We start from the raw sequence: 288,358 nt of genomic DNA on the forward strand, positions 1-288,358 counted from the left end.
CTAAAGCCATAGCACAGATCTATCCGCTAATTAATAGAAAGAGCAAGCTCAGCAACAGAATCAAATTGCAGCTATACCAGTTGACGATTCGTCCTATAATCACCTATGCCTCTCTGGCCTGGAGCCACACCTCTAATGCTAACATCATCAAAATACAGCGAGTGCAGAACAAGTGCCTGAGAATGATTTTGAACGCCCCGTGGTATGTTAGAAACACTCAACTCCACAGAGACACAAATATTCCCTATATTTTCTCTTTTCTACGATCCTTAGCAACCAAGTTTTTCCTAAAGACGTCCGCACATCCCAACGATTTGGTTCAACAAGCTACAGCATACGATCCAACGGACATATTCAAATATAGAAGACCAAAAGCTATATTGGCCTCCTTTAGTGATGCATAATCTCCATGCCCAATCAGGGCGAGCATTCTGCTCATAAATTTTACCTTCACTGCAACCACAACAGATAGCGGGGAATATGAAAAGCATCTTGCTTCACACCTAAAGACATAATTGTCAATTGTCAACTCTGATATTAACTAGGTCTAGCTACTCACTGATGAGACCTCAAAAAAAGGTTGAAACCGGTCTGGGTAGTGACCTCTCCTCATAATGTAAAACAGTACTACATCTCTTAAGAGCTGTGTTTTACATTATGAGAAAATATCAAGAACAGTGAGGAAGCTTGCTTCACCTTTGCAACGAGTTGCCGTGGTGTGGCACTACCAAGTGGTCACTTACGCTTGGATACGCTGACAGTTCGTCGGCATGAAACGTTACAGATCGTAGTGTTCGATCTTAGTTTCGCTTACTGGCTGAAAAACAAGAAGGGATTTTTATCCCCTTAACTTACAGTACAAAGATTTTTAAAAAAAAAAGAAAATGTAATGTACCTCAGGGTTCATTCCTTGGGCCATTATTGTTCAATGTATACATTACTGACATCAAGCAGGGTCTATCATCAGATGTGCAATTGTTTGCTGATGATGTGAAGATAGGCAGGGCAATCAGGGATGCTACTGATATTCAGCAATTACAAAATGATTTGAATAGACTGAAAATCTGGGCAAATGAAAATGGTTATCGGTTTATTGTTAGTAAGTATAAAGTTATATACTTTGGCATGATTAGAGTTCCAGCAGCATATTATATTAGTGAGGTTATGCTACAAGAAACTGAAGAGGCAAAGGATCTTGGTGTATTGGTGGATAAGAATTTAAAGTTCAAAGGTCACATAGCAAAAGTTGCAAATACAACTCAGAGGATAATTGCTATGTTGAAGCGAACCTTGACATGTAAGGATAAGGAAGTAATTTTGCCTCTTTATGAGACTTTGATAAGACCACACTTGGATTACTGTGTGCAGATTTGGTCTCCCGAGTTCCAAGGAGATAAAGAAGCTGTGGAAAGGGTGCAAAGAGTTGCAAAGATTATATATGGATTATGGGATTTAGATTATGAGGAACAGATTGCGAGTCTGTGGATTGCAGACTGGTTAACAGGAGAAAGAGAGGTGATATGATAGAGGTCTATAAACTTTTGAATGGGTGTTATAGCATTTCAAATGATGAAATTTTTCGCTATATGGAAGACGGGGAGAGAACACAGGGGCATCCATGTGCTCAGTCAAGAAAGGGGTAAGAGCTAGGTTTTTCTCCCAGAGAGCAGTGAGTGAGTGAGTGGAATAATTTGCCCTTAGAGGTAGTGAGTGTATCTAGTGAAAATGAATTTAAGGGAAGGTATGATAACTGGGTTGGGTAATTTACAGCCTCCCTCGATGAGTCTTTGACTCCCTGGAGGTCTCAGATAATAATAATAATGGATGACTTTCCTGTTGTCACAGACACATTTTCTTATCTTGTGTGATTCTTTAGTTGAACTTTAGTCGTTGCCTATAAGTTATCATATTTCTGAAAGGTGGCATATTTTCTAAGTTAGTGTGAAGATTTGATTTAATGTGTTTGCGGTTTTTTTAATATTTTTATGCAGTGTCGTGTAATAGTGTTGATGTCATTTGTTAAAATTTGTTTAGCTGTGTTTTAAGTGGTGTTTGTAATGGCTTCAAGAGGTTGCAAAAACATTTTTTGCTACATATGGAGGGAGTTAGTGGTAAAAAGCAACGAAAAAACATTACAGATTTCATGAAAAAAGTGTACTATGCATATTTTGGGATGAAACTTTGGGACTAAGATAAGCCATGCACATTACATATAGTATGTTCCATTTGTGTAGAAGAACTTAGAAGGTGATCAAAGGGATAACAAAAACTTTCCGTTTTGGAATTCCCATGGTATGGCGGGAACTCTGCAACCATACCGATGACTGTTACTTCTGTTCTTTGAATTTTCGAGGTTTTAATGTAAAAAATAAAAAAGACATTTCCTATCTTAATTTACCATCTGCAATATGCCCAGTAGAACATGGTCCTGAAATACCCATGCCAACACCTCCACAAATTTTAGAACAACCATTCAGCAGTGATTCAAACGAAGAAGTCGAAGATTACAAAGATAGTGGCCCACCTGAACTTTTTTCACAGACCGATTTAAACGACTTGGTCAGAGATTTGGGTCTTCCTAAGGGATCTGCAGAACTGCTGGGCTTGAGACTAAACAAAAAGAGCCCCTGGCACTTCTTTCTCATGGTTTAGATATAGAGAAAGAGATTTTATTCCTTACTTTTTCAGAGGAAGGTGATTTAGTTTACTGTAGCAATATTCCTGGACTGATAAGCAAATTCAATGTAAAATATAAAGTCATCGATTGGAGGCTGCTTATCGATTTCTCAAAAAGAAGCCTCAAAGCTCTGCTTCTCCATAATTACAATAAGTATGCTTCAGTACCAGTAGCACATTTTGTGCATTTGAAAGAACGATATGAAAATTTAGCCTTCATTCTCAGCAAACATAAGTACAATGATCATGGATGGACAGTTTGCATCGATTGTAAAGTCATATCTATGATTTTGGGACAACAAAGAGGATACACCAAATACCCATGCTTTTTTGTGTGAGTGGGAAAGCCGAGATCAAGAGCAACATTGAATCAAGAAGGAATGGCCACAAAGAGTCACATTAGAACCTGGAAGTAAAAATATGTTAAACGAAACTTTGGTTGCTCGGGAAAAAATCCTTTTATCCTCGCTTCACATAAAGCTGGGATTGACGAAGCAATTTGTCAAGGCTTTGTGGAAAGAAAGAGCGTGTTTTAAATACATCTGTGCAAAATTTAGAGGATTATCTACAGCAAAATTGAAAGAAGGTATTTTTATCAGTCCGCACATCAGGTAACTTATGAAGGATAAACTGTTTGAAGAAAAAATGGCAACTGTTGAAAAGAAAGCATGAAAAGCTTTGAAAAAGGTGGTGACCAAATTTTTAGGAAATCACAAGGATCCCAACTATAAAATGATTGTGGAAGACATGCTACAGAAATTCAAGGATTTGGGATGCTCCATGAGCTTAAAAGTGCACTTTCTCAACTCTCATTTAGACTACTTTCCTGAGAATCTGGGAACTGTCAGTGAAGAGCAAGGAGAGCGATTCCACCAAGACATCAAGGAGATAGAAAGAAGGTATCAGGGCAGGTGGAATGTCAACATGATGGCAGACTATTGCCGGATGTTGCACAGCGATGACTCAGGAAAAGAATTTCACAGAAAAAGTTCAAAAAGAAGCTTTGAAGGAAAAAGAAAAAGACACCACAACAAAATATAAAGTATGTACTAAAGCTTAATCTTTAGTTTAATTCTTAATCTTTAATTAAAATTTTTTCTCCCAATACGGAAAATGTTTATGGAAAATTTTAAATACTGTTATTTTACTTAATATAATGCATTTTAAAGCTATTTTACTGTAATATTGAGATCCATTTTGCGAAAAATCCTTACGTGATAGAGAATGTTGAGCTGATGATTAAAAAAAAAAAAAAAATGAGGGGTCAGTTTTTACATAGGTTTTCATATGCTTACCTTACTTACTTCTATTGGAGATCCAGGTCATTACAAATGCCTTTTTTACTACCAATGCGAGGATAGAATTATGCACATATTTTATCTTTACAGTGCTCAGTTGCACCACAAGGTAACCAATTAATTCTGACAACATGGCAGCCTAAAACAGATATGTAGCAAACAAGGATAATTATTATTGTTAACATCTGATCTCCATGGAGTCGGAGACTCATTGTGGGAGGTACACACTATCACATACAAAGCTCATCCTGTGCCATTGTAAGACGTATTAAACAGGCATGCCAGTGCTAATGCCAGTTCCCTGGAACATTCCCTTAAGACACGTGGTGATATGTTACCAAATCCTATTGCCTTATTGACATCCAGCTTATTTATTTCCTCATATACTTCCTGCTCACTCACAATTAAGCCATCCTCTCCCATTTCCTATATATTTGAGTTTCTCATGATTTTCCCTGATGAGGATGAAACACCCTTATAAGTTGATGGAAGTTTTTTCACTTGGCTATGCTACCAATTATATATTTGGTTTAATCCTTTATCCAAGTATAAGCAAACAAAGTTGCACCTGAAGTATTTTCAGGCATTGCCCAGTTCTGAAAATACTTCAGATGCAAACTTTGTTTGCTTACACTTGGATAAAGGATTAAACCAAATATATAATTGGTACTCTTATAAGTTGTTTACTGAATGCCTTAACTATGTCTTCTGCAGCAGTTTACCATTCTACCATTGTCATCCGTTAACATCATCTTATAATAATCATTCTTTCTTCTACTTGCCACATATCTGAAAAACTCTTACCCAGTGATAGAATATGCACAGCTTGACTATTAATAGTGAATATCAAACTTATTTTTCCAAAATATTTCTTTATACTGATTTTAACTTGTTTTTCAATTGTTTTTGTAGCTGCTCCCATGTCTTATGACATCACTAGCCCTGTCCATATGACAATATTTCAAAGCGAATCAGAATTCAAAAATACTAACGTAGTCGTGTAAACCTAAGAGATTTTATGATAATGAATATTTTCGAGTTTGTTTATAATGGCAGAGAAGAAACTGTTTGCTTTTTTTTTTCCATAAAAGCTATTCAAGATAGATTATAAGTGTTAGAAGCAAAAATAGTAAAAAATAGAATGCTAATAATAAATAAAAAAAAAAAACATATAATAATAAATGGTCTTGTATCACTTATAAAATGTATGCATTTTTTCTTCACAAACAGATAAATACAGTTACATAATTCAACATTGGCAGTTATTAAACAGGGATAAAACTTAGCCACAGCATTAACAAAAGCTTATGATTTAACAAGTTCTGGAATTAAACACGTGACTGTGAATATTAGGTGACCATGGTACAGTATACCCAGGTTAACACCCATGGTACAGTATACCCAGGTCTGACTGGTGAGCTAGCACAAAATCTTTCATGCCCTGTCCATGCCCACATTGGGGCTCAAGCCAGCAGCTGTTGGTTGTAGAGTGGATATTACCAACCACTTGGACATCTAGGTGGCATTTACTATTTGTCCTTAGCTTTATAAAAGGATACCATTTAAAAAAAAAAAAAAAAAAAAAAAAAATCTTCCTTAAAAATTATAAGGATTATTACTTTTTGCTAATTGTTCTATTTAAAACCATCACCGTTTGGTAACAAACCTGTTTTTTGTGTAACTCAGGTATTAGAAACTATTTTTTAGACTGAAAATGAAGTCATTAGAGAAAGTATTATTTTCAATAGTCACTGAACTTAAAGAGGTTGGTCCTCTTTAAAATCATTCACTGTCTATGAAGACAGTGAATGATTTTAAAGTATGGATGTATGATTTAAAGTATGTATGGAATGCATTGCCTGAGAAGGTGGTCAGTATGAACTGACCACCTTCTCAGGCAATGCATTCCATACATAGATAATTTTTATTTTACACTCTACATATAAAAAATCATTTTCACTTCCTTATGGATCTTCTGTCCACGCAGTTAGCCTAGTGGCTTTGCGCTTTGCAACCACATGCCTGGGGAAGGAGTGTCCTAGGTTCGATTCCTGTTGCCGATGTGAGGAGCTTAAGGATCTTCCTCAGCCATAGCCAAGTTAGCCAGTCTTGGGCGTGGACAGCAGGGTTTTTTCCCCCAGTTTATCTGGGATTTTTCATCCTGCAAGCAGGCAAACCGGCCCCGTGAACACACACGGATCTACAGTCATAAATACTTAACCCCCCCATGAGGGGATCAACTCGGTTACAGGCAAATTCATCGAAAAACAGTTAATCGAAAGACAATTCACCGAATTCAATTCATCGAACAGCAATTCATCGAAAAAGCAATTCGCCGAATAAACAACTTGCCGAATGACAATTTAACGAATGGCAATTCGTCGAATGACCAATTCCTCGAATGACAATTCATCGAACGACAATTCGTCGAAAATGCAATTCATCGAAAAAACAATTCACCGAAAATTTTTCGATGAATTCTTTCATAATTCATCGAAAAGTCATTTTTCTTGCAAACTATTGTTTAGAAAATGTTCAGTAACAATGCGGAACGTTACTCATGATACAGACAACATATGGAAGCGGTCATTGAAACGTAATAATTATTTTCTTGCATTTTAGAGCATTTAATGTAAGTGTACATCCTGCTTCATTGTACAGTTAGCGATTTATCTGTAGGGAAGACAGGAGTACCACATGCACTTATCTCCCGAATAACCTCGAAAACATGTAATTGCAGTTAATAAGGGGAGGAATAGGCTAAGAAATTCGTTCTACCAAATTTTGTCACAATAAGTCTAGTCGATTGAAATTAAAAATTTCATTAATTTCATCCAGCCAGAGCGAAATTGCTAATATCATTTAGGAACTTCTTTACGGAAATGTCATGATAAAAGTGATCCATTACGAACTAAAACTGAACCGTGCATTCAGCTTCTTGTACTGAAAACTTCTGCTAAGTCAGCGAGTTATTGTAATACATAATTTCGACATTTTTCTTTGTCGCCCCGAATATAGCTGAACTGAAAACTGGAATGGTTCGACATTTTTTTGTAAAAGTTTCAAATACGGAATCCAAATAAAATTTTTTCATTAATAAATGTAATAAATAAATAAATTTACTGAACGTAAGTTAGTAGGCCTAATACTGAGATGACTAGGCTTTTCCTGCTGGAAATAGGCAAGTCGGACAAGAAGAACAATAAGAATCGATATTGTTCTGTAATTATTCCTTAGTAAAGCAGCATTGCTATACCAACAATCATTATATTGAGGAGGATGAGAGAAAATAGTATTAATCATTAATATTACTACTACTACTAATAATAATAATAAATTGATTCTTTGATGTAAATATTTTTCACAATATAATAATAAAATATACAGGAATTCAGAGTAAAAATATTGGAAAACTTGAAAAAATTCATTCCTGAAGATTTTTCAATCATGTTTCACTTATTTACTCCTGTTTCTGTTATTCCTCAACGACAGGAGTGCCACATGCACTTATCTCCCGAATAACCTCGAAAGCAAGTAATTGCAGTTAATAAGGGAAGGAATAGGCTAAGAATACTAATGAGTATATGTGTGGATATATTTCTGGGTTTTGAGGAGGTGATCGGTGCAGTTTGTTAAAAAAAAAAAATAATAGGTTAAAATATTCTCTAGGAAAGGAAAATAATAAAATAAGGAATGATGAATAAAGAGTCTTAAAAAACAAACCTGTAAACCTTTTAGAAGCATACTCATCTAGTGTTATATTTAGATGAGCAGCGGTTGGAAGTCTTATTCGACTTTTGAAGGATGCCAGTGGTCGGCAGATCACAGTTAGAAAACACAGTGCTAAAGGAAATTGGAATTGGGTTGAGCTGTTTTGAATTAAGGAAGAAGCAACTGGCCTTAAATCACTGCGTGTTTTTCTTATTCGGTTTGCTTGTTTTTCGGCAAGAAAAAAACAAAGAAAAAATTTCAGAGAGGAAAAACCTTCCATCCTCGTATGAGACAGGCTAACTCACCTTCAGGTTAAACGCCCTGATAAAGGCGCTTGACATCCTTGATAAACGTAGGATGCTGACGTCCTTTTCAGCAGTTTCATTAAATGAGCTGTAGAATTTTTCTCTTCTCGGTTTCTGCAGTTTTGTAGAAAATAAGTTTAGGATGGAGGACTTTTTTTTATACATTCACGCCAAGTTTTTTTGTAGTCTTCCATTTTCCAGAGATGAGATGTTTCTTAAAGTTGATTTTTCTGTTTTGGAATTTTCGAGTTGGCTCGAAAAAATGGCTCAACAATGCGATCGTGCATGATCGCATTGTTGAGCCATTTTTTCCATGAGGAGACGACTACGAGAGTGGCATACCTAAATATGCTAGAGAAATTTGTGTTTACCAGATTGAGAATGTGTAGGGCCTCATTTTCCAGCATGATGGAGCAACTCCACATTATGGCGACTGCGCGTATCCCACTGCTTGTGGCCACCGCGCAGTCCCGATTTGATTCCGATGGATTTCTTCTTTTGCGTATATTTATATTCGTGTATAAATAATTAAGTAAAAGAGTTATTTTCCCAAATGATTACTTTTTCCGATTTTTACATATGGCTATGTTCGTGACCGAACAATTCATCGCGAGGAAAAATCAGAAAAATTCATCTCGCGAACTATTGATTGCAGAAAAAATTCGCTGAAAATGTTATTCGCTAGAAAATTGAAATGATATTGCATTGATACCGATATGAAAAGTAAATGCAGTGAAGATAAATTTCGTAAAGGCGTAAACTTTTACTAACGCATAAACTGAACAAACTTATTTGCCATCGCAATACATAAATGTCTTTTTACTGTATTCAGTGTTAAACAAAGCCACCTGTTTTCTGGCTTCTGCATTATAGCATCTGTTGAAGTGAAAGTTTCTTTAATGGTACATGGACATTTTCATTGTAGTCTTCGGACAAAACAGAAGTAGTAAAAATTTATCAATTCCTGAGTAAAAATGAATACTTCTGTGTGTTATAAGAAGTTGATTTACAACAAAATATTAGCATTTTTGAGATATCTTCTATTATTGATAAGACATAAGAGCTGCTGACAGTAAAAAATAAATAAATAAAATAATAAAAACCTAATGTATTGAGATTAACAAATTGTTCAATGCTAGCAATGTTGAGTTCTTTCCTCATATCGTTGTTTTTAATATGATATTGCCATTGATGGCCTCTATTCACGCTCCTAATCTTTCTCTCTAATATCTGCGGTCTCTAGACTTTGATAGTGTTTTTTTTTTCTTTCTAAACCAGCTTTCAGATCCATAATTTTTTAAAACTGGTTCGAAACTGGCTTGTATACAGCTAGTTTTAGTGTTTTGAATAATTTCTCTAATTCCATGAAACTTTGTTCTTTTTCCTTCCTACCATACCGGCTTTGCTAATTCTGTTGTCTATTTCCATATTTAAAATTTTAAATTTGCCAACTTTACTAAAAATTGTGCCTAAATAGCTGAAATATTATGCTTCTTCTGTAAGTTCTCCATTCAGGATGCAGTTCACATTTCGTCTTTTTATTGTTGATTTTCATACCAAATTTAATACAGCATTTATTCAGTTTATTTAGGGAAGCAGACTTATACTGGATTTATATGAGAGTATATATATATATATATATATAAAGGTGACGTGAGGAGATGAAGGATCTTCCTCAGCCATAGCCAAGTTAGCCGGTCTTGGGCGTGGGCAGCAGGGTTTTTCCCGCCAGTTTATCTGGGGTTTTTCATCCCGCAAGCAGGCAAACCTGCCCCGTGAACACACAGGTTACAGTCATAAATACTTACGGCAAGGAAGGCAACGGGAAACCACCTTGCTCATAATCATCTCTCCCTAGAATGGTAGCATTTAGCTACCCTCCCGCGGCCGTATGGCAGATGGGAACCAGAAGATATATATATATATATATATTTTTTTTTTTTTTCTTGTAGGATGTACATTACGATAATATCCAGTGCATATCCACCGTAGATATGTTGAAAATATAATATGAAGAATATCATATAGAGAATGATTCAAAATTTATGCTTATTTAGAAGAATTTCTAATGCTTACGCCCCCCCCTCCTTATTTTCTCCTGCAATTCAATTACATAACCACTCTTAATTTCTACAGGTTTGAAAAAGTTTCCAGAGAGTATTCATAATCTATTACTCCATTTTACCGTATTGACAAAAGAAATAAGAGAATAATATTGTTGTACCGTGAAGATTCTAATTCTGTAATCTTTCTTTGCCATCTTAAATCGGCTGTTCTACTGTCTGCTGAAATTATTTGAAATTTTAGAAACACTATGTTATATTTTCAACGTGTAAAACTGCTTATATGCATACAACACAAAAGAAAGTTCAGTAGAAATTTCAGAATTTTGTTTCTTTTTCTTAAAATAAAAAATATTTTTACTTCTACTTCTGATGCTGGTTGCTATTTCTGAAGTAATCTACGTCTTAGAAATACTACGTCTTAGAAATATTTGATAGTAATCCTCTTAGCTGGAGGAAAAGGGTAAAGGCTTAGATTACTCTGGGTGCTATTGAGAAAGAAAAGAGAGGACACTTAGCCAGAAGGGACACTAAAGTGCCTCAAGCTGCAGTACGAATTAGATCAAGAATGTCGTGTTTTGTTTTCAATTGTTGATTAGTAGACATCCTAACATAGAAATAAATATAGACATTTCTTTCACAGGCTGATACAGTATTTATGCTAAAATAAGTTCTTAATTTGTAATGATCAGTTTCATTTTTATTATCGAAAAATTATAAATTATTTCTTTCAATTATCTTGAAAAAGAAGATTTGAATTGTTTTTGAAAGAAAAGGAACATATGCATAATCTTATTTTTTGGTGGGGCGGGGGGGGGTTATAGACTTATTCAATCTGCAGATATTTGAGAGAATTTATTTTATAAATTTCGCAAGACAACTGTTACAAACGTAAATCACTTGGGGAAACATGTCCATTCATTTTAGTGTAAATAGTATCAAATGTTTAGCTACTTCAACAATGCCATGTATCTAAACTGGAAGAAAAAAATATTTATACAAGAGTAATAACATTTTACAAGAGTAATAACATCTGCTGATGTTCTAACATCGGCAGATATAAATCTGCTGATGTTAGAACTCTTACATAAATAATTTTTTTCTGACATATCTCTATTAGTTATAATGTAATCAATCTACAGATTTTTGTCCTCTTTTATTCTACCATCTTATGGGCAGCGATTTCTTCTTTGTACTACAAGAAAAAAAAAGCAGATAACACAAGAAAAATATGTAGTATTTTCTTTTTCATTGGGTGAATTTACAATGTCCTTTCTTTGTGTTTTGGAAGGAAAGTGTAAATGATTATTTTCTTACTATTTTTGCCATTATAACACATCTGATACAATTAGTATATCTGAACTAGCAGAAAATATATACATATCAATTTAAATCATAACCGTTAATTTCATTTTGTAATGATCAATTATACAGGAAAACCAAGAAGATTACAATATAAAGAAAATAAAGAAAAAAAATTAGTGATATGATTAAAGAATTTCATTTTATTCTCTATAAAACAAAGTCGCTCAAGCAGGTCCTTCAGGAAATCTGTGAAGTATTCTTCGAAACATGATTTTGAACAAAAATATAACATAATCTTGAACCTCCGCAGCCTGTTTTTTTTTTCAAAAATAATTCAAATATTTCAAATAATTATCGTGAATTAATTTTTTTCGAGAACAAAGAAAATGTTTTGTGGAGTAAGCGATTAGAAAAAATTAGCAAAAAAATAAAAATAAATAAAAATGAAATTAGTGTTCTAAGGTAAGGCGATATTTAAAGGAAGAAACTATGCAAGAACTTTATTTTGTCCAGGCATTAAAATTGCTTTGTACAATAAAAAGAGAAAATAAAAATAATTTCTATATTTTTAGTTTATCCAATATAACTAGGATTCAGTTACCCAGCATAGAACGAGGAACTGCATTCCTTGTTATAGACAACTGAGATGCAGCTATGAGCGTGAGATAATCCGATTAACTGTTCTCTTCAGCGGGAGGGTTTATCACACCTTCTAATTGACATGCTGGCCGAATTGCACTTCTTATAACTTCAACAGATAGCATTCATCGTATCCAGATTTATCTGGACGTCTATAGACGTCATTCCCGGTTGAGGGGGGGGGGGTTAAACGAGGAGGAACTGGTACAATTAACAGATGACGTTGAACCAAATTGCGGGGAAAGTTATGCTAAAGATTATGATTGTGATGAGTCCGTTAAAGAATTCAGTTTAAAGAAATTAGCAATAGGATTAGACTTGACAGGAAAGTTATTTTATGGATAATGATCTCTCAATGGAGCTTTCCAGAAAATTTACGAAACAATTGGATATTTGTTTAGTTCCGTATTATGAACTTAATAAAAAATTGTCGCATAGTGGTAAGCAAGGTCTTATTACTGACTTCTTGAATTCATAACTAAACCAACCGAAGTATGCAATAAGAACTATTGCATATATAAATAAAGAACATCTATGAAGTATACATACAATTTATAATTTTTATAATTTTTTACTATGTATTTGTTGCATAGTTTATGTTTTCTTAACTTACATGAATTACCTGAATATGTCATTGTTTATATAATTTTATATAATCTTAAAAAAAAGAATAAAACGATTTGGGAACCTAAACCTACTTTTTCTATGTGATTTGTGTCTCGCATAACGCGGTATTTTTGTGGAACCTAACATCCGCGTTATACGAGAGTTACCTGTACTCCAATTTGTATCTTACCTTCCAAGTCAGCAGACTTCATTCCTGCCCAATGCGGAAGTGTTTAAACTATTTAAGAATATGCAAAAAAAAAAATTGACTTCTACTGTAAGCCGAAATTGTTCTATTTTTTTTTTTTCATTTTTATGCAATTTACATAACTGTTTACTATTAATTTACAAGTATACATACACATATCATTTGTAGAGAATTAGCCAAGAACTAAAATTAGACAAGATTTTTGCATGTGCATCTTAAATATTTTTTATGTCATTTAAATATTTTAGTTATCATCTTTATGCTAAGACCAATACTGTAGATAAAAATTCCTATTACCAACAAATTTATTTACCAAGTATTGAAACTAATTGATTTTCAGTAATAATAATAATCGTATGATGATACACGGTCGTGAGTCCCCTTTATGGGGAGGTACGGTACCATCTCATTCCCCCAAAAATTTTTGGGGGAATGAGATGGTACTCCGGAACAGCTGATGAATCAGACCTATGGCTGGGTCAGTATTCCTGACTGTAATCCGTGTATGTTCACTGGACCGGTTTGCCTGCTTGCGGGATGAAAAACTCCAGATAAACTGGTGGAAAAAACCCTGCTGTTTGTTCACGCCCAAGACCGGCTAACTTGGCTATGGCAGATCCTTAAGCTCCTCACGTCATTGACGGGAATCGAACCTAGGACACTCCTTCCCTAGGAGTACGGTTGCGAAGCTCATAGCCACGAGGCTAACCGCGCGGACTTATTTTCGATGATATTACACTGTAAATGGATCATATAGTTTATATATATGTTATCTGATTTTGCTGAACTTTTTTTTCCCAAATAACTTTTCCATTTTCCTTCAATTTAACTGACTTATTTACACTTAGGCTGGTAGTGATGCATTTTCTCTTGCTTTTATAATATGTATAATGTAACAAACTTGCCCTACTTTTATATTCCCGTTATTTTCCACATGCAATTGCAATTACCAGCAACTTTCGTATACTGATAATAAATTAATCATATGAGAATTAGTAAGGAAATACAATTATTCAGTGACATATATTATATATATATTATATATATTATTATACGTATTATATTATACATTATGTTACATTTCAATTTTTGCAATAATGTGCATTTATTTCAGAATACTATTCAAAACATAACACTACAAGTTTCTTAAGCATTATTACCCTACATTGTAAACTGAAGACAGTCGTTTTTGTTGTTTTCTATACTTCTTTTTATTACCTATTTTTCTGAAATCTAGTCTTCTCGTTTCCGATAATCTTTGTTAGTGCATCCTTATTTATTTATTCATTGTAATTTACTCATTTTAAACACTGCATTTGTATACCAATTCTCTTTCCTGTTTTGGATTATTGCATGTGGTCAGTAGAGGATTATTATCATTAGGGGAGATACTAAGGGAAAGTGATCAGGGCTTACTTCACCTTTATGAGGAGTTGCCTCATACCGGAAAATACCTCAGGCGCAAACTTCACTTATCTGTCTGTATGCTTACTTGCGAAAAAGGATTAAAACCGAGTTTAGAAAATTGCTTGGTATCTTTAACATAGTATATACCCAAGTTAAAAAACTTTTCACATATATATTATTATATTATATTACATATAATTATACTATATTATATATATTATATTATAAGCTGTTGATTATCTGCCATGACAACTGGAAAGTGTAGTTCACAAGTTGAAAGTGTAGTTTTAATAATTTTACAAATTATTAAAAATCAAATCAAGCTATAAGATACAAACGGACGTGAAATCCGTCGCATTAAATAAAACATTCAAGATTTCTGTTTGTGTTAATTATTTTGAGTTTTTGTCTGCAGCTTCGTGATGTGACTTTTTTTGGTTTCTTGTTTTGTTTGTGGTTGATCGCTCTCAAACTGCTATCTTAGGGTATATTCCTAAACAACTAAATGTTTTCGAGGATGCCATATGTGTAGTTTGTTCATTTGAATTTTATGGGTTTCACACTAATAACTTTCCATATGCAAATATCTGCGGCATAAATATGCTTCGGCCGAATGGACTAAGGCTTCGATGACTGTGTAATGTCTAAGTGAATATTAAATATGTTCTTCTGGCCTGCTTGCTTTTGATAGAATAAATAAATAAATAAATATATGGGCCACACTATGGAATCTGTGATGCTTGTAGCTTTCTAGTGAAAGCTCTAAGTGTATTCTACAAAAATTCTGAATTCTGAAGGAACTTCGACAATGGAAATAACTTCAACCTTAATACCCCATTAGGAGATGGAAATGAAATTAAATGTTAAATATATTAAATATTAAATATCTTTGTGATAACTTCAGCGTTCTCCTTATGATTTCTTTTAACTGCAGAGAATAGGATATGTAGTTGTATCTCATTAAAATCTCAATCTGAGCTAATTTCATAATTTTTGATTACATTTCTTTCTTAATTGTGGAAAGGCAGCATGCTCTAGGTTTCCCATTACTATTGACACTATGGAAAACTGTGATGCTTGTAGCTATCTAGTAAAAGTTCTAAGTGCGTTCTACAAAAATTCTTTAAATTCTTCGTTTACGATGCAACTTTATATTCAATGATGAAACTGTTGATTTCAGCCATTGTATATATAAATTATATTATATATATATATATATAATTAAATACAATATATTTATATATATTGTATATATATATATATATATATATATATTTATATATTTCTGATAACATGATCAGAAAATGACACTGTCTACCGGCAATTTACAGTTCATTTGTAAATATATAGGCTGTGTATTTTTTAATGCCTGGAAAAGAAACTTTTTTTTTCCTGGAATCATTCATTCATTATTTGGTGCCACAAGTAAACATGTGGAGAGCAATTAACTTTTCTTAACAATTAACTAGAATCTACACAACTCTTAGTGACTGATCTTCAGGGCCGTTCCGTGGGTTTGCGCCGCCTGAGTGCAAAATTTTTGTTCCCCCCCCCCCCCTTTAAAAATTAAAAGATCCCGAAGTACAATAACACGTTTCGAATCATTTTATTATCCTGCACATTAAGAGGAAATCTCCCCCCCCTCTCTCTCTCTGTAAAAAATATAGTTTATGATCCTTTTTCATTAACATATGAATTTTTATTAGCTAATGCTGTTATTTAGAATTTATGATCAGAGATGTTGAAGCCTAGATTAATATCATGGCTTTTAAGACGTCATTAAAAGAGTTTTTTTAAGGGGAAGGGCGAAAAAATATGCTACTGCACGTGGCGACAAAATTTCTAGGGTTGGCCCTGTGGCCAGTCCTGGTGAATATGGTGTTTGAGGTAGATATTGAAATCCCAAGTCGTATATTGTCTGTTGGATTTCATAAGCAGGTGCATTGTCCTGCAAAAGCAACACGCCTCTGCTTAGTTTCTCGAACCGATTTTCCTTCAGTACCTCCTTCAATTCCTTCAGAGCTGCTGTAACAGTTTCACCTTTCTTGAGGTAAGGTAAGGATTACACCATCCATATCCTAAAAGACAATGGCAAGAACTTTCCCTGCTGACTGTTTGGTTCGAAACTTCTTTGGCCATGGAGAACCTTTGTGTCTCCACTCCATTGACTGTTGTTTGTTCTCTGGGTCATAGTGACGAAGCCATGTTTCATCAACGGTTAGAATATGAGCTAAAAAATTTCACGAGGATGAAATCCCTTTATGAAATGTTCTTTTAACATCTCAACTATACCTGCCTCAGTGGATATCATTCACTGCAACCAGTATGCCCCGCCAAAAAATCGCTTTCTGAACGAAGTAGGATAAATAGTAGTTATAAACAGTAGGATAATAAAAAGATATATACCTCTCAAAATAATCCAAAACAAACAAAAAAAAAAAAATTGCACACACATCTTCGTCCCCACACGCCTTATAATTCATTTTTCGGTGAACTGTATTTTCGATGAATTGTGATTTTTCGATGAATTGTTGTTTTTCGATCAATTGCGTTTCGATGAATTGTCTTTTCGATTAACTGCTCATCGGTGAATTGCTTTTTCGGGGAATTGTCTTTCGATGAATTGCTTTTTCGATTATTTGTTGTTCGATAAACTGATTTTCGATGAATTGTTTATTCGGTGAATTGCTTTTTCGATGAATTGTTGTTCGATGAATTGTCTTTCGGTAAACTGTTTTTCGATGAACTCTCCGGATACCGATCAACTCGCCCCAATAGGGATGGGTGGGGGAGGGAACTCCATATGAATGAAATGCATCTTCCAAGGAATGCTTTTTTTTACTCTCCTTCCTTTTGTTCTATCTTTTGGAAAGTTAATTTTCCATTTAGTATTCACCTTTCAACAATTTATGAGATTCATTCACGTTCAATTTTATCACATTTGAATGCTGAATTGTATCCAGAAGATGGCATTCTACTTAATATATGACCATGGTTACAGACTTCTCCCATTCATCTTCTTATAGATCAGTAGTGTCCACTGATTTTTTATACAAAATTGACTTCTCCAATAAATATCCGTTTGCAATCACTTAGTAGATAGTTAATTTCATAGTTTCCATGTACTAATTTAAAGTGTTTCTTTAAATCAGTACATTGAGTTACCAAATTTCTTTGGTAACTCAATGCTAACACTACATAACATCATAACAGATCATAACAAAAAATCCATCATTATATCCTTTCTTAAAGTTTCTTCATATCATTGAAATCCAAGTGACTAGATCTGCATACACTCCTCCATATATGACTTAATATTTTTTGACATATATTTTGCTCAGTATAAATGCAAAGTCCTAGAACTGTGTATTAGTATTGACCAGCTGCTGCTGAAACTTTATGAATTTAAAGGAAAGTAGAGGTGTGATTTTTGTCTGAAGATTTAAGTACTATCTAGGTAAGAGGAAAAGTATTTTTGCAAAACAAAGAAGATTGTATTTTGGTTGCATTGTAGGTGACCACATTGTTCACAACCCTGCTGAAGAATACAGGTCACTGTTTAAAGCATATGAAGCTTAACTAACTTGAGTATTGCAAGACTTGTCATATGAAGAGGAAGAATGTTGAAAGTTTATTTTTCACATAGTTAGACTATAATAAATTTAGTTTAATCCTTTATCCAAGTGTGAGCAAACAAAGTTTGCACCTGAAAGTATCTTCAGGACTGGGGTAAGGTGGTACAACACCGGGCAACTCGTTGCAAAGGTGGAGCAAGCTAACATCTCTCCTATCTCAGTATCTCCCATAATGCAAAACACATCTCCTTGCGGATATGTATAATGTTATGCATTAAGGGAAGGGCCCACTGAAGTCTGGTAGTCTGGGTAGCGGCCCTTCCCTTAATGCATAACATTATACATACCTGCAAGGAGATGTGTTTGCATTATGGGAGATACTGAGATAGGAGTGATGTTAGCTTGCTCCACCTTTACAATGAGTTTCCTGGTGTTGTACCACCTTACCCCAGTCCTGAAAATACTTTCAGGTGCAAACTTTGTTTGCTCACACTTGGATAAAGGATTAAACTAAATTTATTATGAAGAGGAAGAATAATTATATATTCCTCCCAGATGAGGGTAACTCAATGATGTGATGCTGATGCATAGTCCTGGAAAGACTTTGCATCAGCATCATCAGCTAATAGTGCACAGTTGGTGAGAGTTATAACTTTTCAACTGTGCATTATTAGCAAATGCTTGAATATTCCCTGTCATTCCTTAGTAAATAAGATGAACAGTAGATATTCAAGAACAGAACCCAGTGATATAACCTCTATGGATTCAACAGAATCATTGTGGGAGGCCCACTCAACCAGCAACATTTCTATCATAATGAGCTTTGAAGTTATTTACACTACTTGCACTCAGGCAATGCATTCCACTCACTAACAACTCTCCACATAAAAAATCTACCCTTCATATCCTTCTTCATCACATCTTTATATAATTTCCAATCTTAACATCCACTCTTTTTATAATTTCTTCTGTATTAATCTGATAGAATCCCTTAACTAACTTGAAGGTCTTGTCTCTATCATATCTTCTCTTTTCCTCCTATTCACCAACCTCTGTAATCTACATTCTCTCAAACGGTCTTCATAGCCAATATTCCAGATTCCTAATATCGCTTTGGTTATTCTTCTTTGGACCCTCTCTAGTGTTTCCACATCACAATGAAAACTGGATGACTAAATCTGCAGTCTGACCAATGTCTTATATAGGGCACCACCACCACCTCCTTATCCCTACATGTCAATGTACTTTTTATCATAGCAGCTATATGATGTGCAGTCTTTACAACACATGCGACGTGCCCTTGGAACTTCAGTCCACTGTCCACCATCACTCCAAGATCCCGAATCTCATCAATTTCCCCAAAGTACCACTCCACCAATATGGTACGTAGCCTTATATCTTTGTATCCCAAAGTTATAAGGTATCCCATGCTAAAAGTTTATTCAAATCTCCTTGTAGAGAATTAACATCAGCAATACTCCTGATAATTCTATGTAACTTTGCATTGTGAACAAACTTGAAGTTTGTCGGTCAATCTCAATCCACAAGGAATATTATTAACAAATAAACAGCAGGGATCCAAGAACAGAACCCTGAGGCATGCTACTGGTCACCTTCCTTTTCTGAAACATGGCTCCATCATGCACGTCATTCCCATCTTGGAGAAGGTCTCTTTCGACTAAAGGTGAGTTAGCTGGTGTCATACAGAGGTAAGGGTTTTTTTCACTTGGGATAATTCTGTTGGGATAATTATTACTGATTCCATGGAAGTCTGATAATAATAGGGTATGAGAGAAGATGCCATAAATTGGGTTTCTGGAACACAAGACAGAGTAAGGCAGGAAAGTGTAGCATGCTATGATTTAGGGAGGAAAAATATATTTAATATCAATCCCAATCAAAAAAGTTTAGGAATGTATAGCACGCTTAATACCGTAGATGGTTTTAAAAGGGAAGGAAAAACAACAACATGAGAACTAAATAGGAGTATGTGAGATAACAAGAATCACTTGTATGTAGGATAATATTCTTTAATATGGATAAATTACTTTTTCATGTTTCTCTGAATACCTGATAGCATCTTCAGGAAGTTTTAACTAGCAAAAAAGCAAATAAAAAAAGCTTTGAAGACCCACAGAAAAAAAAAAAACGAATGAAACAATCCAAAAATAAATAAAAAATAAAAAATCTAGATTATTCGAAATTCCAGGATAGGAAGTTAATATAAAGATGAGACATCGAAGCTGATGACAAATCCATATTAGGGTGTTTTGTGAAGACATAGGAGGTAAGGGATGGTTTATCCTTGTATTTGTAGGTAACATCACTGAGCTGTTAGCTCTCCCAGATTTCAAAACTTTTTCCAATCCAGGAGAGTGAACATCTCAGCAATACTGTCCACAAACACAAAGATGAATCTGGCCTTACCTTCCATGTCTTCATCCATTGAAAGTCTCATCCATTCATGTAGTAGTATATGAGATCATTTCTACATTAGCAAATCTTAAAGCTATGCATGACAGTGGGCTGCAAACAACAAAGTATGGTAGAAATTTCTTATTTAATTGTCATCTCTGAATTTTTTTTAAAATTGTTTTTGTGAATCTTTAGGCCTTTTCTCATTTGCTTTCTCTCCCCCCCTCCTCTCTCTCTAGTTTAATCCTCCTGAATTTGCTGTCAGACATTGAATAATAAAACATAACCTCTTGATTATTATTAAAAAAAAAAGATACTATTCTATAAAGAAGTATATTCCCATTATCTGATTTATTCATAATGATTTGATAATTTGTTAATGGATATTAGGTGCTAAATCCACTGATATCCATGCAATACCATTACTTAGCTAGCCAGGCCAGTGGATAGCTAATAATGTCAAGCTACAAAGAAGTCAAAGCATTGTCTTAAAATTTTTTAACTACTGTGATTAGAAAGTGCCTCCGTAGCTCAGTTGGTATAGACAAAGCCCTTTGGTCAGAAAAACCTGGGTTCGATTCTCGTCCAAGATGGGAGGAACGTTTATCTGGTCTCTTTCAACTAAAGGTGAGTTAGCCGGTGTCATACAGAGGTAGGGGTTTTTTCACTTGGAAATTGTTGTTTACCATCCCCATGAACACATGCATCTACAGACATAGGACACACTGGGACGCATAGGACCAACCACCTTATCCTTGAGATGGTTGCGGTTGGGAAGTCCACAGCCAAGAACCTTAATGATTCGTGAAAGCTTAAGAAGAAGACTGATTAGAAAACATGGTATCTCAACTTATTTTAAAAATAATAAAATTCATTAAAAAGCTACCTTTGAATAAAAACAGAATCCAGTTATTGATATATCTTATCATTTCAAAATATGGTAGCATGATATGTAATATACTGAATTATTATGAAAAAATAATATTATGAAAAGAGCATGAAAAAAAAAAATGTTTTCAAAATGTCCAAATATTTTGGACATTTTGAAAACATTTTTTTTTTTTTTGAAATGTAAGCGATGATATTGAAAAAAACAAAGGAGAGAGAAATCTGGAACACTGTGATATCAGGGGCAAGGGGAGGGGATAATAAAGGAACAAAACATGTCAGAGGAGAAGTGTAATGTCATTTAGGGTACATTTGATTGCATTTACTTATAAAGTGCAAGTTATAAGCATAGAAATTTGCTACAGTATTATATTGAGAAATATGTTAATATATTAAAGTGAAATTGCTCTATGTGATTCAGCAAGTAAGGTAACTTACTGCTTTCATTTATTCCTGCTTGCTGGTTAAGTTATTCTCAACGAATTCATTTGTTTCTTTAAGCATTTGTAATTGGAAAAACACTTGTTTTGAGTTCAATTTTATTTTGAAAAGTTTATATAAGAAAGAAAATAATTCAGAAAGAGCATAAAAAACTATAGGACAGATTAAAACAAATCACTAACAATTGCTCGTTTGTAATCCTACTCATTAAAACTCTGCATTCATATTAAATTCATTGATCTAATGTAATTGTATATTATACCTGACAAGAAATTATATTTTTGTTTTAATCCTTACCCAAATGTAAGCAAATGAAGTTTGTGAAAGTTTGCTTCATTGGCAAACTTTGTTTACACTTGGGTTATGGATTGAAACGAGAATATAATATCTTGTCAAGTATAATATACTTTGTAACTAAGGGAAAAATCCTAATACTAATATGATTGTTAAAAGTGAATAAAATCAGTAGTTTCATCTGACCTCATTCATTGTTAATTTTGCAACCATCTGTCTAGAAAAGAAAATACCGCTATAGTTTACTATCTTGTATATTTCAGTATTATGAGAAGTATGAATGTTTACTTAATATTTTGTTAGGAGCACCTACAGGCACTCAGTTCAATTTAAATCAGGAGCATTGGCAACTACATGCTATTTACTTTCCACCTTTGCTTAGATCAGCAACTGTGAAGAAATTTATGGTGGGCTATGAAATGCTTGCACAACCACAGAGAGACTTAACTCCTGAACAGGTAGTTATTTGCATTTAATAAATAATATATAATTTGGAATTTTTTTTTTATTGCATGTAAAAAGTTTCATTGTAATAAATATAATTTTCAGAACCCTCATCTGTAACACAAAACTCATTGTATGAAGTATGCAATGACAGTGAATGTTCATTCACATAATGGTATCCATGCAAAAAAATATGCAAAAGAAAAAAAAATTGTTCAGTACACCTTTATATAATTTCCATGAATAACTTCTTATTCTATCATCATCATCATCATCTTTCATTATTAACAGTTGCTTCTGAATTTATCTCTTATTATTTATTATCTTTTTTCCCCCTAGTCACTTTATATATATATATATATATATATATTCATCTTTTTTTTTTGATGAGTCAATGTAACTAATGATCATGTATATATATGGTCCACACATGAAAAGCCATAAAACCTATAGCACAATAGTGCTTTCACATGCTTCTTTTCCTGTTGTTTCTCAAGCTTAGCAAATCACATTAAAATAACTTTCCTGATATCTCTTTTGTCACTCACTTCTGATTTTCAGTGATGCAGAACTTAATGTTAATCAAAATTACATGCATAGTAGTTTATAGCTGAAATATAGTCTATGGTTATATACAATAATGTAGTTGTCCTCAGTTATCAGCACTCTTTTTATTACTGCAATAATTCTCTACATTGTTCACTACAGCATTTCTCCATTACTGTCTCAGTAAGGAAATGCCGTGAGTAGACATATTACTAACTATTATAATAATGGAATTAACTCATGTAAATTATTCTTTATTCATAGAATTTTCACCTGAGTATCACAGGCATCATCAGTACAGGTACAAGGCTAATTAAACAATAACTGTTATATTCACAAAGCGACACAAGTAGCTAAGGTTAAATTTCCTAAATTTATTTAATTATTCAATTATAATAATTTTTTTAAATTTTTTATAAATATATATATATATATGTGTGTGTGTGTGTGTGTGTGTGTGTGTGTGTATACAATTATATGTTAGGAAAGATTTGTTGCTTTATAAAGTACTATCTCCCACAAGGGGGAAAGACGTAGCCATCGGATCTGTTTAGGTTAGGGGAGTGAAGTCATGTTTCACATGTTTCTTTGTATAGTCATTCCATTAGGAACTGACTTTTGTGAATGACTTTTGTCTTGTTCCACTTAACTCTATGTCTGGTATTGATGGCATGTTCTACAATTCCAGAGTGTTTGGGTTCAAGGTAATGGATGTACGACTGGTGTTCTTCTAACCAGACCTGAGCAAATCTTCCTGTTTGTCCAAAATATGATAATCCACATGAGCAAGGAATCTTGTAGAGGATCTAGTTCACCCTACAAGTAGAAGCAAATAAGCAGTTAGTCTTTCTAGACCTCTTGATTCTTCGCCAAACAGATGGTTATCTACAATTCACAGTCTAGAGGAAAGAGACTCATACAGGCCAGTACATCCATGCTGAATCACATCACTATCCCAGCCAAAAGGCAGTTACTATAAAAACACTAGTTCATAGAGCCAACTCCTTTTGTTCTTCAGAAGAACTTTTACAAAAAGAATTACAGTATATTAATTCCTCCTTCATATCCAATGGCTATAAGAAGTCCTTCATAAAAAGAGCTTTAAGTAGTTGTGCTCCAGCATCCTCTTCAAGTACAGAAGAACCTACACGTATACCTATCACCTATGTATGGGGTTAGTGAACGCATAGCTAAGGTGCTAAAACCACTAAATATCTGTGTGGCTTTTCAACCCATCAGAAAAATCTCCACATTCTTAATGTCGCCAAAGGACAAGCTCCCACATCTCAGTTATCCAGGTGTCTACCAGATTCCCTGCTCGTGTGGATTATCATATTTCGGACAAACAGGAAGATCTACCCAGGTCCGGTTAGAAGAACACCAGTCGTACATCCAGTACCTTGAACCCGAACAGTCTGGAATTGCAGAACATGCCATCACCAGACATAGAGCTAAGTGGAACAAGTCAAAAGCCATTCAGAAAAGTCGGTTCCTAATGGAACAGCTATACAAAGAAACATGTGAAACATTACTTCACTCCCCTAACCTAAACAGATCAGATGGTCTATGTCTTTCCCCCTTGTGGGAGATAGTACTTTATAAAGCAGCAAATCTTTCCTAACAAATAATTGTATACACATATTTATAAAAAATAAAAAAAAATTAAATTACTATAATTGAATAATTAAATAATTATTATTTAATAATTAAATAAATTTAGGAAATTTAACCTTAGCTACTTAGGTGTCGCTTTGTGAATATAACAGTTATTGTTTAATTAGCCTTGTACTTATACTGATGATGTCTGTGATACTCAGGTGAAAATTCTATGAATAAAGAATAATTTACGTGAGTTAATTCCATTATTATAATAGTTATCCATTACTGTCCTTAGGTCTTGTTTAGTGCAGTTTTATTAATGGAGCCTTCAGCATTCAGTCTTAAATGCTGAGGGCTCTATTAATAATTCACTGAAATTCAAAAGTGTAAAACCTTTCACTTACTCTAGCATTTCTTCTGCCCTTGACGCAACCAACATTGTTGAATCAAAGGTGGGAGAATCTCAACCTGGAGAGACAAGTAGTGTGACAGAGGGTGAAAATAACTAGCAAAATATGAATGAAAAAATAACAGTGGGGAGTGCGGAAAGTTTGAATGATTGTGAAGTTTTCAGAGATGGTCTTAATTGGGGGGATGAATGGTGAGCAAGAGTGGCTAACTTGCAGAGAGAGATAAATGAGCTGAAAGAGGAGGTGGAATGTCTCGGGAATGAGATGAAAAGTGTGAAAGATGAGATTAGGCGAATGGAAGAGATGAATGCAAGGCAAATCAGAGTAGGAGTGAGAGAGAGAGAGAGTGTTATGGGAATGATAGACGAGGAGAGAATAGAAACAGTTGGAGAGAGGGAATGAGAAGAATTGAGGGAGTGCTGGAATCAGGAATAGAGTGATGGCAGGTAAGTATAGAACACAGAGAGAAAGGGTTAAAGGAGAGAGAGTGAGGGAGGCAGGTGAGCAATCAAGGAACAGAGTGGTAAGAGGTGTGATGTATGGAGACTCAATGATCTGTGGTGTGCAAGATAGGATACCAGAGGAGTGTTTGCCTGGAGGAACAATAGAAAGTGTGGCTATGGCAATTAAGTCGGGTGAAAGGGTGGATAAGATGATTGCGATAGTGGGCATGATGACTTGAGAAGTTGTGTAAATCCTGTGACGAGAGATCTGAGATTCATGATTGAGGTTGTACAAAAGAAAATGCAGAGAAAAAATATAGTGTGTGTGTGTATTACCCAGATATGATAATGATGAGCTGAGCAGAAGAGCAGTAATAATGAATAGCATAATAGCCAGAATGTGTCAGAAGAGAGGATTGGAATATGTGGATGCTTGGAGGGCATTTGAAGACAAAAAGGAACTGTGTGCGAGAGACTGCATGCATTTGAATGAGGTGGTAAGTCGTACATATAGATGTTAAAAAGTAAGGGGCATAACAGAGAGCCCTGCAGGAGACCGTTGTGAAGGAATCTGGGCCTGCTCTTTTTTCCGCCAATATGGACCGGATCCTTCTGTTGGAGAGAATGGATTCAAAAAGCTGGAACTTTTTTTGCACCTTATAATATTTCCTAACTTTAGGAGGAGGCCCCTGATCCAGACTGTGTCATAAGCTGATGTTAGATCAATTAAAGTGGTTCTAGATTTAAGTTTCTTCTGGAAGCCTGCTTCAATCTTTGTTGTCAGGACCTGGTCAGAGGGGATAATGATAGGTATAGAAGCAGTGACATTTTTTTATGCTTTATGCTAATGCCAGGAGTATCCAGAATAAAGAAGATGAATTGGTAGTGTTGATAGCATCAGTTTGGCCAAAGATTATTGGGATCTCTGAGATGTAGTTGACGGAAGATGATATAATAACAGGAATAGAAGTAACAGGGTATAGCATTTTTCGACAGGAGGATAGGATAGGAAGGGAAAATGCGGTGGTGGAGTACTGCTTCTTATGATAAGTGATGACTTATGTCCTCTAACAGTGGAGACTTTGGAAGGCAGTGACATTAATAGTTTTGAAAGCATATGGTGTGAGGTAGAGGTGGGCAAGACAGGATATTTAGTGGGGTGTTGCTACAAGCCAAGAAGCACAGAGGTGAAGAGCAGCAGGAGATGTTTAGGCAGTTGAGCTTGGGGCAAATGCAAGAAGAATGATTTTTATGGGAGATTTTAACTACAGCAGTATAAGTTGGGAAGAGGAAAATACAAGTAGTAATAGGGTAATGGAATTTATAGAATTCTTGAGGGACAAATGTCTTAGGCAACATGTAATACAGGGAAAAAGAGATTCAAGAGTTTTGGATTTTGGATTTGGTCATAACATCAGAAGAGCTGATAATAACTGAGATGACATCTTCCATCCCTCCCCTCTGGTTGGAGAGAGTGACCATGTGGTTTTGACTTGGAAGATGAATAGACATGCAGGAGTATTAAAGAAAAGGGAATGTATATGGAATTATATGATTATAATAGTCGTAGATATCAACTTGGGGCAATTCCATGGGAGGTGGAATTGGAAGGCCATATCATTAGTGCTTGGAAAACTGTGAAGGAATATTTGTAGCAGCAATAATAAGCTGTATTCCAAAAGTGAAGAAGAGGATACAATTTGGTATAAAGTGGATGACAAACAATATCAAACAGGAACTGCAGGTGAAAAAGAGGTTATGGAACAGATATAAGGAGAGGGATGGAGAGCAAATGCATGAAGAATATAAGACTCAGGCCAGGAGAGTGACCAGTATGGTAAGGAAGGCAAAACTGGAATATGAGAAGTTGGCACTAAGATCCAAAGAAAATCCTAGGGAATTTTTTAGCTATGTGGCCAGTAGGAGGAGAAATTATTGTGGAAGAATGACATTGTGGGATAAAAATGGGAATAGAGTGATGATGCAGAGGACATACAGAGGTGTTCAATGAAAACTTTATTGGAGTATTTCATCCTGGAGAAGTAATTTTGAATACTAGAGGGATAGGTCAGATTTGAGGTTTAGAGGTGCAAGAGGAGAGTATGTTCCAAATACTGAGTACTCTGGAAGTCAGTAAAGATGTGGGACTGGATGGTATTTCACCACTGGTTTTTGAGAGATGTGCTAAAGAACTGACAGTTCCGTTGATCTGGCTTTTCAATGAAAGTCTGGCTAGGAAAGGTACCCAAGGAATGGAAGGAAGGTAAGACAGTGTCATTGCATAAGGGTGTTAGCAGACTGAATGTGTCTAATTATAGGCCAGTTTGTGTTTCATCAGTAGTTAAGATTTTGGAGAAATTAGTGAGGGACCATATACAGCATTGAGCAGATGAGGGTAATGTTATCTGTAAGAGTCAACATGGATTTGTTAAGGGGTGCTCCTGCTTTGGGTAATATTATTGCCTTTTATAATAAATTGGCAAGAGCATTTGATGAGGGAAAGGCATATACTGCCATTTTTTTGGATTTTGCAAAGGCATTTAATAGGATGCTACATGATAAGCTGATATTTAAGTTGCAGCACATGGGTTTCGATGTTGGATTAGTCAACTGGATTCAGGATTGGCTGTCTGATAGGTATCACATAGTTGTGTATGGTGGGACAATATCAAGGAGGCAGAAGGCAGAAAGTGGGGTCCCACAGGGCTCAGTAATGGGACCTGTATTGTTTAACCTTTATATCAACGACATTGGCTGTGGATTGCAGGGGGGGTATTCTGTTGTTTGCAGATGATGTTAAATTGGGAAGGGTTATTAGTAATTGTACAGATGTGGCAGTCCTCAAGAGGATTTGAATAAACTAAATAGATAGGCAAATGAATGGGGTGTCAGTTTAATGCAGCAAAATGCAAAGTCTTGACGTTTGGGATACATCAATGGGAGGCTGCATACTCGATTGGAGGAGCTGTACTGGAGGAAGTAGGGGAGACAAGATATGGGGGGGGGTGATGATTGATAGAAAACTGAAATTCAGGGAACATATTGCAAAGGTGGTGAAGGTAACACAGATGATTGCTGCAATACTGAAAAAGATGCTGACCTACAGAGATCAAAGAGTTATCTTTCCATTGTATAAGACCCTGATCAGATCACACTTAGACTATTGTTCTCAAATTTGGTCCCCAGGATTTGAAGAGGGTAAATTAACTGTAGAAAGGGTACAGAGGCAGATAATAAAGATGGTTTCAGGACTGTACAATGTTAGTTATGAGGATCGGCTGAGGCAGTGTGGATTGCAGAGTTTGGTAGATAGAAGAAGGAGAGGTGATATGATTGAGACTTTTAATCTGTTGAGAGGTAGTTACAGGGTTGACACTGGGGAGTTCTTTCACTTGGTGGAACAGTGGGAAGAAGCTATGACAAGGGGGGGGGGGACCATCTCTGGAAGCTACGAAAGGAAACTGTCAGCAAGAGGGTGAGGAGTGGTTTCTTTGCATGGAGGATGGTTGAACTGTGGAATGCATTGCCTGATAGAGTGGTGAGAGCTAGAACGGTCAGTGAGTTCAAGGAGTGATATGATAGACTTTGTGTTTTGTAGGAAGGATCTTTCATGATGAGTCTTTTGACTCCATAGAGGTCTGAATAATAATAATTCTTATTACCATTCTCTGCAAATTCTCTTGAAAGGACAGTTATGTTGGCAATATTCCACATAACTAACCAACTTTGCATCACTGCAGGCAACTAAATATCAGTAGTTTAAAAGAACAAGAACAAAATCTTGAAGTATGTTATTCCTGACATATTCTTAGCATACTGCTATTTCTAACTAAACTCCAGAGGTATAGGAGGAGAGTTTTGGAATTTATATATGTCTGGAGTGCATTTCATGATGAAAGAATAACTCTGTGTAAGTGATGAGCTGCATCACTTGAATACAATAAAGAATATGTGCATTTGAAACAATTGCTATACTCTAAGCATGTATGAGAGTTCTGGAGAAATTGGATTTGTTAAGGTAAAGCCCTTTCTTCTAACAAGCAGTGCAAGTAATGCCTGTTAGACATGACCAACACACTGTTATCGATCAATAAATAAAATAAATCTCGTTCATCAGAAGTAAAGCAGTTTCCACAGGCCAGCTACTGGATAGTACATGGGACTGAACCCAGTAATGAATTCTGAGGCTTCCTGATCAGCTGGTGAGTAATCTTACTGCAGCTTACCAGGTCTTGCCCGGAGAGAAAGATAATCCAAGTATAATAGTGTGATGGGGACACTGTTGAAGCTACTTCTGGATACTCCTTATGTGGAAATCATATGTATTAGTCCCTCACTTCACACTTTCTGCATTATAACTTTTTTTTAATTTTTTTTTTTATGTACAGTATTTTCCTCTAATCATGTAAGAATACAAGCAGGTTCTAGTCCATCCATATACAGCTCAGCTCCAAACATACCAAACCAGCTTCTTATGTTTCTTCCTTTTTTCCAGCTACTTGTGTTCTTCATACTGATTTTCCCAATGAATAAATCCCGCAGGCCTGGTTGGCTGAGTGGTTAGCGTATCTGCTGTCTAGCTAAAAGGCCGCAGGTTAAAATACCGCCATGGGCATGGATGTTGTGATTGTCTTTGAAAATACTAGTGGTGGTGGTCAGCAGTAGATGCCATTGGTGTAGATGATGATGGAGACGAAGAGTTGTGGAGTGGGTGCCCTCCCTGGATGAGTCTTTGGACTCCCTGGAAGTGTCACGTAATAATACTTTTCAAGAAATTTGTCGGTCTGTCCTCATCATCCACTGCTCTCTTCATGATGTCACAAGAATGAAAGACCTTTTTGAACTGTTCATTAAATATCTCAACTATATCCTCTGCAGTAGTTGTTCTTATGCCATTTACTCCAATCAGTTTCATCCTTCCATAATCATTCTTTTTTGTGCTAGCTACATATAAAAAAAAAAAAACTCCCTAGGATTTTTTTTGTGGCTTGATTAGCTTACTGCCACTCATACTTAACTTTTGAAACCCTTACCAACTGAGTCACACTCATTGTCTGTTCTTTGTAATCCTCATGGCAATGATTATTACCACTCCTCTTATGTTGCCTCTATAATGCCTTTTTCCTCTGTATCATATGCTTAATCTCTTCATTTCACATCTACCTTATTTAACTTGCTGACTCTTGGAATACATTTAGACATTGCTTCTACTAGATAGTTCTTGAATATCCCCCAAGCAGCATTGATCTCCTTTCCACCCAACTTCTGATTCCATCCTACACCTGCAAGCTGTCTCCTGAGCTTCTCATAATTACCAGCCTTGTAGTTCTACATATGTCCTTTCTTCAAGTCCTCACATTACTGGCAACCACCTAAGTAATCACTTCATGGTATCTCGCCAACTGGAGGGTTACTTGACACCTCATTTATAATAACATCCTCTGATGGAATGATCAAAACCAAGACCCTCAATCCTTGTGTGCCTTCAAAAACTTGAGAAACTAATTTTCTTTACTTCTGATTACTATCTCATCATCCCAGTCTATATTGTAATAATTAAAATCGCCCATAATGATCACCTTTTTCTTATTTGTTTGGCTAATTTATTTATACATTTCATGGTCACTACATCCATATTACCAGGTGTATAAAAACATCCAACTAAGTATTTCATTTTATTCACCTCTATCACACACCATACTGCCTCAAAACCACTGCCACTATTTCTGACTTGCATCTCTACCTTGTATGAATATACAAAAATTTAAGGTATTGGTTTTCAAATAAAGGTTAACCAACATTTTGACATTTATAAATTATGTTTCATTGAAACACTTTCTCTGTGTTTTTATACAATTATGAATGTTCTGCACCACCTTCATTGTCCTTTCAAAATTTAGCCACTGTATAATATTTTTCGAAACAAGGGTATGTGTCTATGGAATGTAAACATTTATCACATGTATCTACTTTCTTTCTCCTTCTCTTCAAGTGAGGTGTTTGAAGATACATGGCCATACCTAGTGAACTAGGGGATTTTTCTTTTTTTGATGTAGGGAGAACCAAGGATGGGAAGTTTTAAATGATTCTTCTTATGAAAGTTAGTTAGAAATCTGCAGGTATTATATTTTCTCTTGCTTTTACTTTGTAAGTGATTAAGATTATTTTCTTCTTATCATTTTATATTAATTGTTTTTTCTTATTCTGTGTTGTCATCAATACTGTGAAAACAAATAACATGTACTGTGAAGACATAAGCCTTTCCATGCATACAGATTAAGAAGATTATAAGTTATGTACAGGAGTTAAAAAAAAGAAAAGAAGAATCACTTCCTGTATTGCAAAATGCTCCTATATTCATATTGTATTCTGTGTAAGAATACAATAAGTAAGTAAGCTTCATCATTGGCTGACTGGTTTATCTCTCTTTCTGATGATTTCATGCAATTTTCCTGACTTGTTGTCAATTCACATTTCTTGCTATTCTTAATATCCTTGGGAAGACCCCTAAGCATATTACACATCATCTGTGAGATTGTTTCTGCTATGTGCACAGTACAGATATTTTCCTCCAGACAGCAGGTGTAGATAGAGAAATGTTTGCATTTCTGCACCTGCTGAACTGAATTATATTAATGATAGTTAGTGCATACTCATGAAGCTCAAATGTCTTTAAAAGTTGTTTCAACAGAATGCAACAATGAACTTGAGAGTACTCAAGGATGCCTTTTTTTTTAAAAAAAAAAGATGCATGAGATAATTCAAACTTATCAGTGAACAGGTTAATGTTTCTTTTTGTGGGATATTTCTGAAGAGAGAGAGATGTACAGCAAAGAGATCAGAATTATTGTTTTAATTTTTGGCTAATAGTTTAAAATGGACTGAATTTTTAACATATGAAGAAGCACACCATGTGTACTTAGTTAGTGTTTGTGCTAAATATTTCGTTAAATTGACTATTTCTGTGGGGAGTATTATTTTTATGGATATTAGGAAGCATACATGTGGAAAGAGAGAGTGTATAGAACAGATTATAGAATTTATAACCTCCTTATACCAAAATTTTAAGGATTTTGACAAAACTTTTGTGGCAGTACTAACAAAGAAATATTATTATTATTATTATTACCCAAGACCCCATGGAGTCAAAGACTCATCGAGGAGGTCCTTTTATCAAACACATAGCTCATCATACCTTGCTTTAAACACACTCAAATTCTTTGCAGACACCACACTCTCAGGCAAGGTATTCCAATCATTCATAACTCTGCATGAAAAAAACCTGGTTCTCCCCTGATCTACCACTATTTTCTGTAGAACCTCTCCAGCATTGATCCTATAACAACCCCTTACTAATTTGTAGGTCTCTATCATATTTCCCCTCTTCCTCCTGTCCACTAGACTCTGCAAGTTGCATCTTCTCAATCTTTCCTCATACTCGACATTCCAGAGGTTAGAAACTACCTTAGCCTGTCACCTCTGGACTCTCTCCAACATCTCTTCATCCTTCTGAAAACCAGGTGACCAAATCTGGGCACAATAGTCCATGTGTAGTCTAATCAAAGCCTTATACAATGGAACAAGAATCTCCCTACTTCTACAAGTCAGTGTCCTCTGCATCATTTTCAGAAGCCTTTGTATTGTCTTCACAATTTTGGCTATGTGTCCCCTAAATTTCAGATCCTTATCCACTATCCTCCCTAGATCTCTTATTTCCTCCACCTCCCACAATATAACCTCACCAAGCACAAATTTTGCATCCCATTTTTGTTTTCCAAATTTTAAAACCTTACATTTTGCAACATTGAACTCACATCTCCATTCCTGTGTCCAATCACTCAATTTATTCAAGTCTTCTTGTAAGGCCACAACATCTTCCCTACTCTTCATGGCTCGTCCCAACTTTGAATCATCTGCAAACAACTGATTGAATTTTCATCCAAATCTTCACCAATATCATTAATATACACAAGTTAAACAGCAATGGCCCTAAAACAGACCTCTGAGGCACACCACTAGTAACTTTCCTTTTCCTGGATATCACTCCCCCATACACAATTTGTTGATACCTATCAGATAGCCAGTCTCCAATCCAATGCACCAATCTAATATCCAACCCCATCCACTCCAGTTTGACTATCACCTTATCATGCGGTAATCTATCAAAAGCCTTTGCAAAATCGAAGTATATTACTGTGTATCCTTCTCCTCTGTCCATGGAAGCAGCAGTCACCTTATTGTAATAAATAAGTAGATTACTAAAACATAACTTCCCTTTAGCAAATCCATTCTGTCCATCAAAGATTGTTGTCACCATTGTTGTCAATCCAATTCTGAATCCTAGTTCTCAAAAGCTTCTCCAACAACTTACTACAATACCTGACACACAGATAGGCCTATAGTTTGATCTTTGAGTTCTATCACCTCCTTTATGAGGTGGCACAATCTTAATCACCTTCCACTCCTTAGGAACTTGACCGAGTGCAAGACTCGTATTAAAAAATATGTCAAGGCCGACGTCAACTGCCTGGCACATTCCTTCAGAATACGTGGTGATATATTATCAAGTCCCACAGCCTTATTTAAATCTAGTTTGCTCAACTCTCCATACATCTCTTGCTCACTTACAGTCAGTCTCTCTTCTCCATCATCAACTCCTCTCAATCTCTCCATGAAGTCACATTCACAAGAATGAAAGACCTTTATGAGCTGCTCATTAAGCACTCCACCACATCTTCTGCAACAGCTGTCTTTATACCATTTTCTCCAATCATTGTCATCCTTCCATAATCATTCTTTCTATTGCTGGCTACATATCAAAAGAACTCCTTAGGATTCTTTTTGGCTTCATTAGCTAACTGCTGTTCATGCCTCTCTTTAGCTACCCTCACCAACCAAGTCACCTGTCTTGCTTGATCTTTGTAGTCCTCGTGGAATTGGTTATTTCCACTTCTCTTATGCTGCCTCCATAATGCCCTTTTTCTCTGTATCGCATGCTTAATCTCTTTATTCATCCATTTCACACCTACTTTATTTAACCTTCTCACCTTTTAAATACATTTAGACACTGCATCTACTAGATAGTTTTTGAAAATCCCCAAGCTGTATTGATCTCTTTTCCAGCTAACTCCTCATTCCATGTTACACCTGCAAGCTGTCTCCTGAGCTCTTCATAATCACCCCCCCCCATTGTAGTTCCACATATACCCTTTTCTTACAGAGGTCCTCAAACTGCTGGCAACCACTCAGGTAATCACCTCATGGTCACTCTCACCAATTGGTGGGTGATTTGACACGTCATTTATAATTACATCCTCAGATGAGATGACCAAATCCAAGACCCTCAATTCTCGTGTGCCCTCTGTTACATACTGTCTGAGGTAGTTATCCCTCAAAAATTGAAGATACTCATTTTCTTTACTTTAATTGCTATCTCATCATTCCAGTCTATATTGCCATAATTAAAATCACCCATAATGATCACTCTTTTCTTATTGGCTTGGCTAATTTGATTATACATTTCATAGTCTCTATCATCTGCCATCTGCATTTGCTTGTCTCTAACAACATCCAACCAAGTATTTCATTCCATTCACCTCTATCTCACACCATACTGCCTCAAAACCACTGGAACTATTTCCCTCTTGCATCTCTACTTTGTATGGATATAACTCTTTCTCTATCATCAAAAGCACTCCCCCTCCTTTTTTACATCTCCTCTCCTCACAAAACAAATCATATCCTTCCATCTCTATTCCTGTCAGGATGTCGTCTTCATCTAACCATGTCTCATTTATTCCAACAATTTTTGGGTGAACAGACTCAATTAGTGCAACCATTTCATCTGCCTTGTTTCTTACACTTCTGGCATTTGTATATAAACACGACAGCTCATTCATCTACAGCTAGTTCCACTGATAACACTCATTCGATGTGAACTCTACATGCTCGACTAGGGCCATTTCCCTTTCTGCTTATTCATTTTAGAACCCTTTTCAATTACAACTGTTTTCTCTTGATCCCAGGTCATCCCATTCCTTTCCTATCTATGCATGCTCTCACATCCTCTTGGAGCATCCACATTTCTGATGCTGTGTACCCCTGTCCACCTAAGCCTCCCTGTTCATCTTGCACACCCATTCTGTCATTTTCCATACTCATGCCATTTACTTCCTCATTCATAACTACCTCTTCAATCTCTCCTGTTGTATTCTCCTGCTCTTCTACATCACTTCCCACTTGATCTGATTCATTCTCTATACTCACTTCTCTACTTCCAGCAACAGTCTCTCCAAATGACTCACACCATAACCACCCAAATGCAGTCCATCGCTCCCATAAAGTTCACTTCGTCCTTCAAACTCATTCCACACATAAACAAATTTACTCCTATCTCTTTACACATTGCAGCCAACATACCGTTCATAATTCTTACTCTCCACCTCATCTCACTACAGTCATACCTAGGCAACATGCTTACTACCCTTCCTGTCACACTATTCTCTTATATCCTTCTAAGCAGCCTCCTGATATCCATTCTGACATGCTCTTTGTCCTCTGTCAAGTCATTTTCATATCTGTTAAAACCATCAACTCCTTTGCTCGCTCCCTCCTCATATCCAATGCCTCAATCACTCTACTCATTTTACTGCCTGGAAAACATACCTTGTGCATCCTCTCATCTAGCACACCTTTAATAAAGGAGTCACCATACAACACTACTTGCTCGTCTTTTGTACCTACTTGATTTGTTTTAATGTTTTTCACCCGAATTTTCTTAATTTCACTCCGCATCCATTTCATCTCTTGCCTCATCCAACCCAATTCAACTTTCACATCTCATTCTCTCTATCATTCAATCTTTCTAATTTTGGAACTGTCGACTCCCATTTCACACTTTCACTCTCATTCATCCTTCTGAGTTTCTGTTCTTTCGGGCCATGCATCCAACTTTCGCTTTCATTCATTCTTTTCATTTTTCCCACTTTCGATCCTTCCTTCCCAGTGAACTTTTATATGGAAAACTATCAGCAATGAGCTAGAATCGGTGAGTCTAAAACTCAAATGACACATAAGAGGGCTGTTTGAAAAGTTTGGTAAAAAAAATAAGTTAAACACATTTTTTTGGAAAAAATCACCTTTATTTCTCAACATAGTCTCCATCGAGGTCTACACATTTGGTCCAGTGAGTTTCCAATCTTTTCATCCCATCTAAAAAGGTAGGATTTGTCAAATTGTGCAAAATAGTCATTGACAGCCTTGATGACATCCTCGTTTGAAGAAAATTTTTTTCCACCAAGCCAAATTTTTAAGTTTGGGAATAAGAAGTCACCCGGGGACAAGTCTGGTGAATATGGTGGAATGTGGAACCAATTTGAACCTCAATTCGTACAATTTTGCCATTGCAACAGCCGATGTTTGGGATGGTGCATTATCTTGATGAAAGAGCACTTTTTTTGTGTGCCAATCTTGGCCGTTTTTTTTTTTTTTTTTGGATCTTTTAAATGGTCCAGCAATGACGCATAATAGACTCCTGTTATTGTCTTACATTTTTCCAAATAGTCTATCATAATAATTCCTTGGGAATCCCAAAACACAGTGGTTATCACCTTCCCAGCTGACAAAATGGTCTTCGCTTTTTCACCAGGCATTGTCCCATGTTTTGATTGCTGCTTGGACTCAGGTGTGTAGTGGTGGATCCAAGTTACAATCTACAGTCACAAATCGACACAAAAAAAATCCCGTGAATTGTGATTAAACATCGCCAAACACTTTATTGAAATGTCTCTTTGCATGCATTTTTGATCGACAATCAACAGTCGCATCACTCATCACGCACACAGCTTTTTCACGTGCAATTTTTCATGCAGAATATTACAGTAACCCTCAATTTAATGACTAATAGGAGCTAAGGGGGTGTCCGTTAAAATAAAAATATCTGTAACATTATACTGCAATTTTATCAATATTAGCACTGTAATAACAAAAAAATTGTTTTACACACAATTTTCACGCTTTTAGATGGTAAAGTGAAATTAATGTTCGTTCTTGAGGCGCTTGGCTTGGGTAATCCTGCTTTGAAAAAACTATCAAGTTTTTTTTTTTTGAACCTTTGAATTCTGCTTTTTTTTCTATAATTAACTCCCTAAAATTATGAAAATGTGTGTGTGTGTGTAATAAAACTGCCGCAGAAAGTCACGCCACGCGATAAAAGAACCAATTATAGTGCATTTGGTGTGATCACGTCCTAATCATTCGCTGAACATGTTTTATGAGCAGCAGTGACTCATTTATGTCAGCTAAATTAATACAGTGTTTTTCCAACATATGATGGCCTATTCACCAAAATTTGTTAAAATTAACAGGAAATTAATAACAAAAAATAACCTGTTAATTTAATTATAAGCAAATCTTGGTTAAAAGCATTTTAACCAAAATTTAAAATTAACTTTAAATAATTTAAAATTAACAGGATGTTAATTTTCACATGTGACATACAGACTGAAAATTTTGTCCATTAAATCGAGGTCCGTTAAATCGAGGGTTTGCTGTATATACGAATTTAGTTGAGATGCCTACAATCTCAGCAATCTCATGTACTTTCACTCGGCAGTCTTCCATAATGATAGCATGGATTTTGTCAATAATTTCCTTCGTAGTGACCTCAGTCGGGAGCACGCTTCATCTTCGATGGACTTATGACCACATTTAAACTGATTTATCTAAAAATAAATAGTCTTTAATGCTGGTGCTGAGTCCCCATGAACTGCATCCAACTCGGCTTTGATCTGTGCAGCTATCCACTTCTTCAAATAAAAGTGTTTTATCACTGCACGAAACTTGTTTTTCTCCATTTTTATGAAAAATGTGAAATAGTCATTTTAAATGTTTGCCAAATGAGAACTATGTATCGCACATGGTTAAAATTTTGCCAGGGGTCATGAAAAAGATGATAAGTGCTGACACTGGTATGAATGAACAAATTGTGTCGCCGTCTATTGGAAAGTGTGTATGTGTGAGATATATACCAAACTTTTCAAACAACCCTTGTATGAAAGTATTTTACCTTGGGTATAATAAATGTTAAAGATACCAAGTTATTTTAAACCTGGTTTTACTCCATATGGAGTAAACCAAGTTTAAAATAACTTGGTATCTTTAACATTTATTAAACACAAGGTAAAATATTTTCTACATTTATATCTCCTCCTGAGATTTTATTTAATAAAATTAAAACACCTTATGGTAACTTGTTCTGGTAAAATACTTATAAGCTCTGTATTACTAAAATCTTGGTATTTCTAGCCTGGCTCCCACTGATGAGACCTCAATAAAGGTCTAAACCATCTGGGTAGTGGCCTTTGGTACAAAGCATCATACATCTCCTCCAGGAGATGTGCATTAAGGGTAAATATTAAGATTAGTGATCAGAGCTTATTCTACTTTTATCATGAGTTGCCTTGGTCTTGCACTACGTGCAGGGTCAGCTAGATTTGCAACACTTGCAGGCGCAAACTTGACTTGTTTGTCTGTTTGCTTACTTGGGAAATGGAGTAAAACCAGGTTTAAAATAACTTGGTATCTTTAACAACCCTTGTATGACACAATAGGTGGCATATTTTGTGTGTTTTGTGGTTATTGGTGCTTCTGAAGGATAAGTAATTTTTTATATTTTAATTGATAATATTAGGTTAACTTATTGTAGTTTTTATTTTAAACAGGTGTGTAATTGAGTTATTTAGTTTGTAAGTAGACTTTATATTTTTTTTGTTTAAATACGATATTGCCAGTATGGTGCCAATGTGTAGAAGAACAATAGCAGCAAAGACCATATTGTTGGGCTGCACAAAAGCCTGCAAATTCAAATCAGAATTTGCAGGCTTTTGTGCAGTGCAGTGTGTGTGTGAGATGTATTCATTGCAAAAATTAAAACTGGAGAAAGAGTATATGTTAAATATTTCAAAAGTGAGTGTCTGTTAGCGAGAATGGAGCAAATGTTAGTAGAGTGGACAGTATCAACGGTAGGATGGAAAATGTCAGAATTATTGTTGATCATGCAGCTATTGAAAAAGAGGAGAATGAAATGGACAGAAATAAAGAAATAGCACATTTGAATGTTATCCTTCGTGGGACAAAGTGTGAAATTGAAAAATTGCAGAAACAGCAAGAGATAGAATTCAGGGATGGAATATGAATTAGCATGGCTGAGAAGAGAAAGAAGCAGGTGGTCTGAAGTAATAACAAAGACTGAGCAGACAAATGAGAAAAACAAGTCAAAGAGAAAGTTATGTATGGAGATACATTGATCAGGGGAGTACTTCTTGAAAGTGTAACAAAATCATGTTTCCCGTGTGTAAAAATTTATGATATTAGTCACTCCATCTAGATGCAAAAAAGGGTAGGGCCAAAGAACTAATTGCCTTGGTTAGCACAAATGATTTGAGGCACGATAAGTATTCTAAAAAGAAGCAAAACTGAAGAGTGAGAAGGTGATGATTTTAAGTCATCTACCACATTATTGAAGAGGCGAACTGAAGAGGAGGAGGGTGTTGGTAGCAGATGAATCCATACATAAGTTGTGCAGAAGAAATGATGTAGGATCTGTGATTTGTGTTTGACAGAAAGAAGGATTTGTATAACATTTCTGAATGGTTTTGGTGTTAGGCTAGAGAGTTTTGTTCACTTAGCATGCTGAAGGGAAAATTTGGGAAAACTTAAGCAATTAGGGTGGAAGCAGGTGAGTTTTTGTGAAGGCACACATGAGGCGAGTGAGTGTGAGAATGACCAAGTGCAGAATCTAGTCTCTCAGGCAAAAATATAGAATAGGGTAGTCAATTCAGGAAATAAACGTGGGTGGGGACCTAAAGAGATGCTGCAGTTTCTATATACTAATGCCAGAAGTATCAGAAACAAGAGGGAGGAATTAATTTTGGTATTGATTAGTGCAACCTCACCAAAAGTTATAGGCATTAGTGAGACACTTGATTAACAGGATGATGTACTTTCAGGGATAGAATGTGAATGGTTTAGTATTTTCAGAGAAGATAGGATTGGGGAGGGGGATACTGGCGATGATCGAAGATGAATTGTAGCCAACAACAACAGTAAGAGCCAGTCAGGCAGATGGCAGTTCTTTTTTGAGGTAGTCTGGTATGACATTGAAGCTATTAGGACAAAATATAAAATTGATTGCTGTTAATAGACCAAGTGGCACCAGCAATGATGTGGAAAACATGCATAAGAAGGAGGGTGGCTGTTCATATGAAGCAGTCTGGTGTGAGATCAAGGCCCGTAAGACAAAATATACAGATGGTTGTTCTATAGGCCAGGGGGTTCCACAGATGATCTAGAAGACGTGCATCGGCAAATTAGTACAGGTCAAGTGATTATTATGGGGGACTTCAATTATGGAGATATAGATCAGAAGGAAGAAAGATCACATGACAGGAAGTAAATGGAATTTGGAATTTATACACCAACTGAGAGATAATTACTTGAAGCTGCATGTGATGTAGGGGACTAGGGGTGTGAGATTATTGGACCTGGTCATACGATCAGAAGAGCTATCCATAACCAAAGTGGCCACATTGCCTCTGATTGGCAAAAGTGATCATGTGGTCTTGACTTGGGAGATTGTAAAACATGAGGAATATTCTGTCAAGAAGGGATATATGTGGAAGTACAAGGCAGGTGATTATTGACAAGCTTAGGAAGAAGCTTAAATCTGTGTGTTGGCATAAAATCCTGCAGGTAAGGTGAGGATGTTAGTAGTGCATGGGAGATAGTTAAGGGCCATCTAGAGGAAGCAACATTAAATTGTATACCTAGGTAAGGATGGTTAATCAAGTAGGAGATATATGGATAAGTAATATCATTAAGTATGAGCTGCTGAAGAAGAAAATGCTGTAGAGAATATATAAGGAGAAAAGTTACCAGCAAATTCATGAACAGTACAAGGGTCAGGCAAGAAAGGCGACCAGCATGGCAAGGAAGGCAAAATCAGATTATGCAAAGAATCTAGCCAAGCAGGCCAAAGGAAATCCCAAAGAGTTCTTTTGTTATGTGACAAGAGGAAGAATGACTATGGAAGATTAACCTTAATCAGTGGTGATGATGGTCACGAGGTAACAGAAGCAAATAAAATAGTTGAGTTACTGAGTGACCACTTTGCAAAGGTATATCATCCAAGTGAGGTTACTGCTGCAACATATATGACAGGTACTAATGTGGGAACAGAGGTGGATGAATTGGAGGTTCTTAGGATATTGCACAATCTCAATGTAAATACAGCTGTGGGATCAGATGGGATATCAGCTTAGGTTTTGCAATAATGTGCAAGGGAACTGGTAATGCCTCTGACTAGGCAGTTTAATTTAAGTCAGCTCTGGTAAAGATCCGAGGAAGTGGAAAGAGGGGAAAATAAGTCCTTTGCATAAGGGAGGTTCTAAGACAGCAGTAGTAAATTATAACTAATCAGTATCTCAGGCACGGTAGTAAAAGTACTGGAAAAATTGTTCAAAAAGAGAATTCAAGAATGGGGTGGATAGGAATATGATATCTATGAGGCACAACATGGCTTTTGTTAAGTTTGTGAAGGATAGATAGGTCATGCCTTACTAATTTACTAACTTTTTATAATAGAGTAACAGCAGAGTTGGATAAAGGAAATGACCACAATGATTCTACTGGATCATGCAAAGGCATTTGATAGAATACCACATAAAACTCTATTGTGCAAATTAGAACAAATGGGGAATAGATAACAGGGTGGCTGCTAGACAGATATCAAAAAGTGGTATATGGAGGGGCAGAATCAAATCAAGGTGAAAACAGGTGACTGGTGGTGTGCTGCAAGGGTCAGCACTGGGACCACTACTGCTTAATTTGTACATAAATGATATAAGAAATAACCTGAAAGGAAATATTGTGTGCTGATTATGTAAAATTAGGCAGAGTAATAGTTAATCAAGTCAATGTGGAGAGCTTGCAAGAAGATTTAAATAGGCTGTCAGTATGGGCAAAAGATAATGGGTATCGGTTTAATGTGGAAAAAATCTAAAGTTATGCATTTTGAGATAAATAAATTACCAGCTGTATATCACACTGATGGAACTGTACTCCAGGAAATAGATGAAGCTAGAGATTTAGGGGGTGGTGGTGCTGGTAGACAGGGAGTTAAAGTTTAGAGGACATATTGCTAAGGTAGCCCATATGATTACTTGGCTATTGAAGAACACATTAGCAAATAGAGATGAGGAACTTGTTATTCCACTTTATAGGGTCTTGATACATCTACATCTGGATTACTGTGCTCAGGTCTGGTCTACTGGGCGTCTTGGGGATGAGGAATCAGTGGAGAAGATTCATAGGCACCGACCAAGATGGTGAGTGGTCTGTGGAATGTTCCCTATGAGGATAAATTGAGGGTGTGCGGACTGCAGAAGTTGATTGATTGGCAATAAAGAGGGGATGTGATAAAAACATTTAAGCTGCTTAAACGGTTTTATAGGATTGATTCAGGGGAAATGTTTAAGCACTTGGCTAAAGGGACCAGAACAAGAAGTCATCCCTGGAAGTTGAATAAAGGTGTGGTTAGTAGGGATGTGAGGACTAGATTTTTTGCTTGGAGAGAGTGGTGAACGAGGGGAATGGGTTGCCAGAATCAGTTGTGAGTGCTTTATCTGTTAATGGGTTCAAGGAGAGGTATAATAGATTGGGTCTCCTGCACTCCATGCAGTCTTTGAACTGCATGGAGGTGCCTGTACAATAATAATATATTCTCCATCTGGCCTCACAGCCACCAAACTTTAATTACTTTCCTAAGCCACATGAACAAACACAAATGCATCCAGTTTACCACTGTGAGTGAAAACAATAGCACCTTTCCTTTTCAGGTAACACATTTTCCCTTCAGGCTAATACGTACACAAAGTATTATACTGCCATGTAATATGAAAACTAGGATCCATGAGCATCCTAAAAAATAGAGTTCCAGCAACATGCTGTGATGAGCAGGCTCTGAAAAATAAGTATCAAATTATAAGCAAAACATTTATCTCGAATGGAATACAGTCGAAAAACAATCAACAGAATCATTCATAACAATGCTGCCAAGGGAAAAAAAAATTGTAATAATATCAAAGCCATTCCCTGTAGCAGGGGAATATTTGGATATCTGAGAAAATAGACAGAACTCTACAAACATACAGTATTAAGGTGACATTCAAACTCTCCACAACATTAAGAAGGCTAAGTTAAGGGGGATAGTAAATCCTGTATTATTTTACAGCCAGGTACGAAACTCAGAGATTGAAATCCATCGAAATCTAAGAGTTTCATGTCGAAGAACTATTGGTAAGTCCAAGCGTAAGTCATCACATGGTTAGTCACTGGGTCTGGGTAGTGACCTCTCCTTATAATGTAAAACAGCAATATATCTCCTAGGAGCTGCGGTTTACATTATGAGAAAATATTAAGGATAGTGATGGAGCTAGCTCCACCTTTGCTCCGAGTTGCCCTAGTACTAACCAGGTGATGACTTACACTTGGGCTCGCTGATAGTTCTTCAGCATGAAACTCTTAGATTTCGATCTCCGAGTTTCGTACCCAGCTGTAAAATAATACGGGATTTACTATCCCTCCTTAACTTAATTTATGTCTCCAGAAAAATAGCCTCTTGGCTCCTTATCATATTAAGAAGGCTGTTTTCCTACTTTGCCCAACCAAGGCTATATATATATATATATATATATATATAAATCTAGTGTGCCTGTAATGTACCCTACAGGCACATTGATGCAGAGGATCCTGTTTCCCCTATGTAGGGTACATTGGGGAAACAGGTATAATCCCAATAAGAAAATGAATGACGTTAAATTACTTCATTATGGAAGATCAAGCCTTTCTAATCATGCATTAAACACGCCACAGAATTGATTGGAAAGGCATCCAGTCCTTAACAAAAATGAAGTATGAGAAATAGTTAGCTAATGAAGCCAAAAATAATCCTAGGGAGTTCTTTCAATATGTAGCCAGCAAAAAAAAAAAAAAAAAGAAAAAGAATGATTATGGAAGGATGACATTGATTGGAGAAAATGGTATAAGGAGAACTGCTACAGAAGACATAATGGAGATTCTTAATGAGCAGTTCATACAGGTCTTTCATTCTTGTGAATATGACATCATGGAAAGATTGAGAGCAGTTGATGATGGAAAGGAGAGATTGAGTGTAAGTGAGCAAGAGGTGTATGGGGAATTGAGCAAACTTGATGTTAATAAGGCTGTGGGACTTGATAATATATCACCACGTATTCTGAAGGAATGTGCCAGGGAGTTTACATCTGCTTGACATATTTTTTTAATAGGAGTCTTGCATTGGGTCGAGTTCCAAAGGAGTGGAAGGAAGGCAAGATTGTGCCGCTTCATAAGGGAGGTGATAGAACTTGGGCATCAAATTGTAGGCCTATCTGTGTTTCAAGTGTTGTGGTTAAGTTGTTGGAGAACCTTGTGAGAACTACGATCCAGAATTGGGTTGACAACAGTGGTATTATCTTTGATGGACAACATGGATTATTTTCTAAATGGAAGTCATGTTTTAGTAATCTACTTACTTATTACAATAAGGTGATGGCTTCCTTGAACTGAGGAGAGGGACATACAGTAGTATACTTAGATTTTGTAAAGGCTTTTGAAAGATTATTGTCTGATAAGTTGATAGTCAGACTAGAGTGGATTGGGTTGGATATTAGATTGGTGCAGTGTTTCTCAACCTTTCTAAGCTCAAGAACCAGTAAAATGCCTAAAACAATTCTACGGACCACGAAGTTACAGAGGCATAGCTGGGGGAGGGGAGCAATCTGTTCCGGGCAGCACTTTTTTGGCATTTAAGAAATCTTGCCCTACTGTCTATAAAATAGCAACTGAGTAATGAAATAGACTTCGACAGTGTCATCGATGATTTTGCGAACAGAAAAGCAAGAAAAATAACATTTTAGAATGTTGGAATTAAAGTTTTACTTCAAAAATAAGCATAGTGTTTTTAATTTATTTCCCCATACGTCGTTTTGACTTTTTTGTAATTTTTTTTAAAAACCTATGTAGGAACTGCCAACATTTCGGAAAAACTATGCCATTTATAACATAATAAATCTAAAAGCATGTTTTGAATGCATATGGAAACATAATTAATTAAATTGAAAGTAAACAATTAAAAGTGTATCTTCATTGAACAAAGTTTTAATTTTTATTAAACAAATAAATAATATGATATAATTATGTTACTACTTACTTTTAATGAGATGGTTGAGCTTCTTGGCCCTTGCAGAGTTGCTGGATATCTGGCTCAATATTGGTCAACTTCAGTCGAAGATCAGCACACACACTAAGACGATTTCTGTATTTTGTTTTTATTTAAAAGAGCAATGAAAATCCTTTCTCACAAAGACAGGTTGTAGAAAACTGCATGACGATTTTCAATGCTTCTTCAGATAATTCGGTGACGGACAGATCCAAAATCAAGCCAAACGAAGATCACTGAATTGCATTTTAAGTCCATTTTATTTCTATCACTTGAAATCTCAATTAACTGTTCTTTTTTCGATAACGAAAGGTCGTTCTTCGCATGCCCATTTCATCGCAGAGTACTGAAAATAGCCTGTTATTTAATGGTCGAGCTCTAATAAAATTAACTAGCTTTACAGCATAGTATAGCACAGTTTTAAATTCTGGTGGCATTCCTTTTGAGGCTAATGCTTCCCTGTGTATGAAATAATGTATCCAATTGATATCTGGAGCTACTTCCTTGACCATAGAAACAACCCCACTATGCCTGCCTGTAAGGGCACGAGCTCCATCCAAACAGAAGCCTATACATTTTCCCACTGGATCCCTTTGTATTATGTAATTATTGAGAGTGTGAAATATGTCTGATGGCAAAGTTCTGCAAAACAGAATATCATCATGAATGTTGTTCTCATGCACATATCTTACATAGCATATTAACTGCGCATCATTTGTAACATCAGTAGTCTCGTCTATTTGTAACGCACAATAAGGGCTCTCCTTAACTCTTTCGATTAAATGAGATTCTATGTCACCTGCAATATCATTAATTCTGCGACCAACTGTGTCATTTGAAAGAATAATCAAATCAACATCTTTTAGTAACTTGTTGTCAAACAGTTTTTATCACATCTTTTATAGCTGGAAGTAGCAAATTTTCCCTGGTAGAATGAGGTTTCCCTGTTTTTGCTATGTGCAAACTTAAGAGATAAGATGCTTCTAGTGCCTTGCTATTAATCAAATCCATGGCTGAAACTATATCTTTCCCATGATTTAATGTCCCTAAGCATTGCTCGCTGAGAAAATTCAATTGGCTTATTTTTCACATCACAATGTTTAGTTTCTAAATGTTGTCGGAGTTTCACAGGTTTCATGCACTCATTCAACAACACTTCATAACACAAAACACATTGAGGTTTCTGCTCACTTTCATCTTTGCACCAAATAAACCCGAATTCCAAATATGAACTGTTATATTTCCTACTGTATTTTTACTTTGAACTGCTTCTTTCTTCTACTTTAATAGTATCAGATTTACTTGGCATTACAACATGTGTATCACAATTATAGTTAGCATCACCTGTTCGTTTGCTCTTCTTTTCAAAGTCCTAGTTCTAAGACACTTTTCCATTATTAAAAAACATTTCTGAAAAATATATAAACATATAAATACTGGGGTTAACTCACAACACACTTTGTCCAAGTATCACTTAGCACTTCTGATGATATACTGAGCCTTGGTTGAAGGAGGAAAATCTTCAGTAATAAAAATCAATAAACAACAAGCAATTGGTTGAAATGTGGATAACACATGTTCACTTCAAATCTGACAAAACAGCAAGGGAAAGTGGAAGCAATGAAACTATATTGTTATTCACTTCACCCCTCTTTTATTATTTGCCATTCTGTCCCTACAAATTTAGCGGCAGAATGAGGAATAATAAAAGAGGGGTGAAGTGAACAACAATATAGTTTTATTGCTTCTGCCTTTGAACATTCTGACACAATTTGTTGTTTTTTTTTAAGTCTCCATTTGATTTCAATAATTTTTACTTAACTTATTCAATTTTAATTTATTTTGTTTGAATAATTAAAAAATATAGATTTATTTAATTAATTTAAGTCTGCCTGCGAACCACAGGTTGAGAAACATTGGATTAGTGTATTGGGGGAAACAATATCCAGGAAGAGGAAAGTCACTAGTGGTGTACCTCAGGGATCTGTTTTAGGGTCATTGCTGTTAAGTTGTATGTTAATGATATTGGTAAAGATTTGGATGGGGTTATTCATTTCTTTGCAGATGATGAAAGTTGTGATGAACTATGAAGAGTAGAGAAGATGTTGTGGCCTTACAAGAAGACTTGAATAAACTGAGTGAATGAGCACGTGAATGAGGATGCGAGTTCAAGGTTGCAAAATGTAAGGTTTTAAAATTTGGGAAACAAAGATGAGATATAGAATTTATGCTTGGTGGGGATATATTGTTTGGAGGTGGAGGAAATAAGAGATCTTGGGGTGATAGTGGATGAGGATCTGAAATTTAGGGGACTTACCTATCCTCTTCATGCCTCGTGGCACATAAGGCTAAGATCCTTTCTTTCCACAACTTTCTGTCCAGAGCAAGTGTTCTCGCTTCTAACCAGCTTGCCCATCCAGTTTCATTTCTCTCTTTCTCCATCATCCTTCGCCATGTGAGCTTTGGTCTTCCTCTCTTACACCTGCCTTCAGGGATCCAAGTCAGAGCTGTTCTTAGGATGTCATCGTGGTTCATTCTGAGTATATGTCCCATCCATCTCCATTCATGCAGTTTGATTTCCTCTTAAATACTTTTTGAATTCAAGAGGATTAATATTAATCCTCTTGAATTAATATCTTCATCTAGTTATTTGATATTTGGTTCGGCCAATAAATTTTTAAAATTTTTCTAAGACATTTGGTTTTTGGAAACTGTTTAACTTTTGTTCTTGCATTTTACTTTTTTTACAAGTTTCTGCTCCATAAAGTAGGACAAATCTAACATTACTTAAAAAGATCTTCAACTTCAATTTTGTTTTAATCTTTTATACTGCATATTTCCATATTGGCTATAAACTTGTGAAAGCATTGCATGCTTTGGTTATTCTCTGTTTAATATCTTCATCTGTGCCACCATTTTGACTGAATATTGCTCCAAGATATTGAAAGTCTGTTGCATCTTTCTTTTCTGTGTTATCTATCTTTAGAGTTTCTTTAAGTTTATTATTAATCCTTATTATTACATTTTTTTTCTTTGTTTATTTTTAAGCCTATTGAATATGCATTTTCTCTTAATCTTTCTGTTTTCTGTTGCATATCAATGAAATGAGAAGAAATCAATTTCCATCTTAAGCTGGCTTTGATTTTCATGGTTTTTGTCATAACCCAGTCTATCACTATATTGAAAAGTGGGAGCTGACAAAAGGACAAAGAAATGCGGGAAAGGGTCCAGAGGCGACTTACTAAGGTAGTTTCTGATCTCTGGAATGTCTAATATAAGGGAAGTTGAGAAGATGCAATTTACAGAGTCTAGTGCAGTGGTTCCCAACCTTTTTCCACTTGTATACCCCTTTTAAACCCATTTCTATAAATTGTACCCTTTTTTTAAAATAGCTGTTTTTAAATACTGACACTTTTGTTCAGTGCCCATCTTAATGTAAAATTAAATCTGATTTAATTTTACAATATTCATAACACATAAATAAGTATAGCTTCGCATTAAATATTGATAATGATGATCAAGTATTTAACAAACTTTTGATTTATTATTATTAATAATATTTATTTGTGTTATCTGAAAAGTTTGTAATAATTGGTATACAGATCACTAGCCGATTAAAGCATTGTTGGTTGAGATCATTGAGCTTGCTTTGATGCACTCAGTTTCTTGAAATTAGGCCCAAAAGATGCAAGATACAGTCTTAAATCCGGACTTGCATTAAGCTTGTTGCGTTACTTATTTTTTATGAAGGTGTAAGAAGAAAAAGCTTTCTCCACTAGTTCAGTATTAGTAAATGGCAAGAGATTTTGAAGTGTCTCCATTAGCAGTGATTCAAACTTAACATTTATTGTTCCATAACTAACTTTTGCATTTTGTTTACTTTACTTGTTTTTCTGCCATTATTGATTATTCTTCATTACCCCTGAATGGCCCAGCACCTCCCCTCCCCCTGGGTACGCGTATCATCAGTTGGGAACCAATGGTCTAGTGCAGGGATCGGCAAAGTGCAGCTCGCGGGCCACATGTGGCTCTGAAGTAAAATTAAAAATGAAAATAAAACTATCATAGTTTCATTTATAAAATTTTTAAAGGATTTCATTCACATAATGGTGATTTCATTTGTTTTATAGGTCTCGCAAAACTTCGTGGCACGTAAATTAAAAACGAATAGTTACAAACTGGATATACAGAAACTTTCTAAGGAAATGCAAGCTCATTGCTCACACTGATTAAAACCAATGAGAGTAAATTTTTGTGATTTTTCTTCATTTAATAAAGATATAATTAATATTAAAACTTATCATATATTACTATAAATAAATTTACTATGATATTAATTTAAATTTTCCTTGTTTGTAAAAATATATTTATGGCTATCGAATATAATTTTTAAATTGTTGAGGGGACAGGTTTGGCTCTTCCGTCTCAAAAGTTTGCCGACCCCTGATCCAGTGGATAGGAGGGTGATATGATGGATACCTACAAGTTAGTAAGGGGTTGTTATAGGATCAGTGTTGGAGAGGTTTTACAGAAAATGGCTGTCAATCAGGGGTTATCCCTGGAAGCTGTATAAGGAGGGTGTAAGCAAGGGATTGAGAAGCAGGTTTTTTGCATACAGAGTTGTGAATGATTGGAATTCCTTGCTCGAGAGTGGTGTCTGCAGAGAATTTGAGTATGTTTAAGGCATGGTATGATTAGCTGTGTGTAAAAGACCATCTATTTCTTATATAGAGAAACCTATGGAGTATTCGTAACTATAAATTCACACATATGCCAAAACTTTTTTAATAATATGTAAATATTTCATCTTAAGTACCATAAAACATCATCAGTACACTTATAAACAACAATAGTAATTACATTAAAACAAAAACACATTAGTGTAAATGCTTACATTGGAATCCCTCTATGTATAAAATAGTGTGTTTAAGGACTAAATACTATTGGGCTGTAATTAAATTAAATTAAAACTGATAAGTTTATTTTATACAGTGCAGGATAACAATTTCCCAAACTTTTGGGATAGTGATATAGTCGCTACGGTTAAGATTGGATCTGTGCCGTAAGGCTTCAGCACTTTATACAAATGCTCATGTTTATATATGGATCTATGTAGTAGCTTCTTGTAGAGAGGCTTATATGCTGATTACACATGATAACTAATAATTAAGGAATTGACAGCATACACTAGAAATATAAATTAAATAAACTTTAATATATACTTTCCGATATTTCGGCAACATCACATTGCCATCTTCTTGGGAACTTAATACAAAGACAAGTGCATGCAAGTACTACTTAACAGCAAAATGAGAAACGAAGCGAGGAAGATACCGTTTTCCTAAAGTCCTGATGGTGCCCCCTGGCAGGCTATATTGGTAGTTCTTGGCCTTTGGGCTGAAGTTCTTCTGATAAATGTTTCCCAAATTTGTTGAGGTTTGGCATGTTCCTAAGGGCTGAGGCTAATTCCATGAAGTCTTTCATATTTGAACTTGCTGCAGTGTATTACTGTGGCTTTTTTCCACCTTATTCTGTGGCGAGTATCCAGAGCATGGTCTGCAAGCCCAGAGTGGCTGTACTGGTGAATTCGGATATAATCCTTGTGTTCTGAGATTCTGATATTTGCTGTTTGGCCAAAGTAGGACAATTTACAGCTGCAAGGGACCTGGTATACACCAAGTAGGTCTAGGGGAAGTGGTTGATCTTTAGTGGAGCAGATAAGGGATGCCAATTTTCTGTATGGTCTGTAACAAGTGGTCAAGTCATGTTTTTTTAGGATTTTGTTGATTTTTTCCGAGGTGCCTCAGATGTAGGGAATGGTAATGGATTTAGAGTAATCTTTTTTGTGAAGGGGGGAGGGGGGGTGGATAACTGGTTTAAGTATTTTTTGGATTCTTTTGGGGGGGGGGGGTACCCAGTGGCTGAGAAAGTGTCAAGGATGTGATTTAGTTCAGTGGTTAGGGCTTGATCATTTGAATAGATTAGTTTTGCCCTGTTGAATAGTGTCTTAACTCCATATTGTTGTGAGGGGAAGTGATATTGTAAATGAAGAAAACCCACCCATACAGGCAGATACATTCACCAACAATCCCTGTGTGGGTTGGTTTTCTATAAACTGAGAAAACCAAGGTTCCATCGGGTGACTAGTGTGTCTAGGAAGGGGAGGTTATTGTTTTTTTTCTTTTTCCAGGGTGAACTTGATTCTATGGTGTTGGTTGTTTAAGTGTGTTAGGAAGGAGAGGAGTGAATCTGGGCCATGTGGCCAAATAGGAAACACATCATGAATGTAGCGAAGCCACATGGTAGGTTTTTGTGGGGCTGAGTTTAAGGCTTTCTCTTCAAAAGTCTCCATAAAGAAGTTGGCCAAGGGTGGGGAAAGTGGTGAACCCATTGCTGTCCCCTCTATCTGTTTGTAGAATTTTTCCTGCCAAATGAAATAGCCCGAGTTCATTGTGAATTGAAATAGGGCTGAGATATCAGGAGGAAATTTAGCTTGGATTAGCTCTAAGGTTTCTTTGAGGGGGACATTTGTGAATAAGGAGGAGACGTCAAAACTGACCGTTATGTCATTATGTTGGAGTGTAAGGTTTTCTATACTGGCTTTGAAGTGGGCTGAGTTTTTTTATGTGTGATGGTGTGTTGCCTGTATAGTGTGAGAGCGCTTTGGCTAAATGCTTAGCTAGTTTGTAAGTGGGGGAATCAATGCCATCCATTATGGGACGTAATGGCACATTTTCTTTATGTATTTTTGGGAGCCCATATATGCAAGGAGGGGGGGGGGGTCTAGAGTTATATGGTTTTAGTCCATTGGTAATCTCCGCAGGCCAAGAAGTGACGTTCTTAAGGAGCCTATGGAGTTTTCTAATTTGTGAGGTGGTGGGATTGTATTCAATAGGGAGGTAAGTAGCTCGATCTAATAGTAAAGTCTTAAGCTTGCCTGTGTAGTCATTATGATTGAGTACCACAGTGGAGTTCCCCTTATCTGCTTTGGTGATAACTATTTCTTTGTTTTTCTTCAATTCTTGTAGTGACATATATTCATTAATGGATATGTTGGTTTTTGGTGGTTTTGCTTTTGTGAGAACACAGGCTACATCCAGTCTAATATCGTTTGGTGATGTGGTTTGGAAGGTGGCGAATCCCGCTTTCAATCAGGATCATTAATTCCTCGGCCGGTAATTTCCTAGGTAGTTAACCTTTCTAACTGTAATTAACTGTATCTAACTGAAGCACTCAATGCTCTGTCACGTGATCACAACTTCGCCATTGCTTCTAGGAAATTACCGGCCAAGGAATTAATGATCCAGATTGAACGCGGGATTTGCCACCTTCCAAACCACATCGCCAACAATATTAGATTGGATGTAGCCTGTGTATCTGCACCACTAAAGACCAACCACTTCCTATAGACCTACCTGGTGTATACCAGGTCCCTTGCAGCTGTAAATTGTCCTACTTTGGCCAAACAGCAAATATCAGAATCTCAGAACACAAGGATTACATTTGATTTCACTAGACCACGCTCTGGATACTCGCCATAGAATAAGGTGGAAGAAAGCCACAGTAATACACCGCAGCAAGTTCGAATATGAAAGACTATTCATGGAATCAGCCTCAGCCCTTAGGAACATGCCAAACCTCAACAAATTTGTATGCATGAGACTGTCCCAAATTTGGGAAACATTTATTAGAAGAACTTCAGCCCAAAGACCAAGAACTACCAATATAGCTTGCCAGGGGGCACCATCAGGACTTTAGGAAAACGGTATCTTCCTTGCTTTGTTTCTCATTTTGCTGTTATGTAGTACTTGCATGCACTTGTCTTTGTATTAAGTTCCCAAGAAGATGGCAACGTGATGTTGCCGAAATATTGGAAAGTATATATTAAAGTTTATTTAATTTATATTTCTAGTGTATGCTGTCAATTCTTTAATTATTAGTTATTATGTAGTAGCTTGGTGTGTTGCCATTGGATCCTGTGGTTGGCATTTTCAACTCCATGTTGTGTGAGACCAGATTTGTGAGGTTTGACAAGACAGATGTGGTCTTTAATATTCAGAGATGCATTTATTTACAGATCTTCCTGTTTGTCCATAGTAAAACACGTTACAAGAACATGGCACTTTGTATAAACCAAGTAGAATGAGTGGTGAGAGTTTGTCTTTTGGAGAAGGTAACAAATTGTGAATTTGGTTTATAGGTAGCAGTGAGTTTGTATTTCTTAAAATGTTTTGACAAACGCTCAGAGATGCCTTTGATATATATGTATAGGAGTGCTATGGGCTTCTTCTTATCCAGGTTGATGTTTTGTAGGGTGGCTAATAATTTTTTGAGTTGTTATTGGATTAAATCCATTTAGTGAGGCTATATATTTAATAATTTTCAATTCTTGTTTTAAAGATTCTTCAGAGGAACAAAATTGTGTGCTCTGGATACCAAAGATTTTATGATACTGTATTTTTGAGGTGGATAATGAGCCAAAGTATTCTGGATGTAACGACCTGAAAAAGTTGGTTTGCGGTAGACCAAAGTGGAAATGGAACCATCTTGATTACGTTGGATGCATACATCAAGGAAGGAAATATCTTGCGATGATTCCTTTTCTAGTGTGAATTTGATGCAAGGATGTAGGTTGTTGATATTATTTAGAAATGAGTAAATTATTGTTCCATGTGACTCCAGACTGCAAAAGACATCATCAACATATCGTAGCCATTTTGTTAGTTTTGGGTCAAGAGCAAAAATTCGTTCTTTTTCTTCATCTTAAACAAAGAAAATTCTTTCTTTGTCTAAGAAAATTTTTTCTTCTACCTATAAACCAAATTCACAATTTGTTACCTTCTCCAAAAGAAAAATCTCTCGCCACTGATGCTACCTGGCATATACGAAATGGTATGTTCTTGTAACTTGTCTTATATGCAAACAGGAAGATCTGTAAATAAACACATCACTGAATATTAAAACCACATTTGTCTTGTCAAACCTCACAAATCTAGTCTCTATATAAGTGTTGAAGCCTTACAGCACAGATCCAATCTTAAATGTAACGACTGTCTCACTATCCCAAAAGTTTGGGAAATTGTTACCCTTCACTGTATAAAATAAATTTCAGTTTTAATTTAATTTAATTACAGCCCAATAGTATTTAGCCTTAAACACTATTTTATACATAGAGGGATTCCAAGATAAGCATGCAGACTGTGTTTTTTTGAATGTAATTACTGTTGTTTATAACTCTACTGATGATGTATTATGATACTTAAGATGAAATATTTACATATTATTAAAAAGTTAATTACTGTGGCATACATGTGAATTTATAGTTAAGGACCTCCTAGATGAGTCTTTGACTCCATGGAGTCTTGAGATGATGATATTATTATTATTATTATTATTATTACCAAATTGGGATATGAAAGAAAATTCAAAGAAGCTTATAAGATGCTGATTCATCATCGCAGTCTAAGCAAGAATACTAGATTAACAGTTTCAAGTGTCTGGAAGGCCCATTTGCTGCCAGTATAACATGTAGGAACAGAAGAAAAAGTTGGCGGAACTCCAAAAAACCTGTCAGTGGATAATAAATATAACCTAAAAATAAGAGAGTCTTTTCTTTTCCCTCACCAGTGGTCAGGCTAGGGCAACAGTTAACAGAGCAGTTATATGCTGTTGCTTACTAAAGTGTACTGCGATATAGTTTGTGTCCCAGTGTGTGTGTGTATAAAGGTCGAAACGTTGAGTGTTATTTTATCTTACTTTTAAGTAAAGTTATTGCTCTAACATGGGAGTTTGTCTTCATAATTTCTATGCAGTCAATATTAGAAATTATGCAATTCCTGGTGATATATGTTCAAGATAGGATGCGTAAGGAGTGTTTGCCAGGAGAAACAACAGAAAGTGTGGCTTTGGCAGTTAAGAGAGGTGAAAGAGTGGATGAGATGATTGTGATGGTGGGAACAAATGACTTGAGTGGTGGTGTAAATAGGGCAGTGAGAGATATGAGATTCTTGCTTGAGGTGGTACAAAAGAAGACACAGAGAGGAAAGATAGGGTGTGTTGCTAGGTATGATAATGACAAGTTGAGCAGAAGAGCGGTAATATTGAATGACATAATAGCTAGAATATGTGACAAGAGAGGACTGGAATATGTGGATGCTTGGAGTGCGTTTGAGGACAGAGAGGAATTGTATGCGAGAGACTGTTTACATTTGAATGAGGAAGGACATAGGCATCTGGAGAGATTGCTGTTCTGAAAAAGTCAGTGTGTCCCAGGGAGGATGGTAGCAGGGGTGGTCTCTTGTGGGAATGGGTACTTGGGAGAAGCGGGATGACATCAACTAACACTGAGCCCAGTGGAGTCTCAAGGGGATAATGCTGGGCATAGAAACAATGGCATTTATATGCTTTATACTAATGCCAGGAGAATCTGGAATAAAAGAGAGTAATTGGTGGCACAGATAGCATCAGCCTGGCCAAACATTATTGGGATCACTGAGACGTGGTTGACAGAAGAGGATATCATGACAGGAATAGAAGTCGCTGGGTACAGCATTTTTCAGCAGGATAGGAAGGGAAATTGTGGTGGTGGAGTACTGCTTATGATAAGTGACGACCTAGGTCCTCTAAGAGTGGAGACTTTGGAAGGCACTAATGATTTTGAAAGCGTGTGAGGTAGAGGTAGGCAAGACAGGATATTTAGTGGGGTGTTGCTACAGACCCAGGAGCATGGAGGATGGGGACCAGAAGATGTTTAGACAGCTAAGTTTGGCAAGTGCAAGAAGAATGATTGTTATGGGAGATTTTAACTACAGTAGTATAAATTGGAGAGAGGAAGATGCATGTAGCAATAGTGATATGGAATTTCTAGAATTCTTGAGGGACAAATGTCTTAGGCAACATGTAACATAGGGAACAAGAGGTTCAAGAGTTTTAGATTTGGTTATAGCATCAGAAGAGTTGATAATAACTGAGTTGACATTTCTCCCACCATTTAGAGAGTGTGACCATATGGTTTTGACTTGGAAAATGAATAGACATGCAGGAGTATCAAAGAGACAGGAACTTATGTGGAATTATAATGCAGGTGATTATAATAGTCTTTGACGTCTAAGACTATTATAATAGTCTTAGACGTCAACTTCGGGAAGTTTCATGGAGGGAGGAATTGGAAGGCCGGGATATCGTTAGTGCGTGGGAAATTGAGAAAGAACATTTGTTAGCAGCAATGGTAAGTTGAATACCACGAGTGAAGAAGAGGACACAATTTGGAGTAAAGTGGATGACAAACAATATTAAACAGGAATTGCATGCGAAAAAGAGGCTATGGAAGAGATATAAGAGACAGGTGAAGAGAAGATGCATGAAGAGTATAAGATACAGGCCAGAAGAGTGACTAGTATGGTAAGGAAGACGAAACTGGAATATGAGAGGAGATTGGCCCTAAGATCCAAAGAAAACCCTAGGGAATTTTTTAGATATGTGGCCAGCAGGAAGAGAAATGACTGTGGAAGAATGATATTGTGGGATAAAAATGGGGATAGAGTGACTGATGCAGAAGACATACAGAGTTGTTCAATGAACACTTTATTGGAGTATTTCATCCTGGAGGAGTCAGTTTTAATGCTAGAGGAATTGGGTGGATTCAAGGTTTAGAGGTACAGGAGGAGAGTGTGGTTCAAATACTGAGTACTCTTGATGTCATTAAAGCTGTGGAACTGGATGGTATTTCACCACGAGTTTTGAGAGAATGTGCTACGGAACTGACAGTACCTTTGACCTGGCTTTTCAATGAAAGTTTGGCTGTGGGAAAGGTGCCCATGGAATGGAAGGAAGGTAAGTTATTGCATGAGGGCGGTAGCAGACTGGAAGTGTCTAATTATAGGCCAGTGTGTGTGTCATCAGTAATTAGTAAGATCTTGGAGAAAGTAGTGAGGGACTGTATACAGCATTGGGCAGATAAGGGTAATGTTATCTGTGAGAGTCAACATGGATTTGTAAAGGGGTGCTGTTGTTTTAGCAATATGCTAGTCTTTTAGATAAAGTTACAAGAGCATTAGATGAGGGAAAGGCATATACTGCCATTTTTCTTAGACTTAACGAAGGTATTTGACAGAACGCCACATGATAAGATGATATTCAAGTTGCGGCACATGGGTCTGAATGTCAGATTGGTCAACTGGATTCTGGATTGGCTGTCCGATAGGTATCAGAGAGAGTTGTGTATGGTGGGGAAATTTCAAGGAAGCAGAGGGTTACAAGTGGAGTCCCACAGGGCTCGGTACTGGGACCTATATTGTTAAACCTTTATATCAATGACATTGTCAGTGGATTGCAAGGGAATATTCAGTTGTTTGCGGATGATGCGAAGCTCGGAAGGATTATTAGTAATTGTACAGATGTGACAGCCCTTGCAAGAGGATTTGAATAAGCTTGATAGTTGATAGATGGGCAAATGAATGGGGGTGTCGATTTAATGCAGCAAAGTGTATGGTCTTGAGGTTTGTGAAACATCAATGGGACACTGCATACTCTATGGGAGGAGTTGTACTGGAGGAAGTAGTGGAGACAAGAGTCTGGGATTGATGATTGATAGAAACCTGAAGTTTGGGGGACATATTGCAAAGGTGGTGAAGGTAACACAGAGGATTACTGCAATATTGATGACTTGCAGAGATAAAAGTTATCATTCCGTTGTATAAGACCCTGATCAGACCATACTTGGACTATTGTTCTCAGATTTGGTCCCCAGGATTTGAAGGGGATAAATTAACTGTGGAAAGGGTACAAAGGCAGATAACAAAGATGGTTTCAGGACTGTACAATGATAGTTATGAGAATCGGCTGAGGGAATGTGGACTGCAGAGTTTGGTGGATAGAAGGAGAGGTGATATGATTGAGACTTTTAAACTGTTGAGAGGTGGTTACAGGGTTGACACTGGGGAGTTCTTTCGCTTGGTTGAACAGCGGGAAGGAGTGATGACAAGAGGCCATCCCTGGAAGTTATGAAAGGAAACTGTGAGCAAGAGGATGAGGAGTGGTTTCTTTGTGTGGAGGGTGGTTGAACTGTGGAATGCATTGCCTGATGGAGTGGTGAGTGCGAGAACGGTCAATGAGTTTAAGGAGTGGTATGATAGACTTTGTGTTTCTTAGGGGGGACCTCCCCTCGATGAGTCTTGATAGACTTTGTGTTTCTTAGGAAGGACCTCCCATGGTGGCCTGAATAATAATGATAATAATAATATTCCAGAAGAGTAAAAAAAAAATGTATAATGAAAGGAAAAGTTATCTTACTGCACAGTAAATATCAGAATGGTTTGAGATAAGGACTCACGTGAGATAGGGTTGCATAATGTTTAGACTACTCGTTGATATTGATTGGATTACGAAAAAGGTTACAGGTATGAGGAGAAAAAAAAAAATGCAGGTCATGTCACAGCTATATGATTTATCATGCAGATACGTATTTCTAACATCATCAAAACAGACTTATATATAAGCAAAATCAGTAGCTTTGCATAAAACAACCACATAATTGCTTCCAGTTAGAGAGAGAGAGAGAGAGAGAACGAGATCCTGCAGTTTTGACTTGAGAGGTTGCCAAATGTAGAATTTTCAGTTAAGAAGGGATGTATGAGGGTAGTCTGAAAAGTTCTTGGCCTGACAATGAAAAAACGAATTTATAATTTCAAAATTATTTTTATTTTTTATAATCTCCCTTAAGACTAATACATTTATTCCAGTGATGCTGCAGCGCCACTATCCCGTCCCTGTAGCGGTTCTCAGTAAGATCTACAAAATATTCCTCTACATCTGCAATCACCTCTTTTTGGGAAGAGACAGAAGTCAGAGGGAGCCAAATCTGGGAAATAGGGTGAATGTTCCAACAATTTATAATACAGATCCCTTAATTTTCCCATTGCCAAAATACCCTTGTGGGCAGGTGCATCGTCCTGATGAAAGATGATTTTTTTTCTTCTGCAAACCGGGTCTTTTCTCACTAACGTTTTCATCTAGTCTGGTTAAAAGATCAGAATAATATTCCACGGTTATTGTTTTACCCCTTTCAAGATAATTAATAAACAAAATGCCTTTAACATTCCAAAACGCCGATGCCATGACCTTTCCTGCTGATGAAACTGATTTTGTCCTCATTGGCACTGAACAACTGGCTTCTGTCCACTGTTTTGACCTGCTGTTTGGATTTTGGTGTATAACGGTGAATCCAAGTCTCATCCGTAGTCATAAATCGACACAGAAAATCAGTTTTATTCTTGATAAAACACTCCAAGCACTGTTCAGAGATTTTTGTGTGAGTGCGTTTTTGATCTGCTATGAGCAAACCCCAGCACTCATCTTGCACAAGGATTTTTCATTTGCAATTTTTCATGCAAAATATATCCTACACGTTCTTTTAAAATGCCTATAGTCTCAGCAATTTCACGCACTTTGACTTGCCAGTCATCCAATACCATATTGTGCACTTGATCAATGATTTCTGGTGGTGTTACACTTTTTGGACGTCCTTCATGCGGATCATCTTCAAGGCTGGTACGACCACGTTTAAACTTGGCAGCCCATTTCTTAATTGTCAGAAATGAAGAAGAAGAGTGCCTATAAACCTTTATAAATTTGAATGAATTTCTTTTGGTGTTAAACCTTCTTTTACAAAGAATTTTATAACCGCACGATACTCAATTTTATCCATTTCATGGGATAGACAACACTTTTGCTTCAGACAGCTGTATAAAACAATCTACTTGATAGAATGACTTGCAATTTCACATTCTTATGACAGATGTAGCAACTTAGAAAAGAAAATCTTGCTGATAGTGTTGCCACCAAGGCCGAGAATTTTTCAGACCATCCTCATATGTGAAACAAAGGTGATTATGGCAAACTTATCTTGAAACATGCCATGGTATAAGAATCTTCAAAAGAAGGATGCTAGCAGTGCATGAGAGATGGTCAAGGAGTATTATCTGATGGAAGCATTATCAGACTGTGAACCTGAACTCAAGGTCAGGTGAATAAATCAGATAGACAAGTAGTAATTAATGATACTACTTATCTGTCTAACTTCTACTCGACTTATCTGTCTTTTACTTGTAACAGCTTTTTTTTAATGTTACATGATGATGATAAGCATTGATTATGGTAAAATTTGACTACTACTGTGTTAGGAAATAATTAACTTCCTGACATTTTAACCTTCATATTAAGATCATCTGGGGATATGCATATATTTATAGATATACTCTATATTTAATATTTACAGAGAAATGAGTCAATTTACAGTTCAAACAGAATGCTGCCAAAGTTTCACTAATTTAATCAAATACTACCCTGCTAAACTGACTTCTAGTATAAAAACACTACATCAGAGTTGCAGTCCTGTTCTATATGGCCAGAGATTAAATTCAGTCACATTTTTCTTGAATGAAAAATACTGGTAAAAATGCTATGGTATTAGTGGTGGCCTAATCAATATTTAAAATAAGGGCTGAGGTTTGTTATTGATTATGCTTAGAGTAATTAGTGACTAGAATCCTGGAGTTCTATAGTTATAATAATTATGAATATAGAACTCCAAATGATGTTAGGGCAAACATTATTTGGGTCAAATGTGTATGTCATCCATCCTTCATCCATATTTTTAGGCCATCATTATTGTTTAGATTAAGGTGGTTAATTAGAATTTCATAGACTTCTTTAAAATGTACTCATACCAGGTTTTGGTATGACATAGGGAATAGGTGCTTTTCCAGTCATTTTTGTGCAGAGCAGTGATGGCGAACCTATGATATGCGTGTCAACATTGACATGGCACAACGTTTTGGGTGATATGCCAGCATTCACCAACACCTGACAACAATAAATTTCAATAAATGATATCAGTTTGGTAGAAGATTTAATCGATTTAGTTTAGAACAGACAAAATAATTAAGTATCCAGATGTAGTAATATACACTACTATGGAATTAAATGATTTCCAATGGCTACAAATTGAAGAATTAGAGCTGCAGTTAGCAGAGTTCCAGGCCAGCATCTGGACTCCAGTGTCCGACTTGAGGAACTGAAAAGAAATCGCCTGCAGAATGAAGAATGCCACCACGAACAAGAAATTTTGAATACTTGGAACCGAATACCAGAAACTTTTAGCACCCTTAAAAATCTAGCAATGGCTTTACAATTTTTTCCACTACATACTCCTGCGAGACCTTATTCTCAGTGTTAAACAACATTAAAATGGATAAAAGAAACCTACTGACAGATGAAGTTCATGCTGCTTGCTTGGGCTTGATGTGCACAAAATACCTACCTTCAATTTCAGACTTTGTCATTAAGAGTCGGCAACAAAAAAGTCATTAATTAAATCAAATGCAGTGTGTTCCATATATCTATATTTTTTTTCTCTTCTTTTTTTCAGTTCAATTCAAAATTACTATTAAAAGCAGAGTTTTTTTAGTACGCTATTTTGAGCCCAATTATCAGTGTACATATCGTTTTCCCTATAGTAAATCACTGATTTTTTTTTTTTTCATTATTATTTTACATGTGTCTGAGTTTGTTTTACTTGTGTTTTATTTTTGTAATTATTTGACGTTTCAATATATAATGCAAATATATAATGGGGGTGCTTAAGGGTCAAAGCTGTATAACTGAGAGGAGACCTCCGCATAGCCTTTAAAGGAATCCGGAAAACCGACCAGAGCTTCTGACCTAATGTCCAATCCTCACCTTCTCGTGGTGCACCCTGTTGGGTATCTACTTGGATACTGAACGGACGAGGATGGGCTGGCAATTTGGGATTTAGCTGACCAAATTGTATTCTTATTGGTTAAATCAAAATATAGAATGATGGTACAACATGACAAAATTTCATGCCGGCTGGGGCATCGCCCGGTTAAACAAGGCCCCCGTTGTTTTCACCAGGGAACCAGGGCGAACAGCGAAAAGTCAGTTACTGGAACAAATCTGAAAACAAACCCCAACTCAACATCACCAGAGTTAAAGATCGGTACTATCAATGTCAGAAGCCTGAATGGCAAAGAAATGGAGCTAGCTGAGGAATTAGATAAGTACCAGATCGTCATAATAAGGGTGACTGAAACAAAAAAGACCAAAACTGGTGAGATCTTTCTAAGCAATAAATACAAAATGTTTTATTCAGGCAATGACAATCAAGGAAAAGAAGGAGCAGCCATAGTATTCAACACAAAATACGAGGCTAATCTTCTTGAATGGCAGTCAGTCTCAAGTAGAGTAATGTGGGCAAATATGAGAATGGGGAACTGGACAATGAGACTTATTTGTGCCTATGGTCCCACAGAAGGTTCTACTAAGGTAGAAGTGGAGGAATTTTTTGACGCTCTAGAAAAAGCAACTGACACAATGAAAAAGGAAAAGTTGGTCCTTGTTGGGGATCTAAATAGCAGAGTAGGAAATGATTGCGAGACATACAATATTTTGGGAAAATTTGGAGAAAAGAGCAAAGCTAATAATAATGGCAAATATCTGTTGGATTTCTGCTCAGGACATGGACTGGTTATTACTAACACCATGTTCCAACATAAAAATGTGCACAAATTCACATTGAGAGAAGAGGCTAGGAATAAGAAAAGTCTCATTGACTATGTTATTGTTGATAGTGATGTCTTCTCCCTGGTGCAAGACACCAGAGTGTACAGAGGATTTGAAATTGGAAGTGATCACTATTTAGTCTTGAGCAGGATAAAATTGAATTTCATATTGAAAAGAATAACATGTAAGAAAGTTTTAAAGCGAATAAAAGTTGAGCAGCTCTCAGATGTGAACTGTAGACTAAAATACAGAAAGATTATTGAAAAGAAAATGAAAGAGTTTGAGAACAGGAATCAAACCTTGGAGATTCAGTGGCAAACTCTGAAGAAAACATTGATTGATTCTGCCAGAGAGGCATGTGGTGAGGTTGTGTGCAAGGATAAAAAAATCAGAACTCCCTGGTGAACACAGGAAGTTAAAGAGGCAGTGAAGGAAAAGAAGAAAGCATACCAAAAGTTCCTGTCAAATAAGTCAGCTTTTACTCTTACAGAATACAGAGACAAATGTAAGAAAGCTAAACAGTGTGTAAAACTAGCTAAACAAAAGTCATGGGAGGACTTTGGCAAGAATATAGAAAATAAATATCAAGAAGGTGGCAAAATATTCTGGAGGTTGTTGAAGAAGCTTAGGAATGGAGGAAAGAGTGCTGTAAAAGGAGTTAGAGATGATAAAGGTGAGATGAAAACAGGAGAAAAAGATATCCTTGAAGTATGGAGTAATTACTTTGAAAAACTGCTAAATGAAACAAGCAGTGATGACAGCACACTGATAAAAAAACACTGACCAGGCATGTAGTCAGGAATACATATCCATACTTAAAGTAGAAAAAGCCATCAAAGGCTTGAAATGTGGAAAGGCAGCAGGAGTAGATGATATTCGACCAAAAATGCTGAAGTATGGTGGTATAAAAGTCTTACAGTGGCTGCACTGCATAGTTCAGAAAGCCTGGACAGAGGGACGAATTCCCGATGATTGGAGTAGAGCTCTCATAGTACCCATATATAAAAAGGTAAATACAACTAAATGTGAGATTTACAGAGGTATTTCCCTGCTGAGTGTTCCTGGCAAGATCTATGCCAGTATACTTGAGAAACGGTTGACAAGAATTGTGGAAGAAAAGCTTGGTGAAGAACAAGCTGGATTCAGGCCAAATAGAGGCTGTCAGGATCAGATCTTCAGTTTACAACAAATAGTCGAGAAAGCATGGGAATATAACAAAGATCTGTATTTAAGTTTTGTCAATTTGGAAAAGCCATATGACAAGGTGCCAAGAGAGAAGCTATTCAATACGCTGCAGTTATATGGTGTCAATGGGGCATTATATCAAGCAATACTTAGTCTTTATTTGAGTTGTAAGTTAGCAGTTAGAATTGAAGGAAGTACAGGAAGATGGTTTAATGTTAAATCTGGTGTGAGACAAGGATGTACATTATCCCCTGTGTTGTTCATTATCTATATGGATCTCGTTATGAAGGAAAGTGGTATTAAACCTGATATCAAAATTGGAGATGTTAATGTCAGCTCTTTGCTTTATGCGGATGATGTTATACTTCTAAATAAATCTGCTACAAATCTGCAAGATTCTCTGACTAAATTGAATAGCTGTTGTAATAGATATGGTATGAAGGTCAGCAATAAAAAGACAAAGACAATGAAAATAGGCAGAATCATTGAAAATGTCAACTGTGTTGTGAATGGAGAACCTGTGGAACAAGTAAAACATTTTAGCTACTTAGGCACAATTTTTACTGAAGATGGTAAATTAAATATAGAAATAGACAACAGAATCAGCAAAGCTGGTATGATGGGAAGTCAATTGAATAAATTCATATGGAATAAGAGAGAAATTAGTCGGAACACTAAATTAGTATACAAGACAGTGTTCAAACCAGTTTTAACTTATGGATCTGAGAGCTGGGTCAGAAGTAAAACACTTGACCAAAGACTAGAGACCACAGATATGAGAGTCCTGAGAAAAGATTATAAGCGTGAACAGATGGCATCAATGGCAATATCATATTAAAAATGAGGATATTAGGAAAGAACTTGACATTGTCAGCATCCAGGAATGCATTAGCAGAGCTAATCTCAGGTGGTATGGTCACTTAAATAGAATGGGAGAGGAAAGATTAGCAAAACAAGTGTTCTCTGCCAGGTTGGCAGGAAAACGACCCAGAGGAAGACCAAGATATAGGTGGATTGATACGGTACAAAGTGCCTTAGACGATAGAAATATAAGATCTGATAATGTTGGAGTCTTGACAAGTAACAGACTGATTTGGAGGAAAATTGTAGATAGGAAGTTAGTAATGATGTAATTTTTTCATGTAGTACTGTCATATCCTGTACACCCCTTGAGGGTACATAGCAGGAATTTGATGATGATGATGATGATATATAATGCACAACACCAAACATGATTGAATTGTATTTTTTAAATAAATGAATATGTAATGAGCCTAAAAGCTTGGACATCACTGATGTAGAGTATCCAGTGCATTATTAGAAAAGCCAGATTTTTCATAGTTATTCAATTTTTTGTTTATGTTCCTTATTTCTAAATAAAAATTTTGCATCCTGTTTCATCTATATATGGTAAGTTAGAGATATATTGAATTAGATACCTATAGGGTGGGTGTTGTGACTGGCAGCTCACAAACTCAGTGTGCCAAGTGGTATAAAAACATATTCATCTTCTGATTACATGATAAGTAGGTATCTTAATTAAACAGCAAATAGAGAGGTGACTGTTCAGACCGTGAGCAATGACAGGATTAATTAACAATAACGATTTAATACAAACAAAACAAGATGAATTCATACCTGCTATAATGGGTTAATTAGTAGTGGCATATAGTCCATTGTAGATATCATTTAGCTTAATTGACTTTTAACACTTTGCATTAATAAGCATATTAAGTTAAGAATTAAGTTAATCATTTTGCTTAAGTCAAATTTTAAACAACATTCAAATTCTTACCCTACCAGCAGTTTAGATATACAGGCAGCCCTCGGTTTATGCCAGTTCAGTTTACTCCAATTCACAATAACGCCAGTTGCCTGCACGTGCTTTCTTACTATAGTGTGGTTGACTGAGAAACGATGCTAGCAGGCACTCTAGTGTTTGAGTGTTTACCGAGCTACTACAACGTATATGTATCAAACCTAGTTTTAATGCTGAATCTACCTAATTCTTTTATTTAATTTTTTTATGTACATATGTATTTAAATTGATAAAGTACATAATTACAATCCATGTCTGATAATAGAAGTGCAGAAAAATTAGCTGAACTTGAAAAGAAGTTGGAGGTGATTCGAAGAATGGAAGATTTGCAGACACGTGCTAATGTCTGTAGAAGTATGAACTTACCTCCATCGACTGTTACTACGATTATGAAAAATGCAGATAGAATAAAACAGTCTGTGCAACAATCTATGGCAGCATTAAATGCAAAACGTGTACGTTATAGCAGGGGTAAACTTCATGAAAAAATGGAAAAATTATTATCATTATGGGTGGATGACTTAAATCAGAAAAACATTCCCCTGATGCAGGCTGTTATAACTGAGAAAGCAAACACAATTTTTGAGGATCTTAAAAAGACAAATAGAGGCAAAGAAACATTTTCAGGAAGCAAAGGTTGGTTCATGAGATTTAAGTCTCGAAGTAAGTGCCAGAGTGTCAAATTATGTGGTGAGGCGGCAAGTGCAGATGTTGCGGCAGTGGCTGCTTTTCCTAAAGAATTTCAAGACTATGTAGAACAGGAAGTTATCCTCCTGATCTCATTTTTAATGTTGAATGAGACTGGGCTCTACTGGAAAAAATTGCCATCACGCACCTTCATTTCCTGTGAAGAACGTTCCACTCCAGGTTTTAAAGCTGCAAAAGATAGACTTATGCTTTTGTTAGGTGCAAATGTCTCCGGAACTTTGAAGCTTAAACCAATGTTGGTGTACTATTCACAGACACCATGCACCTTCAAGGGTCTAAAAGTCATGCTGTTGGAAATGGAACAAGAAAGCTTGGGTTACACAAGACATTTTTATAGATTGGTACACAAATTATTTTTGTCCTACCGTGCTTCGCTTCTGTAAAGAAAATGATTTGCCAGCCAAGGCATTGCTTCTCTTGGATAATGCCCCTGGACATCCTCAAAATTTTGCTCAAGTAAGAACACCATTGGATGTCAAGGTTGTTTACATGCCCCCAAACACAACATCGCTTTTGCAACTGATGGATCAGGGGATTATATCAATCTTCAAAGCCTGAAGATTGATATAATCCCCTCAATATAACATTTATGGAAATGGTAAGAGTCTTCGACACTTCAGGAAAAACTATTAAAGACTATTGGCAGTCATTTGATATTTTGAAGGGCATTAAGAACATTGAGCCAGCTTGGAATGATGTGTCAGCAAAGTGTTTAAAAGGAGCATGGCGAAAACTTCTTCCAGCATTTATGCACGACTTCGAGGAATTAGAGCAAGAGGAGAATGTTATTGAAAATGTTACCAAGCTTGAGCGAGAGGTGGGATTGTACGATATTACGGCTGAAGATGTGACAGAAGTCTTACAGAGCTATGATAAACCACTTTCCAATGAAGACTTAAAAGAATTAGCCAAACAATTAAGTCAACATCCAAAGGAAGAGAAAGAAAACAAAGAAAGTCCTCTGAGAGATATGAAAATGGATGATTTACAGCATATCCTTGCAAGCATAGAGACATTGACTGATGAACTCTGCAAAATGGACCACAATTGGGAACAGAGTGCGAACGTAAAAAGGAGTGTAATAGCATCTATTCGACCTTACACTGAACTCCTTAAAGAAAGAAAAAGAAAATCTAGGCAGTTAACACTGGATACTTTTTTTTAAAAAAAATGTAGGTGATCCGAAACCAGGAACTTCAACATAGAAATATGTAATATCTTTTCAAAGTTTCATATTTTTGTATATAATTTTGTTTTGTTTTTGTTATTAATAATTTTATTTTAACAAATATATATGTATGTATTATCAAAACTTTAAATATAATAATGTTACACATACTTCAGGTGCATATTTTTTGACTGCACGGAACATGACTTCATACCTCCCATTAAAATTGGGTTCGTTTTATGCCGATTCAGTTTACACCTGTTTTTTCAGGAACAGAACTGCAGCATAAACCAATGGCTGCCTGTATTAACTTTTCAGCCTAGAGTTCATGCTTGGATTGCACAACATTTTAAGTTCACACAACATATTTCCCTTCAAACTACAGTAGCGTGTGTGGGTGGTGTTAGAGGAGATCCTTTCTTCATAATAGGAGTATCTTCTCATGAATAAACAGTCAGTCCTTTTGAAAATTTCAGTTATGTGTAAACTGAATGATGACACTTCCTTCTACTTTAAAGATATTAGTTTTCTTGCCAACTTAAAGACTACTCTCTACAGTTTTTCTCAGTTTCCACGACTGACAAATGTTATGAACAAATATCTGTTGTACCTCTGAATTATGACTTATGGAATATTCTTGTCTTGGTCTGCTGATGTGTTACCTTTTAACAAGTCACTCTCTTCTATACTGATGCCAAACTTCTGTTGTCTTGCAGAATCATGGGTTTCTATTGACAAGTCTCCTCATCTCTTCCTTCCGGAGTTTTGATGACAACAAAAGAGTAAAGGGTCACATCATCAGCCTGTTGAAAATAAAAAGGGCAAGAGCACTCCTGAGAGATAGAAAGGGTAGGAAAGTTGGAAGTTTTCCCACTTGGAAAAACTATAATTTATACTATAAATTAAAGATGCCAAGAAATTATATTCTTGGTTTAATCCTTTATCAAGTGGAAGCAAACAAAGTTTGCACCTGAAGTAACTTAATGACTGGACAACTTGTAACTGGTCTTGGTAGTGACTGCCCCATAATGCATAGCATCATACATGTCTGTAAGGATATGTGCTTTGCATTATAGGATACTAAGGCAAGTGATGTGAATTCATTAGCCTCTATGTACAAGCTGTCTAGTCTTGAAGTTACTTCAGGTGCAAGCTTTGTTTGCTTTGGATAAAGGATTAAACCAAGAATATAATTTCTTGTTAGCTTTAATTTATAGTATAACCAAGTGGAAAAACTTCCAACACCTATCTCTAATCCAGAGTAGTTTAGCAATAAGGTGTGACACCTTTGGCTACTTGTATATGGAAATATGACTTCTACATTACTAACTTGGTATCACTTCTAGTGAGTTGAGTTGTGCTGTCATTGTGATCGGACGTATTCCTTTAGACTCTGCCTAGTTGATTTTTATATAAGGTTTTTTGGGAAGCTCGCATTGCACTGGAACTATCACAGTTCATGATCTACTATCTCCCCCTCTGTATGAAATATGCAGAGGCCGGCAGGCCCCACCCGCAATGAGGACCAGTGGTGGTTGAATGGTTTTTTTTTAGGGAGGTAGATCGCTGCACTGTGTCCAAGTAAGCTCCTGAAACTCCTTTTTCCTCATTTTTTTTTAGGATAGTCTCCTATAACAAACTAACTTTTTGCTGGTAGACGCTTATTCTAAGCTGTCTACGGGATTTGCTAGTAGACTCTCAGTCTACAGGATTACCCGAGAAACTGCTAGTTTCTCTAAAGCCAATCTATGGACTCTCCATACGACGAGCTTGATTTCAAACAGCTTTTGGCTGTCTTTAAACACATTGGAGGCCTTCTACAAAGGAAATGGCCAGGTAAAGTGGCAATCCACCAAGTGGAAGAGGTGGATACAGAGGACTGTCAATCCCCTGACCCTCTCCCCAGCACTTCTCAAGATAACACCAGAGAGATTATGTCACCGGTAAACGACCAACCCCTAGTGGACTCAGATAACTCTACAGACTATCAGGTTGTCAGCAGAAAAAAGCGTAAGAAGAGTTCACCAGCAGCAGAACCTGAAATAGTACATCAAATGGACATATAAGTGCTATCTGGTGCAAGAACAGAGACAGATATACTGACACAGCCCAAAGAGAGGATACCACCAGTAATCCTGAGATCTAAGGAAAAATGGTCATCACTTGCACAAATGATGAAGAACAATAACATCAAGTTCTCATCAGCCAAAAACACAAATGATGGAGTCCACATACAGCCGGAAGGAACAACGGACTACCGTCAGCTCACCATGCTTATGGATGAACAGAAACTACCATACCATACTTACCAACTAAAAAGTGAAAAGAACCTTAAGGTAGTGATCAGAGGATTGGGTAGAAAGCATAACATCAGAAGAGATAGCTACTGACCTCAGATCACAAGGCTTGGAGCCAATCAAGATTTCTCGTATGTATAGAGCAGACAAGTGTCCCATGCCTCTGGTCTTAGTGGAGATCAGTAAAGATCAGAGAGAAATCTATGATCTCAGAATAGTCTGCAACTTAGTGATCAGGACTGAGCCACTGAGAAGAAAGGCATCGGCTGGTCAATGCCATCGCTGCCAAAAATATGGGCATGCACAGAAACTATGCAGGGCAGAATATAAATGTGTAAAGTGCGGGAACAACCATCCCTCACACATTTGCACTAAGCCACGGACAACGCCTGCAAAATGTGCAAATTGTGGTGGCCCACATCCAGCCAACTATAAGGGCTGTTCTTTCTGCCCATCTAACCTGTCGAAGACGAGAGAGGCAACAGCCCCACCTACTCAGAAGCATGGCACACAACCTGCTCCGGAAGTCATAGCGCGGACAATAACACCCAACAAATCATATGCCTCCGCAGTCTCTTCACACAACATGCCGGGATCGAGCAGCCAAAACTCCACCGCAACGCTTGCCGCTACTCTGGGAGAGATGTTACTGGCATTCAGTAAAACAAACTCCTCCCAGGCTGACACCAACAAATTCCTGAGGAACACCCGTCATTTTCACAATGATTAATGGATAATCCGGCTAGCACAACGAACTCTTTACAGATCGCATTTTGGAATGCCAACGGTCTCAATAATAAACTCCTGGAGTTACGAGAATTTGCAGTCCGCTACAAAATTGATATACTCCTGATAAATGAGACTCACCTCCGACCCTGTGATAACCCTAAACTCAGATATTACTCATTGCTCAGAAACGACAGATCTAATGCCAGAGGTGGCGGTACTGCCATTTACGTCAAGAGGAACATCCGACAAAAAGATCAACACAACAAATCTGGAAAATACTGGTGTCGAAATCCACACCAATAATGCAGGCAGTCTCAAAATATTCTCAGTCTATAACCCCCCTGGCAACACTATTATCCTCTGATCTTTCTCAGCTGCTCAATACAACTGAAGCAACAATTGTGGCCGGTGATCTTAACTCTAAACATCCAACTATGGAATAGCAAAGGCTTCAACAGCAACAGACACATTCTACACAACTTCGCCTCACTAAGGAACATCGTTATCACAGGCCCGGCTGAACCAACGCACTACGGGCCGCGAGGCAGACCAGATTTGCTTGACATTGCCATCTTCAAGAACGCATCATATCACTTTCAACTACAAGTTGTTAATGACCTCAGTTCTGACCATAATCCAGTACTTTTAAGCCTGGGAGGGGATCCAGAACTCATTCCCAGCCAGACGCATACTAACTTCAAAAAATTTAATACTACTCTCAGCACCCTAATAGGCCCAGTACCAACTATCTCGTCGCGAGAAAAAATTGATGCAGCGGTCCAGTACCTTGAAAATAAAATACATGTTGGCTTATCTGCAGCCTCCACTGCTCACATCCCAGTCCAAGAAAACCTACTTCCGGAAGACATCCGCAATAGAAATAAGGTCATGCGCCGCTATCAAACCACACTCTCTCCTCAAGATCGCCAGGAGCTAAATAGAGCAACGAATTTAATTTGCTACGCATTGAAAGATTACAGAAACCAAGAGTGGGAAAGAAAACTGTGTTCCCTTGAAGTGGAAAACAACTCCATATGGAAGATGACTAAAGCTCTCCGAACGAACCGCTCTGCCATACAGCCCATTCACGGTGAAAGAGGTATTGTCTATAGAGACGATGAAAAATCTGAAGCCTTTGCAGACACCCCTACAACTTCAATGTAGCCCAAATTATGCACATGCAGATTTACTTTTCATAGAGAGAATACACAGACGTGTCCGAAGCGCACTATGCCAGCCCTGCAGCCGTGAAAATATCTGCAATACTTCGCCTAGAGAAGTCTACTCCATAATAAGAAAAATCAACAACAAAAAAGCCCCAGGACCAGACGAAATTACAAACAAAACCATCAAGGCGCTCCTGCATAAGGCAATTATGCACCTCGTTGCCATTATTAATGCAATACTCCATTTTAGTTACTTTCCCACTTGATGGAAACATGCAGACATTCTCATCCACAAACCAGGTAAGGCGCCACAATTCCCACAAAACTACAGACCAATCAGCCTTTTATCATGCCTGGGAAAGATAGCAGAAAAAGTCATTCTAAACCGACTGCAAGCTGAAGTGGACAAAAACAACCTGATCCCGGGTGAACAATTTGGCTTCCGTGCTGACCATAACACTACCCAACAGGTCCACAGGTTGACAGAATTTATTACAACTGGTTTGAACTGGGGACACACACAGGAGCTATCTTTCTCGACGTTGAAAAAGCCTTTGATAAAGTGTGGCACAAAGGCCTTGTATATAAACTACTTACAGCTAACATACCTCTCTATCTTTCCAAACTCAGACTCCTTCCTGAAAGACCAGAAATTCCAGGTGAAGCTGCGCGGACTCAGATCCTCACCGAGAAGAATCACCGCGGGCGTCCCCCAAGGATCACTACTTTCGCCACTACTATTTAACATCTTCGTCGCAGATATCCCAAACACAGCATCAACCACCATTGCTAGCTATGCGGACGATATGGCGATTCTGAGCAGATCTCTCAGACCACACTTAGCCACGCAGCATCTACAAAACGCAGCAACTAGCCTGGAAGACTGGTTCAGGAAATGGAGAGTAGAAGTCAATGTGGAGAAAAGCACTGCTATCCTCTTCACAAGACGAAAAGCAACACACCACGGAGTAATCAAACTTTTTAACACAGAAATTCCATGGAAAACCAAAAACCAAATATCTAGGCATACAACTGGATAACCGACTCAGCTTCAATCCTCACATTACTTATGCTTGTAATAAAACCAACACAGCAATCAGCCAACTCTACTCCCTCATCAACCGAAGAAGCAAAATGAATATTAACACAACAAACTTAAGATCTATAAAACAATCATCAGACCCACTTTCATATACGGATCGCCGGCTTAGGGACACACTGCCCCCAGCAACATAAAAAAAACTGCAAGTCATCCAAAACGAGTGCCTTCGTATGATATTTGATGCTCCGTGGTTTGTCAGGAATGCTCTCCTCCACCGAGATGCTGACATTCCGGATGTTCTGACGTATCTCCGTTACATTGCTACTGCACTTTTCACCAAAGCAGCAATTCACCCAAACCAACTCATTAGAGAGTCATCTAACTATGATGAAAACGACAGGTGGAAGCACAAGCGCCCGAAAGCGGCTCTGCTCATCGGTACACGCGCTCCCACACAACCCTAAATTGGGCGAGCCAGGTGCTCAATCTCTTAATAATTTAAATCAACTTCCTAGCGATGAAGGGATTGTAATCCATGGGATTGAGATCCATCTAGCCACAGAAGTTAACAGTATCACTTCTAGGTCTTTCTCCCACTGATGAGACCTCAATAAATGTTTAAACTGGTCTGTGTAGTGACCCTTCCTATAGTGCATAGCATCGTAGTCTGTAAGGATATGTGCATTGCATTATAGGATACTAAGGCAAGTGATGTGAATTCATCAGCCTCTATATATGAGTTGCCTAGTCCTGAAGTTATTTCAGGTGTAAACTTTGTTAGCTTACACTTGGATAAAGGATTAAATCAAGAATATAATTTCTTGGTATCTATAATTTATGAGATAGGAAAGGAATTGGAGGGGTGAAGACGGGCATGAAGGAAGGGCAAGATAAGAAACCATGAACATGAATTATCTTTCATCTTTCTAGCTAAATGCTGTATGTTTATTTCTCTTTCACCAGTCTCATAGATACCTTTGAAATAAACAAGCAACTGCACCAAGGCCGTCAGCCTTATCCAGGATGACCGAGAGTTAACCTTTGCTATTTGAGTTCCTCTCTGAAGTACCTGAATGGAAGACACCACTTGATAAAGATGTTATTAATCAAGTTAGTTGCTAAGATGGTACAGTAGCAGAAGGCAGACCTTAATGGTCCACCATTCCTCACAGTGCATAGGATTGGCACATTACGTGATTTGATCTTAAGTAAATTATATTTGCCAATAAAATACATTCTTCTTTAATCCTGCATCCAACTGTAAGCAAACAAAGTTTGCACATGAAGTATCTTTGCAACTAGGCTACTTGTATATAAAGGCTGATGACTTCACATCAGTAAAGACCAAAACTGGTTTGCATAGTATTATGCATGCCTGAAAAGAAGTGCATTATGGGATACTAAGGTAACCAATGTGAAGTCACCAGCATCTATTTATAAGTAGCCTAGTGATGAAGATGATTCATGTGCAAACTTTGTTTGCATACCCTTGAGCACAGGATTAAACAGGAGTATTTCTTGGTAGGTGTAATTTACTTTGCAACCAAGTGAAAAAACTACAACTGTTTGGTCTTAAATTTGGGATCGTCTAGTGTCTCTCTTTCAAACCATAGGAAGCAATGTACCAAGGCACAGAATTTATATAGAATGAGTCATTATAGATTCAGCATTTTATGAGGGCTGAAGGTATTTAGGATATTTTTTCCTGAGCTTCCAGATGTGATACTTAATTTCTTTGATAGTGAACATATGAATTATTTGCCTGTTGTTGATTGGTAGTGGGAACTAAATGTATGACTTTTTTCTCTGAGAGGAGAAGAATTTGGCATGTCACACAACCTTCACATAATCATGAAATGCAACACTTTTAGAAAGCATATCCTACTGTGTCAGTGCATCAGTAGAAATAACTGAATGGTTCATGGTGCATGGACTCTCCAGATGATGTTGACTTTAAGGTTACCATATACTGTTCTTCATGCCAGGTCCTTCCTCAATGGATAATCTGGATTCTGGATACTGAATTCTAGATCAAGTTACCAAACAGGATGTTGATGGTCTCTAAGTCTTGGACATCAATACATAAGAGGTTGAAGAATAGATCATTCCAGTTTTATTGCCCTGGACATTAGTGATGTTGAATAGCAGAGTTGTAAACTCTGCTATTCATGAGGATATTTGGTGAATATCATTAATTCATAACACTGTTATAAGTAATTTTTTCAAATTTTGGCTAATATTACTGAGTGAATTTATTGTAGTTATTTGTTTTATAAGTATGCATGATAGACTGAATTATTTTGATTTTTAGTAAAATGTGTATATTTCTTAAAGTATATTGTTGGTATGGCCCCAATGCTTAATAGAACAATGACAGCTAAGACATATTTGTTGGAAAAAGGTTACATTTATGGGATTTTGTCCAGCATAAAATTTTGGAGATATTATTATTATTATGGGTATCTCCATGGGGTCAGTAGACTCATCGTGGGAGACCCAAACTAGCAAAACAATATCTGTCATATCTCTTCTTGAATTCATTTACAGACGAAGAGCTCACAACTAAGTCAGACAATGAATTCCACTCATTCACCACCCTCCAGGCAAAAAACCTTGTTCTGACGCCTTTGTTAACCACACTCTTCTTTAATTTCCAGAGATAACCTCTTGTTCTTCCATCACTATCACACAGCTGAAACATTTCCCCTGCATCAATCCTATAAAAACCTTTCAGTAATTTAAATGTTTCTATCATATTCCCTCTTCTTCGCCTATCAACCAATCTCTGCAATCCACAAGCTCTCAATCTATCAATGTAGGAAGCATTTTTTACATCACTCACCAACTTGGTCACTCTTCTCTGAACCCTCTCCACAGCCTCCTCATCTCCAAGGAATCCAGGTGACCAGACCTGAGCACAGTAATCCAAATGTGGAAGTATCAACGCTTTATAAAGGGGAATAATAACCTCTTTATCTCTGGATGTCAGTGTGTTCCTCAACAACCAAGTAATCCTATGTGCAATCTTGGACACCTTAGCAATGTATCCTCTGAACTTCACCCTATCTACCAACACCCCTAAGCCCCTAGCCTCATCAATCTCTTGGAGTACCTTTCCATCAATGTAGTACACAGCTGGTAATCTTTTAATCCCAAAATGCATGACTTTACACTTTTCCACATTGAACTGACATCCATTATCTTTTGCCCATTTTACCAGCTTATTTAAATCATCCTGCAAACTTTCAACATCAGCTTGATTTTTTATTGCACTACCCAACTTTGCATCATCAGCAAACAACTGAATATCTCCCTTTAAGCCATTTCCTATATCATTTATATACAAATTAAACATTGGCCCAAGCACAGAGCCCTGAGGCACACCACTGGTCACCTGCCTCATTCTGGACTCTGTTCCTCCATACACCACCTTATGGTATCTCTCCCTGAGCCATTCTCCTATCCATATCACCAATTTAATAACCATTCCCATCTGCTCCAATTTGTGTAACAGTGTTCTATGGGGCTATCCTGTCAAAAGCCTTAGCAAAATCCAGAAGTACTACTGTGTAGCCAGTTCCTTTGTCCAACTCAGATGTCAGTCTATTATGAAAAGTTAATAGATTGCTAAGGCAGGATCTACTTTTAACAAAACCATGTTGGCCTCTATAAAGTATCATATCCTGATCCACCCATTCTTGAATTTTGTCTTTAACCAACTTTTCCAATACTTTTACCACTACTCCTGAGATGGTAATTGGTCTGTAATTAACTACCGCAGTTTTAGAGCCACCTTTATATTCTTCATAAAAGTTAAAAGATTTGTGGAAAGAGAGTGAAACTGGTGAGCGAACATGTAGTAAGCATTTCGAGAGTGAGTGCAGAAAGAACAAATTTAATGAAAGTAGAGTACTGTCATGTAATGTTGTAATAGAAGACTGGAAAATGTAAATATCGGTGATAATATTGAAAGTGCCATGGTTCGTAGGAGGTCAGCAGAACACAGATCTGAATAAGGAAATAGTACACTTACACGTAGTCCTTCACAGGCCAAAGCACAAGATTGAAAGGCTGCAGAAATATTAAGAGATTAGTTGAACTGAGAAGAGAAAAAGCAAGAGGTCTGAGGTAATAAAGAAGATTATATGAATAAATGAGAGAAATGAGTAAAGAAATAATGTGATTCCATGATAAGAGAAATACTTCATGAAAGCACAACAAAATCTTGTTTCCCTGGTGCAAAAATTAATATTAGCGATGTGTCAGAATGCAGAAAGGCAAAGTAAAAGAAAAATTGATTGCTTCGGCTGGCACCAACCTGAGATGTGAGAAGTATTGTATGAAGGAGAATGTGAAAGAGTTGTTTTTTTTTTATGTTGGGCCTATACCAGAGGTTGGCTGGTCAACTTATAGTACTTTAGTACCATATATGGGTAAGTAATTGGAAGAATCAAAAAAAAAAAAGTGAAATTTTTTAAGTATGATAGAGATAAACTGAGAAGTTGGGTGATGATAGCTAATTTTAATTTGATGGATGGAAGGATTTGTATAATGCTGATGGATTGCACTTAAATGGATTCAAAGTCAGGTGTATACAGAGAGCTTTGTTCACTGAGGTTCACTTAGGGTGGAGGCAAGCAAGTCTGTGTGAAGGCACTTTTTAGTCTATCATACAAATACTCGTAAGACTCTTTCTCAGGTATTTAGGTGGTACCTCTGAATAACAAAGGAATTGCCTCAGGGTCGAGCCAATACCGGTGTATCAGAGTATCTGAGATCAACCTCTCATAAAGCTCAAAAAAAATTTATTTTTTATAGCTGCACAACTTAGAGCTTTTAGATCAAACAAACTATATCAATCAAGAGGCGATCTCTAGAATGTACTTAAGTGACACCTTGATCTTGCAGACGTGACCAAAATCTCTACTTTCTAATTTCCCGCTTAGGTTCGTATTAAGTTTTTGTAAGAGGTGCATTGGATTCCAAATTATAGACAATCTTAATTAGATTCAAAAGCAAGGTCTATTGAACACTATAAATATATATATATGTGTGCATGTTATTTTGGTTCTTACTCTAAGAAGGTTCCTGACAATTAGGTTAACATTAAAGTACTCTAACACATACAAATACTCAAACTGATTATTTTATATTTGCACTATCAATCCTATCAACAATATAAGTATTCTAGCTAGGTACGATATTCATAGCAATAATTACTTTAATTCAGTCACAATCAGACCACTCTAGATAGCATTAATGTCATTCACAATTCGTTACTAATATCAATCTTCACTCTGAATTTTATCTTAACATTCTTTAAGCATATATTATAATTCAATTCTGTAAGGAAGTAGTAAATTTATGGTATTCATCTTTAGATCACTACAGTTGAGTTTTTATGATACTATTAACGTTCTTTCCCCTGAATTGCAACATGACACAAATCCTTTCAACCATAGCTAATAAAATTAGTAAATTCTACTTATCTATCTTGTAAGTTCATCACACTAATTGATCCACAGGAAATTGTCTCTCCTTGATCGAATTTTCCATAGATTCCCTCTGCTGGCTTTAAGCATGCACGTGGCTCTCCGTGCTATCGGTGAACTTTCACGATCTCTGCATGAGAGCACGTAACCCTTCCTTCTGGGGACGGCTGGGCCTGTTCTTGCTCCACGGGCTTATGGACCTCGAATTTCTGCCTATGCCTCAATCAAAACCTCCGGAGTGGAGGTGCTGCCACCCTTCTCCAGTTCACAACACCGAGAGACCATCACCAGGAGATCCGGAACAAAAAAAGCCTTGTTTGGAGTGTTCTTGACCCATTTATTTCACCCTCTATCTCAGTGATTCTCGCACTCCACAATGTCCACCTAGCGCTTAGAATTTTTTGTCACATGGGTCAACGTCACAGCGACCACGTTTCTCCGTTACCCTTCTCGTGCACCGTCGGTACATGATCACCCGGGGCAAACCGCTCTCCTTCGCATTACTGCTTCGTGATCTTTGGATTTACATTCCCTTCAGAATTTTGTGCAAGTCATTCAACAACTCTTGATACTTATGGCTCTAACAAATATTAAATATTTACACAAACAAGTGAGTGATCTTTTCTTGAAATACTTGATAACTATTCTTTTTTCTTAAGTTTGAAACATTTAACATATTTACAAAGTTGTATTATAAGAAGTGGTAACAACAGTTCACAAATTGACTACATTTTGACTAGAAGAAAACATCTTAAGGTTGTGACAAATTGTATAGTAATTCCAACAGATCAAGTAGCACAGCAATACCGACTGCTGTGTGCAGATTTTAAAATAAGATCGAAGATAAGAACCTCTGGATGCCATGGGATGAAGACAATTAAGTGGTTTCGCTTAAAAGAGGAGAGTATGAGGAATCGTTTTAGAGAGAGGGTGTTAGAGAGGATTTCGGATGGACTGGAAAGTGTACAAGATTGGTGGAAACATAATTCAAAAGTAATCCTGAGCTGTGCAATCAAGGTGCTTGGTGAGACATCTGGAAAGATTAGAGAGCAGAAGGAAGGTTGGTGGTGGAATAATAATGTACAAGTGGCAGTAACAGCTAAGAGGAAGGCAAAGCAGAAGTGGGATGAGTCAAGAGTGGAAGAGGACAGAGAGGTGTACAGAGAGAGAAAGCAAGAAGCCAAGAGAGTTGTGGCGAAGGCCATGGCATATCAAGATCTGTATGATCAATTAGAAACAAAGGAAGGACAGAGAAAAATTTACCAACTAGCGAAATGTAGAAATAAAGCAGCAAAGGACATCTTACATGTGAGGCAGATCAAAGACGCTGAAGGAAGAGTATTATGGAGGGATGTGGACATAAGAAACAGATGGAAAATATACTTTGAGGGACTTTTGAATGAGGAAATTGCAAGGACTCTCAGAGGAGATGGGCAGCCTTCTGAGGGGATGGTGCAGAACATCAGTAGAGTGGAAGTGACGGAGGCCATGAAGAGGATGAGGGATGGAAAATCAGTGGGCCCGACAGAATTCCAGTGGAGGCATGGAAGGCACTCGGGGAAGAGGGAATTGACCTGCTGTGGGACCTGTTCATGAAAGTTTGCCAACAGGAAAATATACCTGAGGAATGGAGGGAGAGTACTCTTGTCCCCATCTACAAGGGTAAAGAAGATGCACAAGACTAAAAATTATAGAGGAATAAAGTTGATGTCCCACACAATGAAAATCCTAGAAAGGGTTCTTGATGGTAGATTGAGGAAGGAGGTGGAGATTGCAAAGGAACAATTTGGCTTCATGCCCAGTAGATCAACCACAGATGCTATCTTTGGGTTACGGCAGATGATGGAAAAATATCGAGAGAAACAAAGGGAGCTACATCTGGCATTTATTGATCTGGAGAAAGCATATGATAGAGTGCCAAGGCAAGAAGTCTGGAGGTGTCTGAGAGAGAAGAAGGTTCCAGAGAAATATGTCAGGTTGGTGCAGGAGATGTACAGAAATGTGAAGACAAGTGTTCGGACCTGTCTGGGACAGACAGAAAGTTTTCAAGTTACAGTTGGCTTGCATCAAGGGTCAGCATTAAGTCCATTTCTGTTTAACATTGTGATGGAGGTGGTGACGGAGGAGGTGAGAGAAGATGCGCCTTGGACAATGTTGTATGCAGATGACATCTTGCTATGTGCAGATTCAAGAGAAGAAGTGGGAACTAAACTGGAAAGATGGAGAAAAGTACTGGAAGAGAGAGGTATGAAACTGAGCAGAAGTAAGACGGAGTATATGTGTTGCACAGTGGGTGGCAGACAGGAGTCAGATCTGGAGCTGGAAGGAAATGTCATCAGGAAGGTGAGAGACTTTAGATACTTAGGTTCAACAGTGGAAGAAGATGGAGGAGCTGAGAAGGAAGTGGGATTCAGGATACAAGTGGGTTGGAGGAACTGGAGGGAGATGGCTGGAGTGTTATGCGATAAAAGGGTGCCGATCAATCTGAAAGGCAAGATCTATAGGACAGTGGTGAGGCCAGCTATGACATATGCTATAGAAACTGTGGCTCTGAGGAAAACTAACATCAGCAGGATGGAAGTAGCAGAGATGAGAATGCTTAGGTGGATGTGCAGTGTGACCAGAAAGGATCGTCTGAGAAATGATTATGTCAGGGGAACAGTGAAAGTTACAAACTTAGGAGCGAAAATACAGGAGGCAAGGTTGAAGTGGTTTGGTCATGTGATTCGGAGGGAGGACGAATATGTGGGAAGAAGGGTCATGCAGATGGATGTGCATGGAAGGCGGAAGCGTGGCGGCCAAAGAAGAGATGGAGGGAGCTGGTAGAAGAGGACTTGAGGATGAAGAACTTAGATGTGGTGACAGCCCAAGACCGGAAGGTGTGGAAGAGACTCATCACCAACAGTGACCCCACTTAAGTGGGAGAAGCTGAAGAAGAAGAAGACAAAGTTGTATTATAACACTTAGAGACAAATATGTATTTATTTTCCTTTTAATAGGGTTATGTTTATTAAACCGTGATAAGATTGGAATTCCTAAATTCACAATCTATCACAATTTAACAGCACCCATGAGATGAATGAGTGTGTGGGTAGTCAGTTCAAGATGTAAAGGTGATTGGGGATCTAATTACTACAGTTTCTATATACCGATGCTAGAAGTATCAGAAATAAGAGAGAAGAGTTTTTGGCATGGGTAAGTGCAACCTCAGCAAAAGTTATAGGCATTAGTAGACTTGGCTAACAACAGATGACATAGTTACAGAGCAACAAAACAGACGAATGTAATGGATTTAGTATTTTCAGGGAGGATTTGGGAGGAGGACACTGCTGATAATCGAAAACGAATTGTAGTCAACAGCAGTAGTGGCCAGTCAGGCAGATGGCAGTTCTTGTGAGGTAGTTTGGTATGAGATTGAGACTAGTAGGACAAAATATAAAATCAGTTGCTTCTAATAGGCCAGATGGCACCAGGGATGATGTGGAAAACATGCATCAGCAGATTAGTATGAGTGCTGGTTGAGTAATTATTAAGGGGGAAGACTTCACTTCAGAGACATAGACTCTAAGGAGGAAAGACAACATGCAAGAAAAAAATGGAATAATTACACTTACTGAGAGATAATTACTTGTAGTAGCATGTGATGGAGTGAACTTGGGGTACAAGATCATTGTACCCCAGTTATAGGATAAGCAGACCTGCCTATAACTAAGGCATCCACATTGTCTCCAATTAGGAAGAGTGATCATGCAGTCTCGACTTAGGAGGTAGTGAAACATGCAGAATATTCAGTTAAGAAGGGGTATATGTGGAACTACAAGGCATGTGATTATGACAAGTTTTGCAAACAACTTGAAATAGTGCCATGGCATAAGAATTTACAAGTAAAGGATATCCACACTGCAATGAGGGTAGTCAAGGGGTATGTTTCTGGAGGAAACAGTATATCAGACTATATACCCAGAGTCATGAGATTAAACAGGTAGGAGTTAGATGGACAAGTAGTACCATTAAGCATGAGCTGCAAAAAAAATAATAAAAAAGTTGGGGTATATAAGGAGAAAGATAACCAGTAGGTCATGAACTTATGGTCAGGCAAGAATGGTGACAAGCATGGTAAGGAAGGAGAAATCAGATTATGAGAAGCAATTAGCCAAGCAGGCCAAAGGAAATCTTAAAGAGTTCTTTTGTTATGTGGCAAGTAGGAGGAAGAATGACTATGGAAAGATAAATTTAATGAGTGCTGATTTTATGAAAGAAGTAAAATTAGCTGTATGCCTCTCTCTCAACGAGAGAGGTGAGAGTGACATGGTTGAACTACTGAGTGACCACCTTAGGGTATGTCATCCAAGTGATGATATTGTTATGGCAGAGGTGACAGCAACTGATGTGGAATAGAGGTTGATGAATTGGGAGGGACTTAGGATATTGCAGAATCTGAATGCAAATACAGCTGTTGGATTGGAGGAATATTGGCTTGTGTTTTAAGAGAATATGCAGGGGAACCGGCGATGCCTTTGACTAGGCTGTTTAATTTAAGTCTCAGCTCTGGAAATCCTGAGAGAGTGGAAGGAGGACAAAATAAGTCCTTTGCATAAAGGAAGATTTAAGTCTATGGTAGAAAATTATATACCAATCAGTATCTCAGGAGTGGTGTAAAAGAACTTGAAAAGTTGGTCAAAAAGAGAATACAGGAATGGGTAGATAATAATATGATACTCTAAGGGGCAGCATGGCTTTGTGAAGGATTGGTCATGCCTTTAGTAATTCACTAACTTGAATAGAGTGACAGCTGATATGGATAAAAGGAATGGCTGCATTAAATATACAGCTGGATTTTGAAAGCCATTTGGCAGGATACCAACTGGAACTTTGTTATCCAAACTAGAACAAATGAAGATGGATATGAGACTGATTGTACGAATAGAAAGGTGTACTGATGAACAGATACCAAAACATAGTATATGAAGGAGCAGAATTCCAAAGAAGGTAGGTGACTAGTGGTATGTCTTAGCACTGAGACATACCACTTGTACTGCTGCTGTTTAATTTGTACATAAATGATACAGAAAATAATTTGAAGGAAGATATTCAGTTGTTTATTGATGATGATGCAAAGTTGGGTAGGGTAATAGTTAATAAAGGTGATGTAGAGAGTTTGCAGGATGATTTAAATAGGCTTGAGAGTATCGACAGAACATAATATAGGGTAGATCATGCCTGAGTAACTTGCTCACGTTCTATAACACATTGACGACTGAACTGGATAAGGGTAACGGGTTTACAGTGATTCTACTGGACCTTGCTAAAGCTTTTGATAGGATACCACATGGAATTCTAATCAGTAAACTGCAGCATATGAGAATGGTGTGCTGCAGGGTTCTGTTCTTGGACCAGTACTGTTTAATTTGTTCATTAACGATATAGGAAAGGATCTGAGAGGAACTGTGCATCTGTTCCTCTCAGATCCTTAGCATGCAGATGATGCTAAGTTATTGAAAGTTTATTTTTCACTTGGTTAGAGTATAATAAAATTAGTTTAATCCTTTATCCAAGTGTGAGCAAACAAAGTTTGCACCTGAAGTATCTTCAGGACTAGGGTAAGGTGATACCACACCAGGCAACTCGTTGCAAAGGTGGAGAAAGCTACCAACACTCCTATCTCAGTATCTCCTGTAATGCAAAACACATCTCCTTGCGGATATGTCTAATGTTATGCATTAAGGGAAGGGCCACTACCCAGACTAGTTTCGACCTTTATTGAGGTCTCTTCAGTGGGAGCCAGGCCCTAGTGGAAATTAGTCTGGGTAGTGGCCCTTCCCTTAATGCATAACATTAGACATATCTGCAAGGAGATGTGTTTTGCATTACAGGAGATACTGAGATAGGAGTGTTGGTAGCTTTCTCCACCTTTGCAACGAGTTGCCCTGGTGTGGTATCACCTTACCCTAGTCCTGAAGATACTTCAGGTGCAAACTTTGTTTGCTCACACTTGGATAAAGGATTAAACTAATTTTATTATAGATGCTAAGTTAGGTAGAGCAATAGTGAATGCTCGGGATGTCAAAATTTTGCAGGATGATTTGGATAGTTTGGAGGACTGGGCTAAGGAGAATGGATGTCAATTTAATGTGGAAAAATGTAAGGTTTTGCATTTTGGGGTGAAAATATTAACAGCAGTATATCACATTGTGGTGGAACTGTACTCCAGGAGATTGAAGAGGCCAGGGATTTGGGAGTGTTGGTAGATAGGGAGTTGAAGTTTAGGGGACACATCGCAAAAGTGGCAAAATTAGCTCATCAAATCACTTGAAAAACACTTTAACGAGCAGAGACAAACAAGTTATTGTTCCTCTGTATCGAGCCTTGATAAGACTCCATCTAGACTACTGTGCCCAGATATGGGCGCCAGGGTTTCTTCTCGATGGGGAGGAGGTGGAGAGGATCCAGAGACGAGTGACCAAGATAATAGCAGGACTATGAAATGAACCTTATGAGAACAGGTTGAAGATTTGTGGGCTGCAGAAATTGGTTGATAGGCAGAAAAGGGGTGATATGATTGAGACATTCAAATTACTGAAGGGTTTCTAGAAGATTAATTCAGAAGATATTTTTGAGAATAGGACTGGTAGTGGGAGGACTAAGGGCCATCCATGGAAGCTTGGTAAGAGTGTGGTTAGCAAGGGTGTTAGAGCTGGGCTTTTTTACTTGGAGAGTGGTAAATGAGTGGAATAAGTCGCCAGAGTCTGTTGTGGGTGCCATGACTGTAAATGAGTTCAAGGTGAAGTACAATAGATATTTTGTGAATGTTGAATAATTGTTCTTGACATGATGTTGGGCCTCCCTCAATGAGTCTAAGGACTCTTTGGAGCTGCCTGTAATAATAATGGATATCAGTTTAATGTGGAAAAAGTGTCAAATTATGGTGTCAATGTTAACTGAAGTGGTAGTAGTTGGTGAGGCTGCCTTCTTCACCTTCCCCAGGACAAATGTGAGGTGGTCGCTCCACTGACTTGGGTGGTACTTTCTGAGAATACTTCTTTACTGATGGGTGGTTATATCTTAGTATGGTTAACTGATGCCCTCACATGCTCTGCAAACATGCAAAGAAGACAGATAGTGATCTTGTGCTTCATACTGTTGCACTTCCTGCAAGAGATTGGGCAGTGACTGGAAATGTGCCTAATATTAGCACACTTGGCTCAGGAACAGTCATTGTCTGCGTGTTGAGCCACAATGCAGACACTGTCTCTATACTTTGGGGTAATTAACCATCATCTTGCACATTTTCCAATGTTAATAAGTTTGGGCACTGGTTAGGAATGCAGTTTCTGCAGAGTACCAGTTGGGATCTATACTGATTTCTATAAATTAAAGAACAAAGAGAAAAATCATAGCTCAAAAACTGTACGATCAATTTTTATGCAATTTGGTCAAAAGAGGTATGATAAGAGATGTGAAGAAACACCCACAAAAACTGCAAATTAATAGTTTAATTCAGTAACAAATGGTTACATGAAAATAGTGGTCAAAATGAGATTGTTACAGTACTTTAATAAGGAATGTCATCACCACTCACAGCAACAATACAGCACTCACAATAATATTTCATACTGTTGTAAGTATTTCATATATAATGGAACTCAGTTGATAATAACAATCATTGCCACTTGCAAAACTCTCCTAAGTTTCTTATGGTTTTGGAGAGGGGAGTTGAGTGCAACAACATGTCTACATAGAGCATCCCAGACATTCTCAATAGGATTAAGGATGGGAGACTCGAATGGCTAGTCCATACATAAAATAGCCTCTTCTTGATGATTGGTCTCTCCACTGTTCTGCGAAGTGAAATGCCTGGTTTCACTTTGCAGAACAAATTGTAATTCCTCTGTAAACATTACCAAAATCCTCTCTCCCCCAACTCCATTAATCTTGAGTCCAGTTGATATGGAGTCTGAATCATTTCAAGTGCTCCTGTCTTCTGTGGCAGGGAGATAGAGGCATGCAAACTGCCAGTTACCTAGCATACAGATCATATTTGTGAAGCCTTCTACATGCAGTGGAAGCAGATACCAATGTTCCTATAGCCAATGTGATGGCAGATCATAATTGATTTGGGGTAGCACCCCTGGTATGGTGAGCAAATAATTGGTGATATACCCACCATGATTGTAGCTGTGGCCTTTCTTCAGTGTATCTTCAGGATGCTGTTCATGACTGTTGGAATTGGTTTCACATTCTGTGTGCCACAAAATAACTCACGTATGACCATCTGGCTATTCTGCTAATGGCTCACCACCTGAGTTCATAAGTTATGTCTTGCAGCCATATTCAAGAATTTTGCAATCACAAATTTTACTGTCACTCCAGACATGAAATAGGAAATCACTCCGAAATGCCCACTTTTATGCTGTGGCTCATTTGCATATACCACTGAAGCATTGCTCATTTGTATACAAAAAAACATGATAACTCAGGCAGAGGAACATATGAAATTCAAGTACATTATGCAAAAAAGTGACAGAGTCTGGTTATCACATTTTTTTTGTTTGTTTGTTCCTTAATTTATGGAACCCAGTGTACTTTGGATGCTCTTTCAGGTGTTGCACACTTCCCACACTATGCAAAAGCAGGATCATTTTGTTGTCCCTGGCTTCATTGTCCTCACTTGGCTGGCAACTGTAATTGATATAATATGGTTCTCCTCCTGCATGAAACAAACTTGTAGAGAAAGCCTCTACAAGTTTGTTTCATGCATAAATGATGTTTTCTGTCCCATATAATCTCTTTTAGCATTTTTATAAACAGTTTTGAGTTCTTTACATCCCAGCATTTTGATTCCCAAGGGGTCTTTATCCTTGGAAAATTGAAATAGTTTTACTCATACTTAGTTCTGCTTTATATATATATATATATATATATATATATAAATAAAAAGATAAGCCAAAATTTGAAACGTTTTTATGTCATGTTTTTTGTCTCTTCATTGTTTTCAGCCAGGTTAAGCCATTAAGCTGATAAGCCGAAATTTGAAATGTTTCACGTCCAACAATATGTTTGCCTTCATGAGACAATAATTTGTTGGACATTTCAAAACAATGGAGAACCGGCTTACCAACCAGGAACTTGGGGGGGGGGGGGGGAAGAGTCCCCTAGTATATATATATATATATATATATATATTAATAAAAGAAAAGTCAGAACATAGATTTCTTTAAGCAAAAAATAACATAGGATTTATCTACCTGCATACAAAAAAGGGGGAAATTGTAAAACAGAATTAGAGGCTTTTGTCCTCCACTAGCACCAGAAAATATATTAGTAGCAAATGCAAAAACTAGGTTAGTAACTAGCAAGAGAATATTGAATCATAGTTAAATTAGCTCACATTCCAGATTATGACCCAAAGAAAAATATTCTATGAATTGATCCTCTTTTACTGTTAATGTTTATATACTTTAGTCTTGTTACTGCACATGCATGTCAGTATGCATGGAATGGCTAAGATTTTACTGTAATCCAATTTATGTTTATTTTTAAGCAATTCATAATTGCTATTTATGAACAATAGCCACAGCAAAAATACTATCAACATAGTATTTTTGCTGTGGCTATTGCTCATAAATGAAAAGTTAGTGATAAGGAAACGAAAGAAAGTATGAATGAAGAAATGAAAGTAAAGTGCAGCGGAACGAGAGGTAGCGAGACTGTTGGAGTGACAGAGAATGAAATTGTTGGAATGCAAAATTTGATGAAACAGTTATTGAAAATGAAAAATGAAATGCGGAACATGCCGAGTGAGGTTACACATCTAGTGGAAACTAATGAAAGTGTGTAAGAGAATAGAATGAATGAAAAAAGAATAAAAGAGGTGTTGAGTGATTCCAGGATAGCAGTATATGCAGATTCCATAGTTTGAGGACTAGTTACTGAGAGAGTGCATAAGGTCTGTTATTCAGGAGAGAAAATGAGTAGGATAATTAAGACATTTGATATGAGAAAGAAACTAGCAAGAGAGTTAGTCATGATTGTGGGGACAAATGATCTAAGTGGACATAAGGAGGATGTGAGGATGAATATCAGGAGGCTATTGAGAAGAGTGAAAGATAACGTGTAGTAAGAAAGGTTGTCAGTGTGTTTCCAATGTATGATGATGAGTTGCGACGGAGAGCCAAAATCATGAATGGTATGCTAGCAGAGCTGTGTGAGAAGAGAGTAAAGTTTGTGGATGTATGGCACGTGTTTGAGGGAAAAATGAAATTATACAGGTGTGATGGGTTGCTTTTGAATGGCTTTGGAGTGAGTGCACTGGAGAAAGTATTGCTGGATGGAAACTACAGTGTGTGATGCGTGCAAAAGATCAGAAGAAAGAGATGAAGGGAAAAATCAGGAGAGAGTGGTACTGAAGAGACAGAAGTGCTTGGCAGTGGAAACAGTAGTAGTGTGAGAGATGAAGAGAGAATGGGAATGCAAAAGGAAGGACAGGGAAATGGGGGGGAAAGGAGCTCTGGTGGACAACGAGACATCGGCTTTACTTAAAAAAAAAGTACCAATCTAGCTCATGCATGTCGTATGAGGTGACTAAAATGGGTACCCAGGGAGGATAATGGATGGCAATGCTGTAGCCAATGAAGTTCTAACCGAGGCTTGGCTATTGCTGTTATCCTCTTGCCATGATCAGAGCTTTATAGCTCAATAACACCTTATCATTGGGAGAATGGATGCTGAAGGTCACAGTGAATGTGTGTATTGGTGTATTGAAGATGGAGTATATTGCAATGTGGGTGAGGAAGTTGAGACTGAACAGATATATGTGCTAAGTGGTGATAAAGGTGAATGGGCAGGTGGGTGGGAAAATCGCAACCAAAAAGTGGTTTGGATAGGACTGGTTATAGACCTTAAAAATGAATTACTGCATTTGTTTACAAATGCCAAAAGTATCAGAAATAAGGGAGATGAAATGGTTTCACTGGTTGAGTTTATTCGCCCCAAAATCATTGGAATAAGTGAAACATGGTTGAACGAAGATGATATTCTATCAGGAATAGAAATGGAAGGATACAGTATTTTTTTCGAGGATAGAAAGAACAAGAAGGGAGGGGGAGTGCCCCTTAGGAAAGAACTTGACATTGTCAGCATCCATCCATCCATCCATCTGAGATTAGGTCTGCTAATCTCAGGTGGTATGGTTATTTAAGCAGAATGGGCGAGGAAAGATTAGCAAAACAGGTGTTCTCTGCCAGGTTGGCAAAAAAACGACCCAGAGGAAGATCGATATAGGTGGATTGATACAGTAAAAGTGCCTTAGACAATAGAAATTAAGATCTGATAATGTTGGAGTCTTGACAAGTAACACACTGATTTGGAGGAAAATTGTAGATAGGAAGTTAGTAATGATGTAAATTTTTCATGTACTAATATTATATCCCTTGAGGGTACATAGCAGGAATTTGATGATGACAATTGCTAAATGCAAATATATTTTTTAAGAGTACTTTGTCATATAACAAAATGTATTCCTTATTAATGAAATTTTCACTAATCATATATAAAACTTTCACTAATCATATGTAAAAAAAAAAAAAAATGAACATAATAAGCAAAATATTTATGTGAGCCCCCCCCACCCCCCCCCCCCCCCACCCCCCCCCCCCCCCACCCCCCCCCCCCCCCACCCCCCCCCCCCCCCACCCCCCCCCCCCCCCACCCCCCCCCCCCCCCACCCCCCCCCCCCCCCACCCCCCCCCCCCCCCACCCCCCCCCCCCCCCACCCCCCCCCCCCCCCACCCCCCCCCCCCCCCACCCCCCCCCCCCCCCACCCCCCCCCCCCCCCACCCCCCCCCCCCCCCACCCCCCCCCCCCCCCACCCCCCCCCCCCCCCACCCCCCCCCCCCCCCACCCCCCCCCCCCCCCACCCCCCCCCCCCCCCACCCCCCCCCCCCCCCACCCCCCCCCCCCCCCACCCCCCCCCCCCCCCACCCCCCCCCCCCCCCACCCCCCCCCCCCCCCACCCCCCCCCCCCCCCACCCCCCCCCCCCCCCACCCCCCCCCCCCCCCACCCCCCCCCCCCCCCACCCCCCCCCCCCCCCACCCCCCCCCCCCCCCACCCCCCCCCCCATGTGCATGCAGGCACTAACAGCAGGCAGATGAGGCTGAAGAAGGCAACTGGCATTGGTCCCAGAGTCCAATGCCAGTTGGACCCTAGGGGGTCCTAGACTAAAGATGCCCCTAGTAGGCTAAATTGGGCTGATTTTCTTAGGATGCAAGCTTCCCAAATTTGGGGCAGTCTCATGCATCCAAATTTGTTCAGATTTGGGAAGTTTTTTAGAGCTGAGGCTGATTCCAGGAATAATCTTTCATATTTATATTTCTGTAATGTAGTAAAGTGGCTTTCTTCCAACATATTCTGTGGTGGGTATCTAGTGCATGGTCTACAAGTCCTAAGTGCTGTATTGGTGCAACCAGATGTAGTCTTTGTGTTCGAATATCCTGATATTAGCTGTTCTGCCTGTTTGGCCATAGTAGGACGGCTTGCAGCTGCAAGGGACCTGATATACCCCAGGTAGGTCTAGGGGAAGTGGCTGGTCTTTGATGAAGTGGATAAGAGATGGCAATTTCTTTTATAGTTTATAACAGGTAGTCGTCATATTTTTTAGGATTTTTGTTAGCTTTTCCGATGTGCCCCAGACATAAGGAATGGTGATAGATTTAGTATAATCTGTTATGAGGGGGGGGTGGGGGGGTGACTGTTTTTAATATTTTTTGGACAGCCAAGACAACATAATTTAGCCTGCTAGGGGGCACCTTTAGGAATCTAGGACCAACGCCAGTTGCCTTCTTCTGCCTCTTTTGCCCGTTGTTAGTGCCTGCATGCACATATCATAGTTTTATGTTCCCAGAAGGTGGCATTGTAACATTGCTTAAATATTGGAATTTATTGATTAAAGTTTTTTAATTAATATTTTAGTATACGTTGTCATTTCCTGAAAAATTTGAAGTAATGTATAAACAACGTATAAGTTTATCTACAAGAATTACCATCACCCATAGATTCTATCGCACACAAGGCCACGAATATGCGAAGCTGAAGATTTCGAGACAACTAAATTGTTTGACCTTCTTATAACGCTGTGAGGATAATAAGTTGATCCTGAACTGTATAAAATTAAAACACCGCTCGTCGCCGAAGGCCCTCCGCATTTATAGCTTTGCTCTCCTATGCGAATAGAGGACTGATAACATCAAAAAATGGACAGATTCCTCCCTTTCTCAACTGACATCAAGAACAAGAGACCGAGATGATTGGAGGAGGCTAACAAAGAATATCACCTATCCGCCATGAATGACCCAACGGTCCATTTAGGACTATGGGAGAGAAGAAGAATATTATGCGTGTTTGATTAAAATATTCTGCAGTAATGGTTCCTTGCCACAGTTCCTTTCCGATAATGTTTATGAAAAAAGGGTTTCCGAGAAGAAAAAAAAATTAGGGATGTTCGGCAATCACAAAATGTTTTACCACACTGCTCTCAATGGCTACATCTAATCATTGATATTTATCATGTAATTCCTATAAGTGAAAATCATGACCCGAATTTTTTTTTCACTAAAATAAGTTTGCCATCAGTGATAAAACGTTGCCTCTATATTTGCTGAACTTAAATCCACAGCTAACATTTTTTAATTTATGTTCAGAACATTTATAACTGGAAAAGATGACAATAAAGCCACCTGAAAGTATGCTGACCAACCAATTATTCTAAATTAACGTTATTAAAATAAAAAATAAAAAAAAAAATCAAAGAATCAACAAACTATTTCATGACTACTATGCGAAATCCATACATCTAAATCACTGACACACATATCTTTGAAACACAACACAACACAAGTTATACATATATAATTATGTATTGACACCGTACTTACGAAGGTGATCTGAAAAGTTATCATTGTTAAATGAAAAAACGAGTTTATAATTTCAAATTTATTTTTATTTTTCAACATAATATATTTTAAGACTAATACATTTATTCCAGCGATGCTCTAGCGCCATTATCCAGTCCCTGTAGTGGTTCTCAGTAAGATCTGCAAAATACACCACTACAGCTGTAATCACCTCTTGATTCGGAAAAAAAAAAAAAATGCTGACCAGCAAGGAAGAGTTTTAGTTTTGGGATGAGATAGAAATCAGAGAGAGCCAAATCTGGGGAATAGAGTGGATGTTCCAACAATTCATAGTGCAGATCCATTAATTTTCACATTGCCAAAACACTAAAACACTTTTGTGCGCAGGTGCATTGTCCTGAATGAAGATTTTTTTCTTCTGCAAACCAGATCTTTTTTCATGAATTTTTTCGTTTAGTCTGGTTAAAAGATCAGAATAATATTCCTCGGTTATTGTGTTAACCTTTTCAACATAATTAATAAACAAAATGCCTTTAGCATCCCAAAACACCGATGCCATGACCTTTCCTGCTGATGGAACCGATTTTGTCTTCTTTGGCCCTGAACCAGTTTCTGTCGACTGTTTTGGATTCTGGTGAGTAATGGTGAATCCAAGGCCCATCCATAGTAATAAATTGACGCACAAGATCAGTTTTATTCTTTTTAAAATGCTCCAAGCACTTTTTTCATGCGAGTGCGTTTTTGATCTGCTGTGAGCAAGCGTGGCATCCATCCTGCGCAAAGCTTTTTCATTTGCAATTTTTCATGCAAAATATATCCTACACCAGTGGCGGCTCGTACATAAGCACTGCCACACTGCAGACCCCCAAGGAAAAAATGAAAAAATTAAATTTTGTTTATGTTTATAAATAATAACAATGCTTACAACATTATATAAATGCAGTACAACATGTTAAAGGTTACAGCTAATGTTTGGAAATTGATTGAATAGTTAATAATTGGAATTGTTCAATTAATGCTTTAGATTATGAAACAAATGCACTGCGATCTAACGCCGATATTCGTTTGCTCTTGTCATTGCACGTTACTTCATTCCCAACTGTAACTGCTCAAACGGCAGTGTATTTTTAGTAAGCTTACGCGCCTTATTTCTGTGAGATATGAAACGTTTATTATTGGTGCGTGTTCTTGGTGAACTATTTTTTTGTAAAAATAACATTTATTTTGTTAAAATAACATATAATTATTTATTTATTATATATACAAGGCTGAATTATGATGAGTGTCACTGTTGAAAATATGAAAAGAATATTTTTTTAATTATCATTACACAAAACAAATGCACTGCAATCTAACGCCGATATTCGTTTGCACTTGTCATTGCTATTGATGCGAAACTTTTATTATTGGTGTTTGTTCGTAGTGAGGATGAAATATTTTTAATAAAGCAATTTTATTATGTAAATATATTTATTAATAAATTCGTTACTGATTAGGAAAAAAAAGTGTTTTTTTTTTTTGTTTTTTTTTTTTTGTATATGCAGCACCCCACTTAAAATCCAATACCATATCGTGTACTTGATCAATGATTTCTGGTGTTGTTACACTTTTTGGACGTCCTTCATGTGGACCATCTTCAAGGCTGGTACGGCCACGTTTAAACTCAGCAGCCCATTTCTTAATTGTCGAAAATGAAGGAGAAGAGTGCCCATAAACTTTCATGAACTTCGAATGAATTTCTTTTGGCATCAAACCTTCTATAAAAAGAATTTTATAACCGCATGATACACGATTTTATCCATTTCAAGGCTTCAAAGAGCTCTATAAAACAAACTATTTGATAGTTATGATTTGCAATTTCACGCAGATGCTTATGACAGATGTACCAACTTTGAAAAAAAAAAAATCGTGCCTATAGTATTTCCATCTATGGTCTAGGCCGAGAACTTTTCAGACCACCCTCGTATATTAATCACACTAGTAAAAGTAGCTTCCTCTCTCATGCTATGTTACGCTGCTTCGTTTTTACATAAATTCTAATTGCATTTCTCTCTGTTTTCGTATTTTTTTCTCTCGAGGCTAATTCCAATAATGTCATTCGCCTCGACAACAACTTATATTTTAATGATTCATATTAAAGCTGTATGATGAATATCAGTTCCTCTTAAGCTTAACATGCTGCCGATTATGATAACCCGGTACGCAAGAATGGGCTGATTTCCATAATAAACTAAATTCAAAATATATGAATGCAGAACAAAATTAAAAGCATGACCTACTGAAAACTAAGACCCATGGCTTCATTCCATGCTTTCTTCACAAATTCTGGACGCTAAATTTTTTTCACAAAATATTTCCGTAGTGAAGAATGTCCATTTCAAAGAACTTTCTCGTATGCACTCTACAATATAAAGTACACGAATACAACTACTGCCTTCTTTTGGCAATAATGAATAACAAGAAAAAAAGCATTGAATTATTATTATTATTGAACATTCTGGTAACTACATAATTTGTTCAAAATACTTATGCATCCTCTCTAAATAAAGCAGTGGTTTCCGAACCTTACAGCTGTAATCTCTTATCTGGTTTTTCTGGAACAGTTTCATTGTGCTGCCCTTATTTCTATTAAATAATGTTTATAAATAACTGTCCAAAGATATTTGTTGCGTTACCTCTATAACGACAGTTCCACAGAAGAAAGATTGTTATAGGTTGAATTCAGAAGATTCCGAGATATTGATTTTTGATGCGATAAACACTTTTTGTTTTGTGTTTTTTTCCCTGAAATTCACCATGTTTTTAATCATTGACAGTAATACTGACACCTGTATTCAGCTAACTTGACTTCAATTGAAAAAGCCCACACAGTGATTCCTCTAATGAGAAAAAACTGAACTCATCTTTTTCAGTTGAAGGACAGAATTTCCAACTGTGCTATGGAGGCTCTTAAGAATTTAGCACTTAAGAAAAAAAATTGCAAATGCTTATTCCCCAAATGGATAAAAACGAGGATATTTAGTCCTAAATTTTGAAGGTTTGTTGTCAGCCAATCTTCAATCTTTAGTACTCAGTGCTTCGATACTATCAGTGATTTTATAGACATTCCAGCAGGAGTAAGTACGGCAGACAAATGCCACATCTCGTGGTCTCTAATCAACACTATATATTATTAACTGAAACAGTGTAAGTTCTTAAAGTCAATTTCCTTCAGCGGCAGGATTAAAAACTGATTTTCCAGGAGTAAAATCCTACTTTCCCATGCCAGAGATTGACAAATTCAGGAAGCAGTTGAACAAAGGCTCAAAAAAAGTTCAAGCTGACGACTAGAACCAAACGTGTGCCTTTATTTGGACGGCTAAGCACTACTAGCCCAAAACCATTCTTAATGTTTTGGCATGCTTGTACCAAATAACCATGATTTCTTAAGAAAAAGCTCCATTTTTAAATTATGGATATTTAAAAAGATACAAAATAATAATGTACCTGTTTTGGTTACAAAATCTGTTTTATCCAATCACAAATCCATTGTTAGTATTTTCTGCACCACTATATTGAAAATATAGCATTTGTAACACGTTTTTATGGAATTAAGAATTTGTACCCTCCAAAGCAAAGTGCCTCAGAAAGTTCAATCCCAATGAACAAACGTGAGACTGTGATGCAATTGGAGATGTCTTATAGATAAAAAAAAAAAAAAAAAATCATTAGCAACTCTTGCTGAAACTGTGATAGGCTCAGCGAGGTTGCAATGTATTTATTAAGCTAAAAAGAAACAAGGGAATCAGATCAAGAGTGATATAAATTGTAAATGATCCTGGACTGGAAGGGAAATTCAGAATAGGGAAAATTGAACATATTAACGTTTATGGTTAAATAATATAAGTTAGAGGACATTTTAGACAGGAAATTTGATGTTGTCCGTTTGAGAGTGATACAAAATGTATAAAGAGGAGTTTAAGAGAAGACTAAGTTTTGTTATGGAAACGACCAGATGGCTAACCAAAAAATGGTAGAAAGAAGAAACGAAGGAGGGAAAGTGGAAATAGAAAAGGAAAGAAACAAGCTGGCGGAATAAGATAGTCGACGAAGCAGTTAAATCAAAAATAAATCTATCATATTTATTAGAGCAGTTACTTAATTCTAATCAAAATATTCTAAAGACTAACTGGATTTCTTTAGGAGTATAACATCATCCGCATATATATTATACAAGTTATACTCCACGTATAACTTGTATAATATATAGTATTAGTAGACCTCCAAGGAGTCAAGAATTCATCGAAGGAGGCCATACATAACCTACACCACCTCTCATATCTTTTCTAAACTTATTCACACTAGATGCTAGGCAAATTAGCAAATTGTTCCACTTACTCATGGTTCTATTATTACTATTATTACAGGCAACTCCAAGGAGTCCACAGACTTATCGAGGGAGGCCCTAATATCATGTCAAGAACAACTATTCGGCATTCACACAGTATTTATCATACCTCGCCTTGAACTCATTCACAGTCATGGCGCCCACAACAGACTCTGACAGCTTATTCCACTCATTCACCACTCTCCAAGTAAAAAACCTACCTCTAACACCCTTGCTAACCACACTCTTGCCCAGCTTCCATGTATGGCCCCTAGTCCTCCGACAACCATTCCTATTCTCAAAAATATCTTCTGAATTAATCTTATCGAAACCCTTCACTAATTTGAATGTCTCAATCATATCACCCCTTTTTCACCTATCAACCAATTTCTGCAATCCACAAATCTTCAACCTATTCTCATAAGGTTCATTCCATAGACCTGCTATTATCTTGGTCAGTCGTTTCTGGATGCTCTCCACCTCCTCCCCCATCAAGAAGAAACCTAGTTAACCAGATCTGGGCAGAGTAATCAAGATGGGGTCTTATCAAGGCTCAATACAGAAGAACAATAACTTGCTTATCTCTGCTCGTCAAAGTATTCTTCAGCATCCAGGTGATTTGATGAGCTGATTTAGCCACTTTTGCAATGTGCCCCCTAAACTTCAACTTCCTATCCACCAACACTCCCAAGTCCCTGGCTTCATCAATCTCCTGAAATACAGTTTCACCAATGTGATATACTGCTGCTAATCTTTTTGCCCCAAAATGCATAACCCTACATTTTGCAACATTAATTTGACATCCATTCTCCTTAGCCCAGTCTTCCAAACTATCCAAATTATCCTGCAAAATTTTGACATCTTGTGCACTCACTATTGCTCTACCCAATTTGCATCATGAGCATACAAATGAACAGTTCCTCTCAGATCCTTTCCTATATAGTTAATGAAATAATTGAACAGTAGTGATCCAAGAACAGAACTCTACAGCACATCACTAATCACAGGCCGTCTTTTGGACTCTACTCGTGAATAAACAACTCTTTGATATATCAACCACCCTCCTATCCATCTCATCAACCCTATTCCATCCCCATATGCTGCAGTTTACTGATTAGAATTCCATGTGGTATCCTGTCAAAGGCCTTAGCAAGGTCCAGTAGAATCACTGTAAACCCATTACCCTTATCCAGTTCAGCCGTCACTGTGTTATAAAACGTGAGTAAGTTACTGAGGCATGATCTACCCTTCACAAAACCATGCTGTCCCCCATACAGTATCCCATTTTCATCTATCGAATGTATTTTCCTCTTGACTATTTTCTCCAAGGCCTTGACAATGATTCCTGATATGCTGATCGGTCGGTAATTTACAACAGCAGTCTTGGAATCTCCTTTATGCAGTGGAACTATGTTCCCCTCTTTCCATCCTCTTGGGACTAACCCAGACCCGAGATTCAAATTAAACAAAATACTCGAGCACTGACAATTCTTTAGCCGCTTCACGTACGACACGAGCTGGTATACTATCCAATCCCACAGATGTATTGACATTGAGATTTTGTAATAGACTATTCACTTCCAGTTCATTCACAATTCCAGTATAAACTATTCGTTCATTCATTCTTGCAATGTCACCATCTGGATGATATACTCTTGCAAAGTGCTCGCTCAGTAATTCCACTATATCAACTGATTCTGTTACCTTCCTACCATCGGCATTCTTTAAAATCATTCTGCATATACATTTTTTTCTTTTACTTGCAACATATCGAAAAACTGTTTGGGATTCTCTTTAGCCTTAGCCATCATCCATAGCTGATGTTCTTTCGTAATCCTTTTTTGATTTTCTTACCACACTCCTTACCCTTCTGGCCTGCGCTTTATACCATTCATGTACCTGACGGTCACCTTTCTCCTTAAATTTCCTCCACAATTGTTTCTTTTTTTGCAACTCAAGCTTAATGATGTTATTCATCCATTTAACCCCTACTTGATTTTTTATTCAGACTCTAGGTATAGAGTCAGCCATTGCTTCCTGCTTAACCGCCTCTCATGCACTATGAACATCCAGCCCTTGCAGTTTTACATGCCATGGCACTGAACCGATCAAACTCCTAAGCTTGTCATACTTACCAGCCCGATAATTCCACATGTACCCTGTCTTAATTGTAAATTCCACACCTTTAGCCACCTCCCAAGTCAAGACCCTATGATCACTCTCACCAGTTGGTGGCAACGTGGTCATATTCGTTACATCCAAATTCTCAGATGCAATTACTAGGTCAAGCACTCTCTGACCCCTAGTATTTTATGTTCTATGAGAAAGAATCTAGCTCTTAACCCTTTCTTAACTGCACACAAACTTAACTTCCAAATTAATATAATTAACAGCCATTGTAGCCTGTTTTTGTTTAGGAGTGTCCCTTATTTAAATGCATTGGCTAACATAACTCAGAAAAGGGTATACATATATATATATATGTTAGGGCTATATGGGCGAGAAGGCAATTATGGCAGAATAAAAAATGTGGAAAAAAATTATGTTAGCCAATGCATTTAAATAAGGGACACTCCTAAACAAAAACAGGCTACAATAGCCGTTAATCATATTAATAGTGTTTAAGAGGAGTAACATGGGAATTTCCCAGAAACTATACTTAACTTCCAAAGATATTATCCCTTTGTCATCTTCCCACCTTCCACATAATGAAAAATTTTATCAACAAATATCCTGTAACGCACTCTCATAATTTATACGATTATCTCATAATTTATAGGTGTTATACGATTAAGATTTATAGATAATAATCCTATAACACCTCTTTCTGTCTACCAGCGTGTGCAATCCACATACTCTCAATCTATCCTCGTAATCTACATTCCATAATCTTTGCGACCTTTCCATAGCTTTGGAATCCACGAGACCTAATCTGAGCTTAGTAATCTAAGTTGGGTTGTATCGAGGACTTGTAAAGAGACAATATGATCCATATCCTTCTTTCTGGACTAATTAGGATACTTTTTTTTCACTGTAGCAGCCTTTCTATGTCTTCTGAGCTTTTAATTAGTATCGGCTTTGAGGTGTGTGACTTCCTCAAGAATATCTTGGCATCTGTGATCCACAAAAATTGGTAATTTTTTCTGTTTTTGCTTTTCTTGCTTGGTATAATAGATTCTGGTTGAATGGTGTTAAATATTCGGGTAGGAAGATTGGTGTATTGTCTTGCAATATGTTCAAGTTCTTGGCAACTGGTTTTTTCTGTCTGCTGGCATTTATGAAATTGTTTCTTGTGAACTTGCTTATATGACTGGTGCAGGTTGTGGCAAGCCTTGTTTTTCTCTTCCTAGGAATCTGATTTACGGTTTGAATGTCGTTAACCTGTAGAGGGATATCAATTGCATGGCCTAATTTTAAAATTACGTCTCTGAGGTTTTCTGTAGGTGCAGTTTCAGGAAGACCGTTTATGACAAGATCTTCTTTATGTTGTTGCTGATTTAAACGTTCGTATTGTAGTTTTAGAGAATCATATCCTTGACGGAGTTCGGATGTCTCTTTCATCAAATTGTGTTACCTGTTGTGTCATCAAAGTGCGTTAATGCTGATTTTAATGTTGAACACGGTAAAAGACATTTTAATGTCTTTTACTGTGTGCAACACTTCTATCACTGCTAAATTATTATGTCTGACCAAATCTTCATATTCGCTATATTTGTTATTTGTATTCTGTTTGTCAAAGAGTTCTTGCACAAGATCTACTAAATTGACTTTTATAGTCTGTAGACCATTTTCTATTAGTATATATAAAGAGTTGAAATTATAGGACTCACTTGTATTTTTTGTCTGCTCAGTGCGTCGTTTGATTTTGCCTCCGGTATAATCTTCTATGTCGTAGTTGGCTGCCTTAGGTGCGTTTCTTTGTTCCTCTTGCAGATTACGCACTTCCATTCTTCGCGTGTTGCATCGAGTTTACTTTGCAAGGTTGTTTCTGAAAAGCCGGAACATTTTAAGTATAGAATCCTACTGCATTTCGTACAGGTTATTTGGTTTCCGTCGGACGATAAATCCTCCAGGCATTTGATGTACTTCATGACTCACCTTTCTTCCTTTGAGCAACTGTGGTGTATTTGTGAAAGATGGCGATGTTCTTTGTTCTTCGTGATACTGTTTTATTTGCAATTAATAATAATAATAATAATAATGACAAGCTTAGGACACAACTTCGAGCTATAACATGGAACGAGGAGTTGAGCGGCAAGGAAATAAATGCTGCATGGGAACTTAGAAAGAAATACATAACAGCATCATTGTACGAATGTACCCCAAAGGCTGAATAAGGAAGGTGTAAAATGGATGAATGTGGAGTTTAAGCATGAAATCTGGAAAAATATAGTACCTTGGAGGACATACAAGATGAATAATGGTAATCAGTCACATGAAAAATATAAAGACCAAGCCAGGAGAGTGACCCAGTTAGTAAGGAAAACAAAAGTAGAGTATGAGCAGAAATTGACAAATCAGGCTAAGAACAACCCTAGAGAGTTTTTTTTAGATATGTGGCAAGTAGAAGGAAGAATGATCATGGAAAGATGAAGTTAAGGGATGAAAGTGGTAGAATGGTAACTGCTGCAGAAGACATTGTTGAAGTATTCAGTGATCAATTTATAAAGGTGTTTCATTCTGATGAGGATGCAATCATGAGGAACTTAAGTGTAGAGGACATAGGACAGGATGGCTTAATTGTGAGTGAGCAGGAGGTATTTGAGGAAATAAATAATATTGATGTTAATAAGGCGATAGGATTTGATGACATATTACCATGCATCTTAATGGAATGTTCTGGGGAATTGGCAGTAGCATTGGCATGCTTGTTTAATAAGAGTTTTGCAACAGCACAGGTTGCAAGGGAGTGGAAGGAGGTTAAATTGCTCCACTGCATAAAAGTGGTGATAAGGCTGTAGTTTCAAATTATGGGCCGGTCTGTATATCTGGAGTTGTGGTGAAGGTCCTGGAGAGATTGGTGGGAAGTAGGATACAGAAATTGGTTGATAACAGCAGTATTTCTTTGGTTATCAGCATGGGGTTGTTAAGAGGATATCATGTTTCACTAACTTATGTACTGTAACAAGGTGACAAATACCTTAGACAAGGGAGATGCATATACAGTGGTGTACTTGGATTTCGCAAAGGCTTTTGATAGACTGCCACATGACAAGCTCTTAAATAAATTAAAACAGATGGGATTGGATAAGAGACTTCTGTGTTGGATCTGCGACTAGCTGTCGGATAGGTATCAGAGAGTTGTATATGGGGGTACAGTATCACGAAAGGGAAAGGTTACCAGTGGTGTGCCGCATGGGTCAGTTTTGGGACCATTGTTGTTCAATTTGTATGTTAATGATATTGGGTTGGGTTTAACTAGTGATATCCAGCTGTTTTGCAGATGATACAAAACACAGTCAGACTGATGTTAATGCCTTACAAGAGGACTTTAATAGATTGAATGAATGGGAAGGTAAGTGGAATTATCAGTTCAATGTTGCCAAGTGAAAGTTTTGAGATTAGGTAAGCAACGATGGGATGCAAAGTATACACTTGGTGGGGAAACTTTAACGGAAGTAGAGGAGATGAGAGATCTAGAAGTGATGGTGGACAAGGACCTGAAATTCAGGGGCCACATTGTGCAAGTTGTGAAGACATCATATCGAATAATGGCAATGATGCGAAGAACACTGACATGAAGAAATATGATTCCATTGTATAAGGCCTTAATCAGGCCTCATATATATTATTGTGCACAGATTTGGTCGCCAGCTTTTCATGGTGACAAGGATATGTTGGAAAGAGTACAGAGAAGATTCACAAAGGTAGTCAATGGTTTTTGGAATGTGGAGTACAAGGACAGATTAAATGCAAGTTGCAGAGCCTCGTGAATAGGAGGGATATGATTAAGACATATAAGCTGGTCAGGGGTTGTTATCAGATAGACATGGAAGACATTTTTCATAGAATGGGAGAAGGCAGTCGAACAACAGGCCATTGCTGGAAACTGTATAAGGAGGGTGTGAGCAAGGGAGTGAGAAGCAGGTTCTTTGCATGGAGGGTGGTTGGTGAGTGGAATGCATTGCCTGAGTGTGTTGTGGAAGTGGACACATTGAATCAGTTTAATACGCAGTTGGATGAGCATTGTATGCAGTAGTGAGTACCTCCCACAATGAGTCTCTGACTCCATGGAGGTCAATAATAATAATTCCTTCCATATCTTCTTCTTGCAGATCCCTTGTTTAATCAGACTGCACATCCATTTCACTCCCATTCTATTTGTTCTTAAAATTCTAAGGACACATTCATTTACTGTATCATTTAAGCATCTTTTCAAAAAAAACTTCCCATACATTGTTAATATCCTTCCCATTGAACAAATGATACCATGGAACCAAAGATATATTCTCCTCAGAGAATATATTCAGCCTATAACCTATCGATCGAAACATCTATATCATTCAAATTAAGTGAATATTGAATCCAACATTATTTCAAAGCCGAATAGAGAAACTACATCTATATATATCAGACATCTATATCGTTGGCTACTTCCTAGGTGAGTACAGCTTGATTACTGTCACCAAACCGGTGGCAAAAGTCATATCCTTAACTCAGACACCTTCTGATGCTGCAATTAAATCTAACAGTCCTTGTCCTCAAGTTGCTTCTTTACATGCTGCTTGAAAAAGTTATCACGCAACAGCTCAATACAGTCTCCTTCGTTCTTATGAGTTTTCTCAGCTACCTAATCAGTATATTCGGATAACTTAAGTCACCCATAATAATTACTCATTTAGTACTCAGAGTAATTGGCAGTGCATTTCTTTCTCCCCAGCAACTGAACCTCCTGGTCTGTAGCAACATCCCACCATGTAATTCATCCTATTAGCCTCTACTTCACTTTCCCTTAGGATAAACGAATTATATCAGATGACTAGGGTCATCTGATATCATTAGCTGTATCCCCCTTTCCTCTCTTACCTCTGCTGTTATTCCTAAAAATACTATATCCTTTGCACTCGATTCCAGTTACCATATCAGACTCTGGCCAGGTTTCACTTATGCCGACAATTTCGGCTACAATGCATTCACCAAAGCAATGAACTCAACCACTATATTTTAATGCACCTGGCATGTGTGTAGACATAACAAGTTACCACCTTGCTTTTTCTTAAATCTACAGTCTGTTGGTCCAGTTTGGCATGTTCTAATTACTCTCCTACACACACACACACACACTCTCTCGAAATGCCTGAACTCAAAGTGTAGTCCGTCCATTCAATAGGTTCATAATCGTGCTCGTAGGCATTCGTATTACTATTACATCTACAATTCCCAGCTGTACTTACATACACTTCCTCAGTGTCCCTCCCAAAATGATCTAGTTTGCCAAATGCTTCTTCCAAATTCCGTTTCATCATTATTATTCCTGATACCTCCAAGGAGTCCGAAGACTCATCGCGGGAGGACACTTACAACTGTCAACCACTACACCGAACCTCTACTGCGAATCATCTCCATCAACGCCATCTACCGCCCACCTCCACCACTACCACAGCTAGTATTTTTGTCTGTAAATTGCGTGTGTTCTAAAGGGCCGATTTGTCTGTATGAGGGATGAAAAACTCGAGTTTCCGGGAGAAAAAACCCTGCTACCACCGTATGAGATCGGCTAACTCACCTTCGATTGAAATCATCCAAATAAAGATTCCTCCCGTCGCGACGAGAATCGAACTTAGGCCTATTCCAATCGAAGGGCGCAATGTACCATCGTTCCTCCTATTGCGCTGCGGAGGCCTGCACATTGAATCATTTGCTATCATTGCCCTCCTTCTTAACTCATTAGCATTGTATATATTGGTAATAAACTATGTTTACTTTTTCATCTTTCTTTCTCGCTTTTCCATCAAGCATTTTCTTCCTAATGTGATCAGTATAGATGAATAACAGTGGAGAAAGCATTCACGCTTGTCTATAGTCGATTTCACATCTAACTGCTGATTTATAACTGAAATATTGACTATGCATTGCTCTATTATAATACCCCACATAACTGTAGTGTTTTCAACAGCTTTGCTCATCATATGACCTCTCTAGATTTACAAAATTTAAAATACCCTTGTTAACCAAACAAGATTTGGTTCTTGAAGTAAAAAACTGATTCTAACAGTATTCAGCTTGTTCTTCTCCAAGTTTCCTTAACAATTTTTCATTCTCAAGCATTATGCTGGCATAAATCTTAACTTAAAACTCATTAGAAAAATTTCTCTGTAATTCTCACATTGTTCTCTTTTGTTTTATACACAGATACTGTGAGAACTATGGGAGCTCTACTCTAGTCATCCAGAATTTGATGCTCTGACCTGGTTATCTTACAGTGAAGCCACTGCAAGGCTCTTATAACTCAACATTTGATATTTTTGGTTCAATATTATCTATGCTAGCTGCTTTTCACATTTCAGATGGATTTTTCCACTTCAACCACTACATGCTACCTCCAGATTGTATTCTTCTTGAACATTTTCTACCATTGTTCCATCAATCCGTTTCATTAATAGTTTTCAAAGTAACTATTCCAAACTTCCATGATATGGTTATCTTCATTTTTATATCAGATTTATCATCTATGATTCATTTAACAGTACTTGTGTCTCCACTTCTAAACTTTTTCAACAGCCTATAGAACATTTTGCTATGTTCATTATATTAATCTCGCACTTCTTACCAGTCTAATTATGACTTTTACTTTTAAACATGCAGCTTAGCATTCTTACATTTTAATTTGTATTCTTTCAGGATTGCCTCTTTCAATTCTTGAGTCCATAAGTTGGAATCCTCCTATCCATATAAAGTACCTCACAGCATGCCTCCATGGTTGAATCAATGTTTAATTCAAAGTTTGTCACTGAGATTCCAAGGTTTGGTTCTTGTTTTCAAACTCTTTTACTTTTTCTCTGATGATATTTATATATGCCTAAAGTTAACTTATGAAGATACTCAACTTTGAGTCATTTTAAAACTTTCTCATCCATTTTTCTTTTCAGTAAGATTTTTATCCTGCTCAAAACTAAATGATTACTTCTTATTTTATATCAGCTATATACTCTTGTGACCAGGGGATTTAAACCAACATGAAGATATTATAAATAATAACATATTGTTAGAAGTTTTCCACTTGGTTAAATCCTTTATCCAAGTGTAGGCAAACAAGTTTGCACCTGAACTATTTTCAGGACTGGGGTATCACACCTTATTATACTAAGGCAAGTGATGTGAAGTTATAAGCTTCTATATACGAGTTACCCTAGTCCTGAAAATAGTTCAGGTGCAAACTTGTTTGCCTACACTTGGATAAAGGATTAAACGAAGTATATAATTTCTTCTTATCTTTAAAATAATAATATATAATAAGAATTTTGTTTCTTGTGTCTTCTTTCCACGTGAAGAGTGCATATTTTTATGTTGGAACATAATCGTGGTGATGGTGACAAGTTCACATCCCACACAGAAATACAACAGATACCAATATTATTATCTTCGTCCTTTTCTCTAAAGTTTGTGAAGACAATTCTATGTGTCATTTGTTACTGTGCTATTCATCTCCAACAAGGATCAGTTTTTCTCATATTATTTATATCAGTGGAAACTTCCACTTCTTTAGCAGATCCTTCTGGGAATCATTGGCACATTAATAAGTTTTTGGTTTCTGTAGTTGTTCTACAAAATTCCAGTATAATGACATGATGAGACCACATGAAAAAAAAAAAAATTTTCATAAATACACAATACCTCAAATCGACCAACCTTTGCTGGCAAAGGTTGGTCGATTGGTAGAGCCTTTGCTGCTAATTGCTCAGTTAAGTAAGTTTGAGCGCTGTTAGTAGTTGGAAGGGGACCAATCGTTCGATGCTGTTGGCACACTCTCCCTCGATAAGTCTTTGGACTCCCTGGAGGTGTCAAATAATAATAATAGCTTTGTGTGCTAACAGGTGCACTTCAGGAATGCACTTATAAGAGTAAATAGCTAGAGACATGAAACATATCAAAGCAGTGAAATGGAAAAAAAATACTATGGATGAAAATTAAAACAATGAATGAATGAAAGCAGGTGTACTAGCTGGTATTATCACATACTACAATGTAATGCATATGATAGCCAATGTGGATAAATATGGGATAAAGAAGACCAACTGTAGTATTGGACCCTTAGTTCTTACTGTGTTAAGTAGAAGTGTAGTGCATTTTGGAATCTTCTTTTAAATTTTCTAATAAAACATGATCTTTCACTGATTATGTGAAAAACAACTATTTCTGTGTTTCCTTTTCACCATTTTTAAGATGTTCTCATGTATGAATCTCAACAGATCATAGTCAAACTTTAAGTTTTTGAAGTATACCATCATAAACCTAAAATTTGCCTATGATATGATGACATTTTCATCATCTGACCAGGTTCAAACAGACAACTGGAAGAATTCAAGAATTATCTTAACACCTGCACTCTAGTATACAGTTCACACTTGATCTTGAAAAATGGCTCTATAATCTTTCCTTGATATTCTCCTAGAAGTCTCTGAATATAACATTTTCTTTGGTATACAGAAAACTTATGAACCCTGGTAAATTCCTACATTTCTTCTCACCACCACCCTCTTGTAAATAGTAAGAATAATAAAAACTCTCAGAGAAAGAGTGTACATCTCCAGCAACACAGAGAAGATAACTAAAGAACTTGAATATCTCACCTACTTTATTTTCTTAATCTCAGGATTTTGCAAGTGTCCCCCAAGGCATCCTCAAATTCTTGGATTCTTTGAAGTCATTGCATAAAAGTGGCTTTCACTCCACCATACAATATCTTCAGATTCTTTCAGCCTTTAAAATCTCCTCACCCTCCCCTTAAGAAGCCAGGAGTCTACAAGATTCATCATTTGTGCAGCATTAGTGTTGATTAAATGGGGCATTCTAGAGACATCCATAATGTCAGAACATTTTAAAGATGTCAAAAAAGAAGAGAAAACATGGATCTCCTTTTCATACAATCAGTGAAAGCTATCCGGTACTTTGGTAAAAAAAAAAACTGTATATTGAACATAACTGTTTTGTCAGAAAATTTAAAGAAACTTCCAAAGCACTACACACTCAATGCAATAAGAACAAGGCATGATCTTGAACTATATTTTGGTCTTCTTTCATCAAAAATCTCACATTTGCAGATTGGCTATATGATTACATCATGCTGTAGTATGCCACAACAAAAGCTAGAACACCTGCTTTCATGCATTCACTGCTTTTAAATTCAATCCATAGGTTACACATCTTTAGTTATTTACTCTTATAAGCAAACTCCTGATGAAGTGCAACTTTGGTGCATGAAACTAGTCGAGTTAATTTATGTTTATTAAAGCTTTTTTTTTAAATAAGTTCTCATCATGTGGTCATTATAACAGAATTTTTAACAAGTAAAATTTATTGTCCAATTCCTCATTTTGAAATTTGACCACATCACTCTACTTAAAATTGCCTACCAATCAGATTTATATTAGTGTTGAATGCTTAAGGGTCAAAGCTGTATAACTGAGAGGAGACCTCCACGTAGCCTTTAAAGGAATGCGGAGAACCGACAAGGGCTTCTGACCTAATGTCCAATCCTCACCTTCTCGTGATGCACCCTGTTGGGTATCTACTTGGATACTGAATGAACGAGGATGGGCTGGCAATTTGGGATTTAGCCGAACAAATTGTATTCTTATTGGTTAAACCAAAATAAAAAATGATGGTACAACATGACAAAATTTCATGCCGGCTGGGGCATAGCCCGGTTAAACAAGGCCTCCGTTGTTTTCACCAGGGAACCAGGGCAAACAGCGAAAAGTCAGCTACTGGAACAAATCTGAAAACAAACCCCAACTCAACATCACCAGAGTTAAAGATCGGTACTATCAACATAAGAAGCCTGAATGGCAAAGAAATGGAGCTTGCTGAGGAATTAGATAACTACCAGATCGACATAATAGGGGTGACTGAAACAAAAAAGACAAAAACTGGTGAGACCTTTCTGAGCAATAAATACAAAATGTTATATTCAGGCAATGACAATAAAGGAAAAGAAGGAGTAGCCATAGTATTCAACACAAAATACGAGGCTAATCTTCTTGAATGGCAGTCGGTCTCAAGTAGAGTAATGTGGGCAAATATGAGAATGGGGAACTGGACAATGAGACTTATTTGTGCCTATGGTCCCACAGAAGGTTCTACTAAGGTAGAAGTGGAGGAATTTTTTGATGCTTTAGAAAAAGCAACTGACACAATGAAAAAGGAAAAGTTGGTCCTTGTTGGGGATCTAAATAGCAGAGTAGGAAATGATTGTGAGACATACAAAAATATTTTGGGAAAATTTGGAGAAAAGAGCAAAGCTAATAATAATGGCAAATATCTGTTGGATTTCTGCTCAGGACATGGACTGGTTATTACCTAACACCATGTTCCAACATAAAAATGTGCACAAATTCACATGGAGAGAAGAGGCAAGGAATGAGAAAAGCTTCATTGACTATGGTATTGTTGATAGTGATGTTTTCTCCCTGGTGCAGGACACCAGAGTGTACAGAGGATTTGAAATTGGACGTGATCACTATTTAGTCTTGAGCAGGATGAAATTGAATTTCGTATTGAAAAGAATAACATCTAAGAAAGTTTTAAAGCGAATAAAAGTTGAGCAGCTCTCAGATGTGAACTGTAGACTAAAATACACAAAGATTATTGAAGAAAAAATGAAACGGTTTGAGAACAGGAATCAAACCTTGGAGATTCAGTGGCAAACTCTGAAAACATTGATCGATTCTGCCAGAGAGGCATGTGGTGAGGTTGTCTGCAAGGATAAAAAAATCCGAACTCCATGGTGGACACAGGAAGTTAAAGAGGCAGTGAAGGAAAAGAAGAAAGCATATCAAAAGTTCCTGTCAAATAAGTCAGCTTGTGCTCTTAGAGAATACAGAGACAAATGTAAGAATGTTAAACACTGTGTAAAACTAGCCAAACAAAAGTCATGGGAGGACTTTGGCAAGAATATAGAAAATAAATATCAAGAAGGTGGTAAGATATTCTGGAGATTGTTGAAGAAGCTTAGGAATGGAGGAAAGAGTGCTGTAAAAGGAGTTAGAGATGATAAAGGCGACATGAAAATGGGAGAAAAAGATATCCTTGAAGTATGGAGTAATTACTTTGAAAAACTGCTAAATGAAACAAGCAGTGATGACAGCACAGTGGTAAAAAACACTGACCAGGCATGTAGTCAGGAATGCATATCCATACTTGAAGTAGAAAAAGCCATCAAAGGCTTGAAATGTGGAAAGGCAGCAGGAGTAGATGATATTCGACCAGAAATGCTGAAGTATGGTGGTATAAGATTCTTACAGTGGTTGCACTGCATAGTTCAGAAAGCCTGGACAGAGGGACGAATTCCCGATGATTGGAGTAGAGCTCTCATAGTACCCATATATAAAAAGGGAAATAAAACTGAATGTGAGAATTAGAGGTATTTCCCTACTGAGTGTTCCTGGCAAGATCTATGCAAGTATACTTGAGAAACTGTTGAGAAGAATTGTGGAAGAAAAGCTTGGTGAAGAACAAGCTGGATTCAGGCCAAATAGAGGCTGTCAGGATCAGATCTTCACTTTACGACAAACAGTGGAGAAATCATAGGAATATAACAAAGATCTGTATTTAAGTTTTGTCGATTTGGAAAAGGCATATGACAAGGTGCCAAGAGAGAAGCTATTCAATACACTACAGTTATATGGTGTCAATGAGGCATTATATCAAGCAATACTTAGTCTTTATTTGAGTTGTAAGTCAGCAGTTAGAATTGACGGAAGTACAGGAAGATGGTTTAATGTTAAATCTGGTGTGAGACAAGGGTGTACCTTATCCCCTGTGTTATTCATTATCTATATGGATCACATTATGAAGGAAAGTGGTATTAAACATATCAAAATTGGTGATGTTAATGTCAGCTCTTTGCTTTATGCGGATGATGTTATACTTCTAAATAAATCCGCTACAAGTCTGCAAGATTCTCTGACTAAATTGAATAGCTGTTGTAATAGATATGGTATGAAGGTCAGCATTAAAAAGACAAAGACAATGAAAATAGGCAGAAACACTGAAAATATCAACTGCATTGTGAATGGAGAACTTATAGAGCAGGTAAAACATTTCAGCTACTTAGGTACGATTTTAATGAAAATGGTAAATTAAATATGGAAATAGACAACAGAATCAACAAAGCTGGTATGGTAGGAAGTCAATTGAATAAATTCATATGGAATAAGAGAGAAATTAGTCAGAACACTAAATTAGCTGTATACAAGACTGTGTTCAAACCAGTTTTAACTTATGGATCTGAGAGCTGGGTCAGAAGTAAAACACTTGACCAAAGACTAGAGACCACAGATATGAGAGTCCTGAGAAAGATTATAGGTGTGAACAGATGGCATCAATGGCAATATCATATTAAAAATGAGGATATTAGGAAAGAACTTGACATTGTCAACATCCAGGAATGCGTTAGCAGAGCTAATCTCAGGTGGTATGGTCACTTAAACAGAATGGGCGAAGAAAGATTAGCAAAGCAAGTGTTCTCTGCCAGGTTGGCTGCAAAACGACCCAGAGGAAGACCAAGATATAGGTGGATGGATACGGTACAAAGTGCCTTAGACGATAGAAATATAAGATCTGATAATGTTGGAGTCTTGACAAGTAACAGACTGATTTGGAAGAAAATTGTAGATAGGAAGTTAGTAATGATGTAATTTTTTCTCATGTAGTACTATCATATCCTGTACACCCCTTGAGGATACATGGCAGGAATTTGATGATGATGATGGAGTTGAATGCTATAGCTATTCCTTTCTTTCCTTGATCAGTATCGCCAAAATATAACATTTCACCTTTATTATTTTATCAGAATCTCACCTGTTTTAGTCTTCATTGTCTCAATAACATCAATTATGTTAACATAGTATTTCTCTAGTTTTTCTGCAAGTTGACTGCTTTGTGATTAATAATGTCTATCTTTAATTCTGTTCCAAGAGCTTACCTTTCACTGTTTGCTCTATTCCCTGATAAAAACAGCAGGAGCATTGTTTAACTGAATGACATCACAGCTAGCATGAAATTTAATCATGTATCATTTGTGTGGTTTAAGTCAATAAAGAATGAAATTTTGTCCCTAAGTTCTAAACTGCCAGCCCATCATCATTCATTAAGTACACAGGTATATATCTACTAATGAGACACACCACATGAAGGAGAGGTTTGGATATTTAGGTCAGAGGCCCTAGTTGGTTCTCCATATTCTTTAAAAGGATATGTGGAAGTCTTCTCACACTTATCTAGCTTTGACTCTTATGCAACCAATAAATTATTATAGGTGACTCAATACAGAACACTATAACAAACTACTGAAAAGTCCTGACCAGAATCCAATAGACACAATGCTATGCTAAAAATGAGTTTGCTATTGCAAACTATTTCACTATAACAAATTGTTCTTTTTTTTCCCCAGTATCTTTTATAATCCACTAGTGTACAAATTTGTAGGCCAATAAAAATGCTGTCTTTAAATTCTGCATCACTTGTTCCTGGAAATTTATTTTTCATATAATGGACATGGTAGCTTTAAATATGACAAACCATTTATTATTTATTTATTCATTAAATTATTTAAAGCCTTAACATTTTTCATAAATCAAAGTTAAATGTTGAGTGATGGCACAAAAATTTTATTTGGACTTCACAAGGACAGAATGTGAAGCATTTTTCTCCACTAGCACCATACTCTATTGAAATGGACATTTTTTAAACCTCAATAATGGTAGTCAGCCACTACCATTATTGAGGTTTAAAAAATGTCCATTTTTTAAACCAGTTGGTAATTGGTCATTGGCAGTTGGTAATGACCTTTTAGCCTTTATCATTAATGATTAATACCTCCATGGAGTCCAAACTTAGGAGGCACACACTAACCATTATTCACATAATACCTATCATCTCTCTCTCTCTCTCACTCTCTTAAATTCATTCCCTGACAGAGCACTCATGATCACCTCTAGCAACCCCATTCCACTCATTCACTACTCTGGCAAAATGGAATTTTATCATGTTTTCATATACCAAAAAAAAAAAACAATCAACTGCTATTATTTATTGCATAGTTGTTATCATGAATATATTATCATAAGCATTTTAAGTCAACTCAAATTATGAAAATTTGGTATCATTGTTTCTTTAAGAGCAGCATGCAATAATGAGCAGTGGAGAGCGTCTATATAAGCACTTCGAAAAAAAAAAAAAAGAGTGCAGTAAAAGTTAAAGTATCAGTTAATACACAAAAGCCAGCAATTATATGCAAAATAAATGAAATGGCAAAAATGGCAACTCCATATTCGTAACCTTCAAATATATATATTTAATTTTATTAATATACATTTTTTTTTCTTGCAGCATAAAGCTACATAGCTTCTACTATTTCCAAAAATACAAATGAACCAATATACAGTAACATCAAATTTTAAATGGAAAGAACACTTATCCAGAAATCAAAATACATTAAATATGTAGGATATATACAAAATACATCAGTTTCCTTCATTTTATGTACAGTTTTTTAGTAACAGATTTCTCCCACTGATATAGTCCTCTTCATCAATGTAAACCATCAATTTGACTTCATCACTGCCAACTCTTTGCCTGAGTGATTCATTAATAAAAATACCTGAAATAATCCATATCAAAATATTTAAAGAAAATATTTTGAAAAATATGCTTTACATTTTAAAATAAATGTTTTGTTTTAAAGCTAGCTATAAGCCATCTTCAGTGGGTACTAATAATTATCTTATTTTTACTTATACTCTAAATAAATAAATTCTCTAATACCTTTTCATTCCTTTATTTGTGGATGAACAGAAGGCATTGTTTTACTATTTACTAAAGTTTACAAATTAGTAAGCAGCTGTTCCCTGCCTCTGACTATTGGCATGACTGAGTGTATTTCTAAAAAATGCAAGATAAGAGGCAATGTTCCTAATACTTACTAGTATTTATTTGTATGTACTCATGTGTTATAGCTGATTCTGCCAAGTTGCAGGTTTTAAAAGGAGTTTTTTTTGTTTTCCTGGAAGAAAAACCCTATTCACTTTTGTCAAAGATTAACTAATTATGGAATCAGGAGAAAACAGGCCTAGAAAGAGTTCCTCCAATTAGAATAGAATTTCTTCTACAGATCAAATGTCATGGGGATGATGGAGGCATAAGCATTATATACTCACCTCTCACTATAGTAAACACCACTACAGTGAATTCCCTCATTACAGCAACCAATGAAGGCTTCAGATAAAGTACCAGAACAGGAGTTAGCTGGAAAAGAGATCAATGTAGCGTGGGGGATTTTCAAAAACTATTTAATAGATAATGCAATATCTAAATGTATTCCAAGGGTGAGAAGGTTAAATAAGGTAGGTGTGAAATGGATGAATAAAGAGAGTAAGCATGCAATATAGAGAAAAAGGGCATTATGGAGGCAGCATAAGAGAAGTGGAAATAACCAATTCCATGACTACAAAGACCAGGCAAGGCAGGTGACTGGTTGGTGAGGGTAGCTAAAGTGAGGTATGAACAGTAGTTAGCTAATGAAGTCAAAAAGAAACCTAAGGCGTTCTTTCGATATGTAGCCAGCAAAAGAAAGAAAGAATGATTATGGAAGGATGACATTGATTGGAGAAAATTGTATACAGACAGCTGTTGTGGAAGGTGTGGTGGAGATACTTAATGAGCAGTTCATAAAGATCTTTCAATCTTGTGAATGTGACTTCATGGAGAGATTGAGAGCAGTTGATGATGGGGAGGAGAGACTGACTGTAAGTGAGCAAGAGGTGTGTGGGGAGTTAAGCAAACTAGATGTAAATAAGGCTGTGGAACTTGATAATATTCTGAAGGAATGTGCCAGGGAGTTGATGCCGGCCTTGACATATTTTTTTAATACGAATCTTGCACTCGGCCAAGTTCCTGAGGAGTGAAAGGAGGGCAAGATTGTGCCACTTCATAAAAGAGGTGATCGAACTCGAGCATCAAACTATAGGCCTATGCGTGTGTCAGGTGTTGTGGTTAAGTTGTTGGAGAAGCTTGTGAGAACTAGGATCCAGAATTGGGTTGACAACAATGGTGCTATCTTTGATGGACAGCATGGATTTGCTAAAGGGAGGTCATGTTTTGGTAATCTACTTCCTTATTACTATAAGATAACTGCTTCCTTGAACAGAGGAGAAGGATACACCGCAATATACTTAGATATCTCAAAGGCTTTTGATAGATCTGCATAATAAGCTGATAGTCAATCTAGAGTGGATGGGGTTGGATATTAGATTGGTGCATTGGATTAGAGACTGGCTGGCTGATAGGTATCAACAAGTTGTGTATGAGGGAGCGATAATCCAGGAAAAGGAAAGTCACTAGTAGTGTGCCCAGGGGTCTGTTTTAGGTCCGTTACTGTTTAACTTGTATATTAATGATATTGGTGAAGATTTGGATGGAGATATTCAATTGTTTGCAGATGATGCAAAGTTGGGATGAACCATGAAGAGTAGAGGAGATGCTGTGGCCTTACAAGAAGACTTGAATAAATTGAGTGATTGATAATGGGGATGTGAATTCAATGTTGCAAAATGTAAGGTTTTAAAATTTGGAAAACAAAGATGGGATACAGAATTTATGTTTGGTGAGGATATATTGTCGGAGGAAATAAGAGATCTGGGGGTGATGGTGGATAAGGATCCAAAATTTAGGGGAGACATAGCCAAAATTGTGAAGTCAACACAAAGGTTTCTGGAATGATGCAGAGGACACTGACCTATAGAAGTAGGGAGTTTCTTGTTCCATTGAATAAGGCTTTGATTAGGCCACATATGAACTATTAATGCCCAGATTTGGTCACCTGGTTTTCAGAAGGACAAAGAGATGTTGGAAAGGATCCAGAGGCGACTGACTAAGGTAGTTTCTAACCTCTGGAATGTCGAGTATGAGGAAAGATTGAGAAGATGCAACTTGCAGAGTCTAGTGGACAGGAGGAAGAGGGGAAATATGATAGAGACCTACAAATTAGTAAGGGGTTGTTATAGGATCAATGCTGGAGAGGTTCTATAGAAAATAGTGGGAGATCAGGGGAGAACCAGAGGTCATCCCTGGAAACTGTATAAAGAGAGTGTGAGAGGCGCAGGTGTTTTTCATGCAGAGTTGTGAATGATTGGAATGCTTTGCCTGTGAGTATGGTGTCTGCAGAGAATTTGAGTATGTTTAAAGCATGGTATGAATGAGCTGTGTATGATAAAAGGACCTCCCAGATGAGTATTTGACTCCATGGGTTCTTGGGTAATAATAGTAACATCAATGCTATGCTAAGAGAAATTCAATATAACAAACCTTCTGTTATTACAAGTGATTCCATTAGTCTGTACAAGTCTACTATAGTGTGCTGATTGTAGATGCTTGCAATTTTCTAAAATTAGTGATAATAAATTCTTTTAAGAGATATTGTAGAATAATATGATAACTGACTGCAAGATTCAATTACTAGTTTCTATTAACAGTTTTTTAACTTTTAAATTATTACCATTGTTGCTGCATTGTTAATCATTAATCTCAATCTATTCACCACTTTACAAGCATCAGCCTACCTGGCATGATCGCTGTGGGTCAGCATTTATGTTGAGAATTTTGAATCAGGTCTTTAAAATGTAAGCATGAAAGCAATTTATAGTAAATTTAAAAGATGCATCATTCTGAATATGAGTAAGGGAAAAAATGCTAATTTTTATCCAAAACATTTAGCATTTAAACACAATGCTAAAGTGTGTGTTGCATTTTTCAAAATGAAATTCTTAACAAAATGACTAATACTGCAATTACTGTCTTTGAAAGGAAAACGAACATATCATTTCATTAACCTCTGTAAAATGGAACAGTTGCATTTTTCAATGTTTTTAGGTATGCAAAATTATATAATTGCACTGGTCAAGAAAAATTTTGTAACTGTGATCAAAACAGATGGATTCTATGTTTTTAGCTCTAAGTTAATTTGCATTTTGGAAATTCAAATCCCCTTCCCCCAACACATAGTAGTCTTTGTCACAAGTATGATAAACATATAAGCTTGGCTAACTATAGTTCAATGATAAAAATAAAAATTATTTAAAATTAATCAATGATAAAAACAAAATTAAAAACTCCAATCAGAAAAATAAAAAATTGCAAAATGAATATAACTGAAAATTCAAGTTTTTTTTTTATTTTATGTTGACCCCATACATGAGAAGTTGGTTGATCAACCTATAGTACATTAGTACCATGTATGGGTGGTGGGTTGGGAAAGAAAGTACTTGTTCACATTTGATTTAAAAATCTGTAAATTGTATTCCTTGGGAAATGCATAAGGGGGAAGAGGTGTTCCATAGTACGGTAGTTGCAGGAATGAAGGAGGAGGAGAAGAAAATTGTTCTATGGGTTTCAAGGTGCACTGCGAAGGGATATTGAGCAGTAGCTGAACATGTTCCAATGAACTTAGTACTAAGTGGGGGAATTATTGATGCTATTTCAGATGAACATTTTCCATGGAAATATTTGTAGAATATAAATATTTCCATGGAAGACCAATCGTCTGTGCGAAAGTGGGGGAGCGAGTTGGTAAGAGATGGATCATTAATAAGTCTGATTGCTCTCTTTGTTGAGTCAAGCATTTTGAGGGAGCTTTAGTGGACCCCACCCCATATGTGAGAGTATTCAATGGTTGGGTGGATTTGTGATTTGTATAAGGTTAACAGCTGTTCAGGGGTGAAGTCTTGAGTAACATCTTGAGTGAAAGAGAAATCCTAGTTTTTTTAGAAGCTGAGGATGCAATGGTTGTGATGTGTTTATGCCAGGAGAGGCTTGATGTCAGGGTAATTCCAAGAAGGGAAATCTCAAACTGTCTGGAAATTTGGGTGTTGTCAAAAATAATACTGGGAGAAAATGGTTCTTTTTTTTTTATGAGAAATAAGACAGTATACTGGATTTGCATTGAAAATGACTAGGTTATCTTAACCCCCATTGGAGGATGGCTTGGAGATCACAGTTGACAGCAGTGGTGATTGATGTTCTGTAGGTTGAGGTGAGTTGTGTGGAGTAAGGTTTATCAAGAGAAAGGGAGGAGTGCAATGTGCTGTCATCTGCAAAACTGCGCATTGGGTTGGAAGTCAACTGAAGTAGGTCATTGATATATAGTAGAAAGAGAGTTGGTGAGAAGAAAATATTTACAATAATTATATAAGAAAATCTAAAAAAACATTTAAAATAGTCATAAGTAAGTACTTTGTTTAGTCTTGAGCATCTTCATATCTTTCTCCTTCAAGAAACAAACAGAGTTCATGATCATACTAGCACATCATTTACCCTAGTTATGATGCTTTGGATTTACAGCCAAATCAACTAAGGCTATATGAGGCTAAGGTATTGCCCATTTTCCCTGATATTGTTACACCATACTGTGATATCCTGGTGGAACACCTTGTTTGCCATCACTTCAATAAGGTTTTCAAAATTTGAAACAAGCAAATTGTCACTAACATCATGTACCAACCATTCAATTTTATGGTACTTTGCTACAAGTTGATCAAACTGTTTCTATATGTTTATAATTTTAAACTTTGTTGTTGTCTCAATACCAGTCAACATTTCTGAATGATTTTCAGGTTTCTAGTTCTATTTTAGGGATACTTCTTGAATTCATCTTTTAATGCTTCCCTAATCCAAAGTTCAACAATATACTTTTCTTTACTTTGCAAATTTTTGAATATCTTGCAGTTAGGTACTTGAATGCAAGATCATTTTTGCTCTTAGTGCTTTAGCAAAGCTTTTCATGAGGCTCACCTTAACATGAAATGAATGTAAAAAAAAAAAACGGGGGGGGGGGGGGATAATGAAGTGTTTGTATTTAACTTCTCCTTTCTAAATACAATTTATTTAATTTTATTTCATGAATTAAATTCAGGAAATTTAATATTGAAATAAGGAATGAAATAAGGATTTCTTTCTCTTTTTGAAAATTGAAATTTTCATTCCCATATGTTAAAAAGTGCCACTTGAAATTCTTTTACCTGGGTTCTATTATACATTAAACATACCAAGCAATTATATTATTGGTTTTAATATAAAAAGGAAGCAAAACAACGTTTTGCATCTGAAATATTTTTACATGGAGGCTAATGAGTTCACATCACTTGCCTAAGTATGTATCCTATAATGCAAAGCATATACCCTTTCGGTCCTAATGGGAAGCATACTTCCCATTAGGAAAGGGTCCTAATGGGAAGTATGCTTCTTCCCATTAGGAAAAATGCTATTCCTAATGGGAAGGGTCACTACCCACACCAACTCTCCCAGGTCTAGGTAGAATCTCAGATGTGAATATATTTCACACACCAAACATTGTTTTGCTTCCTCAGATAAAGGATTAAAAACAAGTATATAATTTCTTAGTATCTTTAATGTAAAAAGTGCCACTGTTTAAGATAAGACAAGGAGTTCAGACTGGTGTTTATACCCATTCAAATCTTTAACAGTTAATAAACAAATTAATGAACTTTTACATGACACTGAAAATGAAAAGGAAATAACTAAAGAAGAATTAGAAATCAGCCTGAAAGAAACAAGAAATGGAAAATCACCTGGAGAAAATAAGTTAGGTTCAGAATTATATAAATATGCAGGAATAAGGTTCCAAAGAAAGACTCCTATTATTTTCAAATAAAATCTATTCAACTAGTAACCCCCCCCCCTAATAGAATGGAAAAAAGTAATAGTGATCCCTATCTTTAAAAAAAGGTAGTAGAGATGACCCTAAAAATTATAGAGGTATAAGAATACTAAATTCCTGTTACAAAATATATAGCAGAATTTTAACTAATAAAATATTCTGAAAACTTTATTTTAGAAGCAGAATGGATTTAGAAAAGGATGATTATGTGTAGGCCCAGCCTTTTGCATAAAATTAATAATAGAGAAAAGAAGAGAATACAATTTAGAAACATATATTACATTTATTGACTTGGAAAAAGCATTTTATTTGACATATTAAAAGAAAGACAAATACCAAATATTATTCTAAATGCTATCATAAGTATATATTGGTTGGCGCTAGTGTCCTTGGTGAATGTGGTGGTCATGTTTAGTTAGGCTAGAAAACATGTTTTTAAATTTAAGTATAGTGTGGCTTTTTGTCTCAAATTGTGCTGCAGTTGTGCATCGGTTAGATACAAGTTCCTTTAGTGGTGTAATTGTTTGAAACTGTGTTGTATATATTGTGTTTTTGCTGCCGTTTGTTTCACTACTTCAACATGTAAAGATGGCGTCCAACAAGAAACGTACGTCAGTGACATGCAGGACTTCTACATGAAAGGCTGGCTCAGCATTAGATTTTTCGAAATGGAAGAGTTGTGGAAACTGCTACATGTATGTGCCGAAGAATGCGAAGAATCTGTGGTCGATCTGGCTAAATGAGAAGAATGAAAATGTCGACGTATGTGAGAAGTGTCGGGATAGGCTGGAGCATTTAGGAATGGAAGCTAACATCGGGACCATAGCGAAAGAACTTCGGCAGGAGTTCGTGAAAATGAAAAATGACCATCTCCTGCATAAGGAATTGGAAATGCTCAGTAAGGAGATATTGGAAGTTAAAACTGAGTTTAACATGTTAAATAGAGAAATTAGGACTATAGAGATTACTTTAGCTGAAGTAACTAGAACAGGATTACGTATGGGCAAGTCTTTGGTGAATGATGAAGTAATAAATAGTATGGGAGTGATTGGGAGTCAACAAAATAAAACCACACGAGGTCTAGAAGAAACGAGATGTCGTGAGAGTGGGAGGTAAGTAAAAGAGTGTTGAGTAATGAAACTGGGAGAGTCATGCTGAATAGTGTAGAAAATGAGTCCATGAGTGATGCTTGTGTGGACTTGAATGAAGTTAAGAGTGGTAAGATATATGGCGATTCTATGATTAAGGGTATGGAGAGCGGTATGTCTGAGGAGTGCTTGGCTGGTGGGACAATAGAAAGAGTGGCTTTAGCAATAAAGAGAGGGCATGATGCAGACAAGATGATAGTTATGGTGGGTACAAATGACCTGAGTGGTGGTATAAATCGGGTAGCAAAAGATTTAAGAACATTATTAGATATTGTGAAGAGAAAAGTGTCAATGGGAGGATAGTGTGTGTGCTGCCTTGTTTTGACAATTACGAGTTAAGTAGACGAGCGATGATAATGAATGATATGATTGCAAGAATGTGCAAAAAAAAGAGGTCTGGAATTTGTTGATGTCTGGAGCGTGTTTGAAGGAAAAAGACAGTTGCATGCTAGAGATGGGCTGCAGCTGAACATGGAAGGACATAAGCGATTGAAGAAGTTACTGTTTTCTAAACAAGTTGAAGTAATTGGCCAGGGAAACTAATATTGAAAAGGTTGAGTGTAAGAGAGAGAAATTTTAGCAGTGATTGTATACTTATTGATCCTTATTCGCAGAATAAATTGCAGAAGACAGGGGATAAAAATCGGCATGGGACTACTGAAATTAGTGACTTGTATATCAGTTCTAAAGCCGGTACAAGAACTAGAGGGAATCTGTAATTTTTGTATACCATTGGCAAGAAGCATTCAAAATAAGAGAGAAGAATTTTTGGCATTAGTCAGTGAAATCTCACCAAAAGTTGTAGGCATTAGTGAAACTTGGCTGTCAGCAGAAGATGTGGTCACTGGAATTGAATGTGATGGGTACAGTATTTTCAGGGAGGATAGAGAAGATAGAACAGGGGGAGGAGTAAGTACTGTTGATGATAGCTGATGTGTTGCAGCCAAAGAAAGTAGTATATCAAGATGATAGACATGTGAATGAGAGTTCATTTGAGGTGGTCTGGTGTGAAATAGTGACCAATGCAACCAAATATACAGTTGGATGCTGCTATAAGCCAGGGGGTACAGGGGGAGATATTGAATTCATGCATCAGCAAATTAGTGATAATAATAATAATCACTAAATTAAAACCCCCCATAATAATCACTAAACCTGCATTCATTGCAGGTTTAGTGATTATTATGGGAGATTTTAATTATGGTGATATCAATTGGAAGGAGGAAATATCATGTAGCAAAAAGAAATGGAGTTCATACATCTTCTATGAGATAATTACTTGAAACAGCACATAACTGAAGGGACACGTGGTGCGAGAGTGTTGGACCTGGTTATTGGCTCAGAGGATATATGCATAAGTAAGGAGTCCTCGTTACCTTCAATTGATGAAAGCGATCATGTGGTATTGACTTGGGAGGTTGCAAAATCTGTGGATTTTTCTGTTAAGAAGGGGTATATACAGAACTACAGGTTAGGCAATTACAACAAGCTTCGGAGTGAGCTTGCAGCCAACCCATGGCAGAACATACTGCAGGGGGAAAGATGTTAGCAGTGCATGGGATAAAATCAGTGGGTATCTGAGGAAAGCAATATCAAATTGTGTCCCCATGGTCAGGAAGACAAACAAGGTAGGTGTTAGATGGATGAGCAGCAGTATCAAGCTTGATCTGCACAAAAAGAAAATGTTATGGAGGAAAAATGTTACAAGGAGAAATGCAATCAGTACAAGGCTCAAGCTAGGAAGATTACCAGAATAGTAAGAAAAGCTAAATCAGATTATGAGAAGACCTTAGCCAATGAGATCAAGGGTAATCCCAAAGAATTCTTTTGCTATGCGACAAGTAAAAGGAAGAATGACTTCGGAAGGATAACTTTAGTGGGTGCTGATGGTATTGAGGTGACAAAATCAGATGTAATAGTCAAGTTACTGAGTGATCACTTTTCAAAAGTCTATCACCCAAGTGAGGATATCTCTGTACCTGTAGCAATAACTAATGTGAAAATTGAAGTTAAGAAATCAGAAGTATTTAAAATATTGCAAAATTTAAATGCAAACACTGCTGTGGGTTTAGATGGAATATCAGCTTGGGTGTTGCTTGAATGTGCGAAGGAATTGTCAACTCCTCTTACTTGGATATTTAACTTAAGTTTGAACTCTGGTATGGTCCCTAGGGAGTGGAAGTTAGGCAAAGAGGTTCCTTTGCATAAAGGTGGCTCTAAAAACTGCAGTAGTTAATTACAGACCAATCACCATCTCAGGAGTAGTGGTAAAAGTATTGGAAAAGTTGGTTAAAGACAAAATTCAAGAATGGGTGGATCACGATATGATATTCTATAGAGGCCAACATGGTTCTGTTAGAGGTATATCCTGCCTTAGCAATCTATTAACTTTTTATAATAGAATGATATCTGAGTTGGACAACGGAACTGGCAACACAGTGGTACTTCTGGATTTTGCTAAGGCCTTTGACAGGATACCCCATGGAACACTGTCATGCAAATTGGAGCAGATGGGAATGGATACTAAATTGGTGATATGGATAGGAGAATAGCTCAGGGAGAGATACCAGAAGGTGGTGTATGGAGGAGCAGAGTCCAGGATGAGGCAGGTGACCAATGGTGTGCCTCGGGACTCTGTGCTTGGGCCATTGTTGTTTAATTTGCATATAAATGATATAGCAAATGGCTTAAAGGGAGATATTCAGTTGTTTGCTGATGATGCAAAGTGGGTAGCGCAATAAAAAATCAAGCTGATGTTGAAAGTTTGAAAGGATGATTTCGGCAAAAGGTAATGGATGCCAGTTCAATGTGGAAAAGTGTAAAGTTATGCATTTTGGGATTAAAAGATTACCAGCTGTGTACTACATTGATGGAACACTGTACTCCAAGAGATTGATGAGGCTAGGGACTTAGGGGTGTTGGTAGATAAGGAGATGAAGTTCAGGGGACACATTGCTAAGGTGTCCAAGATTGCACATAGGATTACTTGGTTGTTGAGGAACACACTGGCATCCAGAGATAGAGGTTATTATTCCCCTTTATAAAGTGTTGATACTTCCACATTTGGATTACTGTGCTCAGGTCTGGTCACCTGGATTCCTTGGAGATGAGGAGGCTGTGGACAGGGTTCAGAGAAGAGTGACTAAGTTGCTGAGAGATGTAAAAAATGCTCCCTACATTGAGAGATTGAGAGCTTGTGAATTGCAGAGGTTGGATGATAGGCAGAGAAGAGGGTATATGATAGAAACATTTAAATTATTGATAGGTTTTTATAGGATTGATGCAGGGGAAATGTTTCAGCTGTGTAATAGTGATGGAAGAACAAGAGGTCATCCCTGGAGATCAAAGAAGAGTGTGGTTAACAAGGGTGTGAGAACAAGGTTTTTTGCCTGGAGGGTGGTGAATGAGTGGAATGCATTGCCTGACTTAATTGTGAGTTCTTCGTCTGTAAATGAATTCAAGAAGAGATATGACAGATATTGTTTTGCTAGTTTGGGTCTCCCGTGATGAGTCTACTGACTCCATGGAGATACCAGTAATAATAATAATAATAATAATAAATGAAAATAATCAAACACAAATAAAATTAAATCATGAGCTATCATATATGAATGAACGAACGAGCGAGCAAGAGAGAGAGAGAGAGATAAACCAAGGAGTCTGACAGGGTGTCCCCTTTCAGCAACTCTTTTTAATATTTAAGTGAAATAATAATAAAATGGAATAAAAATTTCCATCAAGGTCTTAAACTTTCTCCTACTGTGAACTTAAACAGTCTCCTTTTTGCTGATGACCAAATAATAATTACAAATTCCAAAGATATTTTAAATTTAAATGAGATAGCCAAAGATTATGGAATGATATGAATACAAAAATCAAAAACGACAGCCTTTAAAGGACAAGAACCAGTAAGAACTAAAATAATAATAGATAACAAGATTTTAGAACAGGCGAATTCATTTAACTACCTAGAATGTACGATTACATATGAAAAAGATATAAACCTAAAAATTGTGAAATATTTAAAAATAACAGGTGTAATTAACTCTGTATTTAAACTAAACCTAGTACAAAAACAAACCAGACTAAAAGTATACAATATGTTATCCCTACCAGTCCTATTGTATGTAAGGGAAATCTGGACAATAAAACTAAAAGACAAACAAAGATTAATAACAGCTGAAATGAAGTTTATGAGAAAAACTGCAAAGTATACTAAACTCAATCACAAAAGAAATGAAGAAATTATGAAAGAATTAAACTAGGAATCAGTAATAGAAAAAATTAAAAAATATAAACATAAATGGAACATGTTGAAAGAATGAAGAAGAAGAAAGATTATCAAAACAAGCCTTAAATTACAAAACCACTAGGAAAAAGGAAACTAGGATGTCCTCTTAAGAGATTCAATGATGACTTCTAAGGCTGGAACAGGCCACTCTAGACCTAAATCCTTGACAAGCATGATGATGATTAACAAATTTTATTTATTTATTCTTATGGCAAAAGCAGCTACAGGTCAATGTCCACACCAGAAAGCCAATCCAGGGCCTCATCTGTCACCACCATGACATTGGTGCCTTGGGCAGTCATTCACAATATGAGTGATCATCTGGGCCAAGGGGAACAGTCACAATAAGAGTGATTTGATAGCCTCCATTTATGCAGTAGGTAGCCACTGCATAAATTCGCCTTGGTTAGTTCTGATTCTGTTGATAGATGACCAAATCTTCCTAGGAAGGGCAAAACCAGGCTGCAGAGCACAGGGATCTTCAACCAAGAAACCATCTGTTGGAAGACTGTTGGACCAGTGTTTTCTCTCCACATGTCAGGTGTTGATGGTAATGCAGCTGAAGAGAGTTCGTCCATGGACCAGAAAGGGTTTCATGATTTTAAGCAAATACTAGGTGGATTTATGAGAGTCTGGTGCAAGGGAAGGAACAGGTTGCTCGTTACTTTATTAAATACTTTAATTGAGGCTTGTCTTCTCTGTATATCTGGTGGAGCAATGCTAGATACGACAGGCAGCCAGGGGAAAAACATGCTTCTCAGTGTCCCACTAATTGTGCGCATGGTGGAGTTTAGCTGGGTGTCTATAATGTTAGTGTGCGCACTTCTTTCCCAGACAAGGGCACAGTATTCTGCTGCAGAGAATGCAAAGGCTAGTGCAGATGACCTTAAGACATCAGCACCACAACCCCAGGTTGTTCCAGCAAGTCATGAGATGATATTATTTCTCATTTTAACTTTGTTGGACAGGTTGATGATGTGCCTTTTATAGGTTAGGCTTCTGTCCAGGCTGACTCCAAGGTATTTCGGGTGAGGCTCATGTTCTACCATTTTGTCACAGAAAGAGAGGTATCAACTCGCCTCTGCATTGTTCAGGTGGAATGCTGTGGACACAGTTTTTGTTAGATTTGGCTTCAGGTACCACTGCTTGAAATACACATCCAGGATGTTCAAGTCTGTGTTCAAGGTTGTTTCCAGGTTGGCAAAGTAGGTAGACTGGTGTAGGATAGCAAGATCATCGGCATATGCATATTTACTTGAGCTGTATATGGTAAATTGGACATGCAGATGCTAAATAGTACAGGGAATAACACAGAGCCCTGTGGAAAACCATTGTCGAGGAATCTGAGCCTGCTCTTTTATCCACCAGATATTAATTTGTTAATTAATATCTGGTAACATATATCGAGGTATGAAAGTTTTACAGAGGCTACATTGCATAATTCAGAATGCCTAGTCAGAGGGATGAATTCCAGATGACTGGAGTAAAGCTCTCAGAGAACCAATCTACAAAAAGAGAAATAAAACTTCATGTGAGAATTACAGAGGAATTTCCCTAATGAGAAAGATTTCGACAAGTATATTTGAGGAAAGGTCAAGAAAAATTGTGGAAAGGATGCATGGAGAAGATATGCTGGTTTCAGTGGAAAATAGAGGTTGTCAGCAACAGATTTTCAGTTTAAGATAAATGGTGGGAAATCATAGAAATATAACAAGCTGTATCTAAGTTTTGTAACCTTAAAGAAGCATATGACATGATACCAAGTGAAAAGCTGTTCAAAATACTGCAGTTATACTGGTTTCCATAAATTAAGGAACAAAGAGAAAAATCACAATAATTCAAAATATGAATATTTATGGAATTCAGTGAAAAGTGTTATGATATGAGATGTGAAAGGAACACCCACAAAAATTGTAACAGCATGCTATTTTTGGTGCTGGAGTCCTCCTTTAAAGATTATTCAGCTATGTTTCAGAAATACTAAATAACTGGGATTATATTAAATAGGGTTTATTAACTTTGACACACCTGTGAGCACTTTTTTAAAAGGTAAAGATGATATAACACTTTGAACCAGGATTTGGTTAAACTGAGCTGATGTTATTATGAGGTACTGAAGATAAAGAGCCAATAGTCTGAGTATAGATATACTTATCTGATAGCCAAAACATGAATAAACCAATAAACAATGTGATGAACTTAACATTAAGAATTTTAAGGAGTTGAAAATAAAGAATAAAAAGGAACATAATACCTGTTATTATGTACACAGCAAGCCAGCAACATGACAGGTGTTGGCTGTTTCATTTTATTTAAAAACATTATCAGATGTGGAAGAGAGATATCAGATAACTGACTTCACGTGAGCTTGCTGAGCGGTTTAAATGAAACAAAGTATTAAGAAGACTTCTCTTAATAGGAACTCCTCTTAATACTTGGTTAATGTTAATACACTGTTAACATAAAGCTAATTGCCAAAAACAAGAGTTCAAAATTAGATTATCAAAGTGCCTCAATAAGGAATGTTGTCACTCCTCACAGCAATACAGTGCTCACAAAGCTCTTTCTGTTTATAATGATCTACAGGAGCTCATTTAGTAATAACAATTTCTAAGTTTTCCTAAATTCCTAGAGTTTTTTTTGTTTGGGATGGGAGGGGCAGTGGAGTTGAGAACAGCAACATGTCTACCTAGAGCATAAGCGTTACTCGATGAGGAAGAGTATTATCTTGCGGGGTGTCTCTATCGCACCTGCATAAGGATGAACATTGGGGTCCAGAACCTCATCTCTATAAGTTGCAGCAGTCATGGTTCCACTAGGAAGCACAAACAGGTTGGTGTGTCCACTCAACAAGATGCCTCCCCAAACCATCACACTACCTTCACCATAAGTGTCCCTTTCACAAATATTAGAGTGATGATAATGTGGATAATGTCTCCACACCAGCACCATCTGGTATCGCTTTGTAGAACAAATTGGGTCTCGTCTGTGAACAATACAGACACCCACTGGTCTTGGGTCCAGTTGACATGGAATCTGGCACATATCAAACATTCTCACTTGTGGGTTTAGGGGCATGCAGTCTGCTGGTCGTCTAGCATACCAACCACCTTTTCTAAGCCTTTTATAAAGTGAAAGCAAATACCAATGTTTCTGTAGCTGATGCAAAGTCAGATTGTAACTGATTCAAGATAACTGATTCTTATTTTCATGAGAAGATAGAGATATTGGCCATCCACAGCAGTTGTAATACATAGCCTTCCTTCTGTGTATATCAAGATACTGCTTGTGACTGTTGGAATTGGTTCCAAAGTCTGTGAACCATGGAACGACTCACATGCAGCCATCTAACTACCTCTACAGGACATTGGCCAGCCTCTAGTCCAAAGGCTTGCCACCTGGATTAATTGGTTAAATGATGTCTTACTGTCATATCATATAATTCTGTTATCACAAAATGTCTTCTTACTCCAGACACAAAATGAAAAACAACTTCAAAACACCTACTTTCATGATGTGGCTCATTTGCACATAACTGACAGTGCCATTCATGTATACTGAAGCCACTCAAGATTATATTAAGCACTTTTTACATAATATACCTGACATTCATTATGTTTTTTCCCCTTTTCTTCCCAAGTTATCAGGATTTTTCTCTTTATTTATAAATTTATGGAAACCAGTATATGATGTAAATGGGATATTATATTAAGCATTGCATAGTCTATATTGTAAGTCAGTAATTAGAACTGAAGGAGACAGAGGAAGATAGGTTAATATCATATCATAATATCATATAATATCCCCCCCCCCAAGTTGGAGAGAGTGACCATGTGGTTTTGACTTGGAAGATGAATAGACATGCAGGAGTATCAAAGAGATGGGAATGTATGTGGAATTATAAGGCAGGTGATTATAATAGTCTTAGATATCAACTTGGGGAAGTTTCCTGGAGGGAGGAATTGGAATGCTAGGATATCATTAATGCTTGGGAAATTGTGAAGAAATATTTGTTAGTAGCAAAAGTAAGCTGTATTCTACAAGTGAAGAAGAGGACACAATGTGGTGTAAAGTAGATGACAAACAATATTAAATAGGAACTGCATAGGAAAAAGAGGCTATGGAAGAGATATAAGGAGATAGGCGAAGAGCAGATGCATGAAAAATATAAGACACAGGCCAGGAGAGTGACTAGTATGGTAAGGAAGGCAAAACTTGAATATGGGAAGAAATTGGTCCTAAGATCTAAAGAAAATCCTAGGGAATTTTTTAGCTATGTGACTAGTAGGAGGAGAAGTGATTGCAGAAGAATGACATTGTGGGATAGAAATTGGAATAGAGTGACTGATGCAGAGGACATAGTGGAATTGTTCAATGAACACTTTATTGGAGTATTTCATCCTGGAGGAGTAAATTTTAATACTAGACGGATAGGGTAGTTCGAGGTTTAGAGGTGCAGGAAGAGAGTGTATTCCAAATACTGAGTACTCTGGATGTCAGTAAAGCTGTGGGACTGGATGGTATTTTACCACGAGTTTTGAGAGAATGTGCTAAAGAACTGAGAGCTCCATTGACCTGGCTTTTCAATGAAAGTCTGGCTATGGGAAAGGTGCCCAAGGAATGGAAGGAAGGTAGGACAGTGCCATTGCATAAGGGCGGTAGCAGACTGGAGGTGTCTAGTTATAGGCCAGTTTGTTCACATCATCCGCAAACAACTGAATATCCCCCTGCAATCCACTGGCTCTGTCATTGATATAAAGGTTAAACAATATAGGTCCTAGTACTGAGTCCTGTGGGAACCCTCTGCCACCTGGAACCTTCACTAATTTCTTTAAGATCTTAAAGAAATTAGTGAGGGACCGTATACAGCATTGGGCAGATGAGGGTAATGTTATCTGTGAGAGTCAACATTGATTTGTTAAGGGGGGGGGCTCTTGTTTTAATAATATGCTAGCCTTTTATAAAAATGTTACAAGAGCAGTTGATGATGGAAAGGCATATACTGCCATTTTCTTGGATTTAGTGAAGGCATTTGACAGAGTGTCACATGATAAGCTGATATTTAAGTTGCAGCACATAGGTCTGGATGTCAGGTACATCACCTAGATTCAGGATTGGCTGTCTGATAGGTATCAGAGAGTTGTGTATGGTGGAGCAGTTCCAGGTGGCAGAGGGTTGCAAGTGGGGTCCCACAGGACTCAGTACTAGGACCTATATTGTTTAACCTTTATATCAATGAGAGAGCCAGTGGATTGCAGGGGGATATTCAGTTGTTTGCGGATGATGCAAAGCTGGGAAGGATTATTAGTAATAGTGAAGATATGGTAGCCCTGCAAGAGGATTTAAATAAGCTAGATAGATGGGCAAATGAATGGGGGTCTCGGTTTAATGCAGCAAAATGTAAGGTCTTGAGGTTTGGGACACATCGATGGGATGCTGCATACTCTATTGGAGGAGTTGTACTGGAGGAAGAAATGGCAACAAGAGATCTGGGGTTTATTATTGACAGAAACCTGAAATTCAGGGGACATATTGCAAAGGTGGTGAAGGTAACACAGAGGATTGCTGCAATACTGAGGACTCTGACCCTGCAGAGATAAAGGAGTTATCATTAAGTTGTATAAGACCCTGATCAGACCACACTTAGACTTTTATTCTAAAATTTGGTCCCCAGGATTTGAAGGGGATAAATTAACTGTGGAAAGGATACAGAGGTGGTTTAACAAAGGTGATTTCATGACTGTACAATGTTAGTTATGAGGATTAGCTGAGGGAATGTGGACTGCAGTTTGGTAGATAGAAGAAGGAGAGGTGATATGATTGAGACTTTTAAACTGTTGAGAGGTGGTTGCAGGGTTGACACTGGGGAGTTATTTCGCTTGGTTAAACAGTTTCATAACTTCCAGGGATGGAAGTTACGAAAGGAAGCTGTGAACAAGAAGGTGAGGAATGGTTTCTTTGCATCGAGGGTGATTGAACCATGGAATGCATTGCCTGATAGAGTGGTGAGAGTGAGAATTCAAGGAGTGGTATGATAGACTGTATTTTCTAGAAGGGACCTCCTGTGATGAGTCGATAGACTTTCTGTTTCCTAGTCAGGATCTCCCGTGATGAGTCTTTTGACTAGATGGAGGCCTGAATAATAATAATAATAACAATAATATCTGGTGTGAGACAAGGGTACATATTATCTCTGCTGCTAATCATCATCTATGTGGATCACGTTATGAAGGAAAGTGGCAATAAACCTGATATTCAAAATTGGGGATGCTAATCTTATCTTATTTATATGCCTAAATAAGCTCAGTATTAAGTCTGTAGGATTCCCAGACTAAATTGAATAATTGGAGTAATAAATTGGTATGAAAATCAGCAATAAAAATACAGACAATGAAAATAGTCACAAACACTGAAAACATCAACTGCATCCTGAACGGAGAGCCTGTAAAACAAAGAGCACAGCTATTTAAGCACAGTTTTAGCTGACAACAGAATTAGCAAAGTTGGTATTGCAGAAGTCAACTGAATAAAGTTATATGGAATAAGAGAGGAATTTGTGTTCAAATCCATTTAACTTATGGACCTGAGAGCTGAATTAGAAATAAAACACTTGATCAAAGACTGGAGACCACATATAAGTTCCAAGAAAGATTAAGGGAGTGAGATACATCGATGGCAATATCGTATTAATAATGATATCAAGAAAGAACTTGACACTGTTAGCATTCAGGAATGTGGGAGTGGAGCTAACCTCAGGTGGTATGGTCACTTAAACAGAACAGAAGAGGAAAGGTTAACAAAACACGAAGTGTTTTTTGTCAGGATGTCAGGAAAAAGATACAGAGGAAGACCAAGATTTAAGTGAATTAATACAGTAAGAGGAGCCTTAGAAGACAGAAATATAAGGTCTGATAATATTGGAGTCTTGACAAGTAACACATTAATTTGGAGGTAAACTGTCAATAGGAAGTCAGCAATGATGTGACATTTTCATATCACAATGTCCTACAGACATCACCCTGAAGGTAAACACCAGATGATGATTATGAAGGTCATTTAATTTCTTCTGTCCAATTAAATAATGTTCATTGACAATTACATAAATGCTTTCATAGATGATAATAATTTACTATAAAAGGTTCCTCATCCATCAGTACTGCAATATCTTACAGTGATGGGAAAGTAATAAAAAATCCAGACATGCATTAATTAAGCAGAAGTGTCACTCTATAGCATGATCTTTTCATTTTCAGCAAATCACTGACAGCACCCCGAAACTCATAGCCCAGTCTATTTGCTGAATCCACTGAATCAGATTAACTTTAACTTTGTCTCCTATATTACATGCAAAGGAATGATAGCATGGAAGTGATGTTATCATTGTTTAATACTCGTAAACTCCAATATACATATAATAATCATGTCTTTATGTCAGAAGAGAAACTTTTGTGTACCAGATGGTTGTGTAGATTAAAAAAAATTAGTTTCATTTAGATACAGAAAGAGGTCACAAAATTGTCACATTTATTACGACTCATACATTATTATGCATATGTTTTGGAAAAAGTTAATGAAAGCTGGAAATCAAGATTGGGCAGATAATAATTTGATACTTTTTTTAGAAGTCAGCATGACTTTGTTAAGGAAAGGTCTTGCTTTGGCAATTTACTTTGTTTCTATAATAAAGTAACACCAGAGTTGGATAAAGGTAATGTCTATACTGTGATATTGTCTGACTTTGCAAAAGCATTTGACCAAATACTGCACTCGAATGTGTTAAGTAAGCTAAAGCAAATGGAAATGGATACTGGATTGGTGAGATAAATAAATGGGCAGTTGTCAGACAGGTATCAGATCATAGTCATTTATATATTAGTAATTTATTAACTTTTTTTAAAACAGTGACACCTGAACTGGACAAGGGGAATGGCTACACAGTGATACTGCTGAATTTTGCTAAGGCTTTTAACAGGATACCCCATGGAACATTGTTATACAAATTAGAACAAATGGGGAAGGATATTAAGTGGTGATGTAGATAAGATAATGCCTCATGGACAGATACCAAAAAGTAGGGCATGGAGGAGCAGAGTCCAGGATGAAGCAGGTGACCAGTGGTGTGCCTCAAGGCTCTGTGCTTGGACCATTATTGTTTATTTTTATATAAATTATATAGGAAATGACTTGAAGGAAGATATTTAAGTTGTTTGCTGATGATGTAAAGTTGGGTAGTTCAATAATTAATCAAGCTGATGTAGAGAGCTTGTAGGATGATTTAAATAAGCTTGCAATATGGGAAAGAGATAATGTATGTCAGTTCAATATGGAAAAGTGCAAAGTTAAGCATTTTAGGATTAAAAGATTACAAGGGATGCTTAAGGGTCAAAGCTGTATAACTGAGAGGAGACCTCCACATAGCCTTCAAAGGAATGTGGAGAACCGACCAGGACTTCTGACATAATGTCCAATCCTCACCTTCTCATAGTGCACCCTGTTGGGTATCTACTGGATACTGAATGAACGAGGATGGATTGGCAATTTGGGATTTAACCGACCAAATTGTATTCTTATTGGCTTAAATCAAAATACAAAATGATGGTACAACATAACAAAATTTCATGCCAGCTGGGGCGTCACCTGGTTAAACAAGGCCCCCGTTATTTTCGCCAGGGAACCAGGGCAAACAGCGAAAAGTCAGCTACTGGAATAAATCTGAAAACATACCCCAACTCAACATCACCAGAGTTAAAGATCAATATTATCAACATAAGAAGCCTGAATGGAAAAGAAATGGAGCTAGCTGAGGAATTAGATGAGTACCAGATTGACATAATAAAGGTAACTGAAACAAAAAAGACAAAAACTGGTAAGATCTTGCTGAGCAATAAATACAAAATGTTATATTCAGGCAACGACAATCAAGGAAAAGAAGGAGTAGCCATAGCATTTAACACAAAATACGAGGCTAATCTTGAATGGCAGGCAGTCTCAAGTAGAGGGATGTGGGCAAATATCAGAATGGGGAATTGGACAATGAGACTTATTTGTGCCTATGGTCCCACAAAAGGTTCTACTAAGGTAGAAGTGGAGGAATTTTTTGAGGCTTTAGAGAAAGCAACTGACACAATGAAAAAGGAAAAGTTGGTCCTTGTTGGGGATCTAAATGGCAGAGTAGGAAATGATTGTCAGACATACAAAAATATTTTGGGAAAATTTGGAGAAAAGAGCAAAGCTAATAATAATGGCAAATGTCTGTTGGATTTCTGCTCAGGACATGTACTGGTTATTACTAACACCATGTTCCAACATATTCAAATTCAAGCACAAATTCACATGGAGAGAAGAGGCAAGAAATAAGAAAAGTCTCATTGACTATGTTATTGTTGATAGTGATGTTTTCTCCCTGCTGCAGGACACCAGAGTGTACAGAGGATTTGAAATTGGAAGTGATCACTATTTAGTCTTAAGCAGTATAAAATTGTTCACATTGAAAAGAAGAACATGTAAGAAAGTTTTAAAGCAAATAAAAGTTGGGCAGCTCTCAGATGTGAACTATAGACTACACATAAATACACAAAGATTATTGAAGAAAAACTGAAAGACTTTGAGAACAGGAACCAAACCTTGGAGATTCAGTGGCAAGAATTGAAGAAAACCCCGATTGATTCAGCTAGAGAGGCAAGTGGTGAAGTGTCTGTATAAAAAAAAATCCGAACTCCATGGTGGACACAGGAAGTTAAAGAGGCAGTGAAGGAAAAGAAGAAAGCATATCAAAAGTTCCTCGCAAATAAGTCAGCTTGTGCTCTTAGAGAATACAGAGACAAATGTAAGAAAGCTAAACACTGTGTAAAACTAGCTAAAAAAATAAGTCATGGGAGGACTTCGGCAAGAACATAGAAAATAAATATCAAGAAGGTGGCAAAATATTCTGGAGGTTGTTGAAGAAGCTTAGAAATGGAGGAAAGAGTGCTGTAAAAGGAGTTAGAGATGATAAAGGTGACATGAAAATGGGAGAAAAAGATATCCTTGAAGTATGGAGTAATTACTTCGAAAAATTGCTAAATGAAACAAGCAGTGATAGCACAGTGTTAAAAACCGCTCAACAGGCATACAGTCAGGAATACATATTCATACTTGAAGTAGAAAAAGCCATCAAAGGCTTGAAATGTGGAAAGGCAGCAGGAGTAGATGATATTCGACCAGAAATGAAGTACTGTGGTATAAAAGTCTTACAGTGGCTGCACTGCATAGTTCAGAAAGCCTGGACAGAGGGATGAATTCCCGATGACTGGAGTAGAGCTCACATAGTACCCATATATAAAAAGGAAAATAAAACTAAATGTGAGAATTACAGAGGTATTTCCCTAGTGAGTGTTCCTTGTAAGATTTATGCAAAGTATACTTGAGAAATGGTTGAGAAGAATTGTGGAAGAAAAGCTTGGTGAAGAACAAGCTGGATTCAGGTCAAATAGAGGCTGTCGGGATCAGATTTTCACTTTATGACAAATAGTGGAGGAATCATGGGAATATAACAAAGATTTGTATTTAAGTTTTGTCGATTTGAATTGAATAGCTTCTCTCTTGGCATATGACAAGATGCCAAGAGAGAAGCTATTCAATGCGCTACAATTATATGGTGTCAATGGGGCATTATATCAAGCAATATTTAGTCTCTATTTGAGTTGTAAGTCAGCAGTTAGAATTGAAGGAAGTACAGGAAGATGGTTTAATGTTAAATCTGGTGTGAGACAAGGATGTACATTATCTCCTCTGTTATTCATTATCTATATGGATCACATTATGAAGGAAAGTGGTATTAAACCTGATATCAAAATTGGAGGTGTTAATCTCAGTTCTTTGCTTTATGCAGATGATGTTATACTTCTAAATAAATCCACTACAAGTCTGCAAGATTCCCTGATTAAATTGATAACTGTTTAATTGATAATAGATATGGTATGAAGGTCAGCATTAAAAAGACAAAGACAATGAAAATAGGCAACTGCACTGTGAATGGTAAACTTATAGAACAAGTAAAACATTTCAGCTGCTTAGGCACGATTTTTAGTGAAGATGGTAAGTTAAATATGGAAATAGACAACAGAATCAACAAAGCTGGTATGGTAGGAAGTCAACTGAATAAATTTATATGGAAAAAGAGAGAAATTAGCCAAAACACTAAATTAGCTGTATACAAGACAGTGTTTAAACCAATTTTAACTTATGGACCTGAGAGCTGGATTAGGAGTAAAATACTTGATCAAAGGCTAGAGACTGCAGGTAGAGAGTCCTGAGAAAGATTAGGGCATGAACAGATGGGCATCAATGGCAATATCATATTAAAAACGAAGATATTAGGAAAGAACTTGATATTGTCAGCATCCAGGAATGCATTAGCAAAGCTAATCTCAGGTGATATGGTCACTTAAGCAGAACGGGAGAGGAAAGATTAGCAAAACAAGTGGTCTCTGCCAGGTCGGCAGGAAAAAGACCCAGAGGAAGACCAAGATATAGGTGGATTGATACGGTACAAAGTACCTTAGACAATAGAAATATAAGATTTGATAATGTTGGAGTCTTGACAAGTAACAGACTGATTAGTCCGTGCGGTTAGCCTATTGGCTTTGCGCTTTGCAACCATATGCCTGGGGAAGGAGTGTCCTAGATTCGAATCCTGTCAACGACGTGAGGAGCTCAAGGATCTTCCTCAGTCATAGCCAAGTTAGTCGGTCTTGGGCGTGGACAGCAGGGTTTTTTCCACCAGTTTATCTGGTGTTTTTCATCCCACAAGCAGGCAAACTGGCCCGAGGACATACAAGGATTATAGTCAGGAATACTGACCCAGCCATAGTCTTATTTGTCAGCCTATGCCGGTTCCAGAGCCCGGATAAAATTTGGGGGAACTAGATGGTACCGTGAACTCTCGGATAAAACGGGAATGCTGTATCATCACACGGAATTTATTTATTTACAGACTGATTTGGAGGAAAATCGTAGATAGGAAGTTAGTAATGATGTAAATTTTTCATGTAGTACTATCATATCCTCTGCACTCCTTGAGGGTACATGGCAGGAATTTGATGATGATGAAGATTACAAGCTGTGTACCACATTGATGGAACAGTACTGCAAGAGATCGATGAGGCTAGGGACTTGGGAATGTTAGTGAATAGACAGTTGAAGTTCAGACGGCATATTGCTAAGGTGTCCAAGATAGCTCACAGGATTACTTGATTATTGAAGAACACAGTAACATGCAGAGATAAATAAAAATAATAGGAAAATATAGAAAAAATATGACTTCTGCATTACTTCAACCTTGGTATCCCCTCTGGGACTGGCTCCCATTGATGGGAGCCAGATCCAGATGTTCCCTTTCAGTCGTTTCTGACCGTAGGTGACTTTGTAGGCATTGCCCACAAAGTATTCCTGGTGAGATTTTTATAGGATAGTTCACCACTGCTTTCCCCATTCCCGAATTTTATCAGAGCTTGGCATCAGCATATGGCTGGGACATATTTATGACTGTAATCCATGTGTGTTCACGGGACCGGTTTGCCTGTTCTGGGGAATGAAAAACCTAAGTTTCCGGGTGAAAAAATCCCCTACCTTCGTATGAGACCGGCTAACTCACCTTTAGTTGAAAGAGACCGGATAAAGGTTCCTCAAGTCACAGACGGGAATCGAACCCAGGTCTTTCCGACCAAAGGACTTTGTCTATACTGACTGAACTATGGAGGCTCTTCCGTAGAAGTGGCATAGGCCTGATATTAGAATTGGAGATGCTAAACTTAGCTCTTTGCTTTATTGAATAACTCTAAATTGAATAACTGCAGTAACAAATTTGGCATTAAAATCAGAAATAAAAAGACCAAAGTATGAAAATAGGTACCAAAATCAAACTAGCAGTATACAAGACAGTGTTCAAGCCAGTTTTAAGTTATGGATCTGAGAGCTGGGTTAAAAATAAAGCATTGATCAAAGACCACGGATATTTCTTTTAGGAAGGTTCTGGGAAAAATTAGGGGAGTGAACTGCTGGCATCAATAGCAGAATCATATTAAAAATGAAGATATTAGAAAGGAACATGACATAATTGGCATTCAAGAATGTGTCAGCAGAGCTGATCTAAATGGTATGGCCACTTAAATAGAATGGGTGAGGAAAGGTTAGCAATACAGGTGTTTGATGGTAGAAAAGAGACTCACAAAATGTTAGATGACAATATTGGAGTGCTCACAAGTAACAAACTGATTTGGAGGAAAATTGTTGATAGAAGATTAATAATAATGTAAAGTTAATCAGTTAATCATGTAGTGCAGTCATAGTAACCTGGACACCCCTTGGGGTACATATCAGGAAACTGATGATGATAAAAAAATGTAATGGTTACCTGTGGGCCTATGAAGTCTATAACAAGTCTTAATGTAATTACACCAACATCAGCTGTATGTTATGAGAAAGTGAACAAATAAGACTTTAAATTAGTAATTTAAATTCTTAGCACTGACATGCAGAGTGGAATGAAGGCAAAATAGTTTGCTACTTTTGTCTTGAAGCTTCCTAAAGAAGGTTTCAAGACAAAGGTAGTAAATTAGAGACTGATTAGTATTTCAGGACCAGTGTTAAAAGTAAGCGAAATATTGGTTAAAAGCAGAATTCAGAAATAAATTGGGGGAACACATTTGTGAAAGGAAAGAGGTCCTAAATTAGTAATTTACTCACTTTCTACAACAGTGTAACAGTAAAGTTGAGGTACTGTTGGCAAAAGGATTTAACAAGACACTGCATGCATCCCTATTACCTAGTTAATAAACTGGAGAAAATTTAGGATGGGTGTAAAGCTAGTGACATGGATAAGATGGTTACTAATAAACAGTATAGTGAATGCAAGTTAAATGATTCAAATGACAGGGCACAGTGGAGGGATAGTGTTCTTGGGACTCTACTGTTCAATTTATAGATCAGTACTATCACGATGATGTCATCATCATCACATCTTCTCCAGTCATTTGTATGAATTGAAACAATTGACTATAAAGACAGCAATGTAAAACCCAAGCAAATGGAGTCAGTGTCATGGTGTTCTATTAACGTGACTTCAAAAGTTTCCTCAGATATTTTTCTAATGTTAAATAAAATTTTGTAATAAATAAATAGAGATAAAATTCCACAAATCCAGGCATGAAGTAAGTGTATTATTTCAGTTAATCATATTTTCAGGGAGTTTGTTTTATGGATGTTTGTATAAATAAAATAAATAAAAAGAAACACAAGTTTCTCAGAGAAAATTCCTACCACCTCTATATGAGATTAGTTAATTTCTTCAGCTGAACAGTTTATGAATGTTCTTTGTGTCATCACTTCCAACTGCTAAGTACACACTTTCTAGTTTTATATACTGCATAATAAGTTTCAAGGTTGTTAATATTAATTTGATTAAAGAACTTAATATACATATATTGAGTAAAAAATTACAAAAGCTACATTACCCTTAAGTGCATCAGCTAAAGATCCATCTAAATAATCTCGCCAAAAGGCATCCAAATGAGAAGCTTCAGAAAATTTTATACTGCACACAACATAGCCAAGGTCTCGAGATCGTAAAATGGCATTAGCTTGACCAAAACGGTCTAACTGGGATTCCAATGGATCAGGCTTATTTGAAAACACTGTGCCACTAAGTGCATTCTCTGGATTGATATATTCCGCTCTCACCTGTAGCCGAACATCTGTAAGAGTTTTTTTTAAATATTTAATGTAGACAATTACATTTTAAAAATAATTTTATAAATCAGAATATTATAGACTAACATATGTATAACAGTGCTATGTGCAAACAGTCAAATGAAGTCAGCTCAACTTATTTTACTTCTAAGTATGTTGAAAGTTTTTTCATTTGATTATACTATAAATTAAAGATTCCAAGAAATTATATTCTTAGTTTAATCCTTTACCCAAGTGTAAGCAAACAAAGTTTGCGCATGAATTAACTTCACAATTAAACATTCTACACCTTAATTAAACCACTATTACAGAATAGACATTTCTTATATCAATAACTGTGATAACTCTTGTTGTTGGTGTAGGTTTCTTAATACACAAAAAATTAACAGATAACATAATCTAGACGTACATACTTCAAACTATATACTTGATAACCCAGCAGTAAAATTTCTATAACTCTCTGATACAGAGTATTTAATATGGTTATACACTATTTACTACTTGTATATCTTCATCAGGTTTATTTACAATTTATAAATAGGGAAACAAACTAAATAAATAGGAATTAGAAAAAGTTAATTATTATATGTTACTTTCCAAGCTTCTCTGTTTTGAGTCAGTTGAGTTATTTCGTGTGGAGAAAGAGTATCTGTGCTGATAAGGTGGTTAATACACTGCCAGAATTGTTTAGTTGGTCTTCCTCTCCATCTTTGTCCATTTGAAGGGATGTATAAAACTAAGATATCAAAGTATGGAGAAGGAGGATGTCTCAGTTGATGTCCAAGACAATCAAGTCAACTTGGATTGTCTGTGTCAGGTTTCAATCAAGGGTTTTTGGTTTGCTTCTTCTAAAATCATGGAATTATGAATATGATCATTCCAGGAGCAACCAAGTAACAGTCTTAAGCAGGTTGTATTGAAGCTATTAATGGTTTTTATTGCTTTTTTGATGGAAACGTTCCATGTTTCTCCACCATATCAGAAGATAGCTTGAGAAAACTTTGTAAAACCTAATTTTTGTTTCAAAGTTTATGAGGGGGTGATTCCCATATATTTCTTAGATTCCTGTGTTGATTGAGAGCTTTATATTTTCTTAGTATTATGTCATTTGCAGTATTATTTATATTTGAACCTAAGTATTGGAAGTCTTCTACTTTTTATAAAAGTTCTGTAATGATGGAACCTTGCACTCTATTTTGTGAGTATTTTGGTTTTAATTTGAGTTAACTTTCAATCCAAATATTCTTTCTGCTTGCCATTGTGCCTTGGATAAAGATGATCTATTAATACTATATCGTCTGCACAGCTAAGATCACTGAGACAGAGTTGTTTATCATTGGTTGTTAGGGTTGCGCCGAATACATCCTCAACCATCCTCAAAATGTAGTCTAGGGTATTAAGGAGGAAGGAAGGCAATATGTCTCCTTGTAGAACTCCTGTTGTTATGGAAAAGTTTTCTGTCAATTCCCTATTGACAAGAATGTGGGTGTAAAAATCTTGATAAGGTGCTGCAATTGCTTCAATAATTTTGTTGGAAATACCATAATAGTTGAGAATACTTAACATGTTAATTCTGCTAATGGAATCAAAGGCCTTCGTGAAGTCTATGAATTGAGGATAAGAGGAATATTCTTGTACTGAGCTTGCTGAGTCTGTTTTGAGTTCGTCGAGAGTGAAGTTTTTGCGGTTAATAGGCATTTCTTCACTTATTTTGATTCTAGGCACTGAAGTTTGTGAAATGCTTTTAAGTTAAGTAAAATATTAAAATAGTTTTTCCATTCTGATAATTCTTTATCTTCTATAGTTTTACCATCTTCAACTTTAATTCTTAGGGTTTCCTTTCTTTATTACTAAGATGTTTCACAATTTGAAAGAGTCTTATGGTTTCTATATAATCCTCTAAAGTTTGACATATGTTTCGTACGTGGGATTCTTTGTCTCTTTTTAGGGACTCGTATACTTGGTTGTTCATTAGCTCAAAGTTTTACTTTACCTGTTCATTGTTAAGTTGTCTCATTCTTTGCTTGAGTATGTTTCTGTAATTAATCAGTTTTATGGAATTCTGTGACACCCATTTTTCTTCTGGTTTAGGGATATGTTTATCCAGTGATTTTATTGCAGCTTCTTTGATTAAATTATTGAAGTTATTATTTTGAATGCTATTACTCGTAAGCACTAGAGTTTTTTAGTCCTTTTCAAATGGCTTCTTTATATTTATTTTGGGTTGAGGGATCTTCTAAACTGTACCATTTTATGTCTTGTTGCTGTTTTCGAGTTGGTAGTTGTTAGCCGAAGCTTGATGTGACCACTAATGATTCTGTGATCTGAGTTAAGAAAGAGGAGTGTTATAGGCTCTACAGTTCATATTGATCTAACCCATTTATCATTTATAAGTATGTGATTGAGTTGGGATTTCGATCTATTTAGGTGCTCTCTTGTCCATTTTCTGTTTGCACGGTGAGGAAATTTGGCATGGAGAAAGTTATAGTTGTGGTCATTGCAAAGTTCTGAAAGCAGATGTCCATTGTGATTTGTCATGAGGTGATATGTATATTGCCCTATATTTCTGGTGGATCCTGCTAAGTTTGCTCCAATTTGTGTGTTAAAATCTCCACCTATTATAGGGCAATTATGCACTGAGAGGTTTCAAAAATAAGTAACGAGTTCTTCAATTGTTATCACCAAAGAAGATAACAATTAGATTTGTTATCTTCTTTGGTGACTTCTGTGGGTGCATATACTGAGGTAATGGTTGCCTTGAGGTTTGAGTTCGATGTTATGGATAATATTTTATTTGGTATACTTTCTCTATTGCAGAGATTTTATTATATAATTTTTTACTAAGATCCAATGATACCATTGCCATGTTTTTCTGCTGAAGAATAAATGAAAGTCCATTTTTTGTCTGTCGATGCAGTTTTATTCCAGTCCATGTCAGTTTTCCAGTGATTCTTGGATACAAATTGCATTGATATTGTTCAGTTCAGCTCCTCTGCATAGCTCAAAGAATTTTCAAATTTTCCGTGAAGCAATTGATGGCTTATTTCCGGTGGGACATTTGACACCATTACTTTTGTGGGAGCTAGCTTGATTGGGGAGACATTCACATGGAATGCTCCGATGTTTATTCCCTTTTCAATTAATGTCTCAGACCAAGATGCATTGTTAAAGTACATTTGTACAGTTCTGGCAACTCTTGAAATGAGAGTTATTTTTTGGGAGAACATGCTGAACTACTGCGTCTAGGTACTTTTCTAGTGGGGTATTTTCGATTGCGAAAATTACTATTCCATTGTTTCGGGAAACGTGGTTGGTGAGCTGTACGTTTGCACGGGTAGTGGTCGTATCCCAGTAGTATTAATTCGCATGGAGGTATTAACTACAATGTTGGCATGAGAGAGAGAGTACTGACCTTTGCCTGTTGTTTTCCGGGGGGGCTGAGACTGGTGTCTTTTCTTTCTCTGGATCATGTGTGGGATATCTTGATGTGTGGGAAGGTTGATATTATTTCTGATTTTATTTATTTCTCTAATGGTAGCTTCTTGTCTTCTGAAGTATGGGGATTGTGAAATGGGAAAAGACAGGTAACCATGCGAGAAAAGTAGACTTTAAGGTACAAATAGATGGTTCTCATTGTTAGGTTGAGCTGTGTATCCAATAGAATCTTGTGGTAACTTTAGCTCCAAACTGGAAAGCAATATTATGCTCCTGAGAAGACCAAAGCCAGGGCTACTGTTCTAAGGGTCAAACCATTACAATCCCAAGTTGTGCCTGTGAGATGTTTATGATATTGTTCTTGGCAGATATCTTTAACTTAGGGTTTTCCAAATGCTGTTGGTAAGTAAGGCTGTGATCAAAGATGACACCAAGGTAGCAAGTGTTATTTTCATGGATAAAAGTAATTTTTGCAGAAGTTTATTTTCAGTTTTCTGTGAGCATTCATGGTTATTTAAGTGGAACTTATTTAAGAGTCTCCAGGTTATGAAGTAGTTTGACAGTGAACTGAGATCTTTGCTTAGTGTTTCCTTGGGGTCTTGGAAGATATTATCTTGGGTGACAATTGCTATGTTGTCAGCATAGATAAACTCTCAATGGCTGCTGGAGATATGATATTTGTATAAGATTGAATAGTACTTGAGGAGTGGGGAATCTCTGTGGCAGTCCATCCTATAGCATGAATGTTCTGCTTTTTTGTAAATTCAGATAAGTCTTTATTTCCGATTGTAGGGACTCATCGTGGGAGGTCCTTCCTAGGAAACACAAAGTCTATTATACCACACCTTGACCGTTCTTGCTCTCACACTCTATCAGGCAATGCATTGCATGGTTCAACCACCCTCCATGGAAAGAAACCACTCCTCACTCTCTTGCTCAGAGCTTCCTTTTGTAATTTCCATGGATGGCTCTGCTTGTCCTTGCTCCTTTCCCCCATTCCACCAAGTGAAAGAACTCCCCAGTGTTAATCCTGTAACTAGTTCTCAACAGTATAAAAGTCTCAATCATAACACCTCCCCTTCTATCTACCAAACTCTGCAGCCCACATTCCTTCAGCCGATCCTCATAACTAACATTGCACAGTCTTGAAACCATCTTTGTTATCCTCCTCTGTAACCCTTTCCACAGTTAATTTATCCCCTTATAAATTTGAGAACAATAGTCCAAGTGTGGTCTTTTATCTCTGCAAGTCAGCATCCTTCTCAGTATTGTAGCAATCCTTTGGGTTACCTTCACTACCTTTGCGATATATTCCCTGAATTTCAGCTTTCTATCAATCATCAACCCCCAGATCTCTTGTCTCTCCTACATACTCCAGTACAGCTCTTTCAACAGAGTATGCAGCTTCCCATCGATGAATCCCAAACTTCAAGACTTTACATTTTACTGCATTAAATCGAAACTCCAATTCATTTTCCCATCTGTCCAGTTTAATCAAATCCTCTTATAGGGCTGCCACATGTGCACTATTAATAATAACCCTTCCTAGCTTCACATCATCTGCAAACAACTGAATATGCCGGCTTGGTTGGCCGAGTGGTTAGTGCATCCACTCTCCAGCCAAAAGGCTGTGGGTTTGAATCCCGCCGTAGGCATGGATATTTGTGATTGTTGCTGTAAAAATACTAGCGGTAGATGGCATTGGTGTAGATGACGAAAGTAGAGTGGTTCGTTGTAGTTGGATTGAGTGGCGGAGACGAAGAGTTGTGGAATCGGTGCCCTCCCTCGATGGCTCTTTGGACTCCCTGGAGGTATCATGTAATAATAATAATAATAATAATATCTCCTGCAATCCACTGACAATGTTGCTGATATAAAGGTTAAACAATATGGGTCCCAGTACTGAGTCCTGTGGGACTTCACTTGTAACCTTCTGCCTCCTTGATATTGCCCCAGATAGCCAATCCTGAATCCAGCTGAATAAACAAGTTGCAATACATCTAAACCTATGTACTACAACTTAAATATCAGCTTATCATGTGGCATCCTGTGAAATGTCTTTGCAAAATCAAAAAAAATGGCAGAATATGCCTTTCCCTCATCAACCACTCGTCACTTTATTATAAAAGGCAATCATATTACTAAAGCAAGAGCACATCTTAACAAATCTATGTTGACTCATAGATAATATTTACCCTCATTGCCCAATGCTGTATATGGTCCCTCACTAATTTCCAGATGACACACAAACTGGCCTATAGTTTGACACTTCAGCCTGCTACTGCCCTTATGCAATGACACTATTTTACCTTCCTTCCACTCCTTGGGTACCTTTCCCATAGCAACGCTTTCACTGAAAAGCCAGGTGAACGGAGCTGTCAGTTCTTTAGCACATTCTCTCAAAACTTGTGGCAAAATTCCATCCAGTCCCACAGCTTTATTGAAATCCAAAGTACTCAGTATTTGAAACACACTCCCTTCTTGCCCTTCTAAACCTGAAACCTGCCCTATCTCTCTAGTATTAAAACCTTGTTATTGAAGTATTTCATACTTCTCCAGGATGAAATACTTCAATAAAGTTGAAAGTTTATTTTTCACTTGGTTAGAATATAATAAATTTAGTTTAATCCTTTATCCAAGGGTGAGCAAACAAAATTTGCGCCTGAAAGTATCTTCAGGACTGGGGTAAGGTAGTGCAACACCAGGACACTCCTTGAAAAGGTGGAGCAAGCTACTAACACTCCTATCTCGGTATCTCCCATAATGCAAAACACATCTCCTTGCAGATATGTCTAATGTTATGCATTAAGGGAAGGGCCACTACCCAGACTAGTTTCGACCTTTATTGAGGTCTCTTCAGTGGGAGCCAGGCCCAAGTGGAGATACCAGGCAGAGCATTAGCAGGTCATCTCTACCTATAGGAGTTGCCAAATGGTGTGCCACCTTTTTAATAAGTTACTCTGGATTTAGAGAAAGATGTTGAAAGTTTATGTTTCACTTGGTTAGAATATAATAAATTTAGTTTAATCCTTTATCCAAGTGTGAGCAAACAAAGTTTGCGCCTGAAAGTATCTTCAGGACTGGGGTAAGGTAGTGCAACACCAGGACACTCCTTGAAAAGGTGGAACAAGTTACTAACACTCCTATCTCAGTAAACAAGTCATACTGAGATAGGAGTGTTAGTAACTTGGTCCACCTTTGCAAGGAGTGTCCTGGTGTTGCACTACCTTACCCCAGTCCTGAAGATACTTTCAGCCGCAAACTTTGTTTGCTCACACTTGGATAAAGGATTAAACTAAATTTATTATACTTCAATAAAGTGTTCATTGAACAACTCCACTATGTCCTCTGCATCAGTCACTCCTCATTCTTCCACAATCATTTCTCCTCCTACTGGCTACATACCTAAAAAATTCCCTAGGATTTTCTTTGAATCTTAGGGTCAATTCCCTTCTCATATTCCAGTTTCACCTGCCTTACCACACTAGTCACTCTCCTGGCCTGAGTCTTATATTCTTCATGCAATACAGCTTACTATTGCTGCTAACAAATATTCCTTCACAATTTCCCAAGCACTAATGATATCTCATCTTTCCAATTCCTCCCTCCATGGAACTGCCTCAAGTTGATATCTATGACTATAATAATCAACCCCCCCCCCTTATAATTCCACATAGATTCCCTTCTCTTTGATACTCCTGCATGTCTATTCATCTTCCAAGTCAAAAACCACATGATCACTCTCTCCAACTGGGGGAAGAGATACTATCTCAGTTATCAGCTCTTCTGATGCTATGACCAAATCTGAACCTTGTGTTCCTGCTATTACATGTTTCCTAAGACATTTTTCCCTCAAGAATTCTAGAAATTCCATTCCCTTATTATAGCATGCATTTTCCTCTTCCCAATTTACACTGCCATAGTTAAAGTCTCCCATAACAATCATTCTGCCACTTGCCAAGCTCAACTGCCTAAACATCTCTTGCTCCTCACCCTTTGTGTTTCTTGACTTGTAGCAACACCCCACTAAATATCCTGCCTTGCCCACAATTACCTCACACCATATGCTTTCATAACCATTAGTGTCACTGCCCTCCAAAGTCTCCATTCTGAGAGGACATTAGTCATCACTTATCATAAGCAGTACTCCACCACTGCATTTTCCTTTCCTATCCTGCCAAAAAATGCAGTACCCTGCTACTTCAATTCCTGTTATTATATCATCCTCCATCAACCATGTCTCAAAGATCCTAATAATCTTTGGCCAGGCTGATGCTGTCAGTGCCACCAATTCATCTCCTTTATTTCAGATACTCCTGGCATTAGTATAAAGCATTAAAAAATGTCACTGTTTCCATACCTATCATTATCCCCTCCAGACTCCACTTTAGTCAACATTATCTGATGTATTCCCCCCCTTCTCCCAAGCACCTATTCCCACAAGAGGCCACCCCTGATACCATCCACCCTGGTTATTCTAGTTTCCTGTAATTATTATTGTAATTTCCTCTAATTATTATGCTGTAAGAATATGATGCCTCTTCATTATGGCGATATTTTCATTTTTTTTTTAATAACAAGAATGCAGTGATCGAATTACTCATGCCTTAATTTGAAAGCAAACTGATAAGTTCAAGTTTCACAGATTAATTTATCAGTTAAGTCAAGTACATCTTGAACTAAGTTCTGGTTGTGCTGAAGATAACCAGGTTATTTTTCCCAATTGTAAGGAGGAATCACAGAGATCAGCAAGTTTTAGATTATCATGAAATTTGGACTGTGAGTACTGCAGAATTTGTAAAATTATGAAAAACAGAACATATGTCATCACCTAGCCTCCAAATAAGATGTGGAGTGATAGAAAGACTTATGTACAGTAAGCCAAAGAATAAAACATAAGTCACCCCTAATTATATTTCATTAGGAAATTTCAAGGCAAAGGATCATGCATCACATATAGCAGTGTGCAGAAGGACAGGAAACTAATACTTAACTACAAAAGGTAGAAGAAAAAGGAACAGTTAAAGAAAGGATAACAGTTTGCTAAGAAAACTTCTATGTACGCAAGATGCAATTCAATGTCCAGGATATGTCAAGAACCACAGTTTGAATTTCTCTAAAAATCTTCCATGGATTATAAGTGGCATAATCAATACTGATGATCTTTGATTAAATGGCAGGTTTCCAGATGATGAAGTTAGCTATTGAACCTTATTTATCAAAGAATCAGAAGTGAAGGCAATGTAACGATTGTTAGAGTAATGACTTTTAGGAACAGACTAGCATTGGTTCTATAAATGGTTCTAGTAAAAAAAAAATAATAATAATTTTGTTGCATGTTTGAATAAAAAATGATGAACTTAAATGTAAGAAGCATCTTTATTTTGGTAAGAGATTTGGTACCGGTTAGAAAGCAAATCAGTCAATAAAAATAAAATAGATTATGTCTTTTCAATTATGTATTCACTGACCAAACTATTTTGCATGAGGAAAAATGACAGTTTTGAAACTCTTCTCACCTTTGTCAGAGATGTGCTGACTCAGCTTCAACTGAGGTGAGGCATCTTTCCAACTAAAACATTGAGTCATGTTTACCTGAATAAGCCACAAGAAGCATCTGCTGAGCACCTAGTCTTAAAAATGATTACAACTAAGAAAAAATACAGTATTGTTGATATGTTGCAGGTTGGAAAACAATTTTACATCTGGATTTTCTAGATGTAGAAACTATCCATTTGTGTTTCCACTGGCTGGTTTGGCAGTTTCATTCCATGTGTGATCATAAAGAATTTTGTGGTTACACAAAGGATTGTTAACAGACCAAAAGACTTTTGATTACTGCACTATCATAATATAAACTCAATGAATTCTGAGGTTTTAATGAATGTGCAATAAATTATTAGGCTGTACTCTTAACATGGCGCTAGCATCGGCGTAGCACGTGGCGGTGAATTTGAGCTGTGCAGAAGAAAGTGATTTTTAATCGGTGAATAGTCCGTTCCCCCCCCCCCCCCCCCCCCCCGTTTTTCTACGTTTTTGAGTGCTAAATTGTTTCTCTGAATACGAGTATACTTCAGTGGTTGTTTTTTGGAAGTTAGTCGCTGTCACGATATAATATATTTTGGTTACTGTCGGAATCAAATGCATAACGGTGGAAGACAAAACGAAGCTAAGTTACTGTATTTAGTTATATTTCATTTTATTTAATTATATTTAGTACTTAAATGTTTTGATGTTTGTACTTTTTTTTTCTCTTATTTATTAATTGAATAATTATTAAAGATTACGCTATTCAGCAGCAGTCGCAAGGGGCGTATCGCCAAGTCCTCCGCCATTTATGAACTCAATTATTAGCAATATCATAAGGGACTTTGTGGCATGCAGTACTTGCGCCATGTATGCATCTCAGGAATTAGATATGTGGCTTGTTAAAGAGAGTGGAGAGCGTATGTGCACAAAATGCAGGCAGTTGGAGGAAATAAGTACATTAGATATATCGATATCCAACTTTGTTGCTCCAGGAACAGGGAATGAATGTGGGAAGACAAGTAGTGTGATAGGAGAGAATGAAAAAAAAATATATATGAATGAGAAAATAATAGTTGATAGTGTGGAAGGTGTGAATGACTGTGAAAGTTTAGGAGATGGTTTTGTTTGGGAGAGTGAATTTAGATTAAGAGTGAATGATCTGCAGAGGGAGATAGATGAGTTGAAAGAGGAGGTGGAATGTCTTGTGAATGAGAGCAGAAATATGAAAGATAAGATTAGGAGAATGGAAGAGATAAATGTAAGGTGAATCAGAGTAGGAGAGAGAGAGAGAATTTAGGGAGTATGAGTGAGAGGTAAGGGGTGCTAGAAGAGGAGAGAATGGAAACAGTAGGAGAGGGAATGAGAGAGAGGTATGGGAATGCTAGCAGACGAGAGGATGGAAACAGTAGTAGTAGGAGAGACAGAATGAGAGAGATATGGAAGTGCTAGAAGTGGAGAAAATGAAAACAGTAGGAGAGAGGGAATGAGAGAGATGTATGGGAGTGCTAGAAGAGGAGAGAATGGAAACAGGAGAGAGGGAATGAGAGAGATGTATGGGAGTGCTAGAAGAGGAGAGAATGGAAACAGGAGAGAGGGAATGAGTGAGATGTATGGGAGTGCTAGAAGAGGAGAGAATGGAAACAGGAGAGAGGGAATGAGAGAGATGTATGGGAGTGCTAGAAGAGGAGACAATGGAAACAGCAGAAGAGAGAGGTATGGGAATGAAAGAAGAGGAGAGAATGGAAACAATAGGAGCAAGGGAATGGTAAGAGGTATAATGTATGGCGACTCAATGATCCGTGGTGTTCAAGATAGGATGCGTGAGGAGTGTTTGCCAGGAGGAACAATAGAAAGTGTGGCTATGGCAATTAAGAGAGGTGAAAGGGTGGATGATTGTGATGATAGGAACAAATGACTTGAGTGGTAATGTAAGTCAGGCAGCGAGAGATATGAGATTTTTGCTTGAGACTGTATGGAAGAAGACAGAGAGAGGAAAAATAGTGTGCGTGTTGCCTAGGTATGATAATGATGAGCTGAGCAGAAGAGCGGTGATATTGAATGGCATAACAGCGAGAATGTGTGACAAGAGAGGACTGGTATATGTGGAGTGGATGCTTGGAGTGCGTTTGAGGAAAGAGAGGAATTGTATGCAAGAGACCGTTTACATTTGAATGAGGAAGGACGTAGGCAACTGGAGAGATTGCTATTCTGAACGAGTCAGTGTGTCCCAGGGAGGATGATAGCAGAGGTGGCCTCTTGTGGGAATGAATACTCGGGAGAAGGGAGACAATGTCAGGTAACATGAGCCCAGTGGATTCCAGAAATGATAATGCTGGGTATAGAAACAATGGTATTTATATGCTTTATACTAATGCTAGGAGTATCCGGAATAAAGGAGAGGAATTGGTGGCGCAGATAGCATCAGCCTGGCCTAAAATTATTGCAATCACTGAGACGTGGTTGACAGAAGGGGATATAACAACAGGAATAGAAGTCGCTCGGTATAGCATTTTTCGTCAGGATAGGAGGGGAAAGCATGGTGGTGGGGTACTGCTTATGATAAGTGATGACCTATGTCCTCTAAGAGTGGAGAATTTGGAAGGAAGTGAAACAAATGACTTTTAGTGGGGTGTTGCTACAGACCCAGGAGCACAGAGGATGGGGACCAGGAGATGTTTAGACAGCTAAGTTTGGCAAGTGCAAGAAGAATGATTGTTACGGGAGATTTTAACTACAGTAGTATAGATTGGAGAGAGGAAGATGCATGTAGCAATAGGGGAATGGAATTTCTAGAATTCTTGAGGGACAGATGTCTTAGGCAACATGTAACAGAGGGAACAAGAGGTTCAAGAGTTTTGTATTTGGTTATAGCATCAGAAGAGTTGATAATAACTGAGTTGACATCTCTCCCACCAGTTGGAGAGAGTGACCATATGGTTTTGACTTGGAAAATGAATAGACATGCAGGAGTATCAAAGAGACGGGAACTTATGTGGAATTATAAGGCAGGTGATTATAATAGTCTTAGACTTCAACTTTGGGAAGTTTCATGGAGGGAGGAATTGGAAGGCCGGGATATCATTAGTGCGTGGGAAACTGTGGAAGAATATTTGTTATCGGCAATGGTAAGTTGTATACCACGAGTGAAGAAGAGGACGCAATTTGGAGTAAAGTGGATGACAAACAATATTAAACAGGAATTGCATGCGAAAAAGAGGCTATGGAAGAGATATAAGGAGACAGGTGAAGAGAAGATGCACGAGGAATATAAGACACAGGCCAGAAGAGTGACTAGTGTGGTAAGGAAAGCGAAACTGGAATATGAGAGGAGATTGGCCCTATGATCCAAAGAAAATCCTAGGGAATTTTTTAGCTATGTGGCCAGTAGGAGGAGAAATGACTGTGGAAGAATGATATCGTGGGATAAAAATGGGAATAGAATGACTGATACAGAGGACATAGTGGAATTGTTCAATGAACACTTTATTGGAGTATTTCATCCTAGAGGAGTCAGTTTTAATGCTAGAGGGATAGGGCTGGTTCGAGGTCTGGAGGAGAGTGTGTTTCAGATACTGAGTTCTGTGGATGTCAGTAAAGCTGTGGGACTGGATGGTATTTCACCACGAGTTTTGAGAGAACGTGCTAGGGAATTGACAGTGCCTTTAACGTGGCTTTTCAATGAAAGTCTGGCTTCGGCAAAGGTGCCGAGGGAATGGAAGGAAGGTAAGATAGTGCCATTGCATAACGGTGGTAGCAGACTGGAAGTGTGTAATTATAGGCCAGTCTGTGTGTCATCAGTAGTTGTTAAGATCTTGGAGAAAGTAGTGAGGGACCATATACAGCATTGGGCAGATGAGGGTAATGTTATCTGTGAGAATCAACATGGATTTGTGAAAGGACGCTCTTGTTTTAGCAATATGCTAGCCTTTTATAATAAAGTTACAAGAACATTAGATGAGGGAAAGGCATATACTGCAATTTTCTTAGACTTGGCAAAGGCATTTGACAGGGTGCCACATGATAAGCTGATATTTAAGTTGCAGCACATGGGTCTGGATGTCAGATTGGTCAACTGGATTCAGGATTGGCTGTCTGATAAGTATCAGAGAGTTGTGTATGGTGGAGCAGTTCCAGGTGGCAGAGGGTTACAAGTGGGGTCCCACAGGACTCAGTACTAGGACCTATATTGTTTAACCTTTATATCAATGACAGAGCCAGTGGATTGCAGGGGGATATTCAGTTGTTTGCAGATGATGCGAAGCTGGGAAGGATTATTAGTAATAGTGCAGATGTGGTAGCCCTGCAAGAGGATTTAAATAAGCTAGATAGATGGGCAAATGAATGGGGGTCTCGGTTTAATGCAGCAAAATGTAAGGTCTTGAGGTTTGGGACACATCGATGGGATGCTGCATACTCTATGGGAGGAGTTATACTGGAGGAAGTAGGGGAGACAAGAGATCTGAGGTTGATGATTGATAGAAAAATGAAATTTAGGGGACATATTGCAAAGGTGGTGAAGGTAACACAGAGGATTGCTGCTATTATGAGAAGGACACTGACCTGCAGAGATAAGAGGGTTATCATTCCGTTGTATAAGTCTCTGATCAGACCACACTTGGACTATTGGACTCAGATTTGGTCCCCAGGATTTGAAGGGGATAAATTAACTGTGGAAAAGGTGCAGAGACTGATAACAAAGATGGTTTCAGGACTGTACAAGGAAAATTATGAGGATCGGCTGAGAGAATGTGGACTGCAGAGTTTGGTGGATAGAAGAAGGAGAGGTGATATGATTGAGACTTTTAAACTGTTGAGAGGTGGTTACAGGGTTGACACTGGGGAGTTCTTTCTCTTGGTTGAACAGCGGAAAGGAGTGATGACAAGAGGCCATTCCTGGAAGTTACGAAAGGAAACTGTGAGCAAGAGGGTAAGGAGTGGTTTTTTTGTGTGGAGGGTGGTTGAGCCGTGGAATGCATTGCCTGATGGAGTGGTGGGAGCGAGAACGGTCAATGAGTTTAAGGAGTGGTATGATAGACTTTGTGTTTCTCAGGGGGGGGACCTCCCCTCGATGAGTTGTTTGACTCCATGGAGGCCTGAATAATAACAATAATAATCCTTGCTTGCTTAATAATCACATGTTCAATTAGCAACATGCTCTGTTAGGCAACATAATGACTGAATCAGCTCATAAGAATATGGAGTCTAGACCTACCCAATAAGCAACTTCAAGAGAAATATAAAATGAATACATCAACACAAGTATTTTTAAACAGAAGATATAAAAGGAATGTTAAGACATTAAATTATTAAAGTACAATAGTAATGGTAATGTCATAATATTTTTACCACAAGAATACTGTATCTTGTTATTTAAGGAAACTTTGGAGTCCTTTGAATCTGAAGAATGATTCTGTGCACTTCGTGAACCACTTCTTAATCGTTTTGCAAGAGGTTCTCCAGAATCATGTTGGCCATCCCTAAATAAATTATCTGCATTAGATCTAGAGTCCAAATATCTGTTAGGCCTAGAGGTCGATGGAATGTTAGCGTAATTAGCATCTTCCATAGTTACGTTCTCAATAGAGACTCCATTATGGTGATCTGAAGAATCAACTTGTGCTGAAACAAGAGCATAAAAGGTTTCAAATATTTTAATTAAAATTTCCTGCAGATTGAGTGTTCTAAATTTCTCATGCAACTTAACTATGGATGCTTAAAAATAATCTAAAAGTGAAATTTTAAGTAATTCAGTTTCAGATTTTTTTTTTAGTGTTAATACTTAAAATGCCTCAAATAATAATCCCATACTAGTAAATTAAAAGAAGGGTAAATTTCATTATAGAAATAAGTGCATCAACTGCACCAACAATAATGCAATAAGGCAGAGAGCTGATGTTTTCAAGTGCTTAAAATTGCAAACAAATGAGAAATTTATACATCTATATATACAATTCTTTTTTTTTTAAATGTATAACCAGAGTTATCAAAATTAATGCATTTCTCTCATGCTTTACCCCAAATGAAAATATTATGACTATTCTTAATACCAATCTGAGACATTAACTGAATGCTGAAAACCTAATACTCAAGTGCAATATAAGGTTTACAACTGGTAATGCAATATATCAAAATGTGATGTTCATGACTGGTAATGCAATTTGGGGAAATGAGTGCCAAAGTTATAGTAGTATGTGCACACATGATTCATGAAAAGAACATATAACATGTGGCAAGTACTTGACTTGAATCAACTTAAAAATTTTCCAAATGCTACATTTAAACTAACCTAAAAAATATACCGGTTTTAAAAAAAAGTATTATGGATTGTCTAGATTAAGATGTTTTTCAACATTTAGTTAATAACAAAAATAGTGAATAAAATTTCAATCAATTTCATTTAGGCAGATGTAAAATTTGTTATTCTGAAGCATATGAAAAGGGATGAATTCCAGTACCAGATTTTAAATGACGATATACTGCATTTGAGATATTATTTGAAACTTGCAGAATAGGGAAAAATATAAAATTTTATGAAATCTGATGCATTGCACATATCTCTGCAAGAATTTGTATCAGAGGAGAGCAGAGTTCATACCTGTGTATTTCATGAAGCAAGTCTCGTCAATGTAACAGATGTGGGACTCCTTGTTCAGGTGCTTATGAAGTTGGCTAACAGATGAGTGATGATATTGCAGAAGACATTTGGGTGAAGTACTGGAGTAAAAGCTTCCTTTCTGATTAATGTGCAGATATGAATACAAAGTTAACAAGTGAGCTTTATTTAATAATAATAATTGCTGTTAGGTTGAATTTTACTATGTGTAAAAGAAGCATACTGGTTCAAAAATTGATATTAAAATGCTGAAGGATTATAATTTAAGAAAAATAATTTTAATTCAATGATGAAATAATGAATTTTCTCAGTTCCAAAGATTTTTTTTTTTTTTTTTTTTGAAAACATGATTTTTTTTTTTGTGTAAGCTTGAGTATAAAACTTAGAAATTACTATTTTAACTTAAATAAGAGTGCAGATTCTCTGCAGCACCACAGAGATGCTGAAATATAAAATATACACTCCATTCTAAACAAACAATTATTAACAAATATTTAATGTAAATCTGCTGGAACTCTTCTTCATTATAGATAGTTCTACTGGCAATCCTTTGCTAAACAGCAAACAGGAAAGCTTAATATTGAATGACTTCATATTTTAAAAATACTAAAAACAATGTTAAAAAAATACAACGAAGATATCTACTTTAGGAATTCATATATATCAAAAATGAATAATTCAGAAAAGCAGATATTTATAACATGCAGTTATAAAAAAATAAAATCTTTGTAGTACTTTTCAAAGTTAAAAAAACTCACTGTTTTTCCATTGTAGCTCATTTATGATTTATTAATATTATGACTAAGATTTTCTTTGTAGAAACTCTTCGTATTCACACACCTATTGTGAAGAGATGAACAAGGTGAAACAAACTCGGAAACCAAAGGAGAAAAAGTGAACTTTTATGAAGCATGAATGTCTGCCACTTTAAACTTTTCCAATATTCAAACACTTGATGTACACTTCATAAGTTTTTCATACTCCTATAAAACATTTCTTCAACTTCAAACAAAACAAAACATTATAGTTAAAGAAATGTTTTATACTTTATGAATTCACAATGCATAAATAATAAAACATACTATGGTGTAATGCAAAGTTTAAAAATATCTCAGTGTAGATTCAGTTAATACTTAAAATGGAGAACATGAGCAAAATATTTTAAGAACAAAATTTTCTGTCTGAATTGGGTAGACTGGTATATGCCATGCTAAGAGACAAAGTAATTTTTTATGTCCAAGAATATAACAATATAATGGATGTTTCAGAAATAGCATCAAGCAAAGCATTCGTAATGTTCTGAACAATTAAAAAAAAAGTCAAAATAAATTCTGACTATTTTAATTATTCAAGGTGCATCAAAAAAGCACACACATCTAAAATTTGAAATGTAATTTTATGTGAAGCATATGAAAAGGGGTGAATTCTAGTATGAAACCCATGAAAGGAAGTTAGCCTATAGTACAATACTGTGGGTGGACTAAGGGTTAGATAATCTGAAAAAATTGCCTCTAAAGACCAAACATTGAACTTTTTCAAGCTACTTCAGGCCTCAAATAAGCAAAATTTCTGTGGCTGAACTGAGTGTATCTAATGTTTATGAGCCACAGAATCAAATGGAAAAGAACAATCACAGGTGAAGAGATTTTTACTTTTTACTACACTACTAGAAACAATTGACTATTCCCAATTTTATATCTAAATGACAGCATTCAGATACAGATCGGATAAAAATAAAGTAAAGAACTAGCTTCTCATTTTCACTTTGGCAATGACAATGTAATGGTTAGAATTATGCCAAATCAATTAAGATTATGAAGCAAGCATATTATATTTACTATTTTGGAATGAGAAGTTAGATGGAAAGGAGAAAGCAAATGTTGCATGGAAACTGCTCAAGAACTATCATATATTTAGGCTTAAGTGCTGGTTAAAGCTCAATTATGGTTTAATAGAATGAAGATAGCACAGTGAATGAATTAAACAGAAATTTAACGATCCCAATATTTCATCTGTCATGGAGATCATCATCAAGGACATAATATAAAAACTGCCACAATGCACACAAAAATGCAAAGATTAAGTAGAAGAGATTAAACTGAAAGCCTACATTCTCAAGAGGGGCACTAATAAGTAGCCTGGCTTTGGGCAAGAGGTCTGAGAATTAATGTTTCCTATGCCAGCAGAGGTTGGTCAGAATTCCAAAAAGAATTTAACGATCCCAATATTTCATCTGTCATGGAGATCATCATCAAGGACATAATATAAAAACTGCCACAATGCACACAAAAATGCAAAGATTAAGTAGAAGAGATTAAACTGAAAGCCTACATTCTCAAGAGGGGCACTAATAAGTGGCCTGGCTTTGGGCAAGAGGTCTGAGAATTAATGTTTCCTATGCCAGCAGAGGTTGGTCAGAATTCCAAAAAGAATTTCATGTTTGTATTTACTGCAACAAACACACATTTTATTAATTTGATTCTGTGAGGGGGGGGGGGTTCAAGGTATGGTCTGCTAAGTCTGACTAACCATAATTGTCAGAGCAGATATATTTCATACGTTCTTCAAGACAGATGTTGGCAGAATTTCCCCAAGATATGGGAAACAGTAATTCTCAGACCTCTCACCCAATAGCCAAAGCTGCTTATCAATCTGCAGAAGGCATACCTCTTAGGGCTTCAGATTTTCAACCAATATGGTTATGTATTGTTACAATTCTTGCAATTTTATCTCCAGTGATGTCTCTGTGACAGAGATGAAATACTGGAATTATTAAATTTCTGTTTATTTCATATTTTGGGCTGTCTTCATTCCATTAATGATGATTTAAATAAATTGGCATTGTGGGCAAAGGATAATGATTGTCAATTTAATGTTGCAAAATGTGAGGTTATGCACTTTGGATTGTAAAGGTGTATCATACTGATATTGGATTGCAAGAAATTGATGAGGCTAGAGACTTGGAGATAATGGTAAAACAAAAAGTTGAAGTTCATAGGGAATATTGCAAAATTTGGTAAAATAACTCAACAAATTACTTGGATGTTGAAAAAGACACTAACAAGTAAAGATAACAAAGTTATTATCCCTCTTTATAAGGCTATGATTCAGCCACATCTTGACTACTGTGCACAGATTTGGTCACCTGGGTTTCTTGGGGAGTAGGAGGTGGTTGAGTGGAATCAGAGACAAGTGACCAAGATGGTGATCTGTGGAATATCTCTACGAGGATAGGTTGAAGGTTTGTGGGTTACAAAGTTTAGTTGATAGGTAGAAGAGAGGGGACATGGTAGAAACTTTTAAGATATTAAAGGAGTTTTATAAAATTGATGCAAGTGAAAGATGACAGAGAACTAGGGGCCATCTGTGGAAGTTGTGTAAGAGGTTAGTAGGGGTGTGCGGATCAGATTTTTTTGCATGGAGAGCGAGTGAATGGATTGCCAGAAGTGGTTGTGAGTTCCCTGATGGTGAATGGATTCAAGGAGAGGTCTGATAAGATTTGTGTGTATGACAGTTGATTAGGTGTCCTGCAATGAGTCTCTGGACTCCACGGAGATGCTGTAAATAATAATGATAAAACCATAATATGATGTTAAGAACTATTTTAAAATAACAATGTATGAATGTTAGGCAGTTAAAAAAAGATATGCAAAATGTAGGAATGGAGAGATTAGGAATTCATTCTATATGCAGAATAGTATAAAGAGTACAAAGTATTCTTATACTTCTCAATTACATGACGAGTATAGGAATTCATTCTATATGCAGAATAGTATAAAGAGTACAAAGTATTCTTATACTCCTCAATTACATGACGAGTATAAAGAGCAAGCTAGGAAGGTGATGACTTTGATAATAAGGCAGGCAAAAGAACAAAATGACTGGCAATTAGCTAATTATGCTGACAAAAATTGCATGAGTTCTTTCGACATCATTCAGCTGGCAAAAGAAAGAATAGGTAAACAAGGATGATCTTGGTTAATGAGAATGTAGACTATATTACTGCAGAGGATATACACTGGTGTACAAACCCTAAGGACGAACTACATTTTTACTTGTATATGAAATGATGTTCATGACCACAGCCAAATGTGGACATAAATTTATTGCCAGCATATTAATAAATTATATTACACAAAAAATGTGTTATAAATTTCATACATATTAAATTGCAGTACGTTTTTGGCAAAAGTTACGAATTTCCTAAGGATGCAGTTAAGGAATTAACGTACAGTTTATAGAAAACTATGGAAAGAGACATTTCAGTATGGAATATGTGCACCGTAAACTGCAATGCAGCTCTCACAATGCCGTACCATGCTTAGCACCAAGTGATTCAGGAGGCAAACTGGCCCACTCCTCCATCAGAACAAGAATAAGGCCTTGTTTGTTTTCTGGAAGAGAATTTTGAGCAGAAATGCATTTCCCTATTGTGTCCCAAATGTGTTCTACTGGGTTGCGATCTCGGGAACATGCTGACCACTCAATTCGATTAATATCCTTGGTCTCCAGAAGTATCCCCACTGCTCGTGTATAATGTGGTGTGCCATTATCATCCATAAAAAATAAATTCTTCACCTACAGCACACCATAAAACAATTGAATGTAACATTGAACAAATTCATTGCGATATCGTTCACCAGTCATAGTCCCTTTTTTTCAGCACTTGTAGCTCAGTGTGTCCATAAAGCATAATGCCTCCCCACACCATGACCCCAACACTGCAGTATCTATCCCTTTCCAGCATATTAATAAATTATATTACACAAAAAATGTGTTATAAATTTCATACATATTAAATTGCAGTATGTTTTTGGCAACAGTTTTTGGCAGAACATTCTCATGATGGTAAGTAGTACCACTTTCACGTCAGATGAAGTGTTGTCCAGAACTGGAGGAAAGACTAAAACAACTCTCATTTATAAAGAGTATATTATATTAGTCCACTTGTGTCTTTTCCAATTTTCATGAATACAACACCACTATAAATGTGCTCTACGATGAGCTGTAGATAAAGGAATGCAGACTGGTCTTTTTGACATATAAACCTACTTGTCGCAGACATCCTGCACACAGTTTGTTGAAATATCCATGTACCTGTGCTTGAATGGAACCAACTTACAAGATCACCTGCTGTGGTGCTATTATGTTTTGGTGTTATAACCAAAATTTTGTTTTCATGCTTTATGGTAGAGCGACCTTTTAGCAAACATCTGGAACATATTCCATTGGTTTGATCATGGATACAGCACTATGTGAGATTCCAAACTCACTGGCAATATCAGTAATTCTGCAGCCTTTTTCAAGCTTTCTAATAATAATTCTTTCTTGTGCGAAAACATCTACACGTTCTTGAAAGACAATTGTGACATTAAATTAAGAATTATAAACACATTAACACAAGAATATTTTAATGTTTGCCAAATATTTCAGTTTGAAACTAACAGACTATCCTCAGTGGCTTGATAGGAATAGTTTTTACAAGATGGAAACAATTGATCATTCAAAAAGTAGAACGAACCGTGTGATGTTACATTGCTAAGCATTAAAGAGAGGTAAATTTCATTAGTGATGAATAAATTATAGGTATTAATTCACAATTTCATATAACAATCTTAATTTATAAATTCAATTAGACTAATGTAAGAATTAAAGGTCTCGTTTAAAAATTTTTTTTTATTTATTTATTTTTACTTTTATGCTACTTAAAGCCAAGCTTCCTCCTTCCAACACATCTCCTTCTCAAAAAAAAGCACTACATTCCTTAAGAAGCAACAGTCACCTTGTTATCACTAAAGCAGACAAAGGAAAAGTGACAGTAATTATGATTCACTTTTCAAATTACAGAAGAAAAATTTTCCTTTTACTTCGAGATTGCTCAACATACCAAGAACTTGATCTTACCCACCAACAGACAACTGAAGAAATTAAATTCCCTTCTAGATGAAGTGATAAGTTTAGATGCAGACATGATAGAAAGGTTAAAAACACATTTTGCAAGACCTCCTAGATTTTATGGTCTACCAAAAATTCACAAGACAGACATTCCTCTCCATCCTATAGTTGACTGTATTGATTCACCTACTTATTGCATAGCCAAATATTTAGCGAAATTATTGAAATCGCGCTCTTTTTTGAAAAACTCTTCGGATTTCTTAAATAAATTAAAAAATCTCATTACCTACTGATCTTATGTGAGCTTCGATGTAGAAGCTCTATATATACCTCTCAAAGAGACCTTACAATTACTTGCATCTTCGATAACCACAAGATATCGTAAAATTATTTGATTTCATGATGCACTTTGGATATTTCTTGTGTCAAAACAAATTCTACAACCAAGTGGAAGGAGGCCATGGGAAGTCCACTTTCACCTGCTTTAGCCAACTTTTATTTGGAACATCAAAACTTCCTGTTTTTATCTATATTCCCTCAACCAACCTTTTGGGTTGATTTCTTTCTATGACTCTTCATTGGAAATTAACCTTGCAAGAAATAGATCCTAATCCTGAACAACAGCTCTATACAAACAAAATAATCGACATAGCCAAAGCAGTTCAAGGAGCACATGGAAACATCTAAGAGTCTTCAAAGGACAAGACGACAACAACCTTTTTTGGTGAGATATATAGACGACATCTTTTTAGTGAGCCTCACAACTGAGATTCCTTACCTTCCTTTTTAGCCCAACTCAGTTCCTTACATCCTCGTATTAAGTTTACCATGGAGATTGAAAAAGACAACAAGTTATCCTTTTTAGACATCCTCCTCATCTGCTCACCTTAAGGTATTCTGACAACAACAGCTGACAGAAAACCCACTTTTACTGGACGTTACATTCTCAAACAATCTGCCCATCATCCTTATCAAAAAACAGGAATCATAAAATGTTTAATTCGATGAGCTAGAACTAATTGCTCAACTCCCCATGAATTACAGAAAGAACTTTCAACTATCCAACATCACATGAAATTAAATGGGTTCTCTGAAAAAACTACACATCTGTTCAATTCCTACATTCCAATCCAGAACAACAAAGAATTAATATGTTGAGTTCCAATTCAATATATTTCTGGGATTTCACAAACAATTTCAAGAATTCTGAAAAAATATGATTTAACAGCCACTTATATCCCTGTTAACAAAATATCCACCTATTTCTCCCTCTTCTAAAGATAAATGCTCAACTATGTCTCTGCATGATGTATATCAAGTTCTTTGTAACTGCAATCCGTCATATTTTGGACAAACCAGATGCTCTATAGAAAAAAAAGAATACAAGAACATCAATCATACATTCTTCACAACAAATCCGATAAGTCAGGATTGGTGCAGCACAGGATAGAGACAAGCCACAACATTCTCTGGTCCAAGATTCACCTTCTACACAGATGTCGCTATAAATTTTAACACCTATTCAAAGAGAGTGCTGAGGCCTTATTTCAATGCCCTAACTTGAATCGAAATGACTATGTCCTTGTCAAAAATATGAGAAAGTTTAATCCAGATAACACACTTAAAAAAAAAATTTTTTTTTAATTGAGACCTTTAATTCTTACATTAGTCTAATGTAATCTTTAATTGAATTTATAAATTAAGATTGTTATATGAAATTGTGAATTAATACCTATAATTTATTCATCACTGATGAAATTTACCTCTCTTTAATGCTTAGCAATGTAACATCACACGCTCGTTCTACTTTGAATGATCAATTGTTTGTATTCCACCTTGTAAAAACTGTTCCTATCAAGCCACTGAGGATAGTCTGTTAGTTTCAGACTGAAATATTTGGCAAACATTAAAATATTCTTGTGTTAACGTGTTTATAATTCTTAATATCTACATGGTCTTTGAGACATTACAAAACATCCAAGTTTGCAACTTTATTCCTTCACGAAAAGACCTTCTTAGAAACAGAATTCATTTAGCAGAGCCTTCTGCCTTTAATCCTGTCGAAGGTCATCAAATGACCCTAAAGTATTCAAAATTTTGAATGTGTATACCCACTTTCTACTTGAAATTGTCAATTATACAAATTGCAACAAGCTGATTCATCTCAATTTGTAGTTGTAATATTCAGAAATTGTGTTTGTCCCTTAGATTTTGGACACCAGTGTAGTTGAGGTATAGATGAAATTGAAATTCATCAAGGTATTTCATTTTCATAAGTGTGACATCAGAAGAGATGAAGCGCAGAGGATTGCAGGAAAGGTACTGGAAGTGAGTGACTAGAAAATATATGGAGAATTAAGTCAATGGTCTGGTTGGTGAGTGGATAGTGTATCTGCTTTCCAAGCAAATGTGTGTTTGTCAGTTCTAATCCTGTTATGGGCATAGATGTTTGTTATAATGTTAATGGATGGTAGAACTCAATGCCAGTTTAAGACCACACCATACTTAATGGAAGCCCGAAATGCTTGAAAAACTCCCATTTTTGATATCTGGAGCAGAGTTTCAGGCTATTTAAATTCCTTAGGCCACCCACAATACTAATATGCTATAGGTTTAAAACTCTTCATGGGTGGGAGTCAAATAAAAAAAAAAAACTGTGCTAATAAGACAACAAGATTCTATGACATATCAAAAGGGATGATCTAGTTGAGTTAAAAGCAGCCTTGATATATATTCAAGAAGAGACTTTCTAGAAGGCAAGTTCCACAGGGATGGAACTTGCCTTCTAGAAAGATGCAGAGGTGAAAAAGAATGAGTAACAAGTGATAACTAATTCAGATAAATTACATAATATCCAAATCAGCCATTCATTCACAGTCACTGCACCTGTGTTGATTCTGTAGAACACCCCTCCCTACCAAATGTTCTCCTAAGACTGCAAACTCCAGCTATTTAAAAAGAATATCAAGGGACTCATTTTCTCTTAATCTCTACTGATACATACACAAATGTGGTAAAGATTGTGCAACCTCTGATATATATATATATATATATATATATAATATAATAAAAGAAATTTAATGATTACAAACTGAGAGATACCAAAATAGAAAAAAACTATTATCTGAATGCAAAACTGGTTTCATCTTCTAAGAAGACTTCACTGGATGCATAACATGAAAAATGAAATACAAAAATATACATTACAAGAGAAGAACAGCTAAAAATTAACTTGCAAATACAATGCTGACATTTGAAGGCATTCTGAATGCCTTAGCATTATTGGGAACCTTCAAATGGGCATGATCTCAAGTATGCCAAACCTCAATAGCTGAAGAGTGACAATTGGATAAGTTATAGCCAAGGTTAGTATTAAGATGGACTGAAATGTGGACAATTTCTGTTGATTCCACAATTCTTCTCTCCAGCTCACCATAGCACCTAAAAATGTTTTCTGATTTGTTCCTGATCACCAAATAAGTGACAGAATCTTCATCATTAGGATGAGCAGAATAAAGAATGTGATTAGATTTTTCATATATTTGGTATCTCTGGGCTTCTTATCATTAAATTTCTTTTATTAAGCCATATAGCCGAGTAAAATCCATTACATCAAATATATATACACAGGGCTCCAGAAATACAACTTAAATCTACTAGCCAGGAAAAAAAGTTTACTTGCCCAAACTATCAGTCTAGTGTATATCAATATTGTTACAGGTGATGTTTAAAAAACAACTAAATATTGTGTTGAAAAAACAAAGTAATACATTCTTTAATGCTCACTGTAGATGACATGTAATTATACAGAAATATGTTTTCCTTTAAGGTGGGTTTAAAATGTATGCCACAACACAGTTTGTGTTTTCTTTCATTTATTGTTCATAATGAAGGATGAATTTATATAAATTATCCATGAACAATAATTTAACACAAAATACAAATAAAATTTACAAAAACAAGACAGTAGAGGTAAAGGTGTTGGAAGAATAAGATGTATAGATCTACTATAGTTAGATTGTGCCAAGTTTAATTTGATTATAATTACTGGTTTATTTTGTTAATGAAATTATACTGTGAGAAAAGTACAATTATTCTTTTTTTAAATAATAACTCTTTCCACACATCATGTGTAAGTGTGTATATATATATGCACATGTAAGTTTCAGATTGAACTAAATGCATTGATTTGATTAAAAAAATCATTTATTTGAAATTATAACTGCAATTTAATTTAAATGCATATATGACACGAAAACTTACATATTTTCACACACAGATCAAGTGTGTAAAATTTATTATTTTCAAGTAAAACACAGTGCCGTATTTACTCGAATATAACTTGCACTTTTATTCCTAAAATTAAAGCTAAAAAATCGTGGTGCAAGATATATGCGAGGATTTTTGAAAACTAAAGTTTTCAGGAAAAAACTGAAAATTAGCATGACTTACCAAGAATCTCCTATTCACTTCACTACTTCCAGCTTCAAGAGCAGTTTCCTTGTGTGCATTGTCAAAGTCATCTACCCAAATAGCATCATCTTCTTTCCCATTATTTCAAGCAAAAATTACCAGTAATTTACAAGACTAGAGATACATTAATGAACAATCTTTCATGAATGACTAATGAGAAGTGAAAGCAGAGCACAAAACAAAGAGCAATGGTAGGCCAGTAGAGATAGCGCAGCTATCCTTTCTTTCAGTATTGCACGGTGATCAGTATTCATTTTAGAAATTGTGGACTTTATAACTATTTTAATTTCCCGACTTTTCAACCTTCATATTAAGGTCATCATCTGAAGTATATACAAATATACAAGGATTTCACACAGTAAGCTAAAGAAACAATGATTTGATCATTGGTTATTCTACTGGCATAACCACTACTGAAAAAAAAAATATATATATATACAGATAAATTACAAATTAATTATTTAGAAACTACATCAAAGCTAAATTCTATTTAAGATAACATGAGAGAAACATTCTTTATTATAGATAGTTTTCTTACAGTAACAATGATGTCCTATTTTTAACATTACAATTGTTATATTAGATTTGGGATTCGGGATTATGTACAGACCTGTTTATAGTTAACTCTTAGGGAGAAAGGTTCCGTGGGTAGAATATGTGCCTTCCATACGGGATTTTTAGACCATCATTATTGTTCAGATTAGGATGGTTGATAAGAATCTCACAGGCTTCCTTAAATTTGGTGTGATGTAAACAACTAGTGCTTTTCCAGTCAATTTTATGTAAAGTGTTCACGGTATGATCAGAAAGGTCAGCTCCACCATAGTTATTATTTTATTATTATTTTGGGCAACTCCAAGGAGTCGACAGACTCATCGAGGGAGGCCCTAACATCAAGTCAAGAACAACTATTCGACATTCACACAGTATCTATCATACCTCGCCTTGAACTCATTCATGGTCATAGCACCCACAACAGACTCTGGCAGCTTATTCCACTCATTTACCACTCTCCAAGTAAAAAACCTAGCTCTAACACCCTCGTTAACCACATTCTTGCCCAGCTTCCATGTATGGCTCCTAGTCTTCCCACCACCAGTCATATTCTCAAAAATATCTTCTGGATTGATCTTATAGAAACCCTTCAGTAATTTGAATGTCTCAATCATATCACCCCTTTTCCGCCTATCAACCAATTTTTGCAACCCACAAATCTTCAATCTGTTCTCATAAGGTTCATTCCACAGACCTGCCACCATCTTGGTCACTCGTCTCTGGATCTCTCCACCTCCTCCCCATCAAGAAGAAACCTTGGTGCCTATATCTGGGCACAGTAGTCCAGATGGGGTCTTATCAGGGCTCGATATAGAGGAACTTGTTCGTCTCTGTTTGTTATCGTATTTTTCAGTAACCAAGTGATTTGACGAGCTGATTTAGCCACTTTTGCAATGTGCTCCCTAAACTTCAACTCTCTATCCACCAACACTCCCAAATCCCTGGCTTCATCAATCTCCTGGGGTACAGTTCCACCAATGTGATATACTGCTGCTAATCTTTTCACTCCAAAATGCATAACCTTACACTTTGCCACATTAAATTGACATCCATTTTTCCTAGCCCAGTCCTCCAAACTATCCAAATCATCCTGTAAAATTTTGACATCCTGTGCACTCACAATTGCTCTACCCAGATATGCATCATCAGAAAACAAGTGAACACTTCCTCTCAGATGCTTTCCCATATCGTTAATGAACAAATTGAAAAGTAATGGTCCAAGAACAGAACCCTGCGGCACACCACTAATCACAAGCCGTCTTTAGGACTCCACTCCTGAATAAACCACTCTCTGGTATCTCTCCATCAACCACCCTCCTATCCATCTCACCAACCTTATATCCATCCCCATCTGCTCCAGTTTACTGATTAGAGTTCCATGTGGTATCCTGTCAAAGGCCTTAGCAAGGTCTAGAATCACTGTAAACCCATTACCCTTATCCAGTTCAGCCATCACTGTGTTATAAAACGTGAGCAAGTTACTGAGGCATGATCTACCGTTCACAAAACCATGTTGCCCCCCATACAATATCCCGTTTTCATCTATCCAATCCTGTATTCTTCTCTTGACTAGTTTCTCCAAGACCTTGACAATGATTCCTGATATGCTAATCGGTCAGTAATTTACAACAGTAGTCTTGGATCCAACTTTATGCAGTGGAACTATTTTCCCCTCTTTCCATCCCCTCGGGACTAACCCATACCCAAGACTCAAATTAAACAAAATGGTCCAGGGTACTGACAATTCTTTAGCCGCTTCACGTATGACACGAGCTGGTATACCATCCAATCCCACAGATGTATTGACATTGATGTTTTGCAATAGACTACTCACCTCCACCTCATTCACCACAATTCCCATATAATCTATTGGTTCATTCAATTCTGCAATGTCACCACCTGGATGATATACTCTTGCAAAGTGCTCGCTCAGTAATTCAACTATATCAACTGATTCTGTTACCTCCTTACCACTGGCATTCTTTAAAATCATTCTGCCATATACATTTTTCCTTTTACTTGCAACATATCGAAAAAACTGTTTAGGATTCTCTTTAGTCTGCATGGCCAATGTTCTTTTCGTAATCCTTTTTTGCTCTTCTTACCACACTCGTTACCCTTCTGGCCTGGGCTTTATACTGTTCATGTGCCTGCCTGTTACTTTCTCCTTAAATTCCCTCCATAGTTGTTTCTTTTTTTGCAGCTCAAGCTTAATGGTGTTATTCATCCATTTAACTCCTACTTGATTTATTATTCGGACTCTAGGTATACAGTCAGCCATTGCTTCATGCAAATGGCACTTTTTAACCACCTCCCATGCACTGTCAACTTCTAGTCTATGTAGTTGTACATGCCATGGAACTGAACCAAGCAATCTCCGAAGCTTGTCATACTTACCAGCCCGATAATTCCACATACACTCTGTCTTAATTGTAAATTCCACACCTTTAGCCACCTCCCAAGTCAAGACCCCATGATCACTCTCACCAATTAGTGGCAACGTGGTCATATTCGTTACAGCCAAATTCTCAGATGCAATTACTAGGTCAAGCAATCTCTGACCACTAGTATTATCCATTACATGCTGTTGCAGATAGTTATCCCTTAATAATCGCATAAAATCCAATTCCTTCCTCCCATGTGTCCTCTCCTCCTTCCAATCAATGTTACCATACTTGAAATCTCCCATAATAATTACCCTCCTTCCACTCATTTCTTCTATTTGCTTATGCATACTATCTCCACCATCTATTCCATCACCTGGTCTATAGCAGCACCCAACTGTATATTTTGTTCTGCTAATTTCAATCTCACACCAAATAGCCTCAAATGTGCTCGTCGCTATCCTGCAGTTCCACTTCTATTCTCCTTGGCTGTAGCTCATTCGCTATCATCAATAACACACCTCCTCCCATTTTATTCTCCCTGTCTCTCCTGAACACACCATAACTCTTGCATTCAATCCCACTAGCTGTGTCATCTTCTGTCAGCCATGTTTCACTAATGCCAATAACCTGTGGTCTGGAAGTGCCAACCAAGGCCAAAAATTCTTCCATCTTGTTCCTAATACTTCTGGCATTTGTATACATGAATTGCAGAAGCCAATTTGTCCCATCATATATACTAACTATCCCATTCTGATTCATTGTCTTTCCTACTCGCTTGGGCATATTACACACATTCACACACTCAACTGTCTCCCTAAAATCTGCATATCTACTCCCCCCCCCCCCTTAATAACTCTAGTTTTCCTGGTTCTGTACATTCACTTCCACTACATTCAACAACACCTTTTTAAGTCTCCATACACCAAATCCATTCAAATGTAAACCATCCATTTTATATAACTCCTTTCGCCCATCGAACTCATTCCACACATCCACAAATTCCACACCACGCATAAAGTCATTGCCAATTATGGCTCTCCTTCTATACTCTTCACTGTCATAACACGGCAACAGACTCACCATCCTAACTCTCTCACTCTTTTCTTTTGCTACCTCAAGAAATTCCTTCACATCCTCACTCATAGCCTTTTTGTTTCCTTTCAAATCATTTGTACCTGCAACCACTATCAATTCCTTCACCTGCTGTTTTTGCATTCTAATTGACTCACTGACATTCTTTACTTTCGCACCGGGTTGGTACGATTTTGTTAAACTCTCAGCTAACACACCTCTTACTAAGGAATCCCCATACATGCTCTTTCATTTTGTTTACACTCACTTTCATACCCTTATTTTTTCTATCATACTTTTGCCAGTTAAAGATTTTTGCCAAAGCTCCAGCTGCTGATTTACTCTATATATCTCTCCGTGTAATAGTGCTATTTCACTCATTGCATCAGTGTCATGATTTTTATTCTCCGATGATTCATTCAATTGTTCTATATACTTAACTTCATTCTCTCTTTCAACGCCACTCTCACAGCTATCAGGTACTACTGCGCAAATATCATCATTCATACCTCGAATATTGCTGTTATCTAGATTCTCACATTCAACAACGATATTACTCACACGACCTGAAACACTCTTTAAATCCTCACGTTCTTTACGCTTTTTGCACACATTCACTCCGCTATCGTTGTTTAACCAGACTCCAACCGTTCTCCGCAATGTATACATTTTGCAAACAGTACACCGAATCAAGTCTTTTACGTTAAGAATTTCAGACAAATATGGCGACCTGGACGCCATCTTTGTATTCCTCTTTATGGGAGCCATGTGCACAGATAATCGTATCTATCAATTTACTTATTAAAATACTCGGAAAAACACACAAAAACCACTCAGACATGTTAATATACTAAAAGTAAACAATACTATGCAAATTCATCAATTTTTACTCAAAATATCACTTATCTGGTCAGGAGCTATCCTCAGACACTACATACCATATAGCCCTCTAGTGGCTAACCGAATAGTTATTATATTTGACGTGTCGTTTATGTTCCTTTTGTCTGATAGGAATTGTGCATCCTGTTTCCCCTATATATGGTGTATTACAGGTGCAATAAATACGGTATACTCCAGGGTGGGCCAGGGGAGGGAGTAGGTTTTTGAATGAATTGAGTAAGCTTTTTAATTTTAAGTTTAAAGGTGGCTTTGAGGTTGTATTTCTGTAGTATTCTGTTTATTTTATCTGATGTCCCTTTAATGTAAGGAATGGTTATAGTTTTATTATAGTCTGGTTTATCTTTGTTTTTTTATTAGGGTCTTGTAGAGAATTTTGTTAATAGTGTTTTGGCTGTAACCATTTTTTAGAAAAGTATTACTAATAACTTTAAATTTATCTTTCATTGGAGCAGATCTTCAAAGCCCTGTTTTTTAGAGTATTAATGACACCTAGTTTTTGTGTTGGGTGGTGGTAGGAGTTTATGTGTATATATTGGCTAATATGTGTCGGTTTCAGGTAAACAGTGAAGGAAAGACTGTCAGAAGGAAGACGTGTGACAAGTGTATCCATTTCTATCTAGATACACTTGTCACATGTCTTCCTTCTGGCAGTCTTTCCTTCAATGTTTACCTGAAACCGACACATACTGGTCAATATATACACATAAACTCCTACCACCACCCAACACAAAAACTAGGTGTCATTAATACTCTAAAAAACAGGACTTTGAAGATCTGCTAAAATGAACAAGCTCTGAAAGACGAATTTAAAGTTATCAGCAATACTTTTCTAAAAAATGGTTACAGCCAAAACACTATTAACAAAATTCTCTACAAGACCTCAATAAAAAAACAAAGATAAACCAGACTACAATAAAATTATAACCATTCCTTAATTATATTAAAGGGACATCAGATAAAATAAACAGAATACTACAGAAATATAACCTCAAAGCCACCTTTAAACTTCCTGAAAAATTAAAAAGCTTACTCAACTCATCCAAAGACCCAGTCCCTCTGCTGGCCCAACCTGGAGTACACCGTATTTATTGCACCTGAAATATACCATATATAGGAGAAACAGGACGCATAATTTCTATCAGACAAAAGGAACATAAATGACACATTAAAGATATAATAACTATGGTGAAGCCTTTCTGATCATGCCCTGAACACTTTAAAATCAAAATCCAGTCAAAAGCATGTATCCCACCAAAACATGGTATGAATGCAAATTTAAGGAAGCCTCTGAGATTCTTATCAACCACCCCAATCTGAACAATAATGATGGTCTAAAAATCCCAAGCATATGGAAGGCACATATTCTACCCATGGAACCTTTCTCCCTAAGAGTTAACTATAAACAGGACTGTAGATAATCCAGAATCCTAAATCTAATATAACAATTGTAATGTTAAAAATAGGATATCATTGTTATTGTAAGAAAACTATCTATAATAAAGAACGTTTCTCTCATGTTATCTTAAATAGAATTTAGCTTTGATGTAGTTTCTAAATAATTAATTTGTAATTTATCTGTATTTTTTTTTTTTTCAGTAGAGGTCATGCCAGTAGACTAACCGATGATGAAATCATTGTTTCTTTAGCTTACTGTGTGAAATGTAACTCAGCATTCCAGATGATGACCTTAATATGAAGGTCGAAACGTCGGGAAATTAAAATAGTTATTTATAACACGGTTGTAAAGTCCATAATTTTTAAAATGACAGAGCCGCTATGAAGACGTGCATATGATTGGTATGGTATTAACAAAAAATAGCATGACCCATCAACAAAGGCAAGCTGACAGTTGTTGAGTTGAAATGCTAATTCTCTTCAACCGAATTCCATAATATGTGAAATTGCCAAAATATTCACTATAATTTCTTAGTTTTAACACGTTCATGACAGGGTGGTGTTTTGCCCATTTATCATTCCGATGGAACTCCTCATTACCATTTGTGTACCACTTCCACGTCGCACATGTGGGCTCAACTCTCACACAAAGTTTCAACTCTTCGGTTGAATTTCATTGCTGCTTGTTTGTGTACAGCTTCTGCATCGAGCTGATTCATGGTAGAATTTTATTTGAAGTTAGCCTTTGTGATCTGTCTTAATGACATCGAAAATTGCAAATGCAATAAAACAAATATTTATTTCATGTAACTGAAAAATTGGACAATAGTTTTTAGTTAGATACTGTTTGCTGGTGCAACATATGGTTTTGCTTGAATCTATAATAACAGCATACTTTCTGTGGGAGGGGACGTGATTCATTAGTCAGTGCCGTTTTTATCCCAGTGTCATGTCTCTAATTGCACTATTTGCTGAGAAATATATTACACAGATTGCAAATGTCTGTACCTTATTCAGTGATACAATAAAACTACTCGTTTTTGTTGCATCTGCAGTATAGTGGCTGTTGGGGAGGGCATGTTGTTTACTGCATGGAATTACTATCTCCCTGATGTGAACATGTTTAAATTTTTTTTTCATGTGCGAGGTATACGTGAAACTTTTTAATTTCTTTTTTCATAAAGTAAAATCAGGGTGGAAGTTATAAGAGAGGGAGAGTTATATTTGAGTAAATATGGCAACTGCACATACCGTCCACTGAATTAGAAACTTTTATGCACATGTACATAAACATCACTTACATAGCATATATGCAAAATGCTTGGTCACAGTTGTCATCACATGTTCTAGACAACTATTTGAAGAATGCTGCTGGTCAGTAATTGTCAGTAGTGAAGATCACAAAGGGAAAACCAAAGAATCTTTCGGAGTTCAATAAAGGGCTTTTTGTGGTGCTCATCTGGCTGGAGTCATAATTTTGAAAAAAGAAGAGCTGACTGGTTTCTCAAAAGGTGAGACATCCTGGTTTAATCAGTGGAAAAACAACGCCCATTGCTTGTCTAAAAGGCTTAATTGTGGTCCTAAGATAGTCTGTTAGGAACGCAGCACCATCATCTGAAAAGGCTTGTATGGACAAACAGAACTTCCTGTGCACAGCAACTGACTGAATCATTTAATGAAGGCTGTTCCCAACCCACATCTCACCAAACTATATGCAGGGATTTGAAGAGGATTGGTATTGGCAGTCCCATGCTGATACGTAAAATAAAGTTTTTAATTCAGTGGACAGTATGCGTATAATGTAATGGTGGCTCATTTTTATCACTTCATGAGTGAAACAAAAACTGGAAGTGTGTCACATAGTGAAGCATGCATGGAGTGAAAAGAATAGTATATGTTGCTGTGAGAGGAATTAGGAAATTTTTGGAACTAAAAAGCAGATTTTATGAAGTCTTTCATACAAAAAGAAAAACATCTAACAGTTATCAATTGTTATGCTATGCTAATGATGACAGAATAACTGGTGGAGGAGGGGGTTTTAATTACTAAAAAAAACGAACAGTATTTCATAGAAAAGAAAAATGAAGTTCAGAACCTTAAAGGACACAAAAGGCAGAAAGAAAAAGTGAAGATGATTGGCTTATATTGTGACTTTAAGAGAAAACTGACAACTAAAATTTCAACTGTTTTGGTGATTCTTTAGAGAGAAAGCTGTAGTGTTCCTATTAAATATTTCAGATCCAGAATTTATTTCCAACTCTCTGGAAATAAAACCTCTCTTATGAATTTGTTGGCTTGTGATCGAATAAACTAACAGTGAATGACAGGCTTTAAGAAGAAAAAAAAAGTGTAAATTATGTGAAAAAAATAATATATTTTGAATATATTATTCAAATATATTATTATGCATTTAGAACAAGATCTACATTTCACTCACCACTTGTCTTTTACTTGCCTGTTGCAAGTGAATTTCTGGAGCCCTGTGTGTGTATTAGTGAGCTTAGATGTCCGACTCAAATGCACGAGTTAACAAAGGATCATCATTACTATTAATGATGAAGCTGCACGGAGTCAGACCCATGGTGAGAGGTCTAACTCTCACAATAGATGTTGTGCTGGTTGAATCATTATATGGTATGAACCTTCAACTCTCATTCACACTTCCACTATTCATACATTCCACTCACCATCATTCTCCATATAAAAAAAAAAACTACTACTTACTCCCTGAATCACTGCACCTTTACACAATTTCTAGAAATGGCTCTCGTTTTCCCCTCTGCTCTATGCATAGCCCTTTCTATGTTAATACTATAAAATCTTCTATCTTAAATGCCTTCCTTATATCACCTTTTTCTGCCTATCTACCAAACTCTGCATTTCTTCAACCTATCTCCTTAAACGTTTTTTTTCAGTTCTGATATAGCTTTAGTCACTCATTTCTGAACCCCTTTCCAAAATTTTAATTTTCTTCATCATAAAGGAAACTATGTGATCAAATCTGCATACAGTAATCATAGGGTTTGATCAAGGTCATGCATATGTCGGTAACAACTGTAGCCTTATCTCTACTTAACAGCATCTTTCTTATCACAGGAGCAATACAATATACAATCTTCATAATACCTATGCATTATTAATGAATTAAAAGATCTGCTCTCCAAACAGCACAAGGCTATTCAGATACAACCTCATCACTAACAATTTTAAATGAGAGACAATATGTATATTATGGTGTAACAATGAATTTGCTGTTGTCTCTTGTAGTGGCAACCGATATATGCAGGAATTTGAAAATATAGCCCTTGCAGAAGATGAATTAATAAAAAATAATAATAAAAGACAAGAGTAATCAGATCATTATAGCATAGAGCATTAATATTAATACATGAATATTAACGTTAATACATTGGGTAGTAGATGAATTTCATCACCTCATGTAAGTCCACCACCCTGCTTACAGAAGAGGTAAAAAACTTTGAAAAGTACCGTGTTTCATTTCCCAATATTTTTAGATTATCTAACTTGGCCCATTCATTATACCAGCATGATAGGAATACAACCTTTTGTGGCAGAATTCACATGGAAAAAAAAATTGAACATGAGAAGCAAAAAATATTACCTTCTCCTCTGCTTATTACAGCCATTGATGAACACAATAAATGGCTCTTAGGAAAAACTACTCATGAACTTATCTTGGAAATGAAACCTACTGATATATAAGCTGATGCTGCTAATCTATACACTAGAAACATCTTGATATATACACACATAAACACTGTATATATAAGTAATTCCAAATTGGTGCCAAGTACCTACACTCCTACTCCTTCAAAAAAATACCTGGGAATGTATAAAATAGATTGCATTTGTAGAAAGACCTACACTGGGAATTTAAACAATCTGTGGAGATTGAAACTAGAGAACACATTAGCCACATGAAGCATAAACTTGCAGACTGAACAGGAGTGAGAGCACATATAGTCAATGGACTAATACAATGTCGATATGCCATTTAATGCAGAATTTTAGTATGAATTGATCTTCAAAGTGTATGCAAACCTGATGTGACCATTGTTAACTAGTGAATTTTACAGTGCATGTTGAGATGTTGGTTATTGCTGATTTGAAATTATGGCCAAAGAAACTAAGGTGATTAGGCAAGATATTATGTCTATAAACTGCATTTGTTTTCTTCTGTTTTGTAGGATGAAAAATCAAAGTTTCAAAAGGAAAACCTTTACACTCTGTATTCATACTTTTTTTGCCATTATAAGACTATGTAATATAAAAGACATATGCTAGAGAAAATGCTGTTTCATACAAATCCAAGTTGCAGAACTACAAGGAATGATCCATTATTAGAAATATCACAAAATTCAGTAATAATTTTTAATGTTCTCTGCACAACTTGTTCATAACGTTTTCTTCCTTGACAATGTCATATGTACAAACTAGAGAAACACAAGTGTTTCTCCAGAATTAATTTCTTTATTATTATTATTATTCAGGCCTCCATGGATTACTTTAAATTCAAGGCCAACTCAAATTTAATAGTAATAATTTATATCACCTGACATGCAGTTATTTACTACATTCAGATGAATGTATGAAAAAAGTATTGTTCTAATAATAAAAAGAAAGAATGTGTACAAAAAAAAAAATGTGTGTACTTAGATAAGAATGGCTATGCTCTTCTAATCTGGTAATGTAATTTATATATTTTATGATTTAAAACTAAATTAAAATTTTTAACAAAAAAAGAAGAGCAACAAAGAATATAAATTGGTGGGTCTGTTGACACAGTATAACAGGAGTGAGCTGAGGAGGAGGAACTGTGTACTTGCAAGATTCAGAGAAGGCATCTGAATGGTTTTGGCATATGGAATTTGGAGAAATTGTCATTATGTGAAAAAGTGAATATGAACTGTCAAGAAAAAACATGAGCAATTAATGCATTAAATTAAGTGGTAGAAATTATGAATGCGATGACAGAGTGACGACATGTTAGGGACTATCCCAAGAAATGCATAACTAGTTCAGTTAAGAAAGAAAAGTGTAAACTATAAAAATGGGGAGTGGTGGGGGAGATTTGGTTCAAAGTATAACTTATGCTAATACCAGAAGCATCAGAAATAAAAGTGAGGGGTTCTTAGCATTGGCTGATGTAGTGAAACAAAAAATTACAGGCATCAATGAGATAGCTGACAGAGGAGGACTGTTATACTGTTACAAGAATAGAATGTGTTTGGGTTCAGTTTGCTCAGGGAGAACAGACAAAGAGAGTGTTAGAGTACTACTAATGACTGCAGAGAAATTAAATCATTAAATCTAACCAGAGTAGAAATTGCAAATGGTGGTAGCAGTATGAGCAATACAGGAAATTGGTTTAAGGTCGTCTGATATGAGAAAAAAATTAACAGGACAAAATACACAACTGGGTCCTGCTATAAACCAGGTTCATTTGAAGAGGAATAGGTTCTTCAATGGATACAAGTACTATCATTATGGGTGATTTAAAAATATGGGATAATGGACTGAAAGGCAGATAAAGCATACAAGACAAGGAAAAAAGAATTTATAGAATTACTTAAAGATAACTAGCTAAAGCAGCATGCAATGGAAGTAACTTGAAGTATAAGAACATTAGATCTTTCATTAGATTCATGAAAGAGTAGTCATGAAATTTTTATTTGGGAAGTGCCAATGTATGTAAGAGCTTTGACTAGGAAGAAAGGTATATGTGTGGACAGGTGGTATATAATAAATTAGCAGGCAGCTTGCACCAGTACTCTGACATGAGCAATACATGGTAGAGGAATCAATAGTGCATGGGAATTTGTGTACAAAAGCTGTCTGAAGGAAGTTATATCTGACTGCATTCCCAAAGTTAATAGAATTGATGAATTTATCACATGGAAGTTAAATGGATGAGAAACACTTATAAAGCAAGAGGCTGCATAAAAACAGTGTAATGTGGATCTAATATCATAAGTGATGATGAGACTCTGAAGAAGTATAAAGAGCCGACTAGGAAAGAAACAGCCATGGAGACAAAATCAGATTATGAAAAGAAAGCAAGATGAACAGGCAAAAAGAAATCTTAGAGAAATTTATCACCACACAGCAAATAAAAAGAAGAATGATTGTGAAATAACTTAATGTGAATAGTAAAAAATTTCAGGTGCACTAAATATAAGAGTTCTTGTAATCACTTTACCCACCAAACCATTCTTGATGTGTTTCTACGTCAATAATTACATGGATGTGAAGTGCTCATTAAGTTAATACAGCAGTTGGACACTACTAAAACAACATGGATATGAAACTTATATTTTTGATATATTTTATTAATGTGGCCATTTGGGTAGTTAATAAAGTGACCTACTGGATGCCAATAAGGAATTGGATGAAACAATGGAGGAAAGGTTATCTCTGTATTAATCACCCACCCCCCAAACTGGCCATGATGTCTATAGACGTTCAGCTAAATCTGGATACGATTCTGTAACACCTATTGAATAACATGGATAAGAAGTGAAATTTGGTCTCACTATTTCATCCAACCTCAGCCAGCAGGGAGGTTAATGCTGTTATAAGAGCTTTACTTAAAAAACTGTATCTGAAGTAATTCAGATACAGTTGGAATGCATTCTGGTGAAGATTTTCAAAAAGTTAGCAAGAGATCATACACAGAAATGTGGTCACACACAGAAATTGACAAAAGTGGTATCTACAAGATTTAAGGTGACCAGTGATGCACTCCAGAGATCAGTCCTTGGCCCACTGTTATTCAATTTTTATATTAATGATGCTGGGAAGGATTTAAAAGCAGACATAAGCTATTTGCTGACGATGCAAAGATAGGCAGGATAATCATGAATGCAAATGATATGCAGCACTTGCAGAATGCTTTGAATAAGCTGCAATTGTGAGCATCTGAAAATAGATATCAATTCAATGTTAGTAAAGTTAGGCACTTTGATGTAATGAGGTATCCAATGGCACATAATATTGGCAGGATTATGCTAGGACTGACCAGGCTAAGGATCTTGGAGTTTTAGTAGATAGGAAGTTGAAGTTCAGGGGCAATATCACATAGATTGTGGAAACAACTCGTGGCTTTTGAGGTAATTCAGATAAAGTGGAGTGTGCTAACAAGATATTGGGATTGTGGAAGTAGAGACTGGGAGATACAGGATACCAGTAGATGTAATTTTCAATACAAGGAAGGTGGGAAGAAGACAAGAGAGCATCTGGAAGTTGAGAATCAATGCAGTCAAGAAAAGGTGAGAGCTAGATTTTTTTCTGACAGTGGTGCATGACTACGGCTTGCCTTTGTAAGTTGTGAGTGCAGATAGTGTGAATGAATTCAACAGAAAGTATGATGTATGGCACAAGTGATATGTATCTTCTCTCGATGAGCCCTAACTCCATGGAGGTCTCTTCTAATAACAACAATAGTATGCAGACATATACCAAAAAAGAAGGACTAATTAAGATGCGTATAATACTATTGCTGATACAGATAGGTTGAGATCCGAAATGCTGGTGATGCTGATATGCAGGTTCCACCCCCCCCCCCCCCCAGATTTGAATTCTGGTCAGAATACAACTCATTCTTTCAACAACAGTTCTTTATTCTTGCCCTTAATAATGACAACTAGAGGTGGTCCTGAATCAATGTCATAAGCAGATTAGAAAGGAATTCCATGGAAACTTGAATCCGTCCCCTTTAAGAAGTGTTTACTCCTATGATGAAATATCAGTATATACTATAAAACAGCAATTTTTCAGTCTCAAAATTACCTACTTGACTAAGCTAATGGAACCTATTTCAAAGTACTGCAATTCCATAAATCAAAGAAGAGATTAATGAAATGCACAATATAATTAAAGTATAATAACCATCCTACCGGCCATGACATGGTTATTGTGTCAATCACAACACGGATGCAATGTGTCCATTAAAATTTATAATACATTCAGACCACTAAAATGACATGGATATGAATCAAAAAACTGTTGATATAGTTCATCCATATGGACAGATGGATGGTTAAATAGACTAAATAAAAAGAATCTGTTGCTAATAAAGCTGGTTTGGTCTGACTGAAATGTCAAGGCAAGGTTTGGTATAGTCAACAAATACATCAGTGTAGTACTATTTGAGCATAATGTGTTCATTTTTTTTTCTTTCCCATGTGATTCCTACCTACAAAAAGGTTGTAAACCTTGAACATTAGTACCATGGGTGGACCAAGAGGTTTTTTTATTATTTCTAATTTTTTTTAACACTTTGGACATCCTACTCTAGAAACCAAACATAGAACTTTTTCAATCCCCTTCAGGCCTCCAATAATAAGCAGAGAAATTGCCTCATACTGGGAGATGAAATTTATCTTTCATTGAAATTTATCGATCTAGTTGGCCAAGTGATTAGCGTATCTGAATTCAACCAACAGGATGCAGGTTCAAATCCTGCCACGGGACATGGATGTTTGTCTTTAGATGGGAGATCAATTTCATTGTCTGGTGAGAGACCACCACCCAGCTTATTGAAAGCCTGGAGTAGCTTGAAAAAATTCCATTTGATCTCTAGAGTAGGGTTTTTGGACGTTGGAAAAAGTAAATAAAAAATCCAAAAAAAATATAAAAAAAATAAATAGGCCATTCATGGTACTAACGTACTAAGCTTACAACGTTTTGTGAATGACAATCACATTAAAAAAAATCTCTCAACTAGGAAGATTCAAAAAAATCCATGCCCATGGGATGCAAACACACAGGCTGTTTATTACACATGCTTGTCACTAAATTAGAACCAATTATGCTGATATATGTAAACATCACTCATGTAGCTTATATGGTCAAAATACTGGGTCAAATGCATCACCACATGTTCTAGGCAACTATTTAAGAATGCCACAGGCCAGTAATCTTTAACAGTGTTCATCACAGTGGGAAAAACAAAGGATCTTTTGGGAATTCAATAAAAGGGCTTATTGTGTGTGGCTGGCTGACTGGAGCAACAATTTTGAAAACAGCAGAGCTGACTGGTTTCTCAAAAGGCAAGATATCCTGGGAAGTTCCTTTTGTTCAATCAGTAGAAAAATAACCCACACTGCTTTACTAAGAGGCATAACTGTGGTGGTCCTAAAATAGTCTGCTATGAACAAGATTGCCATAATCTCAGAAGGCTTGTAAGACAAACAGAACTTCCTGTGTGCAGCAATTGGCTGAAGCATTTAATGAAGGTTGTTCCTGATCCATATCTCACCGAACTATGTGCAGGAATGCAAGGTGATCAGTATTGGCAGTTGCATGATTAAAATAAAAGTTTCTAATTCAGTGGCTGGTATGTGTAGAAACCTGGTAGGTTATCTGCTGAACTATTTAGGCAGAAGTTAATAGCATATAACTAGATAATTAATTTTGAAGTGTATATACTGCACCAAAATGACACTGCAATGATGTCAAAATGAATAAGAAACTTTCATTTTATTTAAAATAACAATTCTTAATTGATATAAATATATCAACTACTATAAGAATTTTGTTATCAATCAAAATATATCAGATTGCATTTTGTTTTTATAAGAAGCTAAATTCTTTTAAATTAAAAAAAAAAATAAAATAAAATCACACCCCACCTTCCTCAGGAAAATCCCACATATGCCACTGTCCTGGGCATATCTTCCACATGAAAATGCTGAGCTACTGATGGCAAGGATCAAGATGCTGAAAGAGATGGACTGGTTTGTGTAAAATGAAGAATAAGGCAATTAAAGCCATGAAGTGAGTGTGTTATGCTTCAGCTGTATAGTTTTTGGTCAGTCTGTCTGTTCTGCTAGAGGGGAAAAAAACCATCTCCAAGATACAAAATAAATAAATAAAAAGCCTGGTTTTTTTTTTGGTTTTTTTTGATAACAAGCCTCTGTGATATAGCTAATACTTTATTATACACAATTTACTGTTTGGTGTGCTACCCTGGTAAATGAAAGCCTCTGTTGGCCAAAACCATCTGTTTCCAGAAAAAAAAGTTTTGGAGATGGACAAGAGTTTGGCCAAAACATTACTTTCCTCTGTATGCTTATCAATGATTTAAAAAATTAAATTCTATCCAACCTCTCCTCAGGCAGTATATTCCTATTTCCCACTCACCCGATGCTGCAGATGGGTGAGAAATGGGAATATCCCATTCCTCAATAGCTTTCTTCACTTTTTAAGAATGAACTCTAAGCTTGTAATCTTTTTATTTTTTTTTAAATTTTTTTTTTAACTATTCCGCACAAAAAATAAGCTGCAGAATGCACTGTAAACTAGGAGTGGCACTGGAACTTTTTAAATAAAACTACTAGAACCAGTGTTTAGACAATATGAAAAAATAAATTTTATGCTGTGAAGAGCTGTTCAATGAAAAAAAATGTAGGAAGAACAGTATTTCCCACAAAAAGAAAAATGAAATTAAAAAAATCAAAGCAACAAACAATGTGAAAGAGATCAGAAACACATTTTTCAACAGTAGATTTTCAGTAGCATAGGAAGCTAGTAATAAACTAAACCAAGCTAAAACCATAGTTAAATATAAATGCAAGAAGAAAAACAAAATTTGTGTTTAACTTCCCTTTCTCCCCCTACATAAACACTTTATACAGGAGAGTAGTGCACAAAACCTGAAATCATAAGGTACACTATTAGTACTAAGATTGAGCTTTTAAAATGGCCGTCAAAACCTGAAGTTGAATTTTGATAATTAACAGCCACAGATATGGTGTAGAAACACTACTGTAGCATTGATTAGCCTTCTATTTTTTCCATTTTACAAAATTGTGAACAATTTATTTAGGTGACAGATTTTCATACCAAATTTATCCTCATGCATCAGTTTTATATAACTGATCCTCCAATAATATGAATTATAATATATACAATCCATATAATGTCAACTGAGATTCAATGTTCATTATAAAAATCTATTTCTATTTCAAAGAAAACAAATTTAATTAAAATGCAGTAAAAAAACATACCACTAATGTCAAGCCGTGAACAGCTGTTCACAATGTATTCAGCTTCATATATACATATAATAATCATAAAATAAATATCAGGTGAACATAACATTTGAAAATGAAAAGCAAAGCCTTATATTTAAAAAGCCACAAAATCTTAGATCGAGCATCAATTAGGGGTACTCCACTGCCAGAAACATGTTGGCAATGGAGTATCCCTAGAACTTTGGGTCCCCCAATACCTCTAAGTCTACTTCTGAATGGATGTTATCGTAATACTACTGCAATTCCAACCATTAGGTGGTGGGAATTATAGAAATGCTACTGTAATTTCCCACTGCCTAGAGAGAGAGAAAGCAATCAAAGTAATTATCATCAATAACACTCATCATGACAAGTCTCACTCAACCAGCAAAATACTCGTACCTATCATAAACCTGAACCTTAAGATCATTACATTCATTATATTCCCAACACACTCTAGCACTGCAGCCCGTTCACTAAGTATACTCCATGTAAAATCTACTCCTAATTCCCTTTTTCACCACACTTCTATAAATTTAAGAATGACCTTATTCTCCCAACATTCCACTATGAAAAATCCCTGCCAGCATGCTCTTATTATTAATCTTTAAATTCTCTCAACTTGAATGTCTCTATCATAATTCCCATCTACTAAACTGTCTTTAATATTTCCTCACCTTCTCTTCCAGAATCTTGATATTGCCTTTGTCTCTGGACCTTTCTCCAGAAATCCCTCTTTACAACAGAAAGCAGGTGACTAAATCTGCATAAAACAATCTACGTGCAGGCTGTTCAGTGCATTATAACAATAAAATCACAATTATATACACTTGTCATGTGTGCTCCTTATCACAATAGCAATGTCTCATACACCTCCTGGAGCACAATTTCTTCAATACAACAGCCCAATGCCCAACACTCCAGAATTCAAAATCCTACATTTATTAAAACAACAATCCCCACTATTTAAATCTTTCTGTAGGACTTGATGTTAAAGTCCTACAGAAAGATTTAGTAATTATTAAATTATAATTTAATAATTACATATAGAATTATTAATAATGTTATGAATCTAATACTTTCATATTAACACAGAAATTAGTGTGATTTTTAGTAAAGGTTCCTTATATAAAAATGCTTTTCTGGGATACCCTTTAGCTAGAAAGTTTGAGTTTAAGTCTATCCATGATGTGAAGAATCTTCATACGAACATTTAACTCAAAGTGAGCTAACCTCTCATACAGAAGTGGTAAGGTATTCCATAGAAAGCCAAGTCTTTCTTCATGCTAAATACCGAGGATAGCCTAAATGTAATTAAGAGGCAAATAATAATCAAATCTTGGAATTACCAGTTGCTAATTCTAATTTTTGATGTGAAAAGTCACACACATGAAAACACAGGAAGTTATAGACCAGACCAATAGTACTGTGGATGGGTTAAGGGTTAAATAATCCAGAAACTCTGCTCTAAAGACCAAGAACTTGACACACCACTTCAAGCTTCCAATAACTGAAGTAGTGGCCCCACACTGGCATGAAATTCACAAACACCCATACACATGATGTGATTCAAACCACAGCCTGTCCCAGATAGTAGATACATTATTCACTTAGCCACTGGGCCAGTTCAATCATCAGCCTAATGGCACTGTATCATCCCTGTTTATTCCTATTTCACTGAGTGTTCTATGTAATATTCTTGCTTTATTCCCTTAAACCAATACCTTAAATTATTATTATTATTATTATTCAGGCCTCCATGGAGTCAAAAGACTCATTGTGGAGGTCCTTCCTAAGAACAAAGTCTGTCAAGACTCATCAAGGAGAGGTTCCCCCCTAAGAAACACAAAGGCTATCATACCACTCTTTAAATTCATTAAAATCTTAGAGAATATAATCATACCTGAATGTAAGACATTTTTAAAAACTAATACTTAATGTTTGGATGCATAACACTGCACACACATACAAAGCTTTATGTATATACATAATTCAGCCCAATGTTTCTGTATGGTTTGACATACTTGCAGATCAAGGTCACCCCCTCCCCACCACACACACACACACTCCCTGAAAAAGGGAGAATACAAATAATTATTAAAAGAAAGCATAAAATAATAACAGATATTTATTTATTATCCTAAGTGGCAATGTTCTCTGTAAGCTGTGAAAAAGGTGAAAATTTCTGCTTTCAGAATTTCTAATTTAAAGTCAATTTTTTAACATACTATAAAAAACGAATTATACGATAAATTGTACTTGTTACTTATTTTATTTAGTAATTATCCAATGTGTACACTCTAATATCACTCTAAACAATTCCAACTTAATACATTCTAATTAGTTACTTTTAGATGTGTTGTTTGGGCAAACTGATGCTAATGTCAGCAAGCTTCAGAGGAATATTTGTTTAGGGTGTCTATTGTCTAGACTGTACAGTCACCAGCATTCATGCAAATAGTGATAGATTTTTGTAGCTATGCAGATTTAAGCGAATTAATTTAGTGCTTCCGATTTTACAGGTTATAGCTAGATGAAAAGGGGGCAACATTAATATGAGAAATATTAATATAAGTCAAAATCAGGGCAGAAAAGCACTGCAAATTCATTTGAGTGGGATAAATGTGTTGAAAGAGCAACACCATTATTAAAGAACAACATTCACAGGCTACCGCACACAAGTCTGAGACTGTAAATGTGGGTGGGCAAAAATAAGAGGGAATACTGCTATGTTTGCAAAATGCAGTAGTGCATTTTGCAAACTGTAGATCACTCATGAAACTTATACAAACATTATTTGCCTACTTTATAAAATACTACTGATTCATTAATAACTTTTAATATAAATTAAAATGTTTTAAGATCTTTTTTCCCATGCCAAGAACCCTGATCTTCCATAGTTATTTTTCAAGACTAAAACATAGCAGAATTTCCCTCACACTACATTTTATTTACCATACTTCTTTCTAGACTGCATTTATATTCCCTCATGCATCTGATCGCTACCGAGTGTTATACTCCTTCCACATCTTTTCCCACACTGCACACCTGATTAAACTCTTCATACACCTTGCTCCTGTTCCATTTGTTTATGTAACTCTTAGTATGCAGCTGTGCACAGCATGTACCAAATATTTCCTAATCAATCAATGTTTCTTGTCAGTCTTCTTCCCCAGTTCACCAACCAGCAGTATTAATATCAGTTGACTACAGAACATCCCCTGATCATAGTACAGACAAATGCAAGAAAATATTGAGTAATAACCTTCCTCTCCCCATGTACTATATGGTATATTACCATCATCATTAGACCAATTGGAGTCTAAAGACTCATTCCAATCACTTACCACTCTCCACGTAACCTACTCACCCTCCCCCTTTTGCTCATACAGCTCCAGGAATGGCTGCTTGTTCTCTTCCTGTCTCCATTCTTCTTTGTCCTCACCATTATCCCAGTTCACTTAGGGTCTGCGCTCCTTGTCCGTCATTACCAAGATATTCTGTTCTGGGTTGTCAACATCTCTAACTGGGCAGTTTGGAGGTCTTTTTTTTTTTTATAAGGAACATCCATGTTAAACAGGATCTACCACATCCACTTGGTTCCCAAATACATTTCCATTTCCTTTTATGTCATGTGATCTACAGGGTGTCTCATGATGTGTCCAAACCATCTAAGTCAGTGCTCAGTTATTTTATTGAGTCTAACTTAGTCTAACAATAAGTCTAACTTTGAAGTTCTCATGAATATGTTCATTACACATTTTATCCAGCATGGTAACACCTCTGGCCCACCTCAGCATCTTCATCTCAGTGGCACATAGCTTTTATTGTTGTTTCTTAAGAAGTCGACATTCTGCATCATATATAATGGCAGGTTCGTACTGTTCTTTTATAGATCTTTTCCTTTACATGTACTGCCATCCTTCTGTCACATAATACTCCAGACAATACTCTCTATTTCATTCAGCTGGTGTTGCCATTGTTTGTGAGGATTAAGCCCAACGAAGCAGTCAACTTTCCTGAGTGGGTGTATTTTGAAGATAATTTTATTGTTAGAACCATTTGAAAAATCACAGCACATGAACTCTGTCTTCTGTCTGCTAGCAAGTCACCAGTTTCCAGAACTATCCTACACTTATCTAGCATCAACTGTAAGTCTTCTGGATCATACTCATCAGGACAATGTCATCAATTTATAAAATACCCCATGGAGCAGTACCAGAATGTCATTGCATGTCTAACATTAGATAATCCATGACCAAGTTAAACAGAAGCAAGGTTAGACCAATCCTCGACGTACTCCTACCTTGATCTCTGGTTCTTCGCTGGTGCCACTTTGGTTGTGACATTCTGGTACATATCTTTCGCTTGGTTAACATAATATTCTGAGACCTTCTGTGATCTCAGAGCTTGATATACTAATTTCTATGGAACCCGATCAAAGGTCTTTTCAAGGTAAATAAATACTAGGTGCAGGGTCAGTTATCTTTGTGCCTTTCTAGTCAATATCTGATCAAGTGTATGGCTTCAACTGAGTATTTAGTTAATATTTGTTAACTACTGAAACCTCTGATTTGGCACTCACTCCCATATTTTGAATATGTGAAAGATGAGTTTTATGTAATTCTTGCAGTCACCCATCTTTATATTTTATGGAACAGTTCAGATAGTTTTTGCTCCATTCATTTGGCATTCTCTCTGCTGTGATTGTGTTGAAAAGATTTGTCAGGAAGTTACACCTATCACACCGAACGTTTTCCACAATTCAGCTGAGATATCATCAGGACCAGTGGCTTTGTTTGGCATTTTATCAATTGCTCTCTTTACTTCTGATTCTGTGATCTCTGACATGAACTTTTGTTGTTGGTAGGTTGGGTAACTTCACTATGATAGGTTTCATTTAGCAGGTGATGGTAACAATCCCTCCATCTCTGTCTTATGTCCGTGCTCTTTGTCAGTAAGATCCCTATTCATTCTTCATGTATTTGACTGCCTTGATGTATTTTGAACTGCAATGTTTTGTGCATAAAAATCATCAACACTACTAGCTTTTGCTACAGATCTCTTCACATCCTTCTTTGCTACCTGATATGCAATGCAGTCTTCTTCGGTTTAGTTTGCTGCCATCATTTGAAAAGGAGTTCATTAAAGTTGGTCCTTTATTTCTTCCTTCCATTATCTGGTTTCCTTGTTGCCATTTATAGGGCCTTTTAACATGGCTAAATAGGGTACAGCCTGTTTAGTGAAATATTGCTGGAAGTCATTCCATATTTTATTCATTGAGCCTCTAAGTCTGTCTTGATGAAGTATTCCACCAGATCTTCACACAGATTTCATCCTTCCTGCTGATCAAGTTTATGTCATTATTTTAAAGATCTTTTCTCTACAAGCCATCCCTGGATTTGGCATCAGAAGCTCTGCTACCAACAGTCTGTTACACGGTGAACAGTTCTCCCGGTATTATTTTGCTGTCTTTGAAGGTCTTCAGGGACAGGCATTCTGCCATAATATAATCAATTTGAGTACTTAAGTTACTACTTTTATATGTAATCAGGTGTTCTGTAAGTTTTGTGAAGAATGTTTAATAATTGTTAATCATACATTGATGCAAAGTTCAGTAAGTCTTCACCCTGTTGGTTTATAGACCTCCATAACCTTGGTTACCATGAACTCCTTGGTAAGTTTCACTCATCTTTCTCACATGGCCACTGAAATCACCACCTATATATTTTATCTCATTTTACAGTATAGACTGCTTGCAGTTATCAAGATCATTCCAGAACAACTGCTTTTCTAGATCACTGCAGCCGATTTGCAGGTCATAAGCAGAGAATGTTCACGTATGGTTGCTTGAGTACCAATTTAACAGTGATGATGTGATCACTTATTGAAGTAACTTCCACAGCATGCTCCTGAAGTTCACCAGCAATCACCACAATGACTCCATTATGGTTTGCTACCTAGCCATGGTTGAGTTTGTATTCCTTGAGTTAGATCCTTCCACTTCATCTCTTGAATACAACCTAATAATTTAATGAGATGTGATACCTTTTGGCAACTCATATATGAAAATATGACTTCTGCATTATTTCAGCCTTGGTATCATCTCTGGGTCTGCCTCCCACTGATAAGATCTCATAAAAGTCTAAACCAGTCTGGGCAGTGACCCTTCCCATAATGCATAGCATTATACATACCTGTAAGGATATGTTCTTTGCATTATGGGATACTAAGGTAAGTGATGTGAAGTTATAAGCTTCTATATACGAGTTGCCCCAGTCCTGAAAATAGTTTAGCCATAAACTTGTTTGCCTACACTTGGATAAAGGATTAAACCAAGTATATAATTTCTTGGTATCTTTACTTTATAGTATAACCAAGTGAAAAACTTCCAACTATTGAAGATAGTGTTATCTCAGCATAACTCTCCCGCCCCATAAATTATGTTTTCTGGCAAATTTACAAATCCTGCCACTTCCTTTAGAAGAGAAGTGCTTATAAAGATTCCAATGAATGCTGCAAAAGGAAGAACTGAAGTGAAGTGAATTCAATCAAGCAATTGCCAACCCAAAGACATTACTACTGACTGTAATTATGAAAGAACTGGTCAAGACAATAATATGCTACAGAAAATTATGGCATACCTGCTCTCCAATCAACCTCTCTAACCACCGAGATTATCTCCATGGTTACCAGAAACAAAAAAAAAAAAAATCATTGACATAGTAATCATACCATATATAGACAAATTAATCATACAGAACATTTATACATATCCTATACACCTCTTGAGAGTATATATCAAAAATTCAATAAGTTTTACCTTTTGTGTTTTGTGATAATATTATATTGTTTGCAGTTTATTTCTTTGCTAATCATAATGTTTTTGCTCCACAGGTTACAGATGGAAATATGTTTCAAAACGTTTTCCAAATTAAACTAATAGTACTTTTTTTTTTTCATAAAATCTGTTTATTTCCAATGTCAGATCTGCAGCTTCGTTGTAATTAATAATTATTTCCCTGCTCTTTCTCAAAATTACCTCTTATTTGTAATTTGTTAAATGTCACCGATTTGTTCACATTTATCATTAGACCTGAACTTTATTCCTCTAAATCATTTTCAACATTTCTTCTGGTTTCTTCAGGCTTTCTGGCCATGACTCACCCACATTACATTGCTCAGACAATCTCTTATGTTAATTTCTCTGTTTATCAGTGAAGTTCCTAAAAAAAAATCTGCTTAATAATGCAGTGAATATTTTCAAAAGGAAAGATTATCTTCACATCTAATGTCTGTGTTGCCCTAGATTTTTATTTTGGAATGTTTGTCAGAATGATGCACATACAGTAATCTCCTAATTATTGACTACAGTAGGAAATCAATTTCATGGTCACATAATTGCAGGGTCAGTTAACTGAAGATAGGTATATGATGATGTACTAGAAGTTAGTTGCACATTAACTCAGTCAAAGATTGGTCAAGTGAAGGCCAAATAATTAAGAGATTCACTGTACCATATCCTGATTTTCATTATATATATATATATATATATATATATATATATATATACACACATATATATGCTGATGTTCTAAGTAAAATTCTTTAATAAAACCTATCTGTTCTCTGGATTGTATTTTTCTCATTCATATGTATGTTATCTTTATGTTGTAATCATTTTTGTAAACATTTGTACTTTTTTCTTTAAAAAAAAATGCATTATATTTATCTATCTATTCATCCAAGCATCCATCCATGTACATATGTAAGTTATTCTGGGAATCCAAATATATAGGTTTTATTGAAATTTAGTACTTATTAATTCTTACATTTGTGTCATCATAATATTTAAATTTTTGTTTCAATTGAAACATTTAAATGAGAAAAATGTCCTCTTTTGTGTCCTAGATAGGCTTCAAAACTCAGGTCTTTCAAACCAAAGAGAATTGTCAAAACTAAATGAGCTATAAATGCTCTTGGCTGGGTGTAAAATTTATGTGTGAACTATTTATGTGAACTATGTAAAATTTTGTATTTAAGATTTCTGTTAAAATTTAAGATATACATATGGCAAGGTTTAATTCTGGTTTCAAATTAATTTTAGTGTCAACATGAACTGATATCAATAATTCCACATTGGCTGAAATGGTTCTGTTCTTTATGCCAGGCTTATGCATATACTTACACCATATCACTCAGGCTTTCAAAACCTGATTCTCAAGAACAATGTTTAAGCCTTATTCCCATAGTATGCTACATCTATATATTGTGTGTGGTCTTCTGCTCAGTTTTCTTGAATTTTGCATAATGAAAAACCCTGTCATCTCTATATGAGAAAGTAACTCACACTCAGATGAAAAGCCCTGATAAAGGCTTTTGTGTCCTGGACAGGATTCAAAACTCAGGTCTTTCAAACCAAAGGGAATTGTCAAAACTAAATGAGCTAAAGATGCTCTTGGCTGGATGGAACTGCGTGAAATTTTCTATTTAAGATTTCTGCTAAAATTTATTGAATCATTTCAAATTTTTGCTTTAATCAGACCATTTGCTGTGATGAAATTCAGCAAAACAAATTAATTTTCACATGAGAGCACATATGCCAAAAAAAGTCACAGCTCTTGTCATGTGGATTTTTATGAAAGTATTGTGACTCAGCAGTTCTTTGAATGAGGTATAGAATGACAGTTTTCAAAAACAAACTGCTACTCTTAGAGTTAAGACTACATGATTTTGTTGATGTTCATTATAATCCTCTTTTTATTAGGAAACTTGTAATGATATTTTTCATTATAAATGAACCATTTTAGTGACAACGTTACATAAAACAATATGTCTACAGTGTCTGCGATGATGGTTCCTACTATACAAGTATGCTACAGCATCCTTTTCACAATTGCAAAAATTTCCATACTAAAAAAACTATCATTCTATCATGGAAACATTTTAAATGTTTTTCCCTTTTTCCTTCCATTCAATTCCAGCTTAATTTTCCCTGCATGGGGATTTTTTTTTTATAACTTATGTTCTTTTTTGATCACTACTGTACAGCTCCTCCTGCTCAATCAAAACAAAGATTTAGACTTATTATTTCATATTTCCTGCTTCAGAAGCCATCAGTATCTTTAAAAGACTTGGTCATTTTCCAACTGGTTTATAATGATGTTTATCATTCTTGAACATGCTCCATTCAACTTTATCCCTTGGTTTAATTTTATTTCATTTCTCAAACAGAAGTTTGTATTATTATTCAGGCCTCAATGGAATCAAGAGACTCATCGTGGGAGGTCCTTCCTAGGAAACACGAAGTCTATCATACCACTTCTTGACTTATTCTTGCTCTCACCACTCCATCAAGCAATGCATTCCACGGTTCCACGACCCTCCACACAAAGAAACCACTCCTCACAGCATTCAGGGATGGCCCCTTGTCATCACTCCTTCCTGCTGCTCCACCAAGTGAAAGAACTCCCTGGTGTCCACCCTGCTAACTGCCTCTCAACAGTTTAAAAGTCTCGATCATATCACCTCTCCTTCTATCCACCAAACTCTGTAGTCCACATTCCTTCAGCCGATCTTCATAACTAACAATGTACAGTTCTGAAACCATCTTTGTTATCCATCTCTGCACCCTTTCCACAGTTAATTTATCCCCTTCAAATCCTGGAGACCAAATTCGAGAACAATAGTCTAAGTGTAATCAGATCAGGGTCTTAATATAACAGAATGATTACTCTTCTATCTCTGCAGGTCAGTGTCCTTCTCAATATTGCAGATCCTCTGGGTTACCTTCACCACCTTTGCATATGTCCCCTGAATTTCAGGTTTCTATCAATCATCAACCCCCAGATCTCTTGTCTCCCCTATTTCCTCCAGAACAGCTCCTCCAATTGAGTATGCAGCCTCCCAAACTTCTAGACTTTACATTTTGCTGCATTAAATCAACATCCCCATTCATTTGCCCATCTGTCTAGTTTATTCAAATCCTCTTGTAGGGCTGCCACAGCTGCACTATTACTACTAACCCTTCCCACCTTCAGATCATCTGCAAACAACTGAATATCCCCTTATGAATTTTATTTTGACTGATATTAATCCTTATTTTTGCTTTAATGTCCATATTTACTCTTCAATAAAATATACTGATACAGATAACATACTGTACATTTTTAATCAGGTCTTTGCACCTGGGAAGCTGAACCAGAGAATATTTTATTCCTGATATTTTTAGGTAGTTGGTAATTTTCATATGATATCATGCATCCCAAATAAAACAACTTGTTTCAAAATTTTATTTAGTTCTACTTAAATAGCTGTTCATGATACTACTTTATTGTACTGATAATTTCTTTTATTTGTTAACTTTTCCATTAATAATATTCAAGTGTACAAGTTTTCATATCAAAATTTTATACTTTGAAGTTGCAGTATTTTATCTTTGTCTTCAGCCTTCAAAGTAACAGCTGAAACTAATAAGATAATTACAGGTAAATTTACAAATATCTCAGATTTTGATGGTTGTACTAACAATCTTGAAACTTCCAGTATGAAGACCACATGATAAATATTAAAATTCTTTAATCCTCCATTATTCAACTAGTTTGGTATACCATCAGGTATGCTTCCTCCATGATAATTTTTTACAACAAAAACCCAGAGAGTTAAACTGATAAAATGTTTGACCAAAAATGCAATTGAGCCATTTTCAAGGCAGATTTTGGTTTTTATATCCCCTAGGATTACAGTAGATTTGTGCTTTTTTTTTTTTTTTTTTTGTAAATTTGTATACTTCTAGTAGTGTACAGAGGATTTGAAATCGGAAGTGATCACCATTTATTCTTGAGCAGGAAAAAATTGAATTTCTTATTGAAAAGAAGAACATGTAAGAAAGTTTTAAAGCAAATAAAAGTTGAGCATCTCTCAGGTGTGAACTGTAGACTAAACTACACAAACATTATTCAAGAAAAAATTAAAGAATTTGAGTATAAGAACCAAACCTTAGAGATTAAGTGACAAGCCCTGAAGAAAATATTGATTGATTCAGCTAGAGGCATGTGGCGAGGTTGTCTGAAAGGACAGAAAAATCAGAACTCCATGGTGGACACCGGAAGTTAAAGAGGCAGTGAAGGAAAAGAAGAAAGCATATCGAAAGTTCCTGGCTCAAGTATGGAGGTATAAAAGCCTTGTAGTAACTGCACTGCATAGTTCAGAAGGCTTGGACAGAGGGGCAAATTCTAGATGATTGGAGTGGAGCTCATAGTACCCATATATAAAAATGAAAATAAAACAATGTCAGCTTGTGCTCTTAGAGAATACAGAGACAAATGTAAGAAAGCTAAACTATGTGTAAAACTAGAAAACAAGTCATGGGAAGACTTTGATAAGAACATAGAAAATAAATATCAGGAAGGTGGCAAAATATTCTGGGGGTTGTTGAAAAAGCTTAGAAATGGATGAAAGAGTGCTGTAAAAGGAATTAGAGCTGGTAAAGGTGACGTGAAACTGGAGAAAAAGATATCCTAGATGTATGGAGTAATTATTGTGATAACTTATTATATGTTGGTTTTACGACTTTAAATGTTTCAGGAAATGACAACATATACAATGTATATAGGATAATTACTTCGAAAAATCACTAAATGAAAGTGACTAGCACAATGGAGAAAAACACTCAACAGCAATCAGGAATACATATCCATACCTGAAGTAGAAAAAGCCATCAAAAGCCTGAAATTGAGAAGGGAAGAGGGAGTAGATGATATTCGACCAGAAATGCTCAAGTATGGAGGTATAAAAGTCTTACAGTAGCTGCCCTGCATAGCTCAGAAGGCCTGGACAGAGGGACAAATTCCAAATAATTGGAGTGTAGCTCTCATAGTACCCATATATAAAAAGGAAAATAAAACAATGTGAGAATTACAGAAGTGTTTTCCTACTGAATGTACCTGGTAAGATTTATGCAAGTATACTTGAGAAATAGTTGAGAATGATTGTGGAAGGGAAACCTGGTAAAAAACAAGCTGAATTCAAGCCAAATAGAGGCTGTCAGGATCAGATTTTCATTTTACGACAAATAGTTGAGAAATCGTGGGAATATAACAAATATCTGTATTTCAGTTTTGTAGGTCTGGAAAAAGCATGACAAGGTGCCAATAGAGAAGTTATTCAAAACTACAGTTATATTGGACATTATATCGAGCAATACTTCGTCCTTATTTGAGTTGTAAGTCAGCAGTTAGAATTGAAGTATAGGAAGATGGTTTGATGTTAAATCTGGTATCAGACAAGGATATACATTATCCCCTCTGTTATTCATTATCTATATGGATCATATTATGAAGGAAAGCAGTATTAAACCTGATATCAAAATTGGAGATGTTAATCTCAGCTCTTTACTTTATGCAGTTGTTATAACTTTTGAATAAATACATAAGTCTGCAAGATTCCCTGACTAAATTGAATAACTGTTATAATAAATTTGGTAAGAAAATCAGCAATAACAAGACAAAGACAATGAAAATAGGCAGAAACAATGAAAAAAATATCAATATATCAATTATTTAAATTAAAGGGATATTAAATCCCACATTGTTTTAAAACCGAATAAGAATTTTTTATTTAAATAATCAATATATATCAATATCAACAAAATATCAAAAAATAGAACCTATAGAACAAGTAAAACATTTCAGCTACTTAGGCAGAATTTAAGTGAAGATGGTAAATTAAATATGGAAATACAACAGAATTGACAAAGCCAGTATGGTAGGAAGTCAACTGAATAAATTTATATGGAATAAGAGAGAAACTAATCAAAACACTAAATTAGCTGTATGCAAGACAGTGTTCAAGCCAATTTTAACTTATTGATCTGAGAGCTGGGTTAGAAAAAAAAAACGCTTGACCAAAGAGTAGACACCACAGATACAAGTCCTGAGAAAGATTAGGGGCATGAACAGATGGCATCAACAGCAATATAATATTAAAAATGAGGATATTAGGAAAGAACTTGACATTGTTAGCATTCAGGAACGTGTTAGAAGAGCTAATCTCAGGTGGTATTGTCATTAAACAGTATGGAAGAGGAAAAATTAACAAACAAGTGTTCTCTGTCAAGTTGGCAGGAAAATACCAAGGGGAAGAAAGATATAGGTGGACTGATACAGTAAACAGTGCATTAGAAGACAGAAATATAAAATCTGATAATGTTGGAGTCTTGATAGATAACAGATTGATTTGGAGGAAAATTGTTGATGAGAAGTTAGTAATGCTGTAAATTTTTCATGTAGTACTATCATATCCTGGACATCCCTTGAGGAATTTGATGATGATGACAGTAAAATTTTAACTGCAAATCAATGCAGCTGGCATGTTATTTGACAGAGAGACTACTTTGGTACTTTTGGTTTCTATAACATCCAATAGATTGCATACGAATATTAAATAGAAGCTCTTCAAAGATGATAATGTACATGTTATCTTAGTGGTGTTTGTTGGTCACTGAAGAGTTTTAAGAAAGTCAAGCATGCATTATTTAAAAGTGTTTATGTACCTGTACATAATAGTAAACAGTAAAACTAATGCCACATTTTAAAAGAATAATGTTCATTTTAAATGAAGACAAGTGAGTAACATTTTCATATTTCGATCATATCATTTACTATGTTGATTGAAAAATGTCAGATAAATCAAAATGAAAATCTGGTATGACAAAAGGAGAAAAGAAAGAAGAAATGCTTTAAATTAAAAGTTAATTGTTCAAGAGAACTCCAGCAGTATCATTTGTCAATGAGACAACTACAGTAATGGGAATTCACAGGCCTGGCTCTACTTATGAAGGATCTAATAAAGATCAAAGTTAATATTGAATTAGATTCAAAGCGGTTAGATTCTATGGTTAACATCTGATGTCAATGTTAATTAGAATGAATCCAAGCTTGTAAGTGATTACCAGGTTTGAGCACTAATCCAGCTAAATGGAAAATACACAGATCTCACTTATTACTTTGCAAAAATGTCCCATCCCAAAATCTGCAATGCGATTTGAAATCATTGTGTATTAAACAATTTAGTGAAAAGTAAGATATGCATGCAATTTTTTTGTTGTTGTTGATTAAAAAAACAAAAAGGAAAATGAGTATTGTGTAATTCTTAAGCAGGAAAATATGTATTGTTATGTTATTTAGAGGCCAGTTTAATGAGTCATGCAATCAATAAAAGAAATCATTATGATTTTCATGCACTGTAAAGCTATCACGGTGCATGAAAAATCAAGAATATTTAAATTCCATATCTACCATTCTATAGTTCCAAATGTTAGCCCAAACTGAACAGAATTGCAAATAGCAAAAAAAAAAAAAAAGTAATACTAGACTAAGGTTTCAAGAAGAGTAGTTGAGGTAGCTAAATTTCTGCCAGGTCATTTAATAGTGAAAATGAAGTACAAGTATATCATAATTCTAACAAGGGCAATATTGAACTTCTTATCCACATTTGATCATTTTCTGAAATGAACATAAGAAAATATACAAAAAAAAATCCAGGAAGCAGAATTTTTTTTTTTACCTTTCTTCAACTATACATTAAGAAGTTAGCAATTTATTACAGTCAAAAGTGATGACATAGACAAGTGAAATTAAAGAAGGCAAATATTACAGCATCGGTATAGACCAGATGTTGGTCATTATTCATGATATATATCGAAAGACAGAAGTATATGAGCACTTCAAATTAACGTTTGTTTCCAGTGAACAGCAAAAGGCAGAAATCTTTGTAAGAGCAGAGTCTATTCTTGACAAACATGAAAAAGACAGCAAATTGCAGATCTCCATATATGACAAAGCTGCAAATGTTAACAGAATGTATAATAGAGTCCGAGCCAGATTTCAGGAAATCAACAAGTTGTCGGTATGGATTCTATGTGCTACACACAGCCTTAATTTACATATCGACAGAACACTGCATGGTTGCTGTTAATTTTTTTTTTGTGACATTTTACAACTGCTCTACACATTCTTTGCAGCCTTACTATGAAGATGGCATAAACCAAATATGATGGAATATACAATTCTATCAGACACAAGATGATCATGTTATGATGCTGCAAGATCACTGAAAAGAACTGCAATGAAATCTGCAGTGCTGATTAGTATCTCAGATATAAAAAGTAAAAATCAGCAGTGGTTCATGAAGCAAAAGCTTTCATAAAATCTCTCAATGGCTGAAAATGGCATTAATGACAGTAATTTGGAAAGATCTCTGAAAAATATTGATAAAATAAAGCGTTTCAAGAACCTGGAACACAGTTTTGCATATTTATATAATACACTTTTATTTATGTAATGTTTGAAACGGACAAATTTGATAGCATTCCAAGTTATGATTAGATACAATATGAAGACAAAGTAGTAGTAAAGGCCATCTGAATCAATACCACCAACAGAACTATCAGAAGTAAGAGCAAAAGTGCATTTTAAATTCAGGTTTTTACTGTACACTTAATAGAGAATTGATAAAACAGTACGCATACAGCAAGTAACATGATACCATCAATTTTCTTGCAAACAAATCTCTATCAACAGAGTTCAATCCAAGACCAGAGAGTTATTCAACATTTATATCACCAGACTTGGAAGACTATCGATAAATTTGTGATGTTTTCTGCATTGTATAAGAACCAAATGGCTATAGCAGAACTCATAAAATACAAATAAGATAATTTGCTACAAGCTGACTGAATATGCATATCACTTAGATTCATTTATTCAAAACTAAATCAAATTCAGAAGGAAAAAGACCATTTTCTAAACTTCAGCAAATCAAGAACTATATGCACTCAACTATGAGTCAAAATCACCTAGCATCTTTAGCTCTTCTGTAAAGAAAATGATACTTATAAGATTAATTTTGAGGATGTTATTAAAGATTTTGCTGAAATAAGAAACTAAAAAAAAAAAGAAACCTTTATAATAGTTTAGACACTGAAATAAATTTTTGAAAATATAATTTGTATGCATTAGTTGCATTATTTTTCTGTTCAATCTTTATTCCCTATTTTTTTTACCTTTTTCTTTCCTTTGGGAAGTCTGGCATTGTTTTTAGTTCATTGTATCGTGGATTTTAAGCCACTCTAGTCTCATACCATCACTTTCTTGGTCTTCCAATTAATTTTTTCATTGATTTTATATTCATTTAGGTAATTCGCTGTTGGCTATTTGATTTATGTATTCTATTTTTGTTTAGATTTACTTACTTATTCCTCTTCACTCCATTGAGAGCACAGGACCTTGACCACAAATCTCTGACTATGTTTTGTGCTTCTCTCTTTATCTGTGTCTTGGTCTTTCCGGTTTTTATGAGATCTTCTTCCATTCCTCTCTGCCAGCTCATCTTCGGTCTACCTCTCTTCCTCTTTCCTTGTGGCTTTCACTCTAATGCTCATTTGACTTTATCCTTTTCTGGTTTTCTTAGTACATGTCCTATCTATTCCATTTTCTCTGATTGATGTCATACATTATTGGTTTCTGTTTAGTTTTTTTTGCCATAACTTTACTGGAAATCTTTTCTGGCCATTTTATTTGTAGAATTGTTCTCAAACATTTATTTACAAAGGTTTGCAGTTTTTTCTAATTACTTTTTGTTGTTGTTCCTGTTTCTGATGCATAGAGTAGAACTGATTTCATATTTATAATAAATAACCTGATTTTGTTTTTTAAGCCTATATGCATTGATCTCCATATTTTTCCTAACATGTTAAAACTTATCTATGTTCTCTGTATCTTAGATTTTATATCTTCCTCTGCTTATCCCTGTTTATTTATTATTGATCCTAAGTAATTAAAGTTTTCCACTGTTTCTAAAATTTGACCATTCGGTACTATGTCTTCTTTTTTGTTTATTATTTAGTTTCATTTTATTTATTCTTACTGATTCTGATTCCATGGGGTCTTAGGATAATAATAATCCAACAGTCAGGGCTTCTTCATTAAGTTTCGTTTTTGTCTTCATGTGTTGTTGTGCATGTGCTAGTAAACATGTAATAATAATTTATTAGTTTAATATTCAGAGACTAAAATTTCTTCCTGTTTCATGGCCCAAATGGTATATTCAGGTGTGTATAAGAGAAACTTCATTCCCACTGTTTGAATTCATTTCCCCCTTTTTTTGTGGTTCGTTCACACAAGTTCCATGCATTAATTCTCTCATGGTAGTAATATTTTTTTTTCATGTAATATTTTAAGAAATATCAAAGCCTTGTAACAACCAGTCACATCAAATGGTTTCTTTATCAAAGAAGTTAATAATTACAATTACAGAAATTAGCCATGGTGCATATAAATTCATTTTTATGAATAGTTTTAATTCATTTCTAACCATTATTTCCACATGTTTGCATGGTTAGCCTAGCGGCTTTGCGCTTCGCAACCATATGCCTGAGGAAGGAGTGTCCTAGGTTCGATTCCCGTCTATGACACAAGGAACTTTAAGATCTTCCTTAGCCATAGCCAAGTTAGCCAGTCTTGGGCGTGGACAGCAGAGTTTTTTCTGCCAGTTTATCTACAGGTTTTCATCCAGAAAGGAAAACCGGCCCCATGAACACACGGATTACAGTCAGGGATAATGACCCAGCCATAGGTCTGATTCGTTAGCTATGCCGGTTCCGAGCCCAGATAAAATCTGGGAAATTGAGATGGTGCCGTACATCCCCGAAAAATAAAGAGGGGACTCACAGCCGTTGAATCACCATGCGAAATTATTATTATTATTTCACGGTTAGGGACCACGAGATGGCGGCACATTTGAGCCGTCTCTCTTCACTGTATACCGCTTATTTAGTGATAGCCTTGGGCCATCTATCTCTGATTGGTACCAGTGGAGATTGAACTGCCCACTCAGTCTCCATAAGATAGATAGGGCTAAATGGCCTCGCCTACTCCCATATACGGGAATAAAAAGGCGTTAGCTTAGCTGATATATATACTGAGGATTCCATTCTAATCTTAATATTCTGCTTATCTATTTGAAGGAATATTAGTAAAGCTTACTGAGTAATTTTTTTTACTAAGTAATTTAAGGAAATTAAAACGTCAACTAGGATATACATTAAAATAAATTTTAATATACTTCAATATTTCGGCAATGTCACGTTGCCATTTTCAAGAAACTTAAGAACAAGACAGGAGCACGCAGGCACAACAAACACTAAATGAGGAAGAAGCAGGAAGCTATTATCTCTCCTAAAGTCCTGATGGTGCCCGCAAGCAGGCAATGTTGGTATTCTTGGGTGATTGGGCTGAAGTGGGTTTGAAGTAGGTTTTTCTGATGTAGGTTTCCTAAATTTGAGGCAGTCTCATGCAGCAAAATTTGTTGAGGTTTGTATCGTTTCTTAGGGCTGAAGCTGATTCCATGAAAAGTCTTCCATATTTGCATTTACCAGGGTGTACTATCGTGGCTTTCTTCCACTGTATTCTATGGCAGGTATCCAATGCATGGTTAGCAAGACCAGAGTGACTGTATTGGTGAACCCGGATGTAGTCCTTGTGTTCTGAAATTCTGATATTGGCTGTCCTGCCTGTTTGGCCAAAGTAGGACAGCTTACAGCTGCAAGGGACCTGGTATACACCAGGTATGTCTAGGGGGGAGGTTGGTCTTTAGTAGAGCGGATAAGGGATGCCAATTTTTTATATGGTCTGTAACAAGAAGTTAAGTCATGTTTTTTTAGGATTTTTGTAATTTTTTCTGAGGTGCCTCGGATATAGGATATGGTGATGGATTTAGAGTAATCCATGTTGTGAGGGGGGGGGGGTTGTGTTTTACTGGTTTCAATATTTTTTGGGGGGGGGGTGGAGTAGCCATTGGCTGAGAAAGTGTTGAGAATGTGGTTTAGTTCTGTGGTTAGGGCATTGTCATTTGAACAGATAAGTTTAGTCCTGTTGTGTAGTGTATTGTCTTAATGACTCCATATTGTTGCGAGGAGGGGTGGTGGGATTACGGGTGAATGTATCTGCCTGTATGGGTGGGTTTTCTATAGACTGAGAAAACCAAGGTTCCATCAGGCTGGCGGGTGACTAGTGTGTCTAAGAAAGGAAGGCAGTTGTTTTTTTCCTATTCCAGGGTGAATTTGATTCTGGGGTATTGATTGTCTATATGTGGCCAAATAGCGAACATCATCATCAACATAGTGAAGCCAAATGGTTGGTTTTTGTGGGGCAGAGTTTAAGGCTTTCTCTTCAAAAGTCTCCACGTAAAGGTTGGCCAAGGGTGGGGAGAGTGGAAAACCCATGGCTGTCCCCTCTATTTGTTTGTAGAATTTTCTTTGCCAAACAAAATAGCCTGAGTTCATTGTGAACTGAAAAGGGCTGTGATATCAGAAGGAAATTTAGCTTGGATTAGCTCTAAGGATTCTTTGAGTGGGACATTTGTGAATAAGTAGGAGACATCAAAAATGACCATTATGTCAGTGTGTTTGAGTATAAGGTTTTCTATGTTGGCTTTGAAGTGGGCTGAGTTTTTTTATGAGTGAAGGTGTGTTGCCAGTATAGTGTGAGAGAGCTTTGGCCAAATGTTTAGCTAATTTGTATGTGGGGGAATCAATGCGATCCACTATGGGATGTAATGGCACATTTTCCTTATGTATTTTTGGGAGTCCATAAATATGGGGAGGTACGGAGTTAAATGGTTTTAATTTTTTAGTGATTTCCACAAGCCAAGAAGTGACCTTCTTAAGGAGCCTGTGGAGTTTTCTAATTTGTGAATTGGTGGGATTGTACTCGATAGGGAGGTAAGTAGCCCGATCTAACAATAAAGCTTTCAGCTTACCTGTGTAATCCTTTTGGTTAATCAATACTGTGGCATTCCCTTTATCAACTTTGGTGATTATTATTTTCTTGTTTTTCTTTAATTCCAGTAGAGATTTAATTTCCTTACTGGGCATGTTGGCTTTTGGTGGTTTAGCTTTGGTCAGAACACAAGCTACATCCAGTCTAATATCGTTGGCGACGTGGTTTGGAAGGTGTCGTATCCTGCGTTCAATTCCAAACCACGTTGCCAAGAATATTAGACTGGATGTAGCTTGTGTTCTGACCAAAGCTAAACCACCAAAAATCAACATGCCCAGTAAGGAAATTAAATCTCTACTGGAATTAAAGAAAAACAAGAAAATAATAATCACCAAAGCTGATAAAGGGAACGCCACAGTATTGACTAACCAAAAGGATTACACAGGTAAGCTGAAAGCTTTATTGTTAGATCGGGCTACTTACCTCCCTATCAAGTACAATCCCACCAACTCACAAATTAGAAAACTCCACAGGCTCCTTAAGAACGTCACTTCTTGGCCTGTGGAAATCACTAACAAATTAAAACCATTTAACTCCATACCCCCCCCCCCCCCGTATTTATGGACTCCCAAAAATACATAAGGAAAATGGGCCATTACGTCCCATAGTGGATGGCATTGATTCCCCCACATACAAATTAGCTAAACATTTGGCCAAAGCTCTCTCACACTATACTGGCAACACACCTTCACTCATAAAAAAACTCAGCCCACTTCAAAGCCAACATAGAAAACCTTACACTCAAACACACTGACATAATAGTCAGTTTTGATGTCTCCTACTTATTCACAAATGTCCCACTCAAAGAATCCTTAGAGCTAAATTTCCCCCTGATATCACAGCCCTTTTTCAGTTCACAATGAACTCAGGCTATTTTGTTTGGCAAGGAAAATTCTACAAACAAATAGAGGGGACAGCCATGGGTTCTCCACTCTCCCCACCCTTGGCCAACTTTTACATGGAGACTTTTGAAGAGAAAGCCTTAAACTCTGCCCCACAAAAACCAACCATTTGGCTTCGCTATGTTGATGATGTGTTCGCTATTTGGCCACATGGCTCCGATGCACTCCTTTCCTTCCTAACACAAATAAACAACCAACACCCCAGAATCAAATTCACCCTGGAATAGGAAAAAAACAACTGCCTTCCTTTCTTAAACACACTAGTCACCCGCCAGCCTGATGGAACCTTGGTTTTCTCAGTCTATAGAAAACCCACCCATACAGGCAGATACATTCACCAACAATCTCACTACCCCTCCTCGCAACAATATGAAGTCATTAAGACACTACACTACACTACACAACAGGGATAAACTTATCTGTTCAAATGACAATGCCCTAACCACAGAACTAAACCACATTCTAAACACTTTCTCAGCCAATGGCTACTCCACCCCCCCACCAAAAAAAAATCCAAAAAATATTGAAACCAGTAAACCACAATCCCCCCCCCCCCCTCACAACAAGGATCACTCTAAATCCATCACCATATCCTATATCCGAGGCACCTCGGAAAAAATTACAAAAATCCTAAAAAAACATGACTTAACTTCTTGTTACAGACCATATAAAAAATTGGCATCCCTTATCCGCTCTACTAAAGACCAACCTTCCCCCTTAGACCTACCTGGTGTATACCAGGTCCCTTGCAGCTGTAAGCTGTCCTACTTTGGCCAAACAGGCAGGACAGCCAATATCAGAATTTCAGAACACAAGGACTACATCTGGGTTCACCAATACAGCTACTCTGGTCTTGCTGACCGTGCGTTGGATACCTGCCATAGAATACGGTGGAAGAAACCCACGACAGTACACCGTAATAAATACAAATATGAAAGGCTTTTCATGGAATCAGCTTCAGCCCTAAACGATCCAAACCTCAACAAATTTTGCTGCATGAGACTGCCTCAAATTTGGGAAACCTACATCAAAAGACCTTCAGTCCAATTGCCCAAGGATACCAACACTGCCCGCTAGGGGGCACCATCAGGACTTTAGGAGAAATAATATCTTCCTGCTTCTTCCTCATTTAGTGTTTGTTGTGCCTGCATGCACGTGTCTTGTTCTTAAGTTTCTTGAAAATGGCAACGTGAAGTTGCCGAAATATTGAAGTATATTAAAATTTATTTTAATGTATATCCTAGTTAACGTTGTAATTTCCTTAAATTAATTAGTAAATAATGCATAACCAACATCTAAGCCTTTCCACGAGAATTACCGAGTAATAACAAGAAAACTTGGAAATCCCCCCTCCCTCCGTTTGTGTGTGTGTTTAAAGGATCTGATAGTTAATGCAATGCTATTTTCAATAATTATTTTTTACCAATATAAAACTAAAAAAATCTGATATTATACTATAATCTGTTTCTTTTATACACATTTACATATAGTAAGCAAACTTATCACACCCTAATTAACTATATATATATGTGAACTAATAAGACAATGGCAGATATTAACATTATGATCAGTATATTACAGTTTGTAACAGATATGAACAGCTTCAATTTTTTTTTTTTTATTACAAAGACAATGGACCAGTACAAAAATAATCTAAAGTTACAAAAGATATAATGCAACCAACAATATTACAATCAAGATCTTATATTCCAAAAAATATCACTTCCATCCAGAAAGTATTTCAGATCTTTTAATGCAAAAAGAAAATATTTGTAATTTACAAATATTTCCATAAGAAATGTTTGATTCTGAATGATGTGCTTCATTAATTTTTTTGAAAGAATTATTTCTACAAATATTACAAAAGTACTTTGAGTTGAAGAGTATTAAAAATATACTGAACTCAAGACATTATTCAAAAACTGATTCACAAATCTTCTTTTCATTCACGCTATGTAAAATAAGGCATATTTTTCATTTGGTCACATGTTTCACATAACATATTGCTACTGCTGAAAACTTTTCGACTTGGTTTAATCCATGATCCAAATGTAAGCAAACAGAGTTGGCACATGAAGTAACTTCATGACAGGGCAACTCGTATATAGAGGCTAATGACTTCACATCAATTCCCTTAGTATTCCATAATGCAAAGCATATATCCTTACTTGGATAATGGATTAAACCAAGAATATAATTTCTTGGCATCTTTTTATAATATAATCAAGTGGAAAAACTTTCAACGTCTATCTCTAATCCAGAGTAATTTAATAATAAGGTGCGATACCTTTTGGCTACTTGGATATGGAAATATGACTTCTGCATTACTTTAACCTTAGTATCACTTCTGGGTCTGGCTCCCACTAGTGAGACCTCAATAAAGGATTGAAATCAGTCTGGATAGTGGCCCTTTCAATAATGCATAGCATTATACATGTCCATAAGGATATGTGCTTTGCATTATGGGATACTAAGGCAACTGATATGAAGTCATTAGCCTCTATATATGAGTTGCCCTGTCATGAAGTTACTTCATGTGCAAATTCTGTTTGCTTACACTTGGATAATGGATTAAACCAAGAATATAATTTCTTGGCATCTTTATTTTATATTGCTGTTGTTTCTGTTAATCCTCGTTATTTTTTAAAATAATAATAATAAAAAACCTTATCCATGCCTTTAGTTATTTATTGCTTACAAATTCAGATATAAATAAATTTATCACTATGATAAAACATATGGAATGAAAATTTACAAATTATTTCAGCATCAATTTCCCTCAAGGGGTGTACAGGTTACTATGACAGCACTAGATGATTAAGTTTACATTCTTATTAATTGCCTAACAACAGCTTTTCTCCAAATTAGTTTATTACTTGTCAGCCCTCTAATAATGTCATATCCAACATTTCAGTCTTCTAAGACACTTCCGAATGAATCAATCCACCTAGACCATGGTCTTCCTCTGAGTCTTTTTCCTGTCATCTTGGTATCAAACACCTGTTTTGCTAATCTTTCATTTCTCATTTTGTTTAAATGACCATACCACCCTGCTAAGCAACACATTCTTGAATGTTAACAATGTCAAGTTTCTTCCTAATGTCTTCATTTTTAACATGATTCTGATTCCTGTGTGTATGCTGCACATGTGGGGGCAAATGCACACACATGCACATCAAGATTAAATGGTCTCATGATGCAAGATCCATGTCTGTAAATGCTACATTCACCTGTGTTACAAAAAAATTCAGTAAGAGTTAGGAATGTTAAATATTTAAAAATGAAAATAAGCAAGAGGAAATTATGTATTGGGGGATTGGGGTCAAGTGAAAAAATAAAAGTAATGGTAACAGTTGAAAAGAATACGATTAAAATAAGAATTAGCCAAAATAAGAACTCAGTGCAAGATTAAACAAATCTAAAAGATAGGATAGTAATGAAAGTATGAAAAAGCTTACTGGGATGGAAATTATGTAAAAAATTAAAATGTCAGAAGCATGCTATATGGAAAAACAATGCAAAGACATTATGGTTACAAAGAAATGTATGAATGAATTCAGAAAACAACTATGCTGTTAAGAATAAGAAATTTGAGAGAAAAATCTGTGCCAACCTAATGCAGATCAAATGGAAGAAAAAGTGTGAAGGATAGAATTGTGTATGAAGTTGACAGCTGGGAAAAAAAAAACCTGATTATGAGAATAATCAGTGACTAAGAATAGGTGTTTGAATATAGAAATTGGCTGCACCTCACTGAGTATATTATACACTTAAGACTGCTGCTAGTTGATGAATGTGTAGAGACAAGGAAATGAGAATTTCCAGGTCAAAATTAAGTTGGTGATAGATATAGATAAGTGAGTGGAATAAAGTTCTCTCTCTAATGCGAACCCAGTGACAACTCTCACATTTTTTTGTGGTTCATACTTCTTTGGATAACTTTGATTTTGTAAAATTATTATTAGTACAGCAATAATAAATGTACCCCCCCCCACACACACACAATATCTGTAACTGAAGGCTAAAGTCAGATAATGCTTTCCTTACACTGACTTCAAAATTTCCATACTCTAGAATAAGGGATATCCTGTAAGCAACACTGGCAGCCAATCAAGTCTGCATGCAAAAAAATTATGAAGGAATCAGTACTAGTATTTTATTTTTATTATTATACTAGGCAAGGCCAGTGTAAAATCTCTAAATTAAAACTCTAAATCATATATATATATTCTCTGATATATTCTAATGGCTGACTCAACAACCTAGTATTACTTTTGTCATCTGGCTATAAGCTATTTCAAGAACATTCTGTGTCCCTGAAAATGAAATGACTAAACCAAAGATCTAATCACAACGTATCCCCTTAACTTCCAAGTTCATCTACTATATACCTTATCAAATTGATTTGCCAAGTGGTTAGTGTACTTCTATCCAACCAATAGGTTGTGGTTCACATCCCACTGTGAGTACGAATGTTTGTGATTGCCTTTCAGTGGGAGATGAATTTCACTGCTTAGTGTAAGATCGCCCTCATTATGTTCAGGCCTGAAGCAGCTTGAAAACAGTGCCATATCTGGTCTCTAGAGCAGAGTTTCTGTATTATCTACATCCTTAGCCCACCTAAAGCACTAATGCTAGTAACAACTGATGACAAGTAACAACCATTCCGGCAAGATTCACATTAAAAAAGCACTTGTCTTCTTTATGAGGATCGTTTAAAGATCTGGTCCGAACAGCAGAATCTTTTTTTTTTTTTATTCTCCCACCCCCAAGTTTGTATCAACTGCAATTTAATTCACTCTCAATCAATCACAACATCATAAACATACAGCAAACACTATATAAGGACAGAAGCCCTAATTTCCAATGTTCCCTGAAACAACTAAGGTACTATACATAAGTGACATATCAGTCAAGCTCCTATATAGAAAACATATTCCACATAAAATTACATAGCATTTTAATATTTAATTACTCAACAATTAGAACTTAAATCTTACTGAAATGCATGTGCATTGTCAAGCTTGAATTTGTAGTCTTTTTTTTATGCTACCCAATGATAGTAAGCTATTGTAAAATGAGGAGATTAATTCAAGTATTATGTGATTTAACATTTTAGTTTTTATTTTAAAAAATCTGCTATACAATCAACTTAAGTTATTCCACCCTATTTGATACAATTTAAATATTAAGAAGATAGACACATCTTTAAAAAAAACATCTAAAAATATTACGACACGTGCATTTCATCTGTGTCATCTTACGAGGCTAACAAAATGCGATGGCTTCTATTAAAGACAAATTCTCTTCTAATTTTGTATCTCAATCTTAACCAACTTCTTCCATATAGCTACCCATATCCAGATATGCAGAATAGTCTTTTCATGAATTTAATTTGCCATTATTCTTATGCAATGGTATCATTTTCTAAAAACATTTTGGAAAATCCCATCCAATCCAACATCTACATTACTTAACATTCAATCACCTCAAAAATCCAGCAACTTTATTTTCACTCTTGTAATGAAATCATTTTCACTGGTACAAAGTCTTCTTTTTTTCTGTCTTGATCATCTTATACATGAAGCTATGAGTGCATGATTATTCTTTCTCCAATTGAACACAATCTTACTTTCTTCTCATTTCCTAACTTCTCTCCAATTATTATGCATATAAGATAGAAAGGAAGGAGGGAATGCTGCTGATGATAGTAGGGGAATTATGTCCACATCAGGTAGACGTGAAAGAAGGAAATAGTGGTAATGATTATGAAGCAGTGTGATGTGGTGGCAGCATAAAGGAGAGCACACAAGGATCAAGAGTATTAGATCAGATCATTTCATCAAAGGATATAATTACGAGGAGGTTTCGCACTTTCCTCCAGTTGGTGAGAGTGATCATGAAGCAATCACCTGGGTTGTGACTAGCCATATGCAGACTTCTGTGAGGAAAGGATATATGTGGAAGTACAAGACTAGTGATTATGACAAGCTTAGGAGACAGCTTGGAGATACAGCATGGAATAAGGAGTTGAGCGGTAAGGAAATAAATGCTGCTTGGGAACTGACAAAAATACATAACAGAATTAACGTGCAAACATATTCTGAAGGTCAAAATGCTGAATAAGGTAGGTGTGAAATGGATGAATGAGGGAGATTAATCATGAAATCTGGAAGAAGATATATTGGAGACAGTAGAAGAAGAATATTGGTAATAATCAATTACACGAAGAGTATAAAGAGCAAGCTAGGAGAATAACTCAGTAAGGACAACAAAAGTACAGTATGAGCAGAAATTAGTAATTCCAGTGAAGAAAAACCCTACAGTTTCATTATAGATATGTAGCAAATAGAAGGAAGAATGATTACAGTAAGATGATGTTAATGGATGAAAAGGGTAGAATGTTGTAGAAGACATTGCTGAGGTATTATTCATGATCAATTTATAAGGGCATTTCATCCTCATCAGAATGAAATCATGACAAACTCAAGTGTAGAAGACATAGGAGAGGAGGGCTTAATTGTGGGTGAGCAGGAGGTATATAAGGAAATAAACTTAATGTCAATAAGGCAATAGAATTTGATGACATATCACCACACATCTTAAGGGAATGTTCCAGGGAATAGGTAGTAGAATTAAATTGTCTGTTTAATAAGAATCTTACAACAGCACAGGTTCCAAGAGAGTGGAAAGAAGATAAAAATGCCTACATACATCCTTGACATAAAGGTGGTGGTGATGAGGCTGTGGCTAAAAATTATAGATCATCTGTGTATCTGGAGTTGGTGAAGATATTAGAGTTTGGTGAGAACTAGGAAATGGGCTGATAATAACAGTATTCTCTGTGGTTGTCAACATGGGCTTGTTAAAGGGAGATTATGCTTTACTAACCTATTTATATACTATAAGTAAGTTATAATAAGGACTCATATGGATTATTGTGTATAGATTTGGTCACCAGATTTTCATGGTAACAAGGATATGTTAGAAAGGATCCAGAGAAGATTTATAAAGGTGGTCTTTGAAATCTGGAGTATGAGGACAGATTTGAAGAATGTAAATTGCAAAGCCTCGTGAATAGGAAGGAGGAGAGAGGATATGATTGAGGCATATCAGTTAGTCCAAGGGTTGTTATCAAGTTGACATGGAAGAGATTTTACATAGAATGAGAGATGGGGGGGAGTAGAACAAGGCCATCCCTGAAAACTGTAATAAGGAGTGTGAATAGAGGAGAGTCAGGAGCAGGTTATTTACATGGAGAGTGGAATGCATTGCCTGAGTGTGTTGTGAAAGTGTAGACATATTGAATTATTTTAAGGTGCAGTTCGATGAGCTTTAGTGTGATAGTGTACCATTCACAATTAGTCTCTGAACTCCATGGTGGTCAGATGTTAATAATAATAATCACTTACTCTTGAATTTTTTTACTCATAACTTGACATTCCTTTGTAATGTTTTGTTAAATCTTGCTCTTTTCATCCATCAAGTTCAAGATATACAATCTGTCAATGTATACCTAACTTTGAATAATTCTAACTAAACATTATTGATATTTGTTTCATCCCCCCCCCCAAATTCCTCTTTTCATTGATGCCTCTATGTAGTATTGTTAGCCTATCCTGGTAGTGGTTTATAGTTTCACATGAATCTATTTTCCCCAAGACCTCTGACTGCTTAACTACCAGATTAAAACTGCATGAGCACTGACTCTCTCCCACTCAATTAGATTGCTGGAATTACAGCCAAAGCAACTAAGGCTATGAAGCTGTAATATTTTGACTGAATTGCATGTGTTCCTCTGGTTGATTTGTCCAGGAAAAAATACTCTGTCACCCCTCTATTAGACCAGCCAGCTTACCATAAGTTAATTTTAGGTTATCTTTAGTTGCTAACTAAAGGTGAGTTAGCCCCTACAAAAATTCTTAACATCCTAGATGAGATCTGACGGTTTTGCTACCCAAATGAGGCATTATCCACTAAGGTCTGAAGGCATACTTAACAAATCTGTTAAACTTAACTTTCTGTTTATGTCTTCTTGCAAAATTACTAATTAACATGATTAACCCTTGTGCTCCCTCATCATAAGTGGTCTGAATGAAAGCAATTCTTCAAAAACTTCAGAAATTCTTTCTTCATACCCATATGTTTTCCTTTCCTCTAATATACATTTCTACAGTTGAAATTCATGAATCAAAAAATGCCTACAGTGCTCTTGAATTGTTGAGTGTATTAGTTTTTGGGGAAAAAAAAAGCCAAGGTAAATTTCAAAGATACTATGTGAATACAATGAAAAATTTTTAAAATTTGCCTATAAAAAGTACCTCTTCAAAGACACACACACACACCAAATTCCTGATATGTACCCTCAGGGGATCTACATATATCATAATAGTACTACATGAAAAAGTTACACCATTACTAACTTCTCATCAACAATTTTCCTCTAAATTAATCTGTTATCTATCAAAACTCCAACATTATCAGATCTTATATTTCTGCCTACTAAGGCACTTTTTACTGTATCAATCAACATACATCTTGGTCTTCCTCTGGGTCTCTTTCCTGCCAAAGAACACTTCTTTTGCTAATCTTTCCTTTTCCATTCCATTTAAGTGATCATACAATCTGAGATTAGCTCTACTGACACATTCCTGAATGCTAACTTGAAGTTCTTTCCTAATATCCTCATCTTAATATGATACTGCCATTGATACCATCTGTTCACTCTGCTAATCTTTCTCAGAACTCTCATATATGTGGTCTCCAGTCTTGGATCCATTTTTTTTTTTATTTCTAACCCAGCTCTCAGATCCATAAACTAAAAATGGTTAGAGCACTGCCTTGTTTACAGCTAGTTTTGTTTTCAGTCATTAAGAGAGAACTTTTATTCCATATAAATTTATTCAGTCTGATTCCCACTTATACAGGTTTTGCTAATTCTCTTGTCTAATTTCCATATTTAACTTGCCAGCTGAACTAAAAATTTTGCCTAACTATCCAAAATGTTTTATTTATTCTATAGGTTCACCATTAAGCTGATGTTTTCGATGTTTCTGCCTATTTTCATGGACTCTGTATTTTTATTGCTGATTTTCATACTCAACTTATTACAACAGTTATTCAATTTAGTGAGGGAATCTTGCAGACTTGTATTGTATTCCATATAAAGTATTTTATTGTATTCCTGTATAAAGTAAAGAACTAAAATTAACATCACCAATTTTGATATCAGATTTAATGCCACTTTCTTTCATAATGTGATCCATATAGATAATGAATAACAGTGGAGATAACAGTATGCACCCTTGTCAAAAGTAATTCTATCTAAAAAAGAATAAAGATTTTTTTGGTTACAAAAATTTAATTGGTTTCAAAAGATCATATATCAATTTTATCAAAAATTATATATTAAAAACTTGTCTATATTATATATAAATTTTGCCTACCACGTCAGTTCACACTTCATGCACGCAAAACGGATGAAACTCAGAAAACAAAAACAGCAACTCATGACAAACGACAATATTCAATTTGGATTGGTTGACACAATAACCAATCACAGCTTCTGGGTGCTATTGTCTCAGAGCTCACCCTGCCTCACCTTCTGTGCAGTTTAAAACTACTAGAATGCTAAGAATTTGATCCGCTGTGCCATCTGTACATCTTTTCAAAGGGCTCAAAGGTGTATATATTTTGAACGCATGCCTGGATTAACGTAAATATGATGCAATGTTTACACATCAAAAAGTGTCCTCTTCATAAAGCATTACTATATTATGTTTGCTTTTAAGAATCACGCGAAGTCTGGAAACAATTATGGAAGTCTTATGGGAATAAATGCAAAAATATAATATTGGTGATATTGCTATTCGGTGGATGAGCACTGCACAAACGGGATATTCGCTCTTGATAAATATATATACACTCATATAGCTAATTTTAATCAGTTTCTCTGCATTGTTCTGGAAAGAGATGTGAAATTTATAAAAATAAGTTTGTCAACCTCTGCACTACCATAATCTTTGGCAGCATGTTGATATGTAAGGCACTTATTAGAATGGTAAATTAACAGATAACATACATGAAATGAAGCCTGCCAGCATTGCCGTTTAGCTTCTCATTATACAGATTGAATTATGTCTAAATGGTAATTGCACTTTATAGTTTTTTTATATTTATCATTCATGTCAAAATGAATCATAAGTAACATACTAGGCGCATGCTGGTTTACAGGATTACATTTTTTATAAAAAGAAATCACATCCCCATATTCCCCTGTCTAACATCTGAAAGCTTCCAAAAGTTTTAATTTTTAAAAAATAATAGACTCAGTAATTTAAAACATTCCCCAGATGACAGAGCAGCTTAGCATAGGTGACATTCAGCATACTTGCTGTTTGCAGATTATTGTTAAGCACAGCTTTTAAATGATAGAAGAGATTTTATATACTACATGAATGAATGAGACTTCCAAAGGATATGGAGGATGAGCCTTTATTTTTATTTTGGTTGCCATAAAAGTGTAAAATATTGTATATGCTTTGGTGGTTTATTGAATTCTTTCAAAATCTGGAACAGAAGGTTATCACTAAGATAAAACATAGAAAACTGATGATCAATCAATTAAAACCAACGATCTGTGATATCTGGTCTTCCAAAGACATACCATACCTAAGTGTCATAAGAATCTGTAGCGTCTGCTACTTGGCTAAAGCAACAACAGTTGAAAATAAATTATCACCTTAATGAAAATGGATTTCAAAAAGGTGAAAAGAAGTTTGCATTATGTCTAAATGGAAATTGCACTTTATAGTTTTTTGTGATATTTAATGGATGTAACTTTTGTCCAACCTTCTTTCAGTGTTTTCTATCTTACACCGAACCATTACCCCACACATTGTACTGAAATGTACTGTATGTTCCATTTCTTATGGATGAAAGTGACAAAAAAGGTTTTACTTTATCACTACAAAAAGGTGATAATCTAGGTAAATGTCCTAATTTTCCAAAGACATTTATTAGTTCTTTAATTTTTTAGTTAAAAAATGATCAACAAATTCTTGACTAATTTTGGTTAAAGTCACTTGTTGATAATAGCATTTTCCTGATTGTGCTGAAAGCTTCTGCTCTAGCACTTACTCCTGTTTTGTGTCACCTTCCATACATTATTCCACTGATATTTATTGTACTATTTGGAAATTTAATTTATCATATTCCTGAGAAGGTAACAAATCTTTACCATTAAATTACGTCCATGTGCTCTCTCACTTCATTAACCAACAAGCTGTGGGCATGGTTATTTTGTGAATGTCTTTAAGTGATAGATGAATTTCATTACCTGGCACAAGATTACTATCCAGCTTCTTGGAGGCCTAAAGTGACTTGATTTCCAGACTATAACTGGAGTCCACACACAGTACTATTGCTAAACAGCCTTTTATAGATGGGATTCAGATTAAAAATAAAAAGTCAACTTTGCACTACCTAGCAACCTCTCAACTGAGAAACAATAATATGGATTCTGCCAATCCATGGGAAAATTTCTTGCTTATGTCATGTTACAGTTTGGAGAAAAACTATCATATATTTCTTCTAAAATCTCACTTTTTTGCATTGTGTGCATCACTACAATTCTCATAATGTATCAACAATGATGTTTGTCTCTATAAAAAATGAAATACTGGAAATGCTAATCCTGTGTGTAATTCTTTCTTTGCGCTGTTTTTTTTTTTTTTTTTTCCGCTTGTTAAATTAAATTTAACAAGAAAAATCAAACTATCTCTAAGACATTTGATTGGGTTAGATATTAAGCCCTCTTAAAGAAGCTCTCACTTCTCTATGTGTATTTATGATGATTCCACTCACAAAAAAGTTTGTAAACTTACAGCACATTTTAGTAGAGCAAGTAATGGAGTGGAATCTGAGAACCTCACTCTAGGAACCAAAAATGATATTTTCCAAGCCATTTCAGGTCTCCAATAAGGTTGAAATTTCACAATGGAAATTATCTACCATCTATAAGCAAAGTGGCACTTGAACCCACTGATTGACTTTTCTTTCTTATTAGACCAACCTTGTACTGCACAAATAAACAAAATTTCTAGAATATACACTTCTAAAAATCATGTTCATTTTCAATTTGCATGGAATAAATAAAACTCAATTCTGTTATTTCTCATAAAACAAAACTCCCACCTCTATTATCCCACGATATACAGGGTGTTCGGGATAAATTTGACATATTTATAATTAATTATATTTTTCCGTAAGTTACATGTATTAACACACACTTCTCTTCATTTAAAAGTTTGGACCCTTCTTCATTCATATACAAGATGTCAGAAAGGATGGATAGCTGGAACCCACCTGAATCATGGAAGAGAATAACTTGTATCATGATGATTCGTGCCCGCCATCAAAATAAGGATATTACGACTGCTGCCCAATGCTCCCTGAATACAGTAAAAACAATCAGGCATGAACTAGAGACTTGCAATGGTGACTATGAGGATGTAGCAAGAAGAAAGATCCCTAGCAGATGATCTGATTGCGTTCGTACAGCAGAATTCCTCGCAAATCTGCAGGAACAGGTGTTGAAGAACCCTGGCATTGGAATTCGGGCTTTGTTCGTGGAGTTGCTAACTGTAGTCAAGCCCTGGATAACAAGGGTAGCCAATGGTAGGCCGTATGTATGGCAGCAGGATTCGACCCCTTGCCACACCTCTGGGAAAAGTCAAAAATGGTTGTCTGAAAATTTCTACGACTTCACCAGTCCAAATGTTTGGCCTCCAAACTCCCCAGTCCTTAACCCCATGGATTATTTTGTATGGGGCGCAGTTGAAAAAGACACCAATCGCACTTCCAGTAATACAAAAGCCCAGTTAATGGATAAAATTAAAACAGTTTTTGTGGCCCTTCCCAGGGAGACTGTAGCATCAGCTTGTTCGAGGTTCCGAAGCAGAATTGAAGCTGTGATCGATGCTAATGGTGGTTATTTTGAGTAAATCTTGTTGATAGTATTGTAATTAACTCTGCCTGTAATGTTTTTTTGTCAATTCATTAAATTTAATAGATACAAAGAAGATTTTCTTTTTCCTTACGAAACTGTCAAATTTATCCCGAACACCCTGTACACACTCAATAAACAAGAGATTTCTCTCACTATGATCACTTTAACTCCTTAGCTTACTTAATATGTACATCATATATACACTGATTCTATCCAAGAAACTAAATTTTCTATTTTACTCCAGACATTACTTTACCTCTATTAACAACTATTAAAATTAATTGTAGTTTGTTTGTCAAATCCACTGTAGCAATCCATCACATAGAACCCTCTTCTCACTCTAAAAGCATGATTCTAAAGAACTCTAAAAACATGATTCAGTGCAGAAGAACAATTATGCAAATCAATGACACTTGTTCAATGATTTCTTTTAATCTCTTTCACAGACATGCAGTCTGTTCATTTGAACTGGCATCCCTATTTCACCATCTATTAAATCTGTTAAGATGCATATAGCAACCTGCCAATATACATTCATTGTTTAAGGGACAGTAGTAGCTGATAAAAGGAAGAAAGAGAAGAAACCTGCAGACCTGCAGTAAAAATCAGCTTCCTTTAAAGCACACACAGAGAGCAATATTGGAATAAAAAGTTACATGAAGTTGCTAAACAAAAATTATTATAAAAAATTTGGAAAGAATAGATGTTATGTATCACAAAGGTAGCTTTCTGAAGACTAACTACTGCTCATGCTTTTATGACAGTGGAAAGAAGAGAAACATAAATGGCCATCTACACTGGTGTGTGTAGATGGCCATTTATGTGGAGTGCTGTCCTGTGACGAGGCATTTTCCTTGGGTGTCATGTTAATAAAAACAAAGACATGCCATATAATGGAGTGAAAAAAATATTCTTCAGAATAAATGACCTGTTACTCAATAATAAAATGATATAACTTATATTTTAATTTGCAACTTAGTAGTTAGCTTACAGAATGTATAGGGAGATTATTAAATCAGACAAGATAACTTTTTCCTCGCTTCACTGTTTATATATGAATCAAATTAAGAAACTTGTATTTATCATAAATGACAAAACAGATGATATTAAACTTAGTTCTTTACTCAAAGCAGATCAATAATCATTCTCTTAAGTGTTACATTCTTCAAGCTTCTTAATTTAATTACATGCTTGCTGTAACAAAATGTGATAAATGAAATAAAAATTGCCAGTGAAAAAATCAATACTATGAATATAAGAATGGAAAAAATGCATAAACTACTATCATCTGAATATCAAACAGTATTAAACCAGAGAATAGGAACAGTAGAAGAGAGGGAATGAGAGAGAGAGAGTTATGGGAATGATAGAAGAGGAGAGAATAGGAATAGTAGAAGAGATGGAATGAGAGAGAGAAAGTTATGGGAATGATGGAAGAGGAGAGAATGGAAAAGAATGGAAGCAGTAGGAGAGAGGAATGAAAAGAATGCAAGGGAGCACTGGAACCAGGGATAGTGATGTCAGGAAGGCAAGTAAGTAGGCGAACACAGAAAGAAAGTGTTAGAAGAGAGAGAGGGGGATGTATGTGAGCAATCGAGAAACAGGGTGGTAAGACGTGTAATGTATGGGGAGTCAATGATCCGTGATGTTCAAGATAGGCTATGTGAGGAGTGTTTGCCTGGAGGAATGATAGAAAGTGTGGCTATGGCAATTAAGAGTGGTGAAAGGGTGGATGAGATGATTGTGATGGTAAGAACAAATGACTTGAGAGGTAATTGGGCAGCGAGAGATGAGAGATACGTGCTTGAGGTTGTACGAATGATAGTGACGAGTTGAGCAGAAGAGCAGTAATATTGAATAACATAATAGCTAGAATGTGTCAGAAGAGAGGATTGGAATATGTGGATGCTTGAAGAGCATTTGAGGACAGAAAGGAATTGTATGCAAGAGACCGCTTGCATTTGAATGAGGAAGGACATAGGTATCTGGAGAGATTGTGTTCTGAACAGGTCAGTGTGTCAATGCAGGGAAACTAGAATGCCCTGGGTGGATAGTAGCAGGGGTGGCCTCTTGTGGGAATGGGTACTTGAGAGAAGGTGGATGACATTAGGTAACGCTGAGCTCAGTGGAGTCTAGAGGGGATAATGCTGGGTATAGAAAGTGGCACTTTTATGCTTTATACTAATGCCAGGAGTATCCTGAATAAAGGAGATGAATTGGTGGAGCTGATAGCATCAGCCTGGCCAAAGATTATTGGGATCACTGAGACATGGTTGACAGAAGAGGATATAATAACAGGAATAGAAGTAGCAGAGTACAGCATTTTTCGGCAGGATAGGAAGGGAAAGCGTGGTAGTGGAGTACTGCTTATGATAAGGGATGACTTATGTCCTCTAAGAGTGGAGGCTTTGGAAGGTAATGACACTAATGATTTTGAAAGCATATAGAGGTAGGCAAGACAGGATATTTAGTGGGGTATTGCTACAAACAAGGAGCACAGAGGGTGGAGACCAGGAAATGTTTAGACAGTTGAGCTTGGCAAGTGCAAGAAGAATGATTGTTATGGGAGATTTTAACTACAGCAGTATAAATTGGAGAGAGGAAGATGCATGTAGCAATAAGGGAATGAAATTTCTAGAATTCTTGAGGGACAAATGTCTTAGGCAACATGTAATAGAGGGAACAAGAGGTTCAGTAGTTTTGGATTTGGTCATAGCATCAGAAGAGTTGATAATAACCGAGATGACATCTCTCCCACCAGTTGGAGAGAGTGACCATGTGGTTTTCACTTGGAATGAATAGACATGCAGGAGTATCAAAGAGACAGGAACGTATCTGGAATTATAAAGTAGAGTCTTAGACGTCAACTTGGGGAAGTTTCATGGAGGGAGGAATTGGAAGGCCAGAACATCATTAGTGCTTGGGAAATTGTGAAGGAATATTTGTTAGCAGTAATAGTAAGCTATATTCCGCAAGTGAAAAGCAAAGTGGATGACAAACAGTATTAAACAGGAACTGCATGCAAAAAAGAGGCTATGGAAGAGATATAAGGTGACAGGTGAAGAGCAGATGCATGACGAATATAAGATACAGGCTAGGAGAGTGATTGGTATGGTAAGGAAGGCAAAACTAGAATATAAGAAGAGATTGACCCTAAAATCCAAAGAATATCCTAGGGAATTTTTTAGTTATGTGGCCAGTAGTTTGAGAAATGATTGTGGAAGAATCATTTTATGAGATAAAATTGGGAATACAGTGACTGATGCAGAGGACATAGTGGAATTGTGCAATGAACACTTTATTGGAGTATTTCATCCTGGAGTAGTAAATTTTAATACTAGAGGATAGGGCAGGTTCAATGTTTAGAGCCGCAGGAGGAGAGTGTGTTCCAAATACTGAATACTCTGGATGTCAGTAAAGCTGTGGGACAGGATAGTATTTCACCACAAGTTTTGAGAGAATGTGCTAAAGAACTGACAGCTCCTTTGACCTAGCTTTTCAATGAAAGTCTGGCTATGGGAAAGGTGCCCAGGGAATGGAAGGAAGGTAAGATAGTGCCATTACATAAGGGTGGTAGCAGACTGGAAGTGTCTAATTATAGGCCAGTTTGCGTGTCATTAGTAGTTAAGATCTTGGAGAAATTAGTGAGGGACAGTATACAGCATTGGGCAGATGAGGGTAATGTTATCTGTGAGAGTCAACATGGATTTGTGAAGGGGTGCTCTTGTTTTAGTAATATGCTAGCCTTTTATAATAAAGTTACAAGAGCAGTAGATGGAGGAAAGGCATATACTATGATTTTCTTGGATTTAGCGAAGAATTTGACAGGGTGCCGCATGATAAGCTGATATTTAAATTGCAGCACATAGGTTTGGATGTCAGGTTGGTCAACTGAATTCAGGATTGGCTGTCCGATAGGTATCAGAGAGTTGTGTATGGTTGGGCAGTTTCAAGGAGGCAGAGGGTAACAAATGGGGTCCCACAGGGCTCAGCGCTGGGACCTATATTGTTTAATCTTTATATCAATGACATTCTCAGTGGATTGCAAAGGGATATTCAGTTGTTTGCAGATGATGTGAAGCTGGGAAGGGTTATTAGTAATAGTGCAGATGTGGTAGCCCTGCAAGAGGTTTGAATAAGCTAGACAGATGGGCAAATGAATGGGGGTTTCTGTTTAATGCAGCAAAATGTAAGGTCTTGAAGTTTGGAACACATCAATGGGATGTTGCATACTCTATGGGAGGAGCTATACTAGAGGAAGTAGGGGAGACAAGAGATCTGGGGTTGATTGATAGAAACCTGAAATTTAGGGGACAAATTGCAAAGGTGGTGATGGTAACACAGGGGATTGCTGCAATAATGAGAAGGACGCTGACCTGCAGAGATAAAAGAGTTATCATTCTGTTGTATAAGACCCTGATCAGACCACACTTAGACTATTTATTCTCAAATTTGGTCCCCAGGATTTGAAGGGGATAAATTAACTGTGGAAAAGGTGCAGAGACTGATAACAAAGATGGTTTCAGAACTGTACAATGTTAGTTATGAGGATCGGCTGAGGGAATGTGGACAGCAGAGTTTGGTGGATAGAAGAAGGAGGGTAATATGATCAAGACTTTTAAACTGTTCAGAGGTGGTTTCAGGGTTGGCACTGGGGAGTTCTTTCGCTTGGTTGAACAGCGGAAAGGAGTGATAACAAGGAGCCATCCCTGGAAGTTACGAAAGATAACTGTGAGCAAGAGGGTGACGAGTGGTTTATTTGCATGGAGGGTGATTGAACCATGGAATGCATTGCCTGATAAAGTGGTGAGAGCGAGAATGGTCAATGAATTTAAGGAGTGGTATGATAGACTTTGTGTTTCCTAGGAGGGACCTCCAATGATGAGTCTTGATAGATTTTGTGTTTCCTAGGAAGGACCCTCCCGTGATGAGTCTTTTGACTCCACGGACGCCTGAATAATAATAAAATTATATAAAAATGTTTAAATCACTTTTAATATATGAATTAACAGCTGGGGTATATATAAAAAGTGACAGACTACTAATATAAGTGTTGTGAAGAAAATTAAGTGTGTGAGTAGACAGTATTAATAAACTGTAATCATAAATAAGCATGTAGACAAGTATCACTTCTTAAATTGGCATACTGAGTACAGTGTAGTCAAGTTTTTTTTTTAAATCAAAAATTGAAGTAATTATAATATATTAATTTTTAACTGATTATACACACATACACACACAAACTGATTATATTAAGTGTTATACAGTATTAACTTTGATCTGTTCATCTGAGTGACAGAATTGGATGTTTCAGATGTTAGTTCTAACTTCAAAAAAAAAATAAGCAAATATACAGGAAACATACATCAAGCTTGTTCTTTAGAAATTATATAGTGATCAGCATTTATTAAAACATTTGTGGAAACCTACCATTTATCTTTTCCTTAACATGCTAGGCCCAAGTAAGAGGCTTACTAAAAATCTAATGATATGACAATAGACTATGCATAGAGGATTAACTGCCTTATGTCTGTCAAATACACGTATGTTCTGATCAGCCTGTGTGATTGGGTGGATGAAAAACCTGATTTTTTTAAGTGGAAAAATCCTTTTGCTTCAACATGTGACTAACTCACCTTTAGTTGAAAAGGCCCTGACATAGGTTCATAACCTAGAAACAATATGAACATAGGTCCTTCCAACCTAAGCTCATCACTGTTAGCAATAGAGTTACAAAGCATATGAATGAAAATGAAAAACAATAAGTTACAAAAACTTTTGTAAGACAGACACTGCAATGAAGGATCTAAATAACATTCCTGCATCGGATATTGCATGCCGACTAGCATCTTTATAACATATGGATAGTTCAAGAATTAAGACCTCAAGATGACAAAAGCCTTACCTATTGTCGAGAGCTGTCAAAGCACGATACCAACCTCTAAATATTTTTTCGTCAAAAATAATAGGCAAAGCTCCTATTCAGCAGTGGTTTCATTAATAAGCAGAACTGCAGGTTCTGGACACCCCATAAAATCCCACACTAGGCCACTGCGTCTAAAAAAATCAATTTGTTGCAGTGTGACAGCTAGAAACATGATTGGCCATAATTTTTTCAAAGACAAAGATGAAAATCCTATTTCTATACATGACTGCTACAGTTCAATGACCAAAAACATTCTGGGTCATTTCCAGAGTTTGAAGCGGTCAGGTATGGAAGGAAAATGTGGCGCTAACAGGATGGGAGTTATAGTACAGAATGCTTGAAAAACTGAGTATTTTTAAGAGAATTTTTCCAAACTGCAAAATAACATAGAAATTTCAGTTGGTCTGTATGCTCTCCTGTTTGACAGCCTGACTTATTTTTATTTATTTATTTATTTTTTTTTTTTTTGGTAATGGGGATGGGAAATCTGAAAGAAAAAGTTCATCTAAGCAAATAAACCAGCTTCTGCAGAACCTAAAAATCAACATCCAAGCCAGAACTGCCAATCAACTGGAAGAGACATCTTAGCAGAGTTACAAAAAATGGGACCATTCGTTGGACATATACTGAACATAATTTTATAAAATAAAGTGAATTTTTTATTGGTTTAAAAGTTAAAAGCAAAACAAATGACTTAGAAACATACTGTACATCATGGTCAACTCCTGTTTTTACCTCACCACCAATATCCTAAAGATTTTAATGGCCAATTTATGAGGATACAGTGAAAATAGCCAAAATAGATTGAAACTTTGCTTGACTGATGATGCAAAGGATATAGCCACTTTCAACTTGAAGACAATAAGGCTACAACCTGACCTTGATGACTCAAAATTTACAAAATGCCACATGCCTAGCATACAGTTCTTGATAATTCCTAACAGAGACCATTAATTTATATAGATAAAATCCAAATCCTAATTACAGCTACTTCCCTAGACTAAGATGGAACTTCTAAAAAGCAATTCAAACTTTCTTTGCAAAACAAACCAACTGAAATGTTAACTGGACAAAACTACAACAGAAAACTAAGATTTATATGATACATCCACAGGAGATACAGAAAGGAATGTATTCCCAGAAGGAATGAAAATAATGACAAACTTGACAACAAATTTAAGATCTACCATCCTCATGGATTCAAGGATTGTAGGAACTACGGAGCTACAATCCTCAAATAAAGTTTGGAAATAAGTATGAGGGTGGTCTGAAAACTTCTCAGACCAACTACTGGACAAAACTACAACAGAAAACTAAGATTTGTATGATAATAGATGAGACTAAATACTGCATCCACAGGAGATACAGAAAGGAATGTATTCCCAGAAGGAATGAAAATAATGACAAACTTGACAACAAATTTACGATCTACCATCCTCATGGATTCAAGGATTGTAGGAACTACGGAGCTATAATCCTCAAATAAAGTTTGGAAATAAGTATGAGGGTGGTCTGAAAACTTCTCAGCCTAACAATGAAAAAATTTATAATTTAAAAATTATTTTTATTTTTCAACATCTCCCTTAAGACTAATACATTTATTCCAGCGAAGCTTCAGTGCCATTAATCCCTATAGTGATTCTCAGTAAGATCTGCAAAATACCCCTCTACAGCTGCAATCACCTCTTGATTTGAAGAAAGCTGACCAGCAAGGAAGAGTTTTAGTTTTGGGAAGAGATAGAAGTCAGAGGGAGCCAAATCTGTGGAATAGTGTGGATGTTCCAACAATTCAAAGTGCAGATCCCTTAATTTTGGGCAGGTGCATTGTCCTGATGAAAGATGATTTTTTTTCTTCTGCAAACCAGGCCTTTTCTCACGAATTTTTTTTGTCTACTCTGGTTAAAAGATCAGAATAATATTCCCTGGTTATCGTTTTACCCTTTTCAAGATAATTCATAACCAAAATGCCTTTAGCATCCCAAAACACTGATGCCATGACCTTTCCTGCTGATGAAACCAATGGTGAATCCAAGTCTCATCCATAGTAATAAACTGACACACAAAATCAGTTTTATTCTTGTTAAAATGCTCCAAGCACTGTTCAGAGATTTTTATGAGTGATCATGAAAATCTCTGCAGATCTGATTTTCATGATCTGCTGTGAGCAAGCACGGCACCCATCTTGCACAAAGCTTTTTCATTTGCCATTCTTCATGCAAAATATAGCCTACACATTCTTTTGAAATGCCTATAGTCGCAACAATTTCACGCCCTTTGACTCACTGGTCATTCAATACCATATCGTACACTTGATCAATGATTTATGGTGTTGTTGCACTTTTTGGAGATCCTTCATGTAGATCCTCTTCAAGGCTGGTACAGCCACCTTTAAACTCAGCAGCCCATTTCTTAAACGAAGGAGAAGAGTACTCATAAACTTTTATGAACTTCGGATGAATTTCTTTTGGAGTTAAATCTTCTTTTACAAAGAATTTTATAACCACATGATACTTAATTTTATCCATTTCAAGGGATACAGACAACACTTTTGCTTCAGACAGCTGTATAAAACCAACTACTTGATAGAATGACTTGCAATTTCACATGGATGCTTATGACAGACTTAGAATAATAATAAAAAAAAATCTTGCCGATAGTGTTACCATTTATGGTCGAGGCAGAGAACTTTTCAGAACACCCTCATAGAAGCAGATATTAACAAAACTGACTTTCATCCATTTTAGTAAGAAAATTCAGTCACTGTTATATAGGGCCTATGAGACTCTACTACAGACATTCCTATACTAATTTCACCTACTAACAAGTAATAGCTAAACTAACTGTTCTCCACTTGAACTCCTTGGCAGACAATCATTTCATAAGAGAATAAAATTCCACTTATAGGCAAAGATAAACCAAGTATCCCTTTTTTCTCAACCTTTAACTGTCCAGAAGTTAAAAATAGTTTTCAGGTGTACAAGACTAAAAATTATATTTAAATGAGGTAATTCCAATGGAAGGAGCTTTATCAACAATATCTCCAGTCATATGTTCAGTGTTAGTGCCTGCATGCACATATCATTGTTTAAACATATATTTCTTTGTTAATAAACCCATTTATTCCAAACAATTCTTGGTCAAATAAAGCATTAATGATGGTAGATTGTGCTAAAAATAGTCACCTCTATTTCAAGACAGGTTGCATAGCATATGCGAAAGTTCTCTGTAATCTTGGAGAACAAGGGTTGGGACATATCATGTAATTTTATCCCTTAGTTCATCAAAGTACAAAGGCAGGTCATGGTGGAATACTCATTCCTTCAACATATCCCAAATAAAGGCATCAAGCGATATGAGATGAGAACATGAAGGGTACAGGAATACTGTGAACCTCGAAATGAGCCATCTGGGGAAGTGTTCTGATAAATAGGCTCTAGAACTATGTGATGTGTGACAGGTTGCTCTGTCCTCTTGGAACACTTGTAGAGAAAATGGAATGGCTTGGACTATTTGCTCTACCAACTCCATATGAATCAAAATAATGCTCACCAACACAATTGCTACAGCTAAATGTAATGGTGTAGACTCTACACATGCTCTTCTATTAATGTGCATGCAGTCAAACAGCATATCTCATACTGTTTGTACTGAAAGGGGTCTCTAAGTTCAGTAGTTTTTTTTTTTTTGCATATACTGTATATTTCTAATACTAACTGCTTGGATTAAGTAATTTTTGTAGTTTCTTTCTTCTTTGCACTACAGTTGTAGTTTTTATTATTTACATCTTGCTTGTACTGCTATTTCTGAGATTACCACAGAATGGTCAGAATATAATAATATCTCTACAAACTGTTGGGTCTACTTGTGAAGATACTGTTTTTTAAAAAAAAATTATTATATGGTCTATTATTGATCCTAATGCTTAGCACTTTGCATATTTGTGGATCTTTTTTTAGAAAAATTTATGTTTAATTCATAAAATGAGAAATCTCTCAGATTACTGCCATTTTGATTTAAATATTTGCTGTATTTGCCTACAATCTGTGATAAACTTTGGTTCCCCCACTCTAGCATTAAAGTCTCCAGCAATTATCAAATAATCCTTTTTATAACAATATCTCCAAATTTTCTATATCAGCATGAAATATATATTTCACTGTTACCTATTTTTTCTTATTCCAGAGCATATATTCCCATTATTGTAAAATGGCTACTTTCAAAGTGTAATCTTACAATACTAAGTATAATTACTATTCTTTCATTAGCTAAAGTATAGCTTTTCATCTCGTTTTTCATGTAATGATTTGTGAAGCATATCATTATGAAGACCCCACGACTTTACAATAGCTTCCAACAGCAACATAGTTCTACCACATCTAAAAAGACAAACCTTGTTCATCCTTAATTCAAGACAAACAAGGAGAACAGCAATCAACTTTGAAGTAGAACCTTTAAGCATTCAATATATCTGGAAACAAAACATCTATGGATACCTTGTGTCCAAAGCATTTATAAACAACACTAGATTGAACAATGACAGGATACAATGTGACACATCCATATACCATAGATGGGGGATAGATAGCCTCTCCAAACTGAGTGTATCCTGTTCCCCCCACCTCCCCTACATACTATGAGACTGATGAGTCTTTCCAACATTTTTACTGTGATCTATAAGCCCACTTAATTTGCAATCAATAAAGTCAAGATCTTGAACTTGATTTGAGACATAGTACAAAGATTGAAGCATTATAAAACACTGACCAAAAACCAAATAAAAATCTGATATTTTAATAAAATCTGCCAGACAAGGCAAGGATTACAAAACAAAAAACTAACATGTCATTTGAAAGCAGCTTTCAACTAACAGACAATTTTATGACTGCTCTTCTAGAGTTAAAATATAAATACAGCTACACTGAATCTTGATAGATTATACCAGGAGTTGTTTCTAACATTTAATGTATTACAAAAAATTTTACACTTTCCCATGACTAGGTATATGGATTTCTAACTTAAGGATTAAGACAGTAGAAAAACTACATAATTAATACTGAATTAATACACTAGGAGTCTATATATAAGACCCACAGAATTTTTTAAAGCCTTACTTTAATGTACAGAACAATGGATATTAGTATTTCTCCTTAACAGTGAATCAACCTAAGTGAGTGTTCACATTTTTGATAAACAGTGCCATAAATATTTATTACATGTTAGGATTTATGGATCTGAACAATCCCAATGTATTATTTAATAAGAAAACAAGTATTAATTCAAGATTAACATTTAAAAATATGTTGGCAAAGCATGACCATTTTAAAGTGTAGGGCCATTGAAAGAAATACAAAAGTAGGCAAAAGATCAATCTGAAAACCCACTAGTCAGGATGAAATAAGATAATAGATTATGATAAAGAATATCATATGTACAAAATATATATTTAAATGAGAGAGAGCTCCAAACTAATTATTAATTCAAGTATTAATTCAAGATTAACATTTAAAAATATGTTGACAAAGCATGAACATTTTAAAATGTAGGGCCATTGAAAGAAATACAAAAGTAGGCAAAAGATCAATTTGAAAACCCACTAGTCAGGATGAAATAAGATAATAGAGTATGATAAAGAATATCATATGTACAAAATATATATTTAAATGAGAGAGAGCTTCAAACTAATCATACAGCCAAAGTAGAAGGTATCTTCTTTTTAGTAAAAGAGGAAATAAGATCACAATGTCAAATAAAATATGCTTGCTTTACTTGAGGACAGAAATTGCTAAGAAAACCAGTTTCAACTCAAGTGTCTGAAGGAATACAACTCCATTACCACTGAATTCCAGCATTCTACGTATTTGCACAATGCTCAAAATTTCCAATTTAGATTCTTTCTTGACAGGGCTTAATTTGTAAAACTATACTTGTAAAAGCTTTACTTGAGGACAGAAATTGCTAAGAAAACCAGTTTCAACTCAAGTATCTGAAGGAATACAACTCCATTACCACTGAATTCCAGCATTCTACGCATTTGCACAATGCTCAAAATTTCCAATTTAGATTCTTTCTTGACAGGGCTTAATTTGTAAAACTATACTTGTGAGAATGTCGAATTTAAAGGACCAAATTCCCAAAACAACTCTTGAGGACAGTTAGCCATGCATAGTGAATACAGAGTAAATTCCTAGTTATAAGGATGCAGATTATTGGTATTTACAGTGGGAAAAACATGGATGACTGATTTCAGAATTGGGCTAATTCTCTGTCCAAGCTGCACCTGTCTGCTTTAGTAAGCATGGGCAACTTGTTCCAGACTCAAATTGGGTAGCAACTGTTAAATGCATCTGATGAGAGCCATACTATATGACGTAAATAAATAAACTAAATCCTTTGTGTTAGTGAAACACATTCACAGTGAAATGTATTTTGAGCTTCATGTAAAGTGCAATCATTGTTAGATTTCAACAAGAATTTAAAAATTGCCTACTAATTTCTTTTTTTTTCTTGTGTTAAAAACTGTTCCATGAAAACTGATTCAACCTTTTTTGAATTGTTTCATGCAGAATGAAGTCCAGACATGACAAGACTAGCAGATGCAGTTTATGTACATACATGTACGTGCATGCACACACACAAAGTGTTGTTAAAGCAGTCATAAAAGAGAGTGAATGAAAGCTTTGGGTCACTGAAGGTTCATTTAAAACAGAAAATGTTTACAAGCTATTAACAGGGAAAACAAATGAAAAATATTATATTCACTCAATGAGATTTGGGAGCTTATGTCTTTTTCTATAGTCTTGTATATAATGGTAATCCTATCCAGGAAAGGTTGTTTAATCTATAATATGCATTTGATTCATAGATGGACAGAAATGTGAGAAGAAAACTTAGCATTCAATTTGAAAACCTATAAATCGTACTCTTTTGGAACGGTCTCTCTTACATATTTCCTAAAGAGAGCAGTAGAAAGAATAAGTTAAAATTAAGAAAAATTCTTCTGTGAATTCAGAGCAGAACTGCAAAGGATGTTGAATAGCTGCTGCATGCATTTTAAAAGATTCCAAAGAATGGAATTACTGATGCTAGTTCTGATGATGTGTCATCCAAACAGCAAAAACAGAAAACCTGTGTGAATGGGTCATTAATCAACTTAATGGCTCTTCTGTACTGAGCTAAATGTTTTTAGGGAGAATGTGAGAACAGTATTCAATGGCTGGGCAGAACGATATTCAGAATTACTCTTATACACAGACTATATTACTAGAGTAACATTAAATCATATCTATATCTAAATATAGATGATGCTTCTGAATTAAAAATAGATTCACATACAGTGAACCTAATCTTTTGCTGAGTTAACATATCAAAACAGTGTTCCCATATATTCCAGTCAAGATGAACTCTGCAAAAAAACTAAACAGAAAGAACGTAGAACATGGACTCCTTATGCTTTAACTGACTGCCATAAGATTTAGGTAGAAGACAGAATGGAACGAGAACCCATCATATCTATCAGGAGCATGGAACTTTGCTGATAAACTTATTTAAACACTATTTTCTCCCCAACAATCATTGGCCAATGAAACTAAGTTTGCATGCACCTAGAGAGGAAATTCGTTCCAAATTGTACATTAGGTAATGTAAACATCTGATATCATCAGTATTTTTCTATTGTGAAATACAATGCAGCTTTTATTGAAATTATATTGGCCTTTCATTTGTATAGTATTTCTCTCTGAAAAATATGATTAAAATCTTATTTCACAAAGAACCTTGTGTAGCAAATGATTGGATTACTGTCATAATAGTGCAAACCTCCATATATGAATATTTTCTGTTCATCTTCGTTGTAATATCAGCAGGTCCTATGTCTTGCAACTACATATGAAGCACAAAAAAAAATTTTAACAGGATATTCAACTTCCATGAAATGAATATTATTATGAACATGAATAACTAATTCTTCAATAAAATTAATAGGAAGTATTTAATTATTTTTAGTGAAAAACATACTTCCTGACTATTCATGCATTCTCCCACTAGCGATAGATAATTTGTTTAACCTGCTCTGAAGTCTTTTCTTTTGTAACTTTTGCATTAGATTAATTAAGAAATACAATGTTCTGTTCGCAAAACTATTTTAAATCTAAAACTACCACTAAAATATAAAAATTTACTATATAACAGAATTAATTAAAACTTAAAGTATTTAAAAGTTATGTAGAATTAAAATAAGCACAATGTATTTAAACTGTGAAGTCCATTGCTGGAGATTTCTTTCTAAGATAGCTACTAAATTTCATGAACAATTCATAAGCTATCTTAGAAATTTAGGAATACTATCATGCGATTTTTTTTTTTTAAAAAAAAAGATGAATTTATTTAAATAAATGGTACACGTCATCTGGGTGGACAATAACTCTTAAAAACTCTGATTCAGTCATGCCAATTTTCAAAAATTAGGCCTACATGTGCAAATTAGGTATTTCTTGAGGATAAATATGGATTCCAAATTGACCAGAACAATTTGTTGAAAGTTATCTTAAAAGTATTTACATAAATCGTGATTTTAAACCATTGTATTTTTTTGCATAAATAAGATATGCTATTATTTACCCCTTTTTTTCTAGCCCCGATTAAAACTGAATTCTAATGTATAATATTAAAATAGTGCACAAACATTGAACCAATTTAAGACAAGGTATGATAAACATTATCTCCATCAGAGTCAGAATTCATAATACAATTGCCTCCCTTGATGATTCAAATCCAGGAGTTGTTTGTATAATAATAATAATAAACATTTTGTGAGCTATAGATTTTATTACATCATTAAACAAGAAGGAAAAAAATATGCTTGAATAAATAATAGTCTATTCCCTTACTTCATATCTCTGAAATATTTGCATTCCAATTTGAAATTGAAATTAAACTACAGGGTTGACACTGGGGAGTTCTTTCGCTTGGTTGAACAGGGAAGAGTCATGACAAGGGGCCATCCCTGGAAGTTACAAAAGGAAACTATGAGAAAGAGGGTGAGGAGTGGTTTCTTTGCATGGAGGGTGGTTGAACCATGGAATGCATTGCCTGATGGAGTGGTGAGAGTGAGAACGGTCAATGCATTTAAGGAGTTATATGATAGACTTTGTGTTTCCTAGGAGGGACCTCTCTCGATGAGTCTTGATAGACTTGTGTTTCTTAGAAAGGACCTCCCACAATGAGTCTTTTCACTCCATGGAGGATATCTGAATAATCATATCCTGAATAATAATAATATGATTCTTTAAATTAAAAATTTCTCACAAGAAACAGTTCACGGCTGCTCTAAAACACATTATGCAAAGTATACATAAAATCTGGGCAAATAAACATTCACTTATTCTACAGAGATTAATTACTCAAGAAATTATCCAGTTTCCATTGAGAAGCCTCTGAGATTACAAGTGTGATGAATCTTTTTTTAAGTTCATGTCTTTCTAACACATTTTCCTGTTTTAATGTATGATAACTGTGTACTCTCATTATTGTCACCCGCGTTCAGAAAAGATGAAATGAAAACAGAAAATATTCAATAAAAGGTTGAGGGACATGGATTAATGTGATATTAATTTAACCAGCCTGGTTAGCTGAGTGGTGTGTACCCAGTCTGAAATCAATAAGCTACAGGTTTGAATCCTGCCATGGGCATGGATGGATGTTTGAAGTGGGAGGTGAATTTCATCATCCAGTGTGAGATCACCTTCCTGCTTATTATAGGACTGAAGTGACCTGAAAAAGTTCCAGATTTGGTCTCTAGAGAAGGGTTTTGTAATTATGTAAAAATAAATAAAAATTACAATATACAAAAAAATAACAAAAATAGAAAAAATTCCATAGCCCACCCACGGTCTTAATGTACTATAGGCAACCTTTCACAGGTCCAGCTGAGATTAACATTTCCAATTTTGATATCAGGTTTAATACCACTTTCCTTCATAATGTAATTCATACAGATGACAAATAACAATGGAGATAATGTGACCCTTGTCTCACACCTGATTTAACATTAAACCATCTTCCTGTACCTCCTTCAATTCTAACTGCCGGCTTACAACTCAAATACAGACTAAATACCACTTGATATAATGTCCAATTTACACCATATACGTGTAGCATTTTCAACAGCTTTTCTCTTGGCACCCTGTCATGCGCTTTTCCACATCTTCTCTTCCATCCTCAAGATGGGTTGAGTCCTCCCACATGGATAAGAGCCTACCATCATTCTCTGTCCAAAGCAAGCTCTTTCATATGCCAACATAAATGAAAGTCCAATGCAGTTCTAAGGGCTTCATGTCATGTTATTCTTGGTCTTCCTCTGAGGCTTGTACCCTCTGTAGTGCCCTCAAATACCAGAAAGGAAGTCTGTCAAGTCCCATTTGAACAATGTAACAAAAACAATGAAGTTGATGCTTTTTAACTGTGCTAAAAATTGTTGATTCTTTCTTTTATGGTTACAGGGTGGTCAGCAATCATTGTGAAGAATTTATGGAGACACAACACACGTGTTAGAATAATTACTTTACTTAAACTTTACGAAAGTAACATTCAACGTTTCGATCTCGGTTGAAGTCATCATCATGAAAACTACTTGTTGTTTTGTATCTTATCTTTTATGTATCTTTTGTATCTTATAAAGCTTGAATCTTATACATATGTATTTTTCATGCATTCTCTCTTCATTTACTAGATATACTCGTCACACGTCTTCCCTCAGGCTGTCTCTCCTTCAGTCTACTGCAAACCTACTCACACAGGCCAATATATACATACATAAAAATTCATATCACCATCCAACAGAAAAACTAAGGATCATCAGCACCCTTAAATATAGAGCCCTAACAATTTGCTCCAATGAACAGGCTCTGAACCAAGAACTAGAAACTATTAGCCAAACGTTTGTAAAAAATGGATACAATAAAATAACAGTTCACAAGATCCTCCATAAAAATGCCACTAAAAACAAAAATGATTACAAGAATGCCATAGCAGTGGTGTAGCTAGAGCTTGTGCTGGCTGGGGCGGTCCCTGAGTTTACTGCCTCTCTCAATATACACCAAAAATACTACAAAAAGTCAAAACGACGTACAGGGAAATAAATTAAAACACTATGTTTATTTCTGAAGTAAAACTTTAATTTCAACATTCTAAAATGTTATTTTTCTTGCTTTTTTGTTAGCAAAATCTATGACATTGGCGAAGTCTATTTCATAATAATGTAGGTAATTCTTAATCTATTTTATTTAGAAAAACTCCTCTCACAACTAGCAACATTTACAGCGATTGTGAGGAAATTTCATAATAGTATTACAATATTTGGAAATGACTTCTCAAGACTGTATTTTAGAATTAATTGCAAAAGTTCAAAAAGGTTCAAAATACCACCCGGGGCAGACCGCCCCCTCCACCCCTCACTAGCTATGCTTCTGTGCCATAGCCATACCCTACATTAGGGGCATTTTGGAAAATGTAGATAGAACACTACTTAAATACAACACTAAGACAACCTTCAAACCTCTAACAAAATTAAGGAATTTACTTAGCTCTTCCAAAGATCCTCTTCCATCCTTGGCCCACCCAGTGATTTACAAAATTCAATGTACCTGTAACCTACCATACATAGGAAAAACAGGATGCACCATCCCAATCAGAAAAGATGCACACAAACGACACATTAAATACCTCTATGACAAAACAGGCCTATCAGACCATGCACTCGAAACATGCCACAGACTTGATTGGAAAGGCACCAAGTCCCTACACCACACCAAAACCTAGTTTGAAAGAAATTCAAAGAAGCTTGTGAAATGCTTATCCAAACCGAAACAAAAATGATGGATTAATCATTCCAAGAATATGGAGGACCCATCTGCAATCTGTATAGCAACAAGAACAAGCCCAAACAGAAGATTTCAATACAAGAGGATTTTGGAATGTTTAATGCAGTTCTGTTTATATTTTGTTTTTATTTTATTTTTTTCATTTTTTTTAATTTCCCTTAATTTATTTGATTTATTATTATTATTTTTTTAATTTTATTTTTTATTGTATTTTTTTATTTTTATTTAATTTTTTTTTTCCACAAGAGGTCAGGCTAGGCTAAATAATTAACAAGCATTTAGATTCATCTTACTTTTGTACAGTGCAGTGTCATGTAGCTTGTATCTTATACATATGAATTTTTCTTGATGATAACGTCAATACAGAAACGTCGGATGTCAAACATTACTTTTCTAAAGTTTAAGTAAAGTAATTATTCTAACACGTGTTGTGTCTCCATAAATTCTTCACTATGAATAAAAATTGTTGAGTTAGGGATATTCAAATCTTGAAGCACTTAAGTTCTGTCCAATGAGTGTTTATTTTCCTGAAGCATTTCATCTCAAAAGCTAACAGTTTCCTCTCTGCTTCTTTTTTTTATGGTCCAAGTATCTGCCATGTAGAGAGCTGTTAGTAGTATTATACTTTCATATAATTTTATATTTACAGTTGTTTAAAAAAATAAACTTAATAAAATTAAGTTTATTCATCATTCACCATGCCATGGAGAGTGTGTTTTATTGTTGCTATGTCATTTAAATTTGAAGTCTTGTTTACTCCTAGGTAATTGAAATTAACTTGTTCTGTGGTTTCCTGATTAATTGTTATCTGTATATCTTCCAGGTGTCTTCCAATTTTTGTTATCTTTGTTTTACTTGAATTTATAATCATTGTAATTTCTGCTGGTTTATATTGGAGATTTGATTTATCTGTTATAATTACTACATCATCTGCATATGATATGTGTGATTGGTTTTCCATTGACTTTTCCATTGTTAAGGATAATGCTTCTTTAATGGGCTCTTGGATGAAAATGCTAAAAACATAGAAACAGTGGGCATCCCTGCATAACTCTTCATTTGATTTCATAATATTTCCAGATCTATGAAACTAAAATGCAGATCCTTGTTATATTCTAATGATTTCTCAACTATTTGTCTTAAAGTGAAAATCTGATCCTGACAACCTCCGTTTGGCCTGAATCCAACTTGTTCTTCTCTAAGGTTCCCTTCCATAATTTTTCTTAACCTCTCAAGAATACTTGGATAAATCTTGCCAGAAACACTCAATAGGGAAATATCTATGAAATTCTCACATGTTTAATAGATGGGTACTGTGAGAGCTCTACTCCAATCATCCAGAATTTGACCATATAACCAGGCCTTCTGAATTATGCAGTGTAGCTACTGTAAAACTTTTATGCCTCATTATTTGAGCATTTCTGAATATCATCTACTCCAGGTGCCTTTCCACATTCCAGATTTTTGACTTTTTTTCTACTTCCAGTATCACTGTTGTATATTCCTGATTGCATTACTGTTGAGTGTTTTCTACCACCATGCTGCCAAATTAACATGACAATTATAAATTAGCAAAATAACTGATTACTGGAAAACTGTAAATAACAGGGGAGAAAAAAATTAAGAGATTAAGAACCTGGATACTGTACGCCCACAGATGCGAGACCCTTTGACACTTCTGTGCATGTCAAAAGAAGGAGAATCCATTCCGATATTAGGATGATCATTGCGTTTCGTGGGATGAATGTTTATTATTGTATATGTAGGAAAATTAACTTTTCTTTTATGAAAATTCTAGTTCTTCGAGTGGTAACTATTTTGCTTGTACAACATTGAAAAATTCATGCATAAAGCACATGTTGGCCAATTCATGCATCCTTTATTTCTTTCTTCCCCTTCAGCATGAATTGATTATTCTTGGCACAAAACCAAGATCGGTTCTACAAAGTGAAGTGTGACCGTACAATACTTCGTAAAACATTCTTGAGATATACCAATTTTTTTGGCATAATAAATTTGGCACACTGTTACTACTTAGCACCTTCATTGTGTCCCAGGACTCATTGAGAGAGACAGTCAGACAATCCACAGATTTTACTACTTCCACTCCACGATCAACTCAATTTCACCCATTAAATGTTATTTTTTTTTTAATTGTATGCAGTACCTGTAAAATTTTCATTACCAGTACTCATTCTTTGCTAGTAGGAAAAATTGAAAATTAAAAGGATATGAAAACTAAAAAAAATTATTTACTGATATTTTTACTTCATAGTATTGTTGTTGGAATAAGAGCAGCAAATTAAATATATCACACATTTATTAAACATAAATTTATTGTACAAGCTTATAACAAAAGGTAAAATATATACAATAATTTTTAAAATAAGCAAGAATATTAAAACTGAGGATATAATGGATCCATCCATATTTTATAGACAAATATAGAAAGAAACCATATTTGTTTCTTTTTACATTCTTTTTCTATATTTGGCTATAAAATATAGATGGCTCCATAATATTTTGCATTTTATTCTAAAAAAAAAAAAAAGAAGTTTTATATAGCAAATATCTTCACAAAATATAAATGTAATTGAATAACTAAGCTTATTTGCCTACTAGATAAAAATTGCTGAATATAAAAATCATTTCTAAATGTACTGTTTCCTTAAATTCACTGTTAATAGAGGTGTCAGTATGCAATACCATTCCCTGCCCATAAAAAAAAAAAAAAAAAAAAAGACTGTATTCTCAGGGTGATTTGCCTGCTTCACAGAATGAAACTTCATTTATATGAAACTCATTCACTTTCAGCTTTTAAAAAACCTTATATTTTTCATGTCATGATAAGATTCAAACTGAAATCTTTTACAACCAAATAATGTGTTCCTTGCTTCCAATTGCACTTTGGACATGATATGGAAAAGCAAAACTGCACAAGTAAAAATAACTTTTAAACAAAATAATCTAGCTTCTATGTAATGTATTGTTCTCCACAGGGATATGAATTTTAATAGAAACTTAATATATATATATATATATATATAGTAATTATTTTACTAAGATATTTAAAAAGGCAGAAACACATTTAATGGTATTTCCTCATAAGCACCTCTGTTGCACAACTAGAACAATGGGACAATGCATCCTTTGATTGGAAAAGACCTGAGTTCGATTCTCAGCATGAAGAGAATGTTTTCAACTCAAGGCAAGTTGTCTGATCTCATGAGTTAGCAAGGTTTTTTTTTTCTCTCAAAAACTCTGGTTTTTCATCTTACATACAGAAAAATGGACCAAGAGAACACCCTACAATTTACAGACAAAAAGTACTATTGCTGGTGATGGGTGGTTGACGTTGTATGCAGTTGGAAGATAAAGTAAGAGATAGTGAGTTGTGTGTAATGGAGGAGCAGTCTGCACCCCTCCTCCCATCACTGGGGTTTTTGGAGGTGTCATAATAATAAAAGTAATTAGTAATAGACAATGTCCTGCTATAATTGGAAACCCTTTAAAAAATTTCAATGTTAATTAGCAGTGTTATTACAGGTGGAAACTAATTATTAATAAAACCTCACCTATTGATCAGTGCATTATTGCTTACTCTGCTTGCTACAACAACACCTCAATGCTTACAGAAGCCTTCAAATTAGTATATCTACTGTCCGCACAGTTAGTCTAATGGCTTTGCGCTTTGCAACCATATGCTTGGGGAAGGAGTGTCCTAGGTTCGATTCCCATCGATGATGCGAGGAGCTTAAGGATCTTCCTCAGCCATAGTCAAGTTAGCTGGTCATGGGAACGAACAGTAGGGTTTTTCTGCCAGTTTATCTGGGGTTTTTCATCCCGCAAGCAGGCAAACTGGTCCTGTGAACACACACGGATTACAGTCAGGAATACTGACCCAGCCATAGGCCTGATTCATCAGCTATTGACATGCTAATATCGGAATTTAGATTCGGGACATTCTTTTTCACGCTTTGTCAATAATTAACACCAAATGCCTGAGAGTGTGGTGTCTGCAAGAAGTTTGAGTGTGTTTAAGACATGGTATGATAAGATGTGTGTGTGTGTGATAAAAGGACCTCCCATATGAGTCTTTGACTCCATGAGGTCTTGGGAAATAATAATAATAATACGAATCACTACTATACGTTAACTTGTTTTTGTTGTTAAAATAAAAGAATCAAACAAACATTACTTTCTACGATTAATCATTCAATTTTTGGAAGTAATGATGAATATAGCTTTCATTCATGCAGCAAGCACGAAACATACACATTAACAAAAAATAAAATAATATTGTAAAACGAAGACAATTTCAAAAAAATGCTCTGACATCTTACTACGTCTGTTCCATATGTATCATGCTATAACCAGTCATACAAGCGATAACAAAACGATAAGCCAAATTTCTTTTTTGATAACCCAATTTTTCGAATGAAATCTCCAGCTTTGGATAAACCGTAACATTAATATAATCCTAAGATTCTTTTAAATAACATTTATTTATTTATTCCTAAATAAAATACAACCCTACATTGGAACATTGTAAATTCAGATTATGTCAAATCAAAACTTACCCTTACTATTTCTCTTTACGTTTACCATATGTAAAAGGTCATGACGCTTAATATGTTTCAGCCAATATTTGATTTTAGAAAAATTCGTTTCATCACAAGATCCAACTTTCATAAGTAACATAAAAGGATCTTGACCACTTGGACTGAGTTTCGAACTGCAGCTGAAGCTCTCACCATCGAATACTGATGTACTGTCAAAAGGATCATTTAACTTTCCGGCAAGTGATGATAATAAAGTAACCTCTTCGTCTTTCAGATGAGCTCTTATAGCTTTTAGTATCTCACACAAATAAGAAAATGGTTTGTAATAACCTACTTGTTCAGAAATAGGAGTAGTAGCCATTATCGTAAGTTTTATATTTACGTACGTCAGACGAAATTCATCTTCTAGAACACAGAATCCTGCACTAGACGGCGGTGCGATAGTTTAAAGGTCAATATATAAACATTCAGTTTTAATTTCACAAAATTCACAAAATAGATAAAATAATTCAAACTCCGTTTTTTTGGTTAATAAAATCTAGAATTTTTTTTTGTAATCTTAATAATCTAAATCTTCAAAAAAAAAAAAAAATTGGGCAATTTAGATTATTGAGAACATAGTTCAGATTTAAAAATAAATTTCACTTCATTAAATAATACAAAACAATTTATTCCTCTTAAAGTAAAATTTGAAATGAAATTAAGAACTTATAAAATTATACAGTATATTATTATTATTATTATTATTATTCCTGATACCTCCAAGGAGTCCGAAGACTCATCGTGGGAGGACATCTACAACTGTCTCTACACCTAACCTCTACTGCGAATCATCTCCATCAACGCCATCTACCTCCCACTTCCAACACCACCACAACTAGTAATTTTTGTCTGTAAATTGCGTGTGTTCTGAAGGGCCGATTTGTCTGTATGCGGGATGAAAAACCCGAGTTTCCGGGAGAAAAAACCCTGCTACCTCCATATGAGATCGGCTAACTCACCTTCGATTGAAATCGACCAGATAAAGATTCCTCCCGTCGCGACGAGAATCGAACTTAGGCCTATTCCAATCGAAGGGCGCAATGTACCGTCGTTCTTCCAATTGCGCTACGGAGGCGCTTATATATACACTAAAAATTATATATACACTAAAAAAAATCAACTAACGCCTTTTATTCCCTATGTTATAAAAACGTTTTTTTAAAAAATGCCTGTTAACTCAGAGGAAGTGGTGTTTGCACTCCTTAGCACTAAACTGCCCGAAGATAGATTTAAGTTATAAATTTAGTTTAATCCTTTATAAAATTTATAAAAGAACTTATAAAATTATACAGTATATATACACTAAAAAAAATCAACTAACGCCTTTTATTCCCTATGTTATAAAAACATTTTTTTAAAAAATGCCTGTTAACTCAGAGGAAGTGGTGTTTGCACTCCTTAGCACTAAACCGCCCGAAGATAGATTTAAGTTATAAATTTAGTTTAATCCTTTATCCAAGTGTAGGCAAACAAAGTTTGCACCTGAAGTATCTTCAGGACTGAGGCAACTCGTGGTAAAGGTGACCTAAGCTCTCATCACTTGCCTTAGTTCTCCCATAATGCAAACACATCTCCTTGCGGACATGTATAATGCTATGCATTAAGGGAAGGGCCACTACCCAGACCGGTTTCGACCTTTATTGAGGTCTCGTCAATGGGAGCCAGACCCAGAGGTGGTGATACTCAGGTGGAAGTAATGGAGAAGTCATATTTACCTATACGAGTTACCAAAAAGTCTTAGGTTATTATTAAATTACTCTGGATTTAGAGAAAAATGTTGGAAGGTTTTTTCCCACTTGGTTAGACTACAATAAATTTTGGATAGTCGCCCTTCCCTTAATGCATAGCATTATACATGTTCGCAAGATGTGCTTTGCATTATAGGAGATACTAAGAAAAGTGATGAGAACTTAGACCACCTTTACTACGAGTTGGCTCAGTCCTGAAGATACTTCAGGTGCAAACTTTGTTTACTTACACTTCGATAAAGGATTAAACTAAATTTATTATAGTCTAACCAAGTGGGGAAAAAACTTCCAATAGACTTAAGTTCAAGTCTAGTCGCCGAGTAGAGGAACTTTTTAAAGCTTTTTTTGACTTTCCCGAATTAGTCGATCTCTGAGAAGGGCAATACACTATTTGGACACCTAACATGCCATGCAGATTTCGGATCCGACCACATACAAAATTAGGAGTGTATGCTTAAGTCTTGTAATAAAAGTGAGATGTGACATGGAGTAGAGTGCATGTTTTGCAGTGTACTCGATGTCAAGATGCACAGTTTAGTTTAAATGACAGACATGCAACGTGGAATAGTAGTTGGATGTCACATCAGTGCTCTTTCTGTTCGTGACATTTCTATGCATCTCACTATACCGAAATCCACAGTTCCTTATGTCATTCGTAGATGGAAAGTTGATGGTGCTACCACAGCAGGCCACCGACACCTACTGACCGAGATCGACGAGCTCTCGATCGAGACCATTCAGAATATATCTCTGAATGTTCAAGCATTCTGCACATTATCAGCAACGAACCTCACAGTCAATATGGTAAATGATACATGGGCATCAGTCAGCACTAGAATTGTCTGCAGAGAGTTGCATGCACATGTCTTAGATTATTACGGCAGAGTTGCTCTGAACAAGCCACACATCATTCCCTGAACACCAAACCACATTTGGGCTATTGTCTTTTGCACCATTCCTGGAAATAGATAATTAGAAAAGAGTTCTGTGGAGCGACAAATCATCTAAAGTCCAGGAACGATGTAAGTATCCTTTTTTAAATTCCCTCCAAGATTCAGTGTTGAACTGGCCTACTCATAGTCCAGATCTCAATCCCATCGAACATCTTTGGGAGGACGAATTAGAAAGCAGAATTCACTCCATACTTCAGTGGCCTTCAGTATCAAAAATTGGTTGAAAGCATTTTCCGAAGGATAGTTCTGTAGTTCAGGCCAAAGGTAGTCCCATTCGGTAATAAAATTATAAATAAAACGCATTTTTTCATGCACAACTAGGTGTAAATCCAAATACTTTTGTCAACATTGTGTATATAAAAACTAATAAGGCCTTTTATTCCCTAAAGAGTATAGGCGAGAAATCACAACCTAACAAAACATGTGTTCCTGTTTTTGGTTCAACTTTTTCTGATTTGTGAACAGTGACAGGTTAGTTTTCCCTCTGTGTTTAGTGCAGCGTTTCCCAATTTTTTCCTATGACGGAACACTTCATAAATACTGAAATTTTCACGGAACACCTTCGTTATTTTGTAATGTATTAATAATTAATTATGAATACATTACAATATTAATAATTAATTATGGCATAATCATAAAGAGTATTAGTGCACTTATGTATACAGTGTGACGTGTTGACAAATATAAAATTACATTTAAATCAGTTATCAATCACTGGACTAATGAAATCTTGTAGCATATTGTAGTTTCCTCAAGCCAACGTCATTATATTAATTTGTGCTGATTTTCATTGATATATCCCATTTTGATCACCAAAAATTTATAATAAGTGCCTCCGTAGCGCAATTGGAAGAACGATGGTACATTGCGCCCTTCGATTGGAATAGGTCTAAGTTCGATTCTCGTCACGAAGGGAGGAATCTTTATCTGGACGATTTCAATCAAAGGTGAGTTAGCTGATCTCATACTGAGGTAGCAGCAGGGTTTTTCTCCCGGAAACTCGGGTTTTTCATCCCGCATACAGACAAATTGGCCCTTCAGAACACACGCAATTTGCAGAGAAAAAAATACTAGTTGTTGTGGTGGTGGACGTGGGCGGTAGATGGCGTTAATGGAGATGATTCGTGGTAGAGGTTCGGTATAGTGGTTGAGACAGTTGTAGGTGTCCTCCCGCGATGAATCTTCGGACTCCTTGGAGGTGTCACGAATAATAATAATAATATTATTATTATTATAAGTACTTATAAGTGAATGCAGACTTTTTCCTCTAGTGTGCTAGTAGTTTTCCCCTCCTTTTGTACATCCTGGAGATCGCATTGTAGGCTGGAGGTGGGTGAATCGCTATCTGTTGTGTCACAAGCACCTTCAATAAGAGATTTCTTAGCACCAAAATTAAACAAAGTCCCTTCTCTCTTATTCATATTAAAATTTAAATCTGTAAGCCTATTACTTTTAAAAAATCACGGCACTACGGTTTCGAAACAAGCACTTTCACCCTACAATACGAACTTGCAAAGAAAGTATTCAGTATTACTAGATTTGAGAACCTGATACAGACCACCTTTATATTCAATTTCAGTGGAAAATTTTTCTTTATACTTCTTTGCTGATTGGTCACTAACATTTGCAACACAGATGTTATTTTGTTCAGTTTTGAGAACAGAGGATACGCCGCCCATTCTTGTAATCGGCTTGCAAGCAATTTTTATGACCGGTCATAAACAGCAGTATTCCCTTTCCCGAATTACTTCCATTTTTTAAAAAAATATACGGCTTGGTCACTGACATCAAGGAACACTTCTTCACTTTCCGCGGAACATAATTTGGGAAACTCTGGTCTAGTGAGTCACTGAAGTGTGAATTGTAAATTTATAGTGAAACAAATTTAAACAGAAAAATACATTTTTAAAAGGTAAGGGTATGTAATTTAATATTATTTTACTTGGAAGTTTTATGATTTTTTGTTTTTAAACTGAAATAATTTAATGTAGGATTAATTAATTAGTTGATTTTTAATAAAATATGCGGTCAATTTCTTTCTATATGAAATTGTGCTAAAGACTATTAATTCTAAATACCCAAGAATTAAAGCTCATTAAAATTGATGCAAAATGAAAATAATGTATTCATAGTTTATATCGACAAATGTATATATTGATGTAAACTATTTATAGTTTACATCAATATTTATTGATGTAAACTATAAATAGTTAAAAGACGTTTAATGATTTAATTATTTAATTAAATCAATAATTATAAAAATTTATTGATGTAATTATTTGTCTCTAAGCTCCCCTCCCCCCTGGAAAATTTTTTGCAGACGCACGTCCATGCATACGATCAAATTGGCGTGAAATTTGTAGCGCGGGTTGCATAACTTAGAGCCTTAGCATAACCCACACGACAGCGCACCCAACCCAAATGAGCACACATACTTTTTTACTTCCTCCTTTGCATTAACTATTACCGACAAAGCGTGAGTGAATGACAGATATGAACTGGGAACACCTGGACTATGAACAGGAACTCAAGATGCATAATCAGACTAAGATGGTCCTGGATAAGCAATCGCCCACCGTTTCCAAACGCAGAGCAACCAATCTCTTTCCCGATAAGCATAATACCAGACCAACAATAGAAGTGGAAAGGGTTACAGAAGAACCCAGCACAGACTTAGACGGTTCCAAGAAGTTAGACACAAAAAAGGAACAAGGACACGAATAAAAAACACAAAAATGTCCGTGGATGCTACTTTATTTTATTCTCTCAGCAATACTACTGGCGGGGGGTAACTATACGCTACCATACTATGGAAATTATTATGAGCAAGATGGTTTCCCGTTGCCATACTATATCCTATGACTGTAGCCTTTGTGTTCACTGGGCTGGTTTGCCTGTTTGTGGGATGGAAAATTCCAGATAAACTGTAGTAAAAACCCTGCTGTCCACGCCCAAAATCCGTGGATGCGGAGACCACTAAAAGGGAAAGAATATTTACTGTGAGACAAGGTATAGTGGACCAGACTAACCTCAGCTATAAAAGTACTTAGAGTTCAGACATCTAAAAACACAAATGAAAGCATCAGCATTCAACCACAGACAGTTGCTAACTACCGCGCGATCACCAAATTCATGGACGAAAAAAGAATGGCATAACACATTTTCACCTTGAAAAGCGGAAAAATACCAAAGGTGGTGCTGCGTTGTATCACTGAATCAGTAACATCCGAAGTGGAGGTCGATCTCCAGAATCATAGGCTACAATTCATCTGAGTGAGCCACATGCTGAACAGAAAAACAGCTAATGCCGATTGAGCTGGTTGAAATCAGAAAGACCAGCGCGAGATCTTTGACCTTACTACTGTCTGAGACCTGGTCTTCAAGCCAGAATCTCTATGCCGAAGAACATCTAGTGGTCATTGTCATCGCTGCCAAACATTTGCCATTCACAGCGCTACTCTAAGGAAGAATTTCGTTGCGTCAAGTGCAGAGAAAATCGAGAAACGACTATATGTGCGAAACAGAGAACAGAAATGGAAAAATGCTCCAACATAACTACATCCTTCCAACTACAAAGGATGCAGAGCATACTAGATCGCCAAGAAACAAGGAAAACCAACTCAGCGATAGCCTGACAACAAAACATAGAAAAAAACCAACCGCATCCAACTCCAAAAAAATCTGAAGATGCACCAAAATCTGCACAGGCACACGTCTTTTACGCAGAAGTGGTGACGCCTATAAAAACAACAAAACCGAATCCTCGCAAACCAAGGGAGTTCGATTAAACTGCAAACGCTGCGGCCATTCTGAAAGACATGTTTATTGGAGACCATAACTCCAATCTTAGTCAAGAAGCCACAAACTTGTTTGTGATATAAATGCAAACAATTCTCACACTAAGCAATGATGGTTAACGAACATACAAGGCCTTATTTAATTGAGATAGTTCTTTTTTTTTTTTTTTTTGAAATGCCAAAGGCCCAGGAAACATAATGCATCTGTCAAGAATTCGCGATACTTCATGATGCCAACCTCAAACTTATCTTCGCGCAGCTGACAATCCAAGGTTCAGAAACTACATTTTATATCGCGAGGAAAGACCCAATGCCAGGGGAGGAGGAATATTTATCTTTATCAAACGCAACATTGAACACAGCGAAATCAAGAAATCTTTAACCGCTAACATTGAGACCACAGGAGTGGAAATCCAGACAATTAATGCAGATAGCCTGGAAATCTACTCTGTGTACATGCAATTCAATCGGCTACTTGGAACTGACATAGCGGAGATACTAGACACGAAGAGAGCAGTGCAAGTAGCAGACGACTTTAACGTCAAATATCCGAACTGGAATAGCAGGATCACTAATCAGAACAGTGAACTAAACAATTTCGTGTCCGCAAGGAATATCTCTGTTGTAGGACCTGTAGAACCCACACACACACACACTGTACAGCAAGACAGGACATCATGACATTTTAGACATCACCATATTCCGAAACATCGCTCACTAATACAGGTTAAAAGCGGTGAACAACCTCGACTCCATTGCTACCTCACTTAGTCTTAGAACAGAAAATACTCCTGACCAGTTATCAGTAATCAACTTGAGAAAGCTATCCTCATAGACTTAGCTGCTTGTCTCTTATTTAAAACAACCAAACTGGTTATGATTAGAGACAGCAGATGCTTGCTAAACCCCAAAAGGTGTATTTTCTTCTAATTATTATTCCTTCCCTTCTGTTTTATCTTGCGGTGTCGAGGATTTTTCTACATTTAACCGCTACCGTATTGAAGATGTGCTGTCGTGGCTAATATCAATCAATTGTAACCAAACCTGCGCAGAGTGTGGGACAGTGTGTTTGTTTTAAGATACTGTATATTAGAAAGCCATAATGAAGGAGAATGCTATATTTGGTTGGTATATTTGAATTACTCAAAAGGTATAAAATTTGGAAGAGGAGGACGAGGCTTACCTCCTTCGACTACAATACTGCTTCCCAATTTAAATATGGGCAAAAAAGTTATATTGTCTTATCTATATTAAATATAAAATCTTGCCTACCACGTCAGTCCACCCTTCACGCAGGTCAAAACACATGCAACTCATGACAAATGACAACGTTCTGTTAGATTGGTTGACGCAATAAACCAATCACAGCCTAGGTGCTATTGTCTCAGAACTCACCCTGCCTCGCCTTCTGAGTGGTTTTAAACTACTAGAACACTAAGAATTTGACCCGCTGTGCCATCTGTACATCTTTTCAAAGAATTCAAAGGTGTATATATTTTGAACCCACACGCAGACTATTGACGCGAATGTGATGGAATGTTTACGCTTCGAAAAGTGTCCTCTTCATGAAGAGTTAGTATCTTGTATTTGCCTTTAGGAATCATGCGAAGCCTGGAAATAATTGGGGGGGACTCTTTAATAGAAATAAATGCAAAAATATAATATCGATGATATTGCTATTCGGAGGATGAGCACCACACACCTGGAATATTCGCCCCTGATATATATATATATATATATATATATATATATATATATATATATATATATATATATATATATATATATATATATATAACATTCACCCCCGCAGGTAAAGACTGCATTATACTTCTACGCACTTGCGGAGATGTTATGTGTCTACCTTGGTTAGGCACCTCTGATGCTCTCACCAGATCTAGCACTGTCCAAAAAAATGTCTCCTCCACCAGATACTGCTACAGATAATTATCTTTTGGTGGCTATAAGATGAGAGTAAACTTCCTTAGAAATTTTAACGTCTACAATTCTGACTGGTTTCCCCTTCTTTGATTTCACTGATCAAGCTGAATGAAAAACTGAATTTAAGTTCTTTACTCAGATTCTTAAAACTGTTACAGATTAGTGATTGCATTCTATATCACTTCGTTTCTGTTCTCTTACACACAATATTTTTCTTACTCCCCACGCTTTTCTTTTAGTTCAATTTGCTTTCATTACATCATCTCAATTTTCCATATAATTACCTTTTTTCTTCTTTATTTGCTATATGTGTATTCTCTTTCTGCTTGCTCCGTTCCTATACCATTTTTTCACTCTTATAATTTTTAAGTTACCTTTGGTTTTAATAAAAGCCTTTTAATTTTCATTGGTACAGTCTACAATGTTTCTTTTTGTAGCAATTTTATTATTATTGCTATTATTACACAATCGTTTCTCTTTCAGCTTGGTCAGTGAAATTAAAGAAGGTGAAACCATCAGAGAGGTCAGCGCATCCGAGTATTTGCCTAACCAAGGTAGCCACATTACCTCTCCACAAGTGAGACGAATTATAGTGCAGTCTTTACCTGGGGGAGAGGGGGGTATAAACATAAATATTGCAAACGAAAACCATAACAACACTGTGCAATACCTAGATGCACTATCTATGTATAACCTAATACCAACCATAACATCATGTACCAGAGAAGAAATAGTCGGAAATACTATAACTGCTTCCTGCTTAGATCATATAAACATTCGGACACCACCAAATAATTACACTGCAGCAGTCATAAAGTGCAAAATAACACACCATTACTTCCCTAAACCTGCACACTAAGACAATATCCATACAATGCTTCACATCTGAAAAGCAACACAAAACAATAACAAACAAAGAAATAGTCAACCAAGTAATAAGAAAAATCAACTGGAAACACATGTCGTCACAAGATTCAATAGATACCTTACACAACAACAACAACATTAAATTCATACTGGAGGAAATATATAAGAGAGCTGCAAAGAAAGTTAGAATTCGTTCCAAAACAAGCCACAATCCTTGGACAATACAAAACATAACCCTAGATATACAGAGAAAGGACATTCTATGGAAACAATAAAACCGATAGTCAAATAACGCCGCTCTAAAAACCGACTATAAGATAACAAGGAATCGCCTTACAAAGCAAGTAAGAAATGCAAAAAGAAATCACTAGAGAGACAAATTAACCACCGCACAAAATAACATGTAACAAACCTGGCATATGATCAACGAGATGCTACATTGTGCTCCCAATACCACCACCTCTGAAACACAGCTTCATGAAAGATGCTAAATCTATTCAATAACTAGCAAATGACTTTAACCAATAATTTGTAGACTCCATCCAAGAACTAAAACTACAGAGAAATATCCCTCCAATCACAAAACGTGATCCTCCACTTGGACCACAAGCAAAACAGACATTATGGTTCCCAACCATAAAAGAATCAGAACTTCCCTCAGTAATACAAAAACTCATAACAAACAAAGGGCAGGAATCGATGGTATAAGAATATCAAGCAACACACAACTACCCTAGGCCCTATCCTACCAAAATTAATAAATAAAATATTTAAAATCGGACAAATACCAAGTATGTTAAAGATAGAATCAAATTCATATGGAAATAGAAATTTAATCAATAATTACAGACCCATAGCAACACTACCAATTATCAAATTATGGAGCGGATCGTACTAAGGAAACTCGCAACATATACAGAAAACGGAGCCTTCGTAGCTCAGTCAGTATAGACGAAGCTCTTTGGTTGGAAAGACCTGGGTTCGATTCCCGTCAGTGATGTGAGAAAGCGTTATCTGGTGTCTTTCGACTAAAGGTGAGTTAGCCGGTCTCATACGAAAGTAGAGGGTTTTTTCATCCCTCAAAATCGGGGGAAACCTGTCACGTGAACACACACACGTCTACAGTAATAAAATATACTACAGTAAGGAAGGCAACGGGAAACCATAAGCATCTCCATAATATGGTAGCATATAGCTACCCCCACCAGCCGTATGGCTGAGGGAATTGAATAGAACAGAATACAGAGAACTTTCATATTATCCCTAAAGCACAATACCGTTTTCAGAAAAATAAGAGAACAACTCTCTTGGAAGATTTTACGGGCGTAATTAATACCGCCATAGATAAAAATAAAAGTATCATGGTAGCATTTATCGATTTGCCTAAAGCGTTTGACAGACTCACACATCAAACCTTATCAGTAAAGCTGAGACATGTTAGAATAGACGGGCGTCTGACAGGTGGTTTACAAACTACATTCAAAATAGAAAACAGATCATACGTATCGGGTCAAACCGCAGTAGAGAGCTACCAGTAACGTGCGGAGTGCCACAGGGAGCTGTTCTCTTCCCAACTCTATTCAACATTTTTATGCACGATATTAACCAGCTACTTCTCAAAGGCTAGATCTTCCGATATGCAGACGACACAGCTATAATATTCATCCATAATAATGCAAGCATAGCCCAAACAAACATGCAGCATGACATAAATCTGCTCATTGACTGGCTCACCATAAACCAGTGGCAGCCTGTACATAAGCACTGCGACACTGCAGCACCTCCCAAGGAAAACATGAAAAAATTAAATTTAGTTTGTGTTTATAAATAATAACAATGTTTACAACATTATATAAATGCAGCATAACATGTTAAAGGTTACAGCTTATGTTTTGACATTGATTGAATAGTTAATAATTGGAATTGTTCGATTAACGCTTTAGATTACGAAACAAATGAACTGCGATCTAACGCCGATATTCGTTTGCGCTTGTCATTGCACGTTACGTCATTCCCAACTGTAACTGTTCACACGGCAGTGTATTTTTAGTATGCTTATGCGCCTTATTTCTGTGAAATATTATTATTATTATTATTAATATTATTATTCGTGACACCTCCAAGGAGTCCGACGACTCATCGGCAGGAGGACACCTACAACTATCTCAACCACTATACCGATCATCTACTACGAATCATCTCCATCAACGCCATCTACTGCCCACCACAACCACAACTAGTAGTTTTTGTCTGTAAATTGCGTGTGTTCTGAAGGGCCGATTTGTGTGTATGCGGGATGAAAAACCCAAGTTTCCGGGAGAAAAAACTCTGCTAACCTCCGTATGAGATCGGCTAACTCACCTTCGATTGAAATCGTCCAGATAAAGATTCCTCCCGTCGCGATGAGAATCGAACTTAGGCCTGTTCCAATCGAAGGGGGCAATGTACCATCGTTCTTCCAATTGCGCTACGGAGGCGCAATTAAAATATGAAACGTTAATTGGTGGGTGAACTATTTTTTGTAAATCTTATTTTATTTTATTAAAATAACATATAATTATTCATTTATTATAGATACAAGGCTGAATTATGAAGAGTGTCACTGTTGAAAATATGAAAAGAATAATATTTTTTTCAATTATTGTTACAGGAAACAAATGCACTGCGATCTTCGTTTGCTGTCGTTGCACGTTACGTCATTAGATACACTGCCACTTGGGCAGTGTATCTTATGCCTGCGCTCGTTATTTCTGTGAGATATGAAACGTTTCGTGTTCATGGTGATTTTTTTTTTTTTTTGCAAATCTTGTTTTTTTTTTGTTAAAAATAACATATAATTATTTATTTATTATAGATACAAGGCTGAATTATGACAAGTGTGTGTTGGAAATATGAAAAGAATTACATTTTTTCAATTACAGACAAAAAATACTAGTTGTGATAGTGGTGGAGGTGGGCGGTAGATGGCGTTGATGGGATAGTTCGTGGTGGAATTCGGTGTAGTGGTTGAGACAGTTGTAGGTGTCCTCCCGCGATGAGTCTTCGGACTCCTTGGAGGTGTCACGAATAATAATAATAATTATCGTTACACGAAACAAATGCACTGCGATCTAACGCCAATATTCATTTGCACTTGACATTGCTATTGATACGAAACTTTTATTATTGGTGTTTGTTCGTGGTGAGGATGAAATATTTTTAATAAAGCAATTTTTAATATGTAAATTTATTTATGAATAAATTCATTATTGATTAGTAAAAAAAACATTTTTTTTTTTTTTTTTTTTTTTTTTTTGTTTTGGATATGCATCACACCCCCACTTAAAATTTTCATCGGCAGCCACAAACTCCATACACCTAAACGCTGACAAGACAAAATTAATGATATTCAGAAATCCACTAACTCAACCTGTTGATAATATATATACAGGGTGTCCCAAAATTCACGCAAGATTTAAATTTAGCGCCATTTGTGCGGTAAAGTGTTGCCAACGAGAAAAAAAAAAAGACAGCGTGACAGCTGACAGTTCAGGGTTATTAAAAATGACCACACACAGCGAAGAGAGTTCGTTGAATGGATTATGGAAGAACAAGTGGATGCTTATTTTTCGAACAAAATCATCTTCAGCGATGAGGCTCATTTTCATCTTGATGGCTTCGTTAATCGACAAAATTGTAGCATTTGGGGTTCAGAAAATCCACGAGTGATTGTTGAGAAACAAATGCATCCACAACGTGTCACTGTTTGGTGCGGATTTTGGGCTGGAGGCATCATCGGTCCATTCTTCTTCGAAAATGTGGCTGATAAGGCAATCACAGTTAATTGTGCTCGCTATCGCGACATGATAATGCAGTTTTTTGTGCCTAAATTGCAAGATATGGATGTGGACGACATGTGGTTTCAACAAGACGGTGCCACATGCCATACAGCCCGAGAAACAATTCAATTACTGCATGAGTCATTTCCTGGTCGTGTAATTTCCCGTTTTGGTGATCAGAATTGGCAGCCCAGATCATGTGATTTAACGGCGTTGGACTTTTTTCTTTGGGGTTTTTTGAAGTCTAAGGTTTATGCCAATAAGCCCACGACCAAGGAGGAAATTGAGCGCTGTATCAACGAAATGCAGCCACATTTATGCAAAACGGTCATGGAAAATTTCGACGAAAGAGTGCGTATATGCCAGTAAAGCCGTGGAGGCCATTTACCCGATATGCTATTCCATGCATAACCCTATACTGTATACTTTATGAATCAATAAGAAATTACAATTTTTAATTAAAAACTGTGTTTTCTATCAAAATTACTTCTTGCGTTAATTTTGGGACACCCTATATATATATTTATAAACTTTTTGTGCCCTCCTTCCATTAAAAATCGAAAGATCCCAAAGTACAATAATACGTTATGTTACCGCCCCTAAATTGTGCATCCCGGGTTCATTGCACCCTTTGCACCTCAGCACGGAACTGGCCTCTATAGAACCATCCAACGTGAAAAACACCCAGAACAACACAGAACAGTAAAACCACTACTATCACTCAGGTTGAAACAATATGATACCTCGGAATCTATGTCGATGCATATGTGAACTAGAATAGCCACGTAAACCATCTGCAAAATAAACTTCGAACAATAACTGGTAAACTTCACAAGTTAAAGACATAGTTCCCACAGGCTTAAAAATACTAATACACAAAGCATTATGCCAAAAATATACTAAGATACGCAATAACAACGATTGCTTTCTGTGCACCCTACAAATTAAATAGATTAATATCATTACAGTAAAAAATGATAAAACTAATCTTTGGGAACAAAGAGACAATACTGGCTTTATATACACCGCAATGTCAGAACACAAAATACTGACAGCTAAACACTTATGTCATTATGCAGCTATGCTAAAACATTATTCCGATGTCAATGACAGGAGAGCCAGAAATACATACCGTATAACAAGACCTCATACAGCTAATTATATCACATATAAATATAATAATCACTACGGAAAGGTCACTTGAAGCTTCTACATCCCAGATATGTTAAATAGGCTACCTTTTGAATACACCTACAATAGCTTGAAAAGAGCCTTAAATGACATACTATGAGCAAGAAATACGCACCCTACACATCGTACAAATTTAATGAAACACAATATATTAGTTCAGGCTTTCCAGTTCAGTGACGCGTCAGGACTTTTCAAATTATCATGTTTGTGATAATTTTATGCTATTGTGTCTGTGTGTGAATGAATTTCTCATCCTACAACTATCGTGATGAGAAAGGATGCAAGCTGACAGATTACTTTCCAAACTGAGATCAACATTTATTATACTTAGGTGTTGTAGTTACAGCGCTTAAATACATCAGAGCAAAACTTGTAAATATATATAATTTATTGCTATTGTATAAATGCTTTTAAATAAAATCAGCTAATGCCTTTTATTCCCTTATAGGGAGTAGGTGAGGCCTATCTAGCTTTTGAGATTGAGTGGGCAGTTCAATCTCCTCCGGTAGTCAATCAAAGATAGCTGGCCCATGTCTATCACTAATTATAGGCAGCCACCGATGAAGAGGCTGGCAAACAAGTGTTGCCATCTCTTGGTACCTAACTTTAACAGTATATGTTACTGTCTGAAATAATGTGAATACTACGGTCGATTTTCTTGAGTTTTACGGACGATAAACCCGACTTTCCGGGAGAAATCCACTTGCCCGTGCCAGAGATAGACTAACTCGGGAACTGGTCGAAAATATGTAATCTTATTCAATCGCAACTATAAATTACCAACTATAGTAACTATTATTAATATATTATACAAAAAATATGAAATTTTATACGAATTTCACTGTAAAAAAACCCGAACAATATGTTTTGTAAATGCATAATATATAATCAAAATTTTAAAAATAAAAATTGTTGAATTGTTTCCTTTTACTATAGAAATGTAATGTGGAAAATGAACCATAATCTGCTGCACTTAGTTGCTGTACTTTGTAAAATAACATGTTGGAATGTCACTTAAGACGATTATTGTATATATCTTTGAGATTTAAAAAATATATATTAATTATTCATTATACACAAAAATTCTGTATAATCTTAATTGCTAATATTAAAAGAACATGTGTTGTAAATACAAAATATAGAGGCAAAAAAAAATATTATTAAAAACTGGAAATGAAATCCAGTGTAGAAAAAAAACCATACATGCAGCACTTACACCCTCTGTCCAAAAAGAAACAGAACTTTCGAAAATAGAAGAAACTAGTGGCGCCCTGTTGTATCTTTTAGTTGTCGAAAGCGGAAACATTCACTAGTGTCGTATCAACTGTTTATGACATTTGTTTCATTAGAAGGCGAGGTTATAGTGCCAAGAGTGACAGTGTGTTTTAACGAGCGGTCGGTCGTCACGATATTCCTGCCGTACGCGACGAATTCTCGCTATCAATCGCCTCAAACCTTCCAGATAAAACTCACCATTGACCGTTTGGTCAGGCGGAACGAATTCTTTGTGGATAATGCCCTACCAATCTTAGAAACAAATCAGCATTGTCTTTACTTTTGACTTCTCCAAGCGACTTTTTTTTAGGATGCCCCTCTTCTGGTGGTCTCCACTCAGCACTCTGGTGCTTTGTTTTGTGCTCATGCTCAAAACACCACGTTTCGTCACCAGTAACGATCGTTTCAAGGAAGTTTGAGTCCTTACAAGCGGTTTTAATGAGGTCCTTGCAGTGTTTAATTCGATATTTTTTGTCGTCGGTCAATTTGTGGGGAACAAATCGCGAATTCAATTTACGACGGCCCTAACTCTCGGTTAAAATGTTGCGAACAGTTGATTTGGGAATCTTCAATTCTCTTCAACCAATCTCACGGATGATTTCGTGTTTTCTTTGATGAAATCACGCACTTTTTGGATGTTAACTTCGCTGAGTTCTTTTGGACAGCCTGGCTTTTCGTCGTCCTCAAGCGTCTCACGACCATTTTGAAACTGCTTAAACCACTGGTAACTTGAGTACGGGATAAGAATTCATCACCGTATGCTTTTTGAAGCATTTGATGCGTTTCGGAAAAACTTTTACCAAGTTTAACACAAAAGTCAATCGCAGCTCACTGTTTGAAACGCATTTTCCGACTGTTCGTCAAAACACACTCTCACTCTTGGCACTATAACTCGGCTTACAGTTCTTATCCTTACTAAATGTACAATAGGTTTGCAACCTTTAACTGGTGAGATTCATGTAAAATATAATATTAAATAAAATAAATGAAGTCCTCTGGTTTGGTTATAAGGCATGTTGGAGTAAGTCTGATGACAACGGGGGTTGTCATCAAACTTAGCCTTTGAAGTTGTTAAATTTCATGTATAGCCTAGTCGTAAAGATATTTTCGCGCAAAAATTTTGTTTGTTTACACTTGGGTAAAGGATTAAAAAATGAATATAATTTCTTGTGAAATATAATTTACTTTGTCTCCAAGTATTAATTTATTAATTTATTTATTTTGTCACCAAAGCAAATATAATTTACTTTGGCAGAGGCCGCTAAAGTACACTTTGTTGTTGTTAATTTTATTGCTGAATCTAGAATATAGTGATTAAACTACCAGAATTAAAACAGTAATAATAATTACTATTATTATATTCATGAAATGCAAATATTTATTATTGTAATTTATTCCCGTCTGGGAATATTAATTACTGTTTGTTTCGCCGTCTGAAAGAAAATGTCGAAACAGTCAACAAACTCGATAAAATACTTCGCTTTTTTATTTATTTATTTTTATTATTATTATAAAAGTTTCTGACCCGGAAGTCGATTAAAGTTGTAGGAGCCTTTCTTGTGACTCACAGTTTTACAATATTCATAATATCAGTAGGGAGAAAATGCGTTAAGAACAAAGTGTATTTTTAACATACGAAAGAACCGGCAACCTGGTCTATTAACAGCAGTACAATGTTCCTATTATGCTAAGTTTAACGACTACCAGTAATCATTTCCTAGAATTTTGCATGGCAGCATTTGATGGATTCGTAGAAAGTGGGACACTCATATTACATGCGAAGCAGGAAAACTGCAGCTTCATTTCTTAGAAATGCCATAAAAATTGTACGCTGTTATTTAATTATATTCTAAGGATTGTGATGCAAGCAGCGGAGGGTATTTCGTAGACAAGTTTGGGAATAAATGTCATTAGCTATCTTGAAGAAATCGAAATGACTAACGTGAAACACTATAAACATATTGTTAAATGACATCTGTTTCTCGCTGCTAAAATAGAAACTTAGACAAAAAAAAAATAATTATACGATGAAAATACTCTTCTATATTTTTTATATCAGATTCATATTTCATAAAAATGTTCTCTTTCTGTTCACATATATATTTGCATTCCATAAAAAGAGACATGTTTTTTTTTTTATAAGTTACTAATTCGAGAGGATATTTTTATTTCTAGGACTATTTGGCTGGTTCGATCTTTGGTGGAAGTGTGCGTATTTTTTCGATGGAAGAAAATGTAAATCCTTCAACTCAGAAAAATAGACCAGATGTTACACAATATTTTATGTTACTTAGAATTAGAAACACGAGATGGCGCAAGTTGTCTAACGTATTCTTGTCTTGCAAGCTGGTACAAATGAAATTAACTATCGCAACCATTCGTATATGATAACCACCCATAGACTATTCAAGGATTTGAAATTACTGCCGAAACAACCTTAGTTGATAATTCAGAGCCGAATTATCCTTTTGAAAAAATGTATGTGCACGTGGCCCTCTGAGCACTGATACGAAAATAAACACGAATCACCAAATATATGTGAGAATTTCAGGCACACTGAATTGAAATAAAATACATTCAGTTCGAACGTAAAAATAATTTGAATATATTTATTTCATTCCTTATAAGTATTTGAACAACTTAAAATATAATGAAATAATTGTGAGAGATTAAATAAAGTTGATGTAGAAACGTAGCTGATATGATCCTCCCTTCATTGATTTCTTGAAGGTGTCGAACTGAAATCAGCGACCGCTAACGTTGCTTGTGTGTGATTTCTTATTAACTTTGCTACAGAGTAAAACAGCTTCCAAAAGATCTTTAAAAAGAAAGGAAAGGATGGCAAGAAAAATCTAATGATGTGTTTGGGTCGTTTGATTAATTGTTTTATATATCATAACATGCATTACACCGCATCAGAAAATATAAACATTTTGAAGTTTTTAATTATCATTATTATTATTATTAAAAATTATATTAGTATTAAATATCATATTATTATTAAAAATTATATTAGTATTAAATATCATATTATTATTAAAAAAGAATTAGCTTCTCTTCCAGTTCTAAATTGAGTTTAAATAACATTTGTTTTAAAGATACTTTACATAAATAGTTTTTCTCGTAGTCCGAAAGCGGCTAGAGGGCAGCAATTTAGGTTGGACTTCTTTGTTTACATCCGCTCGTGAACTACTATTTTCAGAAATATTGAATTTAAATTTATTCCAAAACATCCTGTGCCTTTGATTCATCGACAAGAAAGACACAAAACATAACCTGTTGTGATAGCAGCGGGACAGAAACGTGCAAAGGTAACTAAAATAAAATAAAATAGAAAAAAAATTAAGTTGATATAATTTGAGGTTTTATTTATTAAACCTATAATTGTATTAGTCATTTTTATTTAAAATTGCATTGATTTCATTTAATATGTCCCTCAAATATGAATATACGACTGAATTTTATTAAATTAATTTAATTAATAAAAGTAGATATCGTTTTGCAAATCGATCATATGCTGTGGAAGTTTATTTATGTTTCTTTAAGCAATTATTTGCGTACAATTCCTATAATTCTAAACTGAATTTTGCTCTCTCGCCATAATGTATGACGTCTATACAAGTCTCGTGAACGAAACGTACTAAAAAATCAACTTTCTGGGAAGTCAACTTCTCTTTACATAAAAAAAACAGCTTATTTTCTACATAAAAGGTAGCTTGCACGTGAAATATTTTTAAAGATCTTCCAAGTACAGACGTTTATTTACTCATGCTAGGTGGAAGTATCGATAAAAATAACAATACACTTTCTTGAGAAGTATAATATAAATAAATTTATTAAAATTCAGTAATGTGGTTAACTGTCGTATTGCAAATTCATTATTTTATGCTTATCTCTTCTGCTGATTAAATCATATATTCAAAAAGTATTATCGTTATTGAAAGTTTTTTTCACTTAGCATCTTTAATTTATATTTTCATTATTTACTATTATTAAAATGTTAATTCTGAAATAATTAGTCATTTAACCATTCATAATCGTATGAATGGTTAAAAGCATTCATATGATTTTTTTGAATTATAATGCAAAATAAAAATTTGATATAAATATTATTAATGAAATTAATTAGTTTATCTTACTAAAACAAGAACTGTTGCAAAGTTAAGCACCAAATACTGGTTTTCTTTTCCTCCTAATGACTCATTTGTCCCCCCCCCCCTTCCGAAATAAATAAACAAATAACAAATACTTAATTGAAAAGGACCATGATAACAGATCAGAATATGATGGCGGTGTGAGCAGAGAAGTTGGAAAATAAATCTTTTTCTTCTTTTAAATAAATGCTAGTATATATTACTCATACCTCACTTATCTGTTCCATGGATAAATATCCAGCTTGTTCCCCCTCCCCTCTCTGGGGTGCAATCTATGTCGCACTATTTATTAATGACCAGGACACATAGCGAATATAACGGTGTTACTGCAAAATAGATGGCACCTTTATGCGAGATTACCGAAAATATTTAATAACAAAGACAACTAAAAAGGCTTCAAAATAACAATTTAATATTTATTATACTTGATGTGGAAGAACCAATTATTTTGTATATATGCCGATTGTTTTGTATGTATATATATATTATTTTATATAATACTAGGGGGTTCCTCCCAATGGCCCCTACGGCGGCCCCCCCCCTGTTCCGGACTGGTAGACCAGTTCTCCTTGAATTCTGATGACTCGAATATCGAAGACTCGACACTCAGAGTAGCCCCGGAGTGTCGAGTCTTCAAAAGGGGGGCCTCCGTCCCTTGACGCCTACGGCGCCCAAACCCCGAGTTCCGAATTGGTAGGCCAGTTCTCCTTGAATTCTGATGACTCGAATTTCGAAAACTCGAAAGGGGGATTCCCCCCCCCCCGGCTCCACCCGCTGTTCCAGACTGGTAGACCAGTTCTCCTTGAATTCTAATGACTCGAATTTTGAAAACTGGAAAAGGGGGTTCCGTGCGCCTGGCGCCCCCCCCCCCCCCGAGTTTCGGACTGGTAGGCCAATTCTCCTTGAATTCTGATGACCCGAATTTTGAAGACTCGACATTCAGGGTAGCCCTGAGTTTCAAAACGTTTCAAATAACATGACAAAAAACGTGACACAAAAACGTTACAAAAAAAAGCTTATCATTTTATATTATAGAGTTTACCTTGATTACCTGAATCTCGCAGCCAAGGCTTTGAAAATAATTGGTCCACCTTGTTGGATTTCTTCAGCCTTAAGATGATCAAGTCCTGAGGTTTTAGCTTTACTGATTTTCTTAAGCGCATGTTCTATTTCTTCTGGAAGTACATCTGGTGTATTGCTTGGTTTTGGAATGATAGGTTCTGAAACTTGGCACTTAGTTGCTTAGAGATCATTATAAAAATTCTGCACAATTTCTTCTATTCTTTTTCTATTAGTATGTTTTTCTCCATTTTGATCCTGTAAAGCAGATGGAATTGACTGTTTAAAATTTAAGTCTTTCTCTATTTTTTTTCAGGCTGGTTTTTGCCTGCAATTTTTGTATCCTGAAAGCTTTGTAGTCTTCTGGAATTCTTTTCCTTAGTAATTTAAAGATAATTTTGTATTCTAGAAAATTTTCTTCAGATTTCTTCAGTTCTTTTCTCTTTTTCAGTAGTTCTAGAGTTCGAGGTGAGAGTCGTTCTCTTTTTTTTTTTTTTTTTTGTTTCACAGGAATTTCTGATTTTTTCTTGCACTCGTTGAATTTATTAATAAAGTCAATATAGTCATCACTTATATAAGAGTTTTTAATAGTCCATTCGGTTTCTTCTATGTACTTCCTGAACTTGTGGTAGTCTATTTGTTTGGGTTGTCTTTCATGGTTTGATGTTGCCCGGATATGTTGTTCTTTTTTGTGGTCTATTCTTATAATGGAGTCTGTGGTCCGAATCTATGTTGAAGTATGTTTCGCCTGCTGTACCAACATTTTGTATCAGTCTTTTACAGTCTGTTAAAATGTAGTTTATTTCATTTTTTGTGTCTCCATTCGGTGATTGCCAAGTCCATCTTCTTCCTAGGCGTTGTCGAAAAAAATGTTCATGATGAAGAGTTGTTCAGCTGAAGCAAATTCAGCTAATCTCTCTCCTCTTCTATTTCTTTCTCCTAGGCCATGTGGTCCTATAAACTTTTCATCTTCTTTTCCACATCCTATTTTGGCATTAAAGTCACCACCAACGAACGTGTATGTTGACTTGTAATTTAATGCCTGTTCAAGATTCATGTAAAAATTTTCTGTTTCTTGATTATCAGCTACAGATGTTGGAGCATAGCAGGATATTAATTTTATTGTTATATTGTTCTCTATTCCAATTACGAGTACACCTATTCTTTCAGATATGATGTTACAAGAAAGGATCGACTTGGTGAGCTTAGATTTAACAATGAAACCCAATCCGCCTTGTTTGCCATTGTTTGAGGATGCTCCGAGGAGTATCTGTGAGCCATTGTACCATCTTGCTGTCAGTTCTTTCAATCTGTTTGTTTCATTCACTAGCAGGATGTCCAAGTTGATATTAGTTAGTTCTTTGATTAATAAATCTATTCTGTAGTCTCTTGCCAAAGTTCGAGTATTGAGGGTACCGATTGCCATTTTCATAGATTTAAGAGGCGGCCTGTTTTCATCGGCGAGATTCTTAGCACCCCTAGCCACACTCGGTGCCTTACCGCCGCTGTAGAAAGGCGAGTGTGGGCCGCTCAGGACCGTTTCTGTTGTTGTAGTGGCATGTTTGCTGTAGTCGCATATACACTTCTCCTGACCAGGGTTCTGAAGTGTTTGCCAGAGCTCTGTTAGTGATGTTGGGTCCAGGCCCGATAGTGGTTAGGATTCCCAACACCGCAGGGTGCACCACGGGGAGGTAGAGTTGGACTTTGCACCCCATATTATAGAGTAGATTATATTATTAAAAATATTTTAAAAGATTATATTTGTGTATCACTAGTGTCCACAATACCACTTTACTCCATTAACAAACATCCTATTAATACGCTGTTTCGATGTGTTATATATGGGACTTGATTCAAAAATAGTAGTGAAACTATATTCATCTATATTTTCTATACTGAATAGTTTTTTTTTAATAATTATCACACACACACACACACACACACACACACACACACACACACACACATATATATATATATATATATATATATCTAAAATTCGATTAGTGCGCCTATATACATCTTAAAAATAAATGTTACAGATTTTGAAAATTTTTCTGTCTATACATTTTTATGGCTAACTATTTTAAAAAATCACTCACCAAAATGAAATAATTTAGTTACCAATTTAAAACATTGTATAAAGTTATTTTTAATGGCATACTACACTACTTCCATGTATGCTATGTTCCAAATTTTTACCACCAAAATTTATGTCGTCTGCTACAGTACGCCCACAGATTCGAGACCCTTCGACACTTCTGCGCATGTCACAAAAAGGAGAATCCATTCCGATAAGAGGGTAATCAATCCGACTTCTGGGATGAGTTGTTTTTTATTATTACACGTCGGAAAATGAACTTCTCTTTTATGATCATCGTAGTTTTTAAAGTGGTAACTATTTTGCTTGTATAACAGTTGGGAAATTTTATCTATAAAGCACGTGATTTCGCGTGTTGGCGACCGATTCGTACGTCCTTCATTTCTTTTTTTCCTTCAGCATGAATCGACTATTCTTGGCACCAAGACAAGCGAAGCTGTACAAAAGTGTGGGCGTACTATAATTACATAACGCTTTGATGGTCGTATCTCGTGCCTCCTTTGCAATGTTATATGAGTGTATTTTCCTTACTTTTTTTTTTATTTTAAAGTATTTTCCCAAGCTTCAATCATGAGTAAAATAATTAGTGAGCAAAAAGGTGGATGTGTGAAAAAGATTCGATGATGAAGAGAGAAGCAGTAAAATTTGCAGAAGAATAGAAGAGACAGTAGGGCCATTGTATGAAAAAAAGAAACAAAATGCCTGCCAAACTACGTTAGCTCAATTCTTTGCTAACAAGCAAAATAATAAAATTTATATTCTGAATACGTTTTGTCTTTCAGCTTCATGGTTTTCCTTTAACTAGGTCCTGAGACATACCATAATTCTTTTATAAAAAAATGAAGGTTCATAAAAGAAATTTGAGGAAAGAATTATACTTTTTCTCATAGGTTATTATATTCGATTAGTGCGTTTTCGATTAATGCGCCTGTTTTAAAGAACGCATTAGGCGCACTATTTGAGGGATTGCTGTATTCTGGTAAAATACTTATAAGCTCTGTATTACTAAAATCTTGGTATTTCTAGCCTGGCTCCCACTGATGAGACCTCAGTAAAGGTCGAAACCGGTCTGGGTAGTGGCCCCTTGCCTTTAATACAAAGCATCATACATCTCCTCCAGGAGATGTGCTTTGCATTATGGGTAAATATTAAGATTAGTGATCAGAGCTTAATCTACTTTTACCATGAGTTGCCTTGGTCTTGCACTACGTGCAGGGTCAGCTAGACTTGCATCACTTGCAGTCGCAAACTTGACTTGTTTGTCTGTTTGCTTACTTGGGAAACGGAGTAAAACCAGGCTTAAAATTGCTTGGTATTTTTGACATTTATAATATATATATATATATATATATATATATATATATATATATATATATATATATATATATATATATATATATATATATATATATATTATATATAATATATATATAATATATATATATATATATATTTTATATATAATATATATAAAATTTTTAGAGACGAATTTTTAGAGACGGCGTTACTTATTCATAAGGTCGAAACCAGTCTGGGTAGTGGCCCCTTGCCTTTAATGCATAGCATCATATATCTCCTCAAGGAGATGGGCTTTGCATTAAGGGTAAATATTAAGAATAGTGATCAGAACTTATAACAACTTTACCACGAGTTGCCTTGACTTGCACTACTTTACGGGTCACTTAGACTTGCATTACATGCAGGCGTAAACTTGACTTATTTGTCTGTTTGCTTACTTGGGAAATGGAGTAAAAACTAGGTTTAAAATAGCTTGGTATCTTTAACATATATATATATATATATATATATGTTAATATATATATATTACATATTATATATTATATATATAATATATAATATGTAATACATATATACATATATATATATATTATATATATATATATATATATATATATATATATATTTATTTATTTATTTATTTATTTATTTATTATTTTTTTTTTAATACTGTAATTACATCTTCAGTTTTTAGAGAAGCAGAAGATTATCATTATTATATTCTGGTCTGAGTGACCGGAAGAGTAGCAATAGGCTTTTGGTTTTTCTCTATCTTCTGCTGGACCTAACACCAACTGTTCGTATTGCTCGACGTTAAGAAATCTTTTGGCAAGCAAAACGCCAGAAATACCGATATATTAAACTTAAATTAACAGATCGAACTGACTGATTCTCCCTAAAGAAAGTTTTCCAATATATTCCCATACTTATGTAGGTAAAATACTTTACTTATAATAGTTTCATAAAAATGGAAATTTTTTAATGACACGAATATAACTAGTGCATCCTTCTTCTTCAAGATGTCAACATGACAAAAAAGGCCTCTTAGGTTATAAATTTTCAGTTATTTTCAAATTTCAATATGAAATTCAAAGCATCTGATCTTTTCCATGTAACTTGTATGAAATTTAACAGCTTTAGCGAGAACAAAATTAATTCTTCAATTAATTGTTTTCAATGAACGTATACATTCATACATAGCTGCTATAAATCACAATATAAATTTGTTAATTACGAAAAGTTCATTTTTGTGTCACCAGATGGAAGCATCAGCAAGTTTCAATGAAAACATGAGTATTCCTTACAATTAGGGTTTCTATCCGGGCATTTCCGGGAAGAAATTCCAGAGAAATTTTTGAAGCTTTTTTGTGTAGAGTCCCGATAAAAACATTTCGCTACTAGAAACATTTCATAAATTTAAATTTATAAATCTGAAATAGAAAAGCGTCGAATTTATTATAATTTTTAATTTTAATAAAATGAGTTTTGTATCGTACGGATTTCAGGCAATGGTTGCAATTTTATTGCGATTTAAAATACTTATCGACTGTAATGAATACAATGTTATTCGTTATTTTATACAACTATTTGTGTTTCTTTTAAGCATAATACAATGATACATTATATGACTGACTCAAGTGCAAAGAAACGGGCACACGTAAATAGACATAGACAGTGCCAGTAAAATAGACATTTTACTACACTTATCCGTTCGTTAACAGAATTACCCTCGTATCAGGCGATTCGTTAGTTAAACGGAAACAAACGATCACTAACAGTAGCCAAGCGACTTTAAATGTTGTTGCGGAAGTTATTATTTTTACTTTTAAATTTAGATCACATTCGATAACTTGATAAGGTAAAAATTACTCATAATTTTACTTTTTATTAATCTTATAATTTTAATATTTTCGTGTTAAAATAAAAAATAAATCAATTCGAAGTGTAGAAATGTTTTAAGAAATATAAAATTGAGGAAAGGACTCAGCGTAATTATTGTCCAAAGTAGATTTTGTGTAAGGTATCGAACCCTAGTGGACCAATGAGGCATCTAGAATATTTTAAATTTAAATTTTAAAATTTTAAATTTCTACAAAATAAAATAATTTGATTTTAAATTATGTTTAAGTACATAAAAATAACTCATTTTTTTTATCTTTATTTCCTAAAGTATACAACAAAATCATAAAGCTCTAAATAGAGCTTTACCATAAAGCTCAAAACAGATTTTTTTAAAAAATAAAGTATTTTATCTATCCACTTCTGTACATAGTTTTATACTAAAGAACAAAACCGATATGAAATAAGATTGTGTCCTCCTTCAGAAATAAAACAAAGGGAAAATAATAATAATAAAAAAAGAACCGAAAACAAATTAGGTGGTCCTACTGTGCTGAGCACGACCAGGAGAAGTTATTTGTACAGTCATGGATATTTGCTACCGCGGTATAGAAATTTATATCTTGAAGAACAGGAAGAACAAATACTTCTGTAAATAAAGAGAAAACACTGATACATACATCCCTGAAGGCTTCTTCCTCTGGACCCATATTCTAGTGTCTGTTTAAACTTATCGCAAATTGTTCGAGAGGATTGTCGACTGTTTGCTTTCTCTCCCCACCCATCAGTTCTTTTTTTTTTCTTTCCCTCTGTTTCAGAAACAATAGACATTACTATTGGTTTTCTTCTTTTAATTTAAGTCGGTTGACTTCCTTGTTTCGTTAAAGCTTTTCATTTCCTTCAGGCTATGTGTAAAAAAAAAAAATACTTTCTGCGAATTTACCAAGTTGTGTTTAATCCGGACATTCTGCTTCTAATTACTAGCTCCTCATCAGTTCACCATTAATTTAAAAGTACAGATTAGTTCGACAATACTGAAGAATTTAACGAGAGAAGGACACTGGATATCATTCATTTAATCTGTGTTTTGCCATACAAATTCCAGGATCGCTATCGTAGCAAGCTATAAACTATAGCGCTTCTTCAAGTGGTTGAATAGTACTGGCAAACGATCCTATTCCCAATGGCTTACTTGTCCACAGTACAGGTGTTGTTTCCCACTAATGACCACGTCTGCTTTGACTACTGTTCCCATTATTCCCACTATAATAAGCGACCATACTTAAATTGTAGCATGCAGACATGTTGGTAAAGATTGATTGATTGTTATAGATTGCTCCAATTAGCCTGCAAAAAAAAAATGCACTGAGCGTCTGCCAAAACAGCCAATGCTTACCGTCAAGGAATATTACAAACTGTCCTAGGCCATAACAATACTAACAACAGCACAAAAACAAGGCAAAAAATTTTGTGGAGCTAAAAAATGTGTTAATAAGGTCTAGTGTCAATTTTCCAGCATATTTCAATTGTAAATGTTAAACTTGTTGGACCAAGCAGCAACTTCCATCAAACTTGAATGAACCAATAACAGAGGGTCGCATTAATCACTCGGTAATATATTTTTATTAAGCGGTATTTTAACATATTCCTGAAAAAAATGCGGTGAATTAATTCTTACGTGACCGATGTTATTATTTTATAATCTGTCTATAAAAATCTAAGGGACTAGAAGAATATAATTAAGGTGAGTTCTAAGAAAGTTTAGAAATAACCTGTATGACATGATACTGTTTTAATATGGACAGTTAAAATTATGAACTTTATAAATAAATCAGGAGAACTAATATTGAGAATTTAAAAGAAATAACTTACAGGAACCTTCAGAGTATGAGCTTTTTGAACTCTTTTAACTTTCACACCAACTAAAAAACATCTTTTAGTTTTTATATGGTTGATCAAACCCTGAATAACTCTGATCAATACTTTAATTCATTAGGAAAAATCCTTAAAATGAAATTTTGCAATGGCAATTCAACTGTTTAAGATAAGAATCAAAACTAACGCTTACACTAAGAATTTTCTAATAGTTTAGGGTCTACATGAACTATGGTGCATACACCAGACATCCCATCTTCACACACACACACACACACACACACACACACACACACACACACACACACATATATATATATATATATATATATGAGACTAAATGACTTACGTACGACAGATCAGACAAGTTTGTCTTTGGATACTCATAGGTTAGAAAGCCCAAGAGCTTACAAAAATACCTTTTGACAGGAATTACCTCGGTAATTTCACCACTAAAAGACACACATGATTTAAGGGAAGAAGACCAAGATATTTCGGGTGTATCTCTCTTTACAAAAAAAAAAAAAAAAAATTAAAGAAAGTGACTATAGTATAAAAATGTCAACCTTAATCTAGTTATCAAATGCTTGACTTAAGATAAAAAAATTACCGATAGCAAGAGGGAAAATATAGAAGGATATTAAGCTATAAATCAGATATCGGTAATTTTATTTAAGGCGATGGCTCTTATATCGGTCATTGTGAATTCTTCGTACGTCTACAAGGTGAAACAGTTTTCTGTTAACAGTTCAGATTAAAAACTCATTTTGTTTTTTAACTTTTTTCTTTCTTTTTTGTTGCCAAGAAAATTACAGAGAAAGCAATAAATTGTAGATGCTGCATTTGGAATCACTGAAAGGGAAAACAGAGAAGTGTGCTGCTTGCCCTTGAACAAGAACGTGTTTGGCATTCATTTTCCAAAAGCGTTTGACCAGTTAGCCAATCGCTTTCATGCAGCAGTGTCTTTTACAAGTGCAAAATACTTAATCTCACAGCCAGCACTTATTTTTGTCCTCGTACCCTAAATTTGCCCTCATTGCAATATCCCTCGAAATCGATGAGCGGTCCCCACGTCAAAAAAAAAAAGCAGTGCATCTAATACCGTTACACTTGTAGATTATATCTTCCTCCAGACCAATTATCTCAAAGATGTAAAAAGTCTCGACGGCTGTCATTCTGAGAGAACGCGACACACCTTCTTTGGCTCCAGCACTGCGGATGAAAGCACCTAGTAATTTCTGGGCTCGATCCCTGTCATTATGCAGTAGCAGGAATAGATAAGAGCCTCTAATGAGTCTACCGAGCTCTTGGATTGCATACATCGCTATGCAAACGGAACTGGAAATGACAGGTTAGATGACATCCTAACCCCAGGGAATGTATATTTTTGTGTCTGTATGTTTGTGCATTATGTGGGGAAGGAAACTTTTTTTCTTTTTTTTTTTGGAAAGTTTTCTTAAAATCAGCTTCTAAAAAAGAAACGCAAATGCATACTTGGTGAAATAGAAGTTTAAGTTTGTATTTATTCATGTATTACTTTCATAAAGAGGGCGCGCTAAGCCTGATTGTTGTTAAAAACATCGAACATAGGCTCGCGAACGAAACAGGTAGTGTATATAAAATGAATAACGACTGAAATTTAAATTTTATGATAATTTAATTATAAAACTGTGGAAGAGCAGTAACTGGTTGCTAAAGATTTTATGTTCTACGTATGGATAGGTTTTATGTTTGTAATTGGGAAGCCAGTCCAGCATCCAGACTATCTCGGTTCTAGCGGGGGGGAAATCGAACAGCAGGTGACCCATATATTGAGTACTCACCACTGTGGTCAAACTGGTATGCGTAATACAAGATTCCTCATCTGACATAGAGGATGAGTTACGTATATCACTCATAATGTATCTTCTGCTGACCTCCATATGCTCACAGTGTTATTTGTATTATTTTATTTATTTTGCCTTTCTGCATATCCATTTGTACACAAACGTTTAATACATAAATATTACCAACATGTCTGACATTGCTACGTTAGACATGCATTATCTAAATTCGTAACGAAACAAATCCTCTAGCCATGATAATAATCTAATTTTTTTTTTAAGTTATATACTAGTCACAGCTTCTATAACGCATTGTGAAAGTCATTCTTCACATTTTTAGCTTTAGCAATAAAAATGAACTTCTTAAATTGGTTTTCATTATATGATCTTGTGATTTTAATATATTCTTTAGTAGAGATTGGTTCACTAAACGCAATAAATTGTTATCTGCCTTATATAAGTCATGAATCGACTTATAAACTCACTTACATTGCTCTTCAACTTCTATTACATAAATTTAACTATTATAACCAACTGATTCTGGTAACTATCATAATACAGTCCTTCTTGACATCCATCAGAAACTTGGCAGAGCAATGATGTGATCTGTGACCAGAATTTTGTACATGCTTATAAAGGCAGCATGACTTCCTTCCTCTTATAAATAAAACTTCTTTTAATAACCAAAAATGAATAAGACAGCTAGTAAAATTGAGTTTTACTAGCTGTCTTATTCATTTGTTTTGGTTTTACCATCTAGACGCTTTATCATCATCTTACCAACCACTGGTCTTTCCTAGTTGTCATCCTGAAAATTAATTTGAGGGTGATAATTAATAAACACTCTGAATATTAATAAAATTTTACGTTCATTAACTTCAAAACCTGTCCATTCCACTTATATCCACCTAATATCGCCATGGGAATGGATGTTTGTGATTGTCTGTGAAAATAGTGGTGGTGGACAGTAGATGACGTTGGTGTAGATGATGTGTAGGTGGATGAAGTTGAGTGGTGGAGACAGAGAGCTGTAGAGTAGGTGTCCTCCCTCAATGAGTCTTGGACTCCCTGGAGGTGTCGAATAATAATAATAATAATAATACCTTCGTACCAAATCGCATCTATTTGCATTTGTTCATATTAAATTTCAAGAAAAAGATCATCCACATAAATTACTACTCTGTCAAGCTGTCCCTGAAAGGAGCAAAAATTTCACCCTTAATACATAAATAGAGATCCTTTATGACTATATTAAAGAACAGGGGTCCTATTACCGAATCCGGGGTACTCTGCTCTGCTTCTAACCACCTGTCTCATAGAAGACTCCACTCTAAACACTGCTTCCTGTCGTCTATCTGTCAACCAATTTCCTTTCCGTCTTGCTGGGTATCATCAATACCAATTTGAAGATTTTAATCAGAGGGTTCTTATATGGAACGCCATGAAAAGAAGCAGAGTGTAGACCTGGTATCTAGGCTTTCCACGGATAACTACTTAAAGAGGAGTAAGTATTACAGTAGTTTCAATAGGCCGATGAGGACCCTCCAGATATAGACATGTGCTTGATTGATTTTTATGTTATCAGCTAAGTCAATAGAAAATTTTAATAATAATAATGATTTATGAATCAATCACACTTCATTCACATGCTGTTTACTATTATATGTATGCTCACAAATATGCATACAAGTACACGTACGTATGAATAGTTATGATCATCGTGCTTATAGAGTACACACGCATGCGCACACACATACATATAACATACAATCAAAGTATTATTATTACGGTTCTGTTCAACAAAGTTTTAGTATATGCACAATGCTAAGTGAATTTATTTATTTTTGTTTATAAAAATACGTAGCAATGACGGTAATATGGACAGCAATAGCGATATGCATTCCTTTTATTTACATCTTTCGAAGCCGGAGTTTGACTTATATGAAGAGGTTTTAGGTGCCATTTAAGTATCCTATCCTATTCCCTCAGCAATACGGCTGGTGGGCGTTCCTCACGTCACTGACGGGAATCGAACCCAGATCTTCCGACCATTTAAGTACATAATTATATAATTTGTGTGTGTGTGTGTGTGTGTGTGTGTGTGTGTGTGTGTGTGTGTGTGTGTGTGTGTGTGTGTGTGTGTGTGTGTGTGTGTGTGTGTGTGTGTAAATGTTTTAATTAATAATGGGCAGTTTTATTAGTCCAGTCAAATACTTTTTACTTTATTTCTTCATTAAATTATAAAATGGTTCTGGCTGGATATGACTACGGTCTGAAAACTGCAAAACTTCACCACAAAGAAGATATTTGGAGTTAATTACCTCATTCATCACACGGGTCTTCTATTTTAAATCGTTTTCCTATTGCTCACAACGCTTTCTCGTCGCTTGTACTCGAGTGCCGAAATAGCTCCCATTACTAAGCCGATGAAAATGTGTTGAGTTAAAAAGCCCCCAGAATAATTAAGTACCCTAATGCGTAATCGATAGGATTGCTAATCACGCATCTGTCACAAACAAACAAAAAAAAAAAGTTCATACGGTGTCTAACACACCATGAACCAAACATCAAAGAAATGGTACGTTTTAGGGGACACTTTCACGATTATCAATTTAACTTTTGTTCGAGTACGTTACGTGACATTTAAATGGTATACCAAAGCTAAAATTTATATTAATATCCTATTATTTATCCATTTGGTAGAGCTAGAGTCCATCGCTTCCATCTGAGGATAATACATCACTTCTGCAACAGTTCTTTTCTAAGTTTTCAGACCAGAGGAAATAAAGATACAACTAATCAATTTGCGCAAGCCGAACCCACTGTTGCTATGGAGACATGGTTTAACACCAGCTTAATCGACAACAACAAAAAAGCAACGATTTGATTATATACACGCAGCGATATCAGGTGCTATAAAAGGACACGTTAAGAACCTGTTTGGAAAAAATAAATAATAAAACAAAGAAGACTTATACGCACCTTCTGTAAGCAAGTTTTGAAGTAGTGAACATAATAACCAAATTCTTTTTTTATACAGTGGACAACGTTTTTTGCAAACGTACTCTACCGTGTGTTACTGACTACAGGGTGCATCTGTAGAATGCAATAATGAATACGATGCAAGCGATCAATACCGACATTACTAACACTGAGGTATTGTCAACATAATTGACCATTCCGTTGTAGGGTCTTGAACCTTCCCGAGTTGGAGACCGGCGTAGACTTGACACCTATGCACGTGGGTGAATGTATAATTATATAATGTTTGATTAAAGCGTGCTGTGTGTCAAGTATCTTTCAAGGTTACATTGTAATGGGAAAACTGGTTCTCAAAGAATCTTGATGTAAATATAGAAGGATGATTAATTATTACGCATGACCGGATTACAATGAGCTAGTATTGACCTTGTTGAAGATTAATGCAAATCATATCTGGTATTCCGATCTCTTCGTCTGGCATGATAAGAATTAGAAAAAGAATGTCCAAACATACTTGGCGACCTATACCTTCTACCTTATATATAGAACACAATGAATATGGAGTCGTCCGGGAACATGAATGGTAAATGTTTTTCAATGCATACCGATCAGCTGGTATATTATATTAATAAACTGGATAAAATGGGGTAGTATGAGAGAGAATTAAAACCAAATTTGAAAGATAAACAAATCAGAGAGACTGAAAATAGTTAAAGTATCTGAAATCATATCAAGTATAGTATGCAAGTAGCAGCAGAAAGCTCAATTATATTAAAAAAATCAATGTAAAAATTAATAATAATAATAATAATAATAAAAATTAATAAAAATAGAAAAAAATCCTTACACCACCTAAGGCAGTGTTTTCCAACGTGGGGCGTACGCCCCATAGGGGAAGGATTAGAAAATGATGTGGCATTCGTCACCTCATCACCGATATACTCAAAAAACTCACCAATGTCGGCGATAAATTGCCGATGTTGTAACCCTGACTTTCCGAGAAAAAAAGCTAACATCACTAGTATCAACATAAATACAGAAAAGCAAAATGATGAGTCTATTAGAAATTTATTCAACATAAAAGGAACAATGGCATGGCTTTCTGATGAAACAGAAACGAAATTTCGAAATTCAACTAGTTTTGCAAAAAAAAATACTGTTGCCCTTCCCATCGTCATATTTAGTTAAATGTGGCTTCAGTGCTGTAAATAACTTGCTACTGAAAAAGAAATCATCTGGATATCACAAACCATGGGGATTTGAGATTGAAAATGACTAAATTAGTATCAAATAAAAACTCTTTGCAGCAGACATCAAGCTCAAGGGTCGCATTAACTTGGATTTCATTTTCCCGAGTTCAGTTCGATTTATGTTGTTATCTAATATACAAAGTGTAATATAAAATTTATATTCATTGAAGAAAGTCAAATTAAAAACAGTTTTACCTTTTTTATTTAAAGTACATATTTATATTATACTTTTTCAGAACTTGGCTGACTATTATGCTAGAGGGGGGGTATCAAAATCTTTGAGGTGGGGCATGATCCAAAAAACGTTGGGAAACACTGACCTAAGGTATTACTGTACATAGGTTTAGAACGTGTGTTGGGATAGCATTCATAGAGAAGACCACTGGAGAGTATTAAATGAACTTGGAATACCTTAAGAAATAAACTTAATTAGAATTTGCACCAATGAAAAACAGAATAGTGCTGGCAAATGGAATTAGATCCAATCCTTTCACTATTGACATAAGATACAAACAAAGAGATGACCCTTCACCCATCGTATTTAATTTAGCTTTAGAGAAGCTCTAAAATATAACACAGGTAGAACAATAGTATTAGGATATTCAAATGATATTTGCCAAGTTAGAGAAATGCTGACGATAGTAGGTTAATATTTAGAGAACTTAAAACCGCAGATTAAAATCTAGGATTATTGAGACATTAAATATTTAAAAGCTTGTAGAAATAAAAACCAAAGGGGAAATATCACGAAACATTGATAATATTGATTCACAAATAGCAAAATTAGTACAAAAATACAAAGTGGAATACAAATATCAAAATTTAGGTAATAAATATATCGCATCTTCTGTCTCACAAGCACCGAAATGGGCTGAACTGCTTAGAGATCTCTAAAAAGTTAGGGCCAAAAAAAAAAGGGAATTTCAAATGCGGATTTGAAATTTTTTACCCCCTGCCGAGCAGCAGGTAAGTGTCTGCTTCTCGGCAGGGGTAATCAACGCTAATTGGGATTTAATTGACTGCTGGTCAAGGAAAGGAACTTCATCTGTATGTGTAGAAAGGTTGCTGGTAATCTTGCGATCTGTGTCTGTTGTGTACATTGAATGGAAAGGAGAAATTGCAATTGGAGTTAAAGAATGATAAAATTTCCTAGGATTAAACTGGAGAAAACTGAGACTTAGATTGGAATTTAAAAAGTTAAGAATGATGGTAGATTAAGAGAGCTATAGGAGAACCAACGAAGTTGAAAGAATGGGTGAGGATACTATGAACCTTAAAAAAAAGGGGGAAAAAAGAAACAAAAACATAGAATCAGGGCTGCATTAAGTATAAAAATCATCTTTGCCAGCATATTAGTCTAACGATTTAATCCATATGACTAGGCGCCGTAGACCTGAACTCTTCCCCCCACCCCGCTATCCTGAAAAGTGTGTCAACAGGATTTGGTTAGAACTAACCAGTGTTCACCCCCAGAGCAAGGAGAATGAAGTCATTTAATATCATCGCCATTAGCATTTTATACTTCCAACTGTTGGTCCAGATAATGCCACAAGCTGCACTGCTCTCTAGCTGTCTTAAGACCAATATCTGAAATCTCTTTTCGTTCCCTCTCTCTCTTCAAAACTGCATAAATAAGGGATTAACACCCGTGTTTTTACAAATCCCTCGTCTCATGGATTAACCGACAAAGTCACCTGCAATGGTGTCAAGAGCACAGACGAGACGCGTGTGTGATTAGATGAATCACGCACATACTCGTTTTTTGTCACTCTACAAAGAAGGTGTGGGGAGGAGGAGAAGGACGACGGCCATTTCCTTAAAAAAAAAAAAAAAAAAAACGAAAGCAAAGTAATACAAATGTGAATTTTCAGTTTAATAGTAAGAACTTCAAAAAAAAACAAAAAAAAACGGACTACTCAAACGCATTTTACTTTATGACACTTTAGGGATCACTATCAATCTTTTCAAGCCACTTCAATTTTGGTTTCAAACGGAATATTTTTAGTGGCAAAATGTGCTGATAAACTATAGTTTACAAGTACATAAGCCCAAAGTGACTCTAGATTCAACTGCTATGACGATGAATCAGATCCCAGTATACGAGAATGGTCTTAAAAAGCAATAACAAAACAACTATTTTGTTATTGCATGCAATCAATTCTTTGCTTGATTGCATTATAATACAAAGAAAACATTTAAATATAAATATTATCAGTGAAAAATCAAAGGGAACCTCGTTATTCAAATACGAAGTTTTTTTTTTTTTTAAATCAGAACTAATAAGTGTTTTTCAAAACCCATTCCTCTAGTATCTTAATAAGCCACCGTAATATTTACCAACTAACTCTGACAAAACATATCTGGATCTTCTGGACATATCCAAGTCTGAAATCCTGTCTACAATGTTCTAGAACATTGTAGACAGGATTTCAGACTTGGATGACAATTCTGCTGGACAGGACCAAGTGCAGAGATACATCTTAAAGTCTGTGTAACCTCCAAGCTCTGTCTGTATCAACGATCTTAATGCAGGCCTCTCATTATGAGTCACAATTTCTTCCTCGGGCGGGATCAATGGACTAACATGGTCATTCCTAGAAGAAATTCCAGTTGTGTTTCACTTGTATTCTCAGGTAGGGTTTTCTGCCCTGTAGGAGGAAAAATTCTATTAACTCAGAATTTATTTTCTGAGATCACCAAAAGATCTAAACACTCACCTCCAGTTGTTGTTTTAATTGGAGTCTGTCTTTTGAACTAAGATCATATATCGAACCCTATATGAAGAGGTAGAAGAACTTCCTGATAGCGAACAGGAGATAGGTTATGAAAAAAACAAGAGAATTTCAAAAGGAAGTATTCACCTGTTTTATTGGTTGTGAGAAAGTTTTTGATTGTGTGCATCAAACAGACTGTGGAATGTGATGAGAGCAATGGGAATATCTGAGCACCCAATTCCCTTGATTAGAGAACTGTATGGCAACCAAGCAAACACAGTCGAGTGTGAAAAGGGGTGCCGCAGGGTTGTATATTGTCGCCCTATCTTTTTAATATTTATGATGAATAGATTATCAGAATGGCTAGCTTAGACAAAGGCCCAGCAGGAATTAAGATTGATGGCAGAAAAATTAATAATTTAAGATATTCAGATGATACAGCACCCATAGCGGAAGCGAAGGAAGATTTGAAGTTGGCTTAATCAAAGTTGGGCTTAATTTAAACATCAGCAAAATAAAAGTGATGACTTCTGGCAATTTGGGTGAATTTATGATTGAGGGAGATAAGGAGAAGTGGTTGGAAGTTATGATTTACTTGGGTCCAGAATAAGATATAATGGTCAATGTGGAAAGTGAAATTAAAAGAAGGATACCCATAGGGGAACAAATTATGAAATAGAGATGTTAGTAAGGCCACGAAAGTTGGAATTGTCAAAGTAATGATATTTCCAGTCAAGATGAACGCATGTGAAAGCTGGTTATTAAATACACGAAGTGAATTGATTATTTAAATTACGAAATTTCAAATAACATCAGAGTCTGATGTCTATGAGTTGCACATATTCCCGATTAGTTAGTCAAAAATATAGAAAGAAAAAAAAAAAGAACTACAACTGCTCTAATCAGATTTTTTGTGATTCAAATTTAATTTTTTCAACTATATAAATAATTAAGATTTTCTCATATTTCTTTGTCATTAAATTCCCCAGTATATCCTTGACGCACATCTCCATGCCTACAAGCGTTAAGGAATTTTTCACCATTGTTTTTATTCTTTTTTTTTTTTAGTGAAATATTTTCTGTACTCAAATTTTTTATTTGCATTTTTACTGAAATAATTAAAATACTTGATGCAATGCGACCATTTTCTTTTCTTATTTGCGATCTTCACTTGTTAGCTGTCACAAAGACTGTAGCGATGTTTTTTTTTAATTCAGGATTGTTTGACAGAAAAACATAAAAAACAAATACTAGTTTTTTTTTTAATTGATACGAAATAAAATGATGAAGTAAGGTAGGTGGCGTTTTTATCATTTCATAATATTACTGAAATTAACATAACTCTAAATGAAGTCCAACCGAGGCAAATGACGCAGACTATTGAAATCGTTTGGCTCTATTTAATAAGTTCTAACAAATGTAAAAAACATTAATTAACTTCTTTATAAATAGCACATCCACCATTTAAAATGACAAATGATCTCTACTGATTTTGAAATCGTGGCAAAATGAAAGATTATATACGCGTTTCTGTAATCTCGACATCCTTTGTTTATGATCATTTTTTATCTGATCTGCTATTACTGCTGTTACAACTGCTATTATAGGAACTTATCATAATAATGTAAAGAATTCCTTGAAAAGTGAAATACGTTTTGGTTTCATCGATGATTTACAAATTCTCCATTTCGCTAATAATCATAGTCAGGAGATCTTAAACTACTAGGCTGTTAGCTGGAAATAAGTGGTTATTAATATTTTATGTCATGCGTTTGTTGTTCCAGGTATAGGGAGATAATTATAAAGCCTTTTACTGCATTTCTTCAGAGGAGTCATAAATATTAAGAGAGCGCCAACGAACGAATGCCAGAACAACCAAGATGTGTATACTTCAGTAAAGGCACATTAGCGTTCAGTGAGAGTGGACGCCAGAGGGGATGCCGTAAAGGAACAGGGGGAATGGGAATATATTTAATGACGGTTTAATGACTTCGTCATTAGCGGCATACATTAAACTTTTAACTTCGTTCGATATGGCAACAAACCTCTGTTTCGGTGGTGAAGTCATTGTGGGAGTAAAACGAATATCACAAAGAGATTGTTTCTTATTGCATTCGGGAAGGGGAAGGTGATCAAGGGTGTTGCACGGTGTTAGGCAAAGTAGTACTCAATTTGTCGGTTTTAAGTGGCTGACGTTTGAGTGGTTACGCCACAAGAGGTGAAGCGATGTTTGCTGGAAGTTCATAAGTGACTGAGCGTTGTGAGTGACGTGGTATTAGCACACAGAAAACAAAAAGTAGCTGAGAAAAGTAGGATTAAATTACGTATACAAATAATTTATTTTTGTTGTATCTTCTTGACTTACAGAAAAGAAAAATAAAAGTTGAAATAACACGTAAAAAAAGCCTTCTAAGGAAATTTATAACAAGGCTTTGTTGTACTTTATACATCCAAGAGCTATTATGATAATTCAAGTTTATTTTTGTTTAGTTTTGAATTTATAAACTTTAATTAAAGGGACAGTATTCGTTCCTGAGCACAAGGTTATGAATATTAGTGAATAAACCCTTTTTAAAATATTAACGAAATATTATTGTATATAATTTATCAGTTGAATTAGTTTATAACATAAAAATCATATATTCTTTCTCAGTGGCGCATCCAGAGGGGACAAGGGGCCTTTCCCCCCAGAGAAAAAGGAAAAAACACTAGAAAATTTTCCAGATATCTTTTCTTAATTAAAATTCATTTTTTTTAAAATTTATGTTGTGTCATATCTTCTATTTCTATACTGCTTATGAATTAGCGATCATTGCAGATAATCAGTCATAGGTCGTACGCAATGCGTATTCTCAAATCTTACACTCAACTCGGCCCCCGTCCCCCAAGATTAAATGCTGAGTGCCCTACTGTTCTTTCTTAACCTTATGCTTATAATGGTCCTTAGCTAACATTTTTAAAAACTGCCTTTTACATCTTTTTAACAATATAACTTCATACTAACTGCTTGTGGTCCCAGACATATACTAATATGTAGCCCTCCAATCTACCCGGTTTTGCAGCTACGGTACGTTCAAAGAAACGTAACTATGTAGTAAAGTTTTAGCATTGATGAAAAAAAATAAAATATATATATATATATATATATATATATATATATATATATATATATATATATATATATATATATATATATATATATATATATATATATATCATGAGGGAAATCTGCTAGTGATCTAAAGCTATACAAAATATTTCACTGAACTGATATCTGGATGTTAAGAAGTGGTGGGGGAAAATTGCAGCAGAAATAAACATAAAAAAAAAAATGGTGGATAGCAGAATCAAAACAAAAATGGAGCCTTGCAAAAGAGAGAGAGAGAAAGAGAAATGATAGCATTATTGAAGTAAGGACAAGCGAATGTGTTGATCAAGGCTTCCGCCTTCTTGTATCCTCCCCCACCAAAAAAAAAAAAAAAAAAATGCAGACCATGTAAAAAGGTGAAAGTAAGGGAAAGCTATAAATGACAAAGGAGCGAGGAAATGATAGTCTGAGCTAGAAAAATAGAATACATTGGGAATAAAACATCACACAACAAGTCTTTGGCCTTTATAATACATCACCTACATGCCAAAACAATAGTTATGACTTAGACATAGAAAAAAAAAAAGTTTTCCGGTATAGATGAATGCTCTGAGGCATGACCTTTAGTCCCTTCATTCAAGGACAGCTGCCTGTTATCCTTGACTGAAAAGGCTATTGCCCTGTGGGTGGCCACGCCTTCCTCTGACTAGCACAATAATACAAGTGGACACTGCATTTTTTTTTTTTAAATTTAAATTGTTCGAAATGCAACAAAATATTTATACCTCTGGCAATCTTTCAGAAACTTCATCTGAAAATAAAAAGAATTATGTGTATAACGAATGCTTTTATTAAAGTATTTCCGGAGGTATGTGTAAGTGAGGGGAGGATTTGAACTATCATTAAGGGGGGGGGGTTTCCAAAGTACAAAATGCAAAAAAAAAAAAAAAAAAAAAAAAAATCTGCCATTTTATAGTTTTCAAATATGATAAATACTACATCGTATAAGGTAGTTTGGTGCACATGACAGATCTTTCTATAAAAACGTTGGGCCACGTTCGACCAACCAGATAACTTTTCACGATAACCATCTGCACCATAATGCAAGGCTTGAACATAAAAGAAAAACTCCTGAATATCAGAAAGGATAACTGCAACTTGCCTCATCATTTCAATAAGAAACAAAATCACATGGAAACCAGACGTGCTGTGAAAGGAAGATGACCATCCTGGGTTCGAAATTCCTTTACAATTATTTCTTGATCATAATTCGACCACATTGTACACACATAGTTCAGTTTGTAATGCTTGCCATAAAAAAAAAAATTAAAGGTTGCCATCCAGGAATAGATTAAATTGTCTTATTCAAAAATAAAATATAAAAATCATAATATTCTGGCATCATATTGCCCATCGATAAGCGTTTTCTTTATCATAGCCAGTAACGTCTACAGGGTGTAGCATAGAGTCAGCATAATAAGATGACCCTTATTAAGCAGCGCCCTGCCTCAGGGCGCTGCTTAATAAAGGTCATCTTATTTATTATTGAGAAGTTTTTCCAAGCTTAAACTGATTCAAAATTATTTGCGAACAGTAATGACCCAAGAAAGATTGGTGGGTCTAGCAACTATCGATAGAGGCGGACATAACTTATAATTTAAATTTAGAAGCGCTTCTAAACAGTTTTATTGTGCGATATCCCCAAAGAGCAAACATTTAATTAATATTATTATGTAATCGTTTTGCATTAATGTTTCTCTTATAATAAAAACAAAATAGCAATTGGAGATTTTCTTATCTTTTTGTCTTATAATCCATCAGGGACGATATTTAATTGTTTGCCTCAGGGGGAGATCTAATATGGCGACGGCCTTGATCATAGCTAGGTATTCCTTACATCTAGAGCCGACAGGACGTCATGTCCTTAGTGATTGGTTTGTCTACTTGAAATTGTTAAATGTTGACTCAATATCATTAATCTCTGAACAGCACTATTGCTTACTGATTGAATTTATCAGTTGATCCACTCTAATAATAGCATGCATTAAGAACAGTCACTTTAACAGATCTGGTGAACAAAATTCAATAGAGGTACGCATTCCTGGTCTACAGTATATCGTGGACCAGATTACGCTTAGGAGAATAGTGATATCTGCTGTGTATGGAAACGGCTCACTATTTTTGCAATATTGAAAATACCGAACCCATACTTGAACGAATATGCAGGATAAAGATCCTGCATATTCGTTATACTGTAGTCATTGAAGAAGGCTGCATTGCAACAGAAATGCAGCCCTAACATCAAGGAATCGTTATCAGTGATGTAGGGAGGCTTTTGGAGTCCTGAGCAAATTCTTAGTTACGCGCTTTATTTATTGTGACAATTTCGATGACTGGTAAAATAGTCTACCACAGGCACCCTTGGCGATTGTTCCAATGCTATAGCCTTCGTATGCCACTTAAGGTAGTTCAGTACAATATGACTAGTGCGGGTTACGTATTAGTTTGTATGCCTGCTCTGACAGCGAAACAAATAAAACACATCTGAAAAAAAAAAAAAAGTTGGTTGAGATTGTTGATTGTGGCTGTTTGGAATTCGAGTGGGCAACTAAGGCCCTCATAGCCTTATGTGTTATAGCTGTACAATGTGTTTACAAAGTGTTTACAATACCTTCCCTATCATGTTCCCACGTTTACCTGCAGAAAAAACTTTTACGCCTTCGTACCAGACCCGCTAACTCACCTTCATTGATTACGATGATAAATTACTTTAACATTTTAATTGTAACTAGAAATAACATTTTATTAAGCATTAGACATCCAATACACCCTTAGTTTTCTTAAATGTTTTCATCTCGATTCTGTTCTGATAATTTAAAATCCCCATGTCCCATTCTGTTTAAAAGATTTTATTTTGTTTGTTTCAAAGGTTTTTATGAAAACATCATGGTAATTTATTTATTCATGTAAACTAACCCAGCAACCAATTTTACATTGAGTAATGCAAGCAATATGTAAAATTAATCTGTAAATTGCAGGAAAAAAAAACATTATAACAAACATAATAATCATCATAGTAATATTTTTATTTCTATCATTAATGAGATTTACATATGCATTAGTATTAATATAATTTACATCAATTTAAAAATTCATATCAATGTAAACAAATCAATATATATATATATATAAAGAACTTAAGCTTGAGAAGTAACGAGAAGACATTATTAACAACATTAGAGTTTCGCATTCAAATTATTCAAATTAATGTAAATGAGCAAAGAAATGACTACAGAAAAAATATAACAACATACATTTCATTAGCATCCTTGTATAATGACAATTCATTATCATATAAAATGTGAGGCAGCATAATATTTTTGTACTATACTTAATTTTTCATTAAAATAGTCCAATAGAAACGGCTCTACAAATTTTAATAGTGGTGGTATAGTACAATATCACGAGGAGTATACCAAAGAGGGACTTCGTTAAATTTCTAAGTCAGGGGAAGGGTTATTAACATGTCCGATCGTATCGTTAGAATAAACGAAATTATAAAGAAAAATAGAATTCGTTAACTGGTCTTCAATCTAAAAGTAGTTGAAGGACGTAAATTATATTGTAGTGATCCACGTTTAGGATCATTTTGTAGTGACAAAATGATCCTAAACTTGGTGGTATCTTGTAATTGTGTGTAATACACTTTAAAATTATCCACAGCTGAATTGTGTGTGTCAAGAATGATAACACATTGGTGTGGACATTCGAAATCTCAAACTCCATTTAATTCTGTCTAGCCCAGTGTTTCTCAACGTGGGGCAATTTGAATATTTTGGGGGACAATTAGAAAATGTACATGTACATATTAATATTATACTTTTTCAGAACTTGGTGACTATTATGCTAGAGGGGGGCATCAAAATCTTTGAGACGTTGAGGTGGGGCATGATCCAAAAAACGTTGAGAAACGACTCTAGCCTAAGCAAAGTTAATTGTAATATATAATTTTGATGTTTTGGTCCTCTGTGACCAGAATTGACGCGAAGGGAGAGTGGAAGTCACCACGAATTACCGGCTTCCGACTATATCGCATATGTTTTTGTCTTTTTCGGTGGTATCATTAATAGTCGGTTCACCCTTGTTAGGAATTTTTTCACCGAGGCTCGAACTCGCTATCATGGGTCCTGTCCATGACTCTGCAAATGATCCAACCGAACAAAAAAGTCGGAACGGCCTCACACATGTGTCTGCAGATTATTTTTAATGAAATCTATTCAGCTGAATCCTCCAATAATAGGCATACAGATGGACAAAAGCGAATCTAATAGATAATTAATCAATTTTGCGAAACTCATCTAAAATGGTTATTCTGCTAGTGCTTAACTGGTGATCCGCGCGGTTAGCCTAGTGGCTATGCAAACACAGGACACTCCTGGGAAAGGAGTGTCCTTGGTTCGATTCCCGTCGCCGACGTCAGGAGCTTAAGGATCTTTCTCAGCCATAACCAAGTTAGCCGGTCTTGGGCGTGGACAGCAGGGTTTTCCCACCAGTTTAACTGGTGGGTGTTTATCATCCCGTAAGCAGGCAAACCAGTCCCGTGAAACACACACGGATTACAGTCAGGAATATTGACCCAACCATTGACCTGATTCGTCAGCTATGCTGGTCTTGAGCCCGGATAAAATTTGGGAGGATTGAGATGGTGCAGTACCATAAAAGGGACTCGCGGCCTTTGTATCATCATAAGAAACTAACTAACTGTTGATGTCAAGGTTACCAAAGTGTTTTTTTTCCCTTCTGGTAAAGAGTGAAAAGGGAAAAGAAAAGGGTCACTTTCAACGTTCAGTCTATCCCGTTTTTTTGAAACAGTTGCTGAAGTCAGGCTTTGTTTAAGGAAATATAGCAGCTGATTTCACTGAGCGGGGTTTCTAATGCAAGTTTTATTTCTAATCTGTTTTCATGCTTGTACATAGTCGCAGGAAGAGAGTTGCTTAAAAATCAAATGTCTTTTTCAGCAAAACTGATGTTGGTTCAGGTTCAAAATGATCAGGTCCGTCACTACCAAAGAAGTGACGGACCACCACAGTAAGTTACTCAGTTTGCACATCGTAAACAATCTCGATTTCCTTAACTACCATTCCAATTCTTTGGTTTATGGCTTCTCCAATAGTCACAGTTCCAGAATGTCCTGTCCATAAGCACTGGAACTTGCCCGCATGCAAGGTGGATTAAAATTGGCATATTTTAATTTCTTTATTGCCTTACACGAAGGTATTTGTTTCTTTTGTTCGCACTGCAAGTTAATTAGCTGTGCATTCCTGTTCAATTGTACTTTACAGGACAGTGATCACAAGTTTTTTTGCAAGCAAATTATTCACTGGACTGCAGTTTTCGGGAACAAACATGTTTATAATAATGCAGCTCATTTAATGGTTGAAGTAGAAACTTAAGTTCCCAGCCTACGACAACAAAAAACTTTTCTTATCGTTCTCTCTCGCCTTCTCTTGCTCTGTGTACAGATCTAAGTGCTACATAACACGGAAGACTTGAAACTTGTGTTTCTGCTTCTTCTGTGCCTTATAATTCTTTGTGTGTGTGTGTGTGTGTGTGTGTGTGTGTGTGTGTGTGTGTGTGTGTGTGTGTGTGTGTGTGTGTGTGTGTGTGTGTGTGTGTGTGTGTGTGTGTGTTGTATCATCATCAACTCAGGTGCACCATCGATTTGTCGTTTGCCGACTGCAGTTTTTGACAGTGCTATATAGCGGCGAATGGCGACTGGAGATAATGGCTGTTATCGTGGGATGAAAAGTAATTTATGTGTGTGATCCGTTAATTGCGCGAGCCTCGATGCGTGACTTGCCATACGCGAAGGCATTCGCATTCTGACAGTCATTAGGTAAAAAAGGACTCAATAATTGAGGCCGGAAATAATAGCTTAAAATATTCATGCAGTGCCACGTTGCCGCAGTATGTAACGCAGAGGTTTGGTCGCTCACATAACGAGGTTATAGCCAATAATATTACATCAAGATTCTGAAACTAGGTATACGACAGAAACGGACACGATCGGTACATCTAGGACACGGATTTAGATGAAGGAAATACATCTTATGGGTAATTATTATTATTATTTTTCACTTTGTTCAGTGACGTATTACAGTGACTAATATTGTAACACAATGAAAGTAATCAGCGCCATCTATCCGTATGCATAGATTAATGTCGTGATCTTTTAAGTGTTTTTCTTTCCTTTCTTTTGTTTTTTATAGATAACGTCACTTTTCATTCCTCAATAGTGAGATAATTGGAGTTCACGTCCCACCTGTAACTCGCTCTGTAAGTTTACATATAGCAAATCACCTGTTTGTGCATAGAATTTCAAAAAATAATCATTATTAATATTTGACTTTATTATAGCCGCTGGCATTGTAACGCGAAAGTAATCAGCGCCACCTATCCTTCAGTTATATAGATAAAATTAATGTCTTAATTTTTTAAGTGTTTCTTTTCATTTCTTTATTATTATTATTTTTTTTTTTTTGTTATCGCTACTTTTTATTTTTTGATATTGAAAAATTCTAAGATGACTGGAGTTAAGGGTCCCACCTGTAACTCTCTCTCTGTAAGTGTTAGTTTAGCAAAACACCTCTTTGTGCGTTTAATTTTGAATAATAATGATTATTAATATTTGACTTTATATAGCCGCTAACAACGTAATACGACAATTATTAGCGCCATCTATCTTTTAGCTGTACGCACAGAATTAATATCTTACAATTTTAAGTGTTTTTTTTTTCTTTTTAGTTATTGCACTTTTTCATTCTTTGATATTGAAAAATTCTAAGATGACTGGAGTTAAATTCCCACCTGTAACTCGCTCTGTAAGTGAACGTTTAGTGAAGCACTTGTTTGTGCATAAAAATTATAATAATATTGATTATTAATATTGAACTCTATCACAGTGGCTAATATCGTAACACGTAAGTAATCAGCGCCATCTATCTTTTAGTGTATATTTATCAAAGTAGACGTTTGTGCGTAAATTTCAAATAATAATGATATTTTATGCTTGAATTAGCTGTTTATGTATTTCTCGTTCCAACTACTGTTTGCGAATTCTAATCCAGTATATTTCCTTAATGTTCCTGCAGTAGTTAACATTTCCTTTTAACATTTCGGGAAGAAAAAAAAAAGGCATCGTGATATTTAATATTAAGGATATTGTGCTTATATTTCTTTGAGACTGCTTGCGATTTTCCTTTTTAGCATTTCTTTTAACAACGGGAATTATAATTAAAAAATGGTAGATAGCTTCGTTTTTTCATAACGTGTTTTTCTTTTCACACTTCATAGTTTTACAGTTGACTTTAAGCCGATGATGACTGCAGTCATTAGATAAATACAATAAATAAAACAAAATAAATACAATAAATAAAAAAGATATGTAGTCGGTAATAACTGACTACATATTTTTTAATTTTTAATTCATATTTTAAATTTAAAATGTTTAAAATGTTTGCATCAACATTTAATTGTTGATGTAAAAAATCTGGATGATGCCTAAAGACCATGTGACATGAAATGGAATCCATCAGAATGTCCAATTTGAGACTTATGGTGGCCAATGTGTGTGTGTGTGTGTGTGTGTGTGTGTGTGTGTGTGTGTGTGTGTGTGTGTGTGTGTGTGTGTGTGTGTGTTATACATATATACTTCGTATGCAAAGTATATGTGTAATAGTATTATATTGTTCCGTTTCGGATACGTCATATATCTAGCTTAAGGGAGGGTTTGCTACTATTTTGTCAGAGGTGTATTGACACGCACTGATTTATTTAAAATACATAGTCCTGACAGGTATTTATTTTTAATAATACAGTCTAGTTTCAATTATCACTGGCTTGAAAGCCTTTTCGGGTTTAGGTGAGCACGTATGAATTTTTTTTTTTAATCTACCTATGAAGATTAACAAATACATAGAAGAACCACAAGTCAAAAAGTTAGCCAATTCATATGTATGCTGTCATTTGGAGCTAATTTATAAATCATTGAAATTGTAAGAACAGGAAGGCTCATCTTTTCGGCTTAAAAGCACTATATGTCCGTTGAACTTTTTTTGACAACCACGTCTGGGTCTGATTAATGATTAATCTTTCAACCAAACTGCAGTGTTTATGCAAACGCTTGTTTGAATTTTTTTAAAAAAAATGTTACAGCTCTTCATGCTGTTGTGAATGCAAAACTTTGTAACAGCTTTTGGCGTGTCCATTAAAAATTGTGACGTCAGAGGCAAAACTCTCATACCGCGAAACTCGGTGCTGAGAAAATAAAGCTAAGTGTTTAAGTGGATCCGGTGAAGGGGTTCATTCCAACGAAAATTCTCAATTTCGATTAATCAAACTGAGAATTTTTTGTTCCTTGTCCACAGCAAGAAACAAAATCGTTTCTTGTTGTAGACAAGGGATTTGTAGTCACTCCACTTTGTGGTATTATCCATACCTGTTGTACACAGAGTAAATTAAAATGGTAACGTTTATTTATTATTATTTTTATTAAGATATAAAGATTTTCTTGAGATTGAGTCCGAAACCCTGAAGCTTTAGACTTCTCCTCTAGCGTTTATTGAATAGGATGGTTTTTGCTTCCCTACACATTGTTTCGAAGGGTTATCTTTCCAAGGAACTCAAACGCAACATTTTTTTTTTTTTTTTTTTTGCTTAACACCATCCTTTTCACCCTCCAGATTTTTTCGGCATGTCGAATGAACTGTATAACTTTTGATTTGATCTTCACAGGAGCACAAAATTTGCAAAAAAAAATAAAGAAAGCTTCCTATACGTTTCATCCATCCCCAATGTGCATTTTATCTTATTTTTTTCTCAGTTTTCTGTGTGAGAATTCAAATAACATGACTTGTAGTTATGATGTGAGCAGCACAACCTGCCAATAAAAATCCTTGCTCAGTTTCTGAGATGAAAAATTCAATAGCATTTAGAAACATGCAGAAACATTTACTTTTTTAAAGTACATTTTATTGTAATATTACATTTAAAAAT

General features: G+C 35.9%; 1 protein-coding gene across 2 annotated transcripts; it reads right to left on the minus strand.

Annotated features, from left to right (window-relative positions):
• Nucleotides 1–113,519: 113,519 nt before the first annotated feature.
• On the minus strand, nt 113,520–239,878 carry LOC150097898 (death effector domain-containing protein-like). 2 transcript variants are annotated; one of them, XM_090406708.1, is made up of 6 exons: nt 181,993–182,230; nt 156,422–156,665; nt 155,646–155,784; nt 154,397–154,669; nt 139,852–140,091; nt 113,520–113,851 (listed from the first exon to the last, which is right to left on the minus strand). In XM_090406708.1, exons 2-6 carry the CDS (start codon nt 156,440–156,442, stop codon nt 113,730–113,732), a joined length of 795 nt encoding a protein of 264 aa, XP_090262834.1. In that variant the 5' UTR covers nt 156,443–156,665; nt 181,993–182,230; the 3' UTR covers nt 113,520–113,729. The 2 variants fall into 2 exon arrangements, with proteins under 2 accessions (XP_090262834.1, XP_090262833.1); XM_090406707.1 differs by lacking the exons at nt 155,646–155,784; nt 156,422–156,665; nt 181,993–182,230 and adding an exon at nt 239,507–239,878.
• Between the last annotated feature and the right edge of the window lie 48,480 nt (nt 239,879–288,358).

The sequence above is a fragment of the Typopeltis vanoorti genome, chromosome 16, assembly GCF_054136105.1.
Source record: "Typopeltis vanoorti isolate ZY-2024b chromosome 16, IOZ_Tvanoo_1.0, whole genome shotgun sequence".
Classification (NCBI taxonomy): Eukaryota; Metazoa; Arthropoda; class Arachnida; order Uropygi; family Thelyphonidae; genus Typopeltis; species Typopeltis vanoorti.

Excerpts from the sequence above, each read along its gene's own strand:
- LOC150097898 (XM_090406707.1), bottom strand. The coding sequence starts at position 239,849 with ATGGCTACTACTCCTATTTCTGAACAAGTAGGTTATTACAAACCATTT. Across the intron at positions 154,670-239,506 it reads CGTAAAGAGAAATAGTAAGG|CACAAGTTGATTCTTCAGAT; the intron begins GTAAGTTTTGAT and ends CTCTTGTTTCAG. Across the intron at positions 113,852-139,851 it reads TTTAGCTGATGCACTTAAGG|GTATTTTTATTAATGAATCA; the intron begins GTAATGTAGCTT and ends GGATTATTTCAG.